The following is a 210,920-nucleotide window of genomic DNA, read 5'->3' on the forward strand; positions in this document are numbered from 1 at the left end:
GTGATTACTAGCTGGGTATTTATTTATTTATTTATTTATTTATTTATTTATTTATTTTTCGCATTTTTATACCGCCCTATCTCCCTAGGGACTCAGGGTGGTTTACAGCCAGATAAAACATACATATAAATACAAAATAAAACATCAATTAAAAAACTTATTAAATAAGGCCGAATATTTAAAAATAGCAATACAAATAATAAAACCCCATTAAAACCAAATTCAAAATTTAAAATTCTAGTCCAGTCCTGCGCAGATAAATAGATGTGTCTTAAGCTCACGGCAAAAGGTTCGAAGGTCAGGAAGTTGGCAGAGTCCTGGGGGAAGTTCGTTCCAGAGGGTGGGAGCCCCCACAGAGAAGGCCCTTCCCCTGGGTGTCACCAGTTGGCACTGCCTGGCCGACGGCACCCTGAGGAGTCCCTCTCTGTGAGAGCGCACGGGTCGGTGAGAGGCATTCGGTGGCAGCAGACGGTCCCGTAAGTAACCCGGCCCTATGCCATGGAGCGCTTTGAAGATAGTTACCAGAACCTTGAAGCGCACCCGGAAGGCCACAGGTAGCCAGTGCAGTCTGCGCAGGAGAGGTGTCACAAGGGAGCCACGAGGGGCTCCCTCTATCACCCGCGCAGCCGCATTCTGAACTAACTGGAGCCTCCGGGTGCTCCTCAAGGGGAGCCCCATGTAGAGAGCATTGCAGTAATCCAGACGAGATGTCACGAGAGCGTGAGTGACCGTGCATAGGGCATCCCGGTCTAGAAAGGGGCGCAACTGGCGAACCAGGCGGACCTGGTAAATAATTTAATAATCTTCCCCTTCTTTCATGCCTTTGAGGCAGTTAAAATTACCCTAGTGGCCATAGCCAAGGCTTATGGGGCCATATGCGGCTCTGAGGCTGCAGTTTGCACATCCTGCAGGGACAAAACAGAACTGTCTTGTTTTCATAGATGTCAGTCTTTTGGGTTGACATTTTTATTTTGGGGATACCCTGTTTGAGGTAACACCCGCTTAGGTCTTCCTAAGCTGAATTACTGCAAACTCCTTCTGCCAAAAGAACCAAACTTTTCTCCAGAATAAATGTGGATGTTGATGTTGAAAGTGTGTTTTACCTGTCTGGACAACAGGTAGTTCTCGACTTACTATTTATTTTTAGAATAGAATAGAATTTTTTTTAATTGGCCAAGTGTGATTGAACACACAAGGAATTTGTCTTGGTGCATATGCTGTCAATGTACATAAAAGAAAACATACGTTTGTCAAGAATCATAAGGTACAACACTTAATGATAGTCATAGGGTACAAATAAGCAATCAGGAAATAATCAATATCAATATAAATCGTAAGAATACAAGCAACAAAGTTACAGTCATAAGTGGAAGGAGATGGGTGATGGGAACGATGAGAAGATTAATAGTAGTGCAGATTTAGTAAATAGTTTGACAGTGTTGAGGGAATTATTTGTTTAGCAGAGTGATGGTCTTCGGGGAAAAACTGTTCTTGTGCCTAGTTGTTCTGGTGTGCAGTGCTCTATAGTGTCGTTTTGAGGGTAGGAGTTGAAACAGTTTATGTCCAGGATGTGAGGAGTCTAAATATTTTCACAGCCCCCTTTTTGATTCATAAAGTATACAGGTCCTCAATGGAAGGCAGGTTGGTAGCCATTGTTTTTTCTGCGGTTCTAATTTCCTCTGAAGTCTGTGTCTGTCTTGTTGGGTTGCAGAACCAAACCAGACAGTTATAGAGGTGCAGATGACAGACTCAATAATTCCTCTGTGGAACTGGATCAGCAGCTTTAATGACCATTCAAAGCTACAACAACACTGAAACAAGTAACTTATTAAGACCAGTCGTCATACTTGCAACTCTCTCAGCATCCCCACAGTCACATGAACTAGATTCAGGCGCTTGGCAACAGACATGTATTTATGACAATTGCCACATCCTGAGATCATTTGTAACTTTCCTAGCTGGCTTCCAACAAATGAAGTCAGTGGGGCAAGCTGGATATTTTAATGGCCACATGATTCACTTAACTGCAGTAATTTGCTTAACATGGTTTTAAAAAAAAGGTAGGAAAATGGGGTGTAGCTCACTTAACAAATGATTTGCTTAGCAATGGAAATTCAGTCCCAAATGTAGTTGCAAGTCAAGGACTACCTGTACTTGATTTCTTTCGTTATTTCTCGGTCCTCGGTACGCAATTGTGCCTCATACCACAAGGTGGCGAGCGGCTGAATCTGTTAACAGCTTGTCTAATCGGAGTCGTGTTTTTGATGGGTTGGGGAAAAAAACAACCAATGCAATGTTTGAATATTGGTTAGAAGCAGTTCATCGATGAGAGCAAAATAGACATTGGCCCTTCAAATGCCACTTGATACAATCAGCAGTCACCCTTGCAGATGAGTTCAAGAGCTCCTGTTCTGATGAACTCCCAAACAGTATGATCCATTTATCTCATTGGGAGAAAATGGAAGAATTTTTTTTAAAAAAATAGTGTTTTAGGTAGATATATGAGAATAGCCAAAAATCTATATTTTTAACACACTCCTTTTTCTTCTGTAAGGTTCTTGCAGGATTTGTTGTCGTTGTGGCACAGAATACATGGTATCACCTTCTGGAAATTGTGTCCGTAAAGAAGAATGCATCCATCACTGGGGGAGATTGCGCAAGCAAAGAGGTAATAGGTTTTTTTTTTAAGTATATTCTTTCTCCAATGGAATTAAAAGTGCACGACGTAGATTTTTATTCTCACAAGAAACCTGTGAGGTTATGTACAGGTGGCATTTTGCAAGCTGCTTTGAGAGCTCAGACACCTAGGTTTTAGATCTGCTCATGGCCATGAGTTTATCCCATTCTCTACTAGTAATGGTCACGTAGTCAAGTTGCATGTTGGATATTGGAGGCCAGTGAAAAAAATGAGAGAAGCATCACATTTTGGCTCAAAGGTGCTTTTTCAAAAGGCAGCTGGACTGTTTTTTTGAAGAAGAAAAGACGACGTTTCGCTTCTCATTCAAGAAACTTCATCCGTTGTGACCGAATGGTTGGGGAGATGGAAGGATAGGATCCCCTCTCAGTCCAGTCACAATGGATGAAGTTTCGTGGATGAGAAGTAAAAGGTCTTTTTCTTCTTCCTCAAAAAACAGTCCAGTTACTTTTTGAAAAAGCACCTTTGAGACAACTATGACGTGGATGATGTGAATCTCCACAGACATCACATTTTGGCATTATTTGTTCCCTCAGACTCTGCTTATATATCAAGAGAGCTTCCATGAAGCTCAAATAATATTCAGTAGCAAAGATTTGATACACACATTTTAGAAAAAAAAATCCCAAATGAGTAAATATTCATTCAGAGCACTTTATAACATGCAAGGTTATTGCTGTCTTAAGCAAGAAACATAGGGACGCAATCGAAAGAAAATACACAATTATGTTTGTGGTGGAGACAAAATGGGATCTATTTCATCAGAATCACCTTAGCTAGGACCAATTGTCATCAAACCCCACTCCTCCAAGGACTAATCTGTAATTCTTTTAGAGATTATTTAAATGATGTGGCTTACAACTATTTCAGAAGTAAGTCTACTTTAGCTTTCTGTGTTCATTATGTAATTGTTCATGCTACTGTTTGCTTTCTTTTTCCTTTAGCATCATTTTCCTAGCCTGCTTCTTCATGCAGTAATAATTTTAAACATAACCCTCCCCAAGTAGTTTGAGAGAAAGGAATTGTGTTCATATTAAAATCAAGATTATGTCAATCGGACTAGTTTTTGCTTAATGTTTAATCGGTGGTTATGTGTCCAGTGAGGATTTCCCATTGAGCAGTTCTCTCTCTCTCTCTCTCTCTCTCTCCCCCCTCCCTCCCCCCCCCCTCTCTCTTTGCAGTGCCAGGTGGCTGGGAAACACATTACAGCTGTTGTTCGGGAGCTGTAGGTTCACTCGGATGCCAAGTTGCAAAAGTATGTACCCATGTTAGGTCAAACCAGGGGTGAAATATAAAACTTGTTATTACCGGTTCTGTGGGCGTGGCTTGTTGGGGGGGTAATGTGACTGGGTGGGCATGGCCAACTTTTTTTTTTTACTTTTAAAAGCATTTTTTTCTACAACCTCTTCGTCCAAAGAGGTTGTAAAAAAATATTTTTAAAAGGCTCTGACGATCCCAGCTGAGTTGCCTGATCGTCAGAAGCTTTTCTTTTCTTTTAAAAGCATTTTTTTGGCTTTAAAAGACAAAAAAAGCTTCTGACAATCAGGCAACTCAGCTGGGATAGAAAAGAATTTTTTCTACAACCTTTTTGGCCGAAGAGGTTTTAAAAGCCTCTGACAATCCCAGCTGAGCCGCGCGATCATCAGAGGCTTTTTTTTTTTTACTTTTAAAAGCATTTTTTCGGCTGAAGAAAAAATGCTTTTAAAAGTAAAAAAAAACCCTCTGATGATCGCTTGGCTCAGCTGGGCTGAGGGGGGGAGGGGGGGCAGGGATTTTTACTACCGGTTCTCTGAACTACCCGCCGCCATCACTACCGGATTGGACAATCCGGTCTAAACCAGGAGCATTTCACCCCTGGGGCAAACCATGAAGTACAAGGTGAAGTGGACCACCTTCTCTCTGAGTATAGTTACAGCTTTGCCACTTTGATCTCTGTTTCATGGAAGATGCTTTGGAGATGCTTTTCAATCTTACTTTGGCTTGAGGGGGAAAAAAACATAGCCCCTTCTATCAGTCATTCTCTGTAGTAATTCTCTGAAGTAATAGGACAAAAATATTTCATTTATTATTAAGTTTGTGATAGCGGTCTAATCCATTAGACCAGGGATGTTCAATTTTGGCAATTTTGAAGACTTGTGGATTCAACTCCCAGAATTCCTGAGCCAGCATGGGAGTTAAAGTCTACAAGTCTTTAAAGTTGTCAAGGTTGGATACCCCTGCATTAGATTTTGGATGGCCTTCAAAATCCAGCAAACAGTAAAAACACATACCCAAATAAACAGCCCAAACTAAAACCATCAGAATGTCAACAGATACAATGGGACCCCAGAAATACATCAACATGCACAAATGCAGGTTTTAAGGGCTTTCCAGAACCCCAGAAAAGGGGGTGCCATATGTATCTCCCAGGGAATGCTGTTCCATAGGCAGAGACCTAGAAGACACACCTCCTCAGTCCCACAAGAGGGCAGCATTTAATAGAGAGGAGCTGTTCAAACATATTGGGTTATCAGAAACAGTTGGAGATATGCAGTCCCTCAGAAAACAAGGTTCTATGCCATGAAGCACATTACCCATTATATCAAAAATACTTCCTGTTCTTTTGTGAAGAGGTTTTAAAAGCCTCTGACAATCCCAGCTGAGTTGCCTGATCGTCAGAAGCTTTTCTTTCTTTTAAAAGCATTTTTTGCCTTTAAAAGACAAAAAAAGCTTCTGACAATCAGGCAACTCAGCTGGGATAGAAAAGAATTTTTTCTACAACCTTTTTGGCCGAAGAGGTTTTAAAAGCCTCTGACAATCCCAGCTGAGTTGCCTGATCGTCAGAAGCTTTTCTTTCTTTTAAAAGCATTTTTTCTACAACCTTTTTGGCGAAGAGGTTTTAAAAGCCTCTGACAATCCCAGCTGAGTTGCCTGATCGTCAGAAGCTTTTCTTTCTTTTAAAAGCATTTTTTCTACAACCTCTTCGTCCAAAGAGGTTGTAAAAATATTTTAAAAGGCTCTGATGATCCCAGCTGAGTTGCCTGATCGTCAGAAGCTTTTCTTTCTTTTAAAAGCATTTTTCGGCTGAAGAAAAATGCTTTTAAAAGTTAAAAATCCTCTGATGATCCCAGCTGAGTTGCCTGATCGTCAGAAGCTTTTCTTTCTTTTAAAAGCATTTTTTGCCTTTAAAAGACAAAAAAGCTTCTGACAATCAGGCAACTCAGCTGGGATAGAAAAAATTTTTCTACAACCTTTTTGGCGAAGAGGTTTTAAAAGCCTCTGACAATCCCAGCTGAGTTGCCTGATCGTCAGAAGCTTTTCTTTCTTTTAAAAGCATTTTTTGCCTTTAAAAGACAAAAAAGCTTCTGACAATCAGGCAACTCAGCTGGGATAGAAAAAATTTTTCTACAACCTCTTCGTCCAAAGAGGTTGTAAAAATATTTTAAAAGGCTCTGATGATCCCAGCTGAGTTGCCTGATCGTCAGAAGCTTTTCTTTCTTTTAAAAGCATTTTTCGGCTGAAGAAAAATGCTTTTAAAAGCATTTTTCGGCTGAAGAAAAATGCTTTTAAAAGCATTTTTTCTACAACCTCTTCGTCCAAAGAGGTTGTAAAAATATTTTAAAAGGCTCTGATGATCCCAGCTGAGTTGCCTGATCGTCAGAAGCTTTTCTTTCTTTTAAAAGCATTTTTTCTACAACCTCTTCGTCCAAAGAGGTTGTAAAAATATTTTAAAAGGCTCTGATGATCCCAGCTGAGTTGCCTGATCGTCAGAAGCTTTTCTTTCTTTTAAAAGCATTTTTCGGCTGAAGAAAAATGCTTTTAAAAGTTAAAAATCCTCTGATGATCCCAGCTGAGTTGCCTGATCGTCAGAAGCTTTTCTTTCTTTTAAAAGCATTTTTTCTACAACCTTTTTGGCGAAGAGGTTTTAAAAGCCTCTGATATCCCAGCTGAGTTGCCTGATCATCAGAGGCTTTTTTTTTTACTTTTAAAAGCATTTTTTCGGCTGAAGAAAAAATGCTTTTAAAAGTTAAAAAAATCCCTCTGATGATCGCGTGGCTCAGCTGGGTTGAGGGGGGGAGGGGGGGCAGGGATTTTTACTATCGGTTCTCTGAACTACCCGCCGCCATCACTACCGAATTGGGCGATCCGGTCTAAACTGGGAGCATTTCACCCCTGGGTCAAACCATGAAGTACAAGGTGAAGTGGACCACCTTCTCTCTGAGTATAGTTACAGCTTTGCCACTTTGATCTCTGTTTCATGGAAGATGCTTTGGAGATGCTTTTCAATCTTACTTTGGCTTGAGGGGGAAAAAAACATAGCCCCTTCTATCAGTCATTCTCTGTAGTAATTCTCTGAAGTAATAGGACAAAAATATTTCATTTATTATTAAGTTTGTGATCGCGGTCTAATCCATTAGACCAGGGATGTTCAATTTTGGCAATTTTGAAGACTTGTGGATTCAACTCCCAGAATTCCTGAGCCAGCATGGGAGTTAAAGTCTACAAGTCTTTAAAGTTGTCAAGGTTGGATACCCCTGCATTAGATTTTGGATGGCCTTCAAAATCCAGCAAACAGTAAAAACACATGCCCAAATAAACAGCCCAAACTAAAACCATCAGAATGTCAACAGATACAATGGGACCCCAGAAATACATCAACATGCACAAATGCAGGTTTTAAGGGCTTTCCAGAACCCCAGAAAAGGGGGTGCCATATGTATCTCCCAGGGAATGCTGTTCCATAGGCAGAGACCGAGAAGACACACCTCCTCAGTCCCACAAGAGGGCAGCATTTAATAGAGAGGAGCTGTTCAAACATATTGGGTTATCAGAAACAGTTGGAGATATGCAGTCCCTCAGAAAACAAGGTTCTATGCCATGAAGCACATGGCCCATTATATCAAAAATACTTCCTGTTCTTCTACTGTGAGTATTAATTTCATCCAATTAGTCATTGTGACTTGTTAATCTTCAGCACACTGAAGCAAGCACCCATGAATTTTCTGTAAAAGCTCAGAAGAGAGCCCTGAGGATAATGCTGCAGTCTCAATAAGTTAACTTTTCCCAAACAGAAGGGGAGAGATCAAAGAATCACAGAATGTAAGGTCTGGGAGGGATCTTTGAGGTCATCTAATCCAACCATGTGCTCAGTTAAAAGGTTAAGATATTTATGTAGTGTGGTGGCGCAGTGGTTAGAGTGCAGTACTGCAGGTTACTTCTGCTGACTGCCAGCTGCCTGCAATTTGTCATTTCACCAGGTTCAAGGTTGACTCAGCCTTCCATCCTTCCGGGATGGGTCAAATGAGGACCCAGATTGTTGGGGGCAATAGGCTGACTCTGTAAAACCACTTAGAGATGGCTGTAAAGCTCTGTGAAGGGGTATATAAGTCCTATTGCTACTTACCAAGCACATCTAAATTATACTAAGGTAACCAAAATATCTTTACAGTTGCCAAGGCATGTCAGAACTTTTGAGCACCCCTAATGTTTGGAAATTGAAAGTTGAAAAATTTGACAACACCCTAAATTGTAGAATACATCCTATTTTCCCCTGAAACATCACAGTTTTTCTGTTTGAATAGATTACTCTCCAGATACATTTGTTATTTTCTGTGTTGTCCCTTGGATGTTCTTGAGAACTTGACAGTTTTTTAAAAAATTCTGTAATAATGTGAGGGTGGTCTCTTTCACTCTTGTAATTGTTATTGATCTTTTGATTCTGTGTTATGGAGAAAGTCAGTTTTCAGTCTTCTCTCCAGCCATCATAAAAAAGGAACCTTTACTTCCAATATTGTGTCTACTCAAGTTGGCATTTTGCAAGGCCACCAGTCTGCTAACTAAAAGTGGGCAAGATTGGAGACCTCCTGATCAAATTTGTCCAGGGATCGATCGCTTTTTTGTGACACCTCTTTAATTCTCCCCCACTCTCACCTTAAGCAACATGTCCATGATGGCCGGAAGGAAAGCCTGGAAGGTTTTGTGAAGACGTTTGAAAAGTTGACGAGGGCAGATGGGCATCCTGGCATCTACGCCTTGGATTGTGAAATGGTAGGTTGGCTGTGTATATGGAATAATGTTAAGGTTTTCATCTTTCATCAGGAATGTGTATTTAAATTTTGTGCCCCCACAGTCCAAAATATTTGTAAGGCAACAACTTTGATACCACTGTGCACACTTAAAGAAGAGCTTGGGTAACATAGAAAAGGTTTTCTAAATAAAACAAGAGGTTAATTTTGTTGAGATTCAAGAGGAGGCAATCAGCAAGGACATAAACCAGGATGTGGTTAAAGAAGCCAGGATGGTGGCCACGATGGCACAATCGAAGCCCCACATGTTTTTTTGCATTGTAGAAGTAGAAACACTCCCCCCCCCACCAAATACTCAACTGAAAAAATGGTGAGAAGGCAATCCCAGAAGAATACAGTTAGGAAGACTGATTGTGCTCAGAGTCCACAAAATGTTGCCTGTCTCGGGTTCAGGGAAAGGTTTCAGGGGAAGTGGAATATGCCGGTGCATTCTGGAAGACTGCGGTGTGGCTCAGGCTGTAAGAAGCCTGTTATTAAACACAGCTGCCTGCAATTACTGCAGGTTCTAGTCCCACCAGGCCCAAGGTTGACTCAGCCTTCCATCCTTTATAAGGTAGGTAAAATGAGGACCCAGATTGTTGGGGGGGGGGCAATAAGTTGACTTTGTATATAAATATACAAATAGAATGAGACTATTGCCTTACACAATGTAAGCCGCCCTGAGTCTTCGGAGAAGGGCGGGATATAAATGTAAAAAAAAAAAAAAAGACGGAGGAATCTAGAAGCCTGACCCCAAATGTCACCACATTTCCATAATGTGTGAGTTTGCAGAATTGAACTTTTTAAAAATTCTAGTTTGAGCATCATTGAGAGGGGCTAAGGTACAAATGTACCTCTTATGTCCCTTCCCCAACTGGTGCCTTTTAGCTGTGTTGACCTTAGTATTCCCATCAATCTAGCTCTGCTGGTTGAAATTTTAGGAGTTGCAGAATCCATACTTCTGGAGAACAGGTGGAGCGGGCTATCAGCGCAGAGGGATCATTGATACTAAACCCTAGCTCAGAAAGTTACTATAGAGATAAAATATAGAGTGGAAGGTACCAATTACAATTTCTGAACACCTCAGAAAGAAGGCAGAATAGAAATGTGGTTAAAACAAGGCATTCCGCGTCCCACACCTAAATTACTAGAAACATTTCTGAATCCTTTTTTCCCCTGATTCTTTTTTCACAACTTTCTATTCGATTGCAAAATTGGCTGGTCTCTGATGACTGAATGGCTGCTGTTGTCCAACGGCTTGGTGGGAACTCTTTCTAAAACATGCTTTCTTTTGTGTCTCTCGTATCTTGTCTTCTGCAGTGTTACACTAAGCAAGGTTTAGAGCTGACGCGCGTCACTGTGATCAACTCAGACCTGAGAGTGGTCTACGATACCTTTGTCAAACCAGACTCCAAAGTTGTGGATTACAACACTCGGTGAGGGCTCACAAAGTGTGAAAGAGCATGAAGATCGTTAACAAAAAAATCTGTGTGTTTGGTATCAGCAGTTGAGCGGCCAGAGTACCTGCTAAGCACCTGCGTCTTTAGAGCTGCCTGCTGAAACTCTGAAAAGAAAGCAACATGGAGGAAGTTAGGCCCGCAACAGGTGCCAGTCCCATCCACTCATCTAGGCTAATTTCCTAACTTCCTCCATGTGGCTTTCTTTTCAGAGTTTCAAGCAGGTGGATCTTTAATTTTGAATTTCAGATTCGCTGCCTTGTTCTCTACTTGTCCTGCTTTGTGAATCAGAAAAAAAAAACCTAGAAGATTTGCACTCCCAAACCCTTGATCTGTCCAGGTCACATTGCCCCAAGAAATGAGAGCCGAGTATTTTTCCTATGGAGGAACCTGCTTTTCGTGTTTCTTTCTGAGTTACAGCTCTGAACTTTGTTCTTTACAAGAAGACGGCACTTTTTGTGGCGATATTTGCAAACATATAACATTGAGGAGATGTCAGAGGGGCCCTGTGGGACATGCGGGTAGTGTAGTGCTGGATTTCAGGGGGAAGTTGAATTTGTGTTGTTTCTACATTCCTGCCCGTGTTACAGTTTTTATCTATTTCCCACTACAAAATGGTAGCATGGCTTCTGCTTTTAGCCGTCATCCTCAGAGTGCTGCCAAAAAGAAACCAGGATCCATTTTCCTCGAGAGATTTTGTGAAAGAAAAGGGAGGAGGTTCTCTTGAGCAGGAATTAGCCTACAATTGCACATGTGAGGGGTGGTAACCATATGTCTGAAAAGCTGCAGATTTTTTTTTTAAAAAAAAAACACTTGATAATACCAACCTTTCCTTGGCAGGTTTTCGGGTGTGACGGAGGCAGATCTGGAAAATGCATCGATAACTCTTCGGGATGTCCAGGCAGTTCTCTTGAGTATGTTCAGTACAGACACTATCCTGATAGGCCACAGTTTAGAAAGTGACTTGTTTGCACTAAAGGTAAATGTTGCACGGAAACACACGTGTGTTTTACGTACGCCCTTCCCCTGAAATGATGGCCGTGGCTAATTTATGGGGAAATCCCCCTTCAAACCCATTGCCTTCTCTGGCTGATTTTTTAAGATGCACTTCTTTGAAACATATATTCTTGTACTTAAGCAGTCTTAATTAAAAGTCCAAAGGAAAGAAAGAATACAAAAAAGAATCCAATAGATGTTCTTCTTCCTTCCCTTATTAGCTTATCCACTCTATGGTGGTGGACACAGCTGTCGTTTTCCCTCACCGCCTGGGTTTGCCTTACAAGCGGGCATTGCGTACTTTGATGGCAGATTACCTCAAGCGCATCATCCAGGATAGCGGTAAGATTTGGGGGCAAAAATGAGGACCCCGATTGTTGGCTGCCATATGCTGACTCTGTAAATCGCTTAGAGAGGGTTATAAAGCACTTCTCACGGTTCCAAGTAATATACCCATAGCAAACAGAACTCCGAGGCAGGCTAATTCCTCAAAGAATACGTTTATTGGATATATCATAATGGCACAGGCTGGTGAAAACCGACTCTGAATGTTTCCACCGTTTTCACCCAATTAAAAGTCAGTGTTTTCTCCTGTCCCCAAACAATCAGTCACATGGTCCACTCGGTGCCGTCTGGTTGCCTGATAACTTTATTCCTCCTCTCTCCTGCTACCTGTGGAAATGTCCTTGGTTCCCAGGAGAAAGTGTTTTGCTTTGGCTACAAAACCCCAGCTGTCTCTGTTCCCCCCTCCCTGTCCCTCAGCTCCAGTGTGGCAACACTGAAGCCTCAAAATGGCCTCGGCCAGGTCAGCTTCAGGGTTGACAGCACTGTGAAGCGGTACATAAGTCTACATGCTATTGCTATTGCTGGTTGTTTGCAGTGTCCTACGATCACCTGACTGCAACTTACAGTATTTTTTGCTGGAAACCAGTGTTTGTTTCCAGTTTCCAGCAAAAAATGCCCATTGTGGACAATGGATTTGTTTAACGATCACTGTTCTCTTACATACAGTGTTGCTCAGCTAACAACTGCAGTTTCACTTAACTACCACTGCAATCAAATCTGCTGCATTTTGGAAAAAACAATTAACAGATTTTAAAAGTCTACCTACTGTATTTTTCAGAGTATAAGATGCACCTTTCCTCCCCCACCCCCAAAAGGGTGAAAATCTGGGTCCGTCTTATACCGCCCAGCCCAGCTTCTCAAATGGAGGTTACAGAGGCTGAAAAAAGCATCAGAAACGAAGCTTCAGAAAAGAAGCCCCCAAACAGAGCTTCAGAGGCTTTTTTTTCCTGTTTCGGAGGCTTTCAGAGACAGAAAAAAAGTTTTTTCTGAAATGGAGTTTCAGAAGTTTCAGAGGCTGGAAAAAAAGCAAAAAAAAAAAAAAAGCAAGGCACAGAGCTCACAACCAAGGAACCTGTTGCTAAAATTCAACTCTGGGAACAGCTGATTGGGGGGTATTCTGGGAGGCCAATCCACCTGCCAATCAGCTTTTTTCTTATTTTCCTCCCCAAAAACTAAGGTGCGTCTTATACTCCAAAAAATACGGTACTACATTAGTCTTCTTAACTTGGAGACAGTTGGGCACCCCAGTGTAATAGCTAATTTCCCCCTCCCTCTATGGCAGAGCCCGAAAGTCCTCACCCTTTTAGAAAAGTTGTTAAAATATGTCCGTCCTCCCACCCCCCCAAGGTATTTGAGTCTGGTTGAATGGAGTTCCCATTTGCTCCTTTGACTATTATGTTTGGTGCTATTTTATATATCAGGTATACTTTTTAATGTTACATGTTGATTTTGGGGTTTTGCTTGTTTTCTGCTGTACGCTACCCAGAGTGCCACCATTCAAGTTAGGTGGACCTATAAACCCACGAAACAAGTAAATGAACAGCTTCTTATTTTTCTGGTTGCTAACAGTGGAAGGCCATGACTCCAGTGAGGATGCCCGAGCCTGCATGGAGCTGATGATCTGGAAGATCAAGGAAGACGCTAAAGTGAAGCGATGATCCGCCTCCACGCTGCTGCTGTTCTCCTTTGCATTTTTGTCACAGGGCAATAACGAAGCCTGCAGAGACACACCCGTAGCCAGCAGCAGACCCTTCCCAGACTTTTCCCCTCTCGACCCACAAGTGTCCCGAGGAATTGGGAGCAAGCAGCTCCTTCCGCTGGTCAAGTGATGGGCCGTGTCTGCATGCCAGGCATTGTAGTGGAGGCGAAACGCATTGCGACCCAAGAAGGTCAGCCATCCACATAGTGGAGAAGGTCTCATCATAGAAGATGGGAGTGACTTCAAGAGGCACTGAGTTCCACTATTCCCTCTTCCCTCCCTCCTATTTATGGACTTTAAAAGCTAGCTTTAATTTACATTGTTTATTTAATTTGGTGGGGGGGGTCTTGCGATTGGTTTTGGAATGGCGGAGAAGGTGGTCACGAACCCTGGTCTGTCAAGAAAGCAAGCTGACGAGAGGATGAAGGGATGCTGGCTTCAGTTGAGGGAAGGAAGCTAGGAGCCGAGTTGCCCAGGTGGAAGGAACCTGGCTCAAAGAAGCTGTACTGAAACACAGGAAAGGGAGAGGTGCGCGTGGCACAAGAGATCATTGGCAGAAAAATAACGTTATAGAAAGTTAGGGATTTTGGGCCTCGGGCTGTGACTCCAGCAGCGCTTTCCTGCTCAGGTCTTTGACTGTAAGAGACCGGAGACAAGCTGCTACCAAACTGCAGGAGACAGTCCAGATGGCTCAGTCTGGGCTGCTGGTAGCATTTCATTGAAACTACTGAGGGGGCAAAGCTGCCCCCTGACCCTGTATCCCTCCCTGCTCAGGAGTTATTCAAACTAGCTGCTTCTGCCTTTGGCCTGGGGTGGGGCTTTAGCCTTTCTGGCTTGAAAGCTAGGTTCTGTTTTCTGCAAACGAGGATCCTGTTCGGCACTGATCATGTTTTCAAAGGGCTGTTACTCAGATTGGGAGGGAGAGGTGACAGGGAAAATTCACAACTTGCTCCCAAATTCTCCCTCTGGTTAAACTTGAATATTTTGTAGTAGGACCTTCCGAGGGCTCCCCCCCCCCCCATCTCCAATGGCTTTTTGTAGTTGCCAGTTGAACAGTTGTGTACCAAGTCTCTCTCTCTGGCCACTGAGTTGTTAAAATATAAATAGTGGAATAAATTCTGTTGTCTGGCGGAGAGCTCTCATGCCTGCCTCGCCTGTTTTCTCACAATAGGACCCTGCTAATACAGTGCAGGCTTTTCTGTGCCTCTCAGCATTGGAAGTAGCCTCCCCCCCTCCAGTTGTCTCCCTCCCCCTCAAAAAAAAAAAAAAGATAATGGTCATTTGCTGGGATTGCTGTGGAGCTTCGTAAACAGCTTCCCAGAGGTGGGCATTAGGCAACACTGGTTGTGAAGGAAGAGTGCCCATAATTGACATTTCCATTAAACAACGGTTAGTAACAGGGTTTCTTTGTTTTGTCAAAGGCCTTCTCTTTTTATTCAACAGGCACCTTAAGGCACCTAACTTATCTTGTTCCAAGAATCTGAAGCCCATTGCTGGAGTTTGTGAAAGACATCCCTTGGAAAGGATTTGGCTCAAACTTACGTATTGTACAATGTATGTTGGGTACCTATGTTGGTGGTAAAGTTAGGGCTATTGGGTGCTGTGTGAGTAGCCAATTCTCAGCAGTGACCTGTCTGTACTGGCCTCTAGAAGGGCTGTGTGTTTCAGGCATGTCTGTGCAAAGGCTCCGTTGGGCCTTAACTGTCAATTTTTACCCCATTCAAATCTTTTCTAACATGACAGTCACTGAAAATGAGGTGCCTCACAATAGCCAGGACCCAACCCGTTGACCACCCTTCAGATTGGTGGTGTAGGAATCCTGCCTTGATGGAAGGTGGGGAAGTACTGGTATACGTTTTTCTTTTGACGGCACTGGTGCATTTTAAGCCCCAGGTGGGTTTGGAAAGAGAGAAGTGCACAAACCTGTCAGAACTTTTCCTGGGAAAAAGTAGGCAAGATTTTCCCCGCAGAGTATATCGCACTCTGAAACCCAGTGGGAGCATTTTAAAATGCCAGGAAATTCATGTTCCTAGTAGATCTGGGCCAGTGTTTTTCCAACTGTGACAACTTTAAGACTTGTGGACTTCAACTCCCAGAATTCCCCAGCCAGCCATAAGTTGAAGTCTACAAGTCTTAAAACAACCAAGGTTGGACACCCTTGGTCCAGGCAGTAAATCCTTGCCTTGGGATCTGGATGAACGCTGCCAGAGTTCCCATAAACACGGAGAAAGGCTGCACAGCTGACTGGTTTGCAATGAGCATGTTTTATAGATGTGACAGGTAAATAAGTAACGACAAACACATGGGCAAAGCAGAACTTCTAACAATCCTTGCTTTGGTACTTTAAAAGAAGATGGTTGAATCCATCTTTGCTGAGCTATGCACGTGTTTACTTGGCATAAGAGTAAAAGTCATGGTTTAAGGAAAGGAAGACCCTTGGGGTGAGTGGATGATCTATTTAACCAAAGGAACGTATTTGCACTACAAGCTTGTACCAGGATTAATACAGATTCATCCATCATTATTAGAGAGCTTAGAAGCTCCCTAACCTCCAAGAATGGAAGTTCCCTAGATGCCAACATGATGGTTAGTCTCCTTCCCTCCCCCCCATTTCTGCTATCATTTGGATGTTTGCTGCTCACCAACCAGAGCCTGCCCTTTGCTCTTCCTTCACCGGCAAGATCTGAAATGACTCCTCGGTAATTTAGACTTAAGGAAAACAGGATCTCTTCCCCCCCACCCAGGCCAACCCAGCCATTCGGGGCTGCAACTCTTCTCTGATTGTAACACTGTACAGTAATAAAACTGTAAACTTTGTATACGTACAACTGTATACCTGTTGATACTGTTTTGTATTTTTTTTTAAATAAAGCAAAATATGACATCCCTACATAGTGTGATTGTAAGAGTGCAGGGCTATTGGGTGGGTGGACTGTTTCAAAAGGGTAACTTTTAAAATTATCATGAATAAGAAGCTTGTGCTCCAAACCCAATTAGTTATTTTCACTGAATGTTTGGGATTTGTTTATCTACTGAAGCTGCTTCTCACCATGAGTATTAAATCACAGTGAACTATGGTTGTGCAGAGCAACTCCAAGTATGATTTGAAATTTAATGTGGTTTTGTTTGATGGGGAAATAGGGTGGACAAGGGCAATTTGGATATCTTATCTATCTATATCTTTCTTTCTTTCTCTCTCTCTCTCTCTCTCTCTGTGTGTGTGTCTTTCTCTCTCTCCATCTCTATCATCTATCTATCTATCTATCTATCTATCTATCTATCTATCTATCTATCTATCTATCTATCTATCTATCTATCTATCTCCAGCTATCCATCCATCCATCCATCCATCCATCTATCTCAATCTCCAGCTATCCGTCCGTCCATCTATCTATCTATCTATCTATCTATCTATCTATCTATCTATCTATCTATCTATCTATCTATCTATCTATCTATCTCTATCTATCTATCTATCTATCTATCTATCTATCTATCTATCTATCTATCTATCTATCTATCTATCTCTATCTATCTATCTATCTATCTATCTATCTATCTATCTATCTATCTATCTATCTAAATTTACATCCATCCATCCATCTATCTATCTCAATCTCCAACTATCCATCTATCCATCCATCTACCTATCTACAGGTAGCCCTCGACTTACAACAGTTCATTTAGTGACTGTTCAAAGTTACAACAGCACTGAAAAAATTGACTTACAATCATTTTTCACACTTATGAACTTTGAAGTATCCCCATGATTATATGATCAAAATTCAGAAGCATGGCAAATGGTTCATACTTATGACTGTTGCTGTGTTCCAAGGTCACGTGATCATCTTTTGCGACCTTACAACAAGCAAAGTCAGTGAGGAAGCCGGATTCACTCAATAAACTTGTTGCTAACTTATCAATTGCAGTGATTCACTTAATGACTGTGGCAAGGAAGGTCGTAAAATGGGGTACAGCTCACTTAACAACCAACTCACTTAACAACAGAAATTTTGAGAAACGACCTCATTAGTGGTCGTAAGTTGAGAACTGCCTGTATATAGCTAAAAAATTACCAAACTGATAGATTTGTGTATTTTGGGAGAATGTATGTTAAAAGAAAACAGATTTGAGAAATTTTAAGATGTGCAAATATAGACAGAAAGTAGCAGGCGATGTTTGTCCTGTTGCAAATGAATGTTGAAAGAAGCAAAACTGGCTGTCTGCATACATACGTTTCTGTGCACCTGGCTATGTGAAAATGAGATTTGGGGACATCAGAGAAACAGAAAACTCGAATGCATTGAAGAATGGATCCTGAAGATATCCAGGATATATCTGGTAAAACAAGACGAGGGAAGATCAAACATGAAGGGGGAGCTGAATGGTTGTGCATTGAATAGAAAAGGAAGTGGCCAGCATGAAAGAGGTACCTTGAGGTTCTTTGATCATATTGAGAGAATGAATGAAATTTTAACGCTCAAAACACAAGTGTGAAGAACGAGTGAATGGGGAAAGAGATGAATGGCAAGATGGAGGAGGTTGTGATTGGATGGAAGTGATAACATTTTTTTTAATTAATTCCATTCAACCACAACTACCTCCCATCTTTTATCGAGACAAGAAGTTTAGTGAAGAAATGGCACTCTGTGAAGTGGTGAAAACATTGAAGTTGTGAGCACAAACTTCTCACATTCACAGGTAGTCCTTGACTTAAAACCTTAAAACCACTCAATTAGTGACAGTTCAGCGCAGGGGTCTCCAACCTTGGTCCCTTTAAGACTTGTGGACTTCAACTCCCAGAGTCCCTCAGCCAGCAAAGCTGGCTGAGGAACTCTGGGAGTTGAAGTCCACAAGTCTTAAAGGGACCAAGGTTGGAGTCCCCTGGTTCAGAGTTACAATGGCACTGAAGGAAATGACTTACGATTGTTTTTCACACTTACCCGTGTGGCAGCATCCCCACAGTCATGTGATCAACATTCAGATGCATGGCAACTGGTTCATACTTATGACCATTGCTGTGTCCCAGGGTCTTGTGATCCCTTTTGCAACCTTCTCAACAAGCAAAGTCAATGGGGTTCATTGAACACCTATTACTAACTTGTCAACTACAGTGATTTACTTAACAAAATCTGGCAAGAAAGTTTATAAAAATGGGGCAAAACTCACTTAACAAATGCCTCATTTAACAACTGCCTCACTTAACAGCAGAAATTTTGGGTTGAATTGTGGTCGTAAGTCGAGGACTACCTGTACCCGAACAGAGGTACAGAACTTTCTCCTCATTCACGCTGAGAACTTGAACAAGAGGCTGAAACGGTCTCTACCACAGCAGCCTGGGAGATAAATTGGGTTTGAATGTGAAAGCAATCCAGTTGCTGATGTCTCTGTAATGTTGTCCTTTCCTCTTCCAGTACATCTTTTTGAAATAAACTTTGGGATGATCTTGCTTTCTATTGGCAAGAGCTTGACAGTGGTATTTGGGAAGTGTTATCTATGTGTTTTAAATGGCTTACACAACTGTTGTATTGAGTTTCCCATTTAACGGCAAGAGGAGGTTGCATCACATTTTTCAGCTTTTGTGCCTGTGTAATTTGGCAGTGTATCTGAGGGGATTCTCAAGTGTTGGCCACAAGTGCCAGTCTCTAAATCAGGGGTCTCCAACCTTGGCAACTTTAAGACTTGTGGACTTCAACTCCCAGAATTCCTCAGCCAGCAAAGCTTCTGGGAGTTGAAGTCCACAAGTCTTAAAGATGTTAAGATTGGAGACCCCTCCTCTAAATAGTAAATGTGATCTCTGTTACTTTCAAATGCAAGGTTTGTCTGTTCCTGCTGCATTTGCAAGCCCACCTGCTTCATAAGGGCCCTTAAATTCTCCCCTGGGTCTGGTCTTGCTGGCATTCCTGAATATTCTAATAAAATAATTCTATGGGATTAAATTTCACGATCCATTCGATGTGGATCTGGACTAGGAATTGTGAATCTTACTGGAAACGAATCTTTCATTGATATATTATATCCCAACTTACACAGAAAATATATCTCTGCTAAAGTGCATCCAGGTTTGATCTCAAAAGTAGAGAAAATTATTGGCATCTCACAATGCTGCAACAAACAAGAAGTGACCTGTGTAATACTCCTGCTGGACCAAACCAAAAGCTGTTGAATTTTAGCATTCTGTGGATTCTCACAGTGATTAGCTGTACTCAGGAACAGGGGTCTCCAACCTGGGCAACTTTAAGACTTGTGGACTTCAACTCCCAGAGTTGAAGTCCACAAAGCTGGCTGAAGTCCTTGGCCACTGGTATTTAAAATCATCTGTCTCTGATTCTAGCGGTTGATTGATTAGAAAGAGCCAGCAAAATTATCTATCAGCAATAACCCAATCCTCCATGAATTGCACCTACCTATTTCAAAATAAATTGGTGGCTATTGCCATATTTGGTAGCTGCAAATTCAGAAGCTGTGACAATGATAGAGTCTATACAATGAGCTAAACTCTCATTAGCTGATCAGTGTTTTTTTTATTTATGTTTATCTAATTGAGACACTGCCCATCTCACTGTCCAAGTGGGCCGTTTACAGATAACGAACTATAAAATCACATGAAAAAGACAGAATGAAAAATGGAATTAAAACGAAGTGCAGAATAAAATAAGAATTAAAAAAGGCAAGTTGAAAGCTGGAGAGAGAGCACCCACAAGCTACCAAGTCAGCCCAGGATTCTGTGCCACCCCTCAGTTCTCACACACTCGTTGGCTAAGCTAAGTCTTCACGCTCTTCCAAAAGGCTAGGAATGGGGGACAAGATATTTATAGGGTGGGGACAATAGCAAAGAAAGCTCTCTTCCTATGCTTTAATACAGGGATCCCACACCCCCAGTCCGTGGATCGCTACCGGGCCACAGCATGCCAAAACCCGGGCTGCGCAAACAAACGAAGCTCCATCCATGGGATTCAGGCAGCCTGGGAACCTCCCCACTCCCGGTCCATGGAAAAACCTCTCTATGGAACTGGTTCCTGAGGCCCAAAAAGTTGGGGGCCACTGGTTTAATAGATAACGCCTTGCTTCTGAAACAGATTTACCATTTGTCTTACTTATTTATCCCATCTTTATTATTGTTTTCATAAATAAAGCAGCGAACATACCTAATTCTCCTTGCTCCTAGTTTCCTCACAACAACCATCCCTGAAAGAGAGTGGCTGGCACAAAGCCACCCAGCCAGGTTTCATGCTGAGGTGGGACTAGAACTCGCAGTCTCCTGATGATTGGCCCAAAGTCACCCAGCTGGCTAGAATAGAATAGAATAGAATAGAATAGAATAGAATAGAATAGAATAGAATAGAATAGAATAGAATAGAATAGAATTTTTTATTGGCCAAGTGTGATAGGACATACAAGGAATTTGTCTTGGTGCATACGCTCTCAGTAAAAGAAAAGATACGTTCATCAACAATTCTAAGGTACAACACTTAATGATAGTCATAGGGTATAAATAAGCAATCAGGAAGCAATCTCAATGTAAATCGTAAGGATACAAGCAACAAAGTTACAGTCACACAGTCATAAGTGGAAGGAGATGGGTGATGGGAACGATGAGAAGATTAATAGTAGTGCAGATTTAGTGAATAGTTTGACAATGTTGAGGGGATTATTTGTTTAGCAGAGTGATGGCATTTGGGAAAAAACTGTTCTTGTGTCTAGTTGTTCTGGTGCGCAGTGCCCTGTAGCGTCGTTTTGAGGGTATGGTAGGAGTTGAAACAGTTTATGTCTTTATGCCTAAGAGGGGACTAGAACTCACCATCTCCTGCTTTCTAAGCCAATACCCTTAACCATTACGCTAACTAACTTAGCCAACTATCCCAGGTTCTGGTGTGTGTTTGTGTATGGGGTGGGATTGCCGCTATTCACCCTGTCCATGGTGTCTATCCTGCTTCCCCTAATTGCCATGAAGCTAACATGCAGGCTGGTGTGCTACTTGAGTGACAGTTGTTGCCTGCACTGACTTTGTGCGGGAAGGTCAGAGGTGAGGCAACACTGCTTGATCCTCACAATGAAGAAGCTGTTGCTTTAACTTGCTTTAATGTGGGGTTTTTTTTGTGTCCAAAGTGCCTTCTCGGCTCTCTGCAGGGGTCAGGGCTTGATTGCCCACCCCCCAACCCCAAACCTTATTGTCTCAGTTATTGATCAAGGTGCTGAGCTTCATTCGGGGCAAATTTGGGAAGGGTGAAGGATGCATGACTGTTGGGTGTCCTGCTGAGCTATTGACAGATGTGTCAAAAGCAATTTGTACTTTGCGATGTCCGTGATGTTGCCAGGACTTGTCCCAGAGTGAAAAGCTTAACTACTAAGTAGACAGAAGGTGCTTATTTTATCCATAGAGTAAATTGTTCCACCTTGCCTCCATAAACTTGCATGGGATTACCAAGAAAGGACTCTTAGTCCCATTTTTCTGGTCTTTACAGCTGCATTAAAATTTGGTTTCAGTCACTCTAATCAGGCAAACTGAATTCTTGGACTTGTATTTTGCAAGGCTTCTGGTTATACAGCCGAAAAATGAAGGGTGGGTGGGCAAGGTAATCCCCCCCACTTGTCTATATCAAGTTTGATTGGCAAACTCAATTACAGTTTGCGAACTCTTTTGAATTGTCAATATTTCCGCATAAATATGATCTTAGATGTCATTTGTTCTCCACACATCCTAAAACTAGATCATTGAATGAGTCACAGAGATTATATTTGTTTATTTATCGAGGAAATTCACCCAAAGCTACATATTTCTGTATGGTAAAAGTAGTTGAACCTCTTGGATTATGAGTTTCAATCTGTGGGTCTCTGCTGAGAGAGGCAGCTCATTATATTACTAGGGAGATAGGGCGGTATACAAATACGATAAATAAATAAATAAATATTACGCCTCTGGATGAGTTCCTGCTTTAGACTCGGTTGTCTGAATTGCCACTTCACGCCTGCGCTTTACTTGATACCCAGTCTGCCAGGAACTTTGAGGGGAAGGAGCTGGATGGGAGGGGGAAAGTTCACTACACCCCATCCCTTCTGGAGATACAACTTCAAGCTCAATCGGCTGGGAATGGCATGCAGCTGCATGCTGGCCAACCCACGGTTGAAGAGACCGTTCCCAATGGGGACCAGCAGTGGGACGTTTTTAACAGATTAACAGAGTTGGAAGGAACCCTTGTAGATCATCTAATCCAACCCCCCACCCAAGCGGGAGACCGGACACCAGTGATGGTGAACCTTTTTGGCACCGAGTGCCCAAATCGGAATGCACGTACATGCGAGCATCCTGGAGCGCCAGAAACCCGAATACCAGCTGGCCAGTGAGAATGCAGCTGGCGACAGTATGTGTGCCCAGAGAGAGAGTTCTTTGTGCTCCCTGTGGCACACGTGCCATTGGTTCGCCATCATGGCCCTATGCCATTTCTGACAGATGGCAGTCCAGTCTTTTCTTGAAAGTCTCAAGTGATGAACTTCCAAAGGCAACTTCTGTTCCGTTGGCTGCTTGTTCTCACTGACAGAAAGTTCCTCCTCATTTCTAGGTTGAATCTCCATCCATTATTCCTTGTCTGGCCTTCGGGTGCCTTAGAAAACAGCTTGACTCCACTCCTCTCTGTGGCAGCCCCTCAAATATTGGAACACTGCTATCATGTCTCCCCTGATCCTTCTCTTCATTAGACCAGACATACCAATTCCTACAACTGTTCATTGTATGTTTTAGCCTTCAGTCCCTTAATTATCTTGGTTGCAATTTAGGATTGCATTGGCTTTTTTGGTTGCTGCCGCACACTGTTACCTAATATTTAATTGGTGGTCCACTAAGACTCCAAGATCCCTCTCACAGTTACTGCTATTAAGCCTGGTTTCTCTCAATTGATAGGGGGAAAGTTAAACTTAAGAGATTTTGGCATGCAAAATTCAGTTCTGGCTTTGCTTTATTGTATTCTGCTTGACCTTTAGAAAACTATACCTCTCTCACTAAATGGAGTCAAGGATCTTTCTTACTTAAATGCTCCAGCTGAGGCAGGACTGACACTCATTCGTTTTGCTGTGGTAAACTGCGACCCTGCACTATTGATATTGGAGAACAACTTCCTTAATTTTGATTTTTTTAAAATTCGCATTTACATCCTGCCCTTCTCCGAAGACTCAGGGCGGCTTACACTATGTTAGCAATAGTCTTCATCTTATTTGTATATTTATATACAAAGTCAACTTATTGCCCCCAACAATCTGGGTCCTCATTTTACCTACCTTATAAAGGATGGAAGGCTGAGTCAACCTTGGGCCTGGTGGGACTAGAACCTGCAGTAATTGCAGGCAGCTGTGTTAATAACAGACTGCATTAGTCTGTTGAGTCACAAGAGGCCCAGTGTTGTGTAGCCCACAAACACTGGATAAGGTTGATTGAATTCAAGCTGACTCCAGTTTGCCAGCAGTCTATAGAGAGTCCTTGACTTATGACTGGTTGAACTTATGGTGGACCCCGAAAAAGGGACTTACAATCCTTTTTCATGGTCATATATTTTGGGTGTTTGGCAATTGACCCAAATGTATGGCTGTAAGCAGTGCCCCATGGTCACATGATGCCGATTTATAAATTTTTTGCCTGAAACCAGTGCTTACTTCTGGTTTCCCGCAAAAATTGTCCCATAGCGAACAATGGGTTTGCTTTACAGCCACTGCATTTGCTTAATAACTGCTGCAAAAAAGGTGTCACGTGGGAATATGCTTTACGACTGCCATATCTTACAACCAAAATTGTGGGCTTAATTCCAGTCACAAGATGAGGAATACCTGTACCTGATTACTATCCTCATCAGCAATGCAGATGAAACATTAAGTTGGTTTAACCAATGCTCATTTGTTAGGCAGTTCATCAGGATCTGATGTGTGAAGCTGGCCATTAAGTTTTGTGAACCCTGGGCACTGAGGCCATTGTGGCTGGCTCAATAAACTCTGATTAAGCAAACCATGGCTTCACCAGTCACTAATCTGATCTTCTAATTCTGTTGGTCCTTGCTTTGTGTCCGATAAAGATTTTGGTAACAAGTCACCGACTTTGACTTTGTTCTTCCAATGAAGAGGCGTTTTGTTGACTTAATCTTTTTCTTTTCCCTGAGAGTGGGGATCAAGGTAAGAAGGGAGGGGTAAAAAGATTTGTGTGACATCTTCCCCCCCCCCAACATTATGTACATGGGCAAAAAAGGCTGCTCTGTCACTGGAATCTGCTTAGCACTGCCTGTCCAGCAGCTCCCCAATTCCTGATCGATACTTGGGTCACAAAGCCCCTCATTCCTTTGACTGTCCATTATCCCCTCCTCTCGTTTGCTTCGGCTGTCAAAAGGTTGGGACTCAATGGAGTTGAAGTGACCTTTCAAAAGGCTGCATCGATCATCTCCCGTCACCTCTGACCCCAGGGCTCCCGAGCTCTTGGGAGAGCAGTAAACCGCACAGACGTCCCATGAATGCTGCTCGGCAGGGGCCCTTCGGTCCCACACTGGAGTGGGTCTCCTGGAGAGGAAGAGGAGGAGGAGGCTGGGGAGCAAGGCCAGAGCTGATGAGCTCCGGATGATGCTTCTCATGTAACAGCCATCCCCCAGTCATAGATCAAATGAGAGGGGAATCAAGGAAGATATTGACTTGGTAAATGTGGGTGGTAGGAGGTCAGTTCTGATTCCCTCCAAAGATGGGAGTGACCATTATTTACCTCCAGAACCATATATATTGCTAGACCTTCAATAATCGGACATACAGTGTAGGAACTGCAAAGAGAAGGCCTCTGAGCATCTGTAGTCTGTTTCTTTTTTTCTTTTCTATGTATTGCAAATTTACATCCAAGTTTTCAAATTCTTTTTCTTCTTCTCCTTCTCCTTCTCCTTCTCCTTCTCCTTCTCCTTCTCCTCCTCCTTCTTCTCCTTCTCCTCCTCCTCCTCCTCCTCCTCCTCCTCCTCCTCCTCCTCCTCCTCCTCCTCCTCCTATATCCATCATCAGACATTGGCAATCATGTTGGCAATCCTATTTTTATCAACAGCTGCCTGAAAAAGTGCTGCTGAGTTTTGTCCAAACCAGTCCCTTAGATTTTGAAGCCATGATGTTCTTCTTCTGCCTGGACCTCGTTTGTCTTCAGTTTTTCCCTGGAGGATTAAGTGAAGTATGCCGTATTTTTCCGGGTGTGGCATCACATGTTGAAAATATTCTAACTTTCGATTTTTAATGGTTTTGGCGGCTTATCACCTCCTCATTTCTCTTTCCATTAGTTACCCAAAACTGGATGATTCTTGGGAGATGTGTCAGATACAATTGGCTAATTTTATATATACTGTAAGTTGAGGACAATTGGGCCTAGACTTTTGGTTGCTAAAAAAGACGGTTGTTAAGTGAGATGCCTGATTTTTTTAAAATGACATTTTAGGCCATGATGGGTAAGCAAATAATTGCAGCTGTTAAGTGAATCATTTGGTTGTTAAGCGATTCTGGCTTCTCCCATTGACTTTGTTGGAAGTCAACATGGAAACTCACAAATGGCGATCATATAACCCTAGGATACTACAAGTGGGGTAGTTACAGATGGTCCTCGACTTATGACTACAGTTGAGCCCAAAATTTGTGTTGCTAAGTGAGACAGTTGTTAAGTGAGGTTTTCCTCATTTTACGACCTTTCTTGCCACCATTGTTAAGTGAATCACTGCAGTTGTTAAGTTAGCAACATGGCTGTTAAGTGAATCTGGTTTTCCCCATTGACTTTGCTTGTCAGAAGGGTTGCAATAGTTGATCACATGAACCTGGGACCCTTCAACTGTCACAAATATGTGAGTTGCCAAATGTCTGAATTTTGATCACGTGACCATGGAGATGCTGCAATGTTCATAAGTGTGAAAAACAGTTATAAGCCACTCTTCAATGCCATTGTAACTTTGGATAGTCGCTAAACAAACTGTTGTAAGTCGAGGATAACGTGTAGATACCAATTGCCAGGCAACTGAATTACAATTATTTGTGCCTATGGGGTTATTATTATTATTATTATTATTTATTAGATTTTTATACCGCCCTTCTCCCGAAGGACTCAGGGCGGTGTACAGCCAAAATAAAAACAAACAATACAATATACAATTAAAACAAGAATTAAAAAAACTTATTACACAATAGGCCTAAGACTTTAAACATTTAAAATTCTAAAAACCCATTAAAATTCATAATATAAAGTTAAAAACCAACAAAATTTAAGCCAGCTCCACGCGAGTAAATAAATGTGTTTTCAATTCATGGTGGAAGGTCCGAAGGTCAGGTATTTGGCGTAAACCAAGGGGAAGTTCGTTCCAGAGGGTAGGAGCCCCCACAGAGAAGGATCTTCCCCTGGGGGCCGCCAGCCGACATTGTTTGGCGGACGGCACCCTGAGAAGTCCCTCTCTGTGTGAGTGTATGGGTCAGTGGGAGGCATGAGGTAACAGTAGGCGGTCCCTTAAGTACCCAGGCCCTAAGCCATGGAGCGCTTTAAAGGTAGTAACCAGAACCTTGAAGGGTTGCTGCAATGCAGGGGTGAAAGCCAGAAGGTTCTGATAGGTTCTGGAGAACTGGTAGCAGAAACTTTGAGCAGTTTGGAGAACTGGCAGTGGAAATTTTGAGTAGTTTGGAGAACCAGCAAATAGCACCTCTGGCTGGCCCCAGAGTGTGGTGGGAATGGAGATTTTCAATATCCTTCCCTCAGGAGTGGCGAGGGAATGGGGATTTTGCAGTATCCTTCCCCTGCCATGTCCATCAAGCCATACCATGCCCACCAAGCCACGCCCACAGAACCTGTAGTAAAAAAATTTGGATTTCACCACTGCTGCAATGTTTATAAGTGTGAGAATGGGTTGGAAGTCACTTTTTTGGATGTAATTTCAAATGATTGTGAATTTTTTTTACTACCGGTTCTCCAAACTACTCAAAATTTCCACTACCGGTTCTCCAGAACTGGTCAGAACCTGCTGTAACCCACCTCTGCACCACATATATTACAAGCCCCACGAGCTTCTCTTAACTTCAACTCTGGGCTACAAGCGTGAAAATGAGTTTTACACGACTCTTGTATACTCTGGGGGTGGATTTATACGGACGCCCTTATGTAAAGCCTCCGAAGCATTCTTCAATCTTGCAACTATTTTTGTCTTCTGTTCCATTCACTCATCTTTTCCTAAGCGAAGGGCTTCCAGAACCATCATTTCCTTCATCCCGGCCAAATACACAGAGGGCATCTGTTTGAAAAGGCTTTAGATAATTAATAGTTTTCGGTCTTCAGATCTCAGATGGGACTTCACAGCTGTGTGTGTCATCAGGTGCAGAGAGGGGGTTTGCAGTTGGGTCATTCCAGCTCAGCTCAAGTCTTCTCCTTAAACCCTTTGTCTGCTTGTCGCATCCTCTTAACACAGCAAATAACTCATTCCTCCCCCCACACCCCGGCCTCCAATAACCACTCCCTCTGAATGTAATATTCCCTTGGCCAATGGAGCAAGGAGGATTAAGGACCTGAAGGGATGAGTAGAAAAAAAAATGCTTCTAACTTGGGAAAACCTGAATATTGCTGGGTTATAAAATCCAGGTATCAAATATTTGGAAATTATTCATTCAGCTTTGCAACTTTTAAGGAATATTGGATATTGTATTTCACCACATAGATAAGATAGGTGGCCCAAAGTCACCCAGCCAGCTTTCATGTCTAAACTGGGACTAGAACTCACAATTTCCTGGTTTCTAACCTGGTGCCCTACCAACTAGACCGTAAGTGTTTAATACCACGAATACATTATCAGAATAACAGAGCGTGAAGAAATGATAGCTAGAAAACAACAACAGCACAGGAGGGCCTAACAATCTCAGTTTGAGATAAAGAGATGTTTTAACAGATTAACAGAGTTGGAAGGGACCTTGTAGATCATTTCGTCCAACCCCCCGCCCAAGCAGAGACCCTACATCATCTCCGACAAATGGCAATCCAATCTCCCCTTGAAAGTCTCCAGTGATGAAGCTCCCACAACTTCCGAAGGCAACTTCTGTTCTATTGGTTGATTGTTCTCACTGTCAGAAAATGTCTCCTTATTTCTAGGTTGAATCTCTCCTTGGTCAGTTTCCATCCATTGTTCCTTGTCTGGCCTTCGGGTGCTTTGGAAAATAGCTTGACTCACTCCTCTCTGTGGCAGCCCCTCAAATATTGGAATGGTGCTATCAGGTCTCCCCCTGGTCCTTCTTCTTTTCACTAGGCTAGATGTTAGATTTTATTAGATAAAGTGAAAGACTTAAAAGAACTTATTTGGAAGTAAAGATGGAAAGTGAAACATTGGGGTTTATGTTAACCATTACAAAGGTAACAGAATCCATAGTTCACAGAGAGTAAAGATGTTTACAGCATCCTCAACTTGTAGCCACATTTAGGACCAGAATTTCCATTGCTAAGCAAGGCAGTTGTGAAGTAAGTCTGCCCAATTTTACAACCTTTTTTGCCAGGGAGTGCATAAGCGCACCAATATGTCAACCGTCTCTGTCCTAATATTTTCTTTTATTCGTATCCTTTTCATGTATATATAATTATGTTTACACTTGTATCTGTCATAAAATACATGCTTGACGAAATAAATGAATAAATGGTTGCTAAACGAATCACTGCAGTTAAGTGAATCATATGACCATTAACTAAATCTGGCTTCCCCCACAGACTTTGCTTTTCGGAAGCCAGCTGAGAAGGTACCAACTGGTAATCTCATGACCTAGGACAGGGGTCTGCAAATTTGGCTCTTTTAAGACTTGTGGACTTCAACTCCCAGAGTTCCTCATCCAGCAAAGAGGAACTCTGGGAGTTGAAGTCCACAAGTCTTAAAAGAGCCAAGTTTGCAGACCCCTGACCCAGGATGCTGCAATTGTCATAAATACATGCCAGTTGCCAAGCACCCAAATTTTGATCACGTAACTAAAGGGTAATGCTGCAATGGTCATAAGTGTGAGGACTGGTTCTAAGGTACTTTTCCACTGCTGTTGTAACTTTTAATGGTCGCTAAACAAATTGTTGTAAGTTGAAAACTATCTTTACGATGGCAGATACATGTCTATGGAGATTCTCAGTCATCCAGGTCATGGTTGTTGCAAAGGTGCTTTTTTTCAAGAGGCAACTGGACTTTCTTGGTTTTTCTTTTGAAGACGTTTCGCTTCTCATTCAAGAAGCTTCTTCAGCACGAAGAGCGGAAAGCAGGCTAAAGAAGCTTCTTGGATGAGAAGCGAAATGCCTTCAAAGAAAAAACAGAAAGTCCAATTGCCTCTTAAAAAAGCACCTTTGGGACTGTGGCGCATGCAAGTAGTCCTTTACTTACAACCGGGGTGGATTGCTGGGGGTTCACAGGGGTTGGGGAGAACCTCTAGCTAAGATTCTGTGCAGTTCGGAGAACCCCCAAATCCAACTCCTGGCTGGCCCCTCCCACCCCCTCCCTCCCCTCCCAGGAGTCCCCACGTGGCCCATTTTGGATGCAGGTAAGTGCAGGGCACGCACGGAGGCTCGGGGAGGACGAAAAACAGGCCTACCGGAAATTCGGGAAGAACTCTGGAACCTGGGAAGGCCATTTTCGCCCTCCTGGAGACTTGAGGAAAGCCTCTGGAGCTTGGGGAGGGCAAAAATCAGAGATGGGTTTCAGCAGGTTCTGACCAGTTCTGGAGAACCGGTAGCAGAAATTTTGAGTAGTTTGGAGAACTGGTAGTAAAAATTCTGACTGGCCCCACCCCCATCTATTCTCTGCCTCCCAAGTCCCAGCTGATTGGTAGGAAATGGGGATTTTAGAGTATCCTTCCGCTGGAGTTGGGTGGGAATGGAGATTTTACAGTATCCTTCCCCTGCCACGCCCACCAAGCCATGCCACGCTGACCAGGCCACAGCCACAGAACCGTTAGTAAAATTTTTTGAAACCCACCACTGGCAAAAATGCTCTCCCCACCCCCATGGTGCAGGAGGTTGACTTGGCCATGCCCACCATGGCCACGCCCACCCAGCAACTGGGCAGAGTTGCTAAAATTTTTGAAGCCCACCCCTGCTTACAACCATTTGATTAGTTTTCAATGGCATTGAAAACACTGAAAACAGTGACTTATAATCGTTTTTCACACTTACGACCCTTGCAGCATCCCTATGGTCATGTGATCAAAATTCAGATGCTTGGCAACCAACTTATATTTATGAAGGTTGCAGTGTCCTGGGGTCACGTGATCACCTTCTGTGACCTTCTGACTATCAAAGTCAACAAGGAAGCCAGATTCAATCAACAACCATATTGCTAACTTAACAATTGCAGTGATCCACTTAACAACCGTGGCAAGAAAGGTCATAAAACGGGGCAACACTCTCTTAACAACTGCTTTGCTTAGCAACAGAAATTCTGGACTCGGTTGTGGTTGTAAGTTGAGGATTACCCGTGGTTTAATTTTCTCGTGCTGAAGAATAAAGATGGATGGCGTCCTGGAGAAATAAATAGGAGATTAGCGCTATTGAAGAAGGCAGTAACAACACAGATCAGAATAGTTAAAGCAATGGCCTTTCCGATAGTAACTCCTGGCTGTGAAAATTGGTCATTGAAAAACAGCAAGAGAAAGAAGATAAACCTCTTCCAATTATGGATTTGGAGGTGGTTACTAAGAATTCCATGGACTGCAGAATCAATCAGTCAGCCCTGAACCAAATAAAAATTGACTGATCCCTCAAAGTGATGATCATCAAGCAAAAACTCATCAAGTGGGGGCATTTTTTTTTTAATTCAAAAAGTTTTACAAAAATTTTTTCCCCTTTCCCCCCCCTCCCCTCCCTTCACAACCCCTCCCCCGACTTACCGGAACGAGCACAAGGTATAGTTAAAAATAAAACAAACATATGCTAAAAAATTTTCATCCCAACTTAATTATACCCCTAAAATCATCAATTCCTAACTTCCCCCGAAAACAATCAAAAATAATACATCATAATCATTCAAAAACAGTCTGATAACTCTTAGTCTGATATCTACGTTGAATATAGTCAATCCATTTTTTCCATTCCTTTAAGTATCTTTCTTGCGTCTTGTCTTTCCAAAAGGCTGATATCTTCGCCATCTCAGCCAAATTGGCAACCTTCAATATCCATTCTTCTAAGTGGGGGCATTTTTTGTGAGCAAATGTAGTTGTAATGGCAAGGCTTAGGGAAGTAGAACAAGACCACCAGAGGTAAGGATGGTCATAAGCTGGTTAACTGAATGGCGATGGAGGAAATAGCCTTGTTGCTTGCTTACTTGATTGATGAATGGCTGACCTGAGAATTAACAGAATAACAGAGTTGGAAGGGACCTTGGAGGTCTTCTAGTCTAACCTCCTGTTCAAGCAGGAGATATTATACTATTTCAGACAAATGGTTGTACAATATCTTCTTAAAAACCTCCAGCATTGAAAGACCCACAACTTCTGTAAGCAAGTCGTTCCATTGATTAATTGTTCTAACTGTCAGAAAATTTCTTCTTAGTTCTAGGTTGCTTCTTTCCTTGATTAGTTTCCACCCATTGCTTCTTGTCCTGCCCTCAGGTGCCTTGGAGAATAGCTTGACTCCCTCTTCTTTCTGGCAGCCCCTGAGATATTGGAACACTGCTATCATGTCTCCCTTAGTCCTCCTTTTCATTCTAGACATACCCAGTTCCTGCAACTGTTCTTCATATATTTTAGACCCAAGTCCCCTAATCATTTTTGTTGCTCTTCTCTGCACTCTTTTTTAGAATCTCAGCATCTTTTTTATATCGTGGCAACTATTTATTTATTAATTATTAATTAGATTTCTAGACCGCCCTTCTCCCGAAGGACTCAGGGCGGTGTACAGCCTTAATTAAAACACATAGATACACAATACAAATCCCAAATTTAAAATACATTTAAAATGAAATATTTAACCGGCCAATTTAAAACTAAAACGGTCAAAGACTGATATAAAACCCTAAAATATAAAATTATAAATAAATTAATACAATTAAAATTCAATTAAAATTAAGTTAGACTAAAATATTAAATTAAAATAATATTTAGGCTAGTCCCGCCCGATTGAATAGCAGAGTCTTCAGTTCCCGCTTGAAGGTATGGAGGTCGGGAAGTTGGCGTAACCCTGGAGGTAACTCATTCCATAGGGTCAGTGCTGCCACAGAGAAGGCTCTCCCCCTGGGGGTCACCAGCCGGCACTGTTTGGCTGATGGCACCCGGAGCAGGCCCGCTCTGTGGGAGCGCACAGGTCGTTGGGAGGCTATCGGTGGCAGAAGGCGGTCTCGTAAATAGCCCGGTCCTAAACCATGGAGCGCTTTAAAGGTGAGCACTAGCACCTTGAATTGCACCGGAAGGCTACCGGCAGCCAGTGCAGGCTGCGCAGGATAAGTGTTATATGGGAGCAACGTGATGCTCCCACAATTACCCGTGCAGCCGCATTCTGGACTAGCTGGAGCCTCCCGGTGCTCTTCAAGGGGAGCCCCATGTAGAGAGCATTGCAATAGTCCAGGCGAGAGGTAACGAGGGCGTGAGTGACCGTGCGTAAGGAGTCCCTGTCAAGAAAGGGGCGCAACTGGCGCATCAGGCGAACCTGATAAAATGCTCCCCTGGTGACGGCTGTCAAATGTTCTTCTAAAGACAGCCAATCATCCAGGAGAACGCCCAAGTTGTGCTAAAACTGGATGAATGAAGGAATGAGGAAGGAAAGAAGATCATTTTTCTGGGCAGTCACTTGGAGTGACGCACAACTCGAAGGCACTTAAGAGAGGTGAATTGGCTGTGGAGCAGGGGTGAAATCCAGCAGGCTCTAACGGGTTCTGGAGAACCGGTAGTGGAAATTTTGAGTAGTTCGGAGAACCGGCAAATGCCACCTCTGGCTGGCCCCAGAGTGGGGTGGGAATGGAGATTTTGAAATATCCTTCCCCCAGGAGTGGGGTGGGAATGGAGATTTTGCAGTATCCTTCCCCTGCCACACCCACCAAGCCACACCACACCCACCAAGCCACACCCACAGAACTGGTAGTAAAAAAAAATATGAATTTCACCATTGCTGTGGGCAGTTGGTTTTTCCAGCTTTGTCTTCAAAATGTTAAAAGTTACTGGGTTAGGCAAATTAAGATTTCAACCTTGAGAAATCTTTTTTCATATAATTGAATGGCACCTTGGTTTTTCCATTCAATCGTGTTTGGAAATTAATGACTGCTTAGAAGAAAAGCCAGGAGCTTAGGCCCGCTTGGCAGGTCAAAGAGAGCAGGGAAGCCACAGCCTTTCAACTCTTGACATTCTTTTATCCCCCCCGAAAATTAATCCACATTTTGAATGGTGGACAAAATGGACCCATGGACACACGCGCACACACATGTCCCTGAGCTCCCCTTAAGCCTCCTCAAATCCCCCCAGCCCCCCCAGGCCCACTCCCAGAGAGGGAAAAAAATACACTTTTTAATCCGGCTTTGGTTGTGTTTCTCTTGGGTGTGGCCTGAGCAGGTGGGGAATGAGACTGTAGAGAGAGGTGGGGGTGAGCAGTGGATGGACAGATATTGTTTTCCTCCATCCCGAAGTGGTTAAATAGCAGAAGAGAAGAGGAATTGTCATCCGGTCCACAAAGCCGAAAGAGTAAAGAGATCTTGGAGCTGGTAAGTGATATGGGTGTGACAAGAGTCACACTTCTGAATTAGAGATAAGTGCAACGTGCCAAATTCAGGGATATTTGATTTGTGTTGTGGTACAGTTTGGTGATTTTAGACTCTAGACTTTTGTAGATGGGCTTGAGACACTAATTTGTCTGAACGCACAAAGATTTCTTAGAATAAGAGGTGAAAGGGTCTTCCTTTCCTCCTACACCCCAGACGGATAGAATTGGTTGCATTCCCACAACACAGGGAATCATTTAAATATAAACCTAGCAGATGCATTCACATGTATGTTGCGTTTGGCTAATGCTAATCTTGGTGAGGACTTGGGGTTTTAGATGTTTTGTAAAGCTGAGCAAGTGGTTAGCTTATGATTCAGTACCTTGTACCAGCTCAAAATTTGGGTTAAGAGTACATATAGTCCTTGACTTACAACAGTTCATTTAGTGACCATTCAAATTTACAACAACCCTGTAAAAAAGTGACGTGACCGTTTTTCGCACTTAGGACCATTGCAGTATTTCCCATGGTCCTGTGATTAAAATTCTGACACTTGGCAACTGAGTCATATTTATGACCGCTGCGGTGTCCCAGGATCAGTTTTTTTAACCTTCTGACAAGCAAAGTCAATGGGGAAGCCAGATTCATTTAACAACTGTGTTACTAACTTAAGAATTGCTTTGATTGACTGGCAAGAAAGATTGTAAAATGGGGCAAAATTCACTTAACTATCCTGCTTAGCAACAGAAATTTTGGGCTCAATTGTGGTTGTAAGTTGAGAACTAGCTGTATTATATAAACCTAATTATGCTATATTTCTTACCATTTTTCAGCCCTGCTTTATTTAGTGGCACTTCCTGTTTATTCTGCTTGCATATTGACAGCCCTGTCCACACGGCACTGCTTGGATTAATTCTTGCTTTTCCACGTTCAGCCCAATTTGTAGACAAACTCTTTTAGCTTTAGGAGATATGGTGGCGTCGTGGTTAGAATGCAGTATTGCAAGCTAACTCACTGTTCACTGCCAGGAGTTCAATCCTGACCAGCTCAAGGTTGACTCAGCCTTCCATTGTTCCGAGATCGATAAAATGAGAACCTAGATTGTTGTTTGGATTTATTCTTGCTTTTCCACATTGTACCCAATTTGTAGACAAACCCTTTCCGCTTAGAAGATGCGGTGGTGCGATGGTTAGAAGGCAGTATTGCAGGCTAATTCTGCTGACTGACAGCAGATCGATTCTCACTGGCCCAAGGTTGACTCAGCCTTCCATCCTTCCATGGTCGGTAAAATGAGGAGCCAGATTGTTGGGAGCAATAGGCTGACTCTGTATCAGGGGTTTCCAACCTTGGCAACTTTAAGACTTGTGGACTTCAACTCCCAGAATCCTCCCAGAATTCTCCCAGAATTCCAGAATTCAACTCTGGGAGTTGAAGTCCACAAGTTTTAAAGTTGCCAAGGTTGGAGACCCCTGCTTACAGAGGGCTTTAAAGCACTATGAAGCGATATACAAGTCTAAATCCTAGTGCTAGTGCTATTGCTTGGCCTATGATTGTGTAAACTAATAACAATGGAAACTATGCTACATTATAATGAGGTCAAAGTTTGGAAGAAAATTTCCTTGGCTATAATAAATGTGGTTTGGATATTTTCTCTCTGCTCATTTTGAGCATCATAGAACATCCCCTGGCCATTGATATGGGATATCAGGGCTGTTTTCTTTAGGGATTTGCTGGCTTAGTGATAGCTGGATATCTTATGTTACTAGTGAGAATATGCCATGTCAAATCTGAGATGTCTCTGGGGATGTTCAGACAAGAGGCTGAACTGAGCTAATATGAGGCTGAGTCAATTTAGGTAACCATGTTGTAGGAAGCCAGCTGTTATCTTAGTGTGTTGGGTGAGTTAGGGCAAGGTATTAAACCAATGGGATACAGTCGCTCAGTGGCTAAGATTCTGAGCTTGTCAATCGAAAGGTCAACAGTTCAGCGGTTCGAATCCCTAGTGCCGCATACCGGGGTGAGCCCCATTACTTGTCCCAGCTTCTGCCAACCTAGCAGTTCGAAAGGACATTAAAAAAATGCAAGTAGAAAAATAGGGACCATCTTTGGTGGAAAGGTGCGCCTTTGGTGTTTAGTCATGTGGGCCACATGACCATGGAGACGTCTTCGGACAGTGCTGGCTCTTTGGCTTTGAAACGGAGATGAACACCACCCCCTAGAGTTGGGAACGACTAGTACATATGTGCGAGGGGAACCTTTACCTTTATTAAACCATAATATGGTTTATTTGAAGGACTGCTTCTCTCCTAATACCTATTCTCATCCATATAGGATGAGAAAACAGGGTATGTTGTGGGTCCTGTCAATTAGGGCTCAATTGTGGTCGTAAGTCGAAGACTAACTTCATCGTGTAAACGCTGAGAATCGAATTGATTGCGACAAGGTGGAAAGGAAATCAATCAATAACTTATGGAATTGGTTCCAGCACAGCAAGAAAAACTTCAGATTTGATAACACTGACACGTTACCTGTGATCAAAGAACTTGCCATCATTTTGTCCCAAGGCACGAGTCACACAGGTTTTAAGTTCGTCCTCAGTTGTAGCATCGTTCAAGGGATGTTTGTTTCTCGGATTCCAATATCATCAAAAGGCAGAATGCAAAATTGATTTGGTTCGCATTGACTTATGCGACAGCTGACTGCATGCTGGGACGGCTTTCTGTCTAAAGGTGGGGGGACGTTTGCAATGCAGAAGAGCAGTTCAGGCTGGCTGTCGAGAAAGGCCCACAGCAGAAAGATCTACAAAAGGGTAGAAAAAGAAAAAGAAAGTCACACAGAAATAACCCCCGTGTGATTTAAAAAAGGTGCCATAGGAACGTAAAAAACGGATGGCAGAAAAAGATCTAGTGGTCTACTGCCTTTTGAAGGTTTTCTTTTCTTTCCTATTTAATTTATTATTTTTAATTATTATGAAATTATTAATTATTATTTTTATATTTTATGTATGTATATATGTATGTATGTATGTATATATTTATTTTTTAATATTTTGTTGGATGATGGACATGTGTTTATCCCAACCATGTTTAAACTCAGTCAGTGCCTCCACTGGAAGTTGCTTCCGCTACACTTTCTATGAAGTAATACTTTCTAACGTTAATTTTGAATCTCCATCCTGCCAGTTTGAGGTTACACCCCTGTGGTCTTTATTTTTTGCTTAACCTTGAAAAAACTGACTTTTAGAACTTTATTCACACCTTTAATATAAAGGTTTTAATCATGTTTTCCCCCCCTTCCCTTTCTGTCCTCCAGGTCAGGGGTCTCCAACCTTGGTCCCTTGAAGACTTGTGGACTTCAACTCCCAGAGTTCCTCAGCCAGCTTTGCTGGCTGAGGGACTCTGGGAGTTGAAGTCCACAAGTCTTAAAGTTGCCAAGGTTGGAGACCTCTGCTCAGGAAGATCCTTGGCCACTGGTATTTAAAATCATCTGTCTCTGATTCTAGCGGTTGATTGATTGGAAAGAGCCAGCTAAATTATCTATCAGCAATGACCCAATCCTCCATGAATTGCACCTACCTATTTCAAAATGAATTGATGGCTATTGCCATATTTGGTAGCTGTGAATTCAGAAGCTGTGACAATGGTAGTGTTTATACAATGAGCTAAATTCTCATTAGCTGTTCAGTGTTTTTTTAATTTATATCTTAAAGTTGCCAAGGTTGGAGATCCCCGCTCCAGGTTGTACATATTCAGTTTTTCCTGATTCATTTTCCCCTCAGATCTTGCACAGTTTTTTCACCCGACTGTGGACTTTTTAAAATGTACAGTATATTCCAATGCATAAACAAGGGTGCAGACTGGCTTTGATTGCGTAGGTGTGTCCACCATCTTGAATTTTTCGACCTCCTCTCTCCAGATCTCCCCTGGGACCCCAGCCCTGAAAATGACATAAGAAAGAATGTTGATCAACTCATAACAATATATTTTCACGTATCTATGGAGATTCTCAGTCATCCAGGTCATGGTTGTCCCAAAGGTGCTTTTTCAAAAAGCAACTGGATTCCCTCGTTTTTTCTTGAAGACATTTTGTTTCTCATCCAAGAAGCTTCTTCAGTTCTGAAATATGTCTGAAGAACTGACGAAGCTTCTTAGAGGAGAAGCAAAACATCTTCAAGAAAAAAACAAAGTCCAGTTGCCTTTTGAAAAAGCAGCTTTGGAACAATATATTTTCACCTCTTCTCTTCTCTTCTCTTCTCTTCTCTTCTCTTCTCTTCTCTTCTCTTCTCTTCTCTTCTCTTTTCACCTCCTCTAGGCAAAGAGAACAGACATGATATACTACCTTCGTGGAGCCATTGCTCATCCACTTCTTGCCTTCCCATCCCTGGGATACAGCCTGCAGCCCCCTCAACCAACATCAGAGGGTTATGCCTCGGCTTTGGCGGCTGGGACTCAGCCCTCTGCTTTCTGCCAGGTCCTCACGTCACACCATTTGGCAGGTGAGAGATTCTGTCTGTCAGGCTGGCGATGAGACGATCACACAGCCACCGTCAAATTGCTGCCCTTCATACCCTGTTCAACCATCACTGTCCTTATCTATGATTTAAACTTCATTTCTAACACAGTGCAAAGCTTTCTTCAAACTGGAATGACAAAGATTTAATCTCTCCTCTCCCTTGCTACCATTTTGCAAATTTCACAGGGATAGTAGTTGCCTTGTAGAATCTTGATTTGGCGCCATTTTTTTGTTGTTTTTAATGTGTTTAATCAGCTGGGTCTTCCTTCCTTCCTTCCTTCCTTCCTTCCTTCCTTCCTTCCTTCCTTCCTTCCTTCCTTCCTCCCTCCCTCCCTCCCTCCCTCCCTCCCTCCCTCCCTCCCTCCCTTTCTTCCTTGGATTGCTAATGGGAATGTAATGATTCCAGGCTAATTCCTCTCTTGACTTCAGCCCCAGCCTCTACCTCTTCTTCTCCTACAATTAGATTATTTTACAGTAGTCCTTGACTTACAACTGCAATTGAGCCCAACATTTCTGTTGCTAAAAGAGACAATAGTTAACTGGATTTTTCCCACTTTTATGACCTTTCTTGCTACACTTGTTAGGTGAATCATAGTCGTACTAAGTGTGAAAAATGGTAAGTCCCCTTTTTTCAGTGCTGTTGTAACTTGGAACAGTCACTAAACAAGCTGTTGTAAATCGAGGACTACCTGTATAGTTTTAATGTGATTTTATGTATCTTGACGGGGTGCCACACAGAGTTGATTAAAAAACGGGCAGCTATATCAATGTTTTAAATAAATAAAGGTATGAATGATGTCAAACATTGAGCGCAACTGGGAGATCAAAGCCCCGCCTCTTTTTACGTATGAGTGATGCACATGACAGATGTCATAAAGGGGCAGCACTTTTATTGTTCAGTTATATCTGCTATTTTGATGTTTTTGACCCCTTGGTGGATGCCTCTTTGTGGGAGATGAGCAGAAAAGGAATGGCTGTCCATCAAATCTTATCTTGCTCTCATTTGGCACTGACAGGGTGTAGGTTCGTTCTCTGAGCTTATGGCTTATGCTCCAAACATTTGGTTACCAGGCTAGGTAATATCTTCAGCCGAGTTTAAACTAAACTCGGCTGAAGATGTTACCTACCCTGGTAACGAAATGTTCAGAAATCAACTGACAAGCTCAGAGAATAAACATTCACCCTCATCCTACACCAGAGCTACAGGTATTTGCCAGAGATAAAAGTGTTGGAAATTCTGTTTATATATAGTACCACAGATCAAACAAAGTGTACAGTCACCATGTGCTTTACTGCTTAACTGTTTGGATGTAACAAGAAATAGGAAAGTCTTTTTAGAAGAAAAGATATAGAGTATAGATTCAAACTTGTAAACACTGCCATCTACCAACTGAATATTACTGTAGTTATTGCACAAAAATACATTCCAACATTATATTCCAACAAAAAATCACCTATAATGACCCTTCCCTTCCTCTATTTTCCAAACACACAGCCCGGTTGCTGGACCTGCCCTATGGACTCTCCCAGAAACGGCGGAGGAGCCGTACAGCTTTCACTGAAGAACAGTTGGAGGCGCTGGAGAACACTTTCAAAGAGACCCATTACCCAGATGTGAACACTAGGGAGCGCCTGGCCATGTTTGCCAATCTACCTGAAGCACGGGTTCAGGTGAGCCTTTTTAATCCTTCTGGACGGATGTTGCAGATTTGCCATCAGAAATTCTCAGCATTAGGTACAAGTGGAAAAACTAGAGATTACTTGCTGAAATTACATCAAATATTCCCATTTCTGATTTCTCTCCAGCATCTACAGCAGTGTTTTTCAACGTTGGCAACTTGAAGATGGGTGGACTTCAACGCCCAGAATTCCCCAGCCAGACAGCCTTGAATTCTGGGCATTGAAGTCCACCCGTCTTCAAACTGCCAAGGTTGAGCAACACTGCTATACGGTATTGCCTCTGTTTTTAGTCACCATAAGCTTTTCAAGGTAACAAATTTTATTGCAAAAGTTTTCATTGGTTTCATTTTGTTATTGCTGTGCCAAGCTTCCCTAACAAAGATTCAGCTGTCAAGCATAGATTTCCTGGTACTTTGTGCTCAGATGGATTACAATCTGCAAAGCACCTGAAGGCAGGACAAGCAATGGATGGAAATTAATCAAGGGGAGAACTAACCTAAAACTAAGGAGGAATTTCCTGACAGTTAGAACAGTGGAACGACTTGCCCCCAGAAGTTGTGGGTGATCCAACACTGAAGGTTTTTAAGAAGAGATTACACAATTATTTGTCTGAATTAGTATGGGGTTTCCTGCCTGAGCAGGGGATTGGATTAGAGGACCTCCAGAATCCCTTCCATTCTGTTATTCTCCAGGATAGAATCTGGGCTGGTAACCGAAATCAGAGGTTCTGAATTCAGAGCTACGTTACCTTTAATGCCAATAATTATAAAGTTGTACAAAATAGCAGATTGCCTGCTGCCAGTAAGAGGAGAAAACTAACTGTGATACACATGCTGGTTTGACTCTTGTTTTGCCTCTTGCCCTTCCCATGAGTAAAATAATTTTTGCCTAAGGCTTAATTTAATTTTGGGGGGCAGAAGTTTCCCAAGATATGTTAGCTTTTGATTGTATAACAAATTGTATAACAATATTAGGCGAAAACATAACTTCAACAGCTAACTAAGGTTTCAGTCTACGTTTGCCCCCAAAACTACAGAATTCAAATCTTGGCAGCTAAATGTGAATTTAAGTAAAATTTCTCTTGCACTCCGAATGAGAAGTGGTTCTGATTCAAATGGAGCTTCTTCATTCCATTCCACTATTTTAAATTATCTTTGTCACAATTTGGGCACCAGTTTTGCAGGAGGCCACGTGGATTCACAAATGGAAATGCAGAAACCACTTAATTAATGGTTTGACTTTTTTACAACTCTCTTTGAACAGGGCGCTGGCGTCATACTTTCCAAATTTTCACAATTTATTACAGGGACCATTCTTGGATGTTTCGTAATAAATACCCTTATCTTTCCAAAGACATGCTATGTACCCTTATTGCCTGCAATTTTGCTCTTCTTTATGGTGTAATAAGTTCTCTTGCACCCAGAGAAGGGAGTTTAACAACTTTCCTGAATGTGTTAATATTCATTGCAAAGGAAAGTTTAATCTCAATTAATTGGATTCCACTCCAGCGCCAATGCAAAACCACTTGGCTGCACTTTCCTGTTTTGCATGCATACATGATTAGCAATGGATACATACTGTCCCATATAACCATGTATTTATATGCAAATGCACTAGAACAGTGATAGAATAGAAACAGAATAGAATTTTTTATTGACCAAGTGTGATTGGAGACACACTTGATCCATCTTTAGTCACATTGTAATTAGGGATTGTGAAAAGAAGCCTATCTATCTATCTATCTATCTATCTATCTATCTATCTATCTATCTATCTATCTATCTATCTATCTATCTATCTATCTATCTATCTATCTATCTTGTCAAGCATGTATAAGATAACAGATATAAGTATAAACATGATTATGAATTCAGGAAATGGATACGAATAAATGGGGACAGTAGGACAGGGACTGTAGGCACACTGGTACACTTATGCACACCCCTTACAGACCTCTTTGGAATGGGGTGAGGTCGACAGTAGACAGTCTAACTAGGTTAAAGTTATGGGGGTTTGGGAATGTAACCACAGAGTCAGGTAGAACATTCCAGGCATTGACCACTCTGTTGCTGAAGTTTATTTTCTGCAATCGAGTTTGGAGCGGTTTACCTTAAGTTTGTATCTATTCGTGTATTATTGTGGTTGAAGCTGAAATAGTTATTGACAGGCAGGACGTTGTAGCAGATCATTTTGTGCACTATGCTTAGGTCAGACCGAAGGCGGCGTAGTTTTAAGTTGTCTAAGCCCAAAATTTCAAGCCTGGTGGCATAAGGGATTCTGTTGCGAGCGGAGGAGTGGAGGACTTTTCTTGTGAAATACCTTTGGACTCGCTCAATTGTATTAATGTCCAATATACAATGCGGATTACAGGAAGACGAGCTGTATTCGAGAATTGGTCTGGCAAAGCTTTTGTATGTCCTAGTTTGCAGTTCAATATTACAGGAGAAGAAGCTTCACAAGATTAGGTTAACAACTTTTAATGCTCTTTAAATGATGACATCTGCTAAGACAATGTTGTAGGTACCAATAAAGGAGAATATTTGTAGCTCAGGGTTGAAATGAGGAGGGTTCTTGATGCTCTCTGAGCTTGATTGTTTTCTTGCAGATGTTGCATTGGGTAATGAAACATCTGCAAGAAAACAACTAAGCTCAGAGAGCCCCAAAGACCCCCTCAATGTTTTTAAGTAGCAGTCTGCAACGCACAGCGCCCTCTAGTGTCTGTTTTCCTATCTTCAAACTTTCACATACAGTACTGAGTTCTGTAGTATAAATTTATTTATTTATTTATTTATTTATTTGTCACAACAGTATATATAAGCATAAGCATGAAATAACTATACGATATATAAGCATAAATATAATCATAGGTATGTAATAACTATATGAAATTGGATACAATCAAAGGGAACATTAGGACAGGAACGGTAGGCACGCTGGTGCTCTTATGCACGCCCCTTACAGACCTCTTTGGAATGGGGTGAGGTCAACAGTAGATAGTCTTTGGTTAAAGCTTTGGGGATTTTGGGAAGAGACCACAGAGTCTGGTAGTGCATTCCAAGCATTAACAACTCTGTTACTGAAGTCATATTTTTTGCAATCAAGATTGGAGCGGTTCACATTAAGCTTAAATCTATTGTGTGCTCGTGTATTGTTGTGATTATTATTAATTAGGTCAGTGTTTCTCAATCTTAATAACTATTAAGAGCTGTGGACTTCAGTTCCTCGAATTCTGAATGGGGAATTCTGGGGGTTGATGTCCACACCTCTTAAAGCTGCTAAAGTTGAGAAACATTGAATGAGATGATGAAACATGATTGTTTTGCTAAAACTGGATGTTAGCAATGTCCATTATGAGTAACTGCGTTTGAAGTGTCCATTTTATAAAGAGTTGTGCATTCAAAAGTGTATTTTGTTGGAGTAATTAAAAGCAGTGAGCATGTTGGAGACATGTTTTCTTAATAAGAAAGGAAAAAGTACACTATTGCATTAAGAGAGGGGCTCTGTGTGGCTCAGACTGCTATGACAGTCTGTTATTAACAACAGCTGCTTGCAATTACTGCAGGTTCAAGTCCCATCAGGCCCAAGGTTGACTCAGCCTTCCATCCTTTATAAGGTAGGTAAAATGAGGACCCAGATTGTTGGGGGCAATAAGTTGACTTTGTATATAATATACAAATGGATGAAGACTATTGCTTGACATAGTGTAAGCCGCCCTGAGTCTTCGGAGAAGGGCGGGATATAAATGCAAATTTTAAAAAAAGAGTTACCTTGTTTTCCAAAGTCCTACACTAGCGTTTCCCAACCTTGGCAAATTTAAGATGTGTGGACTGCTACCCCCAGAATTCTCATCAATGGTTACGTTGGCTGTGGAAATCTGGGATTTGAGGTTTACACATCTGGAAGTGGCTAAGGTTGGGAAACACTGTCCTACAACAACACCCATCAAGCGTGGATTCTTTCCAACCCATTTGCCACCTTAAGGTGTGTACGTTTTCCTTGGGTAATAAAGAAATTCATTGCATCTGTCTCAGGGTGTATTTCTGCTTTGCTCACATGTTTTAACCCCTGCATGATTATGTGCAGGGGTGTCAAACTGGTGCCGATGGGACAGATGTGTCACGTGCAGGCCACGCCCACCCCAGCTCCACCAAGGGGGGAAAAAACGACACAGTGCATCACATGATCAGAGGTGGACTGCTGCTGGTTCGGACTGGTTTGGGTGAACCGGTAGTTCCAACCAGCAGCTGGGCCCACCTACCTACCCTGGCGCTATCCCATCCTATATAGTCGCCATGTTTTTGAAGCCCTGGGCATGCGTGGAAGGCACACAGGCGAGTGAAGCGAGCATTCGTGTGTGCCTGCATTTTCGGTGCTGGGCAAACCGGTTGCTACATTATGTGATGCTGACCTCTGCACATGACAACATAGTGACGCCGCGAGTTTGTCACCTGTGATTATGTGGGTAGTGCGGGGCAAGCTCCTTGTATTCTCGTGTGAGTCAAAGACAGTGGTGGTATTCAGCCGGTTCTATCTGTTTCGCGCGAACTGGTAGCGGCAGCTGCAGGAGGCTCTGCCCACCTGCCTGGATATCATCATGTCCCATTTTTGATGCTTTGCGCATGTGCAGAAGGTCCTGTGCATGCGCAGAAATGGCGCGTGCACTCACAATTGCGAAATGATAGCGAAGGTAAGTGACTACCACCCGTAGTCAAAGAGAAGAGAAAGAAACATAACAATCATCAAGACAAATCCTTATAGATCAGGGGTCTCTAACCTTGGCATCTTGAAGACTTTGAAGCTTTGCTGGCTGAGGAACTCTGGGAGTTGAAGTCCACAAGTCTTCAAGTTGCCAAGGTTGAAGACCCCTGACCTGGAGGACAGAAGGGGAAGGGGGGGGGGAAACATGATTAAAACCTTTATATTAAAGGTGTGAATAAAGTTCTAAAAGTCAGTATTTTCAAGCTTTGCTGGCTGAGAAATTCTGGGAGTTGAAGTCCACAAGTCTTAAAGTTGCTAAGGTTGGAGACCCCTGTTATAGATTACAGCAATATACTGGTAGTCCTTGACATAGAGCCATTCGTTTAATGACCATTTGAAGTTAGAACAGCACAGAAAAAATGACTAACAACCAGTCCTCATACTTATGACTGTCACAGCAATCCCATGGTTGTATGATCGAAATTGAGCTCTTGGCAATTGGCATGTATTTACAATGGTTGCAGTTTTCTGGAGTTATAGGATCACCATTTGTCACCTTCCCTGTTGACTTCCAAAAAGTAAAACCAATGGGGGAGGTGGGATTTACTTAATGACCAAATGTTTCACTTAGGAACTGCAGTGATTCACTTAACAACCATGGCAAAAAAAGTTTGTAGAATCGGGCACAGCTCCCTTAACCACTTTGCTTAGCAATGGAGAGTCTGGTCTAATTGTGATTGTACGCTGAGGACCACCTGTATACACTTTGAAAAATAATAATAAAATAGCTGATCCAGAATGTTTTCACCTATGTTGCTAATTTTCTGCAAGGCAGGAATTTCCTTTGTTTGAATTCCACTTTCCGTCTTCAGACTTTACAGTTCCATAGCTGCAAAGAACTTTTTCCGTACAATAGAGAATTTCCATAATCTGTTTTTAATCCAAGTGTGATTTTTTCCCCCCAAACCCTTTTTGGCCCCATCACAGGTATGGTTCAAAAATCGCCGAGCAAAATTCCGCAAGGGCCAGCCTAGCTCCACCAAGAAACCAAGGTCAACTGCCTTCCTAGAGACCACTGGAGGAGGCCAAAGACAAGATGCAGAAGAATGGTGCCATGTGAAGATGTCTTGGATTCAACCACCCTCGGTGACCAGCGTGCTGGAAAGAAAACAGTGTGTGGTGTCCATTACAAAAGAGAGCATGACTACCTTTCCATGCTACTTCCCAGGGGACAGTACAACAACTCCTGGCAGTTCTCCACCTCTTGACCCAGCATCACTCCACAAAGAGCTCCAGAAATGTCAGGATTTAGGGTTGTGCTATGGACCCACCTGGCCCTTGCCAGTTTATTGGCTAACTGCATAGAGGCAAACACCTGTTTGCCAAGATGATGTTTCCCCATCATCTACAGTCCTTCAACACTCTTAGATCATTAGTCATTATGTAATAGATGAAGCCCATCCCATCCACAGAGCAAAATGAGAAAGGCAGATTAAAAAGACTCGAAGAGGGTAGTTTGGAAAGGCCATCTGGGCAAGGATCTGGGCAATCTGGGCGTTCTCCTGGATGAACGGCTGTCTTTTGAAGATCATTTGACGGCCGTCTCCAGGAGAGCTTTCCACCAGGTTCGCCTGGTGCGCCAGTTGCGCCCCTTTCTAGACCGGGATGCCTTATGCACGGTCACTCACGCCCTCGTGACGTCTCGCCTGGATTATTGCAATGCTCTCTACATGGGGCTCCCCTTGAGGGGCATCCGGAGGCTCCAGTTAGTTCAGAATGCAGCTGCGGGTGATAGAGGAGCCCTCGTGGCTCCCGTGTTACACCTATCCTGCGCAGACTGCACTGGCTACCTGTGGCCTTCCGGGTGCGCTTCAAGGTGCTGGTGACAATCTTTAAAGCGCTCCATGGCATAGGGCCGGGTTATTTACGGGACCGCCTACTGCTACCAAATACCTCTCACCGACCAGGCGCCTCACAGAGAGGACTCCTCAGGTGCCGTCAGCTAGGCAGTGCTGCCTGGCGACACCCAGGAAGGGCCTTCTGTGGGGCTCCCACCCTCTGGAACGAACTCCCTCCAGGACTTCGCCAACTTCCGGACCTCCGAACCTTTCGTCGCGAGCTTAAAACACACTTATTTATCTGCGCGGGACTGGATTAGATTTTAAAGTTATGGGTTTTAAGGGGTTTTTACTATTTATACTATTTTAAATTTGGGGCAATAGAATAAGTTTTTTAATTGTTTTTTAATCTGTATTTATATGTATTTTAACTGCCTGTGAACCGCCCTGAGTCCTTAGGGAGATAGGGCGGTATATAAATTTGAAAAATAAATAAATAAATAAATAAATAAATAAATAAATAAATAAATAAATAAATAAATAAGGAAAAGCAAGGTTTCCCTAACTTGGAGTCATCCAGATGTGTGGGCCAGAAGATGAGTTGGAATTGCTAACCCATTACATCTGGATCCAGAAGCCCAAGAATATACGCCAGCCAACTTGGGAGGGTATCTTCTTAGTGGAAATAGTGTCCATTAACCCTCTGATCAGTCAACTAACTCACCATCCTGTAAAAGAGAAGTATCCAACATTGGCAACTTTAAGACCTGTGGACTTCAACTCCTAGATTTCCCCATTTCTCAGAATTGAATCCACAGGTCTTAAAGTTGCCATGGTTGGATATCCCTGCTAAAAAAAATTGTTTTTGAGAAACCTAGTGGGTTCACCCGATCCAGAAAGACAAACACCCTAAAGGACTTTAAGTCACATGTCTAAGGCAAGAACGTAATGAGAGTATACGGTAAGATTTATTTATTTACACTTGCTTATCTTAGCATCTGGTTTCTTGATTTCATGAGTCACATTCAGCTTAAGTGAGGGAGGATTAATTTTATCTTAATGACTCCCTTATTCAGGGATATCTTTGTAATTGCCTATTTTGAGCATCAACATTACAAGAGTACTAAAAGCTGGGTAACAATATAATCTTAAATCGGTTATATGGATGGCCAGCTAACGTTTTTTAATTGTTCTGATCTTGGAACCATGTGTCTTTATTATAAAGTACAGTCCTTTATTTCAGAAAACTCCTTTTTATTAAAATATACATTTTTGTGATGTTTTTCTCTGAACTTTTTCCCTGCAATTCAAAGTCAGAAAGAAATTCAAAGAAGGAAATTCAAAGTCAGAAGGAAAAGCAATCTTTTCTAAAAACTCTACACTACTAACTAGAGCATGCAAAACATTTGCCAGACCTATTCTTGAGTACAGCTCATCCGTCTGGAACCCATACCACATCTCTGACATAAATACAATAGAACGCATCCAGAAATATTTTACTAGAAGAGTTCTTCGCTCCTCCGAAAACAACAAAATACCTTATACCGACAGACTTGAAATCCTGGGATTAGAAAACTTACAACTCCGTTGACTTCGACATGACCTGTGTTTAACACACAAAATCATCTATTGCAATATCCTTCCTGTAAAAGACTACTTCAGCTTCAGTCGCAATATTACAAGAGCAAACAATAGATTCAAACTTAATGTCAACCGCTTCAAACTTGATTGCAGAAAATATGACTTCTGTAACAGAGTTGTTAATGCTTGGAACTCATTACCTGACTCCATAGTCTCTAATCAAAATCACAAAATCTTCAACCAAAAACTGTCTACTATTGACCTCACCCCATTCCTAAGAGGACTATAAGGGGTGTGCATAAGAGCACAAAAGTGCCTACCGTTCCTGTCCTATTGTTCCCTTCATTATATCAAATTAATATAGCTGATGCATATTCTTTACTTATATATATATATATTTTCTTCATGATATGTTTTTTATGACAATGTTTGTGTATACTGTTGTGACAAAATGAAATAAAAAAAAAATTGGAGTCACCCAAAGACCAAGAATTGCCCACCTTTCTCTTAAATAATTTTCCACAAAAAACAGTCAGGGGAGATTGGCTAGTATGCCAGGAGACAAAATGTTAATTGCATAAGCTAATGTACTTATTTTCTTGTTGTTGTGCCATATCTATCATCGGACGTTGGCGATCATGTTGGCGATCCTATTTTTATCAACAGCCACACGAAAAAGTGCTCTTGAGTTTTATACAAACCAGTCCCTTATTTAAGCCATGATATTCTTCTTCTGCCTGGACCTCGTCTGCCTTCAATCTTTCCTTGGAGGATTAAGTGAAGTATAGCATATAGAATAGAATAGAGTTTATTGGCCAAGTGTGATTGGACACACAAGGAATTTGTCTTGGTGCATATGCTCTCAGTGTACACAAAAGAAAAGATACCTTCAACATTTACAGCACAAATGATGGTCATAGGGTACAATTTAACACTTAATGATACAACACTTAATGATAAGCATAGGGTACAAATAAGCAATAAGGAACAATCAATATCAATATAATCATAAGGATTACCAGCAACAAAGTTACAGTCATACAGTCATAAGTGGAAAGAGATTGGTGATGGGAACGATGAGAAGATTAATAGTAGTGCAGATTTAGTCAATAGACAATGTTGAGGGAATTATTTGTTTAGCAGAGTGATGGCCTTCGGGAAAAAACTGTTCTTGTGCCTAGTTGTTCTGGTGTGCAGTGCTCTATAGCGTCGTTTTGAGGGTAGGAGTTGAAACAGTTTATGTCCAGGATGTGAGGGATCTGTAAATATTTTTCTGGGTGTCACATCACATGTCCAAAATATTTAACTTTCACTTTTTTATGGTTTTGATGATTTCCCTTGGCTTTCCCAGGCAGCTTATCACTCTCTGATTTCTAATTTTGTCAACCCAACTTATACGTAACAGCCGCTTGTAAATCTACATTTCAAATAATGTATATATAAGGTAAAAGTAAAAGTTCCTTCGCACATAGGTGCTAGTCATTCCCGACTCTAGGGGGCGGTGCTCATTTCCATTTCAAAGCTGAAGAGCCAGCGCTGTCCAGACATCTCCGTGGTCATGTGGCCAGCATGACTAAATGCCAAAGGTAGTCCCTATTTTTCTACTTGCATTTTTTACATGCTTTCAAACTGCTGGGTTGGCAGAAGGTGGGACAAGTAACGGGAGCTCACCCCATTACACAGCACTAGGGATTCGAACCACTGAACTGCAGACCTTTCGATCGAAAGCTCAGCATCTTAGCCACTAAGCCACCGTGTCCCTATAATGTATTTATAGCATCCTATAATTAGAATTACAGCCCTATGAACAGCTTGGCATATTACTCCCCTTAATTCTTGTACTGTGGTTTTATGCTGAAATACCTTCTATAGTAATTATATAGAAAGAGCTTCTCTGTTGTATCTCTGCTTGATCTGTACTCTTCCTCCTCCTAATAGACCTTTACTGGAATGGCTTCCTGAAACCCAGTTCACTAGAAGGTTTCTGCAGTGTAAGAAATTAATTTACATTGTCTTGCTCATTGCCAGATTTACTGTATCAGAACAATGGAAAATGCAAGTATGTTTTCCTTTGGATCACTGCTATTTAAAAGTGTACAAAAGTGTACATTTTGGTTGGAAAAAACCCCCCTACAGCACAGCGGTGTCTTGAAGAACTTCTTTGAGCAAAGAGTTGCTTAACTTGCCTGTGATTATTATTTATTTAAATGTAATAGATTGGCCACTGTCAGAGTGTTTACAGCATGACTACTATTTTGAGACCACCCAGGAGCAAAATACAGGACACAGAGGTTGTCTTATAAACATTGGTTTATATACAGGACTTCTATATACAGACATACAAGTGGTAGGCACATACCAGACAAGCAATCATTCTTCAACTCTACACGGAGAACTACAATGCAGAACTACAACGAGAACTACAACGAAGAGAGTGTTACGAGAGATACACGAGGAGAGAGAGAGAGATGCCCTTTCATGGCCTCCCTTATATAGACAGCTTCTTAAAGAGCAGAAACCCTGCTGACTCATCCTCAGTTCATCATCTTGATTTACAGCCTTACAACCACTGGTCAACTTTAAATCTTCATTACCCTGACAGCCACCAACCAGGGGTGAAATCCAGCAGGTTCTGACAGATTCTGAAGAACTGATAGCAGAAATTTTGAGCAATTTGGAGAACCAGTAGCAGAAATTTTGCGTAGTTTGGAGAACCGACAAATACCATCTCTGACTGGCCCCAGAGTGGGGAGGGAATGGAGATTTTGCAGTATCCTTCCCCTGCCACACCCACCAAGCCACACCACACCTATCAAGCGACGGCCACAGAACCAGTAGTAAAAACATTTGGATTACACCACTGCCACCAATTCCTGTGGACTCTGATTACTGTAGTATACAAAATTAGAGAAAGCATAGAAACAACGAAGAATGTTAAATCAAGCAGAAAGCCCAGACTAAAATAACCTAATAGACAGCAAAATGAGCAAAACAAAACCAGGGGTATTGATTGAATAATAAACATGAACCCCATATTCATATATTACCAAATAATACCAAATGAAATGGTTCCTGCTTATGTAATACATATATTATACAGAAATATATGTCAACACTCCAGAATAGAAAAGATTGGGAAATGGACACCATGTCTGGAACCCTCACCACATTTCTGACATCAATACAATTGAACGTGTCCAGAAATATTTTACAAGAACAGTTCTCCATTCCTCTGAAAACAACCAAATACCTTATCCCACCAGACTTGAAATCCTAGGCTTAGAAAACTTGGAACTCCGTCGCCTTCAATAAGACCTAAGTTTAACTCATAGAATCATCTATTGTAATGTCCTTCCTGTTAAAGACTACTTCAGCTTTAATTGCAATAATACAAGAGCAACCAATAGATTTAAACTTAATGTTAACCGCTTTAATCTAGATTGCAGAAAATATGACTTCTGTAACAGAATCATCAGTGCTTGGAACACTTTACCTGACTCTGTGGTCTCTTCCCATAATCCCAAAAGCTTTAGAATAGAATAGAATAGAATTTTATTGGCCAAGTGTGATTGGACACACAAGGAATTTGTCTTGGTGCATATGCTCTCAGTGTACAGAAAAGAAAAGATACGTTCATCAAGGTACAACATTTACAACACAATTGATGATCAATATATCAATATAAATCATAAGGATTGCCAGCAACAAGTTATAGTCATACAGTCATAAGTGGAAAGAGATTGGTGATGGGAACTATGAAACGATTAATAGTAGTGCAGATTCAGTAAATAGTCTGACAGTGTTGAGGGAATTATTTGTTTAGCAGAGTGATGGCCTTCGGGAAAAAACTGTTCTTGTGTCTAGTTGTTCTGGTGTGCAGTGCTCTATAGCGTCGTTTTGAGGGTAGGAGTTGAAACAGTTTATGTCCAGGATGCGAGGGATCTGCAAATATTTTCACGGCCCTCTTCTTGATTCGTGCAGTATACAGGTCCTCAATGGAAGGCAAGTTGGTAGCAATTATTTTTTCTGCAGTTCTAATTATCCTCTGAAGTCTGTGTTTTTCTTGTTGGGTTGCAGAACCGAACCAGACAGTTATAGAGGTGCAAATGACTTTAACCAAATACTTTAACCAAAAACTTTCTAATATTGACCTCACCCCATTTCTAAGAAGACCATAAGGGGCGTGCATAAGAGCACTAACGTGCCTACAGTTCCTGTCCTATTGTTTTTCTTTTTCTTCTTCCTATATATATATATATACTTATATCTCCTAATATTTACTCATACATATGTTTATATACTATATAATCTTTTTATATGATACTTATATATATTGTTGTGACAAAATAAATAAATAAATAAATAAATAAATAAATAAATAAATAAATAAATAAATAAATAAATAAATAAGGTTTATGTAATTCAACTCTATTGCTACAGGGTAAAATCACAAAGTTTTTTTCCTCATCTTCTCCTTTCCTCATAACATGGTTTTGTTTTTCTATTGCATATCAGCTATTGCAGGGTGCTATCTAGACTTCTCTGCCATATGGAATATGACTATCAAAGATGATTAGTGGACTGAAGGCTAAGGCATATGAAGAACGGTTGCAGGAATTGGGTGTGTCTAGTCTAGTTATGTCCAGTCTAGTGAAAAGAAGGACTAGGGGAGACATGACAGCAGTGTTCCAATATTTAAGAGGATGCCACAAAGAAGAGGAGGTCAATCTATTCTCTAAAGAACCTGAAGGCAGAACAAGAAGCAATGGGTGGAAACTAATCAAGGAGAGAAGCCACCTAGAACTAAGGTGAAATTTCCTGACAGAACAATTAATCGGTGGAAGAACTTGCCTGTAGAAATTATGGGTTCTCCGTTATTGGAAGCTTGTAAGAAGAGACTGATTGTCTGAAATGGTATAGGGTCTCCTACTTGTGCAGGGGGTTGGACTAGAAGACCTTCAAGTTCCTTTCCAGCTCTGTTATTCTGTTATTCTGTCTAAAATGTTCAGTGGTCCCTAATCCCTATCTATGGGATTTGATTTTATATATATAGAATATATATATTTCTTCCTAGGTTTCATTCCTTATTTAATTTCTGTCTTTAAGGAGTTCTTGGTGTGTTGTTTAAATAAAACATAATTTAAAAGATAAGACTTTCTAAAGTTCTTTAGTGTTATAAGGCACAACTGAAGGAACTGGATATGGTTAGTCTGAAGAAGAGACAACTAAAATAGAATATTTTTAGTTCAGGATTGAACGTTGCGGTCTTTGGTGCTCTCAGAGCTTGGTGGTTTTCCTGCAGACATTTCATTACCAAACTAGGTAACATCATCAGTGCACTGAATGAAATGTCTGCAAGAAAACCACTATGCTCAGAGAGCACCAAGGCCCCCACAATGAGTACCCAATATATCAGCATCGTTGCCTACTTGAAGGTCTTGTTGGAATAAATTTGATCCAGAGTGAAGAAGCACAAAACTCAGGAAAATTTATTTCATCTTCATATTGAACTATTTCAGAGGAAATGGATGAATTCTTTACACTATAGGTTTTTAACAGGAGCCGAATAAAAATTAAAAAACCTCATTTCCAGTCAGCATACAGATAGTCTTCCACTTATAATCATTCTTTTAGTGACTGTCCTAGTTACGATAGCACTGAAAAAAGTGACTTATTTTACACTTAGGACTGTTGCAGCATCCCCATGGTCACGTGATCAAAATTTGGACCCTTGGCAACTGGAGTGTGTTTATGACAGCAACAGTGTCCCAGGGTCATGTGATCACCTTTTGCACTTTCTGACATGCAAAGCCAATGGGGAAGCCAGATTCATTTAACAACTGGGTTACTAACTTAACAACTGCAGCGATCCGCTTAACTATTGTGGCAAGAAGGGTTGTAAAGTGGGGCAAAACTCACTTAACAATTGCATAGCGACATAAATTTTGGGCTCAATTGTGGCCGTAAATCGGGGGCTGCCTGCAATGCAAAGAATCGGCATAATGGTTTGCAATCCAACATCCTTTGTGATTGCCGGTTTCCATCTGTGGGGGCTGATTTTCTACATTAGTAAAAGAGTTGGACCGGGGGCTTAGTGGCTAAGACACTGAGCTTGTTGACTGAAAGGTCGGCAGTTCAGCGGTTCGAATCCCTAGTGCTGCGTAACGGGGTGAGCTCCCGTTACTTGTCCCAGCTTCTGCCAACCTAGCAGTTCGAAAGCACGTAAAAAATGCAAGTAGAAAAATAGGGACCACCTTTGGTGGGAAGGGAACAGCGTTCCGTGCGCCTTTGGCGTTTAGTCATGCCGGCCACATGACCACGGAGATGTCTTCGGACAGCGCTGGCTCTTCGGCTTTGAAACGGAGATGAGCACCGCCCCCTAGAGTCGGGAACGACTAGCACATATGTGTGAGGGGAACCTTTACCTTTACCTTAAAAGAGTTGGACCAGACTATTTTTGTCTTCCTTTTCCAGTTTAGGATACCATGATTACACTGCGATGGGTCTTTAGTCTATTACCCATTTCTGCAAGGATTAAATATGAAAGACGATATTGGAAAGATGGTATCAGAAGCTTCATTCAATTGTGATGTCTGCAATTTTGCATATGGTCCAGAAATGAAATTAATGAAAAGAAAAAAAAACGCGAAAGGACATGCAGATCCCATTCTGAAATTAATAAAATGCCAGATACTGGAAATAATTAAAAAGAAAAGAATCTTGGAAGCATTTTCTGATATGAATCATCAAACCTTTGGATAACACTGCTGTGGGTGGATGAGGCAAATGGCTTATGCAAATTTTATGTTTATGGGGGATGAGTTATTAAAGATCTATTACCCTGAGCATGTCTAGGGGTAACATATCCTGATTATCCAGTTACAGTCTGGATTCCAAAACATAGGGCAGGTCCCTATATAATTGTCCATGGTTGCTTTGCCTTCAGCATTGAGCTAACAAGAGATGCTACCGAAGTAGCTGCTACTATCGTCCTCGGGAGTGTTTTTATGTGCCACAGAAAGACCCATCCGTTTTGCTCCACATTGGGGGAAAAAAAACCAAAACCATTTTGAACGGATAAGTAAAATCCCAGACTACTTTATTTGTTGAACGGAGCTGTGAGATGCAGAAAGACTCCAAGTCGCGAGAAGAAGATTTTAAAAATGGGAAACAGATTAATCCAGGTAAAACCCATTCCCCATCTTTCAGAATTGATTGCCTCAGAGCTACTGTGCATTTGGTGACGTTGTGACCACGTATAGTTTTATTTTGCGCAGAAGATGCATGACTGTAAGTGGTAGAAGTTTCCTTGTCGGTATCTCAAATGGTTCGTGATCCGGGACATCTTAAAAGTTTTCTTCTGAAAGATCTTATTTGGTTTATGGCAGAGGTCTTCAAATTCGGCAGCTTTAAGACTCGTGGACTTCAGTTCCTAGAATTGAACAGAACTGAATTCTATTCAATTATATTATAATGAATATTATAATATTATAATGAATATATTATAATTATATAATATATATATAATATATATTATATATTATAATATATATTATAATGAATATATATTATAATATATAATATATATATTATAATATATATGATAATTAATATATATTATAATGAATATAATATAATATAATTCTATTCTATTGAATAGAATTGAATTCTCCAGCCAGCATAGCATAGCATAGCATAGCACAGCATAGCATAGCATAGCATAGCATAGCTGGCTGGAGAATTCTGGGAGTTGAAGTCCACAAGTCTTAAAGCTGCCAAGTTTGAAGACTTCTGGTTTAAGGGATCTTTATTTTTTACACAACACAACATAACAAACACAAAACACATAATGTACATTCCCTTTTTACAACTGTTTCGTAGCAGTAATCCCCTAATATTTACATTTTCTCCCAATTCCCTTTATAATATTTATATCCTTCTTGTCCAATTATCCCTTATTACTCTGTAATTCCTATCACTTATAATATTTAAATTTGTACCTTACATACATCTTGCATTTATTTGTATCTTACATACATCTTGCATTTATGTTTCTCCCCTTTCATCGCTATTCATTTTTTTCTAGTCTCCAGCCACTTGCACCATTTATCCCATATTACATAATATCCTGCATCTTCCTTTTCTTTAATTTCTTTTGTTAATTTGTCCATTTCGGCACAAACTAAAATTTTCTTTATCACTTCTTCCTCTGTCGGTGTATTTCCTTTTTTCCAATTTTGTGCGTATGAAATTCTTGTGGCCGTTATGATATGTAAGATTAAGTGTTTTATGTCTTTGGTATAATGTCTGGTAAATATTCCTAACAAGAATGTCTCTGGTTTCCAATCAGTTGGTTGGTCCGTTATTTTTTCTAGCTATTTTTTTATTTTGGCCCAATACTTGGTTTAAGGCAAGCTTTAAGCTTTGCTGGCTGAGGAACTCTGGGAGTTGAAGTCCACAAGTCTTAAAAGAGCCAAGTTTGCAGACCCCTGGTTTAAGGGATCTTTAAATACATCTATTTACCACAGAACAAACATGCCTGAGGAAACCACTTTTTTCTACCACATCACCATCTTTTTACCTTAACTAATCACACTCCAGGCCGTGAATCAGATAGAGATAAAGCAAGAGTCCCAAAGGTGCTTTTCAAAAGGCAACTGGACTTTCTTGTTTTTTTCCTTGAAGATGTTTCGTTTCTCATCCAAGAAGCTTGTTCAGTTCTGAGTGTTCAGGTGGCATTTTCGTTATCTGATCTCTTTGAAGGGCAGCTAAAGTATATGAAATGAGAAGACGGAAATAACAGAATAACAGAGTTGGAAGGGACCTTGCAGGTCATGTAGTCCAACCCCCCCACCCAAGCAGCAAACCATACACCATTTCTGACAGATGGCTGTCCAATCTCTTCTTGAAAGCCTCCAGTGATGAAGCTACCACAACTTCCGAAGGCAACTTCTGTTCCATTGGTTGATTGTTCTGTCAGAAAATTTCTGCTTATTTCTAGGTTGAATCTCTCCTTGATCGGTTTCCATCCATTATTCCTTGTCTGGCCTTCAGGTGCTTTGGAAAATAGCTTGACCCACTCCTCTTTGTGGCAGCCCCTCAAATATTGGAACACTGCTATCATGTCCCCCCTGGTCCTTCTCTTCAGTAGAATAGCCACGCCCAGTTTCTGCAACCGTTCTTCATATTTTTTTTGCCTCCAGTCCCCTAATCATCTTTGTTCCTCTTCTCTACACTCTTTTTAGAGTCTCAAGATCTTTTTTATTGTGTGTTGCCCAAAACTGGATGCAGTATTCTAGGTGTGGTCTTACTAAAACTTTTTAGAATGGCGTTAGTATCTCATGTGATCTTGATTGAATATCTCTGTTAATGCAACTTAGTTAATGCAACAAAATGTATTCTATTATCATCCATTACCTACAAGAGATTGCAACAGGACAGAGCAGTGTTTTTCAGCCTTGGCAATTTGAAGATGTGTGGACTTTAATTCTCAGAATTCCCCAGCCAGCATGCCAAATGAATCATTGCAGTTGTTAAGTGAATCATACAGCTGTTAAGCAACTCGGCTTCCCCTTTTGATTTTGCTTGTTGGAAGCCAGCTGTGAAGGTCTGAAATGGTGAGCCCTGGATGCTGCAACTTTTGTAAATATATGCTGGTTGCCAAGCCCCTGAATTTTGATCATGATTTATGCAGTTTCTTCGTTATGGCTTATGGTAACAAGATTCATGATTTCCAGGAGGAGGGTCAAACAAAATCAGGGGGGTGGATACATCTGTATGATTTAATTTTGGTTTTTTTATGTGCGTGCTGCAAATGTTGTTGCATGCACAAAATGGACCGGCTTTGGAGTATTGCATGCAGCTGCCAACTTGACTTTTTTTAGCCCTGAGAATATGCTATGTAATTCATTATTAAGACTTTAACAAGCCACTATTAAAATATTAGTTCATCTCTTACTGATATAAGGGCCGTGGTGTGGCTCAGGCTGTAAGAAGCCTGTTATTAAAACACAGCTGCTTGCAATTACTGCAGGTTCTAGTCCCACCAGGTCCAAGGTTGACTCAGCCTTCCATCCTTTATAAGGTAGGTAAAATGAGGACCCAGATTCTTGGGGGGGGGCAATTAGTTGACTTTGTAAATATACAAATAGAATGAGACTATTGCCTTACACACTGTAAGCTGCCCTGAGTCTTCGGAGAAGGGCGGGATATAAATGTAAATAAAAAAAAAAACCCGCATCCATGGTCTGTTCAGCAAATGATGATTAGTAGAAACCCTGGTGTGAACTGATGTGTGAATCCAGCCATTATGACTTAACCATGTTTAACAGCCATTGAGCAATTGAGAACTCTGGCATGTGGGCATGTGAGGGAGGGAACCTTTGCTTGGGTATATTGTGCAAAACCACCTATAATGTTTGTAAACAGTTTTGTCTCGTAACCTAAACAATCCACCTACCTGGCATTTCCTAGCCTAATAAGACCAAAAGGCTGGGTTAAAAATGACTCAGTCTGGCAGGTTGCATACTTGCATGCTAAGCTGCATCATTTGCTACCATCAAAAATAGAGATTGCAGTCAATTTAGACACAATGGTGTCAAACTGGTGGCTAGATGCGTCACACGCAGGCCACACCCACACCAGCTCTGCGAAGGGAAAAAAACCTTGCAATAAGTCACATGATGGTGCAATTTAGAGGGTTTTATTTAGAGGGTTTTAAAAAGGAAACTGATTTAGAGGGTTTTAAAAAAAAACCTTGGAGTTTTCATATCAAATGATCTAAGTGCCAAAGCCCACTACAACTACATAGCAAAAAAGGCTCTAAGAGTTGTTAACCTAATCTTGCGTAGCTTCTTTTCCAAAAACACTACACTACTAACCAGAGCATATAAAACATTTGGTAGACCAATTCTTGAATACAGCTCGCCTGTCTGGAACCCATACCACATTTCAGACATCAATACAATTGAACGTGTCCAGAAATATTTTACAAGAAGAGTTCTCCACTCCTCTGAATACAACACAATACCGGATGCCACCAGACTTGAAATCCTGGGTTTAGAAAACTTAGAACTCTATAAGCGCACTAACGTGCCTACCGTTCCTGTCCTATTGTTTTTCTTTTCTTCTTCCTATATATATATATGCTTATACCTCCTTATATTTACTCATATATGTGTTTATATACGAAATAATCTTTTTGTATGATACCTACATATATTGTTGTGACAAAAATTAATAAATAAAATAAAAATAAAATAAAATAAACTCTGCCGCCTTCGACAGGACCTGTGTTTAACTCAGAATCATCTATTGCAATGTCCTTCCTGTTGAAGACTACTTCAGCTTCAATTGCAACAATACAAGAGCAAACAATCTTGAGCAACCACTTCAATCTTGATTGCAGAAAATATGACTTCTGTAACAGAGTTATTAACACTTGGAACTCACTACCTGACCCTGTGGTCTCTTCTCAAAATCCCAAAAGCTTTAACCAAAAACTGCCTACCATTGACCTTACCCCATTCTTAAGAAGTGTGTAAGGAGCGTGCATAAGAACACAAACGTGCCTATCGTTCCTGTCCTATTGTTTCCTTTCATTATATCTAATTAATGTAGTTATTACATACTTATGCTCATATATATGCTTATATATTATATAGTTGTTATATGTCAATGTTTATATATACTGTTGTGACAAAAATTAAAAAAAGGAAACTGGACAAATAGTAAGAGATTGCACTCAGGCTGAGTGAGAAGGTGGCATAATCTCTTTACCCAACCAATCAATAGATGAGATAGGCCAGTGTTTCTCCATCTTGGAAACTTTAAGCTGTCTGGACTTCATCTCCCAGAATTCCCCAGCCACCATTTTTCTTTTTTACTTCTTTTTCGCACACATTGGTTATGAGCTTCAATTATTTAACCTTTCTCTTTATGTTCTTGTTGGAAGTATTTAGTTAGAATAGAAACTTTATTAATTTAGTCATTTGATCAAATCAAAAATATAAAATACAAATATGCAAGTAAGTACACACAAAGAAAATATGACCATAATAAGTCATCACCTCCCCACCCTTTTTCCCAATCAGATCTAAATATTCTTGCCTCTTCAAAACGGTCTTGAGAAATAAAGAGTGTGTCTTACTATAGGATTATACAGGTTTTGTTTTCTGCAAAATGTAAGAGAGTTTCTCAGGGTGACCCAGTATATTTTATTTTTTAAATAATAATAATAATAAAGTACAGTTTGCAGATCAATGTCTTGAATGACTTTTGTTATTGTTAGTCGCGAATTCATGTCCAACCCTTCGTGAACAACGATCCTCCAGGCCTTCCTGTCCTCTACGATCCTCTGGAGTCCATTTAAACTCACACCTACTGCTTCAGTGACTCCATCCAGCCACCTCGTTCTCTGTCGTCCTCTTCTTCTTTTGCCCTCAATCTTTCCAGCATTAGGCTCTTCTCCAGTGAGTCCTTCCTTCTCATTAGGTGGCTTGAATAACTGGTGCTCCACAAATGTGCAGTCTTCCTTCAAATGGAACTCCATGAAACTTCCATGGCTTGCTAGGGAGTCTAGCAAAACAAGTGCTAAACCACTTCGGGTATTGAGGGAGATACAAAGTTTTGGTTCTTGCTCTTCTCACGTCCTCAACCGTTGTTATTTGATGCTGTTGTAGTGTGTCTTTGATGCTGTCTCTCCATCGTCTTCTGAGTCTGCCTTGTGTTTTTTCACTTTCTCTTCTTTCTGTATATGCCTTATACGGTACGGAATCCCAGGACACCTTCTCACCGTTTTATTTGCTATTGAGGTTTTTAAATATTTCTTAATCGGGGGCCTGAATTGTATAATAAACTCGCATCCTGGACATAAACTGTTTCAACTCCTACCCTCAAAACGACGCTATAGAGCACTGCACACCAGAACAACTAGACACAAGAACAGTTTTTTCCCGAAGGCCATCACTCTGCTAAACAAATAATTCCCTCAACACTGTCAGACTATTTACTGAATCTGCACTACTATTAATCGTTTCATAGTTCCCATCACCAATCTCTTTCCACTTATGACTGTATGATTATAACTTGTTCTGGCAATCCTTATGATTTATATTGATATATTGACCATCAATTGTGTTGTAAATGTTGTACCTTGATGAATGTATCTTTTCTTTTATGTACACTGAAAGCATATGCACCAAGACAAATTCCTTGTGTGTCCAATCACACTTGGCCAATAAAATTCTATTCTATTCTATTCTAATAAAAGGATAACAGAATAACAGAGTTGGAAGGGGCCTTGGAGATCTTCCCCGCTCAAGCAGGAGACCCTACACCATTTCAGTCAAATGTTTATCCAATCTTTTCTTAAAAGCCTCCAGTGATGGAGCACCCATAACTTCTGAAGGCAAGCCATTCCCGTAGTTCAGGGGTTTGCAAACTTGGCTCTTTTAAGACTTGTGGACTTCAACTCCCAGAGTTCCTCAGCCAGCTTGGCTGAGGAACTCTGGGAGTTGAAGTCCACAAGTCTTAAAAGAGCCAAGTTTGCAGACCCCTGAACTAGTTTATTCTTCTCACTATCAGGAAATTTCTCTGCTCAAGGCCTTCAAGTCATTCATGGTTTGGAGCTGCGTTCTTGCTGCACTGCTTCAGGCAGATAGAATGATTTAAGCCTCGATTTACATTCTAACCAAGGAATTAATTGTTTTATTACAAGGCCAGAGTGCTTATAACAGATTCTGGGGTCATACATACCAGCTCAAACTAGAAGAACCGGCTTTGACCCACCGGCCCATTATTTGAACACAGTACCCCTATCTGAAGATGCTGGTACTATCTGGAACCTTATACCTTAGAGCAGAATCTTACCTCTGGTATCCCTTTCAAGGTACAATCATGCTCCATTTCTCATGATGCTAAATAACATACTGGGTATTTGGGATACCAGGCGGGGGGATTGGTCTAGATGACCTATAAGGTCCCTTCCAACTCTGTTAATCTTTAAATCTGCACCAAGTGAGAACATCAGGTAGAGCTACCACCGTCCTGGGTAATTGACTCCATGTTGGTATATTTTTCTGCTAGGAGATTTTTCCAGTCGTTCCCCTGGAAACTCACTTCCTATTCTAGGTAGGCCTCAACCTACGACCACAATTAAGCCCAACATTTCTGTTGCCAAGCAACACAGTTGTCAAGTGAGTTTTGTCCCATTTTACGACCTTTCTTGCCGCAGTTGTTAAGTGAATCACTGCAGTTGTTGTGTTAGTAAGGCGGTTGTTAAGTGAATCTGGCTTCCCCATTGGCTTTGCTGGTCAGGAGGTCACAAAAATGGTGATCACGTGACTCTGGCGCCCTGCAAACCGTTATAAATACATGCCAGTTGGCAAACCTCTGGATTTTGATCCCGTGATCATAGGGATGTTGCAACGGTCATAAGCCTGAAATATGGTCACAGGTGGGATTCACTGACCTTCCCTACCGGTTCGCAAATGTGAGCGTGCACACATGTGCGCTGGCTTCACTTGCACGCACCACCTTTCACACATGCTCTGCCTTCCCTGAATGCTCTTTGCTCATGCGTGCTCCTTCCATGCATGCGCACGGCCTCCCAAACGTGGCTAAATATGACAGCATTACGTCCAGATGGGTGGGCAGGGCCTATCACAGTCGCCGCTAGTGGCTCGCCCGAACCGGACAGAACCGGCTGAATCCCACCACTGAATATGGTCATAAGTCACTTTTAGCAGAGCCATTGTAACTTCAAACGGTCACTAAACAAAAATGGTTGTAAATCGAGGACTAGCTGCTGTTCATTCCATGTCATGTTGTCTGAAAGGATGGAGAACAGATTCTGCTGTTCTTCCGTTCATGGAATAACCTCTTGGCTATTTGAAGGAGGCTTATAACTATCCTTCGGCTTCTTTTAGCCACCTGAGATGGCTTTCTGAAGCCAAGGAATTGGTTGTGAACTCCCACAGTGACAACTGGTGCGGGGAGAAGAGGCCTGGCTCACACGTCACAGCAACTCCTTCAGTCTGCTGTCGCACTTCCCTGAGTTCTTTGGCATGCAGGTTGCTTTGGCAGAGGTCAGAAAAGGGAAGATTAATGCATGGTATGTGTTGATCCTCCTTTTCTGTCCTGTAGAACAGTAGTGGGTTTCACTTACCTTCGCTACTGGTTCGGAACTGTGAGCGCTCGCACGCAGTGCTTCTGCGCATGTGCAGGACCTTCTGCGCATGCGCAGAGCGTCTGTGATGACATCCGGGTGGGTGGGCGGAGCCTCCCGCTGCCAGTAGAAACCCACCACTGTTGTAGAATAATCTCCAAACAGGGATACAATACCTTTAAAGCAGAGGTGGGAGCTATGGCCCCTTTATGACCTATGGACTTCAACTCCCAGAATTCCCAGAGCTCCAGAGCTAGCCGGCTCAGGAATTCTGGGAGTTGAAGTCCACAGGTCATAACGGGGCCATACCTAGTTCCCCATCCCTGTTTTAAAGCAAAGATAGCAGCCGATAGTTTAGAAACAGTGAAATACAGCCAAAATAAAAATAATAGGGCAAATAAAAATCTGTGTCAGATGTTAAAACTCTAAAATAAACTGCAGACACTCCTGGAAAACAATACTGATAATCCTTGACTTCATTCAGTTAGCGACCGCTTGAAGTTACAATCAGGGGTGCTATTCAGCAGGTTCTGACAGGTTCTGGAGAACCGGTAGTGGAAATTTTGAGTAGTTCAGAGAACCGGCAAATTCCACCTCTGGCTGGCCCCAGAGTGGGATGGGAATGGAGATTTTGCAGTATCCTTCCCCTGGAGTGGGGTGGGAATGGAGATTTTGCAGTATCCGTCCCCTGCCACGCCCACCAAGCCATGCCACGCCCACCAAGCCATGCCATGCCCGCCACGCCCGCCACGCCAAGCCACGCCCACCAAGCCACGCCCACAGAACTGGTAGTACAAAATTTTGAATCCCATCACTGGTATAAGGTTTTCTGCTTGAGCAGCAAGTTGGACTAGAAGACCTCCAAGGTCACTTTCAGTTCTGATATCAAATCTATGCCAGCTTAATTTTTGCTTAGTTCACAGATGGGAGAGAGCCATTGGGAGTAAGAACTGGTAGCCTTCTCTTTTTTTTAGATAGACAAGCTAAGTTCCTTCTCTTGGTCATTATGGGAGGACTTTATGATCCCTTATCATCTTGATACTTCTTGGGGGAATCGGCTCCAGCATCTCCGTGTCCTTTTGAAGTGCAACCCAGAGAACTAAACATTGGCTTCTGGCTTTCCTAATCAGCACAGCATACAGAGAAACCATTCCCTCCCGTGATCTGAACATGATGTTTCTGTTAATGGAGCCAAGTACTGTGTTAGGTTTTCTTTAAAAAAGAAAAAAATAGGCGGCTTATTAGTACTCTTGGATCTTTCTCACAAGCTTTGCTAGGCCTCCCTGATTTAGCACTTATCTATTTGATTTTTCTTAGATGCCAAACTATTTACTCAGAGTTGGAAAGGATCTTGAAGGTCTTCGGGTTCAACACTGTACTCAAGCAGGGGACCCTATACCGGGGGTGTGTCAAACTCAATTTCAATAAGGGCTGCATCGGGGTTGTGTCTGATCTGCGGGGGGGGGGGGCAGAGTGGGCGTGGCCAGCTTGCCGTCCCTCGGGTCAGGGGCTCCTGTGGCGGCCTAAGTGCTCTGCCAGTGAAAACCAGAGCTCCATTTTCGGCTGTGATGGCCTCCTGCAACCCTCTGCCAACGAAAACAGAGCTTGGGAGAGCTGTGGGCAGCCTGCCTGAGCTCTGCTTTCACTGGCAGAGGCACTGCGGGCCAATCCTTTGCTGTTTCCAGTGTGGCTCCACGGGCCAGATCTAAGTACCCCATGGGCCGAATCTGGCCCCCAGGCCTTGAATTTGACACTCTTGCCCTATACCATTTCAGAAAAATGTTTGTCCAGTCTCTTCTTAAAAACTTCCAGTGTTGAAGCACCCATAACTTCTGGAGGCAAGTTGTTCCACTGATTAATTGTTCTCACTATTAGGAAATTTCTTCTTAATTCTAGGTTGCTTCTCTCCTTGATTAGTTTCCATCCATTGCAGGTACTTTGAAGAATACGTTGACCCTCTCTTCTTTGGGGCAGCCTCTTAGATATTGGAATACTGCTGACATGCCACCCCTAGTACCAGGGGTGAAATGCTCCTGGATCGGACCGGCTCGCGCGATCCGGTAGCGATGGCGGCTGCTGGTTCGGAGGACCGGTAGCAAAAATCCCTGCCCCTGCCCCCCCTGCCTCTGCTGAGCCGCACCATCAGCAGAGGTTTTTTTTTTACTTTTAAAAGGTTTTGCTTCAGCCGAAACATGCCTTTAAAAGTAAAAAAAGCCTTTGAGGATCCCGCCCCTCAGCTGAGATCGGCAGAGCCTTTAAACTTAAAAAAAATAATTTAAAGGCTACTCTGGGGATCTCATCTGATTTCCTCATCAGCAGAACCTTAAAAAACATGTTTTCTGTAGAAAACATGTAGAAAAACTCCTTTTAAAAGAGTCTAAGACACTTACCTGATTACTGATCGACCCCATGGCTTTTTTCCCAGCCGGAAAGCCCCAAGTTTCATTTTCAGCACCAGACAGAACTAATCTAACTTAGCTAATCTATTTCATCACTGAGTGATTAATGCTGTCTGGCTGAGGAACTCTGGGAATTGAAGTCCACAATAAAATAAAATAAAATAATAAAATAAAATATTTGTGCAGCTTTCTGAGACTGCAGTGTTTCTGTAGTGTTTCACTCTAACTACACAAACACACAAAATCTCAGAAAGCTGTAAGTGGTATTTTGTGTGTGTGTGTGTGTGAGAGAGTGTTGTGTGTGTGTAAAGTGTGAAAGTTGGTTTTTGAGCTTTTTGTGGCTATGTGAAGTATGAAGTGCAGCTGCTTTTACATTGTGTGTGAGTCAGTACTGTTGTGTTGTGTTGTGTGTGTGTAAAGTGTGAAAGTTGGTTTTTGGTACCTCTTATTGTTTTTTTATACTTGTTTATTATTTTTATTATTTATTGTTATTGGCCACGCCCACCCAGTCATCTGACCACCAAGCCATGCCCACCAATTAAGCCACGCCCACAGAACCGGTAGGGAAAATTTTTAAATTTCACCCTGCCTAGTACCTCTTTTCACTATACTAGACATACCAAATTCATGCAACTGTTCTTCATATGTGAGGAATTCTGTTTATATATCGCACTACAGTGCAAACAAAGAGTACAGTCACCATGTGCTTTACTGCTCAACTGTTTAACTGTAACAGGAAACAGGAAACTCTACTTAGAACAAAAGCACCTAGAGTATATACCATAAATCCAAACTTGTAAAAATTGCCATCTGCTGGCTGAATATTACTGTAGTTGTTGCATAGAAATACATTCCAATGATGAATTCCAACAATATGTTTTAGCCTTCAGTCCTTTAATCATCTTTATTGCTCTTCTCTGCACTCTTTCTAGAGCCTTTACATCTTTTTTATATCATGGCGACCAAAACTGGATGCAATATTCCAAGTGTGGCCTTACCAAGGCATTATAAAGTGGTATTAACACTTTATGAGATCTTGATTCTGTCTCTGTTAATGCAGGCTAGGACTGCATTGGTTTTTTTTTTGGCAACTGGAGCATACAGCTGGCTCATATTTTTTATTTATTTATTTATTTATTTTGTTGAGTACATATTAGATAATATATATAAGTATAAGCATGAATTGAATACATAAAATGAATACAATTAAAGGGAACATTAGGACAGGGATGGTAGGCATGCTGGTGCTCTTATGCACGCCCCTTACAGACCTCTTAGGAAGGGGGTGAGGTCAACAGTAGACAGTCTTAAAGGTTAAAGTTTTGGGGGTTTGGAGATGAGACCACAGAGTCTGGTAGTGCATTCCAGGCATTAACAACTCTGTTACTGAAGTCATATTTTCTGCAATCGAGTTTGGAGCGGTTCACTTTAAGTTTGTATCTATTGTGTGCTTGTGTATTGTTGTGGTTGAAGCTGAAGTAGTCATTGATAGATAGTACATTGTAGCAGATGATTTTATGTACTATGCTCAGGTCAGACTGAAGGCGACATAGTTCTAAATTTTTACCAAGGCATTATAAAGTGGTATTAACACTTCACGTGACTGAATATTTTTGCATAGATTTTATGAGAAAATATAAAGGAAAAGTTCTGTACATCTTTGCCAGCATTAGCCAAATATGCTGCTTAAACACACTAATGCCTTCTACATTGGTGTTTCTCAATCTTGGAAGCTTTCAGAGGTGCGGACTGCAATTCCCAGAATGCTGCAGCCAGTCTGGGGAAATTCCCTGATAGTTGGATAATCCTGGGAGTTGGAGTCCACGCTTTTGAAAGCTACAAAGGTTGAGAAACACTGTTGTACATGTTCCAATAAATATGCAGGGTGAGAATGGGAGTGGGTGTGAAAAAGATCAATTCGCTGCTTAAAGAATAATAAATATCTATTTAAAAAATCTCTAAAAGTCAACTAGCAAAGTCTGAAATTTTCAAGGGCATTTCTGAAGAGCAAATAGGAATTACACTCACAACATCAGGGATGGGCAATTATGGCCCCTTTAAGACCTGTGTAGTTCAACTCGCAGAGTTATCCCATGCTGGCTCAGGAATTCTGGGAGTTGAAGTCCATAAGTCATAAAGGAACCATCTTTGCCCACCTCTGCACCAGAGGTGGGTTTCAGCAGGTTCTGACCAGTTCTGGAGAATCGGTAGCAGAAATTTTGAGTAGTTCGGAGAACCGATAAATATCACCTCTGACTGGGCCCGCCCCCATCTATTCTCTGCCCCCCAGCTGAGTACCCAGCTGATCGGGAGGAAATAGAGATTTTGCAGTAACCTTCCCCTGCCATGCCCATCATGCCACGCCCACCAAATCATGCCACACCCACCAAGCCACACCCACAGAACATGTAGTAAAAAAATTTGAATCCCACCACTGCTCTGCATAATGTAAAACTGGAACAGTTTCAGAGATGCAGCCTTAACAACTAACAATATCATCATCTACGTTTGCAAGCGGGAAAAATCATATAAACATCTTGATGGAATAGGAATTTTGCTGAAAAGGAATACAATATTGCAGATTCTGTTCCTAATCCAGTGTCCTGACTTTTGGGGTTTTTTTTTTTATGTTTCTCTTTCACCTAGTAATTATTATCTGGGAAAATCACATTATCTATTAGATCTAACCTTAGCTGCCCTTGTCATGAAAACTATCCAATTTTGATCAGGATTTTCAAGCTCCATTTGGTGTGACTCCCCAAACTGAAGAGACCATGAACTTAAAACTTAAAACTACAGCGAAGAAGGTCAATTGACTCTTCAGTTCTTTCAGCATTAAGGTGTAGCTTATTTTGAACACTAGTTTTGTGTTTGGATGAAAGAGGCACAGGTATTCAAGAGCCATCAAAGCTTAGCCCCAGAAAATGCTGTTTTGCTGTTTAGGTTCTTCTGAATATGTTGGCACAATTCCAGTTTCATCATAGAATTAATTTCATTTTTACTTCTACTTATTTTTGCAACTGGATTACCAACCGCCATGAATAGATAACACTTAGCATGAGTAGAAAAAGAGAAGACTCCAACATCCTTCTAATATATTTTTTAACAAGCTAATACTTTGCATAATAAAGCTTCCATAAAAGAAGTTGTACAACCATGTGAAATTTTGAGAAACGTCAGGGCACGGATCAGGTACCCGGGCAATTGATTCTTTTGGATCCAGAGACAATAAACAAACTACTGAATAAAGGGATTTTAAGTTTTTTTTTATTAGCTCAAACAAACAGATTTAAAAGCATAACATAAAAAAGCATACATACCAAGCAAGTTGTTACCCAAATCTCTTACAAGCTTCCAGGAGCTCCTTAGTAACAACAGCAGAGATATCCCAAGGGTGGCCAATTTCAGAGAAATTTCAGAGAAATTTGACTCAGTAGTACATGATAAACTTCTCCTAAAACTAAAATCCTACGGCATTTCAGGACCTCTTCACAATTGGATAAATGCCTTCCTGTCAAACAGACAACAAGTGGTCAAAATTGGCAATGCTATATCAAATCCTGTTCCTGTCAAAAGTGGCATTCCCCAAGGTAGTGTTCTTGGACCAACACTCTTTATACTATACATAAATGATCTCTGTGACTTTATCTCAAGTTATTGTATTCTCTTTGCTGATGATGTCAAACTATTTAATACCACTAACAATACTTCTACCCTTCAAGAAGACCTTGACTTTGTATCCGATTGGTCCAAAACTTGGCAACTCCAAATCTCAACCAGCAAATGCTCAGTCTTACATATTGGAAAAAAGAACCCTAACATCAAGTATAAGCTTGACGGACATTACCTTACTGATGACCCCACACCCTGTCAAAGACCTTGGAGTTTTCATATCAAATGACCTAAATGCCAAAGCCCACTGCAACTACATAGCAAAAAAGGCTCTAAGAGTTGTAAACCCAATTTTACACAGCTTCTTTTCCAAAAACTCTACACTACTAACCAGAGCATACAAAACATTTGCCAGACCTATTCTTGAATACAGCTCATCCGTCTGGAACCCATATCACATCTCTGATATTAATACAATCGAACGCGTCCAGAAATATTTTACTAGAAGAGTTCTTCGCTCCTCCGTAAACAACAAAATACCTTATGCCACCAGACTTGAAATCCTGGGATCAGAAAACAGAACTCCACCGACTCCGACATGACCTGTGTTTAACACACAGAATCATCTCTTGCAATATCCTTCCTGTAAAAGACTACTTCAGCTTCAATCGCAATAATACAAGAGCAAACAATAGATTCAAACTTAATGTCAACCGCTTCAAACTTGATTGCAGAAAATATGACTTCTGTAACAGAGTTGTTAACGCTTGGAACTCATTACCTGACTCTATAGTCTCTACTCAAAACCCCAAAATCTTCAATCAAAAACTGTCTACTTTTGACCTCACCCCATTCCTAAAAGGACTATAAGGGGCGTGCATAAGAGGACAAATGTGCCTACCGTTCCTGTCCTATTGTTCCTTTTCATTATATCAAATTAACATAGTTATTGCATTCTTTTGCTTATATATATATTTTTCTTATATGACGTGTTGTTGTTTTATATCGATGTTTGTATACTGTTGTGACAAAATGAAATAAAAAACAAAACAAAAAAAACATGATGATGATGTAATCCATTCAGATGAGTCTGACTCTTGGCAATTCTGAGCCAGCTCTCTCCATGTCTTCCAATCCTGCACTATTTCTTTGAGTTTCTCTATGCTCTGGCTGGTGTCAGCTTTGATAGTGTCCAGCCACCATGTTCTTTGATGCCCTGGTTTCCTTTTACCACTAACTCTTCCAAACATAATTGCTTTCAGATTCCTAAGTAACCTGTGTTTAACACACAAAATCGTCTATTGCAATGTCCTTCCTATTAAAGACTACTTCAGCTTCAATCGCAATAATACAAGAGCAAACAATAGATTCAAACTTAATGTTAACCGCTTTAATCTTGATTGCAGAAAATATGACTTCTGTAACAGAGTTGTTAACGCTTGGAACTCACTACCTGACTCTGTGGTCTCTTCTCAAAATCTCAAAATCTTCAACCAAAAACTGTCTACCATTGACCTCACCCCATTCTTAAGAGGACTATAAGGGGTGTGCATAAGAGCACAAAAGTGCCGACCGTTCCTGTCCTATTGTTCCCTTTCATTATATCAAATTAATACTTCTGCTTATATATATACATATTTTAGCCTATATTTTATATTTTATACATGTTTTAGCCTATATATATATGTTTACATGATGTGTTGTTGTTTTTATGTCAATGTTTGCATATACTGTTGTGACAAAATAAATAAATAAATGAAAAAAGTCTGGAAGGGACCGCGGAGGTCTTCTTGTCCAACTTCCTGCTCAAAACAGGAGACCTTATACCAGTGGTGAAATCTGAACCAGTTTGCTACCAGTTTGCTGGCCATGCATGCACTCAGTGTGCTGCGTGTGTGCATGCACACCAAATGCACGCTGCGTGGCACATGCACACCAAATGCATGCTGTGCATTTAAAAAGCTACCGGTTCAGGCAAACCAGTAGTTAGCTATCAGTTCGGGCGAAAGCAGAAATCCTGCTTTCTAGCAAAGCTAAACCGCGCGGCACAGCTGATCCCCCCACCCTCGCTGTTCTACTTACCTTCCCAAGCCTCCTTTTGGCACATGCTGTGCGTGAGCACATGCACAGTATGCGCAAAAAGGAGGCTTGGGAAGGTAAGTAGAACAGTGAGGGGGGGGATCAGCTGTGCCACCCAGTTTAGCTTCTCTAGAAAGCTAAATTCTGATTTCCTGCTTTCTAGTAAAGCTAAAGCACATGGCACAGCTGGTTGTCAGATTGTAGCTTTTTTAAATTACCGGTTTGCCTGAACTGGTAGTTTTTATCACTACCGGTTCACCCGAACTGGGGTGAACCGTAGCAGAACCCGAACTGGAGTGAACCTGTGAGAGAGATCTTGGAGTCCTAGTGGATAACCATTTAGATATGAGCCAGCAGTGTGCAGCGGCTGCTAAAAAAGCCAACATAGTTCTGGGCTGCATAAACAGAGGGATAGAATCAAGAGCACGTGAAGTGTTAGTACCACTTTATAATGCCTTGGTAAGGCCACACTTGGAATACTGCATTCAGTTTTGGTCGCCACGATGTAAAAAAGATGTTGAGACTCTAGAAAGAGTGCAGAGAAGAGCAACAAAGATGATTAGGGGACTGGAGGCTAAAACATATGAAGAACAAGTGCAGGAACTGGGTATGTCTAGTTTAATGAAAAGAAGGACTAGGGGAGACATGATAGCAGTGTTCCAATATCTCAGGGGCTGCCACAGAGAAGAGGGAGTCGGGCTGTTCTCCAAAGCACCTGAGGGCAGGACAAGAAGCAATGGGTGGAAACTGATCAAGGAAAGAAGCAACTTAGAACTAAGGAGAAATTTCCTAACAGTTAGAACAATTAACAAGTGGAACGACTTGCCTGCCGAAGTTGTGAATGCTCCAACAGTGGAAATTTTTAAGAAAATGTTGGATAACCATCTGTCTGAGATGGTGTAGGGTTTCCTGCCTGGGCAGGGGGTTGGACTAGAAGGCCTCCAAGGTCCCTTCCAACTCTGTTGTTATTATTATTATTAATATTTCACCCTTGCCTTGTACCATCGATGGTGTCCAATCTGCTTTGAAAGCCTCCAGTGATGGAGCACCACAACTCCAGGAAGCAAGCTATTCTGTTAATTAATTAAGCTTCCTCCCATTACTTCTGGTCCTGCCATACGTTGCTTTGGAGAATAAATCAACCCCCTCTTATCTGTGACAGTCCCTCAAGTACCATAAGACAGCTGTCATGTCACCCTAATCCTTCTCTTTGGTAGGCTAGATATACCTAGCTCCCTCAACCATTCTTCGTACAATTTAGCCTGCAGACCCCTCATGATAAAGAAATACCTTATTTGTATAGTAGCCACTGCTATTATGCAGTGGCTACTGCTACATTGATGGATGCGGTGGCTCAGGGGCTAAGAAGCTGAACTTGTTGATCGAAAGGTTGGCAGTTTGGCTGCTCGAATCCCCAGTGCCACGTAACAGGGTGAGCTCCCGTTACTTGTCCCACCTTCTGCCAACCTAGCAGTTCGAAAGCACATAAAAAATGCAAGTAGAAAAATAGGGACCAACTCTGGTGGGAAGGTAACAGCATTCTGTGCACCTTTGGCATTGAGTCATGCTGGCCACATGACCACGGAGAAGTCTTCAGGCAGCACTGGCTCTTCGGCTTTGAAACAGAGATGAGCACTGCCCCCTAGAGTCGGGAACGACTAGTACATATGTGCGAGGGGAACCTTTACCTCTACTTATTGCTACATTCTGTGCAGAAACTCCCAACAGCCTCAAGATTTCTATCAAAACCTGGCACCATGACTTCAAGGCCTGCTGTGGTCATGAAACTGCTGACCGGACTTTAACTGGGTGGCACATGAGCCTGGGCTGGGAATAAAAAATCTGAGATTTTCACATTGAGAAAAGCTTTGAAGGTACATGAAGATTCCTCCCCTTCTCCTTAATAACTAAACAACAGTTAAAAACCAGCAGGTTAGCTCAGAATGAGCTTCTAGACTTGATATGATGGATAAATAAAAATATGCCACTAAACTTCTCAAAATAACAGCAGTCTTCTGCATTGCTACTACAGCATGCTCAGGAGATCTTAGAACATCCAAGGTTTGGAAACTGAAATGCCAAAAATAAAAGCGAGTAATTTATTTATTTGTGATATTAGAATAACAGAGTTGGAAGGGACCTTGGAGGTCTTCTAGTCCAACCTCCTGCTTAGGCAGGAAACCCTACATCTCTTCAGGCAAATGGATATCCAATCTCTTCTTAAAAACTTCCTGTGTTGGAGCATTCACAACTTCTGGAGGCAAATTTTTCCACTGATTTAATTGTTCTCATTGTCAGGAAATTTCTCCTTAGTTCTAGGTTGCTTCTCTCATTGATTAGTTTCCATCCTTAGTTTCTTGTCCTACCTTCAGGTGCTTTGGAGAATAGCTTGACTCCGTCTTCTTTGTGGCAGCCCCTGAGATATTGGAACTGCTATCATGTCACCCCTAGTCCTTCTTTTCATTAAACTAGACATACCCTGTTCCTGCAACCGTTCCTTATATGTTTAATCCTCGAGTTCCCTAATCCTCTTTGTTGCTCTTCTCTGCACTCTTTCTAGAGTCTCAACATCTTTTTTACATCATAGCAACCAAAACTGGACGCAGTATTCCAAGTGTGGCCTTACAAAGGCATTATAAAGTGATATTAACGCTTCACGTGATCTTGACTCTATCCCTCTGTTTATGCAACCTAGGATTGCATTGGCGTTTTTGGCAGCTCTAGAACATATTGATTTATATAGTTTCTCCTCTTGCAATTGTTACTCTGGGTGGTGAAGATTAAAGATTAAAACCACTACCACCAAGACATAAATAATGCTAATGAAAACAGAATAAGAGCACAGGAGCATCCAAGGGCAAGCTAATATAATCCATATGACTGTCATCGTAATGAGTCACATTGACAGGCTTATTAACATACCAAACCCAGAGCTGAGGGAACATCTATTTATTTATTTATTTATTTATTTATTTTGTCACAACATCATACAAAAAGATTATATAGTATATAGATCATCTAGATCTTTAAGGGCTTCTAAAGTTCCAGCAAGGTTGAGGTGAAACAAATCTCAGAGGCTGTGTTTCTCAACCTTGGCAGTTTGAAGACATGTGGGCTTCAACTCCCAGAATTCCCCAGATCTTCTGAAGCTTTTGTGTCAATAGAACTTCCAATATGCTGGCTCTTGAAACCGCTTAGAGAGGGCTGCAAAGCAGTATAAAGCATTATATATGTCTAAATGCTATTGCTATTGCTATTGCTATCATCAGCTGATCTTCCCAACTGGCTTTTGACAAGCAAAGTCAATGGGCAAAGACAGATTCACTAAATGACCATAAGATTCACTTAGTAACTACAGTAACTCACTTAACAACCATGGCAAAAAAGGTTGCAGAATTGGGCACAACTCAGGGCTGAAATCCAGCAGGGTCTGAGAGGTTCTGGAAAACCGGTAGCGGAAATTATGAGCAGTTCGGAGAACCAGCAAATACCACCTCTGGCTGGCCCCAGAGTGGGGTGGGAATGGAGAGATTTTGCAATATCCTTCCCCCAGGAGTGGGGTGGAAATGGAGATTTTGCAGTATCCTTCCCCTGCCACGCCCACCAAGCCACACCCACCAAGCCACACCACATCCACCAAGCCGCGCCCACAGAACCGGTAGTAAAAAAAAAATTGGATTTCACCTCTGGCACAGCTGCATCCATCACCTTGCTTAGCCATTTAAATTCTGATCCCAATTTTGATCGTAAGTCTGGAAATTTTTAAGAAAATGTTGAATAGCTATTTGTCTGAGATGGTGTAGGGTTTCCTGCCTGGGCAGGGGGTTGGACTAGAAGACCTCCAAGGTCCCTTCCAACTCTGTTATTATGTTATGTTAAACTGCTAACAGGTTTACCCACCTTTCAATTGAATGATTGACATTTTACATAAGTTAAATTTAGGTTGCCTCCTAAATTAGAAAGCATGCTATGCACCAGGAAACACAATGGTGTTGTTGCTGTTATTATTTCAAGTCGCCCGGTGAATTGGCTGGGCGTTACGGAGACCTGGTTGGGCGCAGAAGGAGGCGTGCCCCTTGTTGAGATGTGCCCACCGGGTTTCCGTGCATTCCATCAGCCGAGGGCTCAGGGTAGGGGTGGGGGGGTGGCGGTTGTGATTAGAGAGAGTCTGGAGCCGAGGGAGACCACTGTACCTCAGATTGCCGGGTGCGAATCCCTCTTTGTGAGATGGGGTCATAGGTGTCAGATGGGCTTGCTGGTCGCGTACCTGGCTCCTTGCTGCGTGACAGCTGCCCTGCCCGAGCTCCTGGAGGTGCTTGCTGGGGTGGCAGTTGAGACCCCCAGACTTTTAGTCATGGGGGACTTTAACTTGCCATCTTCCGGCTCGTCATCGACAGCAGCTCACGGCTTCCATGACGGCCTTGGACCTGACCCAAGTAGTTGATGGCCCTACTCACATTGGGGGTGGCACTCTGGACTTGATTTTTGTCTCTGGTCAGTGGTTGAGAGATCTGGACTTGAAGGAAATAGTCATTGAACCTTTGTCATGGTCAGATCACTCTCTCCTTCGCCTGGACTTTCTGACCGCCATTCAACACCGCAGGGAGACGGAGCCGATACGTTGGTTCCGTCCCAGGCACCTGATGGACCCGGAGAGGTTCCGGACGGAGCTTGGGCCATTTCCTGAGGGTCTGGCTCACGGCACGGCTGAGGAACTTGTTGCGGCCTGGGAACGGGCCGCGGCGGGGGCCTTAGACCGTGTCGTGCCGTTGCGGCCTCTGACCCGGCGCAGGTGCCAACCGGCTCCTTGGTTCTCCGAGGAGCTGAGAGGGATGAAGCGCCGGAGAAGACGCCTAGAGAGTTCCTGGAGGTCTAGCCGTTCGGAGGCTGATCGGACACTAGTGAAGTCCTATAATAGGGCTTACCTAGTGGCATTGAGGGAAGCGAGGCGTAGCTACATCTCCTCCCTCATTGCATCGGCAGATAACCGCCCAGCCGCCCTGTTTCGGGTGACTCGTTCCCTCCTTCACCAGGGGGAGCGGGATGACCCGTTGCAGGGACGTGCTGAGGAGTTTAACGGTTATCTATACGATAAAATCGTTCAGCTTCGGGACAGTCTGGACCAAAATTGCGGTGACTCAGGTGAGGCGTCTGAGGGTGGTCTTGGTGACATTTTATGGGATGAGTTTGACCCTGTGGCTCCCGAGGACATGGACAGGTTGTTGGGTAGGTTGAATGCCACCACGTGTTTACTGGACCCGTGCCCCTCCTGGTTGGTGCTGGCCGCTCAGGAGGTGACACGAGGCTGGCTCCAGGCAATTACGAGCGCTTCTTTGGTGGAGGGAGTCTTCCCGGCTGCCTTGAAAGAGGCGGTGGTGAGACCCCTCCTCAAGAAGCCTTCCTGACCCGCTGTTTTAGGTAATTATCGTCGGTCTCCAACCCGCTCATGGCGAAGGTTGTAGAGAGTATGGTGGCATATCAGTTTCCTCACACCTGGATGAAACTGTCTATCTAGACCTGCTCCAGTCCGGTTTCCGCCCGGTTACAGCACTGAGAGGGCTTTGGTCGCGTTGGTGGATGATCTCTGGAGGGCCAGGGATAGGGGTTGTTCCTCTGCCCTGGTCCTATTAGACCTCTCAGTGGCTTTCGATACCATCGACCATGGTATCCTGCTGCGCCGGTTGTGGGGATTGGGAGTGGAGGCACCGCATCGGTGGTTCTCCTCCTATCTCTCCGACCGTCGCAGACGGTGTTGACAGGGGCAGAGGTCGGCCCGAGGCGCCTCACTTGTGGGGTGCCGCAGGGTCGATCCTCTCGCCTTCTGTTCAACATCTATATGAAGCCGCTGGGTGAGATCATCAGTGGCTTCGGTGTGAGGTACCAGCTGTACGCTGATGACACCCAGCTGTACTTTTCCACACCGGGCCACCCCAACGAAGCTATCGAAGTGCTGTCCCGGTGTTTGGAGGCCGTACGGGTCTGGATGGGGAGAAACAGGCTCAAGCTCAATCCCTCCAAGACAGAGTGGCTGTGGATGCCGGCATCCCGGTACAGTCAGCTGAGTCCACGGCTGACTGTTGGGGGCGAGTCATTGGCCCCGATGGAGAGGGTGCGCAACTTGGGCGTCCTCCTGGATGAACGGCTGTCTTTTGAAGATCATTTGACGGCCGTCTCCAGGAGAGCTTTTTACCAGGTTCGCCTGGTGCGCCAGTTGCGCCCCTTTCTAGACCGGGATGCCCTATGCACGGTCACTCACGCCCTCGTGACATCTCGCCTGGATTACTGCAATGCTCTCTACATGGGGCTCCCCTTGAAGGGCATCCGGAGACTTCAGTTAGTTCAGAATACGGCTGCGCGGGTTATAGAGGGAGCCCCTTGTGGCTCCCGTATGACACCTATCCTGCGCAGACTGCACTGGCTACCTGTGGCCTTCCGGCTGCGCTTCAAGGTTTTGGTAACCACCTTTAAAGCGCTCCATGGCATAGGGCCGGGTTACTTACGGGACCGTCTACTGCTACCGAATACCTCTCACCGGCCCGTGCGCTCTCACAGAGAGGGACTCCTCAGGGTGCCGTCAGCTAGGCAGTGTCGTCTGGCGACGCCCAGGGGAAGGGCCTTCTCTGTGGGGGCTCCCACCCTCTGGAACAAACTCCCCCCAGGACTCCGTCAACTTCCGGACCTCCGAACCTTCCGTCGCGAGCTTAAAACACACTTATTCATCTGCGCAGGACTGGACTAGTTTTTAAATTTATAGGGGTTTTAATTGGTTTTAATATTTATACTATTTTTAATAATTTGGCTTTTAGAATAAGTTTTTTAATGGTTTTCTTAATTTGTACATATATGTTTTTACTTGCCTGTGAACCGCCCTGAGTCCTTCGGGAGATAGGGCGGTATATAAATACGAATAAATAAATAAATAAATAAATAAATAAATAAATAAATAAATAAATAAATAAATAAATAAATAAATAAATAAATAAAGGCGTGAGGCTCAGAGGATTCTGGCGCTCCAGAAAACTTAACATTTCCAAGACTGAGAAACTGCTGTAACCACGAGGGAAACCACACCCACAAATAAAAGGAATTCTAAAATCATCCATAAACTGAGCAGATACTTCTTTTTAAAAGGTCTGTATCGGAAGGCAAATCTCTCTGGGATGAATTGAACCTCAGCTTCTAGATTTTCAAGTTTCCACACCTACACACTGTGAAACAAAATAGAAACCAGATGAAATAGCATGTCACCCACATATTTAGGACTCTCCTGTTATAATTCACTGCATTCCTTCCCTTCACAATTTCATGGAGAGATTATACAGATTACACAGATTCACAGAGTTGGAAGGGACCTTGTAGGTCATCTAGTCCAACCCCTCCCCCCCCGCCCAAGCAGACCTTGCACCATTTCTGACAGATGGCAGTCCAGCCTCTTCTTGAAAGCCGCCAATGATGACGCTCCCACAACTTCTGAAGGCAACTTCTGTTTCATTGGTTAATTGTTCTCACTGTCAGAAAATTTCTCCTTATTTCCAGGTTGTATCTCTCCTTGATCAGTTTCCATCCATTGTTTCTTGTCTGGCCTTCAGGTGCTTTGGAAAATAGCTTAACTCCCAGTGGCACGGTAGAACTAAATTCTAAATTCATCTTTGTGAATGCAAAATGCATTCAAGAGTTTGCAAAAGCTGATATATATTTTTGTGCATGTTTCTTCATATACATGCAGTTTTGTGTGTCATTTTGCCTAATGTGCAAAATTTGATTTTTGCAAACAGGACCCCTAATATAATCCACCTTTGCACATCCTTTTCATCAATGTGTTTCATTTGATACATGCATTGGTGAGGTATTTTTCTCTAATATACTTTTAAAAAAAGATAAAACTGCGATATAAATTTTGGAAAACTGCAAATTTTGAATAATTCCTAAAATCCACTTTCCATGGACTTGATTAGTTTTTCAGAGACCACCAAAAAGATTAGAGCTAAGACTGGGAAATTGAAACAACTTTCTAAAATAAGAATGGAAACCCCACTTCTGAACTATTGTCAAAATAATTACAGATAATCCTCAATTTACGACCACAATTGAGCCCAACATTTCTGTTGTTAAGTGAGACATTAGTTAAGTGAGTTTTGCCCATTTTACAACCTTTCTTGCTAACAGTCGTTAACTGAATCACTGCAGTTCATAAATTAGTAACCTGGTTGTTAAGTGAATCTGGCTTCCCTATTGACTTTGCTCATCAGAAGGTTGCAAAAGGTGATCACGTGACCTTGGGATATAGCTGCGGTCCTAAATATGCACCAGTTGCCAAGCATCTGAATTTTGATTAGATGACCATGGGGATTCTGCAAAAGTCATAACTGTGAAAAATGGTTGTAAGCAGTGGTGGGTTTCTACCAGTTCCCCCTGGTTCGAGTGAACTAGTAGTGGCGGCAGTGGGAGGCTCTGCCCACCCACCTGGACATCATCATTGTTGTGTCTTGCCCGCTCTCACCGCAGCCGGGGCCTTCTTATCTGCTTCCGAACGCTGAGGAATGTCCCAGTATGCCTCCCGGCCCCAGCCCTGGCTCCATGCCCAGACAGGAGGAAACACCTCCTGGTCCCAGCCCTGGCTCCATGCCCAAGCAGGCTGCAGAGGAGGGAGCACCCCCCGGCCCCAGCCCTGGCTCCATGCCCAGGCAAACGGAGCAACTAGACCCCTCCCCCTCCCCCACAGCATGTGAGCCTGAGGGAGGTCAATTACCAACAGCTGCCGACTGGAGTGACCCTCGCTTCAGAAGAATTGATAGGTGGCGGCGTCAGAAGGAAGGGAGGGGCAGGCCTGGATAAGTACTGAGTCATGGAGCCACACCCCATGGCCTATATAAAGGACCTGCTTTCTGGCATTCTCTGAGTCAGGCAAAGTCTAAACATATCTTGCTGAAGTCACTTTCTGGTCTCCTGCCTGCCTTGAGGACTTTGCTAGGACTTTGGCAGAGCTGCAGTGGCACGTCTGATTCGGATTTCCCTGACCCGGCCGTCAGCGGAGGAGTGGGACACGACAATCATGGGCGCTCAGCGCATGCACAGAACTGCCCCATGCGCACACTCACAATTCCGAACCAGTAGCGAAGGTAAGTGGAACCCACTGCTGGTCATAAGTCACACTTTTCAGTGCGGTTGTAACTTTGAACGGCCACTAAATGAACTACTGTAAGTTGAGGACTATCTGTATGTGAAGCCCATGAAGCGCTAAAAAATCATCCTCAACTTGAAACTGCCTTAACTTTTCCTTAGTTTAGATATGTGAAATCAGATAGCTTGCATATAGGTCCATATTAAGTTTAGCCCTATCTGGGAGGCTTTGAAGATTAGGATATAAAATCAGATGATGTTCGTCTACCTGCAGAGGAGGCATTCTTAGCAGAACTGGTCTGGGATAGAAGCCAACAATGTGATCAAGAGCCTGGTAGGTCAAGCGTGACCGAGATGATGCAGTTCTTCTGCCTTGGGTACAACCCACTGGTCAAACTGAGTTTGGGCCAAAGAAAAGCTGGAAAGGGAGCTGGGGGGGGGCGAGAAAACGTGTTGAGTGACAGTGATGTGTTTAGCCTCTTCTTGGGAAAATGCCTGTTGAGCGTGGAAGAAGTATCAAATTGATACTTTCATCAAATCATCATATCAAATTGATATAGTTGATGCATATTTTTTTACATATATGTATATATTTTCTTCAAAATATGTTGTTTTATCTATGACAATTGTTTGTGTATACTGTTGTGACAAAAAGAAATAAATGGAAAAAAAATGAAAAAGGGCTAGCGTATAGCTTGCCATGAGTTGGAAAGATTTTGCTTCTCAGGTATACAGGTGAGCAAGATTTCAGGAGTGAGAGAGAGAGAGAGAGACAGGAAAGAGAGTGAGAGAGAGCAAGGACAAGAGATTGGGTGGCGTGAGTTACTTCCTGCTCCCTTCGTACTTTTTAAAAGTCTGTATGCCTTGGCAAAGTTGATCTTCTGTGACACAGCTTGGAAGCCACTTGAGGTCATCAGAAGCATCCTGGAGATCTGGAGAAGGGCAACAGACAGCGTTCCCTTTGGCAGGAAGGGAAGGAGATAGGCAGGTAAGCCACGAGAACGTTTCTTGCCAGCAATGCACGGCGTGGATCTATTTGTCTGGTTATCCCTAATGAGCCCCAAGGGGGAAGAGAAGAGCAGTTTGGATGACTCCAAGCTTCTGCTACCTAAGAATTTCAGTGGTGCAACAGGGGAAACATGTTGTGTTACAGGAAGGCACAGAGGTGCTGTTGTTAATGTATATCTTAGAGACGGAGAGCAGACTCTGCCCAGGGAATCTGTGAGCTGATGCAGAATCGGAGGAAGCGGCTGCAGAAGTCAGTTTAGACGATTGTGAAGTTTGAGTACGGTTTCAGGCTTGGTGGCTTTTCTTTTGGGGTGAAAGGGAGAGAGAAAAAAATGCATATCATTAAATGTGATGAGAGGAATGGCATGCAAGAGAAAAGGGGTCGGCTGCACAATGCATCGTACACCTAGGGAACTGACTATCATTCTGTTTTTAATCTCATTTGAAAATAGAAATTTAAGAAAAGGAAGGGATCTTGGAGGTTCTCTGCTCAAGCAGGAGACCCTATATTATTCTGGACAAATGTCTGTTCAATCTCTTCTTAAAAACTTCTATTGATGGAGCCCCTACAACTTCTGGAGGGAACTCATTCCATGGGTTGATTGTTTTCACTGTGAGGAAATTTCTCCTTAGATCTAGGTTGCTTCTCTCCTTAATTAGTTTCCATGCATTGCTTCTTGTCCTGCCTTCAGGTGCTTTGGAGAATAGCTTCACCCCCTCTTCTTTGTGGCAGCCCCTGAGATATTGGAAGACTGCTATCATGTCAGCCCTACTAGTTCACGCGAACTGGTAGCAAAGAAGCTTCTGCGCATGCGCAGATCTTATTTGATGATGGCCGGGCAGTTGGGCAGAGCCTCCCGCTGCCGCTGCTACTACTGGTTCACCTGAACCGGGGTGAACTGCTAGTAACATACTACTGCCCTAGCCCTTCTTTTCATTAAACTAGATATACCCAATTCCTGCAATTACTCTTCGTATGTTTTGGCCTCCAATCCCCTAATAGAATAGAATAGAATAGAATTTTTATTGGCCAAGTGTGATTGGACACACAAGGAATTTGTCTTGGTGCATATGCTCTCAGTGTACATAAAAGAAAAGATACGTTCATCAAGGTACAACATTTACAACACAATTGATGGTCAATATATCAATATAAATCATAAGGATTGCCAGCAACAAGTTATAGTCATACAGTCATAAATGGAAAGAGATTGGTGATGGGAACTATGAGAAGATTAATAGTAGTGCAGATAATAATCTTAAAGGATCACAGGGAAGAAGTGTAATCAAGACAATCGTCAGGAAAAGGGAATTTGAATCCAAAAGCAGAAATAATCTGGTTTAAATCAACAGATTAACAGAGTTGGAAGGGTCCTTGTAGGTCATCTAGTCCAATCCCCCACCCAAGCAGGAGACCCTACACATTTTCTGACAAATGGCAGTCCAGTCTCTTCTTAAAAGCCTCCAGTGATGAAGCTCCCACAACTTCTGAAGACAATTTCTGTTCCATTGGTTGATTGCTCTCACTGTCAGAAAATTTCTCCTTATTTTTAGGCTGAATCTCTCCTTGATCAGTTTCCATCCATTATTCCTTGTCTGGCCTTCTGGTGCTTTGGAAAATAGCTTTACCCCCTCCTCTCTGTGGCAGCCCCTGAGATATTGGAAGACTGCTATCATGTCTCCCCAGTCCTTCTCTTCACTAGAATAGCCATGCCCAGTTCCTGTAATTTATTTTTATTTATTTATTTATTTATTTATTTATTAGATTTTAATACCGCCCTTCTCCCGAAGGACTCAGGGCGGTGTACAGCCAATATAAAACAATAACAGTGTACAATTAAAACAGGGAATTAAAAAACTTATTACATAATTGGCCAAAATTTAAAACGTTTAAACCTAGAAATCTTTAAAATTCATATAAATTACCCCAGTTAAAATTAATATTTAAAATTTAAAAATTTAAAAAGTTTAAGCCAGTCCCACTCGAATAAATAAATGTGTTTTCAGCTCGCGGCGGAAGGTCCGAAGGTCAGGCAATTGACACAAACTAGGGGGGAGTTCGTTCCAGAGGGTAGGAGCCCCCACAGAGAAGGATCTTCCCCTGGGGGCCGCCAGCCGACATTGCTTGGTGGACGGCACCCTGAGAAGTCCCTCTCTGTGCGAGCGTACGGGTCGGTGGGAGGCGTGAGGTAACAGCAGGCGGTCCCGTAAGTACCCAGGCCCTAAGCCATGGAGCGCTTTAAAGGTAGTAACCAGAACCTTAAAGTGCACCCGATAGACCACAGGCAGCCAGTGCAGTCTGCGCAGGAGCGGTGTTACATGGGACCTGCGTGCGGCTCCCTCTATCACCCGCACAGCTGCATTATGAACTAACTGAAGCCTCCGAGTGCACTTCAAGGGGAGCCCCATGTAGAGAGCATTGCAATAATCCAAGCGAGAGGTAACAAGAGTGTGAGTGACCGTGCATAAGGCATCCCGGTCAATTGTTCTCTATATGTTTTAGTCTCCTGTCCCCTAATCATCCTGGTTGCTCTTCTCTGCACTCTTTCTAGAGTTTCAGCATCTTTTTTATAGTGTGGTGACCAAAACTGGATGCAGTACTCTAGGTGTGGCCTTACTAAGGCTTCATAGAGTGGCATTAGTACCTTATGTGATCTTTATTATATCCCTCTGTTAATGCAATTTAGGATTGCCATGTGAGAAAGTGTCTCAGAGATGATCCTCCTTATTTCTCAGGAAGAGAAGGGAAAGGAGGCACTGGCAGACTTGCAAAATTCTATTACTTTTACTCTATAATAAAAGGGTTAAATAACATAAAATAAAAAGCAGTATTCGAATACGTAGCCTCTGGTCTATGTCAAAGGGTTGGAACGTTTTACATGTCACATTTGAAAAAAGTCTCCAATGTCTAAGAGCTCTTGTGCAAGTGACTTAGTGATCATTTGAAGTGACAATGGCACGGCAGAAAAAGTGACTTACAACTGGTCCTCGCACATACGACCCTTGCCGCCTCTACACAGTCACGTGATCAAAATTCAGGTAACCAGCATGCACTTATGACAATTGCAGCATCCCAGGGTCATGTGATCACTATTTGTGATCTTCCTAGCCATCTTAAAACAAGCAAACTCAATGCGGTGGGGGGGGGGCAGATTTGCCTAACGACCACATGATTCACTTAACAACTGCAGATCCGCTTAACAACCATGGCAAAAATGACATTACAAAATCAGGTACAACTCACTTAACGAGCACCTTGCTTAGCGAAATTCCGATCCTAATTCTGATGGTCAGTTGAGGACTATCTATTTGCAAGGCCCAGAAATTTTGTGAGGGGTCCTTGGTGCTCTCTGAGCTTGGTTACTTTTGTTTTTTTGCCAGCGTTTCGTTATCCAAACTGGGTAACATCATCAGTGATAGTAAGGAGTGTAGTTTCAAACTGCACTCCTCAGTAGCGCTGATGATGTTACCTAGTTGGGTAATGAAACGTCTGCAAGAAAACGACCAAGCTCACAGAGCACCAAGGGCCACTCATGTCAACCCTGAGCTACAAATATTCTCCTTTATTAGCATAACATAACATAACAACAGAGTTGGAAGGGACCTTGGAGGCCTTCTAGTCCAACCCCCTGCCCAGGCAGGAAACCCTACACCATCTCAGACAGATGGTTATCCAACATTTTCTTAAAAATTTCCAGTGTTGGAGCATTCACAACTTCTGTAGGCAAGTCGTTCCACTTATTAATTGTTCTGTCAGAAAATTTCTCCTTAGTTCTAAGTTGCTTCTTTCCTTGATCAGTTTCCACCCATTGCTTCTTGTTCTACCCTCAGATGCTTTGGAGAATAGTTTGACTCCCTCTTCTTTGTGGCAGCCCCTGAGATATTGGAACACAGCTATCATGTCTCCCCTAGTCCTTCTTTTTGTTAAACTAGACATGCCCAGTTCCTGCACTCGTTCTTCATATGTTTTAGCCTCCAGTCCTCTAATCATCTTTGTTGCTCTTCTCTGCACTCTTTCTAGAGTCTCAACATCTTTTTTACATTGTGGCGACCAAAACTGGATGCAATATTCCAAGTGTGGCCTTACCAAGGCATTATAAAGTGGTACTAACACTTCACGTGATCTTGATTCTATCCCAGAATCTATCTATCTATGCAGCCCAGAACTGTGTTGGCTTTTTTAACAGCTGCTGCACACTGCTGGCTCATATCTAAATGGTTATCCACCAGGACTCCAAGAATGGTTCTAAATGGTTATCCACTAGGACTCCAAGCCCAGGAATGTTTCAGAAATAAATGTGTTGCTCTGGCAGATTCCCATTTCTTTCTTTTTTAAATAAAATACTGTAAAAATATTTTTACAGGGTGGAAGTAGCACCTAATGGGCACCCCTACTGATAAGACTAGAGAGCCATGGCAGTTATGCTGTGTTGGGAGGGAGGCATATTTATTTATGTATTAGACTTATATCCTGGCTTTTCTTCAGGAGCTCAAGATAGTGCACATAGCATTCCATTGCTCTATTTTTGCCCTCATCCTATGAACAAGCCAATGAAAAAGAATCAGTGAACAATTCTATGAAAAAGCCAATAGAGGTGGTCCTTGACTTATAACAGTTCACTTATTGACTGTTCAAAGTTACAATGGCACCAGTAGTGGGTTTCAAATCCTATCACTACTGGTTCGCTTGTGGGCGTGTAGAATAGAATAGAATAGAATAGAATAGAATAGAATAGAATTTTATTGGCCAAGTGTGATTGGACACACAAGGAATTTGTCTTGGTGCATATGCTCTCAGTGTACAGAAAAGAAAAGATACGTTCATTAAGGTACAACATTTACAACACAATTGATGGTCAATATATCAATATAAATCATAAGGATTGCCAGCAACAAGTTATAGTCATACAGTCACAAGTGGAAAGAAATTGGTGATGGGAACTATGAAACGATTAATAGTAGTGCAGATTCAGTAAATAGTCTGACAGTGTTGAGGGAATTATTTGTTTAGCAGAGTGATGGCCTTCGGGAAAAAACTGTTCTTGTGTCTAGTTGTTCTGGTGTGCAGTGCTCTATAGCGTCGTTTTGAGGGTAGGAGTTGAAACAGTTTATGTCCAGGATGCGAGGGATCTGCAAATATTTTCACGGCCCTCTTCTTGATTCGTGCAGTATACAGGTCCTCAATGGAAGGCAAGTTGGTAGCAATTATTTTTTCTGCAGTTCTAATTATCCTCTGAAGTCTGTGTTTTTCTTGTTGGGTTGCAGAACCGAACCAGACAGTTATAGAGGTGCAAATGACAGACTCAATAATTCCTCTGTAGAATTGGATCAGCAGCTCCTTGGGCAGTTTGAGCTTACTGAGTTGGCGCAGAAAGAACATTCTTTGTTGTCCTTTTTTAATGATGTTTTTGATGTTAGCTGTCCATTTGAGATCTTGTGATATGATAGAACCCAGAAATCTGAAGGTTTCTACTGTTGATACTGTGTTGTCAAGTATTGTGAGAGGTGGAAGTATGGAAGGATTTCTCCTAAAGTCCACCACCATTTCTACGGTTTTGAGTGTGTTCAGTTCCAGATTGTTTTGGTTGCACCACAAGGCTTGTCGTATACATGCACAGAAGCATCTGGACGGGTGGGCGGAGCCACAGCTACCAGTTCACTGGATCCGGGGCAAAACGGTAGCAACCCACCACTGAACGGCACTGAAAAAAGTGACTTATGACCATTTTTCACCATTATGACTGTTGAGCATCCCTATGGTCATATGATTTACATTAGAATGCTTGACAATTGACTCACAATCATGATATTTGCACTGTCCCAGGGTCATGTGATCCCCTTTTGTGACCTTCTGACAAGCAAAGTCAATTGGGGAAGCCAGATTCACTTAACAACCAGGTTACTAATTTGAGAACTGCAGTGATAATAAACGTGGTAAGAAAATGGGGCAAAACTCACTTAACAAATTCTCACTTAGGAACTTTGGACTCAATTGTGGTCATAAATTGAGGACCATCTGTATAATCCTAGGCTGCATTAATAGAGGGATAAAATCAAGCTCATGTGAAATACTAGTACTGTTTTGCAAAGCCTTAGTAAGATCACACTTAAAATACTTTATTTTGATCACCACAATATAAAAAAAGATGTTGAGACTCTAGAACAGGGGTAGTCAACCTTTTTATACTTACCGCCCACTTTTGTATCTCTGTTAGTAGTAAAATTTTCTAACCGCCCACCAGTTCCACAGTAATGCCCCATGTATTGTCGTCTGCGCATGCCTCTCGCGCATCATGGATTGGGTTTGGGGGGGGCACCGGCTACCAGCTCTGCTTGTCTGTTACAGCTGGGTGGTGTGGGGGGAGATGCGCGAGCTATTCTGGGATGAGGCTTTGTTTGCGGTCGCACTATAGCGCCATATAGTTTCACTTATGTAACGTGAACTAAACTTATGCGTGGGTGATACAAATAGTATATTTTCAGAAATTTAAATTGTCACGGGGAATTTTATGAAAACCTAATGAAAATGTTTTTAAATAATGCTATGAAATTTTTTTAAAAAGTCAATTAAATTAAAAAAAAAGAAAAGTGCTTCAGTATCGGACAAAACCCCTACCGCCCACCATGAAAGCTGGAACACCCACTAATGGGCAGTAGGGACCAGGTTGACTACCACTGCTCTAGAAAGAGTGCAGAGAAGAGCAACAAGGATGATTAAGGGGCTGGGGTGATATTATAGCAGTGTTCCAATATTTGAAGTATTGCCCCAAAGAAGAGAGGGGTCAAACTATTTTCCAAAGCACCAAAAGGCACAAAGAAACAATGGATGAAAAGTAATCAAGGAGAGAAGTAACTTAGAACTAAGGAGAAATTTCAGTGAGAACAATCAACCAATGGAATGGCTTGCCTTCAAAGGTTGTCTTACAGACTTCACAAGTCTTAAAGTTGCCAAGGTTGGAGACCCCTGACCTAAACTACTCCACACTGGTTTTCCTTTGAAAAAAACTCAGCCATTTATAGTTGCATATGATTTAGTCACTTCACATTTAGATTACTGCGATGTGCTTTGGGTAGGGCTGCCCTTGAATAGAATAGAATAGAATAGAATAGAATTTTTTATTGGCCAAGTGTGATTGGACACACAAGGAATTTGTCTTGGTGCATATGCTCTCAGTGTACATAAAAGAAAAGATACGTTCATCAAGGTACAACATTTACAACGCAGTGGTGGGATTCAAATTTTTTTACTACCAGTTCTGTGGGCGTGGCTTGGGGGAAGGATATTGCAAAATCCTCATTCCCTCCCCACTCCTGGGGCCAGGCAGAGGTGGTATTTGCCGGTTCCCTGAACTACTCAAAATTTCCGCTACCGGTTCTCCAGAACCTCTCAGAACCTGCTGAATAGCACCCCTGCCTAGAAGTCTACCCAGAAGCTACAACTGGTCTGGAATGCAGCAGCATGCACAGCATTGGATGCTTCCAGCTTTGCCCCCATTATACCTATGTTGCATGAGCTGCACTGGCTCCCAGTAGTACCTTCCAGGTGCAAATCAACATGGTGGTTCTCACCTTTAAAGCCCTATGAAGAACATGGCCAGGTTATTTGCAGGATCACTTCTTCCTGAGGTGCCTATCTTATCCCACCAGATTAGATAAGTTAGGCAAGTTCCGGTGCCTTGGCACAGAGTTGGAACTTGGAAGCCTACACCCCCTGCCGCCACCCATCATCCATCAGCTTCTCCCCCCATCAACTTTTAACTTACCAGAAAGCTATTATATGAAGAAGGTATCAAGATTGGTTGCAGGATTTGGATTTGGCTAGATTAGAGAAAAGAAGGACTGGGGTGGGGGGACATGATAGCAGTATTCCAGCATTTGAGAGGCTGCCACAAAGAGTCAATTTATTTACCAAAGCACCAGAAGGCAGGACAAGAAACAATGGATAGAAACTAATCAAGGAGAGAAGCAACCTGGAATTAGGAGAAACTTCCTACCTGTGAGGACAATTAACCAGTGGAACAGCTTAATTAGGAATGCCTTACTACAGGTCTGGCAAACAAACAAACAAACAAACAAACAAACACCACTATACCAAAATACCAATCTGGTTATCCACAATGGAAGCGTTGAAATGCCCGAATCTAACAGACATAGATAAATTAATAAGGTATAAGGATCTGATAAATGAACAAGGGAATTTGAAAACCAAACAAGAATGAAAAGATCAGGGTATAGACACAGATTGGTGGACATATACCAAATCCAGACGAGATATAGAACAGATATAAAACTATACGAATTCCAAAAAGAACAGCAGGAATTAGACAGGATTTTACAAGGTACGGAAGAAAAGTTGATTAGGAAAATATATAAATATTTACTGAGATATAAAATGGAACAGGAAGTGGTTAAAGAAACAATGATAAGCTGGACAAAAAATTCTGGATATAGTATAGATTTGGAGTAATGGGAAAAATTTTGGGAAATAAATTTGAAATTGACTATGTCAGTGGTTTATAAGGAAAACCAGTATAACATGTTTTAAAGATCAGGGTTCTCCAACCTTGGCAACTTTAAGCCTTTAAAGTTGCCAAGGTTGGAGACCCCTGTTATAGACGGCATCTTCCATCAGTGAGACTTGCTAAGATGCTCCCAAAAACATCACCGATTTGTTGGAAATGTAAGAAATCATACGGGACATCTTACCATCTATGGTGGACTTGTGTGACAGCAAAAAAGTACTGGTCCAAACAGAAAGTGGCTTGAAGAGATAACTGAACATTTATTTTATTTATTTATTTATTTATTTTATTCAATTTCTATACTGCCCTTCTCCCGAAGGACTCAGGGCGGTGTACAGCCAAGTAAAAAATCACAATATCAATATTAAAAGAAATTAAAACAAGCATATTATAAAATGGCCAAATTTAAAACGAATTAAAATATTAAAATATAAATAACCCAATAAAATTTTATCATATAGGCTGGAAACTGGAACCATTTTTATTGGGCATACCTACAAGAAATTATAATAAAGAAATACAATATTTAATTCTACATATTATAACTGCACCTTTCAGTTTGGGCATGTGTGTGCATACAGTCTGGGCACTCGGTGTCAAAAAACTTTGCCATCACTGGTATAAGGTCTCCTGCTTGAGCAGAGGGTTGGACCAGAAGACCTCCAAGGTCCTTCGACAAAGTCTGGTTGTCTTTTGAAAAGGCACCTTTGGGACAACCATGATTTGGATGACCGAGAATCTCCATAGACTTCAAGACCAGCCTTTTTACTTAGGTGCTGGCTAGAGTGAGGCTGTTAATCATGGCACATTCCAAGATGACTGAGCTGCCAAATGTTGTTTTATGTTTATGGTTGCATGGCTTGGGGTTTTAAATAACTCTGGGTTTTATTGCTGTTGTAAGCCACCCATAGCTGTGCTTTAAGATAAAAGCAGCCATACAAATCTTTTCAACACATAAACAAATAGCAATTAACCCCCGGCTAATGCAGGCATCAATCTCTCATTTTCAATAGAATTATGTTAATTATTACAGTAGTTGTTGCAATAATTGCTCTTACTCATGTCTTAGTCATCTCACCTTTGGACTCTTGTAATGTGCTTTAAAGACGGCTGTCTTTGAAGAGCATATGGAAGCAGCATTGATCCAGAATGCAAGGACTCGGATACTTAGGGGGGGCTTCAAAAATCTGCCCATGGGCCATCCCTATTGTGGTTAGTCTTATGACTGGTGGCAGTTTTCCCCAATCACATCCTTTCCTACTGAGTTGGGATAATTCTCAGTATTTCTGATTATGTTGCTTTGGAATTTTGGAGCTGTAATCCTATCAAGGCTGGGTAGAACCAGGCTGGAAAGACTATTCTATTTTTGCACACACAAAAGTGCAACTCTCAATTTAATAATAGAATAACAGTTGGAAGAAACCTGTTGTGTCTGCGCCCCCCGAGCCGGGCCCCCTGCCAGAAAGTGACTCGGAAAGTGAGGGGGAAGGGCCATTACGACTTACCTCGGGAGCACCGGCTTCCCTGGCTCAGCTCCAGGAGCCAGAGGCAGGCCAGGTGGAGGAGATAACAAGGCCTCCATCCCCTGACTCTCCCCCCTCCCCCCGGCTACGCCTCCAGACCCGGCTGATGGCAATCAGGCCTGGCTGGACCCTAGGTTTCGTAGGAGAGGCGGGAACAACAGAAGCAGGGGTGGAGCAGGCCTAGGAAATGCTGAGTCATGGAGCCACACCCCACAGGATATAAAAGAAGCAAGGGCTGCTATACCACTTCGTGGCGAGCATCAACTGCTTAGAGGGAGAGAATTAGAACTGAAGTCCTGTTTGTTCCTGGTTTCCTGGCTGACTCATCGGCATCAAGAGAGATAACAGAGACACTTCGCAGACGCTCGCTAGTTTGCTGCCAGAGCTGATAGTTGCCGGCTAATTAAGTCATCGCTCGTGTCTCCCGGACTGTGGAGGGGGACAGAACAAAACCTTGGAAGTCTTCTAATCCAACCCCCTGATCAAGCAGGAGATTTTATACCATTTCAGACAAATGGCTGTCTAGTCTCTCCTTAAAAAACTCCAGTGATGGAGCACTCATAACTTCTGAAGGCAAGTCATTCCACTGATTGCTTTCACTGTCAGGAAATTTCTCCTTATTTCCATCTTAGATCGCTCCTTCATAAGTTTCCATCTGTTGCTCCTTGTTCTGTCAGGGTTCCAAGCAACACCCCCAAAGAAATAAAACTCTGAGGCTTGAGGTTCCTCAAAGTTCTAATTTATTAGAGATGTCATGTTGGCACAGCTGGGAAAACCCGAAACTGAAAGCTTCCAGGTTTTCCAAACCCAGTTGACAGTTCACAGCCCTGCCCCACACCCACAAGTTCATCACATTGTCCAATCAACTGTTCACACTCAACTGGATACAATCTTCAGGCAGTCTATATCAGAAGCAGGCAAAAGTCCTTGAATACGGAATGTTATTATGACTAACTTTCTACTGCTCCAACAACAACATCTCGCAACTTCCCCAGCTAAAATATGTGGCAGTTAAGAAGGAAAAAGAAAATTGCCTTCCAAAACTGACATGTTCTGCCTTTGGGTGCTTTGGAGAACAGGTTGACTTTGTGGCAGTCCCTTGGATATTGAAAGACTGCTATCATGTCACCCTTAGTCCTTCTTTTCATTACACTAAATATATCCAGTTTCTGCAACCATTCTTCATATGTTTTATCATCCAGTCACCTAATCATCTTTATTGCTCTATTCTGCAGTCTTTCTAGATTTTCAGTATTTTTGATGTATCATGGTGACCACGGGTAGGTTTCACTTACTTTTACCACATGGCCCGTGGTAAAGGTAAGTGACTTTTACTGGTCACTTACCTTTACCACGGGCTGTCTGCACATGTGCCAGCCTTCCATGCATGTGCTTTGCTCACACATGCACCCGGTTTTGTAAACGTGCCTAAAAAGCACGACTTGGAGCCAGGGTGAGAGGGAGGGTGTCAGTTTTGGAAGGCAATTTTCTTTTTTGCTTCTTAACTGCCACATATTTTAGCTGGGGAAGTTGGGAGGGGGTTGTTGTTGGAGCGGTAGAAAGTTAATCATAACAACATTCCGTATTCAAGGACATCCTGCGTCTGATGGAGACTGCCTGAAGATTGTATCCAATTGAGTGTGAAGAGTTGATTGGACCATGTGATGAACTTGTGGGTGTGGGGCAGGGCTGTGAACTGTCAACTGGGTGTGGAAAACCTGGAAACTTTCAGTTTCAGGTTTTCCCAGCTGTGCCAACATGACATCTCTAATAAATTGGAACTTTGAGGAACCTCAAGCCTCAGAGCTTTATTTCGTTGGGGGTGTTCCTTGGAACCCTAACATTAACCCGAATTCTACCTACCTGCAATCGCCGCTACCGGTTCGCTTGAACCGGTGTGAACTAGCTGAATATCACTTCTAATGATAGCAATGGTGCAGTATCCCAAGTGCAGTCTTACCAAAGCATTATAAAGTCGCACTAATACATCACATTTAGAAAGGGTTCCTTGATTAATCTGATGGAGTTTTCAAGTCTTGGTTATTGATAGTCACATGCAGTTTTCCTAGGCAGAAGCATTGTATAAATACAAATGACTTTTGATGCTTTATTTGTGAGCTTCCCAAAGACCACCTGTTGGAAATAGCGTTAATGATGGATAATGCTCAGCCAGACTTCTCATAAATTTAAGAAAGGGAATCCTCATTTCCATATTTTATATATTTATATATTTTATTTATTTATTTTGTCAATCATATATAAGATAACAGGTAAAAGTATAAACATAATTTGGATACATGAAAAGAGTAAGTAAAAAAGGAATATTAAGACAGGGACGGTAGGCACCCGGGTGCACTTATGCACGCCCCTTACAGACCTCTTAGGAATAGGGTGAGGTCAACAATAGACAGTTTAGGCTTAAAGTTTTGGGGGTTTGGGGAAGAAACTACAGAGTCAGGTAATGCATTCCAGGCATTGACCACTCTGTTCCTGAAGCCATATTTTCTGCAATTGAGTTTGGAGCGGTTTACCTTATTTATTTATGATTATTAAAATTATATGTATATATACACTCCCTGTCCAGAGGCAGCTGACCTCTGAATTTCAAGTGTTAGGACAACCAAAGGAAAACTCTCTCCTTAAGGCTGTTTGTAGTTTCTCTCTACATCACCTGATTAATCATTGCTGGAGGCAATAATCTCCAAGGGGTTACTTCCCATTTCAGAACTGGAAAGTGCAGTAGACAAGAACTGGATAAAAGGGACAGCTGCAGAACACAAAGCGTCCCACTTTCAAACCTACAAACTGAGTTACACACTTACAGAACCATTGCATTCACAAGCAACCTCTTGAGGCTGCGCACAGTGTTTTTTTTTATAGCATTATTTACATATCTTGAAGCTACTCACTCTTGGTGTTGGGGAAAAAAAGGGGAAGGGAAGAAGAAGGAAGGAAGAAAGGTTATTCCTTGTTTTATTGCTCTTGCTTTATTATTATAGTACTTATTTGGTTTCTTATTTACGTAGAGCTTAGATCTCAATAGTACAGCAAAATGAATTGAATAATTGTTATTGTGTAAGTATCACCATAGCAATGGTCCTTTACAAAATAGAAGAGGACCATTCCTGGTCTCGAAGGGTTTACACCCTTTAGACAGTACCGTACATAACACATGGACAGTTCGATGCAATGGCATGAGAACAATCACCCTTTGAGCATCCAGGTAACAAGCAGCAGCACTTCGAGGATTTTCCACTTTGAGGATTTTCCAGGGACAGCTGGGGTACAAAGTGACTTTCACGGTTCCACAACAAAACGATCTCGATTTATTCTGGTAGGCGGACAAAGCATACAAGCTGTTTCTTCCTGATAATGTACTTTTTATATCCAACCCGTGCTTTGACGTAGGAAATTTTTTAAAATGCCTATTTCCAGGCATGGCATTAGGCATCTTGGTATGATAAAAAGTCGTGGTGTGCCAGTGGGTGGGTGCTAGTTTTCTGAAGTGTCTGTACTTCGCTTTCTTAAAATACACACGCTGGACTCTAAGGATATGGAACCCTTTGTAAAACATGGTCTTCTTCCTCCCACGTCTCAGAACCACTGACCTTTGATTGTTGGTGTTATCTGAGAATAATAACTGACAGAGGTTTTGTTTTTTGTATGGCTTAATTTCCTGTTCAGGTGGCTTCAGTGATAAGGTGGCATATAAATTAGTGCAAAGCACGACAACGGTAAATAAAACAGTAATAGCGATCAAGAACAGGGATGGAGAAAACCTGAAGATAACAGCCAACGATTAAGACAAATCATATCCAGACTAGAGAAGCACATAGGCACATAAAGAAAAAGGGAAATGTCTCATCCCTGACATTGAAATCAAAATAATATTGATCTGTATATGTAAAAAGGGTCCGTCCATCCAGATCTATGAATGATCCTCCAGCTGTACAATGTAGCACCCTTTAAAAGGGGCGAGAGTTCCACATGTCAAATTCCAAAGTTGGCCTTCAATAGAAGAGAATATATGTAGCTCAGGGTTGAACTGTGGAGTCCTTGATGCTCTCTGAGCTTGGTTGAGTGCCTGCAGATGTTTCAATGCCAATGGATGTGAGTGTTGTGTCTCGCCCAATCTCACCACAGCCGGGGTCTGCTTATCTGCTTCCGAACGCTGAAGAATGTCCTAGCATGCCTCCCGGCCCCAGCCCTGGCTCCATGCCCAGACAGGCTGAGGAGGGGGCATCTCCCGGCCCCAGCCCTGGCTCCATGCCCAGACAGGCTGAAGAAGAGCAAGTATCTCCAGCCCCCAGCTCTGGCTCCATGCCCAGGCAAACGGAGCAACTAGACCCCTCGCCCTCCTCCACAGCATGTGAGCCTGAGGAAGGTCAATTACCAACAGCTGCCGATTGGAGTGACCCTCGCTTCAGAAGAATTGATAGGCGGCGTCAGAAGGAAGGGAGGGGCAGGCCTGGATAAGTGCTGAGTCATGGAGCCACACCCCATGGCCTATATAAAGGATCTGCTTTCTGGCAGTCTCTGAGTCAGGCAAAGTCTAAACATATCTTGCTGAAGTCACTTTCTGGTCTCCTGCCTGCCTTGAGGACTTTGCTAGGACTTTGGCAGAGCTGCAGAGGCACACCTGATTTGGATTTCCCTGACCCGGCCGTCAGCGGAGGAGTGGGACACGACAGTGAGGCTTGCCATGCCATTGTTGGTGCAAGTATGGTTTTCTTATTGGTGGTTCCTTGATTGTTTGTCTGGTGCTAATCCCTGTTTATCTGGATGTTGTTTGCCAGAGACGATGAGTTCTGGTCTTTTTATTTCCTTCTTAGTTTTGAATAGCACTAGCAATAGCACTTAGACTTATATATCGCTTCACAGTGCTTTACAGCCCCCTCTAAGTGGTTTACAGAGTCAACATATTACCCCCAACAATCTGGGTCCTCCTTTTACCAACCTCGGAAGGATGGAAGGCTGAGTCAACCTTGAATGGTGTGTAAATGTGGTTTCTCTCTATGTATCTATCGATAACTGATTTGTCTGAATGCCAAGCTTCCAGGAATTCCTGGAGTAGCCAGAATCATCAACTTCTGCCTCACTACCTACTTTCAATTTGATGGACAAAATATACCAGCATTTTTTTTTAATGGAAAGTTCATTGTAATTGACTATTTAGGATCCTCCTCATGGGTTACATGTGTAGGTAAGCCAGCTTTGGGTATATGGCTTGGATTTGTCTCCAGCAAATTCTAAGCTGAAAGGTGCTGTTTCCCCTCTTTTTTTGCTAACACCTTAAAGACTTGTACCTGCCTGTTTGTAATACTATCTGTTTTTGTTGGCTTAATCAACTGGCTGATGAGTGAAAGCTATGCAGGAAAATGCAGGAGGAAGAAATAAAGGATTATTTTACTGGTCAAACTGGTCAAGGAAAGAAGCAACTTAGAACTAAGGAGAAATTTCCTGACAGTTAGAACAATTAATAAGTGGAACGACTTGCCTTCAGAAGTTGTGAATGCTCCAACACTGGAAATTTTTAAGAAAATGTTGGATAACCATCTGACTGAGATGGTGTATGGTTTCCTGCCTGGGCAGGGGGTCGGACTAGAAGGCCTCCAAGGTCCCTTCCAACTCTGATGTTATGTTATGTTATGTTATGTTACTTGCCTTCTTCTCTTCCTTCTTCTTCTGAACTGCATTGTTAGCTAATAATTTCAGGCAATGAAGTTTAACCATGAGAACCTAAAGATGGCAATTATGAAGATGTGCCAAGTCATTTTTGACTTCTAGCAGCTGCATAGATGGATAGGTTTTCTCCATGATAATAATAATATAATAATATCAGAGTTGGAAGGGACCTTGGAGGTCTTCTAGTCCAACCCCCTGGCCAGGCAGGAAACCCTACACCATTTCAGACAAATGGCTAGCCAACATTTTCTTAAAGATTTCCAGTGTTGGAGCATTTGCAACTTCTGCAGGCAAGTTGTTCCACTGATTAATTGTTCTAACTGTCAGGAAATTTCTCCTTAGTTCTAGGTTGCTTCTCTCCTTGATTAGTTTCCACCCATTGCTTCTTGTTCTACCCTCAGGTGCTTTGAAGAATAGTTTGACTCCCTCTTCTTTGTGGCAACCCCTGAGATATTGGAACACTGCTATCATGTCTCCCCTAGTCCTTCTTTTCATTAAACTAGGCATACCGAGTTCCTACAACCGTTCTTCATATGTTTTAGCCTCCAGTCCCCTAATCATCTTTGTTGCTCTTCTCTGCACTCTTTCTAGAGTCTCAACATCTTTTTACATCGTGGTGACCAAAACTGAATGCAATATTCCAAGTGTGGCCTTACCAAGGCATTATAAAGTGGTACTAACACTTCACGTGATCTTGATTCTATCCCTCTGTTTATGCAGCCCAGAATTGTGTTGGCTTTTTTGGCAGCTGCTGCACACTGCTGGCTCATATCTAAATGGTTGTGAAAACCAAAGAATGCCCCTGTCAAACCCATCTTACTCTAGCATTTTATTTCTCACTGTGGTCATCCAGAGAAAGCCACCATTGTGACGTGGTAAAAGTCCTGGAAGAGAAATGAGAAGACCCAGGTTTTGGTCCTGCCTTATGCTGGGTGACTTCTCAGCTCTGACCAGCGTCAGGCTCTGAAACAAATTGGCTGATCAGCAAAATCACTCATCACAACATGCATTGGTAGCTCTGGTTTAAAACTGTTGGAAGAATATCCATCTGGTTCAGTTCCAATCGGGAGAAAGGCACTAGAGACAAAATGGAGGATGGAGGCTGATTGGAAAGAGGATCCATTTATTGATGAAGCAGAACCACCAAGCACATGTGATTCTGGCAGTGATGGGATTCAAATAATTTAACAACCGGTTCTCTGCCCTAATGACAGCTGGGTAGGTGTGGCTTGGTGGTCATGTGACCGTGTGGGCATGGCCGACTCAACATCACTCACGTTGATGGGCACTTCGCCTTAGCTGTTACAATGTAATAAGGGTTAACCAGAGAGGCAGTTTCTGTAAGCAGGATGATAAAGATTAGGCTAGAAACATCACGAGAATGTTTTCTTTCTGCCTTCCTTACAGGATTAGTCCTGTAAAGTGGAAAAACCAAAATAAGATTTCTTCCAACAACCGGTTCTCTGAGCCGCTTAGAAAGTTAACAGCCGGTTCTCTTGAATAGTGTGAACTGGCTGAATCCCACCACTGGATTCTGGGTAGCTGACCACATGGAGTTGAGAGTTTTTATAACTTCTCTTGGGCTTGAACTTGAGCTTCCTGTTCCTGTTCAAGACCATGTATTCTATTGGCTGTTGTCAGACTTCCATGGGACCATGTACAAATCCTAGGAGTTTGTCTAAGCTATGCTTGGTTGAAGTTTGGGCTGATGCAATGAAGGGGCTTGTTGGGCAATTCCTATTGTGGTTGAGGGCGAACCCTATCTTTGTTCAGACTTTGTTGCAGGAAGTAATGGATTACCAAATCTACATTTCTAAAAGCTGGCCTCAGCTTAGTATCTGCTTGGGGGCAGGAAGCTGGGGCTCTGAGTTTCTGTCTCCCTTAAGATTTTTATTTCTCTTTTAGGGGAAATATTTTATCCTGCCTTTTTTAATATTTCTCAAAATATTATTCTTCTAGGGGTGGGTGCTAACTTTCTACAAAGCCATCTAAGTTAGAAGCCATCTCTGTGTCTTGTGGTAATGAGGCTAAAAGGAACTAAACTTATATGATTGAGTCTGAGTCAGAGGAATTATTGAGTCTGTCATCTGCACCAGTGGTGAAATCCAATTTTTTTTTACTGTGGGCATGACTTGGTGGGCATGGTGTGACCAGCCAGAAGTGGTATTTGCCGGTTCTCCAAACTGCTCAAAATATCCATTACCAGTTCTCCAGAATCTGTCAGAACCTGCAGGATTTCACCCCAATCTGTACCTCTATAACTCTCTGGTTTGGCTCCGCAACCATACAAGACAGACACAGACTTCAACGGATAATTAGAACTGCAGAAAAAGCCATTTGCTGGCTAGGGAATTCTGGGCGTTGAAGTCCACCAGGCTTAAAGTTGCCGAGTTTGGAGACCCCTGTTCTAGTCCAACCCCCTGCACAAGCAGGAGAGACCCATGATGAGCAGACTCCATAACGGTTGTAACTCGAGGACTACCTGTATTTCAGCAGTGTATTTTCTTTCGGTAGCGACAATAGAAATAGTGAATAGAGGCCACACAGTAAAGATTTCAATACTATAGCTGTTTCCCTGCTGCAGCCAGAAAAGCCTTTATGAGAACTAGGAAGTTCTATAAACAACAGCTGTTTTTTCTACGTCTGCTGCTTTTGACAGTTGCATTGCTTTTAATTTGACTCCACACACACACACACACACACACACACACACACACACACACACACACACACCCCTTTGGCAGTCAATAAAAACAAGAAGCTTTGGTTGTAGTAATAAAAAAGCTAAATAGTTCAGATAACTGACTTTTGTATCCTGTAATAATGAGGCGATGTTTACATCGTTTGCATAACTGGTTTTGTTCTGCACTCTTTGATCTTATTATTCTAGCCTTGGGAGTGATAATTCCCAGTCCACTCAGGTTTCTGAGGTCCTCCTTCATAAACATTTTTTCTGGGTATATGCTCCAAAGTAGTGAATTGATTTTAAAAACAGAAGAGTACATTTCTGGGCAACACAAGACCCAGCAAAATCTAATTTATAACTTACAGAAACTGCATTTTCTATAATTTTATGCAGGGGTCCTCCAGGCTTAAAGTTGCCAAGGTTGAAGACCCCTGATTTCATGGATGCAATGTGTTTTGAATAACCTTTATGCCTTTCACATTTATGTCTCTTTTTTCTGTTTTTCCTCCTCCTCTTCTGTTGATCAGAATTTTCCCTGCTTAACATGTCCTCTCCCTAATATTACCTCCTTTTGACTGGATCCTCTCAGTCACTACTGACAGATAGTCTGGCTAGGTGACAAAGCCTGGCTCGGTGGCTCAGTGGCTAAGATGCTGAGCTTATCGATCAGATAGAATCCCTAGTATAGGTCTCCTGCGTGAGCAGGGGGTTGGACTAGATGACCTCCAAGGTCCCTTCCACCTCTGTTACTGTTATTACTTGTCTGGAAACCCCCCAGGTTGGATCACTCTGGATTTCTGCCCCATAGTCTGGCAGACCGCTCCAAACCTACCCAAGAGAACTCTAGGATGTTGACATGGGTCCAAAAAAATACAACCCTTTCAGGTCTGGCATCTTCCAGATCTGTGGACTTCAATTCCAAGAATTCCCCAGCCAACCTGGCCTTTGATGAGAATTCTGGGGGTTGAAGTCCATACATCTGGGAGGCACCAAGGTTGGGAAAAGTGTGCTACCCTATCCCTGGAAAATGAGTGCAGATTGCCAAATGGCTAAATAATCTGCGTAATCTCAGAGGAGACTATTTCTCCAACTAGAAAATGAGATAATTGCATTATTTAAAGGAGGAGATGGGGGAACCTCCAGTGGTTTCAACATTTGCCGCCACCACAGATTGCACACCACCACAGATTTCTAAAACCTTCAAGAGTGTTGTTAAACACAAACACAAAACATATATTCCCTTTTTACAACTGTTTCGTAACGATAGTCTTCTATTATTTACATTTCCCCCTTACTCTTCATTAAATATATTTATCCTTATTATCCATTTATCCCTTGTTTCTATATATATTCCTTCACATATAATATTAAAGCTATAGATTATTTAAAAATTATCCGTTTGTGACCTTTCACCATTCATTCATTCTAATGTATCTTCCTTTTCTTTTATCTCCATCGTTAGTTTGTCCATCTCAGCATAGTCCAGGATTTTCCTCAGTAGGTATATTATCTTTTTTCCAGTTCTATGCCTATGATATTCTCGCAGCCATTATTATATGTAAAATTAGGTATTGTATTTCTTTAATGTATTTCCTAGTAAATATTCCCAACAGAAATGTCTCTGGTTTCCAATCTATGGGTTGGTCGGTTATCTCTTCCAACCATTTTCTAACTTTGGCCCAATACTTTTTTGCATATGGGCATGTCCACCATTGATGATTAGCTAGCTGGGGAATTCTGGGAGTTGAAGTCCACACCTCTGAAAGTTGCCAAGATTGAGAAACACTGAGATGGAGGACAGAGGTGGGTTTCAGCAGGTTCTGACCAGTTCTGGAGAACCGGTAGTGGAAATTTTGAGTAGTTCGGAGAATCGGTAGTAAAAATTCTGACTGGCCCCGCCCCCATCTATTCTCTGCCTCCTGAGTCCCAGCTGATCGGGAGGAAATGGGGATTTTGCAGTATCCTTCCCCTGGAGTGGAGTGGGAATGGAGATTTTACAGTATCCTTCCCCTGGAGTGGGGTGGGAATAGAGATTTTAGAGTATCCTTCCCCTGCCACGCCCACCAAGCCATGCCCACCAAGCCATGCCACGTGCACCAAGCCACGCCCACAGAACCGGTAGTAAAAAAATTTGAAACCCACCCACCACTGATGGAGGATGACCACATTGCTATTACCGAGCACAGTATTTCCTGCAGGTATTTGGAAGGATGTGAATGGTACCATTGGGCTCCTTACAGCGTTCCTTAAAGCAAGATCCTGGCAAGGAGGACAAATGCCGTAGTCAGATTGGAAGGCAGCGGATGAGATAACATTCCAAACGCATCCTCGAAGTTTATGCAATAGGTCGTCTGAATGCACCCTAGCAAACCAGACAGGCCTGATTATTTTGTATACAAACTTCCCAGGCAGGTGGTCAGCTCCTCACAGACTTATTATGATGCTGCTAGCGGCTTATTCTGTCGAATGAGGACGATTGCGCAGTCAGGATTAAACTAGCCAGTGACGATGTTCCTATGCTTGTGTTGAACCGGCGTGCTGGTTTCTTTTTCTACATTTGCTGATGTGCAAAAGAGATAAGAAGAGGGGTGAGCCCGTTTAAGCCCGTGGGAAGGAAGGCTGGTGCATTTTATAATCCTAATCTGCCTTTTAGTATGGGAAAGACTCAGGGGTATTTCTAAAGACGCTCTTGCACTGATAGTGTGTCCCCATCATCACACACCCTCGGGTAACCCATCTGATTTTTGTCCGTCCAGGCTGCAATTTTTTTTTTTTTTTGCAACTCTGGAACGTTTGAAAGTGAACTTTTCTCTCATTCCCTGATTCTTGAGTCTCAACTGCCTCTTACCGCTGAAATCTGGGGTTGCTTAAGCAGCTTTGACCCAGTCTTAACTCTTCTAAGCCATTTGACAATCCCTCTGGAAAAACAAATAAATCACCTCCAGGAAACCAAAGCACGTGATTCTCCTGCTTTCTCAGCTAGAGCAATTGGGCTGAAAGATAAGGACTGGTGCCCATCACGAAGCGAAGGCCAAGGGCGAATGGGGATCAGGATCCAGATCTCCCCTCATCCCAGCTCAACCTTTCCAGATCTGTGGACTTCAATTCCCAGGATTCCCCGATTCTGGGGGGTTGAAGTCCACACATCTGGGAGGTACCAAGGTTGGGAAAGATGTGCTACCCTATCCCTGGAAAATGAGTGCAGATGGCAGAATGGCTAAATTAGCATTGCAGCTGCGATGGAATATACAAGAGGTGAGCAAATTATTATTTATTAGTATCCGTCATCATCGTAATCAAAATGCTACCGGTCCTCCTTGCAGCAACTCCTAACTCTGTTGGGATCATAGCCAACAAGGGCTAAGCTAGCAAATTGCAGGAAGGTTAAATGACTTAATCTTTTTCACTTTTTAGATTTCAAAATGCCAAGCCAGGAGTCTTTCGGGAGTTACCAGGATGAGACTAAAACAGGACCAGGTAAGTTGATGTGGGGATTTGTAGAATCACAAGTGGGAACATTTTGAGTGTGTGTGTGTGTGGGGGGGGGGAATACAGATTTTTGAACCATGAAATGGATATAACTGAAGTAATTTTTTTCCAGGCTAAAGCTTGTTCCCCAGCTTTAATTTAATCTCCAGTTGATGTAATCCGAAGGGGTGGAGTGGGGGGAGATGACACTTTAGAAGCTTGAAAAACTTGAATTTGTTTGGAAGATATGCTTTTACCAGCCTTGGTATTTCCTCCCTGGGCCTGAGATTGGCAAACTTTGTTGGCAAACTTTTCTCTACTGTAATCAATAACAAGGAATCCTTTGTGCCCTCTATCATTTTATATGAGTCACTCATCCATCTCCCAAAGTGGTTGATATCTCATTGAAAGGGGTGTTTGTGTATGTGTATCTGTTCCTCACATAAGCTCCCGTCTGTGGACTATTGCTATGGACTCATAGGGCTGAAAGGGACCTTGGAGGTCTTCTAGTCCAACCCCCAACTCAAAGAAGGAGCTTTATACCATCCCAATCAAATGGTTGTTTTTTTTGGAAAACCTCCAGCAATGGATCACCTACTACTTCAGGAGGCAAGTTATTCCATTGTTTAATTAATTGTTCTCACTGTCAAAAAAATTCTCCTTACTTCTAGGATAGATCACTCCTTAACAAGCTTCTACCCATTACTTCTTGTCCTGTCCTCTGGAGCTTTGGAGGATATGTCAATCCTCCTCTTCCGTGTGACAGTTGCTCAAATATATAAGAAGACAATTTTCATGTTCCCCCCAAGCCTTCTCTTGAATAGGCTAGGTTAGACCAGTGGTGAAATGTAAAATTTATTACTATTGGTTCTTTGGGCATGGCTTGGTGCGGGGCTGGAGTCATGTGACTGAGTGGGCGTGGCCAACTTTTTTTTTTACTTTTAAAAGCATTTTTTCTACAACCTCTTCAGCCAAAGAGGTTGTAGAAAAAATGCTTTTAAAAGGCTCTGACAATCCCAACTGAGTTGCCTGATTGTCAGAGGCTTTTTTTATCCTTTTAAAGTAAAAAAAATGCTTTTAAAGAAAATAAAAGCTTCTGACAATCAGGCAACTCAGCTGGGATTATCAGAGCCTCATCAGAGGCTTTTTTTTTTACTTTTAAAAGCATTTTTTCGGCCAAAGGAAAAATGCTTTAAAAGTAAAAAACAAAACAAAAAAACCCTCTGATGATCGCACGGCTCAGCTGGACATGGCGGGGGGCAGGGATTTTTCCTATCGGTTCTCCAAACCACCTGCCACCATCGCTACCGGATTGAACGATCCGGTCTGAACCGGGAGCATTTCACCCCTGGGTTAGACACACCTAGCTCTCTCAACTATGTCTCCAGCTATCTCAAGATGCCTTTTCCTGGCTTTTCCTGAGTACAGAAGGGAAATAGGGAGAGCTGGTTAGGCATACCTGGAGAAGGTGGATAGGATAGGGAAGACAGAGTGAGAGTAAATGAGATATTACAATTAATGGAGAATCTTCATTTACACAAAGCCAATGATGATTTTGCTGGGGGCAGATCCTTGCTCAACTGGACCATAAAGGGCACACGATGTTTGAGACCTCCTGACCTCACAGCATATACACATGGAGGATTGGGGTGACATTGAGATCCCAAATATTAGAGGTCTTGTAATCCCCGAACTCCCCACTGAGTGAAACAGTCATCAACAGGCACACAGACGTAAACAACTTCTACATACCATTCAAAGGAGACAATCAAAAAGCCAAATAGGAAAAAAAAAGACCAAAACACCTCCTCACCAGCAATCAACACACAGATGAACAGAGATTAACACCAGGATGAACATTAGAATTACAATCAAGAAGCAAAAAATGCTACCAAACTACCAAACAAGCTACCAACAGCCCAACCAAGGAACTATCAAGACCAGGGGTGAAATGCTACCGGTTTGTACCAGTTCGCCCGAACCGGCAGTAATAAATGCTACTGGTTCAGGTGAACTGGTAGTAAAAAAAATGCTACCAGTTCAGAAAAACCGATATTTACGATGATGCTTTCTAGTGAATCTAAATCACGTAGCACAGCTGTCCCCCCCCCCTCGCTGTTCTACTTACCTTTGAAGACTCTGAAAAGGCTTCTTAATCCTCCTTTTCCAGCACTGCCTGATAGCACCTATGGTGCACATGAGCGCAAAGCATGCATTTGGCACGTACATACGTGTGTGAAGCAAACCAGTAGCAAAGCGAACCAGTAACAAAGCGAACCGGTAGCAAAGCGAACCGGTAGCAGACTTCAGAGCATTTCACCGCTGATCAAGACCACCTCTACCAACACTGACACAACAAGCCACTAGTATATAATTGAGAGCAAATCCCACCCCTCCACTAACACTGATGATGTTGCCTAGTTTGGTAATTAAACATCTGCAAAAAAACAACCAAGCTCAGAGAGCACCGAGGACACCTCACTTCAATCCTGAGCCAAAAATATCCTCTTCCACTCTGGAAGACCCTGTGTGACGATCACTTAGAGACCTTTTCGTTTCTCGGCATCCTTTCCGTGAGACTCCCATTGTTGCAAGGGATTCTTCACCTTTTGAAGATCCCCTCCCCAAGGCTCCTTTGAGATTCTGGCGAACCTCTGTGGATCCCTCCTCAGAAAAGTAGGTTTCAATGCATAACTGAACTGGACTGACACAGATTGTATTGCAAAGGCAGTTGATTCTACTTGGGCTCGGTGATCAAGATATTAACAACTTGTGTGGATATTTAGTTTGAAGTACAAATGGTGCTGCTGACCATTGGCAAGGGCATGGGCTTTTCAGAGAAAACGGCACAGATAGTCCTTGACGTGCAACCACAATTGGGACTAAGTATTTCCTGTCCTTTTCTTCCAGATTTTACCTGGGTGGTTAAGGCTAACAACCGGGCTTATCATGCACAAATTCGAAAGAGGCATCTCTGGTGTTTGAAGAAGAGAAAATATGCAGTAAGTCTTATTGGAGGCCATGGGAGGGAGGGAGGAATAAAAAGGTTAGGGATTTCAAACCCTCTTTATATTCTGCTTCTCTCTGTGTGTATGTGTGTTTGTCTGTGTTTGTGTTTTAAGTTTAGTGAGCCTCCCAGAAGCTAACTAGTGTCTTTCCTTTCCTTTCCTTTCCTTTCCTTTCCTTTCCTTTCCTTTCCTTTCCTTTCCTTTCCTTCCCTTCCCTTCCCTTCCCTTCCCTCCCCTTCCCTTTTTCCTTCCCTTTCCCTTCCTTTCCTTTCCTTTCCTTTCCTTTCCTTTCCTTTCCTTTCCTTTCCTTTCCTTTCCTTTCCTTTCCTTTCCTTTCCTTTCCTTTCCTTTCATTTCCTTTCTCCCTCCCTCCCTCCCTCCCATTTCTAAACCTTTTTGCTGTTGTCTACTGGGGAAAAAAAGACAAAAATGTCACAAATCTCAGTTTTGGTCTTGCCAAGAATACCTGCCTACATGTTATTATATTCCATTCTTCACACTTCACTTCACAAAGTGGATTTTGGTTTTATGAAAATTTATACGTGATAATAAATTAGTTAGCTCAAGTTTCATGTGAATCTTTGCTGGTTTATCGTTCACAGGACAATGCCATTAAGACGGCTAAGTACAACTTTTTCACTTTTCTCCCTCTCAACTTGTATGAACAATTTCACCGGTTGGCCAACGTATACTTCTTGTTCATAATTCTTTTGCAGGTAAGAGGAATCTTTATTCCATTCTCAATTGGCAGCAAAATTAGGACCTTTCTACCTTTTTAAATACAGATGTGTACATAACCTGTTCTGAGGCACCAAAAGCTGTCAACTCTCTAAAGAGATTCTCTTCCCAGTCCATTTTTTTTTTCAAAATATGGCATTTTTTGGGGTGGGGCAAAAGAATCAAGATGGATGCTGCAATCACACGATTTTTTTTAAAATTTGCATTTATATCCCTCCCTTCTCCGAAGACTCAGGGCGGCTTACACTATGTCAAGCAATAATCTTCATCCATTTGTATATTATATACAAAGTCAACTTATTGCCCCCAACAATCTGGGTCCTCATTTTACCTACCTTATAAAGGATGGAAGGCTGAGTCAACTTTGGGCCTGGTGGGACTAGAACCTGCAGTAATTGCAAGCAGGTGCTGTTAATAGCAGACTGTCTTACCAGTCTGAGCCACCAGAGGCCCTTATTTTTTGTGCCTTAGCTCAGCCTAGTTAGCCGTCTCAGCTCTGCTCATGCACAGACAACGATACACGGCGCATTACTGTGGAACCGGTGGGTGGTTAGAAAATTTTACTACTAACAGAGATACAAAAGTGGGCGGTAGGTATAAAAAAGTTGACTACCCCTGTTATACAACAAGAATACAGGTAGTCCTCGATTTACGACCTCAACTGAGCCCAACATTTCTGTGTCTAAGCAAAACAGTTTTTAAGTGCATTTTTGCCCCATTTTATGACCTTTCTTGCCATAGTTGTTAGGCAAATCAGTGAAATTGTTAAGTTAGTAACAAGGTTGTCAAATGAATCTGGTTTTTTCCCCTTGTCAGAAGGTCCCAAAAGGTGATCCCGTGGCCCTTGGGACACTGTAACCGTCATAAATATGTGCCAGTTGCCAAGCTTCTGAATGTTGATCCCATGACCATGGGGATGCTGCAATGGTCATAAGTGTGAAAAACGGCCATAAGTTTTTTTTTTAATGCTGTTGTAACTTTGAACGGTCACTAAACGAACTCTTGTGTATATGCCCTGTTTTGATTCTGCTTTCCCCAAATGGAAGGAATGCCTTGTTCCTGCTGAAGATTAGACGAATAAAATAAATTAATAAAATAAAAATAAAATAAATAAAGATATTAATGCAAAGTTCTTCCTCCTTTGTGAGAAGAAAAGTTTCCCTTTTACCTTCTATTACAGACCTTCCCACAAATCTCCACACTGCCTTGGTTTGCACTTCTCTTTCCCCTCGGTATTTTGCTCTCCATCAGAGGCATTCGTGATTTAATTGATGATGTGGTAAGTATTTGTCTTCAGCACCTGCAAAGGCATCGGTCTAATTGAATGACTGACTGTAATCTCTTGGAGGAGGATAGCAGATGAGTCATCTGTGGGGGGAGGGGGGGAAAGCAACTCAACAATCTAGAGCAGGGGTCTCCAACCTCGGCAACTTTAAGACTTGTGGACTTCAACTCCCAGAGTTCCTCAGCCAGCTTTGGAATTCTGGGAGTTGAAGTCCACAAGTCTTAAAGTTGCCGAGGTTGGAGACCCCTGGTCTAGACCAGTTGTCAGGCTCCCTTAGGGACGCTGCCATTCTGGAGTGGGAGGGGGCAGGTTGCTGGAGCCGGATTCCTTGCATGGCTTTCACTGTTGCTGTAACGCATGGGATTTAGGGAGGGGGCCAGATTATTTATTTATTTATTTATTTATTTATTTATTTATTTGATTTTTATACCGCCCTTCTCCCGAAGGACTCAGGGCGGTGTACAGGCAAAAGTAAAAACAGACAATACAATATACAATTTAAAATGCAAATTAAAAAACTTATTATAATTGGCCTAAAACTTTAAAATATATAAAAAACTAAAACCCCATTTAAAAATTAGTAGTAGAAAATTTAAAATCAATAAAATTTAAGCCAGCCCCGCGCGAATGAAAAGATATGTCTTCAGTTCACGGCGAAAGGTCCGAAGGTCAGGTATTTGGCGTAAACCCGGGGGAAGCTCGTTCCAGAGTGTGGGAGCCCCCACAGAGAGGGACCTTCCCCTGGGGGCCGCCAGCCGACATTGCTTGGCGGACGGCACCCTGAGAAGTCCCTCTCTGTGAGAGCGTACGGGTCGGTGGGAGGCATGTGGTAACAGCAGGCGGTCCCATAAGTACCCAGGCCCTAAGCCATGGAGCGCTTTAAAGGTCGTAACCAAAACCTTAAAGTGCACCCGAAAGGCCACAGGTAGCCAGTGCAGTCTTACGGTGCAGGAGCGGTGTTACACGGGAGCTACGCGAAGCTCCCTCTATCACCCGCGCAGCTGCATTCTGGACTAACTGAAGCCTCCGAGTGCACCTCAAGGGGAGCCCCATGTAGAGAGCATTACAATAATCCAAGTGAGAGGTAACGAGCGCATGAGTGACTGTGCACAAGGCATCCCGATCAAGGAAGGGGCGCAACTGCCGAACCAGGCGAACCTGGTGGAAGGCCCTCCTGGAGACAGCCGTCAAATGATCTTCAAACGACAGCCGTTCATCCAGGAGGACACCTAAGTTGCGCACCCTATCCTTTGGGGCCAATAACTCGCCTCCAACAGTCAGCTGCGGCTGCAGCTGACTGAATCGGGATGCCGGCATCCACAGCCACTCCGTCTTGGAGGGATTAAGCTTGAGCCTGTTTCTCCCCATCCAGACCCGTACGGCTTCCAAACACCGGGACAGCACTTCAACAACTTCATTGGGGTGGCCCGGGGTGGAAAAGTACAGCTGGGTGTCATCAGCGTACAGCTGGTATCTCACCCCGAAGCCACTGATGATCTCACCCAACGGCTTCATATAGATGTTGAACAGAAGGGGCGAGAGGATCGACCCCTGCGACACCCCACAAGTGAGGCACCTCGCGGTCGACCTCTGCCCCCCTGTCAACACTGTCTGTGACCGGTCGGAGAGATAGGTGGAGAACCACCGATACACGGTGCCTCCCACTCCCAATCCCCCCAACCGGCGCAGCAAGATACCATGGTCGATGGTATCAAAAGCCGCTGAGAGGTCTAATAGGACCAGGGCAGAGGAATAACCCCTGTCCCTGGCCCTCCAGAGATCATCCACCAACGCGACCAAAGCTGTCTCCGTGCTGTATCCGGGTCGGAAGCCGGACTGGAACGGGTCTAGATAGACGGCTTCATCCAGGTATTGGGGTAGCTGTCGCGCCACAGCACTCTCTACAACCTTCGCAACGAAGCGAAGGTTGGAGACTGGACGATAATTACCCAAAATAGCTGGGTCCAGGGAGGGCTTCTTGAGGAGGGGTCTCACCACCGCCTCTTTGAAGGCGGCAGGGAAAACCCCTTCCAACAAAGAAGCGTTGATAATCCTCTGGAGCCAGCCTCGTGTCACCTCCTGAGTGGCCAGTACCAGCCAGGAAGGACACGGGCCCAGTAAACATGTAGTGGCGTGAAGTCTCCCCAACAACCTGTCCACGTCCTTGGGAGCCACAGGGTCAAACTCATCCCAAACAGACTCGACAAGACGTGCCTCCTCTCCCTCGCTTGGATCATCCCAATGTCGGTCCAGACCGTCCCGGAGCTGAGTGATTTTATCGTATAGATAACCACTAAACTCCTCGGCACGTCCCTGCAAAGGGTCATCCCGCACCTCCTGATGAAGGAGGGAGCGGGTCACCCGAAACAGGGCGGCCGGGCGGTTATCTGCCGACGCAATGTGGGTGGAGGCGTAGGAACATCTCGCCTCCCTCATTGCCACTAGGTAGGTCCTAGAATAGGACCTAACTAGTGTCCGATCAGCTTCGGAACGACTGGATGGGCTTCCTCCCAGCCAGTGTCAGAATTCCAGAAAACCCCCCAACTCCAAGTAAAAACTCTGAAGCAAGCATTTTTCAAAGTTCTATTTACTAGTAAATAAATAAATTTACTAGAATAAACTGGCACATCTGGGAAAACCTGAATCTGAGAGGTCCGCATTTCCCCTCAATAAATCAAAACCTCCAAAACCATCCCCTCAGTCGATCGCATGCTCCAATCGCCAACCGTCCCATCTCGAGACAGCACTCCGACCACTCCTTCTCCAGATGCAGGATCAGCCTGACCTTGACCGACAGGAAGAATGCTATGATGTCTAAAGACAACCCCTCTACTAAATCCCTCCCCCTACTTTCCCACACATGAGAAAGTGGCAGCACGGAAGCTTCCGGCCTAATATGGCTTTCAAAGCTGACAGCCAGCTTATAAAGGTCATAGCGCCTTGAACGTTAATCTTCTCAAAACACCTTTGCAGCATATTGTTGGCTACTGGTGGGCTGGAGGATTGGAGGGGGGTTGAAGAAGGACAATTAGCTTAATGCTTTGCGTGGGAACGTCAGGTTCTGCCCGACTTCTCTGCAATCACTGTATTCCCAGTAAAAGCCGCTTCAAGAGTCATGCTTTCCTGTGAAGATAGCTGAGGCAGGTCCTTTTCCAGTTTGACAACTTTAAGATCTATGGACTTCAACTCCAACTGCCAACCCATGGGCTGAATGTCTAGGGAGATTCTCAGTCATCCAGGTCACGCTTGTCCTAAAGTCGCTTTTTTCCAAACGGCAATTGGACTTCATCCTTGAAGACATTTTGCTTCTCATCCAAGAAGCTTCTTCAGTTCTGAGTGGTGAGGATGGAAGGATCTATGTCCCTTGAAGTCATCTGGTCATTAGTACTCAGAATGATAAGACGAGAAGCGCAACATCTTCAAAGAAAAACGAAGTCCAGTTGCCTTCTGAAAAAGTGCCTTTGGGAACATGCATGGGGCTGCCAAATTCTGGCAGTTAAGGTGCACGCATCTTAAAGTTGCTGATTTTGAAAAAACATTGATGTAGAAATCAGGTCATTTTTGGCACTACTCTTTGTTTTAAGATCCCTCATTGGCTCTATATCACACAGGGAAATTAAGGTTGTTAGTGTTTTTAATCAATGGCAAACCTGAAATCAGGCCCGCTGTGTGTTATTTTGAAGTGGAACTGTAGAAGAAACTACTATAGTAAACTGCCTGGTTGAAGACAAAGATTCTGGCTCATTTCTCTTTACTTCTTATTTGAGCATAAGTAGAACATGAGGAATTTGTTTTAAGCCTCCAACTCACCAGGATTCAGACCAGTGGTGGGTTTCAAATTTTTTTACTACATGTTCTGTGGGCGTGGCTTGGTGGGCATGGCTTGGTGGGCATGGCAGGGGAAGGTTACTGCAAAATCCCCATTTCCTCCTGATCAGCTGAGCCAGAGAATAGATGGGGATGGGGCCAGTCAGAATTTTTATTACCGGTTCTCCGAACTACTCAAAATGTTCACTTCCAAACTGGTCAGAACCTGCTGAAACCCACCTCTGATTCAGACTGAAAGGTTTAAGGCAGGGGTGGGCTGCTATGGGTTTGCCTGGGTTCAGGAGAACCCATAGCTAATGTTATGGCCGGTTCGGAGAACCTCCAAATCCACCCCTGGCTGGCCCCTCCCACCCCTCTCCTCCCCTCCCCGGAGTCTCCATGAGGCCCATTTTGGATGCGAGGTAAGTGCAGGGCCTGCACAGAGGCTCAGAGAGGGGGGGAAAATGGGCCTCCTGAAAGCTCTGGAGGGCCTCCGGAGTCCGGGGGAGGCAGTTTTTGCCCTCCCAGAGTCTTGAGGAAAACCTCCCGAGTCTGGGGAAGGTGAAAACGGCTCCCCTGCCGTGGTGCAGGAGGCCACGCCCATCATGGCCACGCCCACCCAGCAACCAGGCGGAGAACCCGCTGCTGAAATTTCTGAAGCCCACCCCTGGTTTAAGGGTTCCTTCCCAAAGACTTACAGTCCTTGATTGTAAGCAATAAAGACGACCTACCTTCAGAAGACTCTACCTGCATTTTTTGTCTTGGACCATATAGTTAGGTTAACACAGGTACTTTGTATTTTAATTTGATTTATTTTCTATGTTCAGGCTCACTACAGACTGGAATTTAGGACAACTTTTATCCTGTGGTTGTATGGCTTGATTAGATAGCTTCTAACATTCTTAAACTGAAAAGATAATTTACAGAAGGATGGTGGGATACTGTCTCCTGATAAGAAAAAAAAGTTTCTTAGTGTAAGCTGGCATTTGATTATCTAACTTCAAACAAGTTTTGTGGTAGATTTACTGTGCAAAGGAGGGGTTACTCTTATCTTGTCCAACCAACTTTCCTCTTTCATTTTTCTTTGTTGTGTGAACTATAAAAAGGAATGCAAGATGGGCCTTGAGGTTCTCCTCTTTTATAGGGAGATCCAACTTTATGGTACTCTAATAAACTGCTTTTCAATGATCTTCTGCCTTTGTTGCTTATTGGGAAGATAAACGGAGGCAGATTTGGCTATCACTGTTTCCTGGGTTTAAAGAAGATAAGCCTAGGGCAAGAAAAGAGCAAAGAAAAGTAAGCAGGGTGCTTCACAGTTGTTTTATCCTTGCTCAACTGGAGCAAGTTATATATATTGTTAAAATATATTAAAATATAACAGTTAAAATATAGCAGTTAACTCTATGCTATTTATGCCCTGGGATTCTCAGGTTGACCAAAGCTAAATGCATCACATTTTACAGGATTAATTTCATCCAGGAAAGGCAAAAGAAGATCAGGGACTTACCTAGCATTGCAAAAGCCCATTTCCTGTATGCATGCTTTGTATAAACCTTTCATGATTTGATGGAAATATTTCACATTCCACGTTTAATATTTCACATTCCACATTTGGTGGAATGTGAGATGAGAGTTTCTGGTCAGAGGACTGGCAATTTTTGATCTTGGATTAAAGCAGCCTTTCTCAAACTTGGCATGGTTTCTTGGAGCTGAAGTCTACATATCTGCCAAGTTTGAGAAACCCTGGATTAGATGAAGTTCTGGATGAACAGAAGCTCAGTGTACCAATGCATTTCATTCATTCTTTTTTGCTTCGCAGGCACGACACCGAAGTGATGGGGAAATCAACAACCGACCTTGTGAGATCTTGACAGGTAGAAGGTAAGCCAACCTGGAAGATGCTTTCAGAAACATGATAACCTCCTTTGAGAAGCACTATCCTTTTAAGTAAGAGCATTAAGTCGGAGAACAGGGGATAACTAATACTTTTTGAATACTTATATTCTTCCTGGAAGTTATTCATAGTAATGGGCTTCCTGGAATGGGATAGCAAGTCATGGGCCAATACGGAGACCTTCAAGGCATTGCCAAAAGATCCATATTAGACTAAGTAGCGCTGGCTTAATTCTGAAAAAATTGGGATGTGATCTTCTACCTGACTGGCGATTGGCGGGAATCGCCCAAAGAAGATAGCAATAGCACTTAGACGTCCCAAAGGTGTTTTTTTCAAGAGGCAACTGGACTTTCTGGTTTTTCTTTGAAGCTAAACACCTTCAAAGAAAAATCAGAAAGAAAAACCAGAAAGTCCAAATTGCCTCTTGAAAAAAACACCCTTGGGACAACTATGATCTGGATGACTGAGAATCTCCATAGACAAGAGGCTTATATACCGCTTCATAGTGCTTTATAGCACTCTCTAAACGGTTTACAGAGTCAGAATATTGTCCCCAACAATCTGGCTCCTCATTTTAATGACCTCGGGAGGATGGAAGGCTGAGTCAACCTTGAGCCGGTCAGAATCAAACTGGTAGTGAGTAGAGTTAGCCTGTGATAACTTCATTCTTACCACTGCACCACTAGGGCTCGTAAGGTAGATGGCTTGATTGACTTGATCATTATTACTTCTTCCAATGGCACTGAATCATCAGGCAGCAAACGCCCAAGCAAACCACAAGAAACAGGGAGAGTAGAGATCTGTGGACCTTTATCTCCCACAATATCACATTTCATGCTCAGAATGCTTGCTTGCAAAAAATGAACTTGGTGTCGAATGTTGACATCTTCCTACAGTGTCTAGAGGTGTGTCCAAAGAACATCTGTGTCTTCGCTTATTTACAACTATAGTAGGGAAAGCCGACATGAGGGCAACTTGGAGTGAATTTCTTCAGAGGAGGGAAACATTCTCCAACAACTCTTTTAAAACTCTTTCCAGTTTTGAAACTTTATTAAATTATACATATACATATACATGTGTGTATACATATACATTTATGTGTATATATGTGTGTGTGTGTGTGTATTTATACACATACAGAGAGAGAGAGAGAGAGAGAAAAGAAAAGAAAAGGAGTTAGGCCGGGGGAAAGGGATAACAAAATAAAATTACAGTGAGCAAGCAACAACAAAAAACTATTAAAAAAAGGATCTTCCATCTTTCTTTGACATAGATAAAAATTTGTAAATCAATGACCCTTTGAATTACAATATACCATAACCAACTGTACCTCTAACATCATAAACATATTAATCATCAAAACCTAAATCTCATTTTTTTCAGTTATGGTCAAAAATCCCAAGAATTGGTTTCCAGCTTGATAAAGACTTTAATCAAAGCAGTCAGTTTTGCCATTTCTCCAATCGTTCTTGAGAGTGGCGTTCACTACAAATTCACCCTTCTTTCTTTCCTGAGCTTTTTAGTTTATTGACACAAATCTGAGGTACCAACTGTATGCTGATGACACGCAGCTGAACTTTTCCACCCCAGGCCACCCCAACGAAGCTATCGAAGTACTGTCCCGGTCTCTGGAAGCCGTACGGGTCTGGATGGGGAGAAACAGGCTCAAGCTTAATCCCTCCAAGACGGAATGGCTGTGGATGCCGGCACCCCGGTACAGTCAGCTGCAGATGTGGCTGTCTGTTGGGGGCAAGTCATTGGCCCCAATGGAAAGCGTACGCAACTTGGGCGTGCTCCTGGATGGACGGTTGTCCTTTGAAGACCATTTGACGACCGTCTCCAGGAGAGCTTTTTACCAGGTTCGCCTGATCTGCCAGTTGCGTCCCTTCCTGGACCGGGATGCCCTATGCACGGTCACTCATGCTCTCGTTACTTCTCGCTTGGACTATTGCAATGCTCTCTACATGGGGCTCCCCTTGAAGAGTACCCGGAGACTCCAGTTAGTCCAGAATGCGGCTGCGCGGGTTATTGAGGGAGCAGTTCGAAGCTCCCATGTAACACCTATCCTGCGCAGACTGCACTGGCTACCAGTCATCTTCCGGGTGCGCTTCAAGGTATTGGTTACCACCTTTAAAGCGCTCCATGGCTTAGGACCGGGATACTTACGGGACCGTCTACTGCCGTCCTCTATCTCCCAACGACCGGTGCGTTCTCACAGAGAGGGACTCCTCAGGGTGCCGTCAGCCAAACAATGTCAACTGGCGGCCCCCAGGGGGAGGGCCTTCTCTGTGGGGGCTCCTACCCTGTGGAACGAACTTCCCCCTGGACTTCGACAACTATCTGATCTTAGGACCTTTCGCCGCGAACTTAAAACCTATTTATTCCGCCTTGCTGGACTGCCTTGATTTTTTAAAAAAAAAATTTTAAATTTGATTTTATGGGTTTGAAATTTCTGTCAATTTTATAGGGCGTTATTACATTTTAAATTTGGCCATTTGAATAAGTTTTTTAAGGGTTGTTTTTTAGTATTGTATGTATTGTTTGTTTTGTATTTTATTTTGGCTGTTCACCGCCCTGAGTCCTTCGGGAGAAGGGCGGTATACAAATTAAAATATTATTATTATTATTATTATTATTATTATTATTATTATTATTATTATTATTATTATTATTATTATTATTATTATTATTATTATTATTATTATTATTATTATTATTTTCATTGGTCCCACAGAGTGGATCTATTTATTTTATTTTTATTTATTTATTAACTTGTATCCGGCCTTTATTATTTTTACAAAGAACTCAAGGAGGTGAGCAAATCTAACATGCCTCGCTCCTCCTATTTTCCCCACAACAACCACCCTGTGGGGTGGGCTGGGGTTGAGAGAAAGGGATTGGCCCAAAGTCACCCAGCTGATTTTCATGCTAAGGTGGGACTTGAACCTGCGATCTCCTGTCCCAAAGGTGCTTTTTCAGGAAGCAACTGGACTTTCTTGTTTTTTCTTTGAAGACGTTTCACTTCTCACCCAAGGAGCTTCTTCAGCTCTGACAGGATGGTGGGGAATGGAAGGATTTATATTCCTTGCAGACAGCTGGTCATTTGCATCCTTTTAGAGGGTCATTGAAGCCCTTCGACGTTTATCTGTGTCCTCAGGGTCACCTGAGTAATGGTCCTGGTTCCTGTAGTCTGCAATTTTTCCTCTGGAAATAGAGGATTACAGGAACCAAATTTCAGACTACAGGAACCAGGAGCACTACTCAGGTGACCATGAGGGCATGGATAAACCTCCAAGTGCTTCGAAGACCCTCTAAAACAGGGGTGTCAAACTCAAGGCCCCGGGGGCCAGATCCAGTGCTTAGATCTGGCCTGTGGAGCTGCCCTGGAAACAGCGAAGGACCAGCCCATGGTGCCTCTGCCAGCAAAAACAGAGCTTGGGAGGGCTGTGTGCGGCCCTCCCGAGCTCCGTTTTTGCTGGCAGAGGGTTGCAGGAGGCTGTTGCAGCCAAAAACGGAGCTCGGGAGCCCGTTTTTGCTGGCAGAGTGCTGGGGCCGCCATTGGTGCCCCCAACATGAGTGATGTCGAGTTGGCCATGCCCACCCTGGCCATGCCCACTTCACCCCCCTCCCAAGGTCAAACAGAAACCCTGATGCGGCCCTCAATGAAATTGAGTTTGACATCCCTGCTCTAAAAGGATGCAAATGACCAGCTCTCTGCAAGGAATATAAATCCTTCCATTCCCCACTGTCCTGTCAGAGCTGAAGAAGCTTCTTGGATGAGAAGTGAAACGTCTTCAAAGAAAAAAACAAGACAGTCCAATTGCTTCCTGAAAAAGCACCTTTGGGACAACCATGACCTGGATGACTGAGAATCTCTACAGACTTTTGCGATCTCTCGCTTTCTAGCCTGGTGATTTAACCACTAAACTAGACCAAACTTTTCTTATCTATTTATCTTTCCCATATTCCCAGTTTCTGCAAAATGAAATGGTGCGATATACAAGTGGGTGATATCGTTTGCCTCCACAAAGATAGCTTTGTACCGGTAAGAATTTGTCTTTTCCTGTCTTAATCAAGGCTGCCCCCTTAAAATTTTAAGTTCTCAAGAGACAAAACCATGGTTATTACCTACAATTGAAGAATGGACACTCAAAGTATCAAATTTGGCAGATATGGCAAAAAATTCTGCTTACTTGAAAGACTATACACAAGAAAAATATATTTTAGAATGGAAAATGTGGATTGATTATATTCAAAATAAGTATCAGATAAAAAAATATCGAATAGCATATGAGTAAATTTAGGAAATATTTTGTATTAGATTTATTTCTGAAGGAGAGGGGAATTGAAAGTGTGATTATGTATGGAGTGACTAGAGATTATAATTTAGGAATTATTTTGGATTATGATTGTTAGTTTTGATACCCTGCATTTTGTTCTGGGAAGTCGGGGTGGGGGTAAGGAGAGGGAATTGGGGGTTGAGGGTAGAGGATGGAGTGATGGTTAATGTACAGGGATTATTGAAGATGTATAAATATAATTAATGTAGGGTCGGGTCTGTCCAGTTACCACTTTAGAACGGTGGGGAGGGAGAAAAGAGGAGACAGTAGGAGGTAGGAAAGAGGAGAAGAGGAAGGAAGAGGGGTAGAAGAGGGAGAAGGAAGGTGTAGGGTGGAGGGAGGAGAGGATGTAGATAAGAGAAGGAGAGGAAGGTCTGGAAAGTAGAAGAAGGTAGAAGAGGGAAGAGTGTTAAAAAGGGGGGTGGTGACTGGGCAAGCCCGACTAATTGTATATAACTGTACATTGGATGAGCTGTTTGATATGATTGTAAAAATAAAACTTTTTTATGAAAAAAAAAAAGAGACAAAACAATGGTTGAGCTTCTATCAGGACTGTTTTGCTTTTCCAGCAAGTTGCCAAGGTTGAAATGAAAGACCAAGATTAGAGGCGGGCACCAAATTTCCTTGACATACCGAACAAACAAAAAAATTTTTTGTGAGATTATTTCAAGAGTGGTTAAAATATTGAGATCCTAAAAGAATCTGCTGCCACTTCTAATTGTGTCAGTTCCATTTCGGTTCGGAAGAGAAGAGTGGAGTTTTGAAAACTTTTATGTTTGCAAATCTCCATCTTTAGATTGGATCCAGGGGTTGAAAGGGAATGTCTTTTGTCATATAGAGGCTTGTGTGAAATTGCTGATGGAAAAGGGCAGGTTTTAGAATAGAATAGAATAGAATAGAATAGAATAGAATAGAATAGAATAGAATAGAATAGAATTTTATTGGCCAAGTGTGATTGGACACACAAGGAATTTGTCTTGGTGCATAAAAGAAAAGATACGTTCATCAAGGTACAACATTTACAACACAATTGATGATCAATATATCAATATAAATCATAAGGATTGCCAGCAACAAGTTATAGTCATACAGTCATAAGTGGAAAGAGATTGGTGATGGGAACTATGAAATGATTAATAGTAGTGCAGATTCAGTAAATAGTCTGACAGTGTTGAGGGAATTATTTGTTTAGCAGAGTGATGGCCTTCGGGAAAAAACTGTTCTTGTGTCTAGTTTTTCTGGTGTGCAGTGCTCTATAACATGATTCCCACTGTCTGTTTGCACAGTGATGTTGTTTTGTGTATAACTGGACCTGAAATCATGAAATCCATCCAGGCTGCAGTCTAGACGGTTACAATCTACATTTTAAAAAATCTTGTTTTTTAAAAAAAACCTTCCCCCAAAGATGGAAATATTTTATTTATTTATTTGATTTTTGTTCTGCCTGTAATTTTATTAGTCATTCACAGTGAATAAATACATACCGTAGGGGTGAAATGCTACCAGTTCAGACCGGATCGCTCAATCTGGTAATGATGGTGGCGGCTGGTTCGGAGAACCGGTAGCAAAAATCTCTGCCCCCCACCCCGCCCCAGCTGAGCCGTGCGATCATCAGAGTTTTTTTTTTAACTTTTAAAAGCATTTTTTCTTCGGCCGAAAAAATGCTTTTAAAAGTTAAAAAAAAGCCTCTGATGATCGCACGGCTCAGCTGGGATTGTCAGGACCCTTTTAAAACCATTTTTTCTTCGGCCGAAAAAATGCTTTTAAAAGTTAAAAAAAAGCCTCTGATGATCGCACGGCTCAGCTGGGATTGTCAGAACCCTTTAAAAGCATTTTTTCTACATTTTTTTCAGTCAAAGAGGTTGTAGAAAAAATGCTTTTAAAAGGTTCTGGTGATCAGGCAACTCAGCTGGAATCATCAGAACCCTTTAAAAGCTTTTTTTCCTCTGGCGATCCCAGCTGAGTTGCCTGCTCATCACAGGCTTTTAAAAGCATTTTTTTAACAAATTTTTACAAACTTACATTCATAATGGAGTGGACAGCATCAGAACTTTGGAACTGGGTCATAAGTACTTGGGGGAGATCCATCGTAACTTTAAGCAGTTGCTAAACAACCAGTTGTAAGTCGAGACTACCTGTACTAGGTATATAATTTAAGAGAAGTTTTTTTTTAGCTTTATTAACCATATTAACCTAAGATACGATTTTGTTGGAGATGTAATAACGACAATGCTTCGTTAAAACATGTTTTTACAAAGACTTAAATTTATTAAGCTTTGACAGAAAGTAGTGGATAATGTAAATGTGACAAAAGCCAAATTTTTCAGAAGCGGGATTGGAAGTTGCTGGCTGTGTTTGGGTTTATCAACAAAGCTCTCTGCTTTTTTCCCCAGGCTGATCTTCTCTTACTCTCCAGTTCAGAACCAAACAGCCTCTGCTACGTGGAGACCATGGACATAGATGGGTAATGCCTTTGCTTGTAATTTTTAAAAGAATGGAATGGAATGGAATGGAATAGAATAGAATAGAATAGAATAGAATAGAATAGAATAGAATAGAATAGAATTCTTTATTGGCCAAGGGCCTCTGGTGGCTCAGCAAACTAAGTCTATGTTATTAACACAGCTGTTTGCAATTACTGCAAGTTCAAGTCCCACCAGGCCCAAGGTTGACTCAGCCTTCCATCCTTTATAAAGTAGGTAAAATGAGGACCCGGATTGTTGGGGGCAATAAAAGTTGACTTTGTATATAATATACAAATGGATGAAGACTATTGCTTAACACTGTGTAAGCCGGCCTGAGTCTTCGGAGAAGGGCGGGATATAAATTCAAATAAAAAAAAAAGTGTGATTGGACACAAAAGGAATTTATCTCCAGTACATAAGCTTTCAGTATACATACAAGCAATAAGTGATAAATCATGATCATAGTCATCATAAAAATACATTTATCATAAATCATAAGATACAACACTTAGTGATAGTCACAGGATACTAAATAAGCAATCAGCATAAATCATACTAGGATACTAAGTAAACAATATAAATCGTAAGATGCAAGCAACGAAGTTAGGGTTTGATTGCCCTGTCATTATACACAGAACACAAACCTTCTCAAAGACTGGCTGGGGAATTCTGGGAATTGAAGTCCATACATCTTGAAGTTCCTGAGGTTGAAAAACACTGATATAGATTTTTTCACACATCAAAGGTGCTCTTGGATAGTGGATAGAATAAGGGCAATAAAAATGATTTTGATACCAGTTAACCAATTATTTAGTTAAGGATGATTTCAACTTGTTTCATTCCTGGGATAGGGAATAATTGAAGAGAATGTAGGAAATAATTTTGGCAGGACTCATGCCCTGGTTAGATGCCAGTAGAGGAACATGTTCAATTTATTAATTTAAATAAATTAATTTTGATGAAATGGCTGATGGTTTATTTGCACACAGGAATACAGGTAGTCCTTGACTTACAGTACAGTTGAGGCCAGAATTTCCATTGCTATGCATGGTGGTTGTTGAATGAGTCATGCTTAATTTTATGACCTGTTTTGCCATGGTTGTTAAGTGAATCAATGTAGTCATTAAGTGAATCCCTCAGTCATTAAGCGACTCCAGCTCCCCGCCTTGACTTTCCTTCTCAGAAACTGGCTGGGAAGGTCACAAATCGCAATCCCATGGCCCAACGACACTACCACCATCATAAATACATGCTGGTTGCCAAGTGGCCATACTGATAGTCCTCAACTTACAACAGTTCACTTAGTGACCATTCAAAGTTACAATGGCACTGAAAAAAGTGACTTATGACCATTTTTCCACACTTATAACCGTTGCAGCATCCCCGTGGCCACATGGTTTACATTCGGATGCTTGACAATTGACTGACATTTATGACGTTCGCACTGTCCCAGGGTCATGTGACCCTCTTTTGCGACCTTCTGCCAAGAAATCAGATTCACTTAACAACCAGGTTACTAATTTAACAACTGCAGTCATTCGCTTAAGAAATGTGGCAAGAAAAGTTGTAAAATGGGTCGAAGTTCACTTAATGAATTTCTCACTTAGCAAGATAAATTTTGGGCTCAATTGTGGTTGTAAGTTGAGGATCACCTGTATTTTCATCACATGACCGTGGGGGGATGCTACATCGGTCAAAAGTGTGAGGACTGGTTGTCAGTCAAGTTTCTCAGTGTCATTTGTAATCTTGAACACTGAATAAAAAATTGCAAGTTAAGCAGGGGTCTCCAACTCGGCAACTTTAAGCCTGGAGGACTTCAACTCCCAGAATTCCCCAGCCAGCTTTGCTGGCTGGGGAATTCTGGGAGTTGAAGTCCACCAGGCTTAAAGTTGTCAAGGTTGGAGACCCCTGAAGTTAAGGACCACTGTAGAAATCCAAAGAAAGTAGCACATATTCCCATCACATCCCAGCCTTCATTTAAGAAATGTTCTCCGTTAAATTTAAATTGAAACAATACAATACAATACTACAATACATAAGCACCACTCATTTTCCAGTTTTTAAACTGACTCACGCTCTGCTTTTTTTTCTTCAGAGAGACTAACTTGAAATACAGACAAGCTCTCCTGGTAACACATGAGCAGCTGACCTCCACGGAGAACATGGCTGCCTTTGATGGTCAGTGTTTCCCCTAATCCTTCCTTTTCATTTTCAGAAATGGTTCCCTGAGATTAGTGGTTTCGTTTATGATTAGCTTGGTTCTGCTGGGGTTTTACACGATGTAAAGAATGCTGTAATTGAATTCTCTTCCCTTTGCTATTTAAGTTTTGACTTTATAAATGACTTTAGAGATACATTTCACGGAGGGAAGTGTGCTTGAAAATTAAAAAAACAACAACACATATCAATCCTGGTTGGAATAAAGGTATCATTTTAACATGACTGCTTAAGTAGGTGCTGGGATTGCAGGAAAAAGAGGGTTTCTTTTCAGAGGAGAAGCAGGTGAGCCAGGTTCTCATCTCTTCTTTCCAACCGTCCAGGTGAAGTGGTCTGCGAAGAGCCAAACAGCCGGTTACACAACTTTGTCGGTACCTTAGAATGGCACGGAGAGAAATACCCTCTTGATTGTGAGAAAATCCTGTTGCGTGGCTGTAGAGTACGTAACACAGAAGTCTGCTACGGCCTTGTTATTTATGCAGGTAAGTGAACAAGATCAGGCTGGCTTTTAAAGGAATCAGGGTTGGAAGGGATCTCTGAAGTCATCTAGCCCAACCTTGCTGCACAAGGCAACATCTTGATGCAGCTCCAACAATGGAACTTTTGAAATTCAGTGCCCTTGTGGCAACGTGTCATTGACATATCTCTCCAGCAGGAAAAAAATCTGTCTGTCTGTCTGTCTGTCTCTCTATCTACATCTATCTGTCTATCTATCTATCTATCTATCTATCTATCTATCTATCTATCTATCTATCTATCTATCTATCTATCTATCTGTGTGCCTCACTTGTGGGGTGCCGCAGGGGTCGATTCTCTCGCCCCTTCTGTTCAACATCTATATGAAGCCGTTGGGTGAGATCATCAGTGGCTTCGGGGTGAGTTACCAGCTGTACGCTGACGACACTCAACTGTACTTTTCCACCCCGGGCCACCCCAATGAAGTTGTTGAAGTGCTGTCCCGGTGTTTGGAAGCCGTACGGGTCTGGATGGGGAGAAACAGGCTCAAGCTTAATCCCTCCAAGACGGAGTGGCTGTGGATGCCGGCATCCCGATTCTGCAGCTGATTCTGCAGCCGCAGCTGACTGTTGGAGGCGAGTTATTGGCCCCAAAGGATAGGGTGCGCAACTTAGGTGTCCTCCTGGATGAACGGCTGTCGTTTGAAGACCATTTGACGGCCGTCGCCAGGAGGGCCTTCCACCAGGTTCGCCTGGTTCGGCAGTTGCGCCCCTTCTTTGATCGGGATGCCTTGTGCACAGTCACTCACGCGCTCGTTACCTCTCGCTTGGATTATTGTAATGCTCTCTATATGGGGCTCCCCTTGAAGTGCACTCGGAGGCTTCAGTTAGTCCAGAATGCAGCTGCGCAGGTGATAGAGGGAGCTTCGCGTAGCTCCCACGTAACACCGCTCCTGCACAGGCTGCACTGGCTACCTGTGGCCTTTCGAGTGCACTTTAAGGTTTGGGTTACGACCTTTAAAGCGCTCCATGGCTTAGGGCCTGGGTACTTACGGGACCGCCTGCTGTTACCGTATGCCTCCCACCGACCCGTACGCTCTCACAGAGAGGGACTTCTCGGGGTGCCGTCCGCCAAGCAATGTCGGCTGGCGGCCCCCAGGGGAAGGTCCTTCTCTGTGGGGGCTCCCACACTTTGGAACGAACTTCCCCCAGGCTTACGCCAAATACCTGACCTTCAGACCTTCCGCCACGAACTGAAGACACATCTTTTCATTCGCGCGGGGCTGGCTTAAATTTTAAATTTTAAATTTTAAATTACATAAATTTTATCGATTTTAAATTTTTTACTAATTTTAAATGGGGTTTTGGTTTTTATAAATTTTTAAAGTTCTAGGCTAATTATAATAAGTTTTTTAATTTGCATTTTAAATTGTATACTGTAGTGTCTGTATTTTATTGTTGCCTGTACACCGCCCTGAGTCCTTCGGGAGAAGGGCGGTATAAAAATCAAATAAATAAATAAATAAATAAATAAATAAATAAATAAATAAATAAATAAATAAATAAATAAATAAATAAATAAATATCTATCTATCTATCTATCTATCTATCTATCTATCTATCTATCTATCTATCTATCATCTATCAACCATCTACCTACCTAGCTACATCTATCTGTCTGTCTGTCTATCTATCATCTATCTATCTATCATCTACCTACCTACCTACATCTATCTATCTCTCTGTCTCTCTGTCTCTCTGTCTCTCTCTCTCCTCACAGTCAGGAGGTTGTGAGTTTGATCCTAGATAGAGGCAGATGTAGAGTCTCCTGCTTGGGCAGGGAGTTGGACTAGATGACCTGCAAGGTCCCCTCCAACTCTGTTAATCTGTTAAATCTATCTATTTATCTATCTATCTATCTATCTATCTATCTATCTATCTATCTATCTATCTATCTATCTATCTATCTATCTATCATCTATCTAATCTATCTATCTGTTGTGGCCTGCCAGCAGCCAGCAGAGCTGGCAGAGATTCGGACAGTGAAGAGGTTGGGAAGGAACGTGGGCCAGTCCTAGAGTCTGGGGAAGGCTTGGACAAGGGCTCTGAGTCAGAGGCAGAGAAGAGGCCAAGGCCATCTGGTAGTTCTTTGCTGCCTCTGGAGTCTCCGGAGTCTGACATCAGCGAGGCAGAAGAACAGCGGGAGCCTGTTCGCAGTGTGCGCATGCGCAGAACTGCCAGAAGACAGGAACAATTAAGAAAACAGGGTTGATTTGGGAGTAAGGCTTGGAGATGATTTTTATAAGATATAAAAGAGAAGCCAACGGGACATGAGCTTTTGCAGGAAGCAATTAGTTCATCTGGTCGGTAAAAGCTTTGGGAAAGTTCTGTTTGACTAATTGCGTGTGGCAATTAGTTCTCTGGCAGCATTCCAAGGGAGATAAGGTGGGGGTTTGTAAGCACTCCCCTGAAAGACTGTTTGAGAAGCCTATTGGACTGACAATGGCAATAATTCACAGCCATATGAATAAGAGAAGTTTGCTGGGACTAAGATTGTGCTGTATACTTTCTAAGGAAGCCTAGGTCAGAACACTATCTCTCTATCTATCTATCTATCTATCTATCTATCTATCTATCTATCTATCTATCATCTATCTATCCATCCATCCATCCATCCATCCATCCATCCATCCATCCATCCATCCATCCATCCCTGAACTTCACCTCCCTCCCTCCTTCCCCCCTCCCAAGGCAGAGTATTCATCATCCATTGATAAGTATTTCCTAAAATTTTTCCAAATCTTGCTTCTCTGTAAATGTCTGTCTTGCTGTCCAGAGAAACAAGAAACAGAATTGTTTTATCTTCTCTTCAGCAGCTGCTCAGAGACATCTGAAGGAGAAAAGGTGTTGGATTGTGGGAGATTGAAGAGACAGAGACAGATCTTTGACGTCAAACTCTTTATTGCAACAAGCAATAACCCACAACTGTCTCTCTGACAGCTTGCCCTTTTATAGGGAGCTGTCAGATGGCTTAGCCAATCGGAATAAACTATTTGTCCCGCCTAGACCTGAGTGAAGCCTATATTCTTCAGCTTCACTCTTTCATATGAGTATTCAACACCCCTCCCCACCTAGACAGGTCATTGACCAATCAGGAGTCGGTTTAGGTGCATTTAGGTGACGTAGGTGCGCAGGTAGGTGGGGCTTCACTCTTTCATTTGAGTATTCAACAAGTGGTGCTACAGAAGCCATTTTCCATTTTAATTGGAGATGGATTGACCAGCTTTATGACTCTAATCCAGGATTTTCCGAACTTGGGAACTTTAAGGCATATGGACTTCAACTCCTAGAACTCCCTAGCCAGCCATGCTGGCTGGGGAATTCTGGGAGTTGAAGCCCATGCATCTTAACATTTCCTAAGGTTGAGAAACCCTGCTCTAATCCTTTCTTCTCCACTCTAGACGTCTCCATCATCTTTTAAAAAGCTCCAGTCTACTTCTTCCAAACAAACTTTTCTTATGGATCACGTGCCAGCCCACTTCTGTGGCGTATTTGTTTTTCTCTGCTCCTTTTTCTATATTTGCTCTAGTTGGAAGTGTTAAAGCCACTGACTGACCATACCAGTTCACCCAGGAGTGGGCTGCTGGGGGTTCACAGGGGTTCGGAAGTACCTCTAGCTAAGATTCTGTGCAGTTCGGAGAACCCTCAAATCCCATTCCTGGCTGGCCCCGCCCACCCTACCCTGCTCCTCCCAGGAGTCTCCACGCAGCCTGTTTTGGATGCAGGTAAGTGCAGGGCACGCATGGAGGCTCAGAGAACGTGAAAAACGGGCCTACTGGAAGTTCAGGAAGGCCAGAAACAGACCTGTTTCTCGCCTCCAGAGGGCCTTCTGAGCCTGGCGAGGCTATTTTTGTCCTCCCGGAGGCTTGAAGAAAGCCTCTGGAGCCCGGGGAGGGTAACCCCCCCCCACCATGGTGCAGGAAGCTGACTAGGCCACACCTACCATGGCCACGCCCACCCAGCAACTGGGCAGAGAACCTCTTGCTCAAATTTTTGAAGCCCAGCCCTGCAGTTCATGCTATCTGGGCTCTGGATAATCTCAAATAAGATCTCTCTTGCTTCACTTTGAAACAGCTGTACCCATATCTGTGATGAGATGAAAGGCTTACAATCTGGTTTGAAATGGCTTAAAAGTTTTTAAATTAAAAATGGCTAGATAAGTAAAGGAACCTAACAACCCATCAGTCAAGATCAAATAATGTGCCAGCTCCCAACATTATTTCATAATGGAAATTGGATAGCCTGTTTGCACATATCCCCATCTGCCCTCAAACATCACCTTAAACTGAGGTGGCACAGAGCACTGAATAGTAACCAATCCAGTTCACACCTACTATGGGCATTTGGTGACTGGTTTCTCCCACTGTGGCAGCTGTGTTTATTTTGTTTTAAATCCAACCATCTCAAATGTCTCATTTCCAGGTTTCGATTCCAAAATCATGAAAAACTGCGGAAAGATCAAGTTAAAAAAAACGAAACTCTGTCATCTGATGGATCGTCTCGTGCTCTTGGTAAAAGTTCCCTGCTATTCAAGCTTTCTATGGCCAAGGAGGAACAAGAGGGATAAGAAAAGGAGGTGGTTTTACCTTGAGTAGGATGGGAATAGGAATAGAAATAGGTATAGGAATAGGAATAGGAATAGGAATAGGAATAGGAATTGGAATAGGAATAGGAATAGGCTTAGAAAACTTGGAACTCCGTCGCCTTCGACAAGACCTAAGCTTAACTCACAGAATCATCTATTGTAATGTCCTTCCTGTTAAAGACTACTTCAGCTTTAATTGCAATAATACTAGAGCAACTAATAGATTTAAACTTAATGTCAACCGCTTTAATCTAGATTGCAGAAAATATGACTTCTGTAACAGAATCATCAGTGCTTGGAATACTTTACCTGACTCTGTGGTCTCTTCCCATAATCCTAAAAGCTTTAACCAAAAACTTTCTACTATTGACCTCACCCCATTCCTAAGAGGACCATAAGGGGCATGCATAAGCGCACAAACGTGCCTACCGTTCCTGTCATATTGTTTTTTCTTTTCTTCTTCCTATATATATGCTTATACCTCCTTATATTTACCCATATATGTGTTTATTTACTATATAATCTTTTTGTATGATACCTACATATATTGTTGTGACAAAATAAAATAAATAAAATAAATTAAAATAAATAAATTGGAATAGGTATAGATATAGGTATAGGCATAGGAATAGGAATAGGAATAGGAACAGGAATAGAAAACAAAACAGAACAGAACATAAACCAAGAGGGAGAACTACAATGCAGATACAAGAGGAAAATGATACACGAGGAAAATGATACATGAGGAGAAAGAGAAACGCCCTCTAATGGCCTCCTTTATATAGACAGCTTCTTAAAGGGCAATAACCCTGCTGACTCATCCTCAGTCTTAAAGGGCTGGTCAGCTTTAAATCATCATTACCCTGACAATAACTTAATTGTCCCTTTGAATGTACACTAATCAGCATGCATTAAAATGAAATGAAAAAGCATGCAAAGGGCGTCAAAAACAGCAAGATGGCAGCAGTAAAGCCCCACTGCTTTATACCTGCGTGTGACTTTAATACGGTGAGAAAATCCAATTTTTTAAAAAAAATTTTAAAGTAAAAAAAAAAAAAGTTGGCCACGCCCATCCAGTCACATTATACCCCCCCCACCAAGCTACGCCCACCAAACCGGTAGTAACAAATTTTACATTACACCCCTGGTCATTAAGCAAACCTAGCTTCTTCCATTGACTTTGCTTGTTGGAAGGGGAAGGTTACAAATGTCTGTCCCATGACCCCGGGAAGCTGCAGCTGGCATAAATACATGACAGTTGCTAGGTGCCCAAATTTTGGTCACATGACCTTGGGGATGCTGCAACAATTGTAAGTGTGAGGACTGGTCATAAGGGACTTTTTCCAGTGTCCTTGCAACTTCAAACGATCTCTAAATCAGGGGTCTCCAACCTTGGCAACTTTAAGACTTGTGGACTTCAACTCCCAGAGTTTGGTTTTTTTTTTTTACATTTATACCCCGCCCTTCTCCGAAGACTCAGGGCGGCTTACAGTGTATAGGGCAATAGTCTCATTCTATTTGTATATTTTTACAAAGTCAACTTATTGCCCCCCCAACAATCTGGGTCCTCATTTTACCTACCTTATAAAGGATGGAAGGCTGAGTCAACCTTGGGCCGGGCTTGAACCTGCAGTAATTGCAGGCTTTTGTGTTCTTAATAACAGGCCTTACCAGCCTGAGCTATCCGGCCCTTTGTTCCTCAGCCAGCTTTGCTTTGCTTCAATTCCCAGCTTTGAAGCCAGCTTCAACTCTGGGAATTGAAGTCCACAAGTCTTAAAGTTGCCAAGGTTGGAGACCCCTGCTCTAAATGAATGGCTGTAAGTCAAGGTTCAGCTGTATAGACCAGATTCTACACCAGCCACTTTCTGTATATTTTACATTGTACTGAATGCATCCAGAAGGCATCAGATTAGGCAAGGCCTGGCATCCTCTTTTTTGATTGAGGTAGAATCTTCCCCCACTTTTACAGGGAGCCTTCAACTTATAACAGTTTGCTTAGTAACTGTTCAAAGTTACGACACTGAAGAAAGTGACTTATGACCATTTTTCATACTTACAACTGTTGCGGCATCCCCATGGCTATGTGATAAAAATCCAGATGCCTTGCAACTGACTCTTATTTATGACGGTTGCAATGTCCTAATGTCATGTGATCCCCTCTTGCGACTTTCTGACCAGCAAAGTCAATGAGGAAACCAGATTCACTTAATAACCGTGCTACTAATTTAACAACTGGAATGATTCACAAATGTGGCAAGAAAAGTCGTAAAATGGGGCAAAACCCACTTAACAAATTAAGGCCATAGAAATTTTGGCTCAGTTATGGTTATAACCCGTGCGCTCTCACAGGGAGGGACTCCTTAGGGTACCGTCAGCCAGGCAGTGCTGACTGGCGACGCCCAGAGGGAGAGCCTTTTCTGTGGGGGCTCCCACCCTCTGGAACGAACTTCCCCCAGGTCTTCGTCAACTTTCCGACCTTCGAACCTTTCGCCGCGAGCTTAAGACACATTTATTTATTTGCGCAGGACTGGACTAGAATTTTAAATTTTAATTTGGTTTTAATGGGGTTTTATTATTTTTATTGCAATTTTTAACATTTGGCTTTATTTAATAAGTTTTTTAAGCTGGTGTTTTATTCTGTATTTATATGCATGTTTTATTAGGCTGTAAACCGCCCTGAGTCCCCTGGGAGATAGGGCGGTATATAAATGTGATTAAATAAATAAATAAATAAAAAATATAAGTTGAGGACTAACTGTATTTGGAGATGCTGAAGGCTGGTCCTGAGTTTTTCCTTCACAACCCTTCTTCAAACTAATCCAATGCCATTCTTATGGTTCCATGTTTCCATAGATCACAGTCACTCTCCTCCTGACCTCCTTCGGCCTTGCCATTGGCTCAGGGATATGGGCCACCAAGTTCTTCCAGGAACACAGCTACCTTTTTGCCTTCTACCACCACACCAGTCCAGTCAGCTACGCCTTCTTTGCATTCTGGGGATTCCTCATCCTCCTCAGCTTGGTCATCCCCATGTCCATGCTCATCACGTAGGTTTCAACTCTTTCTTTTCTTACAATAGAGCAGGGGTGGGGAGCCATGATTCTTTTATGACTTGTGGAATTCAACTCCCAGAATTGGAAACAGGTGAGTACAGTAACTGGAGCATGAAAGAACTTGAATAGGATGATAAGCCGTATGGACAGACCCTATAGCTAAAGATCTCTCAGCTTTGATTCATGAGGACTAGCATCATTTCTCCAGAGTTTGAAAGCAGAATCTTCCCCAGTCCTTCCTGGAGATTTGAAGGGTTGAATCCGGGCTTTTTTCACCCAGATCTGCTGGTTAGATCTTCTTGTCCAGGCAGAAAAAGGAGTGTGATATCCCATCTGCCTTCCTGATCGTTGTTGTCCTTCTTCCCTAGGCTTGAATTTATCTACCTGGTCAACAGCTGTTTCATCAACTGGGACACGGAGATGTATTATGCAGAGAAGGACACACCTGCCAAAGCTCGGAGCACAAGTCTGAATGACCAGTTGGGGCAGATCGAATATATTTTCTCAGACAAAACAGGCACTCTGACCCAGAACATCATGACCTTCAAGAAATGTTGTATCAACGGAATCATCTATGGTAAGGTTGACCTGGAAATGAATGGATTCAGAAAGCAGGCAAATGTACTGGTCATTTTAGAGTGCTGAGATTTGCAAACACTTGAATTAGCTGGAGTAATAGAATACAGAATAACAGAGTTGGAAAGGACCTTGTAGGTCATCTAGTCCAACCCCTTACCCAAGCAGAAAACACTACACCAGTGATGGCTAACCTTTTTGCCCACCGGAAGTTGGGAAACGGGCCATTTCTGGCCTCCTGAGGGCCTCCCAGGGGGTTGGGGAAGGCCGTTTTCACCCTCCCCAGACTCCTAGAAAGGCTCTGGAGGCTGGGGACAGCAAAAAACGGGACTTCCAGTCCCACCAGAAGTTGGCAAACAGGCCATTTCTGGCCTCCGGAGGGCTTCCTAGGGGGAGGGGAAGGCCGTTTTCACCCTCCCCAGACTCCTAGAAAGGCTCTGGAGGCTGGGGAGAGAGAAAAACGGGCCTTCCCCACCACCCTCTGAGGCAGGAAACAGCCTGTTTCCCTACTTCTGGTGGGCTCAGAAGGCCCAGCTGGCCGGTGCGTGCATGTGCGCTGGAGCTGAGCTCGTGTGCCTTCTGATATGGCTACACGTGCCACCGGTGGCACACATGCCATAGGTTTGACATCACAGCCCTACACCATTTCTGACAGATGGCAGTCCAGTCTCTTATTGAAAGCTTCCAGTGATGAAGCTCCCACAACTTCTGAAGGCAAGCTGTTCCATTGCTTGACTCTCACTGTCAGAAAATATCTCCTTAGTTCTAGGTTGCTCCTCTTCTTGGTTAGTTTCCATCCATTGTTTCTTCTGGTGCTTTTGAAAATAAGTTGACAACCCACCCACCCCTCTCTTTTTTGGCAGCCCCTGAGATATTGGAACACTGCTATCATGTCTCCCCTGGTCCTTCTTTTCATTAAACTAAAAGAATTTAGTAGAAATATCAGATTTGAACTGCCAGAGTACAATTTGCAATCTTCCTTAGAAATCAGGGTTTCTTGAACTATTATGTGCATGTTAGATTTCTAGGATGTGCATGTTCTTAACTTCCAAGCAGTCTTTCCTTAATATTCTCTTTCTCCCATTTTCAAATATTTGTAGGTTCAAGCAAGACTGAATGCAAATCAATGGTACGTCACATGTTCCCACTCTAGATCTGCCTGTTCTTGTGGCCATACGAAAGGGATTGCACTCTAGCAATCAAATGAACCTTCCACCAGCTGGTGGCAGGATTGTACCACTGCATTTATAGAAGGAAAAGAATTTTCTCAATCAAATGCCTTCCAGAAACTCATCAACCCCATTCATTTAAACATCACAAGGCAGATGGCTGTATCAGACTGAAGACACTTTACGGTGACTGCACAACAGGGTTTCTCAACCTTGACAACTTTTAAGACATGTGGTTTTCAACTCCCAGAATTCCCTAGCCAGCTGGCTAGGGAATTCTGGGAGTTGAAGTCCACGGGTCTTAAAGTTATCAAGGTTGAGAAACCTCAGTGTTCAACCTTGTTTTGAAATCAGTGGGGAAGAATTAACCTCTGGTAGAGACCCGTGAAGAGAATTTGCAGGGGTAATCATAATAATACAAATCATTTTTCTTCATTAAGCCTCCTTTAAAAAAGTAGCATTAGATAATATGGTATAGGTTAGTGACATGATTTTAAATGGATCTGTCTGCTATTGTTAGTGTTGGGGGGGGGATTCTATATCCTGGAAATATTGTTGAACTGCAATTCCTGACAGGGAGTTTATGAAATGAAGCAGGGGTCTCCAAGCTTGGCAACTTTAAGCCTGGAGGACTTCAACTCCCAGAATGGCCCCGCCAACTTTGCTGGCTGGGGCTTTCTGGGAGTTGAAGTCCGCCAGGTTTAAAGTTACCAAGTTTGGAGACCCCTGAAATGAAGAGCCATGAATATTGATAGGGGAAGTTATACAGGTAGTCCTCAACTTTTAACCATTTGTTTAGTGACCATTCATAGCAGCCCTGAAAATGTGACTTACCACTGGATCTTGCACTTACAACCATCTCAGCAACCCCATTGTCACGTGATCAAAATCAGCATGTGTTTACGATGATTGAAGCACCCTGAATCACATGATCCCCATTTGCGACCTTCCCAACCACTTCCAACAGCAAAAAAGTCAATGGGAGAAGCCAGATTCACTTAGTGAACCATGTGATTCACTGAGCAACTGTGGTGATTCTCTTAACAACCACGGCAAAAAAGATCATAACCTTGGGCATGGCTTGCTTAAAAACACCTTGCTTTACCAACAGAAATTTGACCAATCGTGGTCGTAAATCAAGGACTACCCTGTACTTGAACAACATCTGAAAAGTGGCAGGTTCTCCAGACACAGCTTTTAGAGTGAGCTTTTAATATGTGGTTATAAATCAGGGTATAAGAGTTGCTAACAAAATATAGGTGGGCAACAGTAGTAGGATTCAAATCCCGGGGCTACCAGTTTTCTATCGGTAGTGTGTAGGTGTGCACGCTTGCTTTGCGAGCGTGTGATGCTTCTGTGCATGCATAGAAGCTTCTGCGCAAGTGCAGATCATTTTTGATGATGTCTAGGTGGGTGGGCGGAGCCTCCCACCGCCGCCACTATCAGTTCGCCCGAACCGGGGTGAACCAGGAGCAACCCACCACTAGTGGCCAACCTAGAGGTTGTGGGTCACCTGTGACTATATTTGTGCTTTCCTCTCTCCTGTAAAGCCCAGATTAACATTGTTAAACCTCAGTGGCAAGATTTCAACTATTGTCATTTTATTTATTCTCCTCTACTCCCCAAAATAAGAGGGGCACTAGGAGCCCGGTGGTGCAGTGGTTAGAATGCAAAATTGCAGGCAAATTCTGCCCACAGCCTGGAGTTTGATCCTGATGGGCCTCGAGGTTGACTCAGGCTTCCATCCTTCGAACATCGGTCAAATGAAGACTCAGATTATTGGGGACAATATGCTGACATTGTAAACAGAGTGGTGTATTACACTATGAAGTGGTATAGAAGCCTAACTGCTATTGCTATAAAGAGGAGGCCTTCTATGAAAGGTCATAAGAAGTGAATAACTTCCAAATTGAGCAAAATATTTGAGTTTCATTCCCTCCAGTGAGGTTTCCATGTGCTGGGGCCCTCTGACAATTAAGGGGACCTTAGCCAAAGAAAGTATCCCACCCCTGCACTCTATGGTTTTTCCCTCCTTCCCAAGATGTGGGTTTACATGGTTTTAAAGCCAACTTTAGATTTAGATTTAAATTTAGAGCCAATAAATGGGGAAATTATCCTTTATCCTTGGTGGTTTCCAAGCCCATCTCTGACCCTTTTTCTCCTAGGATTTGAGCTGGAACAAATATATAGACAAGAAGCTGGAATTTCACGATCAGTTGCTTTTAGATACCATCCGGCGTGACCAGGACCCAGTAGTGAGGGAATACATGCGGTTGCTTGCCCTATGTCACACTGTCATGGTGGAGGAGAAAGAAAGTGAGTAGACTAGTAGTTGATTCTACTTTGGGTCATCTCAGTTTTGTAGGAATTGGTCACAAGCAAAGCTCTTGGTAAGATTATAATGCCTTGGTAAGGCCACACTTGGAATACTGCATTCAGTTTTGGTCGCCGTGATGTAAAAAAGATGTTGAGACTCTAGAAAGAGTGCAGAGAAGAGCAACAAAGATGATTAGGGGACTGGAGACTAAAACATATGAAGAACGGTTGCAGGAACTGGGTATGTCTAGTTAAATAAAAAGAAGGACTAGGGGAGACATGATAGCAGTGTTCCAATATCTCAGGGGTTGCCACAAAGAAGAGGGAGTCAAACTATTCTCCAAAGCACCAGAGGGCAGGACAAGAAGCAATGGGTAGAAACTAATCAAGGAGAGAAGCAACTTAGAACTAAGGAGAAATTTCCTGACAGTTAGAACAATTAATAAGTGGAACAACTTGCCTGCAGAAGTTGTGAATGCTCCAACACTGGAAATTTTTAAGAAAATGTTGGATAACCATCTATCTGAGATGGTATAGGGTTTCCTACCTGGGCAGTGGGTTGGACTAGAAGGCCTCCAAGGTCCCTTCCAACTCTGTTGTTATATTAAAAGCTATAACAGGCTGAGACTAGAGGTAACAGAAAAATCTCCAGCACCCCTCTTTTTTTAAAAAAAAAAATCTATCCTGCCTTTATTGTTTTTACACATAACTCAAGGAGATAAACCAGTGGTGGGATTCATCAGTTGTAACAACCAGTTTGCTTTGCGTGTCTGCTGGAGGCCAAAAATGGGCCTGTTTCCGGACTTCCAGTACTTCCAGTAGGCCCATTTTTTGCCTTCCCTAGGCTCCAGAGGCTATCCTGGAGCCCCCAGGAGGGAAAAAACGGCCTCCCATGGGTACCGGAGGCCCTCCAGAGGCTGGAAACAAGTCTATTTCTGGACTGCCAGTAGGCCCATTTTTTGCCCTCCCAGAGCCTTCGCTCGTGCCCTGCACTTACCTGGCATCCAAAACAGACCACGTGGAGACTCCTGGGAGGGGCAGGGTGGGATGGGGTGAGCAGGGTCAGCCAATCCTTGGAACAATCGGTTTGGCGAACCAGATTAAAATTAACATCCGGTTCGCCCGAACCAGTCCGAACTTGCTGAATCTCACCCCTGTGGTGAACATACCCAACACACCTTCCTTCTCTTATTTCCCCCACAATAACAACCTTGCGAAAGAGGTTGGGCTCAAAAAGAGTGACTGGGCCAAGATCACCAGCTGGCTTTCATAGCTAAGGTGGAACTTGAACTCATGGTCTCCCGCTTTCTAACCTGGTGCCTTAACCACTGGATCAAATTAGCTCTCGTCTCTGAATACCAAGTCCTCTTGCACCCCATAGAATAGACTTTATTTGGGCTTTAAGTTCTGCTGTGATCTTCAGGAAAAGGTTGAGCTGACCTCAGCAGGGAGATAGTCTGTACTCAAACAGAAAGTTCAGATGGGAACTGGAAAGACTGGAATGTCTAAGCTCTTGTTCCAGAAAGACAAACATGTATTTGGCACTTTTCCGAGAAGCCATTTATCCCTGATAACCAATACAAATGCCTAATCTTTCTAACATTACTCAGACAGGCCAGCTGTAGGTCTTTTGAGCATACTGGTGAGAGGCAGTAGGAGGTCCCATCTCACTGAAAAAGATATTATCTCTTTTGGTTGTTGTGTTGGCATCTCAATTACCTGATTTGCTTGACTGCATTTCATTGGATGCAGGTATTGCTTGACATTAGATATGAAGAGATTAAAATCTTTTTTTGAAACTGCAATTAATTCGACAACACTTGAGCCACTCTCTTCCTAATCTGATTACCTTTGCACCTGAGGGTTGACGAAGGAGGGCGTCGTCTCCCCAAGTTACAAACAATGCTAGCTCTAATGTGACATCCCATCATCAATGCTGAAAGAGATACAGTTTTGCTTTGAGAAACAGAACAAGGGTTGGCGACCGGGTATGTTTATTACGCCTGTGTCAAGAACAGTATTTATGACATATGCCACCTCTGCACCAGCACCTCTGCGCCTTATGCACCTTACGCCATCTCTGCACCAGCAGAGATCAAACATCAAAGCAACAGAATGTGCTACTGTGCAGTTTAAAATCATAGGGTTGGACGGGATCTTGAAGGTCTTCTAGTCCAATGCCCAGCCCAGCGAAGGAGTCCTCACAACTATTTTGGAGAAATAGTTGTCCAATCTTTTTCTGAAAACCTCCTGTGATGGAGTCCCCTCAGGCTCTGGAGCTATAGCTTAATAACTCTCACAATCAGGAAATTCTTCCTTAGTTCAAGTTTTGATTTTCCATACACTGGTTCTTGCCTTCCTTTCAGGTATTAACATGTCCCATGATCTTGATACTGTATTGCTGTTCGTGCAGCCTAAGACTGCTGCATTTATTTTTTTTGGTGGTTGCAACACACTGCTGGCTCACGCTTAACAGAACAATAGAGTTGGGAAAGACCTTGGAGATCTTCTAGTCCAGCCCTCTGCTCAAGCAGGGAGACCTTATACCATTTCAGAAAAGTGATTTCCAATCTCTTCTTTAAAACTAGAACACCCACAACTTCTGGAAGCAAGTCATTCCACTAATTAATTGTTCTAACTATCAGAAAAGTTCTCCTTAGATCTAGGTTGCTTCTCTCCTTGATTAGTTTCCATCCATTGCTTCTTGTCCTGCCTTCAGGTGCTTTGGAGAATAGCTTGACTCCCTCTTCTTTGTGGAAGCCCCTGAGATATTGGAACATTGCTATCATGTCACCTCCTAGTCCTTCTTTTCATTAAACTAGACATACCCAAAATCCTGCAACTTAAGTGGTGGTCCACTAAGACCCATAAATCCCTCTCACAGTTAATGCTGTTATGCAAGGTACCACCTATTCTAAACTTTTGCATTTGATTTTTCTTGTCTAAGTTTAAAACTTTATTTTTCTCACCAGTAAATTACATTTTCTTGGATTGGGCCCAGCGTTCAACTCTGTGAAGATCTTTCTGAATTTTAAGCTTGTCTTTTAAAGTATTAATTATTCTTCCCAGCTTGGTGTTATCTGCAAATTTGATGAGTTCTATCCCCTCATCTAAATCATTTTTGAATGAGATTCTTAGTCATCCAGGTCATGGTTGTCCCAAAGGTGCTTTTTCAAAAGTCCAGTTCCAGTTCCTTGAAGACGTTTCACTTCTTATTCAAGAAGCTTCTTCAGTTCTGAAATGAAGAAGCTTCTTGGATGAGAAGCAAAATGTCTTCAAGGAAAAACAAAGTCCAGTTGCCTTTTAAAAAAGCACCTTTGGGACGTTTATGAAGAAGTTGAAGAGTATAGGACCTAAGACAGGGTCTTGAGATATCCCACTGCATGCTTCCCTTGATGCAGACTGATTGATTGATTGATTGATTGATTTGATTTGATTTGATTTGATTTGTATACCGCCCTTCTCCCAAAGGACTCAGGGCGGTTTACAGTCAATAAAATGCATATAATACAGATTAAGAACAGTATAAAAAACTGATTCAATATATGGCATAAAAAACTAAAATAAGAATAAAAACCCCATTTAAAACTACATTTAAGCTAGCCCTACGCGATGAAACAAAAGCGTCTTCAGCTCGCGGCGAAAGGTCCGGAGGTCGGGGAGTTGATGAAGCCCCAGAGGCAGCTCATTCCAGAGGGCCGGAGCCCACACAGAAAAGGCTCTCCCCCTGGGAGTCGCCAGCCGACATTGTTTGGCCGACGGCACCCTGAGAAGGCCCACCCTGTGGGAGCGCACAGGTCGATGGGAGGCTACTGGCAGCTGTAGGAGGTCCCGTAAGGACCTGGTCCTATGCCATGGAGCGCTTTAAAGGTAGTAACCAACACCTTGAATTGCACCCGAAAGACCACTGGGAGCCAGTGCAGACTGCGCAGGAGAGGTGTCACATGGGAGCCTCGAGGTGCTCCCTCTATCACCCGCGCAGCCGCATTCTGGACCAGTTGGAGTTTCCGGGTACTCTTCAAGGGGAGCCCCATGTAGACAGCATTGCAATAGGTTCACCTATCTTGGCATTAAAGCTTTCTACAGACACCAGATCCTTCACATAATGTGTCCCAAGTAGGATCATTTGAACCTGGTCATTCGCGCCTTGAGGGAGAACTCTGGGTTGATTTCTTCAATCATCCATTTGTTTATTTTCTTGGCTGTCCACAAAATTCTCAGGAGTCTTCCACAACACCAGAGTTCAAAAGCATCAATACCCTTCCTAGCCTGCTTCTTCAAAGTCCAACTTTCATAGAGTATTGCAAAGAATGCTAAGGCTTGCACGATTCTGATCATGGTAGTTATAGACCCATCACAGCATCTGAAGAATCATAGGATGGTTTCTGTTTATTTATTCTATTATCAAAGGCCCGGAGAGAACTATAGATGGCTTCCCCCACAACACATACACACTTTTTATCTTCAGGCTAATCCTGTGAGGATTTTTATTGCCTTTCAACTAAACATTTGTGAAATGGTTTAGAAGACACAATGGTTTAGGAGCGATAATAAAGACAACAATTCCTGGCAACCGTTAATAGCCTAAGAAACAGTCACAGCAGAAATAATAATAATAATAAAAAATACACTAGAGTTTTTAAAAGTCAGGAAGAATAAAAGACAAGATATCTAAAGACGCTAGCATAAACTTCAAATGGATTTCCTTGAGAAAAGGTTGCCCCTCTAAGATTTAGAATGTTAATGTAAACCGCTTTAATCTAGATTGCAGAAAATATGACTTCTGCAACAGAATCATCAGTGCTTGGAATACTTTACCTGACTCTGTGGTCTCTTCCCATAATCCTAAAAGCTTTAACCAAAAACTTTCTACTATTGACCTCACCCCATTCTTAAGAGGACCATAAGGGGCGTGCATAAGCGCACAAACGTGCCTACCGTTCCTGTCCTATTGTTTTTCTTTTCTTCTTCCTATATATGTTTATATGTGTATATACTATATAATCTTTTTGTATGATGTTGTGACAAAATAAATAAAATAAAAAAATAAAAAGGTCAAAATATTTCAAGTACACTTTATTTGTTATCATTGCAAGCAGTGGTGAAATCCAATTTTTTTTATTACCGGTTCTATGAGCGTGGCTTGGTGGGTGTGGCTCGGTGGGCATGGCTTGGTGGGTGTGCCAGGGGGAGGATACTGCAAAATCTCCATTCCCACCCCACTCCAGGGGAAGGATACTGCAAAATCCCCATTCCCCCTCCACTGCTGGGGGAAGGATATTGCAAAATCTCCATTCCTACCCCACTCTGGGGCCAACCAGAGGTGATATTTGCCGGTTCTCTGAACTGCTCAAAATTTCTGCTACCGGTTCTCCAGAACCTGTCAGAACCTGCTGGATTTCACCCCTGATTGCAAGCCAATATTTTCTCCATATTTTCTGCTTTATTGTAGTGTGCACAGAAGGGAAGATGTAGTAACTAGGTGCTGTGAAATCAGCTGTCTTGCTTATACCCATCTAAAGCAGATTACCCAAGGTACCCCAGGCAGCAGTAGGATTGATTGATTGATTGATTGAAGAAAGGAATGAATGCAAATATACATGTACCAGGATAATACAGGTAGTCCTTGACTTATGACCACAATTGAGCCCCAGTTTTTTGTTGCTAAGTGAGATATTTATGAAGTTAACTTTGCCCCATTTAACATAACATAACATCAGAGTTGGAAGGGACCTTGGAGGCCTTCTAGTCCAACCCCCTGCCCAGGCAGGAAACCCTACACCATCTCAGTCAGATGGTTATCCAACATTTTCTTAAAAATTTCCAGTGTTGGAGCATTCACAACTTCTGAAGGCAAGTCGTTCCACTTATTAATTGTTCTAACTGTCAGGAAATTTCTCCTTAGTTCTAAGTTGCTTCTTTCTTTGATCAGTTTCCACCCATTGCTTCTTGTTCTGCCCTCAGGTGCTTTGGAGAACAGCCCGACTCCCTCTTCTTTGTGGCAACCCCTGAGATATTGGAACACAGCTATCATGTCTCCCCTAGTCCTTCTTTTTGTTAAACTAGACATACCCAGTTCCTGCAACCGTTCTTCATATGTTTTAGCCTCCAGTCCCCTAATCATCTTTGTTGCTCTTCTCTGCACTCTTTCTGCACTCATTTTATGACCTTTCCTGCCACAGTTCTTAAGTGAATCCCTGCCGTTGTTAAATTAGTAACACGGTTGTTAAGTGCATCTGGCTTTCCCATTGACTTTGCTGGTCAGGACACAAAAGGTGACCTCGGGACATCACAACGGTCATAAATGCGAGTCGGTCGCCAAGCATCCATCACTGTTAGGAAATTTCTCCTTAGGTCTAGGTTGGTTCTCCCCTTGCTTAGTTTCCATCCATTGCTGCTTGTTCTGCCTTCAGGTGTTTTGACCCCCTCTTCTTTGTGGCAGCCCCTTAGATATTGACTGCTATCACGGCACCCGTTGTCGTGTCCCACTCCTCCGCTGATGGCCGGGTCAGGGAAATCCGAATCAGGCTTGCCTCTGCAGCTCTGCCCAAAGTCCTAGCAAAGTCCTCAGAGCAGGCAGGAGACCAGTAAGTGACTTCAGCAAGATAAGGTAGACTTTGCCTGACTCAGAGACTGCCAGAAAGCAGATCCTTTATATAGGCCATGGGGTGTGGCTCCATGACTCAGCACTCATTAAGGCCTGCCCCTCCCTTCCTTCTGTTGCCTCCGCCTATCCAATCTTCTGATGCGAGGGTCACTCCAATCAGCTGTTGTTGGAAGTAAACTTTCCTCAGGCTCACATGCTGTGGAGGAGGGGGAGGGGTCTAACTGCTCCGTTTGCCTGGGCATGGAGCCAGGGCTGGGACCGGGGGATGCTCCCTCCTCTGCAGCTTGTCTGGGCATGGAGCCAGAACTGGGGCCGGGAGGCATACATTCCTCCGTGTTCGGGAGCAGATAAGCAGACCCCGGCTGCGGTGAGAGCGGACAAGACACAAAACCCGTAGTCCTTCTTTTCATTAAATATCTGGGACACTCTTTTGATTATGGTCTAATCTTTTTGTTTTTAGGTGAGCTTGTTTACCAAGCTGCTTCTCCAGATGAGGAAGCCCTGGTAACAGCTGCCAGAAACCTGGGTTATGTCTTTCTCTCCCGCACTCAAGATACCATCACGATAAGTGAACTGGGCATACAACGGACTTACAAGGTGCTGGCATTGCTAGATTTCAACAGTGTGAGAAAGCGGATGTCTGTTTTAGGTGAGTATTTGTTGAGTTGCAAAGTATAGCTTGTCTAATGGGTATTTGGGCAAATGTGCAGGATTAGAAAGAAAATCTGTTTTTTTAAAAAGTGGAGGATTTCTTTTAAAGGAGGATTAGGCAGATGCATCTGTTTTACTGAACGCAGCTTAGAACAATAGGAAGCGGTGGCATATAAATTAATGCAACTAAGTAAATCTGGCGAGAAACAAAATGCCTTAAAATCTGAGCCAAAATTGGCAAAAGAAAAGTGAAGGCAACAGATAAGAATTTTGTGTCTGTGTGACTCCATGTTCACTCCTTACCTGCTGCTGAATCGGGATAAATTAATATTAAATGTAATTGTTTTAAGACAAAGTAAACTGGGAGATATCCCAAAGATACTTTTTCCAAGAGGCAACCGGACAGGGGGTTGGACTAAATGACCTCCAAAGTCCCTTCCAACACTGTTACTCTTACCTTCTTGGTTTTTTGCTTTGAAAACATTTTGCTTCTCATCCAGGAAGCTTCTTCAGTTCTAATTGATTGGTGGGGAAATGAAGGCTAGGGATGTGGGGGGGGGGAGATATAGAGAATTGTTGCTTTTTTGTTGGAGGTGGGTAGGTTGTGTGACATGCCTGCAGAATCAAGTTAGGCATTTTCTGAATTTTTGACACGTTGAGCCCAAAACGTTTCCCATCACTGATCTAGAAACAGAGTAACTCAGGTTTAAATGTTCTGACCTCAGGCATGAAAACTCATGTATAACTTGGATCAACTTATCCTAAGAATTGAGTGCTTGGAGGGTAAATCAAATGTGAATCTAACAAACAAGCAGGGAAACAAACCAACAGATAAATGCAAGCTGGCATAAATCAGGGGGTCTCCAACCTTGGCAACTTGAAGCCTGGCGGACTTCAACTCGTCCAGAATGCGGCCGCGCGGGTGATTGAGGGAGTGGCTCGAAGCTCCCATATAACACCTATCCTGCGCAGGCTGCACTGGCTTCCGGTTGCCTTCCGGGTGCAATTCAAGGTGTTGGTTATCACCTTTAAAGTGCTCCATGGCTTAGGACCGGGTTACTTATGGGACCGCCTGCTGCTACCGGTGGCTTCCCATCGACCAGTGCGCTCCCACAGAGAGGGTCTTCTCAGGGTGCCGTCAGTCAGACAATGTCGACTGGCGACCCCCAGGGGGAGGTCCTTCTCGGTGGGGGCTCCTGCCCTCTGGAACGAGCTACCCCCAGGGATACGCCAACTCCCTGACCTCCGGGCCTTCCAGCGTGAGTTGAAGACTCTTTTATTTTATCGTGCAGGACTGGCCTAATAGTTTTTTAATGGTTTTTTTTTAGCAGTTTTTAGAATTTTCAGCCTATTTACATTAATCTTTTAAATTTGTTTTTTTAATGTTTATATTTGTTGTTCTTAGCTGGCTGTAAACCGCCCTGAGTCCTTCGGGAGAAGGGCGGTATAGAAATTGAAATAATAAATAAATAAAATAAATAAACTCCCAGAATTCTGGGAGTTGAAGTCCGCCAGGCTTAAAGTTGCCAAGGTTGGAGACCCCTGGCATAAATATCCTTATCTCTTTTTCTCAGTGCAAGACCCTGAAGGTTGCATCAAGCTTTACACCAAGGGGGCAGATTCTGTGATCCTAGAAAGACTCCACAGTGACCAGATCAACGAAGGTTGCACCATCAAAGCACTGGATGTAAGTTCTGTATTGTATAGAAAAGCCAAGAAGGGAGCCATGATTAACTAGCTGAAGCTCCGCCCCATTTTTAGGTGCATCAACGTCTGTTAAAAGGAAGTGGGGGGGAGCTTCAATCTTGCAGTTCAGCTGTCATCTTGATGGCTTTAATTACAATCAACACCACCTAATTTCTCTGCTTAATTTTGAGCCAATCACTTTTCGCCCAGGGAAAAAAACCTGAACTAAGAAGAGATTGGATAACCACTTGTCTGAAATGGAATAGGGTTTCCTGCTTGTGTAGAGAGTTGGACTAGACCAGGGGTGTTAAATTCAAGGCCCGTGGGCCGAATCCAGCCTGCAGGGTGCTTAGATCTGGCCTGTGGGGCCTCCCCGGCCCGTGGTGCCTCTGCTAGTGAAAAAGGAGCTCGGGAGGGCCCTCCGGAGCTCTGTTTTCACTGGCAGAGGGTTGCAGGAGGCCGTCGCAGCTGAAAACAGAGCTCGCGAGGGCCGCACGTTGTCCTCCTGAGCTCCATTTTCGTTGGCAGAGGGTTGCAGGAGTCTGTCGCAGATGAAAATGGAGCTCAGGAGCCCATTTTTGCTTGCAAAGTGCTCCGGCTACCACAGGTGCCCCCGACATGAGTGACGTTGAGCTAGCCATGCGCCCCCGGCCATTCCCCCCCTGGCCCCCCGAGATCAAACACATCCTGATGCGGCCCTCAATGAAACTGCGTTTGACACCCCTGGACTAGAAGATCTCCAAGGTCCCTTCCAACTCTATTATTCTGCTACATACACTGCTGGAGGAAAGTTTGGATGAGAATCTCACAAATAGGCACACAAATCCATAGCAAATGCCACCTCCTGAGAAACCCATGCTTGTCCTCTTCCCCCAGAGTTTTGCAGCGGAGACCTTGAGGACGTTATGCCTGGCTATGAAAGAGGTGGACAAGAAGGACTACACTCTGTGGAGCAAGAAACACCATGCAGCGAGCATCTTATTACAGGGCCGGGCCCAAGAGTTGGACAAAGTATATGAGGAGCTTGAGCAGAATCTTAAGGTAAACATTGGTTTTGGTCTGAACTGACTGCCAAGTCAATGGGAGATCTTGGATATTGTGCCATTTCTGAGAGTTGACATTATTTGATATTGCCATACAGGTAGTCCTCGACTTACATCCACAATTGGCCCCAAAATTTCCATTGCTAAGCCAGACCATTGAGTTTTGCCCCATTTCACAACCTTCCTTGGCACAATTGTTAAGTGAACCACTGCAGTTGTTAAGCCAGTGACACGGTTGTTAAGTGAATCTGGCTTCCCCACTGACTTTGCTTCTCAGAAGGTTGCAAAAGGTGGTCACATGACCCCAGGACATGGCAACCATCAAAAATGCATGCAGGATACCGAACATTTGAATTTGGACCACATGACCATGGGAATGCGGCAACAGTTGTAATATGAAAAATGGTCACGAGTCATTTTTTTCAGTCACGTTGCAACTTTGAACGATCACTGCACAAATGGTTGTATTTTGAAATTTTGGGCTCAACTGGGTCGTATGTCGAGGTTTACCTGTACTGTACTATGAAATTTATACGGTGAAGTTTGTACTGTGAAGTTTTGAATCAAGTCTTGTTTTGTTCTTTCAGCTTTTGGGGGCCACAGCCATAGAGGACAAATTACAAGATGGGGTCCCTGAGACCATTCATCTGCTCAAAAGAGGGGACATCAAAGTTTGGGTGCTAACAGGAGATAAGCAAGGTACCTCCATCATGATGATAACCTGAGTCCTTCAGGAGAAGGGCGGTATACAAATTAAAACATTATTATTATTATTATTATTATTATTATTATTATTATTATTATTATTATTATTATTATTATTATTATTATTATTATTATTATTATCATCAATTCATGACTCTCTAATCCCGGGGTCTCCAACCTTAGCAACTTTAAGTCTGGAGGACTTCAACTCCCAGAATTCCCTAGCCGGCAAAGCTGCCTGGGGAATTCTGGGAGTTGAAGTCCTCCAGGTTTAAAGTTGCCAAGGTTGGAGACCCCTGCTCTAGTCCCAGGGAATCCTTCAGAAATGACATTCTTTTCTAAGGGATTGTCAGTTATTTCACTATGCTTCAAGGCACATCCCCACAGCTAAGTAAAGAATCTGAAAAGTTAACCGAATAAACAAACTGAAATGCATTACTCACTGTACCCTTAACACATTTAGATAGAGATATCCATATTTTCAGATATATAGGTAGTCCTTGACTTACAAAAGTTTATTTAGTGACCTGACCATTTTTCACACTTACGACTGTTGCAGCATTCTCACAGTCACCTGATTAAAATTCAAAATCTTGGCTAACTAACTAGCATTTATAACCGTTGCAGTGTCCTGGGGGTCATGCGATCCACCTTATGGACCTTCTGACAAGCAAAGTCAATGGGGAAGCTAGAGTCCCTTAACAATCGTGTTACTAATTTAACAACTGCACTGATTCATTGAACAACTGTGGAAAGAAAGGTAATATAGGGCAAAATTCACTTCACTGTCTCGCTTAGCAACATAAATTTTGGGCTCAATTGTGGTGATAAGTCAAGGACTACCTGTAGTCTTTTTAAAAAAAAATGTTTCAGGGATGGAAGCAGAAATAGAAGAGAATGTAGACTCCAGCTTTTAATCCCATTTCTGGTCTTCATTATGTTTGCAGAAACTGCTGTCAATATTGGGTTTGCTTGTCAACTCCTTTCCGAAGACATGACCATTCTGGAAGAGAGTGAAATCAGGTACAGACCTATGAAAGATGTGTTTGGATGTCTGTGGTGGGCAAGTGAAAGGAAGTAACTCAAACACAGAAATAATCAGGTGTTGTTTGGAAACCCTAGATCAGGGATGTCAAACTCAAGGCTCACGGGCCAGATCCGGCCCACAGGGTGCTTAGATCTGGCCCATGGGGCTGCCCTGGAAATAGCGAAGGATCGGTACGTGGTGCCTCTGCCAGGGAAAATGGGCTGCCGATCTCTGTTTTTGGCTGGGACAGCCTCCTGCAACCCTCTGCCAGTGAAAACGGAGCTCGGGGTGTGTGGGGGGGGCACATTTTGCAGTCCAGTCTCTTCTTGAAAGCTTCCAGTGATGAAGCTCCCACAATTTCTGAAGGCAAGTGCTGTTCCATTGGTTGAGTGTTCTCACAGTCCGAAAATTTCTCCTAACATCTAGGTTGAACTTCTCCTTGACAATGCTTTGAACTTGTTTGAGTGCAGGCCAAATACAGACTCTGTTCCTGAACTGTCAGTTTTTTTCTTTGTCTTTATCTCGGACTCAGAAATTAAACTTTTCTTTGGAAAAGAAAAAAGAAATAAGAAATCTAGTTTAATAAAAAGAAGGACTAGGGGAGACATGATAGCAGTGTTCCAATATCTCAGGGGTTGCCACAAAGAAGAGGGAGTCGGGCTGTTCTCCAAAGCACCCAAGGGTAGAACAAGAAGCAATGGGTGCAAACTGTTAAGTTCGGGAAGTAACGAGGCTGGAGACCAGGGTAGTGACAACAGCTCTTTAATATATGGTGAACCCAGCAACCAGGCTGGGGAAAAACCTCTCCTTATATACAGTTCAACCGGCGGCTTTAATCAATCAGCAACGTGCTTGTTTCCCGCCAAAACATTTAAAGATACATTACACAAACTGATCAAAGAAAGAAGCAACTTAGAACTAAGGAGAAATTTCCTGACAGTTAGAACAATTAATAAGTGGAACGACTTGCCTGCAGAAGTTGTGAATGCTCCAACACTGGAAATTTTTAAGAAAATGTTGGATAACCATCTGACTGAGATGGTGTAGGGTTTCCTGCCTGGGCAGGGGATTAGACTAGAAGGCTTCCAAGGTCCCTTCCAACTCTGTTGTTATATATAAATTAAACTTTTCATGAACATCCTGTAGAATTCACAGGCGAAGGATGGGAGGGTTGGATGTTGCAGATAAATCTTGGACAAGTGGCTCAACACTAGTGATTTCAATCAGGATGATAACTTGCGCTTCCGGGTTCAAGACACCTGCCCTTGTTTCCCCGCCATCTTGTTTTTCAGGGAGATTCTTGAACCAGCCTGGTACAGCACCAACAGTTTGGCTGGCAGTGGTGAAGCCCTGTGCAACATTGGCTCTTTTCTTCCTTACCAGGCATCGCATGTCAAAAAAGCCCTGGTGGTCACTGGGGACTTCCTTGTAAGTCCTTCCTTCCTTCCTACCTTCCTTCCCTCCCATTTTTAATGGGTCCCTCTTCTCTAGAGTACGGGTAATCCTTGATTTATGACCTCCATTGAGCCCAACATTTGTTGCTAAATAAAAGATTTTTAAAAGTGCAGAAATGGACAAGATAACACTAGAAATTAAGGAAAGGGGAGAGTCGGAATACTACAAAGTGTGGAATAAATTATATGATTGGTTAGAAAAAAGAAATCAAAATAATAAATTGGAATGTTAACCTAATTAAGTTAAAACCAGGAAGTGTAAACCATTGAATTGTGTTAACCGGATAAGGACGGATTGGTAAATAGATACCAATGTAAATAGATACCAATGTAGAGGAACGATTGAATAAGAACAGAGAATATATATTTATGCCGATATGGCAAGCTGTAAAATATGTAATGTTATGTCTGTTATGTGTTTTTAATGTGTTTTTGTTTTCGTTGTATTTTTCTTTATTTTGTTTTTAAAAGTTAAAAGTTTAATAAAAATTATTTTTTTTTTAAAAAAAAGATTTTTAAAAGTGCATTCTGCCCCGTTGTTAAGTGAATCACTGTAACTGTTACCTTAGTAACAAGGTTGTCACTAACTTAACAATTTCAGTGATTCGCTGGTTGTTAATTTAACTTAGCAACAAGGTTTTTAGGTGAATCTGGTTTTCCCCTTGACTTTGCTTGTCAGAAGCTTGCAAAAGTTGATCATGCGACACTGCAACCGTCATAAATACGAGTCAGTTGCCAAGCACCCGAATTTTGATCACGTGACCATGGGGATGCCGCAACGGTTGTAAATGTGAAAAACAGTGACAAGTGACTTTTCTCAATGCCGTTGTTAACTTTGAACGATCACTAAATAAACTTTTGTAAGTCAAGAACTAACTGTAGCTGGGTTTTTTTAATGACGTATGAGAAATTCAGAGGAAGGGATTTCCATCAAGATAGGGGAAAGCCTACTTTTTAATTAAGAGTTCCTTGACTGCTCTAATGACTGAGGTAACAGAATAATAGAATTACAGGAAAACAGAGTGGGAAGGGACCTTGGAGGTCTTCTAGTCCAGCCCCCTGCTTAGGCAGGAAACCCTATACCATTTCAGATGAATGGTTGTCCAATCTCTTCTTAAAACCTCCAGTGTTGGAGCATCTACAACTTCTAGAGGCAAGCTGTTCCACTGTGTAATTGTTCTAACTGTCAGGAAATTTCTCCTTAGTTCTAAGCTGCTTCTCTCTTTGATTAGTTTCCATCCATTGCTTCTTGTCCTGCCTTCAGGTGCTTTGGAGAATAGTTTGACTCCCTCTTCTTTGTGGCAGCCCCTCAGATATTGGAACACTGCTATCATATCACTCCTAGTCCTTCTCTTCATTAAACTAGATTTACTCAATTCCAGCAACCGTTCTTGGTAGGACAGCTATAATTCTGGGCAAGGAAATCAGACCCTTGGGTTATGTGTCTGGGCTTCATTTCTCCCCAGGAGAAAATCTTTCACACGGAGGAGAACAAGAAAGCAAAGAAGAAGAAAGGACTTTTGGAGCACTTGCGCTTCCGGACTGCGGACATCAGCAAGGAGCATGGAAACCTCATTGAAAAAGCATTTGTGGAACTGGCTACCACCTGCCAAGCTGTGATCTGCTGCAGGGTCACGCCCAAGCAGAAGGCCCTCATTGTACAAATGGTGAAGAGACACAAGAACTCCATCTCCTTGGCCATTGGAGACGGGGCCAATGACGTCAACATGATTAAAAGTGAGTCTCCTGCCCTTTTTGGTCTCAGAGATACAGCCTTGGGTAGCCAGGTTATGATCTGAAACTGGCTTTTCTCAGCCAAGAGGCGTGGAGATGGTACAGTTAGTCCTCGATTTACAACAGTGACCGTTCAAAGTTACAACAGCACTGAAAAAAAGTGACTTATGACCATTTTTCACAGTTCGACCTTTCATGTGATTGAAATTCGGATATTTGCCAACTGGTTCATACTTATGATGGCTGCTGTATCCCAAGATCCCCTTTTGTGACCTTCTGACAAGCAAAGTCAAGGGGGGAAGCCAGATTCACTTAACAACTGGGTTCCTTACTTATCAACTGCAGTGAATCACTCAACAACTGTGGCAAGAAAGGTCGTAAAATGGGGCAAAATTCACTTAACCAATTTCTCACTTAACAACAGAAATTTTGGGCTTAATTGTGGTCATAAGTCGAGGACTACCTTTACTTCTTAACAGGACCAGCCATGGGCTGTTGGCTATGCTAGTTGTGACTGACAGCAGTTGTAGTCCAAAACATTTGGATGGTGCCATGGTGGAGATGGTGGATTTAAATTTGCTGTTGATTAGATTTGCCTGGGTAAAACAGAGGGTTTGTGGCTCATGCAGGCCACAGCAGAGCTGTCACCATGGAAACGTAAGTTTAACTTTTATATACACAGGGACCTCCGTTCCTGTGGAGAAAGAGCTAGGTTGGTCTTACAGGTGGGAGAGAAAAGAAAGTGTGCTAGAGCAGGGGTCTCCAACCTTGGTCCCTTTAAGACTTGTGGACTTCAACTCCCAGAGTCCCTCAGCCAGCAAAGCTGGCTGAGGAACTCTGGGAGTTGAAGTCCACAAGTCTTAAAGGGACCAAGGTTGGAGACCTCTGTGCTAGAGAATTTGGAGGTTTAGGGTTGAGGCCAGTGGTGGGTTGCTACCGGTTCATCCCGGATTGGGAGAACCAGTAGCAGCGGCGACAGGAGGCTCCACCCACCTGCCTAGATGCTTCTGCGCATGCACAGAAGCACTGCATGCAGGCACGAGTGCAAGCACGCCCACAAGCAAACCAGTCGCGATGGGTTTTGAAACCTGCCCCTGGTTGAGGCCGCCTCAGACTTACGACATTTTAGGGGGCTTTTTGTAACTATGACCTTTTGGCAACTTGGGAGACATTTTTCTTTAGAAAAGCATCTAAAATGCATGAATTCCACCCAATTCTTTTAGAGAACCAGGTAATGTGACAGCTACATCAACTATTAAGGGGTTAAAAAAATTAACAAGGAAGGTAGGCAAGACCAGGCAATTGAAGCCCCACCCCTTTTGTGTCCATGGGATGAGTGTGAAAGACATGAAAAGAGGCAGAGCTTCAATTACCTGATCATTCCTCCCATTTTGATACAGACCTTCCCATGGATGCCATTATCAACCCATTAGATTTCATCATGCCATGTTCCATGAGGCCCTTCAATTGCAACTTGGTCATTTACTCTCTCGTAGTTTGCCTTGCTTGCTTACTTATTTATTACATTTATATGCTACCTATCTCACTATAAAGTGACAAATCTTTCGATATGTCAGTACTGTCCATAGCACTAGCAATAGCTTAGACTTAAAAGTCCTTTACATCCGGACGGTTTACAGCCTATTGCCCCCAACAATCTGGGTCCTCATTTTAACTGACCTCAGAAGGATGGGAGGCTGAGTCAACCTTGAGCCAGTCAGGATCGAACTCCCAGCTGTGGGCAGAGTTAGCCTGCAATACTGCATCCTAACCACTGCGCCAACCATGGCTCTATGCCAGGGATGTGCATTTTGCTCCTATTAAAGGCCACCTCACCTGAGGTGTTTATCTTTCAGAAGTCATATAATAAGTGGACCAAAGCAAAAGAATGTGAGGCCATGGAAGGTGGTCTCTCCCTTTTTCCAACATCTTTTTTTTTTTGTATACCTCCTGCTTTTTTTTTTGAAGTCCTCAGGACCAATCCTGAAAAGCAACACATAATCGTTAGTTAGTTTTTGGATGTAAGACTGAAGAAATCCCTGACCTGTAGATTAAGTTTAGGAGTTGTGACTTGAATTTGATTGGACACTATCTGTAGTATTGGTTGGTTAATTTCCCAGCATCAAACAAGGGAGAACTACACCTTACAAGAAGTCCGGACAGATCTCTCGGTGAGGATGGTGAAGTGTTGGCCAGAGTTGCCTTCAGCTTCACCACCACAGAGTTATCTACCTGGTATATTGGGATTGATGGTGGTTTGCCACACCTTTGGGCCTCTATCTGGGAACTAAAGCTGGGATGATTCGCAAACACGACTTGTAGTCCCCTTCCGCATCTCCATCAGAAACTTCTGGGTTTTTCATAAAGCCACAAATTGGAATACTTGGAATATTGCATCCAGTTTGTTTTTTTATTTGAATTTATATCCTGCCCTTCTCCGAAGACTCAGGGCGGCTTACACTGTGTTAAGCAATAGTCTTCATCCAATTGTATATTATATACAAAGTCAACTTTTATTGCCCCCAACAATCTGGGTCCTCATTTTACCTACCTTATAAAGGATGGAAGGCTGAGTCAACCTTGGGCCTGGTGGGACTTGAACTTGCAGTAATTGCAAGCAGCTGTGTTAATAACAGACAGACATAGTCTGCTGAGCCACCAGAGTTTTGGTCGCCACAATTAAAAAAGATGTTGAAATTCTAGAAAGAGTGCAGAGAAGAGCAAAAAAGATTAGGGGACTGGAGGCTAAAACATATGAAGAACAGTTGCAGGAACTCGGTATGTCTAGTTTAATGAAAAGAAGGACTAGGGGAGACATGATAGCAGTGTTCCAATACCTCAGGGGCTGCCACAAAGAAGAGGGAGTCAAGCTATTCTCCAAAGTACCTGAAGGAAGGACAAGAAGCAATAGATGGAAACTAATCAAGGAGAGAAGCAACCTAGAACCAAGGAGAAATTTCCTGACAGTTAGAACAATTAATCAGTGGAACAACTTGCCTCCAGGAGTTGTGAATGCTACAACCCTGGTGGTTTTAAAGACATTGGATAACCAAAAATAACAATATACCATCTGAAGACAATGTAATTAGAAAAATCATGGAATGTGCAGAAATGGATAAGCTTATGAAGGAGATACAAGAAAAAGAGGAAACAGAATATTATTTAGTATGGGAGAGATGGTATAAATGGTTGGAGGAAAAGGGGGGGGGAAATGTGCAAGGAAAGATTAAATAACGGATAAACTAGGAGTAGAAACAGAAGAACAAATAGGAAGAAACAGAAATTGTGGAAAGGAAATTGGGTACATGTGTATATCTAAGTATATATGTAAATAAAATAATTAGAATAATATAATATATTATAGTGAGATACATATGATATATTAGAAATATATGTATAAAAGATACATTAGGATAAGGGAGAAAATGTGTAAGTATTGATCACCAACGCGAAACTGTTGCAAAGAAGAAAGTATTAATATTTCTTTTTTGTTTTTGTTTTTGTCTCTTTTTAAAAAAAATCTGTTTAATAAAAAATATTTTTTTAAAAGAAATAAAGACATTGGATAACCATTTGTTTGAAATGGTATAGGATTTCCTGCCTAAGCAGGAAATCTCCGGACCCCTCCACAATTGGATAACAGCGTTCCTGTCAAACAGACAACAAGTGGTCAAAATAGGCAGGGCCCTATCAAATCCTGTTCCTGTCAATAGCGGCGGTTCCCAAGGCAGCGTTCTTGGACCAACACTTTTTATATTATACATTAATGATCTCTGTGACCATATTATAAGCAATTGTGTTCTCTTCGCTGACGATGTTACACTATTTAACACTACCAACAATACAGCTACCCTTCAAAGAGACCTTGACTTTGTGTCGGAATGGTCAAAAACTTGGCAACTCCAAATCTCAACCAACAAATGCTCTGTCTTACACATTGGAAAAAAGAATCTGAACACTTAATATAAGGTCAATGGACACTACCTTATAGATGACCCCCACCCCGTTAAAGACCTTGGAGTTTTCATATCAAATGATCTAAGTGCCAAAGCCCACTGCAACTACATCGCAAAAAAGGCTTTAAGAGTTGTAAACTTAATCTTGCATAGCTTCTTCTCCAGAAACACTACACTACTAACCAGAGCATATAAAACATTTGCCAGACCAATTCTTGAATGCAGCTCGCCTGTCTGGAACCCATACCTCATTTCAGACTTTAATACAATTGAGCGTGTCCAGAAATATTTTACAAGAAGAGTTCTCCACTCCTCTGATTACAACAAAATACCTTATGCCACCAGACTTGAAATCCTGGGTTTAGAAAATTTAGAACTCTGTCGCCTTGAGCTTAACTCATAGAATCATGTTACAACGTCCTTCCTGTTGAAGACTACTTCAACTTCAATCACAACAATACACGAGCACACAGTAGGTTTAAGCTTAATGTGAACCGCTCCAATCTTGATTGCAGAAAATATGACTTCAGAAACAGAGTTGTTAATGCCTGGAATGCACTACCAGACTCTGTGGTCTCTTCCCAAAATCCCCAAAGCTTTAACCAAAAACTATCTACCATTGACCTCACCCCATTCCTAAGAGGTCTGTAAGGGGCGTGCATAAGAGCACCAACGTGCCTACCTGTTCTGTTTCCCTTCCCCCAATACTCCCAGCAAAGAGTCCGTCAGAGGCCTTCCTTTTTTTTCCTTTTATTTACATAGATACATGTCCTGGCCACGTCTACCCACGGGCCTGCCAAGTTTCTGGAGATAACGAGGAAATTATAGATAAGGCCAGAATTACTCACGAATATATTCTTCCCTCCATGAATTAGCTTGCGCCAAATTCATTGTTTTGTCCGAGACAAAAAACCAGGAAGTCCCGCCTCCTATTTATAGTCTCTGCAGATGTCACTGCATGACAATTATGACTTGGCTTTGTCCCAACTCTTCCGCTGCTGCGCACGCCGATCAAGCCTTCGTAACCTTGCGTCCCTCCAAAACTGTTCTTGGGGCGTTGCCAAATCAGAAGAAAGCCCGGGAGAATCAGGCCCCGCCGGCCCCTCCCTCTGAGTGGGTGCCAGGGAGGGAGAGGGCTCAAGAGAAGCAGGGCTTGCCAGGTCTTCTCCCTCATTTTCTGAATCATCCGAGTCCAGGAGTCTGGGTCCAGGAACCTGGGTCACAACACTATCCCTCACCGCAGGGCCCTTCCCCCGGGGCTGACGATCGGGATGCGGTCGGGCTGGGTTCTGCTCATGGAAGGCCTGCACCAGGTCAGGGGCATGAACGTCGGAGGCATCTACCCAGGAGAAATCAGTCCCGTATCCCTTCCACGCGATCAAATATTGGAAACGACCCTTTAGCCAGCGAGAGTCTCGTATGCTGTGGACTTCGTATTCCTCAGATCCGTCCTCAGCGACAGTGACGGGTGCTGTTGGGCACCGAAGGGGACTCGGTGTGGCCTCAGGAACCAGAAGGGACCGGTGAAAAACGGGGTGGATCCGCATGGATCGTGGCAGGGTCAGTCGGTAGGCTACCGGGTTGATGACTGCCTCGACAGGGAACGGGCCGATGAATCGGTGGTCCAACTTCTTTACCGGGCGGTCGGACGGGAGGTGTTTGGTGGAGAGCCACACCCGGTCTCCAACTGCCAGCGGGGCGTTGCCCGTCGGGAGCGGTCGGCGGACCGTTGTAGCCCACCTTTGCGCGATTCAGCTGCTGACATTCCAACTGTTGGACCGCATGCAATTCCGTCAGGAAGGTCTGCGTTTCGGGAACAGGAGAGTCCGGTGGTGCCAGAGGGAAGAGCCGCGGATGGTACCCCACATTGGCAAAGAACGGGGTCATCTGAGTAGAGGTGTGCTGAGAGTTGTTAAAAGCAAACTCCGCCAGGGACAGGTAGTCAGCCCAGTTGTCCTGTTGCTGGTTGATGAAGCAACGGAGATACTGTTCCAGTATACCGATGACCTTCTCTGTACCCCCGTCGGTCTCCGGATGGTGCGATGACGACAGACATACCTGCACCTCCAACGCGGCCATCAGGCTCTTCCAGAAGCGGGCTGTGAACTGAACTCCTTCTCGTATCCGCACCAGGTTGTAGGCCCCCCGGAGATCGAGCTTGGTGAAGATCGTGGCCTCCCGCAACCTTTCCAGTAGCTCCGGGATGAGCGGCAGGGGGTAGCGATTCCGCACCGTAATGGCGTTTAGCCGGCGGTAATCACAGCATAGGCGCAAGTCCCCTGTCTTCTTCTTCACAAAGAGGACCGGGGCGAGAGGGACTTTGAAGGCGGATGAACCCTCGGGCCAGGTTTTTGTCCAGGAAGTCCCTGAGGGCGCCAACTCGGGCTCCGACATGGAATACAGGCGTCCCACAGGCAGTGGTGCGTTGGGCAGAAGGTCCACGGGCAATCGAGGGCCGATGCGGGTAGTCGGTCCGCCTCCTTCTCGCTGAACACGTCGGCGAAGTCCGTCAGCTCAGGAGGCAAGGTGATGGCAGCGGTAGGGACGTTCTGGCCGGCACAGGTGTGGCGGATGTGATCGACGCACTGCAGACTCGGGAAAGAGATGGCGTTCGCGACCAGGCCACCTGAGGATCGTGGGTCGAAGCCAGGCCATCCCAAGGACCAAGGGAAAATGAAGGTCCGCCGTGACATAAAACTGGATCGCCTCCTCATGGTCCCCAATAGCCAGGCGCAAAGGCTGGGTGGCGAATTTAATGGGGCCAGACACCAGTTCTCGTCCATCAATTGTCTCTACCCGCATCGGAGGGTCCACCGGAACCACGGGGACCGCAAACTGGGTCACAAAGGCCTGGTCCATAAAGTTTGTTGTGGCCCCTAAGTCCACCAGCGCATGCACCTGGAGCCCGTCCGACTGGTTCTCCAACCATATCCGTGTGTCCAGAATCAGATGCCGAGGGGGCCCAGTCTACTTCCGCAACGTCCAGTGGGGGCTTAGTACGTGCCCGACCTAGGGTTTCCCCGAGGTCGGGCCTGCTCCGTTTCCCGATTGGTCACGTTGTGATTCGGGGACGGCGTCGTGCCCCACTTCGCTTGGGGCAAGAAGCGGCGGTGGCCGGGCTCCCCACAGTACAGGCACAATCCCCTTGGCGCCCGGTTCCGCCTCCTGGGCTGTTAGGCGAGGTCTGGCCGCTCCCAACTCCATGGGCTCTTCCGCAGCGGTTACAAAACGTGGGCGACCCTGGGTGCTGGTGGTGCAGGAAGTGGGGTGCAGATGTCGACGGAGGGTCCCGGGGTGCGACGGGACGGTCGCCGTTGCAGACGGGCATCGAGGCGGAGACAAAGGGCACCAAGTTGTCGAGGGTCCGCGCGCCCACGCGGGCCAGCTCGTCTTGCAATTCCTCTGAGAGTCCCTCCTGGAATGCGTCCACCAGCGCTGCATCATTCCAGTCAGAGTCCTGGCACAAAATACGAAATTCGGCGATGTACTCCTGCAGGGGGCGTTTCCCTTGACGGAGTTCCTTAAGGCGCCTGGTTGCCGTCAGCATTCGAACGGGGTCCTCATACATGGTGCGTAGGTGCTGCCAAAAACGCTGTTGGTCCGCCAGCAGGGGGCTGTCCTGGAGCAAGAGGGGCGTGGCCCATCGAGCAGCCGAGCCGGAAAGAAGGTTAATCACGAAGGCCACCTTAGCCCGGTCGTCTGGGAAATCCTCTGGCCTCATAGCCATGTAGAGCTGGCACTGTCCCAAGAAGGTCGGGAACATCTCAGGCTGCCCAGAAAACTTATCCGGCACGGTTATCGGGCACTTGCGACGAGGAGGAGGTGGGAGGATGGGGGCTGCAGGCACATTCCTGGCAGCAAGTTGGCCTGCCAAGTGAGCCACTTGCTGCTGGAGCTGTTGATTAGCCGCTTGTAGCTGCTCTAACTGCTGCTGTACCTGCTGCTGGTCCATCTTTGGTGGAAGATGTTTTAGTCAGGTCTTGGACAAAATGTTCTGTTTCCCTTCCCCCAATACTCCCAGCAAAGAGTCCGTCAGAGGCCTTCCTTTTTTTCCTTTTATTTACATAGATACATGTCCTGGCCACGTCTACCCACGGGCCTGCCAAGTTTCTGGAGATAACGAGGAAATTATAGATAAGGCCAGAATTACTCACGAATATATTCTTCCCTCCATGAATTAGCTTGCGCCAAATTCATTGTTTTGTCCGAGACAAAAAACCAGGAAGTCCCGCCTCCTATTTATAGTCTCTGCAGATGTCACTGCATGACAATTATGACTTGGCTTTGTCCCAACTCTTCCGCTGCTGCGCACGCCGATCAAGCCTTCGTAACCTTGCGTCCCTCCAAAACTGTTCTTGGGGCGTTGCCAAATCAGAAGAAAGCCCGGGAGAATCAGGCCCCGCCGGCCCCTCCCTCTGAGTGGGTGCCAGGGAGGGAGAGGGCTCAAGAGAAGCAGGGCTTGCCAGGTCTTCTCCCTCATTTTCTGAATCATCCGAGTCCAGGAGTCTGGGTCCAGGAACCTGGGTCACAACACTACCGTTCCTGTCCTAATGTTCCCTTTGATTGTATCCAATTTCATATAGTTATTCCATACTTATGGTTATATATATGCTTATATAGCGTATAGTTATTTCATGCTTATGCTTATATATAATGTTGTGACAAATAAAATAAAATAAATAAATAAAAAAGTTGGACTAGATGACTTCCAAGTTCCCTTCCAATTCTGATAATCTGTTAAATAATTGCTGAAGTCAGAATTGGAATGTGGTCTAATATTAGCCCTCCCTTGTGTTCTCTCTAGCTGCGGACATAGGGGTTGGAATCAGTGGGCAAGAAGGCATGCAAGCTGTACAGTGCAGTGATTATGCGCTGGCTCAGTTCCGCTACCTTCAGAGGCTCCTCTTCGTCCATGGCAAGTGGTCCTACCTCCGGATCTGCAAATTTCTCCGCTACTTCTTCTTCAAGACGTTTGCTGGCATGATGGTACAAATCTGGTTTGCTTTCTATACAGGATTCACAGCACAGGTGAGTGTTAATTCCCCTACCCCACCCTAAACCCCTGAGTCTAATCTTTTCAGTCTGCTTTTCATTTCTGAGCTCGTGTGTGTTGTGACTGAGGCCCAAGTAGTGATTACCAAACACAATTCAATCCTGAACAAACTTATTTTATTAAAACAGCTGAGAATTAATTCATTCTCAGCCTAGTCCAAAACAAATTCTTTATAAACAGTCCTTCGGCCTTATCACCAACCTTTGTTATCTTTGGCAACCTGCCAAAAGCTTTTCTTGGCAAAACCCCCACAAAGTTGTAGAGAGTGTGGTTGCATGGCAGCTCCCCCAGCACCTGGAGGAAACTGTCTATCTAGACCCGTTCCAGTCCAGCTTCCGACCCGGTTATAGCACGGAGACGGCTTTGGTCGCGTTGGTGGATGACCTCTGGAGGGACAGGGACAGGGGTTGCTCCTCTGTCCTGGTCCTATTAGACCTCTCAGCGGCTTTCGATACCATCGACCATGGTATCCTGCTGCGCCGGTTGGAGGGATTGGGAGTGGGGGGCACCGTTTATCGGTGGTTCTCCTCCTATCTCTCTGACCGGTCGCAGACGGTGTTGACGGGGGGGCAGAGGTCGTCCTCAAGGCGCCTCACTTGTGGGGTGCCTCAGGGGTCGATTCTCTCGCCTACCCTGTTCAACATCTATATGAAGCCGCTGGGTGAGGTCATCAGTGGTTTCGGGGTGAGTTATCACCTGTACGCTGACGATACTCAGCTGTACCTTTCCACCCCGGACCACCCCAACGAAGCGGTCGAAGTGCTGTCCCGGTGCCTGGAAGCTGTACAGGTCTGGATGAGGAGAAACAGACTCAAGCTCAATCCCTCCAAGACGGAGTGGCTGTGGATGCCGGCACCCCGGTACAGTCAGCTGCATCTCCAGGAGGGCCTTTTACCAAGTTCGCTTGGTCCGCCAGTTGCGTCCCTTCCTTGACCGAGATTCCTTATGCACGGTCACTCACGCTCTGGTTACATCTAGGTTGGATTACTGCAATGCTCTCTACATGGGGCTGCCCTTGAGGTGCACCCGGAGGCTACAGTTAGTCCAGAATGCAGCTGCACGAGTGGTAACGGGAGCCACTCGTGGCTCCCACGTAACACCACTACTCCGTAGCCTGCACTGGCTTCCTGTGGTTTTCCGGGTGCGCTTCAAGATTTTGGTTACCACCTTTAAAGCGCTCCATGGCTTAGGACCCGGGTACTTACGAGACCGCCTGCTGTTACCTTATGCCTCCCACCGACCCGTACGCTCTCACAGAGAGGGTCTCCTTAGGGTGCCGTCCGCCAAACAGTGTCGGCTGGCGGCCCCCAGGAGTAGGGCCTTCTCTGTGGGGGCACCGACGCTCTGGAACGAACTTCCCCCTGGCTTACATCAAGTGCCGGATCTTCGGACCTTCCGTCGTGAGCTAAAAACACACCTATTTATTCAAGCGGGACTGGCATAATAGTGTTAAATTTTAATTCGGGGTTTTATTAATATTTCTAAAATTTTAAAACTAAATTTTAATTATCAGCCTTTTTGTAATTTGCTAGGTTTTAAATGTTTTAATTTGTATATATTCCTGTGTTTTATCTTGGCTGTACACCGCCCTGAGTCCTTCGGGAGATGGGCGGTATAAAAATTTAATAAAATAAAATAAATAAATAATAAATAAATAAAGTTCAAGAGATGCTGACAAGAAGCAATGGAATTCAACTTTGCTTTTCCACAAAGAACCCAAGGGCTTGTTGCTGCTCTTTTAAGCCTTATGGGAGTGGCCAATCATCTTCTGGCCTTACTCCCGAGTCGTCCTTTTTGCTTCAGCTGCTCTTGCCTTCTGGGAGTTCTTCGCATGCGTGCACTAGGAACAGGCTCCTCCTGTTCCTCTGCCTCTCTGCTGTCTGCCTCTGGAGGCTCCGGAGTCTGCGCATTGCTCCCAGATGGCCCTGGCCCCATCTCTGCAGAGCCCTCGTCTGGACCTTCCCCTGACTCCAGGACTGGCCCATTGTCCTCCCCTGCCTCCTCACTGTCCAACTCCACTGCCAGGTCTGCAGGCTGCTGGCTGCTGGTGGACCACAACAGTGTGATGTTGGAAAGCTCCCAGCCAGACATGGAGTAGTCAAGTAGGAAGGTAGTCTTGAATCCTTGTGTGGCCACAAGAGACATAAGCCTGACACCCCCACCGGCCACCCCTTTTAGTTAAATGAAACCTTATCAGTTTGTTTCCAAGGGAAACGAGAAGTCTGGGGAGATTCTTGTAATATAGATAGAACACAATAAAGTTATTGACTCGAACATTTCACAAGTGGATCTGGTTGTGCTCATAGCACAAAATGTTATGTTGTGTTCATAGCATTTCTTTGGTCTACAAATTTCGTTATATTGTCAAAGAATGAAGTAAGATTTCTCTGGCATGATCTGTCTTGACAAACCCATGTTGGCTTCCGTTTATGACTTCGTTTGTCTCTACATGTTTGGAGATTCATTGATAGTTCAGAATGGTTGAAAGAATGGAAGAAGAGCAAAAGTGCAAAATAAACTGTTTCACATTAGAGGCATAATCATACCTGTGTTCAGATTTTAAAGAATGTTTTCTGTTCTGATTCTGGATAATGTGTTCACATAGAATGTGCTGAGGAAGAAAATGATAGCCCTGGTCATGGATTTCAAGGTGTCTCTCTAATCTACTCTTTCTTTTTTCTCTTTCCATTCAGCCTCTGCTGGAGGGCTGGTTCCTTGCCCTTTATAATGTGGTCTACACATCGTTCCCAGTCCTGTGTTTGGGCTTGTTTGAACAGGTAAGTAACTTTGCATTGTGCAATGTTTTACACTGTATCATTTTAATTGTAAGTTAAATCAATGGCCACTGCTATGTTCGTAAATATCCTTCACCTCCTTAATGCAAAAGAGAGAGAAAGAGAAGTCCATCCCTGATTTAAAGACAACCAAGAAATATTCCACTTAGCTAGAACCTCAAATAGCCCAGTGTTTTTTATATCTCCGATGAGGATAAGGTAAAGGTAAAGGTTCCCCTCGCACATATGTGCTAGTCGTTCCTAACTCTAGGGGACGGTGCTCATCTCCATTTCAAAGCCGAAGAGCCAGGGCTGTCCGAAGACGTCTCCGTGGTCATGTGGCTGGCATGACTCAACGCCAAAGGCACATGGAACGCTGTTACCATTCCGCCAAAGGTGGTCCCTATTTTTTCTACTTGCATTTTTACGTGCTTTCGAAACTGCTAGCTTGGCAGAAACTGGGACAAGTAACGGGAGCTCACCCCGTTACACAGCAGCACTAGGGATTCGAACCGCTGAGCTGCCGACCTTTCGATCGACAAGCTCAACATCCTTACCCCTGAGCCACTGCGTCCCGATGAGGATAACTGGAGCAAATTTTACAGGAGAACCATATAGAAGACAAGTGGGGAAAAAATGGCAGTGTTTGCTTTGAGAAGCGACAAGAAAGTTTGGTTTCTCTAAACCAGTTTTTTCTCCACCTTAGCAATTTTAAGATGTGTATACCTGTTAGATTCGGGCAATAACGAGGCTGGAGACCAGTGAGTGACAACAGCTCTTTAGTTTATAGTGAACCCAGCGAAAAACATCCGGCAAAATTCCTCCTTTTATACAGTTTCGGCTTATGCTTGAACCAATCAGCAACGTACTTGTTTCCCAAATTTCCCTCCAAAAGTTTAAAGATACATTACACTCCTCCCCTCCCAGAACGCATTGTACCTATATTTACATTTATTTAGCATATCATTTCTCAACGTAGTCACGCAGGTAGGAAGGGCGTTTCCTGACCCTTTCGGACCTGCGCAATTCATTCTCGGGGAGTGAGTCGAGCTGTTCGGAGGGACTTTTAGTTCCTCCTAGCTCCTCCTCTTGGCCGTCCGGCCCTGGATTATTGGCAGAGTCGTCCCTGCTGTCTTCCTGAGGAACCGGTTGGCATCGCTGGACTTCATCGGACTCAGATAAGTCCCCCGTTCGCCTCGGGCTTGAGTCAGCTGTGTATTCAAACATTTGGTAGTCAGGGCCTGGCTGATTTGTTTCTGATTTGCTTGGTATTCGCTTTCTTATTTGGTCTATGTGTCGCCGCCATACTCGGCCATCCTCCATGTCTACTATATAGGATTTTGGCCCGGTTATTCCAAGGATTGTTCCTTTTAACCATGTTGGACCCTCGCTATAGTTGTGTGCCCACACTGGGTCACCAACTGCCATTTCCCTAATTTTTCCTTGTGTCCCCCTGTACCCATCTGGGGTGTATGTTGGGTTTAAACGATCTAACGGGCACCTGAGCTTTCTGCCCATCAATAGTTCCGCCGGGCTGCGGCCAGTTGCTACACAGGGGGTTCTATGTTGGACTGCTAGGAACGTATCAATTTTTGTTTGCCAATCACCTGGACTTATCCTAGATAGCGCTTCCTTTGCGCTTCTAACGAAATGTTCTGCAAGTCCGTTCGACGCCGGGTGGAAAGGCGCCGAGAGGGCATGTCTGATGCCATCCTCTGCCAAGTACCCCTCAAACTGAGTTGCCGTGAATTGCGGGCCGTTGTCGGAGACCAGGGTGTCGGGTAACCCATGGGTTACAAACAGGTGCCTTAGGACTGATATGACTGCCTCAGCCGTCATGGATCTCATGAGGATAATTTCTAACCATTTTGAGTAGGCATCTACTACAATTAAAAAGGTTTGCCCGTGGAACGGGCCGGCAAAATCAATGTGAATTCTGGACCATGGCCCCTGGGGTTTCTCCCACTCTCTAATTGGGGCTGTAGGGGGTAGTGGCCGTGACTCTTGGCAGGGTTGGCATTTCCCTACCCTGTCACTGATTTCCTGATCCATCAAGGGCCATCAAACATAACTCCTCGCTAAACTCTTCATCCTCATGATTCCCGGGTGGCCCACATGCAATAGTTCCAATACATTTTTCCGTAGTTTTTCTGGAATGACCACTCTATCCCCCCATAACAGACACCCCCCTTGAACCGACAGTTCCGCTCGTTTTTTCGCAAAGTCTTTGAACCGCTCGCCCGGCGCAGCGGGCCATCCCCTTTGTACCCAACCGATTACAGTCCTTATTGTAATGTCCTTGTAAGATGCCCTAGCCACTTCTTTGGATGTGACTGGGCCAGAGTCCCAAGAGTCAATTAATAAGACTGGAATTCCCGGGGTCGGGTCTTCAATGGTTTCAGGTAAAGGGCATCTGCTTAGAGCGTCCGCATGCCCTAAGTCTTTTCCGGGGCGGTGGATCAATTTATAAGAGTATGCCGCTAGAAAAATAGTCCAACGGGTCAGCCTGGGTGAAAGTGCAACGGGTGTTGGGCGGTCGCCTGCCAATAGACCTAGTAAGGGTCTATGGTCCGTGACTATCTCGAAGTCTCGTCCGAAAACGTATTCGTGGAATTTCTTCACCCTTGACTATTGCCAATGCTTCCCTATCTAGCTGGCTATAGTTCCTTTCGGCCTGGGACATTGTTCGGGAGTAATATGCTATAGGGGCTTCCGTTCCATTCGGCAATCTGTGGCTGAGCACAGCCCCCACCCCATAGGGAGATGCATCACAAACTAGTACTAATGGCAACGTGCCATTATATTGAATGAGGAGGCTATCGCTAGACAAGAGGTTTTTTACCCCTTCGAATGCCCTAGCTTCCGCCTTCCCCCAGGACCAAACAGCTTTCTTTGCCAGTAATTTGTGTAGCGGTTCGGCTATTGTTGCCTTGTGTTTTAAGAATACCGCATAGAAGTTGACAAGACCTAAGAATGCTTGTAACTCCATTTTATTTTTGGGAGCTGGGGCCTTCCTGATGGCCCTTACCTTGCTCTCAGTGGGGTGAATCCCTTCCCTGTCTATGCGGTAGCCTAGGAATTCCACGGACTCTACCCCAATTTGGCATTTGTTAAGCTTAACTTTAAGCCCGGCAGACCGGAAAATGCCCAAAACCTTCCTTAGTCTCACTCCCAGTTCCCCTAAGTTCTCAGCTGATATCAATACATCATCGAAATAAGGCACCACCCCAGGTAAACCTTGTAATAGTCGCTCCATTAGGTTTTGAAATAGCCCTGGAGCCACACTAACTCCGAACTGGAGTCGAGTGCATTTGAAAGCCCCCCGGTGCGTGACAATTGTCTGCGCCTCGGCTGTGCTGCTATCTATTCATTCATTTCATTTATTCAAATTTATATACCGCCCTATCTCCCGAAGGACTCAGGGCGGTTCACAGGCACATAAAACATTTATATACAATTAAAATAACTATTAAAAAACTTATTCTATTGCCAAATATTAAAAATATAAATATAAATCTTAAAACCAAATTTAAACCCCTGTAAATTTAAAAATCTATAAATTTAAAATCTAAATTTAAAATCTAAAATCTAAGCCAGTCCTGCGCAGATGAATAAATGCGTCTTAAGCTCGCGACGGAAGGTTCGGAGGTCCGGAAGTTGACGGAGTCCTGGGGGGAGTTCGTTCCAGAGGGTGGGAGCCCCCACAGAGAAGGCCCTTCCCCTGGGCGCCGCCAGACGACACTGTCTAGCTGACGGCACCCTGAGGAGTCCCTCTCTGTGAGAGCGCACAGGTCGGTGAGAGGTATTCGGTAGCAGTAGGCGGTCCCGTAGATAACCCGGCCCTATGCCATGGAGCGCTTTAAAGGTGGTTACCAACACCTTGAAGCGCACCCGGAAGGCCACAGGTAGCCAGTGCAGTCTGCGCAGGATAGGTGTCATCACGGGAGCCACGAGGCTCCTCTATAACCCGCGCAGCCGCATTCTGAACTAACTGCAGCCTCCGGATGCCCTTCAAGGAGCCCCATGTAGAGAGCATTGCAGTAATCCAGGCGAGACGTCACGAGGCGTGAGTGACCGTGCATAGGGCATCCCGGTCTAGAAAGGGGCGCAACTGGCGCACCAGGCGAACCTGGTAAAAAGCTCTCCTGGAGACGGCCGTCAAATGATCTTCCAAAGACAGCCGTTCATCCAGGAGGACGCCCAAGTTGCGCACCCTCTCCATCGGGGCCAATGACTCGCCCCCAACAGTCAGCCGAGGACTCAGCTGACTGTACCGGGATGCCGGCATCCACAGCCACTCTGTCTTGGAGGGATTGAGCTTGGGCCTGTTTCTCCCCATCCAGACCCGTACGGCCTCCAAGCACCGGGACAACACTTCGATAGCTTCGTTGGGGTGGCCCGGTGGGGGAAAGTACAGCTGGGTGTCATCAGCGTACAGCTGGTACCTCACACCGAAGCCACTGATGATCTCACCCAGCGGCTTCATATAGATGTTGAACAAAAGGGGCGAGAGGATCGACCCCTGCGGCACCCCACAAGTGAGGCGCCGCGGAGCCGACCTCTGCCCCCCCGTCAACACCGTCTGCGGCCGATCGGAGAGATAGGAGGAGAACCACCGATAAACGGTGCCTCCCACTCCCAATCCCCCCAATCGGCGCAGCAGGATACCATGGTCGATGGTATCAAAAGCCGCTGAGAGGTCTAACAGGACCAGGGCAGAGGAACATCCCCTATCCCTGGCCCTCCAGAGATCATCCACCAACGCGACCAAAGCCGTCTCAGTGCTGTAACCGGGCCGGAAGCCGGACTGGAACGGGTCTAGATAGACAGTTTCATCCAGGTGTAGGGGAAACTGATATGCCACCATACTCTCTACAACCTTCGCCGCGAAGCGAAGGTTGGAGACCGGACGATAATTACCTAAAACAGCGGGTCAGGAAGGCTCCGTGAGGAGGGGTCTCACCACCGCCTCTTACAAGGCGGCCGGGAAGACTCCCACCACCAAAGAAGCACTTGTAATTGCCTGGAGCCAGCCTCGTGTCACCTCCTGAGTGGCCAGCACCAACCAGGAGGGGCACGGGTCCAGTAAACACGTGGTGGCATTCAACCTACCCAACAACCTGTCCATGTCCTCGGGAGCCACAGGGTCAAACTCATCCCATAAAATGTCACCAAGACCGCCCTCAGCCGTCTCACCCGCGTCACTACAATTCTGGTCCAAACCATCCCGAAGCTGAACGATTTTATCGTATAGATAACGTTAAACTCCTCAGCACGTCCTGCAACGGGTCATCCCGCTCCCCTGATGTAAAGGGAGCGAGTCACCCAAACAGGGCGGCTGGGCGGTTATCTGCCGATGCAATGAGGGAGGAGGCGTAGCTACGCCTCGCTTCCTCAATGCCACTAGGTAAGTCCTAGTATAGGACTTCACTAGTGTCCGATCAGCCTCGAGCGGCTAGACCTCCAGGAACTCTCTAGGCGTCTTCTCTGGCGCTTCATCCTCGCAGCTCCTCGGAGAACCAAGGGCGGTTGGGACCTGCGCCGGGTCAGAGGTCGCAAAGGCACGACTCGGTCTAAGGCCCCGCGCGGCCTGTTCCCAGGCCGCAACAAGTTCCTCAGCCGAGCCGTGAGCCAGACCCTCAGGGAATGGCCCAAACTCCGTCCGGAACCCCTCCGGGTCCATCAGGCGCCTGGGACGGAACCAACGCATCGGCTCCGTCTCCCTCCGGTGGCGAGTAGCGGTCAGAAAGTCCAGGCGAAGAAGAGTGATCTGACCATGACAGAGGTTCAATGACTATTTCCTTCAAGTCCAGATCTCTCAACCACTGACCAGAGACAAAAATCAAGTCCAGAGTGCCACCCCCAATGTGAGTAGGGCCATCAACTACTTGGGTCAGGTCCAAGGCCGTCATGGAAGCCATGAACTCCCGAGCTGCTGTCGATGACAAGCCGGAAGATGGCAGTTAAAGTCCCCATGACTAAAAGTCTGGGGTCTCAACTGCCCCCCCGGCCAGCACCTCCAGGAGCTCGGGCAGGGCGACTGTCACGTAGCAAGGAGCCAGGTACGCGATCAGTAGTCCCACCTGACACCTATGACCCCATCTCACAAAGAGGGATTCGCACCCAGCAATCTGAGGTACAGTGGTCTCCCTCGGCTCTAGGCTCTCTCTAATCACAACCGCCACCCTCCACCCCTGCCCTGGGCCTCGGTTGATGGAATGCACGGAAACCTGGCGGGCACATCTCAACAAGGCACACCCCTTCCGTGCCCAGCCAGGTTTCCGTAACGCCTATAAGATCCGCAGCGCCCCCTTGAATAAGATCGTGTATTAGGGGGCCCATATTGACAACGGACCGTGCGTTGCATAACATCAGCCGAAGGCCCAGGCTCTGAGGGTCTCGACCATCCGGGGAACGGGAAAAGGACGGGGGATCGGGGCGCGCGATCGCCTGCAAACATCGACCGCGCGACCCCCCAAAACGATATGGTCCCCCCCTTCCGCCATATCTGCCCCTCCCACTTACCGTGCTAATCAGACCACCCTCACCAGCAGGAACGCAATCTCCCCTAACCTCCGAACCCATTAAAAACCGTCGTGAGCACGCGCAAGGACTGGCTCCCCACCCGACGGGCTACCCCCAACACCCGCCCTACCCCTCCCACCCCTTAAAAAAGCCCTATCTAAAAACCCCCAAAGGCTCTTTTTTTTCGCATGCCACCTCTGTGGGTCCCAAGACCCGTCATTGAGGCCGGCCCTTGATAATGCGGCGGGCCATTCCTGCGGCGGGGCACCTCGCAGGCGCAAGAGTTCCAAAGCAGAATATCGCATAAATGTTCAAAAGCATAAGCAGGAGAAAGAAGACAGCGAGAGGTAGTAGTATAATGTCTGGGGTGGCAGGATGTAATGCCAAATCCTAATGGATACCCATCTGCCAGAGTATCTTCGGATGGTGGCTGGCTTAACGCTGACACAAGATAGTACAATAAGCAGATGTAGTCTGATGGTAGAAAGTTATTACTACTCTGCACCAAGCTCAGTCCTAAAATCCATAATCTAATAGAGGTGGTATTCCTCTCTCCGTCCATGGCGTCTCAGCTATTTCCGAGGTAGATGGTTCCACAATAGATGTTTCAAGATAAAGTCCCACTGCAACAGTCGGTCTCCACTCATCCTCCCGGGAAGTTCCAAAGATGGCCGAACCCAGAAAACTCCGGCCGGCCATACAAAGTGCAAGATAACAAATGCGTGACAATGTCACAGATGGCAATGTAACTTCCTAATCCGGGAAGAAGCAGGCCTAGCTGGGCCCAACCAGGCCAAACTAGGCCGGGACACCTCCAGCAGGGGCCACCAGGGGGATCCTTCACAGCCCTTCGCCCCATGGCCATCCACCAAATCCAAAACAGGACCAGGGGAACCAAGGAGAGCTGGTAAGCCCCCAAAATTCTCCGAAATAGCCCGAGAACGCTGGATGTCAGGGAGAGAAACCCAGCCGCGGCTTCCCAGCAACTAAATATAAGCCGTGGCCTCGTCCGTTGTCCAATGGCCGCCATTCGCCGCTCGCCCATCCCCGGCCTCATTCCCGACAGCCGGGAGTCCAGAGAGGCCCACAGGCCTCTCCCCCGGCTGCCCGAAAGATGGTATACCTGACCGGGGGGCGAAAGCCGCTCGGCAAGCCATCTGGGTCCCGGCGTCCTTTCCTCCATTACCCAGTTGTTACTTTCTTCGGCTCCTGCCCGGCCGGATGGTAAAATGGCCGCCGTTCGTAGCTCGCCCTTCCGCAGCCCTGGTCTCGGCAGCCGCGCGTCCAGGGAGGTCCCGAGACCTCCCCCACGGCTGTCCAGAAGATGATACGGCTAACCGGGGGGCGCAAGCTGTTCGGCAGGCCGCCTGGGCGCTGCCATCCCCCTCCTCACATAATCCTCGTCGTCTCCGAACTCCGGCTAGGCTGCCACGGGTAACTGCTGGTAGGCTTGAGCCAAATTGAGTTTGGCGAAACTTGCCCTTGTCCCAACGAGTGCAGCAAGTGTTGCACCACTGGAACGGGGTATGCACTCTTTTACAACGCTTTGTTTAGCGTTGCCTTGTAGTCAGCACAAATCCGGACCGATCCGTCCGGTTTGACTGGGGTCACTATGGGTGTCTCCCATTTCGCATGGTCAACGGGCACTAGTATTCCCTGGCTAACTAGCTTGTCCAATTCCCTGTCAATCTTTGGCTTAAGGGCAAATGGAACCCTCCTAGCCTTTAACCTGATAGGGGCAACTTGCGGGTCTAGATTGAAAGAGATAGGGGTCCCCTCGTACTTGCCCAGGCAGTCTTTGAAAACGTCCTCGAACTCCTTCAGCAGTTCAGCCTTGAGGTCGACTTCGTTTCTGAAGACCCCGGTCACTCCCATGCCCAAAGCTCGGAACCAGTCCAGTCCTAGCAAACTCGGTAAGGTTCCATCTACTATGGTGATTGGCAGGGTCTTTTTGAACTGTCCATACTTGACTTGGACGGACGTCACCCCTCGAACAGGGATTCGATTTCCTTGGTAGTCCTGCACTCTCAGCTTCTGGGTCTGTAGTTGGCACTTCGCGATGGCTGGCAAGTCTTTCACGAGGGTGCCCCAAGACATAATTGTGATTGATGAGCCGGTGTCCACTTCCATCTGGCACGGCACTCCTTCAATGTATGTCTTGGTAAAAATCTTTTTTTCTAGTCGCGTCGGTGCGAGGTCCACTCTCACAGTGGTCTGGTTTAACTTCGCGCCCTTTTTGAACTGGCCAATCCCGGGCCGCTTCGCTGCTCCCGCGCTCTGATTGGCCGGTTTGAATTTTTGGCGGGAAGGTTGGGGGGCTCGACAGGCCTGCGCTATGTGACCTTTCTTTTCGCACCGCCGACAAATAGCGTCCTTAAACTTGCAGTTTTGTCGTTGATGTCGGCCCCCGCAACTCACGCATTCGCCCCGATCCCCTCTCTCCGGCCGGCCGGTGTGGAAAACCTCTTCCTCTTCCTCACCTTCTGACTCAGCCTGGACTTCCTCGTTGTGGACCGGTGTTGTTTTCGCCCCGGTACCCTGTGCGTTCGGCTTTTGCAATGTTTCGGCCACTTTGATAGACATCTCGTGAGCCCTGGCTTCGTCCAGGGCTATTGCCAAAGTCAGGTTGCTCTTAGACAGCAGCCGCCTTTGCAATCGGATGTCTCTGACCCCACAAATGAGCTGTTCGAGTAAGGAGTCCTCCAGATCTCTGTACTCACAGTGGTTTGCGGCTTTCCTCAACGCGGCCATGTACACGCTTATCGATTCGCCTTCTCGCTGTACCCGCTGTCTCAACTCGAACCGTTGGACGAACTTTGAGGGTACCGGTGCGTAGTGCGCTCGAAGTGTTGTTTGTAGTGTTTGCCATGGTACTGATTGTACCGGCGTTGGCTCTGAAAGTGACTCCGCGGTATCGAAAACCTCTGGACCGCAGTGGCTCAGGAAGTACGCTCGCTTCCTATTATCCGAAACTCCTTGTAGTTCGTTTGCTTCGAGGAAACACTCGAAGCGAGCCATGTATGACCCCCATTTCTCTTTTGCTGGGTCAAATGGCACTGGCGGCGTGTAGCTGGACATTGCTAACTATCCGCCCTTGAACTGGCTGGGTTCGCGTCTTCTTTTGCTCCTTCAGCTCTTTTTCCTGATCTCACTGCCTCAGAATCCCATCCTCGTCGCCAATGTTAGATTCAGGCAATAACGAGGCTGGAGACCAGTGAGTGACAACAGCTCTTTAGTTTATAGTGAACCCAGCGAAAAACATCCGCAAAATTCCTCCTTTTATACAGTTTCGGCTTATGCTTGAACCAATCAGCAACGTGCTTGTTCCCGCCCAAATTTCCCTCCAAAAGTTTAAAGATACATTACAATACCAACTCCCAGTTTTCCCCAGCAAAGACTACCTATAGAAAAAAACTTTGTTTTCTCCCAAGATGTTTTTTTTTCATTGCTCAGTGCAACCTGTATGGTGATCTCCCTTCTAAATTTGAATGAAATTCGGAGCTTGTTTTCTATTTTCAAAACCAGACAGGGTTGGCTAGATGCTTGCCACCTATTAAAGCATTTGGAGAATATGTACAAATAAGTGAGATTTGTAGAAAAGAGGCAGTGTGATGCAGTGGTTAAGTGTTGAGATTGCCATCCATGCACAAGTCTCCTGTTACCCCGTGAACTATTTTGAACCACTCTTTAACAGTAGGGGTGTCCAACCTTGGCAACTTTAAGAGTTGCGGATTTCAACTCCCAGAATTCTCTAACAAGCATGGCTGTCTGGGAAAATCTGGAAGTTCAAGTCCACAAATATTAAAGTGGGCTTCAACTCCCAGAATCTTTAAACTTTAAAGTCTTAAAGTTTAAATCTTAAACACAAGACCAGAGGTGGGTTTCAGCAGGTTCTGACCAGTTGTTGTGTCTTGCCCGCCCTCAGAGCAGCCGGGGCCTTCTTATCTGCTCCCGAACACGGAGGAATGTATGCCTCCCAGCCCCAGTCCTGGCTCCATGCCCAGACAAACTGCAGAAGAAGGAGCACCTCCCAGCCCCAGCCCTGACTCCATGCCCAGGCAAACGGAGCAGCTAGACCCCTCCCCCTCCTCCACAGCATGTGAGCCTGAGGAGGGTTTATTACCAACAGCTGATTGGAGTGACCCTCGCATCAGAAGATTGGATAGGCGGAGGCAACAGAAGGAAGGGAGGGGCAGGCCTTAATGAGTGCTGAGTCATGGAGCCACACCCCATGGCCTATATAAAGGATCTGCTTTTTGGCAGTCTCTGAGTCAGGCAAAGTCGAACTTATCTTGCTGAAGTCACTTACTGGTCTCCTGCCTACTCTGAGGACTTTGCTAGGACTTTGGGCAGAGCTGCAGAGGCAAGCCTGATTCGGATTTCCCTGACCCGGCCGTCAGCGGAGGAGTGGGACACGACACCTGTTCTGGAGAACCGGTAGTGGAAATTTTGAGTAGTTCGGAGAATCGGTAGTAAAAATTCTGACTGGCCCCATCTATTCTCTGCCTCCCAAGTCCCAGCTGATTAGGAGGAATTGGGGATTTTGTAGCATCCTTCCCCTGTGTCGCCCACCAAGCCACACCCACCAAGCCATGCCATGCCTACTAAGCCACACCCACAGAACCGGTAGTAAAAAAATTTTTTTTATTATTTTTTTTCTTTTTTTTTATTGAAAAAGTTTTAAAACAAAACATTTCCTTTTTCCCCCTCCTCCCAGAAAACCCCTTCCCCTCCTTCCCCCGGCTTCCCGGGTCAATCACAAGGTATTGTTATACATAAACCAAACATAGAATAAAATTTTCCCTTCCAATCCAATTAACCTCATCCAAAGCTTTTCATCTCCCAACCCCCTCCCCATTACATAAAATAACTTCCTAATTATTCAAAGGCAATCTGATATTTCTTAATCTGATACCTGTTTTGTAGATAATCAATCCATTTTTTCCATTCAATTAAATATCTTTCCTGCGTATTGTCTTTTAAAAAAGCTGAGATTTTAGCCATCTCAGCCAAATTAATGACTTTCAGTATCCATTCTTCTATTGTAGGTACCTCTTCTTTCTTCCAGTATTGTCCAATCAGCAGTCTTGCTGCTGTTATTAAATTCAGAATCAGTTTAGTCTCAATCCCTGTACAATCTGTTATAATTCCCAAAAGGAAAAATTGTGGCAGGAACTTTATCTTCTTCTTCAGCTGGTAGTAAAATTTTTTGAAACCCACCACTCCACAAGACCCATCACAAGACTCACTAATGACTCACAGCTGACCCTCACTTGAGACACACCCACACTTGAAGCCCTTATACACCGACACTGACATCCGATAAACGCCGCTGAAGATGTTACCTAGCCTGGTAATGAAACGTCCAGAAACCGACCAACAAGTTCGGAGAATGAACCTTCACCCTAATCTTAAAGTAGCTAAGGTTGCACACTCCCTCCTTACAGTATCTCTTATACTTAGCCCAACCAACCCAAGAGATTTGCTGTGTAAACATGAGAATCAGATTATTGTGCAGTCATTGCTATCTATAACCAGCATGATTTGATTCATAAGCTACAGTAAGATCTGTGTGGTCTGAAAAATGTCACAAATTTAGCAAATCAGAAGAAAAAGGGGGAAAAAAGAACTAAAATGTTAAAGCTTCGTGTGTTAAGAAAAACCCAAACTTCGGACATGTCATGAAGCTCATTAGTAAGATCATAATCCAAAACTCATATTCATATTGAGTTAAATTCTAGATCAATTTTTAAAAAAATGATGTTAGCTTTTATTCCCATAGCTTAAGTTGTCATACTTCTATGGAAGACATTAACAAAAGATAGCAAAAACTACATAGGTATATTTTGTAGAAATAGAAGGTATAACCATATTTTTATTAAACACTATTTGCCTTTCAGCAAAGTGGAATGATACTACTTTGACAACATAAGTATAGATGCTGTTATTCAAACAGTGAAAATTGAGAAGAAGTAGATAATGGTCTAATGGTTATGGGCATTACTTAACATTTTGAGGAAATCAGTGCTGGGTTTCACTTACCTTGGCTATTGGTTCACTCATACGCGCGAGCAAAGCAAGCGCATGCACCACTTCTGTGCATGCACAGAAGCTTCTGCCCATGCGCAGAGTGTATTTGATGACATCCGGGCAGGTGGGCAGAGTCTCCTGCCGCTGCTACCATGGGTTCGCCCGAATCGGGGCGAACCGGTAGCAACCCACCACTGGAAGAAATCCCAAATTGCATAGTGCTATTTCCCGCCCCCCCCCCCGCCCCCCTTTGTTCTTTCTCGAGTAATTTTGTGAACGGTTTTTTGTTTTTAAAACTATGGCTAGTCTCTTGTAGGTCTTCCAATATAGTTTTCATGCATTTCCCACTCCAAAATGGGGAGGACTGTGACATTAATTCTCTTTCAGAGTCTCAGGGAATGAGTTTGGCTGTAGAGCTGTGAGTTACAGCATCCATCTTGGAAATAAGAGAATCTGAAGATCAGATTTCTGCCTTCGGTACCTGACATCACCAGCAGAAGGCAGCAGTATCCCTTTTGTGATAGGACTTAGTCCCACGGTCTTTTACTAAGGCAAAGATGGGAAATTTATTTATTTATTTATTTATTTATTTTGTCACAACATCATACAAAGAGATTATATAGTATATACACATATAAACATATATAGGAAGAAGAAAAGAAAAACAATAGGACAGGAACGGTAGGCACGTTTGTGCGCTTATGCACGCCCCTTATGGTCCTCTTAGGAATGGGGTGAGGTCAATAGTAGAAAGTTTTTGGTTAAAGCTTTAGGATTATGGGAAGAGACCACAGAGTCAGGTAAAGTATTCCAAGCACTGATGATTCTGTTACAGAAGTCGTATTTTCTGCAATCTAGATTAAAGCGGTTTACATTAAGTTTAAATCTATTGGTTGCCCTTGTATTATTGCAATTAAAGCTGAAGTAGTCTTTAACAGGAAGGACATTACAATAGATGATTCTGTGAGTTAAACTTAGGTCTTGTCGAAGGCGACGGAGTTCCAAGTTTTCTAAGCCTAGGATTTCAAGTCTGGTGGGATAAGGTATTTTGTTGTTTTCAGAGGAATGGAGAACTCTTCTTGTAAAATATTTCTGGACACGTTCAATTGTATTGATGTCAGAGATGTGGTGAGGGTTCCAAACAGGTGAGCTGTATTCTAGAATTGGTCTAGCAAATGTTTTATATGCTCTGGTTAGTAGTGTGGTGTTTTTGGAAAAGAAGCTACATAAAATTAGGTTTACAACTCTTAGAGCTTTTTGCTATGTAGTTGCAGTGGGCTTTGGCACTTAGATCATTTGACATGAAAACTCCAAGGTCTTTAACGGGATGGGGTCGTCTGTAAGGTAATGTCCATCTAGTATGTACTTAGTTTTAGAGTTCTTTTTCCTATATGTAAGACTGAGCATTTGCTGGTTGAAATTTGGAGCTGCCAATTTTAGACCAAGCGGTTAGATGGTCAAGGTCGTTTTGAATGATAGAAGTGTTGTCTGTGGTGTTAAATAGTTTGACATCGTCAGCAAAGAGAACACAATTACTTGAGATATGGTCACAAAGATCATTAATGTATAGAATAAAGAGTGATGGTCCAAGGGCGCTGCCTTGAGGAACGCCACTCTTGACAGGAACAGGATTTGATAAAGCATTGCCAATTTTGACCACTTGTTGTCTGTTAGACAGAAAAGCAGATATCCATTTGTGGAGGGGTCCTGAGATGCCATAGGATGTTAGTTTAAGGAGAAGTTTATCGTGTACTACTGAGTCAAAAGCTTTGCAGAAGTCTATGTAGATTGCATCTATTGATTTGCCTTGATCTAGATTTGAAGTCCATATGTTTTTGCAGTGGAGAAGTTGTAAGTTACATGTTAACTTTTTCCTGAAACCAAATTGTTTGTTGGAGAGTAGGTTGTTAGTTTCTAAGTGTGAGGTAATGGATTGATTGATGATAGATTCCATGACTTTGCAGGTGACGCAGCAAAGGGAGATCGGTCTGTAGTTTTCGACTAAGCTGGGGTCTCCTTTTTTGAAGATGGGGATGACTGTGGCTAGTGACCAAAGTTTGGGAAGAGAACTGGTAGTGAAAGCTTTATCAAAGATAATACTTAGGGGTTCAGCTATATTAATGGAAAGTTTTTTTAAGAAATATGCACATAGACCATCAGGTCCAATAGAAAGCGATGGTTTTAAGTTGTGAAGAGCTTTACCAACGTTGTCTTCTGTGAAATCTATATGAGTTAAATCATCATAGTCATTGCTGGTTCGTTTGTGGAATGTTGGATATGTGTTATCGGAGTTAACAAAAACTGAGCCAAAGAAAATGTTGAAGAGGTTTGCTTTGACTGTTTCGTCATTGCATTCTTTGTTGTTAGAATCTTTTAGTGGTGGGATGGATCTTGAATCTTTAAGTTTACTGTTGACAAAATTATAAAAGGCACGATTGGAATTTGTGCGTAGAAGGTTTTCTTCTTGCTTGGTGTGGTAATTTGTGCATTCAGTTTTAATTTGGTTGCATATGTTTCTGTAACGGTTTCTGAAGTTTGTAACATAGCCTTTTTTGTCTCTTTTCAGAGGATTTTTTTGATTGAAGCTTTTTATTGATATGGGTAGTTTGTTTTCTTGGACATGGTAGTCATTCGTGGTACATATAATTTAATGACTCTATTGATTTCAAGTAGGAAGATTCTATAGAGGTCATCAGCGGTTATGCAGGTTGCAAACAGATTTTGCCAGTTCAGAAGTGAAAGATCGTTGTTTATAAGGTCGTAATTGGCTTTCTTGAAGTTGTAGTTGGGAGTTCTGGTGTTATGGCGAATTAAGTATGGACGTATATTGAGACGAAAATCAATCATGCAGTGGTCACTGTTTGAAAAAGGTTCTTTAATTTGTATTCCGTAAATTGAGTTTGGATTGTTGCAGAAGATGAGGTCAAGGCAGTTGTTGAGTCTTGTATTGTTAGTTACAAGTTGTTCAAGACCTAGGTTTGTAACAGCGTTGTATAGTGTAGTATGGATTGGGTCAGTTGAACATTCATTGGTTGTCCAGTTAATGAGAGGTAGATTTAAGTCACCAAGGAAGATAAGAGGGTATGGGCAAGAGGTAGTCCATGTTAGCATTGAGGTTAGCATATTTGCGTGGGTAATGTCATAGTCGGGGGCTCTGTAGCATAGTAAGAATCAAGAGTAGTGTCAAGGGATAGGTCGCATACTATGGTTTCAGGAAGAGAGAGTTTATGTGCTACTTGGATATTTTTAGATTCAGTGTCTTTTGTAAAGATAGCCACTCCACCACCTCTTCGGTTTTCCGATCTGATCGATAGACTTGATATTCTTTGTTTGAGATAATGGAGTCAGGAAGGGATGAATTCAGCCATGTTTCACAAACAAAATGATATCAAATGTGCCACTGTTTAATAAGAGGATAAATTCAGGTAATTTGTTGACTATGCTTCTTGCATTTATCAATTTGCATTTGAGATCTGATATGATTGGTGTTGAAGAGGTAAGGCGTGCATACCTAGTTTTGGGTGTTAGTAGGTTGGGGGTTGTGGACAATAGATGGTTGTATAGATGGTTGGATGGTAGTTTGGGTGTTTGGATGGATGGTTGTTTGGATGGCTGGTTGGGTGGATTGTTGGGTGGCTGTTTGGATGGCTGGTTGGATGGCTGTTTGGATGGCTGCTTGGATGGCTGCTTGGATGGCTGTTTGGATGGTTGGTTGGATGGTTGGTTGGATGGCTGGTTGGATTGTTGATTGGATGGCTGTTGGTTGGATAGTTGGTAAGATGGTTGGTTGAATGGGAGGTAGGGGGATGGGTACTTGGTTGAATACTGGGATGGCTGGTTGATTGTTATGGGTGATGGGGGGTTTGGAGGTGATTTTTTGATTGCAGGTTTTATTTTTTATGCAATCAGCATGGTAGTCGATGTATAGGTTGGATTCACCATTGTCTTGTCTTCTTTTAAGTTCTGTGCGAAGTTCACGAGCGTATCCTTTGTAGAAAGGATAGGTCAGGACGTGATCTAAGTTTACTGTAGGTAGGGTTGGATTTAGCAATTGAGTTTATAGTCTTTATGAATTTGCGTTTGCTGTCCTCATTAGTGCATATAACTCTACAAAATCTTGGTGCTGTTGTCCCATCGCTGTTTTTATATTCTGGTCCATCTCTGGAGACAGCAATTATTTCATTTGGGGAGATGGTTGATGAATTATAATTTCCAATGATGTTGTGAATCTTATTGATATCTGGTTCATTTGTGTTTTCAAGTCCAAATAATATTGCATTATTTATTTTTTGTCCTCTCTCCATTGCATCTCTGATTAGTTGATTAGTAGTTGTTTGTTGATTGGGTTGTGTTGTATTAATTTGATGTCTAGGTTGAGTTGTAAGTTGTATATTTTGTGGTGATAGATGAGTTTGGAAGAGATTTAGATCATTAGAGTTTTCATTTTTTAGTGTTGAAATTTGTTTTATCAAATCTGTGAAACTTTGTTCAATAACTGATAGAATTTTGTTTCTAAGTTTTGTTCAATATTTTGAATTCTTTTTTCTAGGTTTTGTTCAATATTTTGAATTCTTTTTTCTAGGTTTTGTTCAATAGCTTGTAATCTTTTATCTATGTTTTGTTCAATAGTTGTTAATCTTGATTCTAAGATTTTATCAGCGTTTGATTTTCTGGCTGGCATAATGATGATCTTTCTTATTCCTTTGTTTTATTTTATTTTTATTTTATTTTATTTTATTTATTTATTTTATTTTATTTTAGTAATGATTAAGTGTCTGTCACTTAATCAATTATCTTTGATTTTATATCTGTCTCTTTAACTTTAAATGGTAGTCAATTTGGCAGTTGCTATGGTAATAGGGAGTCACTATGGTAACAGTGAGATTTGGCGGGAAATTTAAAATGGTGAGATAGGGTGGTTGGAGAAGCTTCTTTACAGGTGGCTGTAATGGCGGGAGATTCAAAAAGTCAGTAGAGGCCGGGAGACTGGAGTCTCCTAGGAACTCACTAGTAGTCCTGCAGCAGTCCTGCCGATTGGGGGATAGGTTGATTAGGGTTGTTGTAAATGTTGCTGGGCTTTTATCTCCTTGGTGGGAAATTTAAAGTTTGTAGCAATGTGGGAGGGCGATGATGGAGTGCGGTGATGGCAGCGGTGCGACTCACGGTATCGGCAGCGGCAGCGGCAGTCCCGGGTCTGGTGGGGTGGCTTTAGTGGTTTCGGGTGTCTCCAGCCGCCTTTAATGCGGTAGCGGTGGTCTCGGGTCTAGCGGCGGCTCTGGCGGCACAAGCGGTAGCGGCAATCCCGGGGCTGGCGGCAGCTCTGGCGGCGGCTCCGGTGGCGCTCACGGGGCTGGCGGCGGCTCCGGCGGTGGCTCCGGCAGCACCAGTGGCAGCTGGCAGCAGCAGTCTCGGGGCTGGCAGCAGCTCCGGTGGCGGCACAAGCGGCAGCGGCAGTCTCAGGGCTGGCGGCGGCTCCGGCGGTAGCGGGCGGCTCCAGCCTCTTTCAGTCGACGGCCTCACGGCTGCGGCAGTCCAGGCTCCGGCGGTCCTTTATTACTTTTATAAATAATTCAAGACAGCAAACATATATAATATTCCTTCCTTCTGTTATTTCCCCCCATCACAATCACCCTGTGAGGTAGGTTGGGGTGAGAGAGAATGACAGGGCCAAAGCATCCAATCAGCCTTCATGCCTAAGGCGGGACTAGAACTCACTGTCTCCTGGTTTCTAGCCTGGTGCCTTAACTGCTAAATCAAACTGGCGCTAAGTTATGTCCAACAATTGCCTTTTTTGAGCAATATTTGTTGTGGTTGAGTATAAAAATGCAGCAATCTGTTGATGATGTCATTAGAGGAGCAGTGATGAATTCTGCCTTTTTTCTGCCACTGTTGGAGAGGTTGTGGGGCAGTGGTGGGATTCAAATTATTTTACTACCGGTTCTGTGGGCATGGCTTGGTGGGTGTGGCAGGAAAAGGATACTGTAAAATCTCCATTCCCTCCCCACTCCAGGGGAAGGTTGCTGTAAAATCTCCATTCCCACCCCACTCCAGGGGAAGGTTACTGTAAAATCTCCATTCCCACCCCACTCCAGGGGAAGGTTACTGCAAAATCCCAATTTCCTCCAGATCATCTGGGACACGGGAGGCAGAGAATAGATGGGGTGGGGCCAGTCAGAGGTGGTATTTACCAGTTCTGTGAACTACTCAAAATTTCTGCTACCGGTTCTCCAGAACTGGTCAGAACCTGCTGAAACCCACCTCTGTTGTTGGGGGCTAAGTACGATTAAGGGTTAAGCTTATCAATGGTTTTACACATCTGCTTTACTTTTTATTTTGCAAAAACTAGAAACCACCTGTTTGCTATCCAGGTTGAGCTGGTCACATCTGGAGTGTTTTGGGAACCAATTAAAAGGAAGAGGAGGGTGGGGAAAATCATTAAATTAATTAAATTAAATTAAAAAGTTTTAGAGCAGGGGTCTCCAACCTTGGTCCCTTTAAGACTTGTGGACTTCAACTCCCAGAGTTCCTCAGCCAGCTTTGCTGGGAGTTGAAGTCCACAAGTCTTAAAGGTACCAAGGTTGGAGACTCCTGTTTTAGAGTACAGGTAGTTCTTAAATTACAACAGTTTGTTTAGAGACGGTTCAAAGTTACATGGCACTGAAATAAGTGACTTATGTTTTTCACACTTACGACCATTGCAGCATCCCCTATGGTCACATGATCAAAATTCAGATGCTTGGCAATGGACTTATTTACAATGGTTGCAGTGTCCCAGGGTCATGTGATCACTTTTTTTGTGACCATCTAACAAGCAAAGAAAAGCCAGATTCATTTAACAACTACAATGCTTCACTTAACAATTGTGGCAACAAAGGTTATAAAATGGGGCCAAACTCGTTTCATAACTGTCTTGTTTAGCAACAGAAATGTTGGGCTCAATTGTGGTCGTAAGTCGAGGACTACCTATAATCTTATCCAATGTGGCTCCCTCCAGATATGTTTAACCTGCAACTCAACTGCTTCTACCTTTCGCCGCGAGCTGAAGACATATCTATTCTTTCGAGCAGGACTGGCTTAAATAGGGTTTTTAAATATGGATTTATTGGGGTTTATTTTTTATATTTTGTATGAATTTTAAATTTAGGCTATTTTGAATAAGTTTTTAAAAATGTGTTTTATTGTAATATATTGTATTATTTTATTTGCCTGTTCACCGCCCTGAGTCCTTCGGGAGAAGGGCGGTATAAAAATTAAATTATTATTATTATTATTATTATTATTATTATTACTGCTCCAAGCGGCCTTTTTCCCTCGTTCCTGAATTGCCTTCGCTCTTTCTCCCATTAGGATGTGAATGCCAAGAAAAGTCTGCAGTTCCCTGAGCTGTACAAGGCAGGTCAAAAAGACCTCTTCTTCAATTTTGAGATATTCTTCGTGTCGTTCATTCATGGATCCTTTGTCTCTTTGGCCAACTTCTACGTCACCATGTGGGCTATGGGGGACAGATCGGGCATCCAGGTCACGGGTGATTATCAGTCCTATGGTATGATTATTGCAACCTCCGCCATCTTGACAGTCATAGCTGAGGTGAGTAACTTCATGTAGTGGTGTTGGGGAGGTTGAGTGTGATGGAATTTCTCTATGAATTCCCATGGGAGTAGATTTAGGAGCAAATGCCTCCAAAAACATCCCTGAAAATACTGCCCAGAGATAGTCCAGAGTTGACACAAAATAAAATGAATAAAGAGCTGGTTCAGGATTGTGCACTGTCATTCAGGAAATGCTGAGAAAGGGAAGAAACCTTTCTAGAAAGATCCTGTCTCTGCTATAAGCACAGCACATAAGGGTACTTTTTAAACATAAATTTAAGAAAGCTTCAGAGAATAGCTTGACTCCCTCTTCTTTGTGGCAGCCCCTGAGATATTGGAACTCTGCTATCATGTCACCCCTAGTCCTTCTTTTCATCAAACTAGACATACCCAGGTCCTGCAATCATTCTTCCTATGTCTTAGCTTCTAGTCCAGAGGTGGGTTTCAGCAGGTTCTGACCAGTTCTGGAGAACCAGTAGCGGAAATTTTGAGTAGTTCGGAGAACCAAGTAGTAAAAGTTCTGACAGGCCCCACCCCCATCTATTCTCTGCCTCCCGAGTCCCAGCTGAACGGGAGGAAATGGGGATTTTGCCCAGGAGTGGGGTGGGAATGGAGATTTTACAGTATTTTTCCCAGGGCTGAAATGCTCCCGGTTTGCACCGGCTCCCCCAATTTGGTAGTGATGGCGGCTGCTGGTTCGGATGACCGGTAGCAAAAATCCCTGGCCCCGCACCCCCTGCCTCTGCTGAGCCGCACCATCAGCAGAGGTTTTTTTTTTTACTTTTAAAAATTTTTCTTCAGCCGAAACATGCCTTTAAAAGTTAAAAAAAAAAATCCTCTGATGATCGCGGGGCTGAGCAGAGATCATCAAAACTATTTAAAAGTTTTTTTAAAAAAACCCGCTTCAGCCGAAGGGGAAAAAAAAAAGAAAAAAACCCCAGGTTTTAAAAGCCTCCTCTGGCGATCCCAGAGAAGTTTCCTGATCCTCACAGGCTTTTAAACTCACTTTTTAACAGCCCCCACTTACAGGAGCCCCCACCCATGCCCAGCCAATTCCCCCTCCTCACTTACCTCTAATTACTGCTCTTTCGGGCTGGCAATGCTATGCTTTCTTCAGCTACTGAAGAAAAGAAAAGAAAAAAAGCTTGCTTTGACTTCCTGCTTTGCTGGCTGAGGAACTCTGGGATTTGAAGTCCACAATAAAATAAAATAAAATAAAATAAAATAAAATAATAAAATATTTGTGCAGCTTTCTGAGATTTGGTGTGTTTCTGTAGTTGGTTTTTGATACCTCTTACTGTTTTTTATACTTTGTTTATTATTTTTATTATTTATTGTTATTGGCCACACCCACCCAGTCATCTGACCACCAAGCCACACCCACCAATTAAGCCACGCCCACAGAACCTGTAGGGAAAATTTTTAGATTTCACCCCTGATTCTTCCCCTGCCACACCCACCATGCCATGCCCACCAAGCCACACCCACAGAACCAGTAGTAAAAAATGTTGAAACCCACCACTATTCCAGTCCCCTAATCATCTTTGTTCTCTGCACTCTTTCTAGAGTCTCAACAGCTTTTTTATATTGTGGCGACCCAAATTGGATGCAGTAATTGTGCATCCAGTTTTGGTTGCCACAATATCAATTGTGATTCAATTGTGGTTATAAGTCGAGGATTACTGTAGCGGGGGGGGGGGAAATGCACTTTGATGCCACAACTGTTGTGGAGAGATTCTAAGAGACAGAATCCTACTCATCTCCCATCTGTTTCTTTTCATTTTCGGGGGAAATTACAGTCTCTCCAAAACTTTCTCTTGATCTCAGAACTGTTAAACAGTTCTCATGAAAGCATAACCTGAATGAAATGAGTTTGACCCTCTGCTTGACTGGGTCTATTTGATTCCCCCCTCAGGATTAGTTTACTACCTCAATTGACTCCATTTTAACCTCCCTTAACCCAGTCAAATGCATTATGGGAACAGGATCAGTATGTCTGACACAGTAAAGTTTATTTAAAGCAATCTAATGCAAGTATAGTACATATATATTTTTATAGGAAATTAATGCAGTGAAAATGAGAGATATATGCCCAAATTTTGTAGCCACTCTTTCCATTCTCCTCCTAGCTGGTTTCTTTCTTTCTTTCTTTCTTTCTTTCTTTCTTTCTTTCTTTCTTTCTTTCTTTCTTTCTTTCTTTCTTTCTTTCTTTCTCTTTCTTTCTTTCTTTCTCTTTCTTTCTCTCTCTCTTTCTTTCTATAATTTTTTTAAATTTTCTTTTAATACAAACATTTCATCTTTCATTAAACAGTTTGTCATCTGAGTACATATTTTTGTGTTATAACAATTAAAATTTACCATCATATTCATTATTTATATCTATTCTTGTATTACTACTAATACTTAACATACCTACTATTACAACATTTCTCTTAACTTATTTCCCTTTATAATATATTACTTTCATATTTATTCTCTAAGCATTGATAGAATAACTCCCAAATATTGTAATAGTCAGATTCTTCCTTTCCTTTAATTACAAGTGTTAATCTATTCATTTCTGCACATTCTAATATTTTCTTAATCATGTTCTTGATCTCTCTCTCTCTCTCTCTCTCTCTCTCTCTTTCTTTCTTTCTTTCTTTCTTTCTTTCCTGCCTTTCTTATTTTACAAATAACTCAAGGCGGTGAACATATCCAACACACCTTCCTCTTCCTAGTTTTTCCACGACAACAACCCTGTGAGGTGGGTTGGGGTGAGAGAGGGTGATTGGCCCAAGTTTTGCCCTTCTTCTCCTCCAAGTCAACCATTTTTTTCCATGGCAATTCTGACAGTGTCTTTCCTCCCCCCCCACACCCCGCCTTCCCTCCTTGCATAGATTATGCTGGAGATGAAATTCTGGAACGTCTTCTCTTCCCTGGCCATCTTGATCAGCCTCCTTCTTTATTGCCTTTTCACGTACATCACTCAAAACTTCGAAGCCTACAGAACCTCTCCCCAGATGTTCCCCTTTCCTGGTAAGTTACCTCCAGATGAAACTCTTTGGGTTCTTTTGCATGTGCAAAACTAAGCTGCAAGCTTGATTGGCTCCTGGAAGGGCTTGAGCCGTACTTTATTTACAATCCGGTCCCAAGATTAGGGGTGGGCTCAGGGATAAAATCTAAAAATTTTCCCTACCGGTTCTGTGGGTGTGGCTTAGTTGGTGGGCGTGGCTTGGTGGTAGGATGACTGGGTGGGCGTGGCCAATAACAATAAATAATAAAAATAAAGTATACAAAACAATAAGAGGTACCAAAAACTTTCACACTTTACACACACACAACACAACACAACTGACTCACACATAATGTAAAAGCAGCTGCTCTTCACCCAAAATGGCCCCTGCAACATGCAGGAACCTCACACAGCCACAAAACACTCAAAAACCAACTTTCACACTTTACACACACACAACACAACACAACACAACACAACTGACTCACACACACACACAAAATGCCACATACAGCTTTGTGAGATTTTGTGTGTTTGTGTAGTTAGAGTGAAACACTACAGAAACACACCAAATCTCAGAAAGCTGCAAAAATATTTTATTTTATTATTTTATTTTATTTATATTTTTTAGATCAAGGGTCTCCAACCTTAGTAACTTTAAGGTTTGTAGACTTCAATTCCCAGAGTTCCTCAGCCAGCAAAGCAGGCAGATTCAGTTGCTGACTAGGAGATGGATTTCAGGCAGGCATAATCAGTCGCTAGCTGATGCAACTGATGTAAAGCATGGCTTTCCCAGCTGGAAAGGAGCAGTTAATTAGGTAAGCGCCTTATCGCAGCCCAGAACCTCTTAAAAGGAGGTTTTCTACAAGCTCTTTGACTGAAGAGCTTGTTGAAAACATGTTTTTTAAGGTTCTGGTGATGAGGAACTCAGCTGGGATCGCCAGAGGAGCCTTTTAAAACCTTTTTTTTTTACAACCTCTTCGGCCGAAGAGGTTGTTAAAAAAAGAGTTTAAAGGGTTCTGACGATCTCAGCTGAGCCACGGGATCATCAAAGGCTTTTTTTTTTACTTTTAAAGGCATGTTTTCAGCTGAAGAAAAACTGCTTTTAAAAGTAAAAAAAAAAAACCTCTGATGAAGGTGCGGCTCAGCAGAGGCAGGGGGCGGGGCCAGGGATTTTTGCTACCGGTTCTCCAAACCACCCGCCGCCATCGCTACTGGATCGGGCAAGCCAGTCTGAACTGGGAGCATTTCACCCCTGGGTGGGCTGCTGGGGGTTTGCAGGGGTTTGGGAAAACCTCTAGCTAAGATTCTGTGCAGTTCAGAGAACCCCCAAATCCCACTCCTAGTTTTGAATGCAGGCTCGGGGAGGGTGAAAAACTGGCCTATCGGAAGTTTGAGAAGCCCGTTTCCAGCCTGCAGGGGGACTCCAGAACCTGGGGAGGCCGTTTTCGCCATCTTGGAGGCTCAAGAAAAGCCTCTGGAGCCCAGGGAGAACAAAAATGCCCCCCCCACCTCATGGTGCAGGAGGCCGACTCGGCCACACCCACCATGGCCACGCCCATCCCGCCACTGGGCAGAGAACCCCTTGCTAAAATTTTTGAAGTCCACCCCTGCCAAAGATGTTAAAAGAAAGAGAATGAAATAAATTGGATCCCTTATTTACTTTCTCCCAACTTTTCCTGCCTTAAAACCATAATATTCAACATTAAAAAGAAGTGGGAACAGCCTAAGGAGGGGATTGGTTGGTCCAGCCCAGAAGACAGAAGAAGGGATGGACCATTTGTGGTCCATGTGCTGGCTGAGGAATTCTGGGAGTTGAAGGCCACAAGTCGTAAAGTTGCCAAGGTTGGAGACCCCTGGTTTAAACTATTCTCTATCTTAATGTCATCAGGTTGATCCTTAAAACAGCATGCAGGAGTCCTCAACTTACAACCATTCATTTGGTGACCATTTGAAGTCCCAATAGCATTGAAAAAAGTGACTTATGACTGATTTTCATACTTATGACCGTTGCAGCATCCCCATGGTCACAAGATCACTTGACAACTGGCATGAATTTGTGACGGTTGCAGTGTCCCAGGGTCACGTGATCCCCTTTTGAGACTTTCCAACAAGCAAAATCAATGAGGAAGCCAGATTCACTTAACAACTGCAGTGATTCATTTTACAACTGTAGCAAGAAAGGCCATAAAATGGGGCAAATCTAACAAGCATTGTCTTACTTGGCAGCAGAAATTTTGGGCTCAATTATGGTCATAAATTGAGGACTAGCTGTTTATTTGTATGCACACACAATAACACAGCACAATAACAGCCACACTGTTATGGAAACTCAAGTGTAAGGTTTATCATGTTGTGTGAATTGCCCTCCTCAAAGCATCTTCCTTTCTCTTCCAGAGGCCACCAGGAACGCTCTGACTGACCCAACTGCTGTGTTTGTCATCTTGCTGTGTGTTGTGGTGAACATCATCCCCTCCCTTGCCGTCCGTTTTGTGTGCAATACCATCAGCCCTTCAACTATGTCAGAGGTGAGTCCAGCTTTCCCAGGGCATCAAGCGTCAAAAGAGGGTTTGATTGGGTTGCAAGGACCGTTGGAAGGAGAGGGACGGATGAGTGACTTTAGCTTGATGAACCAGATTAACTAAAAAGGCAGGCTTTTAAATAATGAGTTTCTTGGATGAAGCTATTCTGGTTTGATTCTGATTTGGAGTATTATGTGAGCTCAGAAACTAGATAATGTCAGTATCCGGTTAGAGCAGGGGTGTCAAACTCAATTTCATCAGGGTTGTGTTTGACCTTGGGGGGGGCATGGCAGGGGAGGGTGTGGCCAGTTCAGCATCACTCATGTCGTGTGGGGGGGGAGCCTGTGGTGGCCCAAGCGCTCTGCCAGCTAAATGGGCTCCCGAGCCCCATTTTCAGCTGCGATGGCCTCCTGCAACCCTCTGCCAATGAAAACGGAGTTCAGGAAGGAGGTCCCTTTTCAGTGGCAGAGGCACCATGGGCCAGTCCTTTGCTTTTTCAGGGCGGCCCCACGGGTCATTTCTAAGCACCGGATCCAGCCCACGGGCCTTGAGTTTGACACCCCTGGGTTAGAGACACTGTGCAAATCTACCCTTGATTTGTCTGCATTTGGGGCAAAAGTTAACTAATTGGTTAAAGTTGGAAACTTTTTCACTTTGCTGCAGCATTACTCAACTGTATTAACTTTAAGATGGTGGATTTCAATTCCCAGAGTTCACCAGCCAGCCATGCTGGCTAGGGAATACTGGGAGTGGAAGTGCCTGCATCTTAGAGCTTCCAAGCTTGAGAAACATTGTTTTAGTAGTAGAGAAAACTAGTGACCACCGCAACATAATGTGCTAAGAAGGAAGCAACAACTTAGGTAAACAGCCAGACACGGTCTTGACAGAACAAGTTTCAATTTTTAATAATATGTTTCACTTTTAATCATGCTTGTTTTATATTTTTTATAATGAGACTTTTTATGTATTGTTGCTTTATTTGATTGTTGTATACTGCCCAGTGTCATTCCTGGATAATGGGCAGCCATATAATTGTGATTGAAGATGATAGAGATAGATAGATAGATAGATAGATAGATAGATAGATAGATAGATAGATAGATAGATAGATAGATAGATAGATAGATAGATAGATAGATAGATAGATAGATAGATACAGTAGATATAATGAAGATAGAAAGATAGATATAGATAGATAATGATGATGATAAAGATAAATAGATGATAGAGATAGAGATGATGACAATAAAGATAGATAGATACAGACAATCAGGCTTTTGAGTGCATGGCAATAAGCGCTTATTTCGGGGTTCAAAAAATATAAGACAGGGTCTTATTTTCGGAGAAACACAGTAGATAGATAGATGATAGAGATAAATAGAGATGATGATGATAAAGATAGATAGATAGATAGATAGATAGATAGATAGATAGATAGATAGATAGATAGATAATGATGATGAAGATAGATCATAGATATAGATGAAGATAGATGATAGATGATAGAGATAGAAATGATGACGATAAAGATAGATGATAGATAGATAGATAGATAGATAGATAGATAGATAGATAGATAGATAGATAGATAGATAGATAGGCAGACAGGCAGACAGACAGACAGACAGACAGACAGACAGACAAAATGTAAATATTCCTTTGCATCCCTATTTCCTTTTTTCTCATTCACCTACATCCCAACCTACATTGGACAAGAAACAAATGAACAAAACAAAGATTCTTTCCGATCCACTCAGATTTTGGTATTCCCGTTTTTAGTGGTTCCCCAGCCTTCTCCACTGTGTGTTTTGTACTTAAGTATGGGTTGTTCTTGACTTTACAACCATTTCTTTAACAACCATTCAACAGTGCTGAAAAAAGCAAAGTCAAAGGGGAAAGTTAGATTCCCTTAATGACAACAGGTATTCCTCGACCACAATAACCACAATTTAGCCCCAAATTTCCATTGCTAAGGAAGACAGTTGTTAAATAAATTTTGCCTCATTTTACAACTTTTTTTGCGGCAGTTGTTAACTGAATTGCTGCAGTTGTAAAAGTTACATTTGTTAAATGTATCTGGCTTCCACATTGACTTTGCTTGTCAGAAGGTTGCAAAAGGGGATTCCCTTCACCCCAGGGCTCTGCAACTATCCTGAATACATGGCAAAATTGCTAAGTGTCTGAATTTTGATCAGATGACCATGTGGATGCTTCAACGATCATAAGTATGAAAAATGGTCATAAGTCACTTTTTTCCTTGTAACTTTGAACAGTCACTAACTAAATAGTTGCAAGTCAGGGACTACCTGTTGTTTGCACCTGACACCATGTGACCAGTGGTGAAATCCAATTTTTTTTACTACCGGTTCTGTGGGTGGCTTGGTAGGCATGGCAGGGGAAGAATACTATAAAATCTCCATTCCGACCCCACTCTGGGGCCAGCCAGAGGTGATATTTGCTGGTTCTCCGAACTGCTCAAAATTTCCGCTACCAGTTCTTCAGAACCTGTCAGAACCTGCTGGATTTCACCTCTGCATGTGACACATATACAAAAGGTTAGAGCTTTGCCCACATAGTAAGGAAAATTTACTTGCTAGGATAAATCTTTGGGATCCCCCTAAAACCTGCTCATAACCTTGTTGTAGAGAGAATGTGCTATTTTAGCCACGGCATTCCCAGGAGGTATTAACATTTAGTAAGTAGATCCTTTCCAACTTGGAAATGTCCAGATGGAGTGAGAAACTTCCTTGATGCTCAGATTTGAGGGCATATGGGAGCTGCAGTTCATCCCAGAGGGAGGATCGCAGTCTGACCTGAGCATAGTACATAAAATTATCTACCACAATGTCCTACCTGCCAATGACTACTTCAGCTTCAACCACAACAATACACCAGCACACAATAGATACAAACTCAAGGTAAACCGCTCCAAACTCGATTGCAGAAAATACAATTTCAGCAACGGAGTGGTCAATGCCTGGAATGCACTACCCGACTCTGTGGTTTCTTTCCCAAACTCCCCAAACTTTAAGCTTAAGCTGTCTACTGTTGACCTCACCCCGTTCCTAAGGGGTCTGTAAGCGGCGGATATAAGCGCACCCGTGTCCCTGCCGTCCCTGTCCTAATATTCCTTTTTTACTTACTCTTTTCATGTATCCAAATTATGTTTATACTTTTACCTGTTATCTTATATATGATTGACAAATGAATATGTTATGTTATAAGTTATATCATATGCCGATCCATCTTCCTTTCCTTTCAGATGTTTCAAGTCCGGGAGATCCAGAAGAAGCAATTGACGGTGGAGCTGACATCTCACAACAGTAGGAATTCACTTCTGAGGCGTTCCGGCTACGCCTTTTCCCACAAGGAAGGATTCGCCCATCTCATTGCCAAGGGAGCCAGTCTGCGGAGCAAGAGTATCCCTGTCCGCAGAAAATTGAACAGCTTGTACACCCCTGGAAAATACAACTCACTGCCAACTGAGATCAATGCTGCCCCTAAAGAAGCTTCTTCAGAGCAGAAGGTCCAACTCGGTTGAAGGAGACAAAGCCTATTACAGATAACAGGAAGGGCCATCGCTGGGCCTGTATTCCCTGTTTCTTCCTGAAACCGGGGGTTGCACTGGGCAGAAGCTTTCCATGGACAGTGTCTGTTTGTCATTCAGGAAGCTCCGAGTTTGAACCTTAGAGATATTGGACTCAGATTTCATTGATCAGATCGTCTCATTCTTTTTTTCCCCTGCCATATTCTATTCTGTGCAATATTCTTGTGAATGATAATAACCCACCTTGGCTAGGTTATATAGAGATGGTGGGTAGTCAGTGGATACCGGGTACTGGTCCATGCCATCCTAACGAAACGGTGTTTGCTTTGGTTTCAAATCTGGAAGGCTTTGCAGATCTCAGCCCAAAGTTCTCATCTCTAAAGGTAAAAGGTAAAGGTTCCCCTTGCACATATGTGCTAGTCGTTCCCAACTCTAGGGGGTGGTATTCATGTCCGTTTCAAACCCGAAGAGCCAGCGCTGTCCAAAGACGTCTCCGTGGTCATGTGGCTGGCATGACTAAATGCCAAAGGCGCATGGAACGCTGTTACCTTCCCACCAAAGGTGGTCCCTATTTTTCTACTTGCATTTTTTACGTGCTTTTGAACTGCTAGGCTGGCAGAAGCTGGGACAAGTAATGGGAGCTCACCCTGTTACGTGGCACTAGGGATTTTAATCGTTGAACTGCCGAACGTTCGATCTACAAGCTCAGCATCTTGGCCATTGAGCCACCGCATCCCTTTGTCTCTAGGCAAGTTAAAAGCCTCTGAACTATGCAGGGTACTTCCTGGTAAAGGAGAAAATCCTTGCTTGCAGAAAGTCACCATCTCAGGCAGGAGGGCCTCCAACTTCCAGTTATGGAAAGGGCAGATAGTGAATGCCAGAAGAAAGACTTACCATAACTTTAAGAGGTTTGGACTTCAACTCCCAGAATTCCTTGGTCACCCTGTCTTTCATGGTCACCATGACTTTCATGTCTTTCATGGTGTTTCAGATGTGTGAGCCTAAGTGATTAAGCTGGTTTGCAAAGCTAAGCCCAAACACCAGTGTGCCAAAAAGGAAGTTTTCTCTCCCAAATCAGAGAAAAGGCTATGCCATCCAGCACACTCGTCATAATGGTTACCAATTAAAGGTCTCTGGAAAGTCCATAAATAGGTCACCATTGCCAATAGCCTTCTCCTATTTGTTGACCCCGCTGTCTGGTATTTAAGTTTCATTTCCTTAACTTGTGAAATGCCAATTAATATAATTTGAGAAAGTAAGAGAAGGGCAACCGGATCCGACAGAATTACTACCTAATTTAGAACAAACAAGCAAAGAGCTAGTTGGGAGATCTGTGGAAGTCCCCCACAATCAGTCCTCATGCCAACTGCCTATTACCAGCATTCAGTATCTAAAGATAGACTGCTCCTGTTTATAGGTAGTTCCTACTCAGCTATCATAGCTTTACAGGCAGGGGGCAGACAATCAAAGAAATACGATGGCATAATTTTCAATCTATTTTTTAAGATTTATTTTAAAAAGTAGGGCTTTATCTATCTTTGCTGGCTGTGAGAAAGGTGAAAAAGATGTGTTTACATATTTCTTTTAAAAATATAATAAACATATTTTTTAAAAAAACAACCCCCTTTTTACATTGAATTTGTTTATAAAATCCTTCCTTCTTTGCCTCCCTCCCTCCCTCCCTCTCCTTCCTTCCTTCCTTCCCTTGTTGCATAATAGATAAAGAACCAGCATCCTTTCAGAAGTTGCTGAATAACCACTTCAAACACCCTCAGCTGTCATAGTTTGTGGTTAAGGTTGTTGGGAATTGTAATTCAATAATTTCTGAAAGGTTATTGGTTACATACCTTGTAATGTATTGTTTAATTTATATTGGGTGTCACATTGAGTGGTTCTGCCAGTATTTCTCAAACTTGCCAATTTTAAGAGGTTTGGTCTTCAACTCTCAGAATTCATCAGTCATTGTGCTGACTGGAGAGTTGAAGTCCATACATTTTAAAAGTTGCCAAGATTGAGACACTCTGCTGTAGAAGGATATGGTGGCCATACAAACTGTGTAGAGGTTTGATTGGGTTGGGTCTGTTACTTGGAACCTTGACTTTGCTGATGAACGGGTTACCCAAACAGATAAGGTATTCACAACCTTGAAGGAATTTCATTGATCATACCACATCTCTGTTTTTAATTAAATTCCTCAAATGTTTTCTGTGAGTCAAGAAAGCCCTTTGTTTCAGGTCGGGCATATTTCCCTAAGCAATTCCTTGCCTTTCCTGGTTCAGGGACAGAACAATACAACAGTTGTATTGTATTGTAACCTCATCGGGACTTTCTACATAAATAATATGTGCTCTATCACTGAAGATGCCACCTCGTCAAAAAATCTTGCAGTTCACGAGAATGACCAATGATCTCAAAGAAAGTATAATTAAGCTCCATAAATAGAAGCTAGATGACCAAATTTAACATATTTAATAAATAAAACTTAACAAATTAACATTAATATAGTTAATAACTTTAAAGGCTTTAACTGGCAAATCCTCCATCAAGAACAAGATTGGTCAAGATACTTCTTAACATCTCTGTTTATTTAAGGAAGGAATTTAACATAGAGTTTCTGACAGCCATTAGAAAAAACAAGAAGCACCAGTAGTACAACGATATCTGTAAAAACATCAAGGATAGAAACAGACACAGAAAAAGAAACTCTTCTAAAAGTTCTCTAAACCTGGAAGAAAATACCAAACTCGAAGTAGCATGCTAAAGATGTCAATGAACAGATAATAATTGATTCAAAGAAGATAAAAGATGGAAAGCAGATACTGAAATTCTGTACAGATAGTCTTTGACTTACAACCACAATTGAGCCCAAAATTTCCATTTGCTAACTACGACAGTTGTTAAGTGAGTTTTGCCCCAATTTATGACCTTTCTTGCCACAGTTATTAAGTGAATCACTGCAGTTATTAAGTTAGTAACACCGTTAAGTGAATCTGGCTTCCTCATTGATTTTACTTGTCAGAGGGTCACAAAAGGTGATCTGAATATCACCTCATTCATGATGCCGGGACACTGCAGCCATCCTAAATGCATACCAGTTGCCAAGCATCCCACTCTATAAAGCTCTAGTAAGACCATACCTAGAGTACTGCATCCAGTTTTGGTCACCACACTATAAAAAAGATGTTGAGACTTTAGAAAAAGCGCAGAGGACAGCAACCAGGATGATTAGGGCAGGGGTGAAATTCAAATTTTTTCCCTACCAGTTCTGTGGGCCTGGCTTGGTGGACATGGCAGGGAAAAGATATTACAAAATTTCCATTCCCATCCCACTCTGGGGCCAGCCAGAGGTGGTATTTGCTGGTTCTCTGAACTAGTCAAAATTTCTGCTACCGGTTCGCCGAACTACTCAAAATTTCTGTTACTGGTTCTCCAGAACCTGTTAGAACCTGCTGGATTTAGGGGACTGGAGACTAAAACATATGAAGAACGGTTACAGCAACTGGGCATGGCTAGTCTAGTGAAGGGAAGGACCAGGGGAGACATGATAGCAGTGTTCCAATATTTGAGGGGCTACCACAGAGAGAAGGGAACAGGTCAAGCTATTTTCCAAAGCACCCGAAGATCAGACACAGAATAATGGATGGAAACTGACCAAGGAGAGATTCAACCAAGAAATGAGGAGGAACTTTCTGACAGTGAGAACAATCAATCAGTGGAACAGAAGTTGCCTTCGGAAGTTGTGGGAGCTTCATCACTTGAGACCTTCAAGAAAAGATTGGAGTGCCATTTGTCAGAAATGGTGTAGAGTCTCCTGCTTGAGTGGGGTTTGGACTAGATGGCCTACAAGGTCCCTTCCAACTCTGTTAACCTGTTACCTGTTATCCAAATATTGATCCCTTGATCATAGGGATGCTGCAATGATCATAAATGTGAGACATGATCATGAATCACTTTTTTCAGTGCCATGGTAACCTCAGTCACTAAACGAATATTTGTAAGTTGAGGACTACCTGTACCATGGAGATGTCGCAAGATCCAAGATATTTTGGAAGATTGTCCCTATTTACAAAATCACCTGGTACTAGAAGAAGAAATTAGATCAACCCTCAGCCATTACCAAGTTGGAAAGCTATAAGAACTGACAGAATATTTAGAGAAATATGGCAAATGATCAATAAAAATTTCCACCCAAGCTATGCCAAAGCAATATATAGAATTGTCCAGTGTACATTAGATCTCTACATGGAAATGGAAATTTTCAAGATGCTTTTAGAAAAAGCTGAGAAACAAGAGACGTTACTGCTGAGGCGTGATGGCTAATTGAAAGAACTAAATAATACTAAAAAGAAGCCAAGGCTGTAACTGAAGATAAAAATGTCTCAGTTCTGTCAAACAGGTTTAGTTGTGAAATATCCTTAGGAAAATGTGAAGTTCCAAATAGCTCATTGTTGTTATTCAAAACTTACATACTGATCAGAAAGCCATGGTCCAGATCAGTAGTCACCAACTGGTGGTCCACGGCCCCTGGCACAGACACGTGCAATGAATGTTTGTGTTGCTGCAGAGAGTCTCCCCCTTTGGGGTCTTTTTGTGCAGGACAGAGCGGAGCAGAAATTCCGACTTGGGGTCTGCTTCACCTCCTGGTGTGGGGCTTTGGGCAAAGGCTGGAGGGAAGCGCCGCTGGTGGTAAAGAGCCGGAGGGCCTTGTTCCAGTGGGACTGCATCATGGCCTGGAACTGTCTGACCAACTCAGCACCCTGAGCCTCCAGGTGCCGGTATGTGGCCTTGCACTCGTGCAGGTCTTCCCTCTGCTTGGAAAGCCTATGCACCTAGTCCTCAGTGAAGTGCTTCTGCTGAGCCTCCTTCTCGGTCAGATCCAATTTGAACTGAGCCAGCTGTTTTGCCAACTCTTTCTTGTGGTGACTGCTTAGGTCACTGCTTCCAACAACTGCTTCCTGTTGGGGCCCTAAGGAGCCTGGTGGGAAGGCAAGGAGTGGCTGGGAGAGGAAGGGCGGGTAGAGGCTGGCGAGATACCCCTTGACGTGAGTGACAGTGAATTGATCACACTCACCCAGTCACATGACCAGCTAGCCATACCCACCTAGCCGGGTCATTAGGCAGAGCATATTAATGGTCTGCGGAATTTAAAATTACGAATTTTGTGGTCCCTGAGGTCCAAAAGGTTGGTGACCACTGGTCCAGATGAAACAGGGTGAAACTAATTGGCTCCATGTAAAAAAACGGTGTGCAATAAGGCTGCATGCTCTTTCCATATTCATTCAGCCCAAATGCAAAATATAAACATAGGGGGATACTTGACTAGAAAAAGATGAACCTGACTTTAAAAATAGAAGAAGAAACTGTTCTGACCTAAGCTTCACAAAATCACAAAACAGACTCCTTGTCCCGGGAAAAAAAAACCCTTTTTATTTGGCTAATGTGAATTCCTAGCATCCACATCTAGAAAAGTCCTGGCAAAAATTCTTTCAAGGGTGAATTGCAACCACAGACCTTATCAGTCCTTGGGTAGTTGACAGGCCAATAGCTTCCACCCTGTACAATGAAATACTTGGCAAGGCGTCTCTGTGAGGTACAAATTCAGATAAGCAAATCTTCACACTAATAAATGAACTAATTGTCTCCTGAGAACACCACTCCCCTTTTGCTCCTATTTATTCCCTATGGGAGGGGCCATTCAGCTTCCCCTTGTGCCTTTACTCCTGAGTCGATCCCTGTTGCTTAATTGTTCCCTTCTCCTGACAGCTCTGCGCATGCACACACCAGGAACAGGCTCCAGCTGTTCTTCTGCCCCATTTATCTCCGACTCCGAAGGTAGCTGATAACTGTCAGACGGCTCTGGCCCCATCTCTGCCTCAGATGCAGAGCACTCATCAGAGCCTTCCCCAGACTCCAGGACTGGCCCATGTTCCTCCCCAACCTCCTCACTGTCCGAGTCTGCTGCCACCTCCACTGGCCACTGGTGGACCACAACAGAAACATCAATAACTCGTGCTATGCTACTGACACTATGATAACTGAAAAATGTAATTAATGTGGAAACTCTACTAATGAAAGTTAAGCAGCCTGGTGAAAAAATGGGACTACAGTCAGATTTAGGAAGACCAAGCTAATGTCAACAGCTATACCACATTAAACTGTTGGATAGCTTCTGTCTTTTAAAATTGGAACCAGCTATCAGAAAATAAGGGGACGCGGTGGCTCAGGGACTAGGATGTTGAACTTGTCGATCGAAAGGTCGGCAGCTCGGCGGTTTAAATCCCTAGGGCTGCCGTGTAACGGGGTGAGCTCCCGTTACTTGTCCCAGCTTCTGCCAACCTAGCAGTTTCGAAAGCACACAAAAATGCAAGTAGAAAAAATAGGGACCACCTTTGGTGGGAAGGTAACAGTGTTCCATGCGCCTTTGGCATTGAGTCATGCCGGCCACATGACCATGGAGACGTCTTCGGACAGCGCTGGCTCTTCGGCTTTGAAACGGAGATGAGCACCGCCCCCTAGAGTCGGCAACGACTAGCACGTATGTGCGAGGGGAACCTTTACCTTTACCTATCAGAAAATATGCCATAGTTAACCCTTGGTAAAGTAGCACTAAAAATCTTGGGAAAAATATTCAAATGCCGTCATATCTCTTTATCTATGAAGAATCATGCAGATAATAGATTTTCTATGGAAGCAAAAATTGAACCCTGAGGAAGATTAAAAGAATTTTAGACTTTGGTATTGGAGAGGTTTCATGAGAATATCATGGGTAGCCAAGAAAATAAGCATGTGTCGATCATACAATAAACCAGTGTGGAGTTCTCACCAAAAGCACAAATGACCAGGCTCATAATTATCATTGTGGGAAGATCCAGCTCTCTTGAGAAGTTTGTAGTGGTGGGAAAAGTAGAAAAACAGAGGATGACACCAGCAAAGTGGATGGAATTACAGCAGTCTTGGATGCATCATTGGGATACCTGAAGAATCAGATTGGAGATAGACCATCGTGGAGAATGTCTATCTATGTAGTCACTAATAATTGACACGGAGTTGAAGTTATGTAATCAATCAAATCAGTAAACCATGAACTTCCAATGACTGCTCCATCAAGGAGTGGTTTGTAAGTATGACAGAGCAGTTGCCTATCAAATATACCACACTAGATCTTTTATATTGTCTCAGATGCAATGCTTATTGAATGCTTATTTAGTCATTGAAATTGTGAGGCAGCCATTGGCACAAATGTTTAGAAACACTAGAAAGGACCTCTAGAAATAGGTCACCAGATGACAAACCTGGCCAGCCATGGCTGATTTTAAAGCAGGATTAGACCTCACCAATAAATGGATGAGAGCCTTGACTGAGAAATTAAACAAAAATTGGAAGACAACAACTGCTTCTGTATTGAGCCGTGGTGGCACAGTGATTAGAATGCAGTACTGCAGGCTACTTCTGCTTTCTGGTGGCTGCCTGCAATTTGGCAGTTCAATTCTAACCAGGCTCAAGGTTGACTCAGCCTTCCATCCTTCTGAGTGGGTAAAATGAGGACCCAGATTGTTGGGCGCAATAGGCTGACTCTGTAAACTGCTGAGAGAGGGCTGTAAAGTACTGTGAAGTGGTATATAAGTCTAAGTGCTAGTGCTATTGCTATTGTTGGCAAGAAACATGTGACCTTATATTCAGCCAAAATCAAGCTCAGAAAAAAGCTGTATTTTTATTGTTCCTAATAATTTGAACCTAGATTCACCTTTTTATAATTTGCATTTTTTAAAAATATACCACTGGTTCTGATTGTCAGACTGACACTACTGAATTAACAGGGTAGTCCAGGTTCCATACCATGTACGCCCTGGATGGATCTTCAATCCAGGAAGCAGAAGATGAGCAAGGGATACATGAGATCTTAGATAGAATAAATGTTGGGGAATCAAGTCCAAATTTACTTGTTCCAAACTCCACACTGTGGATTGTGAACTCAAGACAGACTCAAACTCCAAGATTCAACACTGTTATTGTTACTACACTGAGAGCACAGAGAAAAAAAGTATTAATCTAAAGTTTCACAGGAGAGATGGTGTAGTCTAGATCAGATTACTGCTCCTAATTAAGATCAATTCTTGCATCAGGAGTGATCAGGAACCCCTAACTTTGCCAAGACTTAACTAGGCAAAGGCAAGATTAAGGTGTTTGAAAACACCAAAACCTAGGCAGCAACAAGGCAGAGTTAATTACCTTAAACTATTTTCAATTTGGAAAAGAATGATCTTACTAGTCAGTTATGTTGTACAAAGGCCAACATTCAGCTAATAGTCAAACATGCCCAGAAGGTTCTCCAAGAAGAGTAGGAGAAACAGAACAGCTGAAAAAAGCCATTCTGTCAGGTAAAGAAGTCAGTACCAAAGGCAATATGAAGCATGAAATACATTTCCCAAATGGTTGCAGTGTCTAAACTACATGTTTTTTTAATTCCTACCTGGTCAGTGGGGAAGGGAACAGACGGAAGTACTATCAATATTTGTCTACTGGGGCATGATCTCAAGGCATGGAGATTACAGATGAAGATTCTGTATTCCTTATTTCAAAGAAAACCTAACCCTCTTACTGTGACTGTGTCCTGCCAAAACCATTTGTAATAAGATATGACTGGTTAGTGGCTCGCTGGGTTCTGCATGTTGTGTGAAGAGATCCCTAATCCTAACCGAAGATAAGCTGTGACTGGGTCTTCACTTGGCGGTTATGTAATTATCACAAGTATTGCTGACCTTGAAAAGGACAGGCATCCTGTAGAAGTCAATTCATGGTGAAAATTATCACCACACTAAAACAGAGTGTACCTTTTAAATTTGAGGGAGGGCATTAGAATATTCGCAGTTTGCAAAGAACGGTGTAGACCAGGGGTGTCAAACTCACGTTGTCAAGGTGGTATCACATGACGTCTCAGGACTTTTTTCCCTTCACTAAACCGGGCATGGGCAGTAGTGGGTTGCTGCTGGTTCAGACCGGCTCGGGCGAACCAGTAGTTCCGACGATCAGTTGGCCCGACCCACCCACCCACCCGTCCCCACCCTATCCTGTCCTATATTTCCTTCTTTCTGATTCAGCTGATTTCCATGGCACAGCTGATTTCCACATCTTCCCCGTTCTATTTACCGGGGGCTGCCTTAGAAGGTAAGCAGCTGACCTTCAAATTGCTGTATTTTATTTATTTATTTATTATTTTATTTATTTACATTTATATCCCGCCCCTTTCCGAAGACTCAGGGCGGCTTACAGTGTATAAGGCAATAGTCTCATTCTATTTGTATATTTACAAAGTCAACTTATTGCCCCCCCAACAATCTGGGTCCTCATTTTACCTACCTTATAAAGGATGGAAGGCTGAGTCAACCTTGGGCCGGGCTTGAACCTGCAGGCTATTGTGTTCTAATAACAGGCTCCTAACAGCCTGAGCTATCCACGGCCCATTTTGAATGCTGCATGCAAGTGCGTTAGGCGTGCATGCTCACAGAACCAGTCGACGACCACTGGGCGTCAGCATGGCCAGCATGTGACGCATCCGGCCTTCGGGCTGGGAGTTTGACAGCCCTGGTCTAGATGAGCGATGTTTGTCAGCCATTTTAAGATGTTTGGATTTTAGTTCCCAGAATTCTAGGAGTTGACATCCACACATCTTAAAAAGGCTAAGGGTGAGAAACCCTGGTCTACACACTAAGGAATTCTGGGAGTTGAAGTTCCCTACTTTAGAGTGAAAGGGACTATGACTTCAATTTCATCCTTCAAGACAGGAGTGGAGAGCTAGGGCCCTTTTATGACTTGTGGACTTCAACTTCCAGAATTCCTGAGCCAGCACTAAGTCCAGCAGTATCTAAGTATCCTCAACCACAAGTAGTTTCCTCAATGTCCATCTGCCATGATTTCTAATAGTAGATTAACAATTGTTCTCTTGTTAGTAGTTAATAGTAGATTAACAACTGTTCTCTTGTGCTGCTCTATGGAGACCATCGTGCAGGAGTTCAGTTTTTATCCTAGGAGTCCACAACTTGTGCTTTTTCCAGGTCAATGGCTACTCTTAAAGCAGCAGCTAACAGTGTGACCAGAGCAAAGAAATGGAGGTGGCCAAGACCAAGATTTAACATGGTTTAATTTAATTTGTATCCAAATGTAATTAAAATAACTAACAGATAATGTGAATAATTGCTATGTATTTAAACATTTCCCCTTTGGTCACATTAAGGCCGGGTTTGCACACTTAACCTTAAACCTGGGTTAAGAAAACATCATATTCATTTTTTATGAAACATGCTGAGCCCAAACAGACCAATCATATATTATGGTTTAATGAGAGGGCTGCTTCACCCCAAATGTTGAGAGAATGGCAGGGTTCCCCCAGTACATCAAATCACAAATGAACCAACCTTTTAACTAATTGAAAGTACTGTGTAAATCGAATTTTAGAGAAGATTTATGTACTTGGGAGACGCATCCAGGACTGAGAACTTCATGTGTCTCTCCCACCCAAGATTGTGAAGTTGTACATTCCTGGCTCACATGAAAACACACACTCAGTCAGGTGTGTCTTCAGTGTACCAACAAAAAAAATGCTATTTGCAATGGTTCTGTACTTCAAGATGGTGATGTAACCAGTGGTGGTATTCAGCCAGTTTAATCCGGTTCGGGAGAATCGGTAGCGGCTGCTGTAGGAGGCTCCGCCCACCTGCCTAGATGTCATCATGTCCCGTTTTTGATGACCTGCGCATTCATAAAGGTCCTGAGCATGCGCAGAGGCAGCGCATGCCCTCACATTTGTGAACTGGTAGCGAAGGTAAGTGAAGGTACATCCACCCCTGGATGTAACCCTAAACTAACCATGATTGGATGACGTTGCTACAGAGAGGGATCTCAGTCTAAAGAGACTACTGAAATCAAACTACTAAGAGACCTATTAAACTTTCTGCAATTTCTTAGAGAATGAGGGCATGATATATATATATATATATATATATTTGGCCTGTATTGGCTGTGGTGCATTGTTTTAGGGATTTTTCCTCTTCCACCTCACTGTTCCAAAAATTTACAGCACTTGTCTTGTTGTTCAAGAGAATTATTTCTAGGGCAAAAAAAACACTACCTGATTTGTCAATACATCCGTTTAGAAAGGAAGGATGTTTTGTCTATGGGAAGATTGGTCTTCACACTGTTTGAAAATGACATAACGAGAAACACAAGCCACAAAAGGCAAAGGATCCTTGCCGTGTTTCGTAAATTCTCTTCATATGTGTCTGAACAATTGATTTCTTCTGCAGGTAATCCAAGTACTCCTTTCATTTGAAGTGGTAGAAAAGGAACTACACAGGTAGCCCTTAACGTATGATCGCAATTGGGACCAGAATTTCTGTTGCTAAGCAAGGTGGCTGTTAAGTGAATCTAGCCCAGTTTTATGACCTTTCTTGCCACCGTTGTTAAGTGAATCATGCGGTTGTTCAGTGAATCCAGCTTACCTCATTGACTTTGCTTGACTAAAGCCAACTGGGAAGGTTGCAAATGGTGATCGCATGACTCCAAGATGCTGCAACCAATGTAAAAGATAGGCCAGTTGCCAAGTGCACGAATTTTAATCATGTGACTGCAGGGATGCTGTAACAGTCGTAAGTCACCTTTTTTCAGTGCCCTTATAACTTTCAACAGTTGCTAAATGAATGGTTGTAAGTCAAGGACTTGTCATTAATGCAGAGTCCTTTCCCCCCCCCCCCATTATTTGCTTTTTAGTGTGGCTGGTTCCTTTGTACTGTGCCTTTAAAAAGAAAAAGACAGGCCCCATAAACCAGGAACATTTCTGGAAGACGAACACTTACTACCTGATTTATAGAATCAGTGATCCCTCCTGCTATATCAGGGGTTTCCAACCTTGGCAACTTTAAGACTTGTGGACTTCAACTCCCAGAATTCCTCTTCCTCAGCCAGCATGAGGAATTCTGGGAGTTGAAGTCCACAAGTCTTAAAGTTGCCAAGGTTGGAGACCCCTGTTCTAGATCAACTTTTATCTATCCAGGTAGTCCTCATCTTACAACTGCAGTTAAAACCATCCTTTCCATTGCTCAGTAAGAGTCGCGTTAAATAAGTCTTGCCCGATTTTATGACTTTTTAAAAAAAAAACACGATTGTTAAGCGAATCACTGCAGTTAAGTGACTCACAAGGTCGTTAAGTGAATCCAGTTTCCTCCACTTAATTTTTCTTGTCAGAAAACATCACCGGAAGGTTGCAATTGGAGATCACATGACCCTTGAAGGCGGGAAGTGTCATAATTTTATGCTGGTTCCAAGGGCCCAAATTTTGAGCGTGTGATCGTGAGGCCCAATGATCGTGCAATGGTTGAAAGGGCAAGTACCTGTAAGTGTAAGTCACTTTTTTCAGCCCCGTTGTAACTCTGAACAGTCGCTAAACGAATGGTTCAGGGACTACCAGAGCAGCTTTCCAGGGTTTCAACCAGTTTGAATCAGAGACGTTTTCATGCGAAACAGAGTCCTGTCATTTATTGGTAAATTCCTCATGTGTATACCAGAAGCAATATATACTGTGCCACATGAGTCCATCTTACTCACACGGATTGGCGTTTGCTCTCTTGACTGGTTCGGTTGCTTTTTCCCCAACCTGAGCAGACTTCTTAGGACACGAATACAGGCAGTCCTCGACTTACGACCACAACTGAGGCCCACAATTTCTATCGCTAAGAGATACAGTTGTTAAATAACTTTTGCCCCATTTGATGATCTTTCTTGCCACGGTTGTTACATAAATCGCTGCAGTTGTTCCGTTAGTAACACGGTTGTGAAGTGAATCGGGCTTCCTCATTGGCTTTGCCTGTCAGAAAGTCGGAAAAGGGGATCGCATGACCCCGGGTTACTGCGACCATTATAAATATGAGTCGATTGCCAAGCACCTGGAGTTTGATCACGTGAACATGGAGATGCTACAACGGTTGTGTGAAAAACAGTCGTTACTCTTTTCAGTGCCGCTGTAAATTTGACAAATGGTTGTTAAGGACTACCTGTACTTGGTTTTCTATCTTTAACCTGCACACCACCATTGAGCTGTCTACCTGTCATGAATTTAGCACTTCTGTAGTGTTTGGAAAACAGAGGTGGTGAGGGAAGGCCCCAACTACTCCCCAAAGGGTCTAGGAAAATTCACCATGGCCAACTTGCCGCAGGACAATTCAACATTTATTAATCATTTCGTTCAGTTAACTTTTATTACTGGTGACCACATTTTCATCGAAATTATTGCAACTCTTATATTTCTAGATCAGGGATGTCAAACTCAAGGCCCGCTTGCTGGTGTTGTGGTCCGCCAGCAGCCTGCAGAGCTGGCAATGGAGTCAGACAGTGATGAGGCTGAGGTGAGGCCAGGGCCATCGGGGAGGGAGGTGCGGACTCCAGAGCCTCCAGAGACTGATAGTAGTGAGGCAGAGGAACAGGAGGAGCCTGTTCCTCACGCACGCATGAGAAGAGCTGCCAGAAGGCAAGAGCAGCTCAAGCAAAAAGGACAACTTGGGAGTAGGGTCAAGAGATGATTGGCCCCTTCCATAAAGCTTAAAACAGAACAGCAACGGTGTTTGGGCTTTGCCGGAAAACCATGTTGGTAGCTTCGTCTTTTGCTTCATCTACGTCTTGCATCTATTTTTGTTCTGAACATTAGACTTCTGAACATTAGCCAAGAAAGGCCTTTGGCAGTTTGCCTAATTGGACCAAAGTTTGTGATAGGACTGAAGAATTTGTGTTGGGAGAAATTTGCTTTAATTTAGTTGAACTACGCTGGGAATGAAGTAATTCTCAGCTGTTCGAATGAAGATTGTTTGTTTTTTCATGGACTGAGTTTCCTACTACCTACTTGGGCCTGGGTCACAACAGCCAGATCTGGCCCATGGGGTGCTGAAATCTGCCTCATGGGGCTACCCTGGAAACAATGAGGGACCAGCCTACGGTGCCTTTGCCAGCAGAAACAGGCTCCCAAGCTCCGTTTCCGGCTGCGACGGCCTCCTGCAACCTTCCGCCAGTGAAAATGGAGCTCAGGAGGGCCGCACCATTTTCGCTGGCAGAGGGTTGCAGGAGGCCATTGCAGCCGGAAACGGAGCTTGGGAGTCCCATTTTCGCTGGCAGAGCACTTGGGCCGCCACAGACGCCCCCAACATGAGTGACATTGAGCAGGCCACGCCCACTCTGACCATACTCACCTCGGCCCCCTGAGGTCAAACACAACCCTGATGCGGCCCTCAATGAAATTGAGTATGACACCCCTGTTCTAGATTGATTTTCTCTATTTTATTATTATTGACCATAGTTCCATTGAAATGAATTTAATTTTTATATTTATTGAATTGTCCTGTGGTGAGTTCTCCGTGGCAAGTGGGCCATGGCGAGTTGACCCATGCCATGTCCAAACGTGTGTGAGTGTGAGTGTGTGTGTGTTCTCATCCAGACCCTCCCAAGGAGGACCTAAAAGAAGGTGTTGGGGTTAGCATAAATTCAGACCGATGCTTGATTTAGTTGCGTCCCCTTGCCTCCAAAAGGAGTTTAAGAAAGGACCACTGACTGATCAACTTGTTTGGATGAGTGTGTGTGTGTGTGTGTGTCTGTGTGTGTGTCTGTGTGTGTGTCTGTGTGTGTGTGTGTGTGTGTGTGTGTGTGTGTGTATATATATATGTAGGTCTTTGGTTATTCGGGTTTTCTCCCGCGTAAAATTGGAAGTGTCTTGGCGACGTTTCGACGAAGTCTCATTCGTCATCTTCAGGCTTCAGCTTTGTGCTTCTGGGAGCAGAAGCACGAAGCACGAAGCAGAAGCACGAAGCAGAAGCACGAAGCTGAAGCCTGAAGATGACGAATGAGACTTCGTCGAAACGTCGCCAAGACACTTCCAATTTTACGCAGGAGAAACCCCGAATAACCAAAGACCTACATATATATATATGTAGGTGTTTGGTTATTCGGATTTTCTCCCGCATAAAATTGGAAGTGTTTTGGCGATGTTTCGACGAAATCCCATTTGTCATCTTCAGGCTAGGTGTTTACAGCTTCGTGCTTCTAAAAGAAATGTCATTTCTCCTAGATGCACGAAGCTGCAAACACCTAGCCTGAAGATGACGAATGGGAATTTGTTGAAACGTCGCCAAGATACTTTCAATTTTACCTGGGAGAAAACCCGAATAACCAAAGACCTACATACAAACACCCGCGAAAACCTCAGAAAACATATATATACGAAGCCAAAAGCACCAGCCTGAAGATGATGAGTGAGACCTCGTCGAAATGTCGCCAAGATACTCTCAACCTTACACGGGAAAAGACCTACATATATATATACATACACACACACACATATATATATCTTGCAAATGATTGTCTCTTTTTCTCTCTTCTGAATAAAGACACTTGTGATTGGATGCTAAAAGGGAACACACCAGTCTGGAAAAAAAAAGATGCTAAAGTTCATTTGTTGGGTTTGTTGGAATGATAAAAAGGGCGGGAAAGTCAAGGGTCGCTTCTGACAGAGACACAGTTCTCCTGCTTGGTTGATGCTGGACCTGCTGAAATCTGTCCCACGCCAAACATCCCCTTCCCTCATGAGCTGTTATTCCCACTTAATTTGCAGAGACACTTCTTCCAACACCCCATTTGATTTTTTTTAAACAATGCACTAATATACAAAGGAAAGAAAATGGTGGAAAAGGAGGAACCGAATAAAACAAGAGAGAATTGACAAAGAAACGTCCACAGTCACATGAAATTAATTGATCCATGCACATACCTCCATTTGAAATTAAATTTTGTTAGACAAACAACACGGCAAACCCAACTTCGCCCGCCCTGCCCTCCCCATCTCAATAATTATTACATTACTTCAAGAAAGAGTATATTTTTTGTCATGCATAAATCAAATTTTCATTTCTTTTTTTTTTTTTTTTGGTCTTTTTTTTCCTTCTTAAATTACATTTGAACACATAAACACATATAATAAATACTCTTGTAAGACATGACTCAGCAGAAAAAAGGAACACATCCCCAAAGCATAGGATATTACTACTATCTGTGATTTTTTTTTCTTTTAAAGGACTTGTTTAAATATGAAATCTGTAAACTCCAAGGAACCTTCTCTCTCTCTCAGTCTTTCTCTTTTTTTAAAAAAAAAACAAAAAAAAATCATGAAACTAACCAGTTTTTCCTTTCCTTTCCAAACATTCAATATGTCTTCCATTGAGCATGTCAACATAGTAACACTTGCCATCTCTGCAAAAATTATAATTTAACAGTATAAAGCTTCAAGTTGCAAATTCCAAAAACTAGCTAAGTAATTATTATTATTATTATTATTATTATTATCATTATTATCATTATTATTTTGTCACATAAACTATACATTAAATATTTTTTTTGAGGTATTTCAGAGAACATTGTCAAAGGCTTGCCAGGTTTGTGCTGGAGAGAAAGGCAGGGCCACTGGTTTGTTTGTTTGTTTGTTTGTTTATTTATTTATTTTCTCCTGGCAGGAGACATCTTTGGTATCAACAAGCCATTTGGGTGTTGGGTCAAAAGAAAAATGGGGGATTTCGCCGAATGAAGGGGTAATTCCATGAAGAAATAGGTTGGTCATTTGTGGTAGGGTGGATGAGGACATCTGCACGAGCACCGTCATCAGGCAATACAGAATATAAGAGGCAGTTTGGTGTAGTGGTTAAGGTGCTAGGCCACAACCTGGGAGTCCATGTCTATTCCCCCCTTATCTAAGAAGGCCAGCTAGCTCAGGGGTCTCCAACCTTGGCAACTTTAAGACTTGTGGACTTCAACTCCCAGAATTCTGGGAGTTGAAGTCCACAAGTCTTAAAGTTGCCAAGGTTGGAAACCCCTGAGCTAGATGACTGTGGCCAGTCCAGCCTACCTCTTAGGGTCGTCATTACGGGACAGCTATAGAAAGCAAGACCATTAGATGTGTACCAATAGAAGAGAGTTTGTGGAGCTCAAGATTGAACTGTGGGGTCCTTGGTGTTCCCTGAGCTTGGTTATTTTCTTGCAGACGTTTCATTACCCAACTGAGTACCGTCATCAGTATATGGTTAGAGCAAACCCCATTTCCTTCTAGCACTGACGATGTTACCTAATTGGGTAACGAAACATCTGCAAGAAAACAGCGAAGCTCAGAGAGCACCAAGTACCCTCACATTAGATACGTTGCTACCTTGCGTGGCACAGAATAAAGGTGGTGTATAAATTTAACAAATAAACTCAGAATTCAAGTAGTGGTTGACCAATCAAAATATCACTCTCCCTTCGTCCTTTCTCTGCATTATTTGAACCGAGTTCTCAGGGGAGAAAGCAAAATTAATTTGCTCGAGCCTCATTTTATGATTAGCAGTTTTCAAATTGCAGGTGTGGGAGTCAAGAGACTTCCTTGCATTATGAAAGGAGAGGAGGGAAGCTTGTTGATGGATTGGTTAGCTTTCCCACAGGCAGGGTTATTTGTGGGTCAAAGATGGTCCCATCCAATCCACTTCATGATCCGCGCATACGATATAGTTTGTCCAACATGAGCTTTTTTGGGGGGAGGTAACAAATGACTCACAGGACATAGTTATTAGGGGAGTTAGTTATTATCAATATTCTTACACAGGATCAATGGAAGAGAGTATTTGTAGCTCAGGGTTGAACTGAGGGGTACAGACAGTCCTTGACTTACAACCACAATTCAGCCCAAAATTTCCAATGCTAAGCAAGACAATTGTTCAATGAGTTGTGCCCCCATTTTACGACCCTTCTAGCCACAGCTGGTAAGTGAATCACCGCAGTTGTTAAGTTAGTAACACGGTTGTTAAATGAATCTGGCTTCCTCATTGACTTTTGCTTGTCAGAAGATGTCAAAAGGTGAACACATGACCCCAGGACACTGCAGTGGTCATAAATACGAGTCAATTTTCCAAGCCTCTAAATTTTGATCACATGACCGTGGGGATGCTGCCACGGTTGTAAGTGTGAAAAACGGTCATAAGCCGCTTTTTTTCCGTGCAGTTGTAACTTTGGTTGCTAATCAAATAGTTGTAAGTTGAGGACTACCTGTAGCCAGCTTAGTCTGATATGGTGCCATATTTGATAACATGCATTATCGCATGAATAATCACAGATATGTTTCAAGAGTAGGAGGTCCCCAACCATTTTGGTTCCTCAGACTGGTGATGGGTAGTGGCTGCTTTGGTGGTTTCGATGGCAGGGGAAATGGTTTTGGGCGCGGAACCTAAATCCCGTGACACGCAGACGAAGCTTCGTGCACTTTCCTGCCACTTCAGCAGCCCCGGTTTCCAACGGTCCACAGCCCGGTAGCGGGCTGCAGGCCGGGGGTTGGGGACCCCCGTTTTTGAGTAGTTTTTCTCCAATCTTCCTTCACATTAGCCTTTGCTTCCTTTTATTTCCTCCTTGCCCTAAGGAGCTCCTGATAGTGAGTTGACTGGTGCGTGTGTAAAAAGGTATCCATGCACCCCCATAACGTGCTGCTGGGATTTCCAATATGCATTCGTACCGGGCTGAAAAAACTGCTTTGCTCACTTTTAATTCTGGATCAGCCCCTTTCGCCCAGGATGGTCGACTGTGGTAGAGATTTGGGCACAGGGAAGTTTTCCCCAAGGACTTTGCAAACAGGAAGAGTTGGACATAACGCCCTTTGTATGCTAAGCGTAAGCACAGCTATGGGCTATGCATCTCGCTCTACTGTCCTACTTGGTTGGGTGGGTGGCAGTGACTCAGCGGATGCCCATTAGAGATGCAGAGTTCTGGAGACAGAAGACGGAATAGCAAGAGTTGGAAGGGACCTTGGAGGCCTTCTAGTCCAACCCCCTGCTCAAGCAACAGACCCTATACCATTCCAGCCAGGCAAATGGCTGTCCATTCTTTTCTTTAAAAACTCCAGCGATGGCGCATCGACCAAAATTTTCTGATGGAAATCTCACAAAGAAAAAGAACACACCTCACTGTTTCTTGTGCACCTAGTGAATTAGATGTGCATTGGGGGTGCACAGGAAACTCTGGGGAGTGTGGGGGGGGGGAGTTGTTGGAGGGCAGAAGGAGAGGACCCAGGGAATGGCTTTTGTCCCATCACCCAAAAGCTACAAGAATTGCCAGAATCCCTCTGATTAAGAGAACTGAGGTAATATCTCATGAACTTATAGGACAAAGAGAACAAAAGAAAAAGAAAACTAGAAAAAAAATGGTTCTACACCTTTTGTACAAGAAAAAGGCACTCAGCTGTCACTCCAAGTTTCATTCGTGCATCTAGCGGTCTCTCTCTTTCTTTTTCTCTTTCTCTCTCTTTCTCTTGGGAAGTTGGAAAGCACAGGAGACGGTGGGATGGGGAAAGGTGCGATGTGACTACGAACTATAAATGGAGGATCACAAAGGGAACAAGAAAGGGGAGGCGCAAATGTGTGTAATCCAGCACAAACCAGGCAAGGAGAACAAAATCTTTGGTATCAGGTGTGATTTTCAAATCACAAAAATCGAAAACTCAAGTGAGGTAGCCTATATTTTCTGGTTCTCACTAAAAATGTCTTT

The 210,920-nt window shown here is 43.4% G+C and overlaps 2 protein-coding genes across 4 annotated transcripts in view; both read left to right on the plus strand.

Annotated features, from left to right (window-relative positions):
• REXO1 (RNA exonuclease 1 homolog) overlaps positions 1-16,118 on the plus strand; it is a 45,567-nt gene extending 29,449 nt beyond the window's left edge. Inside the window, exons 10-16 of one of the 2 annotated variants that reach the window (XM_058163366.1) lie at positions 2,555-2,668; positions 3,877-3,950; positions 8,612-8,722; positions 10,060-10,175; positions 11,037-11,175; positions 11,414-11,534; positions 13,107-16,118. In XM_058163366.1, the coding sequence (XP_058019349.1) occupies positions 2,555-2,668; positions 3,877-3,950; positions 8,612-8,722; positions 10,060-10,175; positions 11,037-11,175; positions 11,414-11,534; positions 13,107-13,195 (764 nt within the window). In that variant the 3' untranslated portion in view covers positions 13,196-16,118. Of the gene's footprint in view, positions 1-2,554; positions 2,669-3,876; positions 3,951-8,611; positions 8,723-10,059; positions 10,176-11,036; positions 11,176-11,413; positions 11,535-13,106 lie in introns of those variants that run through there. The other variant, XR_009152747.1, reaches the window with a different exon arrangement.
• Positions 16,119-55,178: 39,060 nt separating this feature from the next.
• Positions 55,179-192,890, plus strand: ATP8B3 (ATPase phospholipid transporting 8B3). Of its 2 annotated transcripts, XM_058163367.1 has the most exons (28): positions 55,179-55,386; positions 103,417-103,479; positions 106,381-106,472; positions 107,081-107,194; positions 108,397-108,495; positions 114,128-114,189; positions 118,175-118,247; positions 120,936-121,006; positions 123,103-123,185; positions 123,548-123,706; positions 128,162-128,250; positions 131,178-131,371; positions 131,746-131,954; positions 133,054-133,082; positions 135,288-135,438; positions 142,506-142,694; positions 144,271-144,383; positions 145,259-145,423; positions 146,013-146,124; positions 147,078-147,153; positions 148,450-148,585; positions 150,078-150,348; positions 159,106-159,329; positions 162,048-162,131; positions 182,031-182,270; positions 185,152-185,290; positions 187,665-187,795; positions 191,052-192,890. In XM_058163367.1, the coding sequence occupies exons 1-28, from the start codon at positions 55,326-55,328 to the stop codon at positions 191,328-191,330; spliced, it is 3,708 nt and encodes a 1,235-aa protein (XP_058019350.1). In that variant the 5' UTR covers positions 55,179-55,325; the 3' UTR covers positions 191,331-192,890. The 2 variants fall into 2 exon arrangements, 1 of the variants encoding a protein (XP_058019350.1); XR_009152748.1 differs by lacking the exon at positions 185,152-185,290 and having other exon boundaries at positions 191,052-191,190.
• The last annotated feature ends 18,030 nt before the right edge of the window (positions 192,891-210,920 follow it).

This window comes from Ahaetulla prasina, chromosome 1, assembly GCF_028640845.1.
Source record: "Ahaetulla prasina isolate Xishuangbanna chromosome 1, ASM2864084v1, whole genome shotgun sequence".
NCBI classification, from domain to species: Eukaryota; Metazoa; Chordata; class Lepidosauria; order Squamata; family Colubridae; genus Ahaetulla; species Ahaetulla prasina.

Coding starts and splice junctions, on each gene's coding strand:
- ATP8B3 (XM_058163367.1), top strand. CDS start 55,326: ATGCAGAAAGACTCCAAGTCGCGAGAAGAAGATTTTAAAAATGGGAAA. Junction 107,195..108,396: donor TGTTCATAATTCTTTTGCAG/GTAAGAGGAATC, acceptor CTTCTATTACAG/ACCTTCCCACAAATCTCCAC. Junction 108,496..114,127: donor GTGATTTAATTGATGATGTG/GTAAGTATTTGT, acceptor TTTGCTTCGCAG/GCACGACACCGAAGTGATGG.